Source organism: Antechinus flavipes, chromosome 4 (genome assembly GCF_016432865.1).
Source record: "Antechinus flavipes isolate AdamAnt ecotype Samford, QLD, Australia chromosome 4, AdamAnt_v2, whole genome shotgun sequence".
NCBI lineage: Eukaryota > Metazoa > Chordata > Mammalia > Dasyuromorphia > Dasyuridae > Antechinus > Antechinus flavipes.
In genome coordinates this window covers 435,278,650-435,567,007 of record NC_067401.1, presented here as the reverse complement: position 1 = coordinate 435,567,007, position 288,358 = coordinate 435,278,650, and the positions used below count along the sequence as shown (strand labels likewise).

Below are 288,358 nucleotides of genomic sequence, written 5' to 3'. Positions count from 1 at the left end.
GGTTCAAAAAACAACTCATAGATAATGAGGAAAGAAGACTGAAAGCCATCTTGCTTGGGGACTTCTGCAATGGCTAAGGCTATAGTTATGAACATATGTGCAGAGACCATAAAGGCAAGGATCAGCCTGTGGTTCTCTGCTCACCCAAGGAGTCCAAAGTCTGGCAAATCTAGGGACCCAAAAAGGCTGGTCCACATGAACATCTTCTTAATAAAACAAAACAAAACAAGGCAAAAAACAAAGACAAAGGCTGTTTTATTGATGTAGTTTAAGTCCTAAAATACTAAATCTCTGAGACAATTAGGGTATAATTTAAATAAAATTGCTAGAAAGTTTTTTCTAGGCGTCTTCAGTTTTCTATTCTTTGATAATACTGAGAACTGATTAATACAACCTATGTAATTAATGGGGTGAATGTGGTGAAGCAGATAGAGTACCAAGCCTACAGTCAAGAAGATTCATCTTCCTGAGTTCAAATCTGACCTTAGACATTTACTAGCTGTATAACCATGGGCAAGTCACTTGGTTGCCTCAGTTTCTTTATCTATAAAATAAGCTAGAGAAGGAAATGGCAAACCATTCCAGTATTTGTCAAGAAAATCCTAAATGGGGTCACAAAGTGTTGGACATTACTGAACAACAATGCAATAAAGTTGTATACTTTTCCAACTTCCATCTCTTACCTCAATATAAATTGTGGTCAGAGGGGTATAGTCATTGTTGATCCAAAGAAAAAGAAAACACCTATCCCCTTCCTCACCTCAAATTCCTCTTGCTAGCCAGTTCCCTTCAGATTCAAAGGGTAATCAAAAATTCTTCCTGTCCTTGATTTTTATGGTGGTTTCCAGATTTGAACTCAGATTTGTACAGCAGCTTGGAAGAAAATAGAATTAGAAGAATTGTCTTCAACTATTGCTTCCATTTCATCAATATGCTCAGTTATGTCCTAGATTGTCCTAGCCTTTCCTTATCCCTCATAATTATAATACTCTCTGTGTTTGTGTGCATGAAAGTGTGTGTGTGTGTGTGTGTGTGTGTGTGTGTGTGTGTGTATCTGTGTCAGGGGAGGTATAAAGTATACATGAGGGATAGAGCTCAGGAAATCTGGAATGGTAGTTCCCCTGGATCATTTTTCTGCCATAAGTCAGAATATCTAGCATACATTAACCTGAGAGAATAGAGGTCTCCCTATCCTCAAAAATAAAGTTGTCACTGACCTTGCAACATAGTATTTTTGTTTAAAGACCTTTAGCATCTTTCAATAAAGTCCATTGCAGGACACTCTCAGAAACAGACACAATTCTGAAGAATAAAAATCCATAAGGACATCTTTGCTAGGCAAAGATTCCCAACCAGTCCCTTTTCTTTCCCTTCTGACAGACATCAGCTCTGCAGTTTGAGGACCAGCATGGTCCAGAAGCCTGAGCTAGCTCTGTTTCTATAGGTTGGCAATAGGTAACCTCACTAGTGATTGAGGATAATGTGCTCATCAGGGTGATTAGGAACAGTCATGTCTTTCTGATCCAGAGATACATTGTACCAACTTTCTGCTAGTCTGCAACACTATGACTTGAGTTCTACTTTGTATCTTCTAACAGATTCTACTTCAAGAAGACCTGCCAGAACAACAGTTCCACCTACTTCAGATCCAGGTCCTGAAAAGTCAGCCCCTCCCAAACCGGCTCCTCCAGATCCCCGAAGCCCTCCTCCATACAGTCCCCCTTCTTCAGGGAGCCAGTCTTCCGATGGTTCATGCTCCAACCCTTCCCTAAAGATGCAAGATCCTCACCTGAACTACCAGATGCAAATCCTGATCAGTGACATGCAAAATGTGAGAACCCTGCTGGGTCACTTGGTAATAGAACTCAGAGAGTTCTTTGACCATCTTAAATCCAAGGCTTCAGGAACAGCTGAAGGTAGAGGTCCCAAAGCCCAAGGGGCTCCAGGAACTTCTAAGGGTCCACAGAGGGAATAAGCTTGAGGCTGACTCTCATTCTTATAATAGGATCTGGGTTTTATTGAGTCTTTGTTCCTATTCATGTTTTCCCATATTTCTAAGTGGGGAACATTTGATCAATTTTTTGTGTGTGCTTGAGTATCATGAAATGCATTCTTTTCATTTGGGGATCCTATGGCAAGAGAGTCCTGGGGAAGACTCTTACTGAGCACCTCCCTCCATCCCCACATGAGACACAAGGGCCACCAGATGACTATGAAGATAACCAGACTTTTCTGGACATATTGGCTCTCATGTCAATCACTATAGTTTGAATGGAAGAGTTTGAGATAATGCTGTCAGACCTTTAACTGCTAAGATGCTATAACTTGTGTCTGAGACAGGAATATCCAGAGAGAAGATAGCTCAGAAAGTATTGTTAAGTTACCCAGATGACACTGACAAAAATGTGATTCATTAACCAGCATCGAACTTTCAATATTCTCTGTACTGAAGACCTCAGGTAGCTAACAGCACAGCCCCCATTCATCATTCAAAACTTCTCTAATGTCACACTCAAGATGCCCTGCGAAAGCCATTCAGAAATATTAGACTTCCTCAGGCCATCTGATTCTATCACAAAATAGTTGCATTTGAGTCATTAATAATATTTCCCTTCAGAATAAATTTGTAACAGTAGTAGAATGGATCAGTCTTACAGACATTAACCCAGAAATTTCTGTTGTCTTTTATCAGCTCCTCACAGGCAGTTTAGAAGAGGATTATAGGTTTCAGGATAGGAGGGAACATGAAACATTATAAAAGTTAAATAACTTTCTTAAGGCTGCATAGCTAGTAAATGGAAGAGGCAGGATTCAGTTCCATGTCTTCAGATTCCAAGATCAATGTTCTTTTCCATGTGCTACAGAGAAAGGCTGATGAATTGCTTAGAATCAATGTCTGAACCAACATCCTTAATTTAGCTGTACAATAATTCTCAGTAGGTCCAGGTAGCCAGGCATAGCATCATTAACCAGGGATCTATTGGGTTCAGAGCTCTCTCTTGGGCATTGGGAAGATGCCCACTATCTCCTCTCAGGGAGCTGTCTCACAGATGAGACAGATGAGATTCACATAGACAGATGCCTCAAAATAACATCTTCAAAAGCATGATTTAAAATACATAATACATAAGGGCTTAAGAATGTAACTCGGCCAATGGAAGCCTGGAGAAGATGAGATTTGAATTAAATTTCTAGGCACCATTTAGACTCCATAGCTCAAGGGTTCTTAAAAATACCATCATTAGTCTTAAAGGTTAGAAGAAAGATATGTAGAGAAGGGAAGATGTGGAGACATAGGGACCTAAGGTAAAGATAAATCCCTACCACCTTAGAAATCAATATGATAATAAATATGTATATGCTTTTATGTCCATATTGTTTCTGAGTCTTCCATCTAAAAACAGACCTAAATGTGAACAAGCCTCAGGGTCAAAGGAAAGCTAGGAGAATTAACACCTTGAAGGAAGGAGGGGCTTCAGTGTCCTTTTTAGGGGTGTTTAAAAGGCCTGGAAAAGAAAGTCTCAGAATATATACTGAAAGCAGAATAGTGAGGCTGAAGGAAAGACCCCAGAAGAAAAATGGAAGGGTCACGGCTGGTGTATTTGAAGAGTCAGAGGCTCATATGTGCGTTATTTGCTTGGGTGAAGACACTCAGCCAATCACCCCTGAATGTGGGTGTACTGTTTGTTTGTCTTGCCTCAGCAATGAAACCCTTCCATCTTCAGCTGGATATTCAGGCAGATATGGCCCTGCACCTTGAAGGAGAAGGCATATGACAATATCAGAGGAAGAAGATTCATTATACAAACTTACTCCTAGAACAAAAGCAGGACTCTTTTCTTCCAGTAGAATGGTAGCATAAGCAAATATTTGTGCAGAGATATTGAGGTGGGTCTAAATTGTGTTGAATCTATTGTATTTAATAAACTTGGAAAAAATTATATTAAGCTTAGGTTCACTCTTCCTAAAGACAAAAGTGATATTAAATAAAATGTATCATTGAAGTATTGTGAAGTAATGTTTGTCCTTTTGTTCTTGCTCTATCTTATAAATAAATAGTCTTTTGCAAAAGCTAATTTTTAAAGTTGTTTTCAATTATTTCTCAAATGACTTTTGACATATCTGCCAATTCTTTGCCTGCAAGATGATGTAGTTCATGTGGGTCAGGAAATTTAAATTTATCAAAGGCAACTAGTTGCTCTCTTATTATCTTCTTACAAATGTGGATATCAACATGACATTTTTGTAAATCATTTTTGTTCTGTCATTCCCAGTACAAAAGCCATCCTCATTGGTAGAAAAAAATAGAAGTAAAATTAAAATTGAATAATTCTAGCTTCTTTTTCTTGTCAATGATCTCTATTTCACCTATCCTAAAGCAAGATCTTATCTTTTCTTTGTTCATTTTTTTTCCATTTAAAATTTTTCTTTTATTTCCCTCATCAGCTTCAGTTTATTATGAGCTTAGTATTTCTAACATTATTTTTACATGACTATGCCATTTTATTGTAGTCATCCTCCATGTAAAAACATTAATTTTACTCTCCCTTAAAATGTGAGATTTTTGTCCTAAACCTATGTGGTCCCAGAGAAATTGAATCTCATCAATGACATTCTTGCAAAAAAAAACAAACAAAGAAACAAACAGAAAACATAAAATAAATGTAGCTATATCTCATCAGTGATACAAAACAATTGTATCTAATGGAAGGATGGCTCCCAAAGTTTTTTCAGAGGCAAATAAAAGAGTTGGTAGGATTGCTCATCTTATTTACCCCAAAGCAATAAGAGTGATCATCGTGACAGTAAAAAAGAAAAAAAAAAAAAAGGCTACCCTGAAGATAATTGCAAATTATGTGTCAACATCTGTTACAGAGGATGAAGAAAAGAAATTCCAAGAAGAACTTGGCAAAATACTCAAAACCAGTTCAATATACATGTTGATGCTTAGTGTCTTCCATGGGAAATTGGGGAACAGGGAATAAAAACATTATCAAAGACTAAGAAAGAAGGCAAAGACTTGTAGATTATTTAGCAACATCACATCTGTGTATCAGCAGTACTTTGAGATGATAGTGGGAAGGAGCTGGACATACTGAGTATGAACAATCTCACCAAAAAATGAAATTGAGTGTCTTAACAGGCAAGTAACAACTGATTATAAATGTACATGTCATGTGAGGATCAGCTGCCTTTAGGTAATCAAATCATTAATGGATGAGAACAAAGGTCAAAATCAACACAAAATTAGAAAGAAATAAAAATATAGTAAGAAATTCCAGAAAATTAGAGCAGTTTGAACTCCATTTAAAAAGCCATTTGCTGTCAAAAACTGGAAATGATTAAAACTTGAGTCATTGATTCTGATTATTCTGATTTCTCAGAACAGTTTAAGCAATGCAAAAGTCACTACAGTAAATTCTAAAAAGACCAAGAAATCACTTGAATAAACAAATGCTTTATCTTCTTGCCAAGTGGAGACACATAGAAGTCAAGCACCACACAAATTTAGAGTTCAGGGTAATGTGCAGTTATAACCCTATAATAAATCCAATGAACAGTATCATGTCACAAAATAATAAAAACACTAGAGGGGAAAAATACTCTTTAGAAGGCATGACTGGTATTAGTTAAATTGGAACTTAAAAAAAATACTTATATGTAGCACTTTTGGGATCATTCCCCTAACTCACTTTCAAATTTAAGGCTTAGGGTTCCCAGATCATAGCTGACTCCTAGTGTTTTTAGGGTTTTAGGATTCACACTGAAGTATTTCTAGTACAGTTGCTATGGAGGCCCTCCTGAAGTGCTCACAATTAGGGCCAGCAAGCCTAAATTAGCCTTTTTGGACAAGGTATTTACTGAGAAGGGATAATTAATGAGCTGGTGTAAAATAGTCACAAGAAAGCTTTCGGGGCACAACACACACACACACACACACACACACACACACACGTCAATGAGGAGATTGAGCCCAAATGAAAAAGGCAGTGGTAGTGAGGTACAAGTTTGGCAAAAGATAACTCATGATTCTTAGAGTAAATAAGAAAGAGGAAATTGATTGTTTTAAATGACCTCTGCTCTACTTATAGCCTCCCAGGGACATAGAGGAATTTGGGCATTTCATGACTGATCATTTTGATGTAGCTTTATTCTCCACTAGGTATTCTTGTTGTAAGGGGGAAAGTCGGTGCAAAATTAAATCTGTTTTTTTTTTTTTTTTTTTTCTGGCTCAAATACTTCCTTTAACTCATATGCCATTTAACACCACACCTAGATGACCTCTCATAATTTCTCCTGCCCTCCTCCCCCAACCAATTTAAGCCCCCACCTTTTCTGTCTCAACCCATACTACATCCAATCTCCTCATAAGGTCAAATTCCTTTACAAAAAAGCAGTTTCCAGCTGATCTGTGAACACTACCTATCTACTATATGACTCTTAAGATTAAGCTTTCCCATAACTGTCATAGGAAAAGAAACAAAATGTACTACTTGCTTATCTCTTTGTTCCACCGCCACACTTGGAGGACCCTTCTCCCCTGTCAATAGATCAGAGCTCATGACTCTTTTCATTTCAATAGTAAAAACCATTTTATGTCTAAGAAGTCCCTTTTGTGAAGGAAGAAGAAGCCTGGAGAATTGAAAATGTTTACGCATTCAATTTCACCAATTCAGAGAATTCCCAATTTGAAAATATCTTCAACACATCTAGTTAAGCATTTAATTCCTATAGTCTTAGCGGCTCAGCACTAAGAAGTTAAATGAGTTCCCTTGAGTTAACAATTAGTATATGTTAAGAGGCAAGGCTTGAACTCAGGCATCCTTGATACTAAAGTCATCCCTCCATCCACTTTGCCATGTGACTTCTTCAGAAGTCATTGTCTAATTTTTGCTTTGATGGTAGAAAAGTGGAGGCTTATTAAGACATATAATGGTGTATACATCAGAGATTTTAAGCACTCGACCAACAGCACTCCTAAGTGCAACCATTTTAAAATCCAATTGGGAAATATTTAACAATAAATTAAAAGAACTTAGATAATGTTAATATATGGTTTACTACATCACTATGAGGCTACAGAGATCCTTATGTAGGAAATATATGGGGTTCTCAAACTACGGCCTGCAGGTCAGATGCAGCCCTGAGGATGATTATCCCCTTCTCCCAGGGCTATGAAGTTTTTTTATTTAAAGGCCCACAAAACAAAGTTTTTGTTTTTACTATAGTCTGGCCTTCCAACAGTCTGAGGGACAGTGAATTGGCCCCCTATTTAAAAAGTTTGAGGACCCCTGAAATTTGTGGCCTATTTCTATTTAAGTTTGATACCAATACATTATCAGATGAGGTTTTTGTATTTGGTTATTTCAGCTCGATTTTCTTTGTAACAAAGGAGGGCACAATGTGAAGGGCATATGGGAAATAACAATATAAAGACCAAAGACATCAATAAAATGTATAATAATCTCAAGTCTAAAACTTCATCATTTAAAAAAATTAGTTTAATCAAAATACACTATTTTCCCCTGAATCTGTTGCCATCTTTAACTTCTTTCTTTTGTCTTGCTTCCTTTTGCTCAATCTCTCATGCCCTCATGCTCTCAATCTCAATTAATGCTCCATCTAAATCACAGGGGATCTCTAGAATGTTACCAAATCCCCACACAAACAAAGACTGGGAAGGGAAAAATCTTCAATAGTTTTTCTGAAGCTACTAAGAGTATTATCGTCCTTTATGATATTACAATTGATCTAGTTCTTATCTGAACTCCAACCAGTCTCTCTTTTTTAAAAAGCAGTTTCTATTACATTTCATACAGCAAATGAAAGCACATGAAGTTAATATTTACCTTTCTATTCTTCTTTTCATATACCTTTTACAGGTAATGTGTAGACAGACAGTCCCAAACATTCTGGCCTTTAATGTCCTCTATTAATTTTTTAAAAATTCTGATGAGATCACAAACTATAAACTCCTTTAAAAATATTTTTTACTAATATCTTTTGTTTTTTTACATCATAGTTATCCCAAACTTCATCTCTTCCTCTCCAAGAATCATTACATATAATAAGTAATATATTTAGACAGAAAAAAATTAGTCCACATAACTGATTGAAAAAGATTGAAAAAGTGTGAAAACATAATATCTGTGTAATATTAACCCTATGAAGAGGGTTGTATTTCATAACTCTTTTTTTGAATCCTACTTGATTTTTATAATTTTGTTATATTTATTTTTGTCTTTCCATTAGTGTAGTCATTGTGTTTGTTGGGGTTTTTTTGGCTCTTTTTACTTCATCCTATTATAAGTTCATACAGATTTTTCCATGCTTCTCTGTATTCATCACACACATCATTTCTTATAGGGCAATAGCATTCCATATTTTCATGTAGTGCAATTTGTTCAGCTATTCCTCAATTGGCGAGTATCTACTTTGTTTTCAATTCTTTGCTATCATAAAAAGTGCTGCTATAAATATTCTGGAGTATATGGAGACTTTCTTCTTATCAATCACTTCTTTGGGGTGTAAACACAGTAATAGATTCTCTGGTTTGAAGAATATGGATATTTCAATCACCTTATTTGCTTAATTCCAAATTACTTTCCAATATGGTCATGCCATTTCATACTTCTATTAACAATATATTCAGATATCTATTATTCAACTACCACTTCAACATTTACTGTTGCTATTTTTTTTTATTATTTTTGTCCATTTTCAAGATAAGGGAAATCTCAAATTTGCTTTGATTTGCATTTCCCTTATTACCCTTCAATCAATTTAAATCCTGGGTTAGTATAATACTTCTACACCCATGCTTATTTGGCTGCATCAATTTGTTTGGGAACCCATTATGATTAATAACTGATTGGAAGTGGAAGTGGTAGTATTCTTAATTTTATTTTTAAAAACTTTTCAGTTGTATTTTATTTTCCAAATACATGTAAAGATAGTTTTTGTTTTTATATTATTTTTAATAAGAAAAATGAAAAACAGAAAAGGAAAATAAGACAAAATAAAACCAAAGAGAACATTGTCATGCACTCAGCAGAACATCAGAGAGGATTCAAAATATATAACAGTTCAAGAAATTACCAGTTCAAGAAAGTATATATGTTAGCAGAAGAAATTATATTCACTGGTGTCCCTCTTTTCTTTACTTCCTTGTAAAGTGTTCTTTGTTCTCTGCTGTGCATCTTTTTTACTTTATTCTTTCCCCCCCTTAAACCTCTCCCACCCCTAAGCAGGCTATAGTTAAGAAAGGATATATTTTTATATATATATAGCTATATACATACACACACACACACACACACACACACACACACTCACTCACTGTCCCACCTCCCCATCTACACGAACATATCTTTCCTATCCTTGTTGACTCTTTGCTTTAATTCTGCTCCTTAACTTGCCATGAAAATAGTTTTCAACATTAATTTTTGTAAGACTTTTTATTCCAAGTTTTTCTCTCTTCTTCCCTCACCTCCCCTTCCCCAAGACAGCAAGCAATCTGATATAGGTTAAATATGTACAATTCTTTTAAACATATTTTCATATTTGTCACATTGTGCAAGAAAAATCAGACCAAGAGGAAAAAAACACAAGAAAGAAGAAAACAAACAAAAAAGTGCAAATATTATATTTTAATTTACATTCAGTCTCCATAATTCTCTATCTGGATGAGGATGGCATTTTCAATCCCAAGTCTATTGGAACTGCATTGTTGAGAAGAGCCAAGTCCACCACAGTTGGTCATCACATAATCTTATTGTTATATGAACAAATTTTGAATAATATGGATAAGTTCACTTATCTTGATAGTATATTTTCCAGGAATATACACATAAATGATGAAGTTGATACATGCATTATCAAACTAGCTCAATGTTTGGGAGTCTCCAATGGAAAATGTAGAAGACAAATTTATCTCTAGTTTCCCACACTTTCCAAATTTTGATGCATCTAAACCTCAGAGGTCTACAAGGAGTTCATGATCATCTACAAACAAAAAGTCATGTAACAATTCTCCCTCTACTTTAGTCTTGGATTATAGTCTTTTCAAGTTAAATAATTTACCATTAGTTGATCTTGACATGAAACTGACATATAATACTGATGAACTTCTCTGGGCAATCAACTTTTGACATAATTTTTCACAAGTCCTCATAACTGACAGTATCAAGGGCCTTGATTAATAGACAAATGTTGTGAATAGACCTCTGTTCTGCTCCTGTCACTTCTCCTGAAGTTGCTGAGCAACAGATATCATACTCTGCCCTTTCTGAAGCCAAGTTGTCTCTGAAGTAGATGACTATCTTCCAGATGAAGGATCAGTCTATTAAGGAAAAATGTGTAAAAAATCTTGCTCATAATGACTAACATAGAGACAATCCTCCCACCAATATTTGTCATAGGACAATTTATTTCCCTTTACCTTTTAGAAATGGACATTGGAGGCATCCTAGATCTTCTGGGAGATAATCTTCTCTTGCCATATAATCCAGAAAACAGAAGGCAGTGGACCCTCTGCTTTGTAAATCTCAGCTGGAATAGAACCAGCCCCAGATGCATTTGCCAAATGTCACTCAAAATTTCTTCAGTTGGAAGTTTGGCTAGAGAGGTATTAGGTAGTAACTTCAGCATGAGGTATAGGATTAATGGCTTCAGCATTGATTGATGAAAGTCTATTGAAAACATTATAAAAGTGTTGAACCCCTCTCTTCAGGATCATGTCCTTATCAGCAATCAATATAGCTCCATCAGCACTGAGTGGCTAAGATGGATTTTGGGCCCGTAAACAAATTTACATTGACATCAATAATGCTTCATTGACATCTGCAATGCAGAAGTACTTTGTATTGCTAGAGGCAAATCTCATCACTCAGGCATATTCTTGAGAGATTGGTTTACCTTCTTAGGTGTTGGGTTTTAATAGAAATAAAAGGAAAAGATGGATCACAAATTAAATATCAATTATTAATACAATACCACAATATTAATCTCTCTCATCATAATTTTTGTGAAACCAATATTTTTATTTGCCCAGATGAGTAAATATGATTCTACATATCACATTTCTGAAAGATGCTCACTCCTTTTCTGCTCCACTGTTGCCAGTTGTGTGTTGGCTCAACTTTCCCTCCAAGTTAGCAAGGAACTCTTCACACTCAGAAAAAGGATTTCATGTTGCCCCATTCTCCTTATAATCACATAATCTATTAAATACCAATGTTTGCTGGAGGACGCCTCCATGGAGTTTTATTGCACTTAGCTAAATGGAAGAAGTGTTGATGAGGAAAAGATCATGAGATGTACAGTACTAAGTGACTTTGCTGCACTGTTTCTCACTTTATTCCTCTCAAGATCTACCTGCCCTATCTGATAGCTTGTGCCTACTAGTTAGGTAGTATATATATATATATATATATATATATATATATATATATATATATACACCCTTAACCTCGCTTCACTCTCAGCAATCTGTGGAGGCTATCTCTAATTATCCTCCCTCCCATTTATGCAAAAATCCCAGAATTATAAGCTGCAAGTTGCTTTTTAGAATGACTAGAACAAATCATAGCTCTACCAGCAGTACATTAATGTGCCTGTCTATCTACAGCCCCTCAAATTCCTTTTAACCAAACTTTGCCAATATGATGCATGTGAAGTGGTTCCTGAGAATTATTTTAATTTGCATTTTTGTTATCACTAGTTGTTTTGATAATTTTACATATGGCTTTGATAGCTTGAAGTCTTTCCTTTCAAAACTGCTTCTACCTATCTATATGATAGATTTGAATAAATTCTTTGTGTATCTTAAAATTAGTATCTTTATCAGAGAAATTTGCTGCAAGGATTTTCCTCTCCCAGTTAACTCTTTTTCTTTTCATTTTGGTTGCATTGCTTTTGTTTGTGTAAAATATCTTAAATTTTATGTAACCAAAACTTTTTCATTTTTTTTCCATTTTATCTTTTGTTATACTTTCCATCCCTTGTTTGTTCATGAATTCTTGACTTATCCATAAATGTGAAAGGTAATTTCTTCCTAGAATCTTCAATTTGTCCAAGATGTAAATTTATTTATTTATTTGTTTTGCTGAGGCAATTGGGGTTAAGTGATTTGCCTAGGGTCACATAGTGTTAAGTGTCTGAGACCAAATTTGAAGTCAAGTCCTTCTGACTTCAGGGCTAGTGCTCTATCTATTGTGCCACCTAGCTGCCCCCAAGATATGAATTTTTATATCTAAATTATATTTCCATTTGGAAATTATTGGAAGCAACAAGATTATACAATGGTGATCAATTCTGATGGATATGGCTCTCTTCAACAATGAGATGATTCAAACCAGTTCCACTTGTTCAGTAATGAAGAAAACCATCTATACCGAGAGAGAGAACTGTGTGAACAAAGTGTGTAACACAACATAGCATTCTCACTCTCTCTATTGTTATTTGCTTACATTTTGTTTTCTTTCTCAGTTTTTCTTTTTCTTCCTTCTTGATCTGATTTTCCTTGTGCAGTAAGATAATTGTATAAATATATACACATATATTGGATTTGACATGTATTTCAACATATTTAACATGTTTTGGACTACCTGCCAACTAGGGGAGAGGGTGGGAGAAGGAGGGGAAAATTTGGAACAAAAGGTTTTGCAAGGGTCAGTGTTGAAAAATTACCCATGCATATACTTTGTAAATAAAAAGTTTTACTTAAAATAATAAAAAAATAAGATTGGAAAGGGAGTAGAATGTTGTAAGGACAGAACTGATGATCTGGGAAAATACTGAGGGTTAGAGAAACTGGAAGTTAGGGAGAAATGGAACAATAGAATGTTATGTTCAGATAAAATAATTTTGAGCTGTTGGTCTTGGAAATGGGATACTTGTGGGGTGAAATGAATAAAAAGTGTTCTTTGCATCAGAAATAGAGGAGAAGAGGTCATAGGAGTCAAACTAATTTAGAAATTAGGAGGTTAAAGTATTAGAAGAAATTATCTATCTATTTTCAAGTTCCCTAGTAGAGGGCTGTGATTGGGAGTACTTCACGATACTATGATTCAGTCATTGAACTCCTGGAAAAGGGAAGATGATGGTAACCACAACATGAACTGGATGACAAATTTGGGGAAAGTGAAATCAAAGGGAGGAGAGTTTGCTTAATAATGACAAGAGAAGCATTCTAGAAGTAGCAATGGGAGCGAAGACTATTCTGACTGTCTGACTAGGATTAATGCATTGGGATTTGCAAGCAAAAGTATAATCAATGTTGGGAAAGGTCTGAAAGACAGGATCATCTAGAAGGAGCCAAGTTTCTAATGAGGACCAGAAAACAGAATGAACATAACAGAAAGAATTCTAAATTTGTGAGAAAACCCAAGTTAGAGAGATCATGTTTGGAGTGGGGTACTATTGGGGTAAATAAGAATAAAGAATCAGCTAGTTGACAACAATTTTCATAAACTCTTTTCTTCCTAGGACATGTATTAGAATTATCCAAGAAGAATATTAAATAATGATATGTTTCAAAGGAAACATTTCCATAGTTTCTTTTCATTCAAGAGATATATTTTACTTTGCATATACATTTTATGATTGTGTCTCTGTATGTGTCATTGAGTAAACTCTGCTAAAATTAACAGTAAGTATAAGATCCAAAAAAAAAAAAAAAGGAAATTTTCTTAGAATATAGTATAAGATGTTAAAGACCCAACTTCAACCAGATTTTTAAAATTTTTATATTATATGTAATTATGGCTATTGTATTGATATTATATTAAGGAAAGATCCATTTATTTCTAAGTTTTGTTAGTGTTTTTAATACAAATGAGTATTGTATTTCATAGGAAGCTTTTTTCTGCATCTATTGATACAATCATATGATTTAGTCATTATTATTATTGTGTTCTATTTTGTTACTAACATTCCTAAAATAGACTATCCCTGCATCCCTGGTATAAGTCCAATCTGATCAGAATGGATAATTTTTATGATAAATTGCTATTAGTTTAATTGAAACATTTACATCAGTATTCCTTAGAAATATTAGTTTATATTTCCTTGCTCTGCTTTGAATTTTCAGATAATAAGACCATATATATATTTTTTTATCACAAAATGAATTTGGAGATTAGACTTGATACATTTTGACTCAGAGTCAAACCAAGAGTGATGGTTGAAAGTTGCAAATTCTGACAAATTCTGACACTTTGTCATTAAACACTTTCTAATACTAAAACTTTCTAATAACTAGAAGTAGAATGGATTGCCTCAAGAAGTTATAGATTTGCCCTCCTTGAATGTCTTGAAGCAAAAGGTAAATGACTATTTGTTAGAAATGTCCAAGGGATTCCCTTGGTGTATGGATTGGACTCAATGGACTAAAGCAGGAGTCAGGAATTTTTTTTTTTTTTTTTGCCAACGGTCATTTGAATATTTATAACATCATTTGCAGTGTGAGGCTACTGTACATAGTGTTCAATTCATCATCACCTGTGGTTGCTTTGGCAGAGCCAGACCAAATGATTTTGTAGGCTTTATATGGCCTGGGCTGCAAGGCAGATACCCCCCACTCTTGGACTCTAAAGGAATGGTCTATAGCAGCAGTTACTCTCTACTGCTCCATTGGATGCTTCATTTGAACTGCTCTTTGACCTGGATTTAAGGTAGTATTTGCTTTTTTGCCTGACTCCTCTCCCCCACAATGTTCTCTAAGTTTGAGATCTGTAGCTATTCAGTTCAGCTCACTTGGTCCACTATTAAACCATAGGTGGCAGTAAGAGTTAAGGTAGACAAATATTTGTTGGGTTTCCCCTCTCTTAAGTCATAGGTGAGAACAGCGAGGTGGCACACTGGGCTTGCAATCAGGAATTCTCATTTTCATAAGTTCAAATCTGGTCTCAAACACTTATTAGTTGTGTGACCCTGGGCAAATCACTTAAATCTGTTTGCCTCAATTCCTTACCTGTAAAATGAGCTAGAGAAGAAAAGAACAAATGACCTAAATTTAGGTGTCCATTTCCAGGTTCAGTAATGGTAAAGGTGGAGGAGTTAGGGCCTTGATTCACTAATTAGAGGAGTAGAGGGAGTATTCTAGATCAGAATTATGAGGTGATTAAAGGCCTGGTGATAGGATTCATGACCTGTTCCAGGATCGTGGGTAGAATAATTTTGCTGTGTTGGAGGGTAAATGCAGAGGAACTATGGGAGAAAAGTGTGAGGAGATAAAGTGGGGCAAGACTGAAATGCTTTTGAATTCCAGGCTGAAGAGTTAGACTTTGGATTGTAGACAAGGGACACTACTGACTATTGGTTTGTTTAGGGTAAAAATGAAAATCAATGTTTTATAAAGATTAATCTGTCAGTGGTAAAGATGAGTTGAGACCACTGTAAAGCTACAATGATTAGGCAAGATTTAGATAGAAAGGGTAGCCCAACTTAAAATTTTCTTCATTTTCAATAGTTTTCTGATCCTTTATTGGCTACTATCCCCAAATTCTTGGAACATTGCTTCCTTCTATATATTTTTGTTGTGCTCACCAGTCCATGTCCAGCCTCAGCATGGAGTTTCCTCTGTTCCCTATTCACCTGACACATCTTGTTTTATTTTGTTTTACTTTTTGGCTGATTCTCCCTGTCTCTCATCTGGACTACAAGTGCAATGGTCTCTCATGGGCTTGATCACAATATAGATTGACTCAGAAGCTTTAACCTGATCTGTTTCCTACACAAGCCATTTGTACCAGGAGGTTCACAATGATAAGGATAAAATAGGGTATTCATCCAATAAATTTTAGCCCTATTGTGGCCCAGAACTCCTGTACCTTAGAAATCTATCAGCTTCAATTTCTCCAGCAGTACCAACTACATATGTGGGTCATCCTTGGATTTTTTTTTTTTTTTTACTATGACTAATGTAAAATAAAACCAACTGAAAGAGCACAGAATTGTCCATTTATATTGCATGGGAAACTTAACCTAAGTTATCTCTAATCTAACTGTAGATAGTTGGCATAGCTTCTGGGACCTAATAGGTAAGGATAATTTTACATAGCAACATAAGAATTTTAGTAGGTAAGAAGAGTAATTATAAATGTTTAAATTTGGAACACAAGATTTTGCAATGGTGAATGTTGAAAATTAATTTTGCATGTATATTGAAAATAAAAAGCTCTTATTAAATTTTTTAATTATAAATCTTTAGCTTTCTAAAACTTATAATTAAAAAAAAATGAATAACAGCCAGTTTAAGGATAATTTTCTCAGTGAGTCCTATCCAATCAAATGACAAAAAATTAAAAAAAACCAAAGATTATATCTACCACACATTTTTGGAAGAATGTAGGATCATAGACTGAGAGTTGGAAAGGATTTTAGAAGCTATTTGGTCCAATACCCTCATTTTATAGGTGAAGAAAATGAGTTACAGAGAGTTTAAATAATTTGCTTATGGTCATTCATAGATGACCTCATCCAGGTAGCAAATATCAAAGAGGGATTTGAATTCAGGTGCTCTTAACTCTAAATTTGGCATTATTTCTATTTCAATTTTTAAAGGCCATTTTTTATGATATCATAAGGGGGAAAGTCACTCTGACACATGTATATTATACATTTTTTTTTTTTTGCCAAAAAGGTTACACACAATAAGTGGAAGACAGTGTGGCATTATGGAAGAAGCATAGGATTGGGAGTCAAGAGTTCCAGGATCTGGTCTCAAATCTGTCTCTTGTTAACTGTGCAATTTTTTACTAAATCACTTTCTTTGAGTCCCTGTTTCCTCATCTGGAAATTCCTAATTTGTTTTCTGTTCTTTTCTCCTTTGAAAATGGGAGGAAAAGGTAGCATTCTCCTCATCAAGGCCAACCTCTCTTTTTGTCCCCTTGATCTTCTCTCCTTTGGGAGCTCACCCCTCCAATCATTCCCTCTCCTTCCCTAAATTTTAATTTCTTCTTACACACTGGGCTCTTTCCTGATATATGCAAACATAACCAGATTTCCCCCATGGCTGCCAAGTTGGTTCCCATAGTATTCCACATCAGCAAATTTCCCACTCACATCCCCTTTTCCCCCCATATCACCTCAAATTTCATACATATTCACAATACTCTAAATGCAGTAAAGAAAGGGACCTTTCATCACATCTAAGAGTTTCAACAGGGGTGTTAGCGAGAGAATGCATGGCATATGATGCATGGCATATGAAACAGTTGTTCCTTCTCAGCAGATAGCACAAGCCAGCTTCTCCCCTGATGCAAATGCTCCCTGCTTTTTTCTAACTTTTTTCTAACTAAAACATGAACTCAGAAAGAATCTGAACCACATTCACCCTAAAGGACTAAGTACTGATATTTGCTTAAAGTGTTTCCTTTCTATGAGAATATGTATTTATCAACATAAATTAGCCTTAAATAGAATGAAAGAACTTCTTAGAATGAAAAAACTTTTCAGTGACACTGATAATCTGAATATTTTTGAGCAAGAACTTAACATTTCTTGACTTGAAAGCATTTTCTTGGGCTGTCTCCTATGCCTGGAAACCTTTCTTTTCTCATCTCTATTAACTGATCTCTTTGGCTTTTTAAAAAAAGTTTGAACTAAAATTCTTTTATAAGAAGTTTTTCCCAATTGGAAACCAGTATGGAAGAAAATAGGCATTACCTCACACCTAACACTACATACTAAGATAAAATCAAAATGAGTTCATGATTTAGACATAAAGAGTGATATTATAAGCAAATTAGAGGAACATAGGATAATTTACCTCTCAGATCTGCAGAGAAGGAAAGAATTTCTGTTCAGAGAAGAACTGGAACTCATAATTGAACATCAGATAGATAATTTTGATTATATTAAGTTAAAAGGTTTTTGTACAAACAAAATTAATGCAGACAAGAACAGAAGGGAAGTAATAAATTGGGAAAACATTTTTACATTTAAGGGTTCTGATAAAGGCTTCATTGTAAAATATATAGAGAATTGACTCAAATTTATAAGAATTCAAGCCATTCTCCAATTGATAAATGGTCAAAGGATATGAACAGACAATTTTCAGATGAAGAAATTAAAACTATTTCTAGCCAAATGAAAAGGTGCTCCAAATCACTATTGATCAGAGAAATGCAAATCAAGACAACTCTGAGATACCACTACATATCTGTCAGATTGGCTAAGATGACAGGAAAAAATAAAGACAAATGTTGGAGGGGATATGGGAAAACTGGGACACTGATACATTATTGGTGAAATTGTGAACAGATCCAGCCATTCTGGAGAGCAATTTGGACCTATACTCAACAAGTTATCAAACTGTGCATACCCTTTGATCCAGCAGTGTTTCTACTGGGCTTATACCTGTAAGAGATACTAAAGAAGGGAAAGGGACCTGTATGTACAAGAATGTTTGTGGCAGCCCTGTTTGTAGTGGCCAGAAACTGGAAACAGAGTGGATGTCCATCAGTTGGAGAAGGGCTGAATAAATTATAGTATATGAATGTCATGGAATATTATTGTTCTAAAAGAAATGAACAGCAGGATGATTTTAGAGAGGCCTGGAGAGACTGACAGGAACTGATGCTGAGTGAAATGAACAGAACCAAAAGATCATTGTACACGGCAACATCAATATTATGCGATGATCAATTCTGATAAAGGTGACTTTTTCTAACAAGGAGATGCTTGATGCCAGTCCCAGTGATCTTGTAATGAAGAGAGAACTGTGGGAACTGAATGTGGATCACAATATAACATTCTCACTCTTTTTGTTGTTCACTTGCACTTTGTTTTCTTACTCATTTACTTTCCTTTTTGATCTGATTTTTCTTGTGCAGCAAGAGAATTGTATAAATATGTTTACACATATTGGATTTAACATATATTTTAACATGTATAATATATATTGGATTGCTTGCCGTCTAGGGGAGAGAGGAAGGAGGGAAAAATCTGAAACACAAGGCTATGCAAGGGTCAATGTTAGAAAATTTTCTGTGTCTATGTTGTGAAAATAAAAAGCTTTTTTAAATAAGAAGCTTTCCCCAATGTACTACTTTTTAAAATTGTTTTAAGCAAAATATTAAAAAAAGATTACCCAGCATACCAGGGCAAGGAGGGAGATTACAAAGCCTATTTATTTAGCATGAATCTTTTTCAGAAGTGCCTTTTTGTTTTGTCAGGCAGATGTCCTTAGCTAATGAGTTGCCTATTGTTTTGGAGAACAAAGCTAATACGTCACAAAAGGGTAGTTTTGTTTATATTATATATTTACAGACAATGCTAATAACCTATATAAATTTAAGTGACTCAAAGCCTATAATACAAACTGCTACTTAACAAATTCATACCATTCAAAGGGACATTTTTCAATAGAAAAGCAAACATATCTTGACTTCAAAATTTAATAATCCTAGCTATGTTAACTAGGGTAAATCACTTAATCCCATTGCCTCTCAAAAAACCAACAAAAATATCAAAAAATTCCAACTAGACTGAGGACCAACTCTCTCAATGTCATTGCATTTATTGTAATTTTTAAGGATTTTCTTTGAAAACTGTTAGTATTGGAGCAGCTAGGTGGTATAGTGGATACAGCACCAGTCCTGAAGTCAGGAGGACTTGAGTTCAAATCTGGTCTCAGACACTTAACACTCCCTATTTGGGTGATTCTGGGCAAGTCACTTAACCCCAATTGCCTCAGGGAAAAATAAAATGTTAGTATTTATTGCCTTTATTAAAAGTTTTTTTTTCAACCCACACCATCCCTCTGTTACTTCTTTCCTAAATATCCTGTTTATAGCTTATTTGTTGTCTTTCCCCACTAGATTTTGAATCTTTGAGGACAGGAACTGTCTTTGCCTTTTTTTGTGCCCTCAGTGCTTAGCACAGTGGCTGGCACCTTAGTTGTGTCCAACTCTTTGTGACCCCATTTGAGATTTTCTTGGCAGAATCACTGGAGGGGTTTGCCATTTACTTCTCCAGCACATTTTACATATGAGAAAACTGAGGCAAATAAAGTTGACTTGCCCAGGGTCACATACACAGTAATTGTCCAGGGCTAGATTTGAACTCAAGAAGATGAATCTTCCAGACGCCAGGCCAGATACTCTATCTGGGCCACCTAGCTGATGCCCTACTTGGTACACAGTAGGAGCTTAATAAAATGTTACTGATTAACTGATTGATTGAAATTATAGATATAAGTCAGTAAGTAGAGGCTATGTTATTTTTCCTCCACTGAACTATGAATTTGGAACAAATTACCTCTCTCCTTGACAGGGCTCCAAGGAAAAGCAATGCCCTGCTTCCCTATGATCACAAAAGAAGGATGGAACAATGTCCAAGGAAACCTATCATTAGAATGGAAAATCCATTAAATATTTACATTAAAATTCAATGTTCTCCACTGTCTAGAAAAAAGTTGTAGCAGAATGTGAGTTGAATCCTGGGAAGCTCTTAGAATTCTCTCTAGGTGGCAACTTTTCCAGACCAGGTAGGAGACCCCTTAGCAAAGGGTTGGACTAGGGGATGGTAAAGTATGAGAAGAAACCTATAGGTAGGACCGGTGGGGCTGGTTCACTGCTATTGTAGAAAGCAGGCTGGGTTTGGGGACAAGAGAAATAGGGTTTGAATCCTACTTCTGACACCTAGCTGTGTGAGCTTGGGTAATTCAACCTCAATTTCTTCATTGTTAAAATGCTACTAATAATCACTATGATTCTAATCTAACCTATAGCTCCTGGGAAGATCAAACTAGATAATGTGTGTAAAGTGTTTTATAAATATAGAGCAAATGTTATCTACAATTATTAAGAAATGAGATGAAGGATATAGGGGTCCTACTCCTGGCCAGAGGAGCAAAGGACAATCTGGATAAGGGAGTGATGGAATCAAATCAGCTCTGCCTGGGAGTATAAGGTATTCATGGATATAGAGCCCCATACCCCTCATCCTATGCTCTGTGCTGAAATCTTTCTTCGGGATGTGAGCAAAGAAAAGCACTGGGGAATTCAGAAACTCAAAGAGCTGCTCTAGCTCAGTTGTACCTTAAAGGAACAAGGGGAATCTGTTAATTAAGCTGACCTACAGAGCTTAAGGCACAATTAAATTTAGCATGTATTAAGCTATTCACAAAGCACTATGCTAGGTATTGGGAATATATGGTGCCTGCTTGTCAAAAGTTTGTAGTTTAAGAGTTAAGTATGAAATGTGTATGTATATAAATGATTATGATGAAAATTGGGAAATAGTACATAGAAAAGATGAAAATCTAACAGGAAATTCAAGGAAGAAGAGATAATTTCTCTTTGAGATAATTGCTTCATGAAGGATCCCTGAAGAAAGAGAAGATCAATATATGTATATGCATGGTTGAAGGGGGAGTGTATGCAAAAAAAAGAGAGAGGAGGGGGAGAGACAGACAGAAACACAGAGACAGAATTAGTTCAAGTGGCCGGGAACTTGAAATGTATGAAGGGAAATTATAGAAAAAAAATGAAATTATTAGATTATTGAGGGCTCCAATACCGCCCCCACTCCCACCCCCCTTTTTTTTTTTTAGTACACAGCTATGAATCACAGAAGATTCTGAGTAGGGTAATGACCATTAAAATGTAAGCTCTTTGAGAAAAGGGATTTTCCCCAGCTCACTTTATAAATTAGGAAACTGAGGCAAACAGTATTAAGTGGTTTATCCAAGATTGCAAAGCAGGATTTGAATTTAGGTGCTCTGGAGTCCACGGTTGGTATTCGACATATTATGCCTTCTAGCTGCCCTATTAAAATAATGTAGGGGAGAAATAGAGATGCTATGAAATAGGTTGATGGCAGTGGAAGGAGGGGGCTACAGCTTTGGGAGGAATTTTTTGTGCTACAGGAAAATGAGTAGTATAAAAATGCCCCTGGTGCCTCATGGAGGTTCCTTTCATAGGCCTTAGGAATTAAGAGTGAGCAGGAAATGAATTGTTTCCTAACACTTCCTGATCATAGACAAAATGTTTACAGAATATTTGAATTGCAAGAACTCTGCTATTTTCAATTCAAGGTCCTTTACAATCTGACTTCAACTCACCTTTCCTGCCTGATCTCACACTACTCCCTCCACTTCTCTTCCCTCTTTCAAAATTTAAGGTCCAGATGAAGTTATCTGCTAAATCGATGTTATCACATGCAATATTCCTCTATGCATTTGTATAGGCTAGAGCATAGCCTTTATGCTTTGTATAACCAGGACTAAAATGTGGGTCTCCTAATTTCTAGTTAGATTTTTTTTCCCCCAACATAACCTTGGATCCACTTTTATTCTAGAAGTCCAATTTTTTTTTGAATGCTGGGACACACGTGGCCAGAGCCACCATGTGGGTACTGATAGCCTTGCTGCTGCTGCTGGGTGAGTTTTTCTCTATCTATCATTATATTGGATGGAAGACAAAGGGAGGAAGAAAGGGAAGAGGGTTTTAAAGCAAAGCCTCTTGTGCCTTGAGCATTAAAACTTGATGCTCTAATATCAAGCTTAGCCTTCAGAGTCTTCATGCTAGATACCCTTTATCAGTGCCCAGATTGTCTGCTGTTATGATTTTGATGTTTAATACTGCCAGAGGCTCAGCAATCATCAAAACCTAGCCCCTTTAGAAGGCAAAACTTGAAACCTAAGCAAAGAGCCTGGGGAGTTTGTCAATTTTCCCATTTATCATGAGACTGCCTGGTCTTAACCTCTCTATCACTAATTGTCAACTTTTGATCTTTTACAGGTCCAAGAATTGGAATAGCTGGTAAGTCTGCATAATTTCCTCCATTTTCTCCTTCCTGCTCACTTTATTTCAATCATATATCAAGTTCTCTTAGAGTCTAAACTATATGCTCAGAGTGGTCTATTAGACTCTTAGGGTGATCATAGGGCTAAATGAAAATATCCTTAGGTGGAGACTTTTCTGGGATGTTGTTTATCCTTGCTACTCTCTAACTTATTTGGTCCAGTTTGCTGAAGATAAACTGCATCTAAGCAGTTATTTAGGACAGTATGCTTTACAAATTGATTAACTGACTTTCTGATTAAGTTGCTTCTAATTGTATGATTATGGTCAGTTCTATTCCCAGAGGTAGAACTGGAACCCAGTTCTTTGGGCTTCTTGACTTTGGCTCTCTCTTTGCAACATCCTTTACAGCCACCATGGATAAGCCCATTCTATCTTTGCACCCACCCTGGACCACAATCTTTAAGGGGGAGCGGGTAACCCTGAGATGTGATGGATACCACCCCTTGCTCCTGGAGCTCCGGCCAATCAGCACTTTGTGGTATTTGGGGCATCTACCACTTCCCTCTCATAAGAAGAGCATTGAGGTGCAGACACCAGGGGTGTATCGATGCCAGACCCGAGGGGCACCTGTCAGTGATCCAATTCACCTTTCGGTATCCAATGGTAAGTAGGATGAGTATAATGGGAGGGTATAGAACATATCCTGGGAACATATACAAGGGAAATACATATTCCAGGAACTCATGCCAATTTTCTTTTTTTTTTTTTTTTGTTAAAACATTTTATTTACAAAACATATGCATAGATAATTTTCAACATTCATCCTTGTAAAACCTCGTGTTCCAAATTTCCCCTTCCCTTCTCCACATCCCCTCCTCTAGATGACAAGTAATCCAATATATGTTAAAAATGCATAATTCTTCTATACATAGTTCCACAATTCTCATGCTGGTGTGCCAGTTTTCTTACAAAAAATATAGTACTAATAGTATTCTGCTTTAGATAGGAAGCTGCTCATCCTGGCATGAGGCATATAAAAGAAGTAGTTCAATGGTTGGTGAGGTTCAGGCTTCATACTACACATAAGTTAAGTAGGGAGCCATGTACATGAGAGGACATGAAATGCACAATATGCCCCAAAGTATATCCACATACCTTAAAAATGGTTTCTGAAAATCCTACCATTAGAGCTGTGTTTTGCAGTTAAGGCAGTAATTATTAAAGGCCCCTGCTAAAATTTAAGTATATTCTCTAGGGGAAATAATACTTCAAGATAGCACCCAGCCAGGACATTAGAATAGATTTATTTATAGTATTAGTTTATTGGTAACTAGATCTTGAGAGAATCCCAGCTTTTTACATGACAAAGAAAAAAATCTAGTGGGAAAATAAGGGTTTCTGGACAATTAGGGGTAGATATGGAGTTCCCTTGGAAAAAGAAAACAGAAGTGATATCTACAAAACTGGCTCTCTATTTCATAGGATCATAGATTTAGAGAAGGTAAGGAACTTTAGATATCATCTTACATTTTATAGAAAGAAGAAATTGAGTCACAGAAAAGTAAAATGATTCCACAAGTAGTAAGTAGGATCGTGTCATTCTGCCCTTTCTTTTCTTCAAAGTTTCCCTTCCTTAGGACTAAATCCAGATGGAGTTTTATCCTCTATACTGTGGGGTGATTCCATTGGAGTTTGGAGCACTCTAAACTTAGGTTTTACCCATCCCCTATCATACCTTCCCTACTTCCCTAAAGTTATCATCCAGCTTCAGGGATGGACACTGAATCACAAGATCCTGGAGTTTGAAGAGATCTCAGGAGCCATTTAGTCCAACCCATACAAAAATAAGAATTCCCCAAGGCAGCTGAGTGGCACAGTGAAGAGAGCACCAGCCCTGGCAGAGTCAGGAAGACCTAAGTTTAAATGTGGTCTCAGACACTTAGTGGCTGCGTGGCTCTGAACAAGTCCCAAACCCAACTGCTTCCCCAAACAAACCCAAATAAATAAAAAGGATTCCCCACTAGAGTAAGTGGTCACCCAATCTTTGAAGACCACTTTTAGACAATGCTAATTGTTAGAAATGATTTCCTTACATTAAGCCCCAATCTCTCTTTCTGAAACTCATCCATTGCTTTTACTTCTTCCTTTTGGGACCAAAGCAAATTTTTAGTTCTTCTTTCACATAACAGTCCTTTAAATTCTTGGAAAATATCTATCGTGTCTCTTCTAAGTTTTCTCTTCTCCAGTTTCAACATGTCCATTTCCCACAATCTTGAGGTTATTTACTAAACTAGTCATTCTCTAAACATTCTTTAGCTGATCAATGTTCTTTCCAAAATGTGGTATCAAGAAATGAACAGATAGTCCAGGTTCAATTGAACCAGGGCAAAATACAACTGGATGATAACCTCCTAGATCTAGACACTGAGTTTCTCAATGTACTCTACAATAAAAAGAAATTCTCCCCTGCTATAGGATACTATTGGCTTCATATTGAGGCCTCTTTCAAAATTGATATGAAATCATTATTACTTTTTAGGTTCATCCATTTAACTAGTTCTAAATGTATCTTAGTATAATCACCTGTGACAAAATGTCCCATCTTGTTCACAAGAATGCATTAAAAACTGTCAAATGTTTTGCCTAAATCTAGGTAGAGCATCTCTGATATTTCCTTAACCTACCAGTTTAATAACTTATAAAAAAAAGAGGAACTAAAATTGTTCTAATATTTCCTTTTCTGTATAACATCATGTTAGTTCTTTGTCATCATCATTCCCTTTTTAAGAACTTTACTAACCATCCCTTTAATTTCTCCAGGAATTAAAGTGATGTTCAGTGGCCTATAGTTTACAAAGTCAATTTCCTCCTCTTCCTCCTCTTCCTCCTCCTCCTCCTCCTTCTCTTCCTCCTCCTCCTCCTTCTTCTTCTTCTTTTTTTTTTGAAAATTGAAGGCAATATTTGCTTTCCTCCAGTCTTTGGGGCACCTCTCCAATTCATCAATGATACCTTTCAAAGATCATTAACAGATAGTACTTTGTCAATCATATTTGCCATTTCTCTCAATCTCTTAGGATATGGTTTTTCTAGGTCTGGTAACTTGAATTCATTAAAGGCAACCATCTTTCTTTATTTTCATTTTCTGTACATTTTAAATGATTTTTTAAATGGGCTGATGAATTACTTATATATTTAACAGTTCAACAAAAAATTTATTAAACCCTAGGCCAGCAATGGAAACTGAAACTATGATTTTGTTGCTAGAAAGAGCTTTCAGATTAGAAAATTCCTTCTACCAATGTAGATCAGTGTTTCATCAGCAACAAATCATATTAAATACATTAGTTTTATATAAATTGTGAGAGATGAAAACATTGTTACTATTGTGGGATAACAGTATTGATCATGGCACAGGATAGCTTCATTGTGAGACATCCAAAGAGGATAGATGGTTTGGATGGCATCCTCAATAAAATCTGGAGGAAGACTTACTTCAAAAGTAAAGGATCAGGAGAACTAAAGAATGACAAATGGAATAAATAAGAGATGAGCAAGAAGTGAAGAAGGGCTATGGGGTGCTCATGAGCTTTACTAAGATCATGAACATTATCTATGTTGCAGATTGGCTGATCCTGCAGGTTCCCTATGCCATGGTGTTTGAGGGTGAGCCACTAGTGATACGCTGCCGGGGCTGGTATGATAAAGTTGTCTACAAACTCCACTACTACAAGGATGGACATGTCATGCGCTACTTCCAATCTAGTGCCAACTACACCATACCTCAGGCACGATCTACTGATAGTGGACATTACCAGTGCTCAGGAACCCTGCGTATCCCAGTGGAGAGTACTCCTATGTTCTCTGCCAAGGTTGCGGTTACCATCCAAGGTAAAGATACAAGATACAGTCTCATTTCTTGAGGGAGGGGAGGGGGAGATAGGAACTGGGGAAATAGGTATGAGTAGAAGAGTAAAAAATCTTTGAATCAAAGATAAGGAGAGAAGGTTGATACCATTCCTAACCCTCAGAATTTCTTTTCCACACAAGAAATAGAATGACCCCACCAGCCCTTCCCTTCTCCTTAGACCTTCTCCACAGATCTTCTCCACTCTCATCCCATCCCTCCATTAATGAAACTGGAACTGTCAATAAGGCTGTATGTATTCACATTGACCCAAGAACTACCCAATTCAATGAATTCCTTTTTGGGACATTGAAAAAGGACAACCTCACATAAGGAACAAATCATCTCATTTGATGGGCAGTGACTGCTACTCCCCTGTCCAAATCTCCCATCAAAAAGCTGGAATGATGACCAGGAATCTGGAGGACCACAGCCAGACTTTATAATTCTTAATACTTTCTAGCTTATATACACAGTATCGTTTGTACCAGTGAGTATTATCAGAATTAGGCAGTAAGCCTGCCTCATCTTTGGGCCCTTCTTTCCTTTCTGTGGCCCAACACTGCATAGCTGGTCACTGTGGGATAGTGATGCTGGACCCGAGGCTCTCAAGCCCCACCATCCCAGCCCTCATCCCTTCCGCTATCTGCCATTTCCCAGTCCCAAGCCAGCCTTCCCCTCCCAGTTTGACCTCTCAGTGTTCTTAGAACTTGTCTGTCTTCCATCTTAGAGTTGTTTGCATCTCCCATCCTGAAAGTGGTACATAAGTCTGAGTCCCGCAGCGGGGGTGCGGTGACTCTTCGCTGTGAAACAAGTCTGCACCCTCAGAAGCGGGACACTCCGTTACAATTTTCCTTCTACAAGTACAGCCGCCCTGTGCGCCGCTTTGACTGGGGAGCAGAGTACATAGTTCCGGAAACGGAGACTGAGGACTTGGAATCATACTGGTGCGAAGCTGCCACTGTGACCCGCAGCGTGCGCAAACGCAGCCCTTGGTTGCAACTCGCAGGGAGGGGTGAGTGACTCCTAGTGTAGCACCCCACCAGGCCCCACTTCCCCCTCGCACTCAGACATCCCAATCTCCAAACACATACACACGTACCCCAAGACCATTTATCTCCAATTCCATCTTTTAACTTTTAAAGTTGGTCCCCCTTCTTTCGCCTCTCCAACTCCTGTAGGGCAACTCGACACTAATAAACAAGGGTCCCCACATTGTGAACAGTGGAAGTGGCTCAAGTGATGCGACCAGGCCGGTTTATATGATTGATTCCCTATCATTTGACAGGTTCTATATCCAGCACATCGTCCGTCACAACCCGAGCTCCTCCGCCAGCAGCTATGTCCAGGAACCCCGTTTCAAAGCCCCTCTCCTTCAGAAAGCCTCCTGATCCCAGATCTGTGCCCTCGATCACCTTTGCCCCAAACTCTACCTTGAGCGAGACCCTTACCTCAGCGCCAAGCATTCCCACTGCTGGGCCCACTATTTGTACCCCTCTGACTTCCTTGGGGCAATCTACCTACCCTTTGAAGTCTAACATGGATGTATTGCTTCAGGAAATGCAGCTGCTTAAAGGCCTTCTGAGACAAGTAGTACTAGAGTTAAAGGAGCCACATACAGTTCTGAGGCTCGGAGGGACACCAGACATACCTATTTTAGATTTGGGGGTGAGTACAGCTAGACCAGAGACCACAGGAAAGGGTTAAGGCAAGGACCAGCCTAATTGGTTGCCCTTGGGCAATGGGAAACCCCAGTCTGGCTCGTTTTGGTGGAGAGCTGGGGTTGTGACAATTGTTAGAACTTGAACCCATCCAGTGAATTGGGAGAATTAATCAAAGAACTTCCAGTTCCTTTCCATTATACCTACTTTTCCTCAGTCATCCAAAATAGTTTCTTTAAAGAAATTCTTTCTTAGCATTTGGCCCCTGTGGTTTTAAGCAATCACCAAGTGTTTTTAAACTGATATCACCTATCCAATGTGTCACCATTTAGTTACATAAGTATAGAGAGCTTTGCTACCACAAGTTTTCTGCTCCTATTCCTCCTTCTTTCCAACTCCTCTTTTCCCTATTACTCTCCTTCCATCCTTCACCCCCAAAATAAAACAACATATAAATTGCTTCATCTAAGTTTGTGGTTTGGTGTGAAATTCCAGCTTGTTTAAATTCTTAGCTTGCCTCCATGTTCCAGCCATTGAACATCAAATGGAGGCAAGTTTTAACACTAATAACTACTGAGGCACTTTAGAACCTTCTGTTGTTAGCAACAAATTGTAATTACACAGTGAATTCACCTCCTGTTGTCATTAAAAAATATTTTCAGTTCTGCTATTGATGAGTCTTGAAATCCTTGAGAAGAATTTGTTCTGTTTAGTTTTGAATAAGGTCTGGGAGAATGGAAAGGGTTCCTTGTGATTCTCATCTCTCTGCTGCAGAAGGAAAAAGAATATCCAAACTTTTATTACACTTGATCAGAAGTAGTGGACATTGAAGTCAGGCATATAGCCAGATGACTTTTTCCAGCAGGAGTAGGGAAATATTTTGCTTGGAGCCCCAAGGATGGTGATCAGAGAACACTCCCTGGATGGAAGAAAACACCTGTGTCTTCTACAAACTGCTAGGATGACTAGCTTAAAATCAGAAAATCAATCAGGTAAATGTTTCTTTGATCTAAATGAATGCTTTCCTAATTCCCAAAGTCTTCCCAGGATTTTTTCCCTTCTGGCTCTTAGTTCAAGGAAGGTCTTTTCAATTCTGGCTTTTAGCTCTTATGGTGGCAGTTTCTCTCAACAGCTCTGCTCTTATCTCTCCCAGGAAGCTTTCTCTGCTTGACTAGTTGCTAGACAGTCTATTCCTTTTGCCTCGATATTTTTAATTTGTGGTTCTTCACAGCTATTTCCATTTGCCTCATTCGTGTTTACATTCTTTCCCCCTTCTCCCTTTGCTATTTCTAAGACAGAATGCCAGGAAAGTGCTGGGAGAGGAGGAGTGACCACCTCTGTATAAGGTGGTCTTAATCGTCATTGATTTCCTTTCTCCAAACTCTTACAGATTTAGGGGAAAGTGGTCCTAGGGGAAACAGTTAAATTTAAACCTTTGGGTAAGAGAAAAACACTACTAGTTGTTAAGTCCCTACTCTCCATCCTTACACATCTCCTAAAGGATATAATTTTCCCCTTGGATTCTGGACATCCAGAATTCATAAAGTATGAAGTCTTCACACAAATCTGGCTGCTGCTGCTCTGGGAAAACAAACTGAAAACTTAATAAGAAGGAATGAAATAGGTGGTTCAAAGTCTAGTAGTCTCCTATAGGCTCACACTTACATTCTCTGAGTTTTAGGACTATATTTCCAACATTATTGCTCCTGAGCCCAGACCAGTGTGCTTCCTGCTAACAATCAGACTTGTTTGTTTGTTTTTTAAGTCAATGTTATTTCCTAATGTGGTATTGTAAGAATAGTTTTTATGAAACATTTGACCAAAAAGCTTTGAGCAAAATTTTTCACAATATACATAAGTCCATTGTAAGAGAGGGCTGAAACTTAAGAGTATAATGGTAGTTAGATATGATTATAGAAAACACATGTGATAATGGACCTCTTTCCAATTCCTGGCTCTAGAAGTCTTGCTTTCTTTGTCTTTGTAGAGTTTCTCAAAGTTCCCTTAGATGTAGTCCTTTGCTGAGTGAGCCACTCAGTTGGGCTTCCAGGATCTATACCTTTCTAAATAGATAGCCAGAAGTCCTCTCTTGTACAAAGAATCATACTCTTTGAAGTTACTGTAGTCCTTTATTGACCATATGCATTTGTCTATTTCTACTACTACTGGATATTAAGATGCCTACTGCTACTGCCACTATGGGACCTCTGATGGGACCTCTACGTTCTACACTCACAAATCTGCCTAAACATTTCTCTCATAATATACATTCACTTAAAATCAGAAAAGTAACACCAAAGTAAAAACACAAAGTAGTGCTGTTTCCCTTAGAGCTGCAAAGAAAACAATGATGGGCTGTCCCTTTTGTATAATCCACTCAGTTACTGTTTAGTTACCTCTGAGATATTAGTTCTTCTGGCTTCACAATTAGAAGTCTTTTTATCATTATACACTTCTGTATAGTTGCTTTGACTGGAACCAGGCAGAGAAGAACTGGTACAAATTATTACCCTCAAAAGTTTATGACGGAGGCAGCTAGGTGGCAGAGTGGATAGAGTACCAGCCCTGAAGTCAGGAGGACCTGAGTTCAAATCTTGTCTGACACCACTTTCTAGCTATGTGACCCTGGGCAAGTCACTTAACCCCAATTGCCTCAGCAAGAAAAAAAAAAAAAAAAGAAAAAAAAAAGTTTATCACACAATCTCCCACCAGTACATCTAACTAAAGTCCACGGAAAGAGTAATCAAGTATAAAGGGCATATGTAGCAATAAAAAAATAACTGATGGCTAAGAAGTCCTTTTTCCTCTCTCTTTTATGGGGTACTAAGTTCCCCCACAGGTATATGGTAGTTTTCTGTTAGACTCTTTGTGGAGTATTCTTGCTTCTCATGTATGTTTAATTAGTCTTAAACTCCAGATGCTGCCAAGGTTGACAACTACTTCTCTTCTGGGGACATTGATAGGATATTGATGGAAAATCCAAAATTCTCTGAATTTTCTGAAGCTCCTAGATCCTCCAGTCAAGGGTGAGAGAGGGAGAATGAAACTGAGACCTACACCGAAGTTCTTCTTCCCATAGCCTAAGCAATTTATTTTCAGGGGTTTGGCTTGAAGCCACTATCTTTCCTACTGTATGCTCAAATCTCTGAATTCAAAATTGGTCTATTTTATATAAAACCAGAGTGGGTCTGGGTATTCCCAGATAATACTAACACACTTACCATCGTTCATAATATTATTTCATTCAATAATCTCCTTCCCAATTGATTGAACCCAAATACACACACACGTGCACACACACACACACACAAATCATCCTAGTTAAAATGTCTTTGATTGATAAAATAGAGACATTTATAACTTGTTCCTATATTGTTCATATCTCCAATTGATTGATTATTCTAATGGATAAAGGCATGTTACTTAAGAATGGGATAACTGGATAATTTCCTCTAACCCTTACAAATTCATTTATTCATTTGTCACATATTTGCTGAGCACTTGTAATTTGTATTTTATTTCCCCTCAATTATATGTTAAAAACAATTTTTAATATATTAAAAAAATTTAAGTTCCACATTCTATTCTTCTATTCCTTCTCCCTTCCCCTTCCCTAAGATGTTAAGCAATGTGATACTATACATATAAAAACCTGTAATTTAATAGACAATGAGCCAGGTGACAGGAATGAAAGACAAAAACTCCAAACCCTTGATTTTCATGTTGCATCCCCAGCATGGTGCCTGGTACCATGTTCAATAAATTGTTTTAAATTGAATTCTTCTTCTTTTATTTATTTATTTATCAATTTATTTTATTAGAGCTTTTTATTGACAGAACATATGCATGGGTAATTTGTCAACATTGTCTCTTGCAATCATTTCTGTTCCAACTTTTCCTTTCCTTCCCCCCATCCCCTCCCCCGATGGTAGGCAGTCTCACATGTTAAACATGTTTAAGTATATCTCAAATACAATATATGTGTACATATTTACACAGTTCTCTTGCTGCACAAGAAAAGTCGGATTTAGAAAGGTAAAGCTAACCTGGAAAGAAAAACAAAAATGCAAGCAGTCCACATTCATTTCCCAGTGTTCTTTCTCTGGGTATAGCTGGTTCTATTCATCACTGATCAATTGGAACTGAATTGGATCATCTCGTTGCCAAAGATACTCACTTCCATCAGAACTGATCCTCATATAGTATTGTTGTTGAAGTGTACAATGATCTTCTGGGTCTTCTCATTTCACTTAACATCAATTCATTTAAGTCTCTCCAACCCTCTCTGTATTCATCCTGCTGGTCATTTCTTACAGAACAATAATATTCCATAACATTCATATACCTCAATTTACCCAATCATTCGCCAATCAATGGCCATCCATTCAATTTCCAGTTAAATTGAATTCTTCTTGTGAGGAAAAACAAGTATATAGATAAGTAAAAATTAAATACATACAAGGTAATTTGAGAAGTTCCTAACAACAAATATCCATCAGTAAAGGTATCACCGCTGTGGAAAATTACTCTCAAACTAAGCGTTTCAGCAAGCTAGGACTCTAAGAGGCAGAAGTGAGAAGGGAGTATATTTAAGGTGACAGAAAGTGAAACTATTCAAACCCTGTTCTGCTTCCATTTTTACCATTAGAGAGAATTATATTCACAGGAACTGAAAGAGGTAAAACAAATTGGATTAAGAAGGAATCCTCACCTAAAAAATGAGAAAGTTGGACAAGATGAAATTAAATGGCCTTTTCAGTTTTAAGATTTATGATCCTATGACAAAGTAGAGTAAGAATATTGAAAAGCATGGTATACATAATAGAATCAGTAGAGACCAGGGTTGTAATGTCACCTCAGGAATTTTCTAACATTCAAGAGCTTCATATCCTCATCTTTTAATCAGAGACAACACTTAAAATATTTACACCAAGGGCTGTTTCGGGAATGAAATGAGACAATATATGTGAAGTACTTTTTAAATTTTAAAGTACTATATAAATTTTAGCTATTATTATTATTAATGTTAAGACAGGTAAAGAGATTAAAAAACTAGTTTAAGTCAATTCAAGTCTCTAGAACAGGATGAATTATATTCTAGGCTCTTAAAATAATTTATACATGATATTAAAGAACCATTTGAGAGATCACAGAGAATGGGAAAGATGCCAAAAGACTAGATCAAGATGGATTATTTATATATATATATATATATATATATATATTCTTTAAAAGAAGTTAATTTCTAAAATTATCAGTAATCAATTTCAACTTTTCTGCACCGTCCAGAGAAGCAATCTGAAGATTTTGGCAGTTTTCTGACGTCACTATAACAGGGTAACATCTTGTCATTACTTCATTAGAAAGAAGAATGGATTTACTCAGTAGGAGAGTGTTGAATATTAAAAGGTAATTGGCTAATAAAAGTCTTTTCATATATATTGTTCATGAAGGGATCATTATAAAGTATTGCAGATTAAGAGATGTGAGTGTCCTGAGCATATTAATCATTTTCATTCATGGAAGATTCCCATGATTCCCAGATTAGGTTCTGTAAGTATATGCCCACTCTCCTCCACAGATACTCTGTATACTTGTGGGATTGTGAGACTGAGGTTCAAGTATGGACTGTGATGTATTATTTCTGTATTTGCTTTAAATTCAGTAACTGTGATATTATTTAGGGATTTTGCCTTACTGTTGAGTAAATGTTTTATGTTTAACAAATCAAGATACATTTAGTCAGTGCTTATTATGTGCCAGGCACTGTGCAACAATTAATGATGTCATCATTGTGAATGACTTTTTTTTTTTTTTTTTATAGAGAGGAATCATATCATTGAATCTCAAAAGCTATAGAGTAGCAAACAGGGAGAGTAACCAACATTGTAACTTCTAGGAGCCTGATAGATTTTCAGTAGTAGCCATGAAACTATAATCCTTTTCTGGCAGTCCAAGTTAATTGGGATGATTTTGAATAAATATATTAGGTAGAATTGTAATTTTTATCATACTGGTTCTGATTATCCATAGGCAATGAATATTTCTCCCAATTATTTAAATCTGACTTTATTTGTATTTGTGTAATTATGTTCATTTGGTATCTGGGTTTGTCTTGGAAAGTATACTGCCAAGTATTTTATATTGTCCACAGTTATTTTAAATGGTTACTTTTTAAATGTTTTTAATATTTTAAATTTATCTCTTCTTGCAGTGTTTTATTGGTGATATGTAGAAATGCTAATGATTTATGCAGATTACTTTATGTCCTATTATTTTGCTAAAATTGTTTCAACTAACTTTTTAGTTAAATCTCTTAAGATTTTCCAAATACATCATCATATCCTCTGCAAAGGACATAATTTTATTACCTCATTGTACATTCTGATTCCTTCAATTTCTCTTCTCATCTTACTACTGCTACCATTTCTAATACAATGTTGAATAATATTGGAGATAATGGGCATCCTTGTTTCACTCCTGATCTTATTGGGAAGGCCTCTAGCTTATTTCCATTACAAATGCTGCTTGTTGATGGTTTTAGCTGATGCTTATCATTTAATGAAAAATTCATATGAACCCATGCTTTCAAACATTTTTAATAGAAATGAGTATTGTATTTTGTAAAAAAAAATTTTCTGCATGTATTGACATAATTGTATGATTTTTGTTACTTTGTTATTGATATAATTATGTTCATAGTTTTCCTTATGTTAAATCACCTTTGGATTGCTAATATAAAGCCCACTTAGTCATAATGTATAATTTTTGTGATATATTGTTGTAGTCTTCAAGCTAGTATTTTATTTAGGATTTCTGCATTCATAATCACGAATGAAATTGGTCTATATATAGTTTCTCTCTCTCTTTTTTTTTTTTTGCTGTTCCTTGTTGAGATATAAGCACCATATTTGTGTCACAAAAGGAATTTGATAGAATTCCTTTGCATATAATTCTTTTAAAATTATTATTATAGCTTTTTATTTACAAGATATATGCATAGATAATTTTTCAGCATTGACAATTGCAAAACCTTTTGTTACAATTTTCCCCCTTTTTCTCCCCACCTCCTCCCCTAGATGGCTGGTTGACCAATACATGTTATATATGTTAAATACAATATATGTATACATGTCCACACAGTTATTTTGCTGTACAAAAAGAACTGGACTTTGAAATAGCGTACAATTAACCTCTGAATGGCCTATAATTCTTTTTTTTTTTTTAATAGCCTTTTATTTACAAGTTATATGTATGGGTAATTTTACAGCATTGACAATTGCCAAACCTTTTGTTCCAGTTTTTCCCCTCCTTCCCCCCACCCCCTCCCCTAGATGGCAGGATGACCAGTAGATGTTAAATATATTAAAGTATAAATTAGATACACAATAAATATACATGATCAAACTGTTATTTTGCTGTACAAAAAGAATCGGACTCTGAAATATTGTACAATTAACCTGTGAAGGAAATCAAAAATATAGGTGGGCAAAAATATAGGGATTGGGAATTCAATGTAATGGTTCTTAGTCATCTCCCAGAGTTCTTTCGCAGGGCGTAGCTGGTTCTGTTCATTATTGCTCCATTGGAACTAGTTTGGTTCATCTCATTGCTGAGGATGGCCAGGTCCATTAGAATTGATCATCTTATAGTATTGTTGTTGAAGTATATAATGATCTCCTGATGGCCTATAATTCTTAAAAATTGTCTAAACATTGGAATTTGTTGATCTTTCAATGCTTGATAGGATTCATTTGTAAATCCATCTATCTAGTCCTGATACTTTTTTGTTAGAAAACTCATTTAGAGCCCTTTCTTTTTTTAAAATTAGGTTTAGTTAGAAATTTGATTTCTCTTCTGTTAATTCTGTATTCCTCCATTTTATTTAAATTGTAAAATTTGTTGACATATAATTGGGCAAAATAACTCTAAGAATTATTTTGATTTCATTTTCATTAGTGGTATATTCACTTCGTTTTTTATACTAATTTTTCTTCTCTAGTTCTGAGAGAGGAAGATTCAAGTTTCCTACTAATATAGTTTTACTATCTATTTTCACCTGCAATTCACTTAACTTTAAATGTGTTCCTTGTAAACAACATATTGTTGGATTCTAGTTTTTAATCCATTCTGCTATCGATTTTAAGGGTGAATTCATTTCATTCATATTCAAAATTATAATTACTAGTTTTGCATTTTTTATTCTATTTTTCCTCTTTGTCCTTTCTTTTTATTCTATTCTTCCTCAAACTTCCAATTTACTTTTAACCATTGCCCCCTAATCAGCACCTTTTCTAAGAATCCTTTCCTTGTCCTTTCACTATATCCTCCTATCACTTAAGCTTTCCACCCAAGAATCCCTCTCTTATTCTCTTCCCTTACTCTTGTGAGAAATTATTAATAACCACTATCTTGGGGACATTCAGAGACTCCCTCCTTTTTCTAAATTCCTTATTTTAAAAAGTTCAGCTCTTCTTTAGAAGGACATTACAAATAATTCCTTTTCTTGATCAAATCCCATCCAACCTTGAAAGAATTTAATCTAGGGTGGGGACTTGTGTTTCACTCAGAATTGAATGGTATACGAATTCTTTGAATTCATAATCTAAAGCTGTGGGTGTCTGCTATATATTTCCCCTAAGAGATACCCAGATCTTCATTTTACTATAGCCTAACTACAAACACACTAAAGAATTAGATTTTTATTGCTGTGTGATGAACCACCTACTGTTTAGAAGAATATATAAACTATGAATTTGCCACCCTGATTGTTTTTAGTCTAAGAGATGAGCAAATGATCTTATTAATAAAATGATTAAATTACCCAGAAACTATGTCTCTTGAGCTTTTTTATCACATCTTCTTATTTCTTGATCAGCATATCCCTTTAATTTTGTGCTACAATTCTCTTTTAATATCCTGACCCAGTTTTCCTAATTGCCCTACTCAGTTACTCTGCCTCAGGTTATAACCATACCTTCTTAATGTTAGGATAAAGGTCATATCTTAGACCTTAGGCTATAATCATTCTCTCTCAGTGTTTGATGGGATAAAGATCTTTATCCATTTTAGACATCATTAGAATATCAGAAGCCTCTCCAGTACCTTCCATTATGTCATCCTAGGTGTCTCCTCCACATTAGGTCATCCCCATCCAGGTACCTCCCCTACTATATCATTGTTCTAGTTACCCAATAAAAAATTTGTATATCTAACATTCACTGCTGGATTCTTGGAGACCATCTCATTCAGCCCTGAGACCAAACCATAGATCCATTTGGTCTCAGTAAATCTCTCCCATTTAATAAATTATTAAATACTCTCTAATCTCTATCTTGCTCAGTTTCTCTAGCATTACAATTAGAGTCTCTTCCTTATCATATCCCTTCAATTTCCCATTTATTTGCAAGTTAAGAAAACTTTTATACCTTCCTAGATGTATATGGTATTTCCTCTTTAATTCAGTTTTGATGAAAATAAGGTTCTAGCACTACCAGGTCTTCACCTGCTCTGGTTTTATTGTAACAGTTCTCTAAATATCGTGTTTGTATAATTGCTCCATTTTGCCTCTTATTTGCCAAGTTTTATTTTTTCAAGATCATCCTGTCACACCCAATTCAACCCCAAGCTTTTTATCTATGGATGCTCTTTTATACTACCCAAATAATGACAACAAAATGTTTAAGAGTTATAGACAATATATAACCTATACCAGATTGCTTGCTGTCTTGGAAAAAGGTGATGGAAGGGAAATTTTTTCACATTCCCTTCCATCACCTTTTCCCAAGACAGCAAGCATCTTACTTGCTTGAATTCAACATCTTACAAAAATGAATGCTAAAAATTATCTTTACATTTGATTGGAAAAAATAAAATATAATTTACTAAAAATAAGAAAATTACAATGACTTACAGATAACTTTAAAAATAGTTTGACCTTATTAAATTCCATATAATTTCTCTTTAATGTTTACCTTCTTATGTTTCTCCTGATTCTTGTAGGTCAAATTCCATTCTGGCCTTCTCCTCACAAATACCTAAAAGCTGTTGAGTCATTAAATATCCATTTTTTTTTCCATTCAAGATTATGCAAGATCACCCCAGCTTTGCTGGATAAGTTATTCTTGGTTGCAAACATAGTTCTCATGCTCTTCAGAATATATTTTCCCATGCTTTTCAGTCTATTAATATAATTAAGCTACTAAATCTTATAATACTGACTGTTAACTACAGAGTTTTTCTATTTGCTTATAATATTTTATCCTTAATGAAAGCTTTGATATTTAATTATTATGTTCTTGTGAATTTTCATTTTGGCTCTGCTAGCCCAAGCAAATCAGAGGTGTGGGGGTCTCTGAATCAGCAGCAGTACTGGTGGTTGCAGTACACAGACACCAAAGACAACTTGGAAAACTGGCAGAAAAAATTGTCACACTAGAGTGAGAGAATCTTGGGAAACCAGGAGCTTGAATTGGGAACCACTAAATTGGCAGCAGCAGTGGCAATGGCTTCCAGAGGTCTCAATCTACAGCTAGTAGGACTTTTTTACTTTGCCCATAGTCTTGGCTCACAGTCCCAGAGCAAGGGGAAGCATTAGCACATTAGATTTTTAGCCAGAATGGATTAGGGATTTTCCTCACAGTTCCAGGATCGAGAGGAGTGCTTGTTGTCACTCACAGACTACAACATAGACTAGGAAAGTAGTAAACACACTTGTCCTTGATTCATACTAATTTAGAAGAACTGAAAATTACAGATCTCTAGAAGGAGCTCTGAAAACAGCTGCATAAAACCCTGAAGCTTGGGACATTGTATGCTTCACTCTGGAAGAAGAGCTTTAATTTAATAAAGAGTTAAAAGCTGAGTAACTGGTGAGAAAATGAACAAACAACAGAAAAAGATTCTGAGCACAGAAAGTTACTATGTTTACAAGGAAGATCAAAACACACATTCAGAAGAAGATAAAAAAGTCAAAGCTTCTACATTCAAATCTTTCAAGAAAAATTAGAATTGGTCCCAGGCCATAGAAGAGCTCAAAAAGGATTTTGAAAATCAAGTAAAAGAGGTAGAACTTTTTTTATTTATTTAGTGCTATTCCAATCAAACTCCCAAGAAACTATTTTACTGACCTAGAAAAAATAACAACAAAATTCATCTGGAAGAACAAAAAGTTAAGTATTTAAAGGGAATTAATGGAAAAAAAAAAGCAAATGAAGGTGACCTAGCTGTATCAGATCTAAACTATATTATAAAGCAGTGGTAATCAAAAACCATTTGGTACTGGCTAAGAAACAGAGTAGTTGATCAGCAGAATAGGTTAGTTAGGTTCACAGGACAAAATAGTCAATGACTATAGTAATTTAGTGTTTGACAAACCCCAAAACCCCAGCTTTTGGAATAAGAACTTACTATTTGACAAAAACTGCTGAAAAATTGGAAACTAGTGTGGCAGAAACTAGGAAATGACCCACCTAACACCGTATACCAAGATCAAAATGGGTTCATGACCTAGACATAAAGAATGATATTATAAACAAATTAGAAGAACAAAGGATAGTTTATCTTTCAGATCTGTGGAGGAGGAAGGAATCTGTGACTGAAGAAGAACTAGAATTCATTATTGATCACAAAATAGGTAATTTTCATTAAATTAAATTAAAAAGTTTTTGTGCAAACAAAACCAATGCAGACAAGATTAGAAGGGAAGTAATAAACGGGGTAAACATTTTTACATTCAAAGGTTCTGATAAAGGCCTCATTTCTAAAATATATAGAGAATAACTCAAATTTATAAGAATTAAAGTCATTCTCCAACTGATAAATGGCCAAAGAATATCAACAATTTTCAGATGAAGAAATTGAAACTATTTCTAGTCATATGAAAAGATGCTCCAAATCACTATTGATCAGAGAAATACAAATATAGACATCTCTGAGATACCACTATATACCTATCAGATTGGCTAAGATGACAGGAAAAGGTAATGAAGAATGTTGGAGGGGATGTGGGAAAACTGGGATACTGTTACATTGTTGGTGGAATTGTGAATGGATCTAACCATTCTGGAGAGCAATTTGGAACTATGCTCAAAAAATTATCAAACTCCCAATCCCTATATTTTTACCCACCTATATTTTTGATTTCCTTCACAGGCTAATTGTACAATATTTCAGAGTCTGATTCTTTTTGTACAGCAAAACAATGGTTTGGACATGTATACTTATTTTGTATTTAATTTATACTTTAATATATTCAACATGTATTGGTCATCCTGCCATCTAAGGGAGGGGGTGGGGGGAATGAGGGGAAAAACTGGAACAAAAGGTTGGCAATTGTCAATGCTGTAAAATTACCCATGCATATAACTTGTAAATAAAAAGCTATTAAAAAAATTATCAAACTGTGCATATCCTTTGACCCAACAGTGAAGTTTCTATTGGGCTTATATCCCAAAGAGATCTTAAAGGAGGGAAAGGAACCCACGTGTGCAAAAATGCTTGTAGCAGCCCTTTTTGTAGTGCCTAGAAACTGGAAATTGAATGGATGTCCATCAATTGGAGAATGGCTGAATAAATTATGGTATATGAATGTTATGGAATATTATTGTTCTGTAAGAAATGACCAGCAGGATAATTTTAGGGAAGCTTGGAGAGATTTACATGAACTGATGCTAAGTGAAATGAGCAGAACCAGGAGATCATTATACACAGCAATAAGACTATACAATGATCAATTTTGATGGACTTGGCTCTCTTCAACGAGATGATTCAAAACCAATGCCACTTGTTCAGTGATGAAGAGAGCCCCTTTATACCTAGAAAGAGGACTGTGGGAACTGAGTATGGACCACAACATAGCATTCTCACTCTCTCTGTTGTTGTTTGCTTACATTTTGTTTTCTTTTTCAGTTTTTTTTCTTCCTTCTTGATCTGATTTTTCTTGTGCAGCAAGACAACTGTATAAATATACATATATTGGATTTAACATATATTTTAACATATTTAACATGTATTGGATTACCTGCCAGTTAGGGGAGGGAATGAGGGTAAGGAGGGGAAAATTTGGAACAGAAGGTATTGCAAGGGTCAATGTTGAAAAATTACCCATGCATATGTTTTATAAATAAAAAAAAAAGCTTTAATTGATTAAAAAAAGAAAAAGAAAAAAGAGAGGTGAAGAAAAAATTGGGAAGAAAAATGAGATCGATGCAAAAGTAGAAAAAGTTGAGAAGAATGCCTTAAAAAGCAAAACTGGCCAAATAGAAAAATGGGTACAAAAGCTCACTGAGAAAAATAATTCCTTAAAAATTAGATTTGAGCAAATTTATGAGAAATCAAGAAGCAATCAAATAAAACCAAAAGAATGAAAAATAGAAAACAATGTGAAATGTCTCATTTCAATTGACAACTGACCTGGAAAATAGTTCTAGGAAAGAAAATTTAAAGATTATTGCTCTACCTAAAAGCCATGACTCAAAAAAAAAAAAAAAAAAAAAAAAAGGCGCTCAGGCATCTTATTTCAAGAAATTATCAAGGAAAACCGTTCTAATATACTAGAACCAGAGGGTCAAATAGAAATTGAAAGAATTCACTGATCATCTCCTGAAAGAGATACCAAGATGAAAACTCTCAGGAATATTATAGCCTAATTCAGGAACTCCTAAATCAAGGAGAAAATATTGCAAATATCCATAAAGAAACAATTCAAGTATAGTGGAATCAGAGTCAGATAGTATAAGATTTAGTAGTTTCTACATTAAAGGATCAGAGGGCTTAGAATATGATAGTCTGGAAAGCAAAAAGCTGGGATTGAAACCAAGAATCACTTAGCCAAAAAAACTGATCATAATCCTTCAGTGGAAATAGAAGACTTTCAAGCATTCATGTTGAGAAAATCAGAGCTGAATGGAAAATTTGACTTTCAAGTGAAAGTCTCAGGAGAAGCATAAGAAGCATAGTGATCAGAAAATAGAAATAATAAGGGACTAATTAATCTGTTGGGAAGATGATAATTGTAATTCATCAGAATTTTCTCAATATTGGGGCAGTTAGAAAGAATATATATATAGACAGATGACACAGGTGTGAGATGAATATGAAGGGATAATATCTAAAAAAAATAAAATTAAAGGGTGAGAGAAGAACATGCTGAATAAAAGAGAAAGGGAGAGGTGGAATGATGTAAATTAACTGCCATAAAAGAGGCAAGAAAAAGCATTTACAGTGGAAGGGAAGAGAAGGAGGAAAGGGAAAGTGAACCTATCTTACTCTCATCAGAACTGACCCAAAGAGGAAATATACACTCAGCATAGGTATAGAAATCCATCTCACTCTGTAGGAAAGTAAAAATGGGAGAGGATCAGAGAAAGGGTTAGGGTGACAGAGGGGAGGGTATGGAAGGGATGGTCAGAAGCATAATACTTTTGAGAAGGAACAGGTGAAAGGAAAGAGAGAATAGAATAAAACAGCAATAATAATTGTGAAAAGAATTTTGAAACACATTTCTCTGATGAAGGCTTCATTTCTTAAACTTATAGGGAACTGAATAAAATTTATAAAAAATAAGAGCCATTTCTCCACTTGATAAATTATCAAAAGATACCATCAGTTTTTAAATGAACTGGTCAAACTATTTATAGCTAAAGGAAAAAAAATTGTTAACTCACTATTGATTAAAGAAATGCAAATTAAAACAGTACTACCTCCTATTAGACTGGTTAATAGACCAGACAGAGAAAATAGCAAATGTTGGAAGCAATGTGAGAAAAATGGATTATCAATGCAACGTTGATGGAACTGTGAATGATTCAACCATTCCATAGAGAAGTTTGGAACTATGCCCAAAGGGCTCTAAAATTATACATACCCTTTGACTCAATAATATCATTAATAGGCATGTATCCCAAAATGAAATTTTTTTAAAGGAAAAGGATGTAGTTATACAAAAATATTTATAGCAGTTCTTTTCTCAGGACAAAGAGTTAGAAACAGAGGGGATACTCATCCACTGGGGAATGGCTGAATAAATTGTAATATGTAGTATGATGGAATTTATGGGAATGATGAGCATGATGCTCTTAGAAAAATCTGGAAAGTCCTCCATGAGCTCATGGATAGTGAAATGTACTGAGTATCAATAGCAATGTTGTGGAATGATCAGCTGGGAATGACTTACCTATTCTCAGTGATCCAAGATTATTTTGAAGGACTTATGATGAAAAATGCTTTCCATACCTAGAGAAAGAACTGATTGTATTTGAATACAGATTGAAGCATACTTTTTTTAAAACTTTATTTTTCTTGAAGGGTTTTTTGGGGGGGAGGGGAGATCAATGTTTTCTTTTACAATATGTCTTTTGTGAAAATGTTTTACATAATTTTACATATGCTTTCTCAATTGGGGGGATAGAAAGGGAGAAAGGAACTCAAAAATTTTAAAAACAAATTTTAAAGGTTCTTTACATATAACTGAAGAAAATAAAATATCAAATAAAAGACAAAAAAGAATTATAGAGGTTTTGAGACTTTGGAAAAAGTTAGTCCCTGATAGATTTCCCTGCCTGCTATATGTTTTTGTGAGGTAGTCATGCATGATATAAAAATGAAAATCAGCAAACCATAGGGGCAGAACTAGGAACATCTGTAATTTTCCTTTCTCCATATCTCAGGGCTAATTCTTTGCTAACAACTTTTTTTCTGAGTCAAAAAAGGGAACTGAGAGCAAAATTCAACTCTCTTCTAACTAATCCACGATCTAAATTCAGCCCCTGGCTTTCCTGGAAAAGAGGAATCATTCTGCAAATACTACAGAGAATTGGAGAAAAATAGGATAGTCATTGGTATTAATGACAGAATCCAGTGAAAAGTTCACTGCTTCCTCAACCCTTTTTTTAGTTTAAGAACTCTGGAATATTATTCTTAAGATATCTTGAAAAACAGATTTTCCTTAAAACCAACACATTTGCAAAGATAAGAAATGGGAACAGTGAAAGTTGGAGAGATCATGTTTCCATCTAACAAGCATAGTAGTGGACAGTTGCTAGGACTGTGAATCAGTCCAAGTATTTTGAAAAGAAGTTTGTAAGTATGCTACGTGATTGAAATTTCTATATCTTTTGACCCATAAATCTTAATTCTGGAAATAGATTCCAAAGAAGTAAAAACAGGAGGTCAAAATATTTACTACAACATCTTTTGTGATAGCAAGAAATAGAAACAGATTGAATATCCACCAAGTGGTGACTAAACAAGCTGTGATATAGGAATGTAATGGAATATTATTTTTATCAAGAGTGAAAAATAAGACAAGTATAGGAAAATCATTATTCAAAGTTAAAAAAGAAAAACCAGAAAATATGACTACAACATAAAAGTAATAAAACCAAAAAATAAAACAGCATGCTGTGAAATTATAATGATCAAGGTTGGTCCCAAAGAAGAGAAGAGAAAATCTATTTCCTCTTTTCTATGCAGAGGTGGGGGACTTTGGATGTGAAACATTGCATATACTGTCAGACTCTCAGTTTTATTGACTTGCCTTTTTTTCCCCTCAAATTTTTTTATTCTTTGTTATAAGCATTGGCTTTATACAAAAGAAGGGAGAAGAGAATGGGTTGAATTGATTTTGAGAAACTGCAAAGTTGTTTTACTAATCTGAAGCTTCCTATGAAAGCAAAGGCCCATTTTTTGAGTACAAACATTTTACTGATGTTTCTGAATGGCAGCAAGATCTGGAGCACCACTGTGTCTGAACCAATCAAGGTACACATGATATAGGACAACACATGGTAAGCATGAGGAATTCCAGGAGAACAGAAGTAAAGGACATCATCAAGGAACTATATGAAAGGAAGAGAAGATAGACAGGTTATGTGGCAAGAGCAAAGGATGAGAGAGAGCTTAAATGGTACACTCAAAATATCAGGAAAAAGTTATGGTAGAGCCTAGTATGTTGGGCAGGGCCTCAAGGCAGAAGTTTTTATAGACCAAAAATAAACAAAAATAAAACTCTCAAAATTATGGGTTAAGATCTGCATTACTGAATAAAATTACTGAATTGATGAGATCACAGATCCAGTGGAGAATTGCTGTGACATCCAGCACTTTCTAGGATAAAGAGGAAGGTGTGGGGTGAGTGGTCTTGGAGGGCTGAGATCAGTTGCTTGGCTCCCTTAACCAATTCAGGAATTATAAAAAAGCACTTACTGAATGCTTAATTGCAGTTGGTTTCATAATAAAGTAGAATTAGGTTAACAAATCTCTCTTCTATGAATTTGATTAAGGTGAGTTGCTTTTTTGAAAGTTGATATGCCTCATTAGATCTGACTCAGGGGATCCTGGACCTATTAAACTCAGTGACTGAAGCAAGGATGACTCTCTGTAGCATAACTATTTCTAAAAGTTATTCCTCAATTTTGAAAGCAAACAAGTATATGTTATCTGCCAGGCATAGTGCTAAACACTGATTACCTCAATATTTAAAGGTAAGCTCACTTCCCTTACACATTCCCTTTTGCTGCTCCCTCACCCCAACTGTCTAATTGCTTGTAAGTTCTATTTTTACATTACCCACTAACCTGGAAAAAAAAAAGGCTATCAGTTAACCAATTCCTAACATTACACCTCTTTCATGAAACCTGAGAATTCGGAAGAAGTTGACAGATTCTTCATAGCTTCCTCAATCACTTTCCTAAAAGATACCTATAGTCCTTTTGCATACAATGTAAACAAGAATCATTTTGCTACTTATATTTTTGCTCTCCTGATTAAGGACTGCCTTCTTAGACTTATTTCTGGCTCCAACCACGTTTCACTTCACTCATAATTTGACTTTGTATACTTTTCTTAACTAGCTGTCTTATCCTTTTCCAGGTATCCTTTTCCTCTCTTCCTCCACTTTTCAACTTCCCTAAATCATTTGTCTTCTCCCATTAATATGTAAGCTCCTCCACTAATACATTATTGATGGAGTTGTAAACTGATCCAACCACTCTGGAGAGCAATTTGGAACTATGTACGAAAGCTAAAAAACTCTGCATATCCTTATATCCAGCAGTGCTCTATTGGGTCTGTATCCCAAAGAAATCATAACAAAGGGAAAGAGACCTACATGTTCAGTTTGTTTTGTTTGTAGCAGTAACTACAAACTACCACTACAAGTGGCAAGGGACTGGAAATTGAGTCTATGCCTTGTGTTCCAAATTTTTCTCCTTCCCTTCCCTCTACCTCCTCCCCTAGACAGCAAGTATTCCAATATATGTTGAATGTAAATATTATTCTATACCTAACCTAGCAGGGGGGGAATGGCTGAATAAGTTATGGCATATGAATGTTATGGAATATTATTGTTCTATAAGAAATTATCAGCAGAATGATTTCCAAAAGGCCTGGAGACTTACATGAACAAATGCCAAGTAAAAGTGAGTAGAAGCAAGAAAACGTTTTACACAGCAACAACAAGATTATACCATGATCAATTTTGATGGACTTGGCTCTTTTCAACAGGGAGGTGATTGAGGCCAATTCCAATAGACTTGTGATGAAGAGAGACCTCTGCATCCAGTAAGATGACTGTGGGGACTGAATGTGGATCACAACATAGTATTTTCACCTTTTTTGTTGTTGTTTGCTTACTTTTTGTTTTCTCATTTTTTTTCCTTTTTGATCTGATTTTTCTTGTGCTGCACGATAAATGTGAAAATATGTATAGAATAATATTTACATTCAACATATATTGGAATACTTGCTGTCTAGGGGAGGAGGTAGAGGGAAGGGAAGGAGAAAAATTTGGAACACAAGATTTTGCAAGTTTGAATGTGGAAACTATTTTTGCATATATTTTGAAAATAAAAAGATAGTATTTTAAAAATATATATGTAAAGCTCCTCAAGATTAGAAATTGTACTTCTTGCTTCAATATGTATCACCACAGTAACTTAACACAGTGCCTGAGACATAGTAAATTTAGCTATCTAAATATGTACATGTTATTTCCTCCATTATTACTTTTTCTTTGTATCCCTAGTACTTAGCACAGTGTCTAATACATATTAAGTTCTTATTAAATGTCTGTTGATTGAACGATTTCAGCCAATTTTCTATATCTGAATCTCTTTTTGATTGTGGGCCTCTGAAGGGCATTGCCATCAAGAAACTTTTATCTAATGCCTCTTGTGTCCAAGGAACAAAACCAAGAACTGGGGCCATAAAGAGGGAACATGTCTGTGTTTACTCACTAACTGGCTCAGTTCCCAGTTCAGGTTCAGATTTACAGTAAGTATTTCAGAAGATGATGACGTGTCATATATATGACTATCCTCCAAAGGCCAAGAACATTTTGGGAAGTCAGGACACATGAAATAACAAATGATAGGAGGTCAAATGGCTTAGATTCTCATGTGACTTGGCCCATGAATTAATTGTACTATCCTGTGAATAATTATCTATCCAAAATGAAATTTCCACACAAAACAATGCTTTTTTTTTTCTTAAGGGAAAAACATGAACTGATTATTTTATTAGTGATTATAAGAATATCCCTTTTAAAAATCATTTTCTAAACTAAAGCCTTTTTCTGGTGTATCATTGAGGTATCAAATTAACAAGCAAGTATTAAGTATCTACTAGTTGTCAGGTACTATATTTAGTGCTAAAGATTATAAAGAAAGGTAAAAGGTGATACCTGTTCTCAAATTTAATGAAATAGACCACAAATAACTACTACAAACAAGATATATTCAGCATAAATTAGAAATGATTGCAAAGAAAAGATTAACAAATATTAAGGCTGACTGAGAAAGATTTCCTATTGATGGTGAGATTTTCAGGGATACAAAAGAAGTCAGAGAAGCCAAGAATCAGAGATGAGAAAGGCATAGTGTAGTGTGTGATTGTGAGTGCCTGAAAACTATGCTAGGAAACTGAAAGATTTAGCAGATTCTACTAAGCCATAAGGGTTTCAAGAACAGACTTAGGATAGACTATACATCTGTTGTCCAAGAACTATGCTAGCTTACTTAATTTTTAAAATGGCATTACCAAATTGTCCACAGGATGACAAATTTTGGCCACAAAAAGCGTTTACTAAATCACAAAGCAAATGTGATATGCAGAAAACTGACACAAGAATCCTTAAAGAAATCTTTCTTATGACTGATCATACATTCTTAAATAACTGATTTCTCATTTAAATCATTTAAATATTATTTACCCTCGAAAAATGACAAAAGAATTCTATAAGGTCACTTGAAGCCCTAGCAGAGAAAGTGGCCCTCTCCTTAGTGCAGCTTCTGAGATAGAAATCTCCTCTCCTTTCCTAGCTACAGGGGCTAGAAGTTTCTCCCTCAGTTCATGCTCCAACATTTCCCTAATCTAGCATTTAGCATTTTGCTTCTGTCAATATAGTTTCCACATTCCAGAGCCTATAGTCTCTATATGGGGAAAGAATATTTCCAAGAAAGTAAATGTGGTGCCACCCTATGGCCAGGAACAAAAAATATATAAACCAGGAATGCTTCCATTCTATCTGTACCAATGTAATCCCAGCATACAGATGTGAAAGACACCCTGGAAAAACTCCCAGGTTTGTTAAATTACCTTATAGGTCAAATTGTATCTTCCAATGCCTTCCTTCAATTTCATTTTATCCTAGATAGTTATCTGACACAATTCTAGACCAACCTAGCACCCCATCTCTGAACTTCCCTCCCTCTAGTCTTATGTGGTCTAGTCATCTCTGTTAAAAGTTTTGTTGGCAGATGTGGCAAAACATGGCTATGATTCCTGTAACTGCATAGGCTGAGGCAGATGAATAGATTAAATTCTGGAGTTTTGAGCAGTAGTAGGATTAAAAGCACTCAGGTATGGCATTAATATATGTTGAACCTTCTAGGAGACTGAGGAACGAAAGAAGGGAGAAAAGAATGAAAGACAAAGAAAGAGAAAGTCTGTCTTTGAGTGGGAATTATGGGAAGATGGTTTCATGTTAGAATGAAAAGAATCCCAGATTTCCTACAAACACTCCATCAGGGCTCAAAGATGCAATACTCTAATAAGTCATATAAAGAATCAGCTCTAGATTTTCCACCCAAAGATTCTACAGAAACACTGATAATAAATCATAATTTTATGACCTTCAGATTTAGTTATGAGATCCCATATGGGTTATGCCCCAAAAACAGCTAAACTAGGGCCTTCCCTGAGGCCTGAAACTCAAGATTTAGAGCATCAGGAAAAGTACTTTGGAAAGTTCTGGGTAGTCCCAGAAGGATATTCCCTGTTAATACAGATGAGGGGCTGAAGCCTTCCTTTAAAATAAACAAAAACCAAAAAACCCAATCATCCAACAATTCATTAACAAATGTTAAAACAAAATCCCACAAAAAGTAAAGAAGAAAAGAAAATATAAGACAGATAACAAAAATAAATTATTTTGAAAACAGGTAAAGAACAGGCAATTTAAGAATGATCAGACTGAAAATTATGATCAGAAAAAAAGTTTATATAACACATTTCAGGAAATTTTGAATTAAAACCATTCAGAGCTATTAGAGCCAGAAAGCAAAGTGAAAATGGAAAGAATCCATTGGTCACCTCCAGGAAGAAACCCCAAAATGAAAAATCCTAGGAACATTATGCCAAATTCGAGAGTTTCTAGATTAAAGCAAAAATACTGCAAGGAAACAAAAAGATAGAATTTTAACTACTAACCAACCACAATAAGGATTACATAAGACTTAGCAATTGCCATCCAAAATAAAGGAGAGCTTGGAATATGATATTCCAAAAGGCAAGAGATACAGGTTTATAACCAAGGACAATCTATCTGGCAAAATTAATTATACTCCAACGGGGGGGAGGGGGGAGGAGAAGGAAAGAAGTGAGAAAGGAGGGGAAGGGAGAGGAATAAATTTTTTAGAGTAAAGAATAGCCAAATTTCTTTTTTTTTTAAATTTCTTTTTAATAGAATAGAGGATTTCCAAGTATTCCTGTTTTTTTTTTTTTGTTTTGTTTTGTTTTTTTTAAGGAACAAAACAGAACTGAATAAACATTTGAAAATGGAAATTTAGGCATCACGAGGAACATAGAAAAGTACATATATTTGTATAATTGAAAGGACCACACACACACACACACACACACACACACAAATATGTACAAATATACAATGAATTATTTGCATGTTAACATGAGAACTAGAAACAAAGGACTTCTTAAAACAATCTTTTAAAAAATTTTATATTTTTTCCAATTACTTGTAAGAAAATTTTAACATTTATTTTTAAAAAATTTTTGAGTTCCAAATTCTCTCTCCTTCCTTTCTTCCTTTTTTAAGAAGGTAAACAATTTGATATAGATTATACATGTGCAATCATACAAAACATATTTCCATATTAACTATATTGTGAAAGAAAACAAAAAACAAAACTAAAATCCCAACAAAAATAAAGTTTTATTTTTTAAAAAGTATGCTTTGGTCTACATTCAGACTTCCATCAGTTCTCTCTGTGGAGGTAGATAGAATTTTTTTTCCCCATCAGAAATTGTTTTAGATTACTGTATTGATCAGAATAGCTATATCATTTACAATCACAATACAATGTTGATTTTACTATGTACAATGTTTTCCTGGTTCTGCTCACTTTACTTTTCATCAGTTCATGTAAGTCTTTCCAGGTTTTTCTGAAATCATCCTGCTTGTCATTTCTTTATAGCACAATAATATTTCATCACAATTATATAATACAACCTGTACAGTAATTCCACCATTGATGGGCATCCCTTCAAATTCCAATTCTTTGACACCACAAAAATGATTTCTATTAATATTACATGTAGATCCTTTTCCTTTTTTTAAAAAAAAGTCTTTGGGATACAGATCTACTTATAGTATTGCTAGATCAGAGTATTTTATAGCTGTATATAGACATAGTTTTAAATTGTTCTCCAGAATGGTTAGAACAATACACAACTTCACTAATATTACATTGGTGTCCCAATTTGTTAACATTCCCTGCAACATTTGTCATTTTTCTTTTATTAGCTGATATGATAGATATGAGGTGGTACCTCAGAGTTAATTTAATTTGCTTTCCTCCAATCAATAGTTGATTTAGAGCATTTTTATATGACTATAGATAGTTTTGATTTCTTTATTGGAAAACTGCCTGTTCATATCCTTTCACCATTCATCAACTGGGGAATGACTAATTTTTATAAATTTGATGCAACATTTTCAGTTTTCCTTTTAATCTTGGTTGCATTTTTTGTGTGTGCAAAACATTTTCTTTATTTAATGTAATCAAAATTATTCATTTTAGTATCTTATAATGATCTTAGTTGGTCATAAATTCTTCCCTTTAAATCTGACAGGTAAAATATTCTATGTTCCCCAAATTTGTTCATTTATGTCTTTATCCATTTTGGCCTTATCTTAGTATTTTTGTCAGATAGTGATTTCTTGTCCCAAAAGCTCAGATCTTTGCATTTATCAAACACTAGATTACTATAGTAATTTACTACTATACTACTGTATACTATATACCTAATGTATTCCACTGATTCACTACTCTATTTCTCAGCCAGGATGAGATTGCTTTAATGATGACTGCTTTTTAATACAGTTTGAGATCTGGTACTGGTGGGCTACCTTCCTTCACATTTTTTTTTTTCAATTGATTCCCTTGATATTCTTGACCTTTTGTTCTTTCAGATTAATTTTTTTTCTAGCTCTAAAAAATAATTTTTAGATAATTTGATTGTTATGGCACTGAATAAGTAAATTTAGATAATTTTTATCATATTGACTCTATCTACAAAAATTGATATTTTCCTAATTCTTTAGATCCTGACTTTATTTGAGTGAAAAGTGTTTTGTAATTGTTTGTCTTGGCAGGTAGATTCCCAAGTAGTTTATATTGTCTACAATTATTTAAAATGGAAAATGGAAAATTCTTTTCCCTTCTTTTCTTGCTAGACTTTGTTGGTAATATAAATGTTGATAATTTATGTGGGTTTATTTTATATTTTGCCACTTTACTTAATTATTTCAACGGTTTTTTATTGATTCTCAAATATTCTCCATGTATACCATCATATCATCATTATATCAAAAAGTGATAGTTTTCTTCTCTCAGTACCTATTCTAATTATTTAAATTTCTTTTACTTCTTTTATTGTTATAACTAGCATTTCTTTTTTATGATTTAATATTTTATTTTCCCCCAATACATGTAAAAACAATTATTAATATTTTTAAAAATTTGGGGCTCTAAATTCTCTTTTTTTCTCTTTTACTCTTATATGAAATGAAGGCAAGAAATTTTTATAGGTTATAGATATACATATGTAGTCATATAAAAAAAATCATTCCATGTTAGTCATGTTATAAAAGAAAATACAGACAAAAAAATCCCAAGAAAAATAAAGTAAAAAGTATGATTTGATTTCTTCTTTATATTTTTATTATTTATAATTATAATCTTCGTTATGCTGAACTAACTTTGCAATTTTTATATAAACATAACATGGTCATAATGTATAATCTTGTTCATATGTTGTAACCTATTTGCTAACATTTTAAACTTTTGCAGTATTTATTAGATATTGGTCTATAAAGTTTTTTTGCCTTATATAAATAATGTGACATTATTTATACAATAAATTGTATATAATATGTAAATAATAAGCATAAATAAAAACAAAGTAAGTAATAATTGTAATATGAATAGTAAATAATATAAAGAATAAAAACTGTATTGATTATATTAATAGATGCTGAAAAGGCTTTTGACAAAATTTAATACTCATTTCTATTGAAAATGCTAAAAATCATAAGCAGCTACAATGGGAAATGAATATAAACTGCTTGCATTTTTGTTTTTCTTCCTGGGTTATTTATACCTTCTGAATCCAATTCTCCCTGTGCAACAAGAGAACTGTTCAGTTCTGCACACATATATAAAGATTTAAAGGATATGCTGTAACCTACTTAACATGTAAAGGACTGCTTGCCATCTGGAGGGGGGGGTAGATGGAGGGAGGAAAAAATCGGAACAGAAGTGAGCGCAAGAGATAATGCTGTAAAAAATTACCCTGGCATGGGTTCTGTCAATAAAAAAATAAAAAAATAAAAAGTAAAGAGTATTTAACTAAGTCTATGGGTTAATATCACATATAATGAGAAAGGGGCCTTTCCTATGAAATTATAAATAAGAAAATGTTCTTTATATATAAAAAATATTTTCAGCAGCTCTTTTTGAAATGGCCTAAAACTAAAAACTAAGGTGATGCCCAACAACTAAAGAATAAGTTGTGGTATATAAATATGATTGTGTATTATTGTGCTGAAAGAAATGAGGAAACAAATGATTTAGAAATGACAGAAAGAACTATATGAACTGATGCAGACTGAAGTAAAATCAGAAGAACAATTTATCCTCATCAGTGTTATAAAAAATAAACAATTTTGAGCCTTTAATAAGCTGGTAAAGAACAAAAAAAGTAGAATCAAGAGAACAATTTATACAATAATATCAAACAACTCTGAAATCAATAAGAACTATTATGAATACAATGATTAATCATAATTCCAGAGGACTGATGACAAAGCATGAAGAGAAGTGAAAGATTTGTAGGAGGGGAGAAATACATATGTGTGTGTATTACATATGTATGTAGATATAAACATGTATTTATACATATGTATATGTAAATATATATAAACATATGTTGTCATTGAAGGAATTTATTATTGTTCTTTCTCAGGAGATAGATAGCATTTTCCCTCATAAATCCTTTGCAATTGTCTCAGCATTGGATTTAAAGAGCTAAGTCATTCATAGTTGATCACTTTACAATGTTGCTGTTAAAGGTTCTGCTCACTTCACTTTGTATTAGTTCATGTAAGTCTTTGCATATACACATGTAAACACCTGTGAATACAGACACATATGTATGCATGTATATTTGTATATCCTGTATGTATATATTTGTTTGTAGTAGTTATTTTCATAGTAGCCAAATATTGGTAACAGAGGGGATTTCCTACTACTGGGAATAGCTAAACAATCATTGCACCGTAAGAAATGATGAGATCACATACTTATAGAAGAAACCTCTATAAATCAATGGATAGTGAAGTGAGCAGAATAATTATACAATAATGACATCATAGAGAAAAAAACAATTTTGCAAGACTTTAGAACTCTGATCAATGTATGATAAACCATGGGTTCAAAAGAGTAAAGATTAAAGAGTAGCTAGCTGGTTTAGTGGAAAGAGCACTAGCCCTAAAGTCAGGAGGACCTGAGTTAAAATCTGGCCTTACACAATTAACACTTCCTGGTTGTATGATGCTGGGTAAGTCATTTAACCCCAATTGTCTCAGGAAAAAAAAAAAAAGATTAAACAGGCCATTCACTTACTGACAGAAAAATGATTAATTTAAAACAAAGCTAAACATGGGAATTTGTTTTGCTGAACTATATAAACCTATAATAAATTTTTGTTTGCTTGGTTTGTTTGCTTTACTCAATGTAAGGAAATAGTGGGAGGGACAAATAAATTTTCAAAAATAGAAATGTGAAAAAAATGAGAATCTAGAAACATTTTTGGTAACAGAAATCAGAAATAGTTTTCAATCAACTACCCATTATACTGTGATATGTAGTTCTCAAATGTCAGTTTGTTATCACAAAATCTAGATCAAATATCACATATATTTTAGACATGAAAGCTCAAATTTCTAGATTGGCATTAATTATTGGCCTCCTATTGTGAAAAATGGCCACAAAATCTTGTTTGAGAGATCATCTTAAATATGTCTGAGTGACTGTTTCATAGATAATGGAAATTTACTTTAAAATTTACTGTGGATATAAATTTATATATATATATATAATTTAACCTGCTATTGAATATTTTTATACTTCAATGAGTATAAAGCAAGAATGGTGAATGATACACCAAATTTGACTTGTAGCCTTAATCCCATGAAAAAATAAATGATTATGAAGTCAAAAACTGTGTGATAATACAGTGGTTCAGTTGATCAGAAAGACATCAAATATAAAATTACTGATTCTGGTCAATCATAGTTGAGTCCTCCCAGAGATCTATTTGAAAATGGAAATTTTTCAAATGGGATATAGTTCTATACATAGTTCTATCTACAAGGATCCTTCCATATCAACTTCATTATTCTGCTTTATCTTAGGAGACTTACAGATCTTCCTTCTTGTTTGATTTTTCCCTATATGTCTCCTTGGTAAAGAATATACTTCAAATTCTTTGTAATTATTAGAAGAAAGTCATGATCAAGTTCAGACACCAATAATATGATTAGGTTACTATAATAGCATCTCTAGAGAAAACTGCTTATGTACAGTCAAACTTTCCATCTAGATACCCCTAGAGGTTAATTTTGGAAGCACTCTCAATTTCTGCCACTAAAACCTCCTTGACTGAAGAGGTAGTGACTTTCTTCCATATCATACTTCTGGCTTTTATGAAAGAAAGAAAAAACCAAAGAGATAGAGAAACAAAGAAAGAATGAATGTGTTGTGTCCTGCTTTCTAGAACCCCAAGTTGGGGTGACAAAACATACCATTGCTTTCTAGAGCACCCCACATTCTAGACAGAATCTAACCATTCTGGAGATAATTTGGAACTATGCCCAAAGGGTAATCAAACCACATATCTTTTGACCTAGCAATACTTTTGGTAGTTCTGTATTCCAATGACATTTTTTAAACAAGGGAAAAGGACCTACTTGTACAAAAATATTTATAGCAGCTCTTTTTGTGGTGGCAAAGAATTAGAAATTGAGGGATGTCTATCAATTGGGAAAAGCCTGAAAACAAGTTGTGGTATATGAATGTAATGGAGTATTTTTGTGCTATAAGAAATGAGCAGGTAAATTTCAGAAAAACCTGTAAAGATTTACATGAACTGATGCAAAGTGAAATGAGCAGAACCAGTAACTGTAGTGTTCTCTTCTTTTTTATAATATATGATGGTTCTCTGGGAGCAAGTTTCTTGGGGAGGTTTTCTGGAGGCAGCCTTAGTTTGGGTTCAGAGTAATAATCACCTCAAATGCAGCCAGCTGATAAAATCCAAACATTTATTTTCTCTATAAGTCTTGTCTCTTTCCTTGGGCCTGGTTAGCTTTCTTAGAGGCCTATCTCCCTCCTTCATTCCAAGAGCTCTTGTAGCTTGTCTTTTAGCTTTTCCAGCTTCTGCCTCTAGTTCAACTCCAACTTGTGGCTTCTCAATCTCCAACTGATGCTCCCCTCTCAATCTTTTTCAACTGACTGACTGACTGAAACTCTAAGAGCTTCTTATATATGATCTCTTAAAGGTGTGAACCCAAAGGTTGACTCCTCCTCTGAGAATGGAATTATGGGAGGTGTGAATTCACAAAGTTACAAAGTTTTTTGTATCTCCAGTACTTGTGAATTCCAATGTGTGAGCCAATGTGTGAATTCTTAAAGATGTAAACTCAAGCATTGTTTCTATCAATATTAATGACTTAACACCTTGTAAGGATTTGCTCTAATGTGTGAACCAATAAGCATTGTATCAATTCCATTGAGATAACACTAGGATTCTAACAAATAACAGCAACCTTGTACAATGATCAGCTATGAATGATTTAGTTATTATTAACAATTCAATGCTTAAACAATTTCATAGGTTTCATGAGTAAAAATGCTATCCACCTCCTGAGAAAGAACAGATGGAATTCAAATGCAGATCAAAGCATATTGTTTTTCCTTTTATTTTTTTCTCATGGGTTTTTTCTTGTGGCCTATTTCTTTTTCAAAACATAAATAATATGGAAATGTTTTACATGATTGCACATATAAAACCTATATCAAATTGCTTACTATTTTAGGAAGGGGGAGGAAAGAAGAGGGAGAAAATTTGGAACTAAAAAACATTTTAAAAATGAATGTTAAGATTTCTTTACATGTAATTATAAAAATAGAATATTACTATTTTTTTAAAAAAAATATGATTAATATGAAAAAAGAAATAAACTTCTAAACCTTAGTTGGATTTCAAGTCTAGACTGGTTAATGGTAACAGGTAATGAAAAGGAATGATTAATAAACAGAAAGTTCAGGCTTTGCCCTCAAGAGAAAAAAGACAGAAGAGAGATACTTTCTTGTTCTCCTTAACCAGATTCCATCAGCAATTTGAATTTCAGATTCAGTGATGATACACTGTAGGAACCTTTTCATTAATGAATTGGACATTGTTCTGCCCATGCTCTAATGGCTCCTTTACAACTAGTCCTTCTTCTAACAAGTTTGTGCTAATTCAAGGTGGAAGACAGATCCCATAAACTTGGAGAATAGTAGGTAAACCTTCCCAAAGTACTTGAGATTTCCCTCAACCTTCTGAGTAGTTGCCCTGAGATAATTAAGCATTGAATGGAATTACAGTTTGCTAATAGAAAAAAAAAAAAAAAACCTATATCAAATCCCAAAGTATCTAGTGGTTAAAATTTTTAAACATATATATCTAAATAAAGATCAATAGATACCTAGGCAGATTCAGTGTTGCCATCTTCAATATGTTGCCATCTTAATATATCCCTCCTTGATTCTGACTAATTTTTAGTTTGCCTAAGTGGAAATGACTAGCCCTTAGAAAGAAGGACTACCTTAGATTTCATGAAATCTAAATTTCAACATTAATATATTTCCTAGATTCTGAATGTATTTTCAAAGAATTTAGAAAAAAAGATAGGTAGTCAATCTGTTGCCAAACATTTCATATATTTATTATATAACAGATACTGATATGAGGTTACAAAGAAAGTAAAAATATTGTCTCTGGTTTCAAAGGGTTCACATTATAAAGGAATACACAACAAGTAAACAACTATGTAGATACAAGATATAAACAGAGTATAGAAAAGGTAATCTAAGAATTAAGATATTAGTTTGAAGGATAGGAGATCAGAAAAATCTTTCTGCTGACTGTAGAATTTGGGTTAAGTCTCAAAGGAAATCAGGGAAGCTAAGAGTGAAAAACAATGAAGGATATCATTCCAATCATGAAAGAATGAAGTACAAATGTAAAGTTAGAAGATGGAATATCAGATGAGGAACAGCAAGTAGCCATTGTAGCTAGATCATAGCATATGTGGAAAGGAGCAAAGCATAATACTGAAAAATAAATAAGTACCCAGGATGGGAAGGCTTGGAATGCCAGATTGTATATTTGATCCTGTACTCAGTGGTTCTCAAACTTTTGTTTTCAGTATCTTTATCCTATTAAAAATTATTAAGAATCTCTCCAAAGAGTTTTTGTTCATCTGGATTATATTTATAGACATTTGCCATATTGGAAATAAAAACTATTTTTGAATTTGTAGACCCTCTAAAAGGGTTTCAGAGATCCCCAGGATTCTCTAGACCATACTTTGAGAACCACTGCTGTACATAATGAGGGATTGGAGTTTATTTTATAGGGAGAAGACAGTCAAACCCAAGCTCTGGGGAACTCACTTTGGCAGATATATGGAGAATGGAATATAGTAGGGAGAGATGAAGCAAAGATACGGATTAGAAGTCTATGTGTGGGACAGGTAGGGTGAAAGAACTAATCAGAGACATCATCAGGTACAAAGAGAAAGCATTTATTTAATCCCTGTAGGGAAAGGCCCAGACACAACTAGGAGCCATCCCAACTCTGCTATGTGCGCCTGGAACCTGACCAGCTAAGGACTTGTCCAGGGTTTAAAAAGCAATCTCATTGGATAGATTAAAAAGACGTAACCATCCTTGACCAATGGTCACCAATGCTGGCTGCCTCACACAGGTCATGTCATTCCTGCAACTTCCTGTATTTCAGCATTCAAAGTTCATCCCTTCAGAGATCAAATGACCTCTCCAGGGTCCCAGTTCTGAGAACAGGGATCATGTGACTCAATACTGAGAAATTCTTCATCCAATTAGTCCCATTCAGCTACTACAATAGTCCAGGACAGAAATGATGAGGGCCTATGCCAGGATATATGAATCATCCTCATTCCTTGGTTGCATTTGTGTACATCTACACATATTTTATAAGTTATGTGTATACATATGTATACATACACATACACACATTTTTTAATGTATAATGTTGTAATGGAAAAAAAGGCTTAATAACAGATGACATGGGGTGAATGTAAAAAAGGAATCGACTATAATAGATTACAAATTTGAATAATTAGAAGGATGATGATGCCTTGGACAATAAGAAGAAAGCTGGGAAGTAAGGTAGAAGATAGCAAAGTTTGGAAGAAAATGATTTCTGTTTTGGTCATATTAGCTTCGAGATGCCTAGGGATATAAGCTTCAAAATGTCCAAAAGCCATTTGTCTTCTAGGATTGAAACTCAGGAAAAAGACAAAGGCTGAATATAAATATACTAATCACCCCCAAGGGAAATGATGTAGAAAGAACTTAGTAATATAATATGAAACCTTAAAATTTTTGGTGTGGGAGTCTGCCTCAGGAAATTCCTATGCCCAATCTATCTGATTCTGACCACTCCTTAGCCAGATAGCTTCTGGCCTAAGGAAACTACTACCCCAAGTTTGTCTGATTCTGTATAGATTACTTCTCATTTCATTGCTGACTGATAATCTGGTCAATGATAATCCAATTTCAGAGACCACCTTCAGTTTATCTGGAGATTACTTCCTTGCCTTATCCTTGGGCCATAGAATGAACATATCTATGATTGAAAGCTTTTTAAGTGTATCTCCTTGCTTCAGTTTCTTTACTAGATTCCCTTAGAATTCAGTCCGCTTTGTAATAGTGTCACATACTTTCAATAAAACCTTGCCCTTGACTAGGAGATAGGTTCAAGTCTGCAAATTCTTTTGAGATATCTCAAGACACTGGTCTGGGATTTTTGGGGTCCTCCTTCTCAACCTCAACATCAGCACAGAGCCACTGGTTAAAGTGACACAGATGAAAATCCAGCAAAGGAGAGCGGATAAGTAACCAAGTGGAAGGGAGCAATGTCATGAAAACCTAGAGATTCAGCAATTAAAGAGATCATTTTTGACTTTGGAGAGTAGTTTCAACTGAAGACGTCAGAAGCCAGATTGCAGAGGATTTGGAAAAAAGCGAAAGTGGAAGTGTCCAGCATCTAAGCCTTTCTTATGGAATTTATCCAATGAGAGTGGAGATGAAGCAAGTGAAGGTTGCCATGACCTAAATTATCAAAAAAAAAGTGAAAATGGGGGACAACTTTACGGGGAATGGATGGAGCAAGTGAAGATTACCATGACCTCAAATTCTATACAGGAATTCACTTCATGAGAAATCACACACTCCTAACAATTGTGAAGATAATAAAAAGTGTCAGTGAGGAATAAATGAGGGCGGTGGTGAAAGAGACGGTTGTGGATTTAAATGGAATTCTGTTTAATTGCAATTTAAAAAACTCATTATGACACCTGGGCAGAGTAAAACTAAGTTTGATTAGGGAAGAATGGATGAGAATGGGTAGGGTGAGGAGGGTGGAGCTGAATTACATGGCCTTGACTTAGCATTCCTTGGGTTTTGAACGGGTATTAATATATTCTACAAATATCTAAAGAAAGGAATGGAAACTAAGTGGAGTGGAACAGCCAACAGCTGAATCCTCCCAAACCCCAGGATGCGCCTCCTTGTGGCCGGAAGCGGCACTCTAGCTAAACTTCCCGCTGCGCGCCTCGATGGTAAGGCGGTCGTCCTGTTGGAAACTGGGCGCCGCCATGTTGGAAACCCCGAGCAACAGCGGCGCGCCGAGCCATGGCGGCGCCCGAGTTGCTAGAGGTGCGGCCGGGCCTCTACCTAGGCGGGGCGGCTGCCAACGAGCGGAGCCGGCTAAGAGAGGCAGGCGTCACGGCCGTGTTGACGGTGGACACCGAGGAACCGGCTGGCGACACTGAGGGCCTACAGACTCTGTTTATATCGGCGCGGGACGAACCCGAGACGGACCTGCTCAGTCAGTTGGACCGCTGCGTCGCCTTCATCGGCCGGGCGCGCGCCGCCGGCGCCGCCGTGCTCGTGCACTGGTGAGCGTGCGGGGTGGTGGCGGCGGCATGGGATCGCCCCGCCCCCTGGAGCGGAACCTCTTGGGAAGAGTGGCCGCTGTGCGGGTGGAATCCGGGCTGGGAAGGGTCCTTTTCTAGCTCCGGAGGGTGTGGGAAGTGTTCTAAATAGAAGCGAACTCGTGGGGAACTGCTAATGTGCCCCACCCTCGTCCCTGTCTTGAGCTAGGTGATTAAATCCAGCATCCAAACCCCGTGCGCAGTGCCTGGCTTGGGAGTAGAAAGACCCTGGACGAGTCCCTGCACTCTGCCTACCTCAGTTTTCTTATCTGTAAAATGAGCTGGAGAAGGAAATGGCAAACTGCGCTAGCGTCTCTGTTGGGGTCACGAAGGGTGGGATGCGATTGAACCACGATGCTGACCAGTCACTGATTGCTCACAGTACCTTGGCCGAGTTTCCCCGAGTCCTATTTCCCCAACTCCCCCCCCCAACTTTTCCTGTCAATCTTTAGCATCATAATAGATATTATTATATTATAAGCACATACTTTAATACAGCGATTCAGCTACATTGTGAACAGAATGAACTAACATGGAAAGTTAAAGCGCTTATTTGTAACAAAGTATTTATCAATAACTCATGGGTGGGCGCATAGCCGCCCCCTCCCCCGAGTGAGCTTGGAAGGGAATACTGAAACTCAGGAAAATTCCAAGTCCTTTCTTTAACATCAGGAGACTATTTTGCATAGGTGTTGTCATTTCAAGGTCCCTCAAATTGGGGTGTCCCATAATAAGTAACACCTGGAACTTAATAATAATGTAAGATAATAATATGTCTAGCAGAGGCACATCAATGTTTATGCTTTCTAGATACCTTTTTAGCCAAGCAAATACAATATTCTTCCTCTGTCATAATTGCATACCATTGGCAAGAGATATTCAGGGAGTGTGTACGTGAACCTGTTGCAGAAATCCTGAGCATCTTCCCTTCCCAGATTGATTTTTTTTTTTTTTTTTTTTGATTAGGTAAAAGAGGCCATTCTTTGCCTCTTTTCTTACCTAATCTTAATCACTGATTGGGCCTTGTTAAAGACGTTAATTTACACCAGCCCTTAAGTCTGGAGGGCCTCAATTCAAATCTGACCTCATACTTAACACTTCCTAGCTGGGCAAGTCACTTAATCCCAATTGCTTTAGCAAAAAAACAAAAACAAAAACAAACAAAAAAACTTTAGTTTAAAAAGGCCAAGGGCTCCTACAGCAATCAAGACAGTCTCCAGCCCTCTTGATCTACATCTGGATACTAGACCCAGAAGGTTCCAAAGGCTTGATGCTGGTTTATTTATACAGCCCTTCCTCATTTAAATCCAAGTCACATGCAAATCATGGAATCGCCTTCCCCCCCCCCCCCCCCCCAAGTCATCCTGGTCCTTTTGGAGAATAAAGGACTCATAACAACAAGTGAAGGTGGTAGAAAGCATTAAACACCTGGAGCCATGGACTCCTCATTTGTCCCTTTCAAGGATTTAGGGTCCCTTTCAAGTGTCAATTGTTTGTTCTATTATTCTGTGATTTAGCAGAATGAAAACTATATGTCAAACAAATTTTGAAAATTAAAGAGAACGTTGTACACAGCAACTACAAGATTGTGTGATGATCAACTATAATAGACTTGGGATGGAAAGAGCCATCTGCATCCAGAGAAAGAACTATGGGTACTGAATGTAGAGCATAACATATTATTTTTACCTTTTTTTTTATTATTTGCTTGTTTTTTTTTTTCTTTCACATTTTTCCTTTTTGATCTGAATTTTCTTGTGCAGCATGATAAGTATGGAAATATGTTTAGAAGGATTGCACATGTTTAAAGATGACTTGCTTTCTGGTGAGGAGGGTGGGGAGAAAAGAGGGAGAAAAATTTGGAATACAAGATTTTTCTTTTTTTTATGTTTTTATTTTATTTATTTTTTTTACATCTTTTTTTAAAATAACTTTTTATTGACAGAATCCATGCCTAGGTAATTTTTTTTTACAAGGTTATCCCTTGCACTTACTTCTGTTCCGACTTTTTCCCTCCCTCCACCCCCTCCTGTAGATGGCAAGCAGTCCTATACTTGTTGACTATGTCACCATATATCCTAGATACAATATATGTGTGCAGAATCGAAGTTCTCTTGTTGCACAGGAAGAATTGGATTCAGAAGGTAAAAAATAACCTGGTAAGAAAAACAAAAATGCAAACAGTTTACATTCATTTCTCAGTGTTCTTTCTTTGGGTGTAGCTGCTTCTGTCCATCCTTGATCAATTGTAACTGAGTCAGATCTCTTTGTCGAAGAAATTCACTTCCATTAGAATACATCCTCATACAGTATCGTATCGTTGTTGAGATATATATAATGATCTCCTGGTTCTGCTCATTTCACTTAGCATCAGCTCATGTAAGTCTCTCCAAGCTTCTCTGGGAATACAAGATTTTTCAAGGATGAATGTTGAAAACTAATTTTGCATGTATTTTGAAAATAAAAAGTTATTAAAAATTAGAAAAAAGAAAAAGATTTTAACATTAAGTGGTCACAATCGGTGTAATATAGTAGAAAGAACTGAATTCAGATCTCTGTCTAATATTAATCAGAAAGTTTCTGTTAAGTGCTTATTATATGCTACTCAATGCATTAAGCTCCAGGAGTACAAAAAAGGGGAAAAGCCTCTTGCAGAAAATAGAATTTGAGTTAAGTCATGAAGAAAGCCAGGAAATGGTGGTGAGGAGGGAAAGCATTCTGGGAGTGATAGACAGCCAGTGAAAATAAAATGCCTGGAGCTGGGAAATGGAATACCTTATATGAGAAACAGCAGAAAGGCAGAGTATTGTTAGATTGTAGAGTATGTGGGAGGAAATAATGTCAAAATATTGGAAAGATAGGAGGGGTCCAAATTATGAAGGACTTCACAGCCAAACAGAGCATTTTGTGTTTGATCCCAGGAGTATTTAGGAGCACCTGGAATTTATTGAGTAAGAGTTAAAACTACACAGCTAAGTGAAGACTCCACTTTTAAAGTAAGAAGACTAACTTGAATCTATTTTTTTAAATTAAAGCTTTTGATTTTCAAACCACATGCAGGGATAATTTTTAACATTTACCCCTGCAAAACCTTATGTTCCAAACTCTCTTCCTTCTCTCCTTTCCCCTAGATGGCAAGTAATTCAATATGTGTTAAACATGTGCAGTTCCTATATGTTTCCACAATTATCATACTGCATAAGAAGTACATCAAAAAGGGGGAAAAAATGAGAAAAAAAACAAAATGCAAGCAAACAATAACATAAAAAGTGAAAATACCATGTGGTTCACACTCCTTTCCACAGCCCTTTCTCTGGGTACAAATGGCTCTCTTCATCATAAGATCATTAGAACTGGTTTGAATCTTCTCATTGTTGAAAAGAGCCATGTCCATTAGAATTGATCATCGTATAATTTTGTTGCCATACAGTGATCTCCTGGTTCTGTTCACTTCATTTAGCATCAGTTCATGTAAGTCTCTCCAGGTCTCCCTGAAATCATCCTGCTGATCATTTCTTATACAACAATAATATTTCATAATATTCATATAGTATAACTTATTCAGCCATTCTCCAGCTGATGGGCGTTCACTCAGTTTCCAGTTTTTTGCTACTATAAAAAGGACTACCATAAACCTTTTTGCACATGTGGGTTCCTTTTCCTCCTTCATGATCTCTTTGGGACACAAGCCCAGTAGTAACACTGCTGAATCAAAGGGTATGTACATGTATAGTTTGACAGCCCTTTGGGCATGATTAGGAGAAATCTTTACAGCAGTGTATTACTTGGTAGTCTCTGCTCTCCAGGTTTTTTCCACTTTTCTTTCTCTTGGTTCTTTTATCTCTGCTGCTGCATCTCAGTTTCCTTTACAGGATCATCTATATTGTGCCTCTGAGATCTCTTTCCTGGATGCTCTGTCTTTGCTCTGCACTCAGTCTTGGTTATGTCCCCAGGTAACTCCCAGTTTATCTATCCAGCCTGCTGTGCCATCTTTTCCTGAGTTCAAGTCCCATGTCACCAACAGCTCATTCCCAACTATATCTAACAGTCACCTCAATCTCAATATGACCAGAATAGAATTTGTTATCTTTCTCCTAACTATGCCCCTCTTCTGAATTTCTTATTTTTCTAAAGAATAGCACCATTCTGCCAGTCACTGTCTTTGAATACTGTGCTTCTCTCAGCTCCTCCCTTCCTTTAACCCTGACACAGCTGAATCCTGGACACTCTGCTTCCAAATGTTCCCGTTTGTCACCTTCCCTTCCTTCTGGAGCAGCCATCTGGCCCTTGTCATCTTTTACTTGTTCAGCTGCAGTTGCTTCCTAATGAGCCATCCAGACTCATTTCTCATTCCATTTCAGTTCCTCCTTTGCAGTGTTACAGGAGCAATTTCCTAGAGCTCACCTCTGACTAGATAACTCCCCTAATCAGTAAATTTTAGTGGCTCCCAATTGCCTTTCTTATAAAACATACTCTTCCATTTCATGTTTAATCTTTCACCAGTTGCTTTTCTAGCCCTAGTATATTATTCCCTTTCCTGCACATTATAGCCCAACTGAATTGCCCCTATTCCTCTCTTAGGACACTCTCTTTCTCCATTTTGGCCTTTGGCAGTCATATTGGAGTGCTCTCCCTTCTCACACTTGCTCGCTGCAATTTCTCAGCTCAGGCCCCTTCTACACCAGGCCTTTCTTCATTCTGCTACTCGACTTAGGGCCTCTTCCCAACAGTATCCTAGTGTGCTGTATGTGTGGAAGGCGGCATATGCTCACATGCAACATGTTATCTCCTATGAATATAAGAAGCACCCACGGGCAGAAATGTTTTATCTTTGGTTTTATTTCTTTGGAAACTAATCCATTAATAGTCAAGGGCCTGCTGTGGCCATTATTGCTAGTGTTTTACTTGCAACATTCTAGATGCAGTTAGGTGTCACAGTGAAAAAGGCCCAAAATTGGAGTCAACAAGACCCAAGTTCAAATCTGTGGCTCTGAGTAAACCACTTTATCTTCTCAAAGCCTCAATTTTCTCATCTTTAAGATGGGAATAATAACAGCACCCATCTCACAAACTCAAATGAGATAAATGTAAAGTACTTTGTAAATCTTTCAGTGCTACATAAATCCTGATTAAATGTTGCTTTAAATTTAAACTTGAAAATGACTTATTTGCATAAATTTTAATAGTCACCTTCACAACTGTGATAGACCCAGTTGCCATTTAAATAGAAACGATAGTACTTTTTCTATTGGTTCCAACACCATATCCTCTGTTCTAGCACTGTCCTTGGCATACAATAAGCCCTTAATAAATGCTTTCTCATTTATTCATTTTTTAAAAAATGCACAATGACTGTATAACAACCACTTACATTTATATAATATTTTACAGTTTAGAAATCACTTTCCTCACAGTTTCTTTGTGAAGGGAATTGTGCATATGCTATTGTCCTCTTGCCCCCCATTTTATAGATAAGAACGTGCAGATCTATTCTACTTTCCCTTATGCCCTATTGTCTTATATAGGTAGGCATAGACCTTCCAAATTAATGTCATATCATAGAATTAGAGATCTAGAACTTCAGGGTACCTCGAGGTTCATCTCCAACTCTGTCTTTTTTTTACAGATAAGGAAGTGGAGGCTTGGAGAGATTCAGTAATTTGCCCAAGGTAGTTAGTATTTCCCCAAATTGCCAAGGCAGTGTTTTAACTTAGACTTTCCAACACCAGAATCAGTGGTCTTTTCCACTACAATACATTGTCTGAAAGAAGAATCAGATTTGGTTTCATTAGAAATTGGACTTTTACATTTGACATCATAATAACCCATATTTGCAAAATGCCTTATATTCATTATCTCATCTAGTTCATACAAAAACATTTTGGAGTATGTAGAACTTATACATTTCAACATCTCAAATTATTGAGAGAACAGAATGGAAATTTGTACCTTACAATGAGATTAATTTATGCAAGACTGGTGTCAATAGACAAGCCCAATGTCATCAGACCTATGTGAAAAATAGGTTTATTACAAGAGAAATGAATTTGTATAAGGAATCCAAAGAGTTCATAGTACTTAAAAAAGATTACATAGTTATGACTACAGCAAAAGGAACAAGAGAAAATACGTTTCTATCCGAAAGGACATGGCAGAAGAAGGAAAAGGTGCAGTAAAAGTAGGAAAAGAATAGAACCTCTCCAGAAGGGGAGGACCAAGACAATGGCAAAAACCACATTCTTTTCTCTTGGGAACTACTAGACTAGAAAGATAGAAGAGGGTCCACTTATCTGCAGAGGACCCAAATGGCAAAAGTATTATCCCAGCCTAGCACAACAATTGCCTCCCAAGGACACACAGGAAATCCAGCTTGGGTTGCAACAACAAACTGTCAGCTTTCTCCTTGACATATTCAGTGCTTCCCCTCTCTCCCCCCACCCTTAATGTTTGTGGACAGTATGGCAATTCAAAAAGACAAATTCAGGGAACTCTTTAATAGCCCTTAATACTGGTAATTTTATTTTTGCATGGAATTGGAGTTACTTTGGTTATGCTATCATGTTGGGAAATACAGAGGCATGGACTTTTAAACTCCATATTTGTGTGTGTGTGTGTGTGTGTGTGTGTGTGTGTGTGTGTGTGTGTGTGTATTAGTTGGATTAGAAGGATAACATTTACTTGAATTGCAATCAGATAAAAATGAAGTAGAATTTTACCAATAATTAACAAAAGAAATGTTATTTTCTTCTGTCATTGACAGTTTAATTGCAAAAGACTTTTTTCAGCCATGCAGGTATCAGTCGAAGTGTTGCTGTCATGACTGCTTACTTAATGAAGACTGAGCAGCTTTCTTTTGAAGATGCCTATGGCAGCCTGCAGACCATCAAGCCAGAGGCTAAGTATGCTCACTATTTTTGGCTTTTTTTTTCAGTTTCTATAAGAAAGGATGTGTATCCTCCTTAAAAGAAAAATTGAACTTTATTTTTTGTTGGTTATTACAGAATGAACGAGGGCTTTGAGTGGCAGCTAAAGCTTTATCAAACAATGGGTTGTGAAGTGGACACCTCCAGTGCAATTTATAAGCAGTATCGTTTACAGAAAGTTACTGAGAAATATCCTGGTAAGTGTGGACAGTATTGCAATTCAAAAAGACAAATTCAGGGAACCCTTTAATAGCCCTTAATACTGGTAATTTTGTTTTTGCATGGAATTGGAGTTACTTTGGTTATGCTATCATGTTGGGAAATACAGAGGCATGGACTTTTAAACTCCATATTTGAGTGTGTGTGTGTATATGTATGTATTAGTTGGATTAGAAGGATAAGGCCTAAGAAGAACATTTTTAATGTCTAAGGCTGTCATTTCTTCTCCTTACATTAATAGAGTATTATCTGAGTATGCAAAGAGCTTATATATTCACAATTGACTGTGTTATAATTGTTCTTTGCAGAATTACAGAATTTGCCACAGGAAGTTTTTGCTGTTGATCCAACTCTTATTTCCCAAGATTTGAAAAATGAGACCCTCTACAAATGTAGGAAGTGCAGGTAAAGTATTTTGCAAACTGTAGAAGTTTCAAATTGGTTACATACCAGAAACATGTTTGAAGTTTACAACCCTTTTTAATTAGTTTATTGGATTTATAAAAATGACAGTGCTAATGAATAAAAGAGATAATTTCTAATTCAGGTCTCAGATTTAAATTAGGCTTAAAAAGGAATGTGAATCACAAAGACACGAAGATAATTGTAGATAATAGGAATGGCCCTGTCTCAAATTTATGTGGAGTGATATAGATCTTCTTGAGAGCCCATGTTCCTTTGCCTGATATTCAAAGTACTATTTCACTATCTCACCTCATTATTCATCATTTTACCTGACTGGACTATTCCCTAGAAATTCTCTATGCTTTCTCTCCTCCATATCTTTTCTCACATTTTCTCTACATGGCCTAAAATGCCCTAGGTAGCCAAGTACAGTGGACAAAGTGCTATGCTGGAAGTCAGGAAACTGAATTCTAATTTGACCTCAGATACTTCCTAGCTGTGTAAGGACAAATCACTTAGTCTCCATCTGTAAAATCAGAATAATGAGAGCACCTACCTAAGAGGGTTATTATGAGGATCAAATAAGTTAATTTTTGAAAAGGGCTTTGTGAACCTTCAGCCTATCATTATCACCACCAACAACACTGACAATTATTAATATATAATTATAAAATTATGTAGGATATAAAAATAACAAGAAAGATTCTGACAAAATGACATAGAAATTCAGTTGATCTTCAAGTTGATAAGATCAGGAAAGACAGTACATCATAGAAGAGGTACATTTGATCTGGTTCTTGATTTTAGAAATAATTATTAATGTGAATTATAATTATAAATAGCAGTATATTATAATAAGAAGTCAAATGCTTCTCTTTTCCTCTAACTCTGACACTTCCATCAAGGCCCAGCTCAAATGCTGCCTATTCTATGATCTGCTGCCTTTCTTGGTCTTATCAACATGAGGAAATCTCTTCCTCTTTTGAATTTCTATGTCATTTTGACAGTACCTTTCTTGCTATACATGCATATTCTATTTATTTTTACAGTTATGTCTTCTTTACTCTTCTAACTATAAGCTCCATGAGGATAGGTATTTATTGTTATTCTTCTTTATGTTCCCTGCAGTTGCAAGTATAATGCTTTTAGTTAGATTCTCGAGAAATATTTGTTGAATAAACAAAAAAGCATTCCACAATTACATGTCCTATGGATTTTTAAAAATCTTTTTTATGGTTACTAATGTTCTGTGTGGTTTGGGAATTGCAGGCGTTCCTTATTTCGAAGTTCTAGTATTTTGGATCATAGTGAAGGAAGTGGACCAGCAGCCTTTGCTCATAAGAAAATGACACCTTTAATAATTAACACAGGGAATGAGGCTAAATGTACTTCTTATTTCATTGAACCTGTTCAGTGGATGGAATCTGCACTGTTGGGTGTGATGGATGGACCGGTGAGTAGAAATTCAACGTTAGTAATACAGTTTTACAACTGTAATTTATTTTTGTTTTTCACAATTCTCATGATGTTACTATTTCTTTAATACATGTCCTGTCCTATCCCATTTGCCCATCCTATTATGGTCTTCCTACATAATATATATAATATGTTATAATAATAAATCACAAACTTTTGTTTCTCTCCAGCTCTGACCATGTATTCTTTCATCAAGGCCCAGCTCAAATGCTGCCTCTTCATAAAAATCTATTAATAGTTTATCCAGAAACTGTTGTATAGCTCTTACAGAATAATGAAATCCTGCCTCTTTATTTTATGCAGGAACAAAAGTTTTGATATGATTCATGGGATAGTTAAGGACAATTGAATATTAAATCTACGCTTGTTTTATTTTTCTATACGACACTAGATTGGCATTCTAATTAGTGAAATTATAATTGCCCCTCCTTTTGATCCAGCATTTGATAATTGCGGTAAATTCATTCTCTGTCTTCCTAAATTAATGAAATGAAATTGCTGTTTCTCTTTTATTCTATATTCCTTATTGACTAGAAATGTGTTTCCTTTAAACAGTTAAACTTTTGTTATAGTATTTCTAAGGCCTAGTTTTTTTTTTCCCTTAGGAAATGAGAAAATTTAATAATTCTAATTTGATATTGATATATGTATTTTTAAATTTTAATAGCTTTTTATTTACATATTATATGCATGGGTAATTTTACAGCATAGGCCTAGTTTTTCAAGATGCAATTTGCATGGTATAGTTTTCCTTCTGAATTTTCAGGGATACCAATATTCTGTGATGATTAAAAATGTTCGAGAGACATAGTTCTGGATAATTTAATCATTTTATAAATGAGGCCAGCAGGTTATTAATAAAAGAATGGTTATTTTGTCCCTTTTTTAGAACAAAGACAATCACAGCTTAGTTACCCTTGGAAAGAGAAGCTGGAAGTTGCTCTTGGACTGAGAAATTGTCTATCTACTCAGATCTTGCAGCCTTGAGATATCTAGACAAAAGGATTTGTCTCCATCCTAGCTTGATTAGAACGCAATGGGCTTCCCCACCTTAGATTAAATTGTTTGTAGGGCTGGATAAGGTCTGACTTAGATGGGGAGAATTAATTCAATCTCATTATCAATAGTATTTTTCAAGAAACTGAACTTTTTTAAATGAGGGATTTGGAAGAAGGAGAGAACTCTATATCTCCCAAAGATATTGGCTATTAATAATAATTTCTCTCAACCCATTTAGTCAGCAAGCATATATTAGGTTCTTATTGTGAGGCACAGACTTTGCTAAACTCTGGGAATTCAAATACAAGTAGAAAGGAAGTTGAAAGGGTGAGTTAAGGGACCACCAAGCTAGGGGTAGTATGGTAGTGAAAGTGGGAAGTGAAGGTCAACGAGGAGGAATGAACTATGGCTCCCTGGATGTTCTCCTTAAATGGAAGTTCTTTCAGAAGCTGTATGATCAGAGGGAGAAGTTGCAGGGACATTGATCAGCTTTTTTGCACATATCTCTCTATTAAGCCTTTGTGAGAAGATATAGAGGATAAAATCTTCACCCTGAAAGAATTCAATCTAGTAGGAGATAAGAAATTGCAACACACTCAACTACTACTAGAGAATGACAAACCCAATATGCATGTTCCTTAATTACTTCAGTCCCTAATAATCTTTGTCCCTCCAAAATCTGATGGTACCTACTGTCTGCCATATATGTGTTTGTGTGTATGTATATGAGTATGTCTATACACATACACACATATCTCACTTAATTTTACATTTTGTTATTGATGTCTTGACTCTCCAATTAGGTTAAAAATTCTTTGATGACAGAAGTAACATTTTTTCTGTTTTTTCCATAATGCTGTAGACATTTAGATATTTGCTGACAGAGTAATATATTTATATATTAATGTATGTATTTATAATATATTTATAAGTGCTCATTAGATGTCAGAGTAAGGTAGTGTGATTTCTTTGCTCTTATTTACTACTGTCTCTTTTTGAAGATTGAGAATTTTGAACTAGATCTTTTAAATCCCTTTTTAACATCAGATATTTAAATAGTGCAGTAGATAGAGTGCCAAATTTGGAGTCCAGAAGATTCGGCTTTCTGAGTTCAAATCTGGCTTCAGATATTTATCAGCAAGTTAATTCTGGGCAAATCACTAACCTTGTTTGCTTCAGTTTCTCAATACTTCATATGATACTTCAAATGATCTGGCAAATTAGTATGTTTGCCATGAAAATTCCAAAAGGGGTCATGAAGAATAGGACATGACTGAAGAATGACTGAACTACAGCAACAAAATTTATTTCAATGACTGAGAAGTCTGGTAACTTTGGGAAAGTATTATTTAGATTTGGAGGATATGTATAAGTAAGACTATAAATCATTATAGTTTATAAGATAAAGATTATAACTCACATTTGGATAACACTTTAAGGTTTGCAGAGATAAACTTTCTGAACCAATAAAAATCTAATGTCAAATGAATAAGATACATATTAAAACAGACTTAGAAAATTGATAAAAATTTACTATTAATTCACTTCAGGTTTTTTCTCCTAGAAACTAATGAATAGGACCTTGATTCTTACCATTAACTTAGTATGATGAATTAAAAGTTCAAGAGACAGAATTTCTACCTAATTAACCACCTTATTAATTATAACTAGTGAATAAATAAAAGAATAGTCAGTTGACTTTCTCTTGCAAAACAAGAAAAATCTTGGGGGCCTCTGAATGCTTAAAAAACCTTTGGAAAAAAAAGGGTGTATTCCTGAGGATGGGAATCAACTTTAATTGGTTATCATTTGGGAAAGGGGTGAGGATATATTAATATTTTTATTATTATTATTAATTGGATATCAATTAAGGATATATTAATGAGGAGATAGCAGAAAGTCTTCAGCCTTCCTGCAGAGAGCATGACCTATTTAAGAGACACAACTACTTTCAGCAATCTGGGCAAAAGAATCCATCTCTACCCAGACCTCACTGGTTAGTTTTCTTTCTTCATTAGCTGAGTCACCCCAAATTCTATGGGAATCACTAAGACAGAGGTTTCTTTCCTAAGGGCAAGGCCTCATTTAGACTGGATTCTGTTTGTAAGATCTTCTAGTTGGGTAGAGTCTCACCTGAGATAGAACAGCAGGTACCTTGAGGATTTGAGTAATCTCATCTATCCAAAATGTCCTTCAGATGCTAGCTGAATAATTTACAAAGGGCTGATTTCTAAATGAGAAAATAGAAAAGGGAAAATCTTGATCTCAATTAATAATTGGTATTAATATAAGAGAAATAACCATCTCTTTCATGGTACTATTTTGATTGAATGTCATAATTTCTGGATGTTAGCTATTTTTAGTAATAAAAATAATTTTTTTGTGGTTAATTGTGGTTGATACCCCACAGTGAAATTAAATTGGAGACATAATCTCTATTTAATATGGTTTCTTCCAACTTAGAGAGATTTCCTTTATATAAATTTTCTAATTTTTCTTCTGTAATAATTTTTAAGATATCATTCTTCTCCAGTGCAATGTCATCCTTCTCCAGTATCTTGAAATTACTATCTACCTTTTCCTTTCTTCACTCTGGTCCTAATTGCTCACTTCCCACTGGACACTCCATCTTGGCTTGATGCTGATTCCTTCACACCCAACCTTGCCCCTGAGGTAACTCAGAGCCATTGGTTGGGGTCTTCTCAAGGCATCCTAATTACTACCTGATCTATCTTCTCTAAAACCAAACTCTCTTTTATATGTCCCCATTCTAAGAGAACAGACAGTCTCACATTCCTATTTCTGTCCTTAGCACTTAGCTGACATCTAGTAAGTATTTATTAAATACTCTTCCATTCATTCCATTTTATTGATCACAAAGTGGAAAAGCAGTTTAAACAGATACACCCCTTTGTCTTTTATACACATACGCTTCAGTCCTCCAAGAAATCTCTGATCCCCCCCATTTTGGTACTCCCTTCCAAGAAGGCAATTAAAAACCCATGCATATCTTTTCATTTTATAAAGGTGTTATCTGGATCGTTCTATAAATCCTCCACGGGAGTCTGCCCTGCATGCTGGGAACTTTCTGGATGTTTTGATATGAGGAGGGAAACAGCACAAGGGCAGGCTACCTTTTTTCTTTTTCTTTTGATACATGATTGGCCTATCTCTTCTAGTTGTATACAGACTTTTTTGATATCTTTTATCCCTACTTCTTGTGCTCCATTGTTGATTGGTAATCCATTTATGTTTATGCTCTTCATCATGACATATATCTGACTGGATTTCTGAAGGATCTACTAGAGACATACAATGTGTGACAATCATGTAAAGGGTAGTTTGTGGCTGCTTTCCAGGGAGTGGCTTACCTAAATACAGAGAGGATAATTCCCAATAGACTGACCATCAGGGGATAAGTTTTTCTGCACATGAAACCTAGACTTGGGATTTTATTGGTATAGAGAACTCAGCGAGGAGTGCCAATGCAGATTGTCGCTCTTTCTGCTGCTTTAAAGTCTTAGTTTCTGAGAAATTGGGAAAAGTGAAGTGATTTGCCTGGGTTCACATAGCCAACAGTGACAGAAACAGTAGTTGAAACTAGGTTTTCTGGTTTCAAGGCTGACTAGGTCCTGTGTTTCATGAAATCCTGATCTCTGAAACAAAGGAAAAACTGGACATTTACAGCATAAACTGTTATAATATTTCCTAATTGCTTTTAAATTTCAACATATTCAGCAAAATTTGAATTCCTTAAACTGGTACGATTAGTGAGGGATAGCTTTTTAGAGGAAATGAGTTTTAAATATTTGGGAGTTCTTTTTCTTGGATTTTAGAAGTCAGTTAAGGTTTTCCTTAATTTTTTGGTACTTGATACTCATCTTTTTTTACTATTTTTTTTTTGACTGTTGACCTGACCATGTTTTCTGTGAAATTTTTTTTAGTTGTTTTGCTAAATATCATGTTTTCTTTAGCAATTAGATTTCTTTAACTAAAGTTACTCATGTTGTGATATTATTTAATTTTTTTAAGAGAATGATTATTTTTTTGAGATTCTAGATTAAAGAAAAGTAAGAACACATTTGCAGAATAGGAATCATACCTGTTTTCTATCAGAGAGAAGTCTATAGGTAAGAATTTAAAAATTGCTCACAATAAATATTTATATTCTTTAAATAGCACTTTTCTAAAAGTGCTACATCTGTGCCAAGTACTATTACTTTTTTTGGTCATGTCTGGTCTCAAAATGCTTCACAAATATCTCACAGAGTTAGGTTGATTTATAGATAGAATAACTGAGGTAAAGATAAATGATTTCCACAATCTCATTGGCAGTCTACCTGAATTTTGGTTTACTTTCCTATGTTTGTTTCCCTGTGTTTGTTTTCATTGTGACTTTTTTTTCTGGGTATTAGATTATTGCCTGTAGTTTTAAATGCAGATTCATCTTTGTCTCTGGTTTGATCTATAAAAGTAACTCTTCTGTGTTTTATTTTTAGCTCCTTTGCCCAAAATGCAATGCCAAGTTGGGTTCTTTCAACTGGTATGGTGAGCAGTGTTCCTGTGGTCGATGGATGACCCCTGCTTTTCAGATACATAAGAATAGAGTGGATGAAATGAAAACATTGTCCCTTCTTGGATCACAAGCAAGAAAAACATAAACTTTTAAAAAAACTGATTTCAATGATTGACTTGAAAAGAAACTTCCTTACGTCTGATGCCTTTGTTCATTACTATTTGTCACAAATTTTTGAATTTGTAGGCAGCCATGATGTTAGATTATCTTTTCACTGGAACTGGCATAAGAACATACATTTCCTTTTTTTTCTTTTCTTTTTTTTGTTCTGTCTGGGTGCTTTTTTTTTTTTTTTTAATTACAGAACATATGCATGGGTAATTTTTCCAACATTGTCCCTTGCACTCACTTCTGTCCCAACTTTTCTCTTCCCTTCCTCTACTCCCTTCCCTAGATGGCAAGCAGTCTTATACATGTTAAACATGTTAAAGTGTATCCTAGATACGATATATGTGTGCAGATCTATATAGTTTTCTTGTTGTACAAGAAAAATTGGATTCAGAAAGTAAAAATAACCTGGGAAGAAAAACAAATATGCAAGTAGTCCACATTCATTTCCCAGTGTTCTTTCTCTGGGTGTAGCTAATTCTGTCCATAATTGATCAATTGGAACTGAATTATATCTTCTCTTTGTCGAAGAAATCCACTTCCATCAGAATACATTCTCATACAGTATTGTTGAAGCATCTGTTCATGTAAGTTTCTCTAATCCTCTCTATATTCATCCTACTGATTGTTTCTTACAGAACAATAATATTCCATAACATTCATAAAACACAATTTACCCAACTATTCTCTAAATGATGGACATCCATTCATTTTCCAGTTTCTAGCTAGTACAAAGAGGGCTGCCACAAACATTCTTGCACATACAGGTTCCTTTCCCTTCTTTAATATCTCTTTGGGATATAAGCCCAATAGTAACACTGCTGGATCAAAGGGTATGAAAAGTTTCATAACTTTTTGAGTATAATTCCAAATTGCTCTCCAGAATGGCTGGATCCATTCACAACTCCACCAATAATGCATCAGTGCCCCAGTTTTCCCGCATCCCCTCCAACATTCGTCACTATCTTTTCCTGTCATCTTAGCCAATCTGATAGGTGTGTAATGGTATCTCAGAGCTGTCTTAATTTGCATTTCTCTGATCAATAGTGATTTGGAAACTCTTTTCATATGAGTAGAAATAGTTTCAATTTCATCATCTAAAAATTATCTGAAGAACATACATTTCTTCGTGTGGTCAGCCTCCTCATATTCTCTTTCTTGGTCATAGATGCAAAATGTGCCAAATGTATCTAAGAAGAATAAATTAAGTGGGAACCAACATAATTTTAACTATGTAAAGCATGTGTGTGCATTAGAACATGTATTTGTGTGCATGTATGTGCATGTGTAAAAACTTCTATATTGCCCAAATATTTTGGTATTGGTATGTGGTTTTAAAAATGAGGCTTCATTTGTAAAATTTGTAAAAAAAATAAGTCACTTGACTTGTGATCTGATGACTGAATTGACAGAATCCACCTACTAAGTAACAGAGAGAGAAGTCATTGGTCGAAGAGATTAGGCATATAGCACATGGAAACAATAGAACACAATGTCATGATGATTGAATAACTCAAAGATAGTAGTTACTAGGAGGGACTCATTTGGCAAAAACTGCTAGGAAAACTGAAAAGCAATCTAGCAGAAATTAATTTTAGACCAATCTCATACCATATTCCAAAATAAAGTCAAAATAGATACATTATTGATATCATGAATGAATTAAAGGAGCAAAATTACTTTTTAGATCTACCAATTGATAGGAAAAGAGTTTATGACCTAATAAGGGATAGAGAGAACCATAGAAAATAACATGGATGATTTCAGTTATGTGAAATTTAAAATTTTTGCACAAACAAAACCAGTGTAATTAAAATTAGGAAGTAAATAATTGAGAAAAAAAATCTTTGCAACAAGTTTTTGGGATAAAAGTTATCTAATATATGCATCATTGTTATGGTTCAATCATTCATTTATGACTGACTCTGTCAGTCACATGACCCCATGGATTATAACAAACCTGGCCCATCTATCTTCCATTATCTTCAAAAGTCTTTCCAAGCTTATGTTCACTACTTTCATGATACTGTCTACCCATCTCATTCTCCACCATCCCCTTTTCCTTTTACCTTCAGTATTCACCTACATGTGTTTTCTCATCATGTGGCCAAAGCTTCAGCTTTATCATTTGAACTTCTGGTGAATAATAGAATTTCCATAAGTATTGACTTATTTGATCTCCTTGCTGTTAAAAAAGACTCTCAGAAGTGTTCTCTAGTACCACAATTCAAATGTGTTGATTCTGCAACACTCAGCTTTCCTTACAATCCAACTCTCATAGCCGTATATTGCTACTCAAAAAACCTCATGAAAGTTCTTTTTAATACACTGTCCAGATTTGCTGTAGCTTTCTTCCTAAGGAGAAAGAATCTTTTAATTTCATGGCTTCAGTCACTATCTGCATTGATCTTTGAGCCCAAGAATAGAAAATCTGACACTACTTCCACTTCTACCTTTTCTTTCCTCTGAATGGAAGTGATGGACAAATGCTAAAAGGTTATTTTTTTTACACTTTCCTCTTTTATCCTCATCAAGAGGCTTCTTAATTTTTCTTCATTTTCTCCCATCAGAGTGGTATCATCTGCATATCTGAAATTTGTTAAGTGTCTAAAAACACATTTGAACTCAGATCGTCTTGACTTCAAGACTAGAGCTCTATCTACTGCACTACCTACCTGTTCATATACAAGGTATATTTAAATTTATTAAATTAAGAGCCATTCCCTTATGCTCAAGGATTATTAACATAAAGTTTTCAAAGGAAGATATCTAACTTATCAACATTTCTACCTAAAAATCCTCCAAATCAATAATTAGAGAAATACAAATGAAAGCAATTCTGATGTTCCACCTTATGCTTATCTGATTGGCAGAAATATCAAAAAAGAAAAATTATAAATCTTGAGGGGTTGTAGAAAAAAAAAGGCATACTCATGCAATGTTGTCTAGCCATTCTGCAAATATTACTAAATTGTGCCTACCCCTATACTCAGTGTTACTACTACTAGGAATAATGTCCTAAAGAAACCAAAGAAAGAAGAAAATAACCCACATGTATTTATAGTAACTGTGGAAAACTGGAAAGTAAAGGAGTGTCCACCTATTGGGGAATGATTAAATCTATTATGATATGTGAACCTAATGGAATATTATCGCACCTTAAGCAATGCCAAATTGATAATTTCAGAGAATCTTTATGAACTAATGCAAAATGAGATGGGCACAACTAGGAGAACAATTCATACAATAACAGCATTTGATAATTTTGCCTTTTAATTCTTAACAATGGCAATGGCAAACCCTGACTTTACAGGACTAATAACAAATAATGCTATACATCCCATCTTCTTCCAGAAAGATGTTGGACTTAAAATGCAGAGTGAAATAGACATTTCTGGATATAAATTTAATTCACTATGCATATTTGATGTGAGGATTTTACTTTTCTTTTTGTATTGATAGGGGATGGAAGAAATAGGAAAGAGAAAATAAATGTTTATTAATTTAAAAAATAGATAGAAGGAAGTAAAAAACTGAATTTTTCAAGACTAAAATCTTTTTTTAAAAAAGGAAAAGTAGGAAGAGACCAAATTGTGAAGAACATTTGTTTCTCATTAAATATTTTTATTTTCCCCAGTTACATGTAAAACAATTTTAAATATGTTTTTAAAACTTTGAGTTCCAGATTTTTTCCCTTCCTTCCTATCTCTGCCCCACATTGAGAAGGCACATGTGAAGTTATTCAAAACATTTTCATAAAAGTCATGTTGTGAAAGAAAACAAATCTCCCTCAAAAAAAAATAACTCACACAAAAACATTTTTAAGTCTGTATTCAGACTCAATGTATTCTTCTTTCTCTGGGTATGGATAGCATTTTTCATCATAAGTCTTTCACAATAGTTTTGGATTATTGTAATGCTGAGAATCACTAAATCCTTCACAGTTGATCATTCCACAACTTTGTTATTACTGTGTACATAATACATTTCACTTTGAATTAATGGAGGACTTTCTAAGTTTTTCTAAAGGCATACTGCTCATCATTTTACATAGAACAATAATATTCCATTATAATATCACAGTCACATGCTACAGTTTTATTTAGCTATTTCCCAATTGATGAGAATCCCCTCAATTTCTAGTTCTTTGCCCTGAGAAAAGAGCTGCTATAAACATTTTTGTAGATATAGGTCCTTTTCCTTTTTTTTTTTTTTTCCCTTTCTTGCCTAATAGTGGTATTGTTAGGTCAAAGGACAAAGTTCATGTCTTTTGATCATTTGTCAATTGGAGAATGGCTCTTATTTTTTTTTAATAAATTTGACTCAGTTTCCTATATAATTAAGAAATGAGGCTTTTAATTGAGAAACTTGCTTCAAAATTCTTTATGTAAAGAACTTTTAAAAATCAAACAAGATTTTTTCTTTAATCTTAGAGATAATAGAAAGTCACTGGAGTTCACTGAATAAGAGAGTGAAATGGTCAGACTACTTTGGTAAGCAGGATGGAAGATGCCTTGGGGGTTGGAGTTGTAACAGGTATCCAACAAGATTATTATAATGGCTAATTGTGTCATTTTCTCCTTCATACTCACTTGTCCTTTTCCTTCTCTTTACTCCAATCTGACTCTTTTTCTATAAGATGATTGTAGTGATTTGCCTCAAGGATCTCCCTTTAGACCTTATGGTATTCAACTTAAAAAAATAAATAACTTGAATAAATACAAAGATTATATTTATTGTATCTGTAGATGACATTAAATGAAGGATAGTTAATACATTAAACACCATTTTCTTCCACATTTGGATCTATAATCCTAATTGGTCTTTCAAAATCTCAATAAGCTAGAGTAATAGGTTCAATCTTATGAGATGAAATTTAATAGACAAATGAATGTTAAAGTGCTACATGTGGGTTCAGATACTCAGGCATGGGATGTCTTGATAATAGTCTATGTGACAAAGATGTTGAACTTTTAATAGTTACTAATTTAATATGAGTTAACAGTATGATATGAATGCTAAAAAAAAAAAGTTCAATTGCTAACAGGCTACATTTAAAAAGTAAAATTGTCCATGATAAAGGAGGTGATAATTCTTCTAATTATCTTTGCCTTAGTTAAGCCATATTTATTGTATAGTGTTCGACTACAGATGCCGTATTTTGTAAAGGACACTGACAAATTGCAGATCCTGGAATAAGGAATGAACCAAAAGGCTTCATTTTAAAATATAAAAATATATATTGACATGCAGGGGAAGTTTACCTAGGTTCAGCTTTTTTTTAGAATTCTATACCTAAGATTCAATATGATAAGATGCTCCCAATCACTTTCTAGAAAGACACCTGAGAGAATTTTTGAAGATACTGTGTTAGCCACAAAATTGCAAGACCTCAGAATCAGAAGGCTCAGAAAAGCAGGTAGCTAAACAATCATGTGATGCAGTGTCAAGTGCAGATCCAGCTTGCTTACAGTTGAGCCACTGAAAAGGGACACTGAGCACAGCTGTTGATGAGAAGCTTTCCAGAGCTGTAGCTGCAGGAGAGAAGGAACTAACATATGTGAGTACAGAGTACTGGGATAGACCGTGCTGTTTGTGGGCACTTGAGGGAGAGGAAGAGGACAGTTTCAGGACAGACGACAGTTGAAGTTTGCAGTCACAGAGAGATTACAGAAAGCAAAAGCATTTATGGAACATCATGACTGAGGGCCCTCATTGTTGCTTAGGGATGGAAAGAAAAGCTCAAAGTTGGGCCCAGGAATAGAGGTCAGAAAATAACAATAAGAAGGATCCAAGACTTGGGACATGATCCCCCATACCTTGAGACTGGAACTTGATTATAATAATAAGTTGCTAAAAATAAAATAAAAATGAGTAAGCAAAGGAAAAGGAACCCAAACTTGGATAGCTACTATGGGGACAGAGAAGATCTGGATTCATATGCAGAGGAAAATAGTGAAGCTAAAAAAAGTCATTTTTTTCAATGAGAAATGTTAAATAGTCACAAGCCAAAAAAAAAAGAATTCTTGGAAGAAGTTAAAAAGGACTTTAAACATCAAATAAGAGAGATCAAAGGAAAATTAGAGGGGTGGGGAAGAAAATCAAGAAAATTATGAAAAGAAAGCCAATTGGAAACAGAGAATCAAAAATTTTAGGAAGAAAATATTTTTTGAAAACTAGAACTGGGAAAGGGAAATTAATGAGATAATAAGATAAAATCAAAAGAATGAAAAAATAGAAGAGAATATGAAACATCTAATCAGAAAAAACAACTTATCTAGAGAACAGAATGAGGATTACCTGAAAAGTACAATTAAAAAAAAAAAAAACCTTGATACAATATTACAAGAAATTATTAAGGAAGTTAGTGTGGCAAAGAATTGGAAAATAGATAAATGCCTATCAATTGGGGAATGGCTGTATGTGGAAGTAATTGAATATTATTGTTCTATAAAAAATGACTAGACTGATTTCAGAAAAGTTTGGAAAGATGTATATGAACTGATGCTGAGTGAAGCAAGCAGAACTAAGAATAAGGACAAACAACAAGAGTGTATTATATTCAATTATGATAGACTTGGCTCTTCTCAGCAGTTCAATAATCCAAGGGAATTCCAATACATTTTGAATGGCAAATGCCATCTAGAGAGAGAACTGTGGAGACTGAATGCAGATCTCATCATATTTCTGATTTTTTTTCTCATGATTTTTTCCTTTTGTTCTAATTTTTCTCTCCCAACATTCATATGGAAATATATATAAAAAATGTACATATAGAATCTAAGAAAAGCATATATATATATAAAAGAAAGAAAGAAAATTATCCTGAAGTTCTAGAAAAAGGAGGTAAAGCAGTGTTGGAATCCTTACTAACTGCTAAGTAATTAGAGTTGATCTAATCTTACAAGAAGTTGTTTTGGCCAGAACCTGAAACAAGGTACTAAGTAGAACTAATCAAGACAAGGCTTGTGTTCCCACCTTTACTCATTGGACTCCACAAGTATGCTAGCTTCACAAAGTACACTTTCTAACTTCAAGAGAGTTCACACCTCCCTTGAAGCTCTTTGGGCCAGAGAGCACTATGGGAGGTATGAACTCATTGAACTCCAATGAGTAAAGGTGTGAACACAAGCCTTGTATTGATTAGTTCTACTTAGTACCTAGTTTCAGGTTCTGGCCAAAACATCTTCTTGTAAGATTAGATCAACTCTAATTAGTTAGCAGTTAGTAAGGATTCCAACAAAGCAGAAATAGAAAAAAAAAATTGCCAATTACCAGGCTAAAAGAGATCTCAGGAAGAAAACTTGCAGGAATTTTATAACCAAGTTTCAAAGCTCCGGGCTGTAGCAGAATCATAATTTCAGTAATGAGACAATTCAGTAATAGAGTTAAGGTTAAAAGAGATTTAATTGAAAGAGAACAATAAAGAAACTATACTATGTTATGTCAATCACATCAATCAATATCTTTTTAGACCATTTAAAATAACTAGGCAATATAAAATACCTGAGAGTATTTCAAAACAAATATAGGAAGTATATGACCAAAAACATAAAATACTTTATACAAATAAAGTCACATTTAAACAATTGGAAAAATATAAATTGTTTATGAATAGGTAAAGCCACTACAATAAAAATTGACAATTTTACTTAATCTATTGATTCAATGACATCTCAAATTACTAAAAATTATTTTACTGAGAAAAAAATAACAAAATTTACTTGGAAGAACAAAAGACAAGAATTTCCAAGAAACTAAGGAGAAATATTATAAAGAAACAAACTGTTGAAATGCAAAGTGGCTAATTTTGATTATTTTAAATAAAAAATTTCTTGTGTAAATAAAACCAATGTAATCAGGATTAGAAGAAAAGCAAAAAATCGGGGGGAAAACTTATAGGTAATAGGATATGATTGTAATGGAATATTAGTGCAATATAAAAAATGAAGAGTTGGTTAATTTAGAAAAACACAGAAAGACTTGAACCTATGAAGAAAGATGCTATCCATCTTCAGAGAAAGAACTGACAAATATAAACATGCATAATATGTTCTTACATATATGTATAGTTGTGCATGTTTATAGAGATGTGTATATATATATACATCTTTAATTGAAGCCTTGGTGGGAGAGAAGGGAAAGAGAAAAAAAAAAAATAAAAAGTACACAGCGGAGAACAAGAGAAAACCTAGAAAAAAGTACAGAAAAGTTGAGTAGCTTTGAAAACAATTTGTAGAATTTGTTTCATAGGTTTTCATGAAATAGGATTTTTTTAAAATTGAATCCTCACTTCTTTATGTACATGGAAAATTTTTTTTTCGTTTTGTATTTATCAAAAAAACACACTTTTTTTGTTAAATATCTACATACAAGGCCCAGTACTCTGTATGCTTTGAGGGGTGTTCACATGTTTTTCACTCCCTTTTTGCATTTATAAATGAAGGCAAGAATAATTTTTAAATTTTTAAAATTCCATATCAAATCGTTATCAAGCTCTAGAAAGATGATGACAGAGGGAGCAATATTAAAAATAGGTGATTTCCAGAATTCAATACGGACTCTGATCATAAAAGTTGATTGCATGGGTTGTATTATGTAATGGGCTGTAATCATCTAGCCATGTGGAGCTTTGGGGAATTCTGAGAGCTGTTTACTTCTTTCTCCGTATCTCTCCCTCCCCCCTGCCTCCCCCCCCCCATTCCTATTTGTCCTAGAGAGATTTGTTCTTTGCCGCCCGTTCTTCTTCCACTTCCACTTCCACTTCCACTTATTATTATATATTCCAAGATATGTTTAAGGTGAACTTGAATAAAGGATTGATTGATTTTTGTTACTTTGGAAGTGGAATTTCTCAGGTTTGCAGCACTTCGTGTTTTAGGATACTATTTTTAGTGGGTGCATATCCAAGGAAATTAAGCCTAAAGGAGAAAGTTCTTACAACTTTTGCTTTTAACGTTTTCTTCTCTGCTGCAAATGTCCCGGAAAGATGATAGTATCCAGTAAATTGACAGTGACAGTACGTGATACTGTATACATTTTTATGTGCGTGGGTGGATCAATCAATCTTTCCTACGGGGGACTAGCATCTCCTGGAATCAATTCTGTTCCTTAATCTGGGACTCCCAACCAAACAAGTCCACATGTTTTTGATTCTCATAATGGGTGCCTCTGCTTTGAGCGCCTGGGGAGACCCCGAAAGGCAACGGCGGAACCAGGGTTCCAGGAACTCGCGGTCTGATAGGGTAGGCGGCATACTGGGGAAAGAAGAATACCGGGAGGTACTGAGAGGCTATCTCTGATAGCTTGCAAGAAAAGCAAGTGGCGAGAAAAGGGCAGGGGGGAAGAATGTCGCGCAGCTTTCTGCCTCGAGGGGACGCTGCAGCGGGAGGAATCCGCGGGGACCTGCGCTTGGGCCCCGCCCCCTCGCTCCGCCCTTAGTCCTCCCCATAGTTCCCAGCCGGTGTTGCTTGGCGTTGCGTAGCGTTCGCGGTCGGACGACAAGGTAGTTTGTCCTCTTGCGGCTCCCGTCTCCGGCAGTGTTCAGTGTTTTGTTGGTACCTCGCTGCTTCCCGGACATTAGTCACGGAGTTTCTGGGGAAGGAGACGTGTAGTTGGAGGAGGCGTGGGTCGGTACGCCGCCGCCGCCGCCGCCGCGGGGGCCATGGAGCCACCGTTCAGCCCGAGCCGGTCTGTCTCTCAGAGCCTGGATGTGGACTGGGGTGAGTGGGGCCAGGTACTTCTGGGATTCGGGGGTTCGATCCTTTGCTCATGCGCCTTGACAGGTGTCAGAAGAGGCCGCAGCCAGGGAGGGGGAGGCCGGGCTGGAGCCAGGCCTACCCTTTGACCCCGGGGCTGCCTCACCCCTAGTTGAGGGGACCCACCCGGAGAAAAGCTCCGGAGCGAAGGAAGCCCGAGGAAGCGCATGTGAGGGGCAGCCCCGAGCCCCCGGAGGCTCCTGCCGATGGGACCAGACCGGACGGGACGGAACATGGTGGGGCCTCTGCCCGGGTGTGTGTATGTGTGTTTGTGTGTAAGTATGTGTGACCGAGTTTGTGTCTGAGTGGGGGAGTATGTGTATGAGAGTGTGTGTGAGTGTGTAAGTATGCGACAGCCCCATCGTGTGTGAATGAATTTGTGTTTGTGGCGGGGATTGTGAGTGTGAGCATGACTGTGACTGTGACTGTGTAGATATGTGAATGTATGTATGCATGTGTGTGTATGAGTATGTATGTGTGTATGTGTGACAGTATATGTATGAGTGTATGTGTGTGAGAGAACGTGTGTCTGAGTGTGAATATGTGTATATGTGTCTGAGTGTGAGTATATATCTGTGTAAGAATATATCTGTGACTGTATGACCTTCAGTATATGTGTGTGTGTGTGTGTGTGTGTGTGTGTGTGTATGACTGTATGACTGTGAGTATGTGACTCCAGTGAATACAGGATGTATGACTGTGTATGACTGTCAGTATGTGTGTGTGTGTGATTGTGTATGACTGTATGTGTATGTCTGAGGAAGTATATATGTGTGTGTGTATGTGTGACTGTGTATGTTTGAGGAAGTATATATGTGTGTGTATGTGTGACTGTGTGTGTATGTCTGAGGAAGTATATATGTGTGTGTATGTGTGACTGTATGACTGTATGTGTATGTCTGAGGAAGTATATGTGTATGTGTGTATGTGTGACTGTGTATGTCTGAGGAAGTATATATGTGTGTGTATGTGTGACTGTATGACTGTATGTGTATGTCTGAGGAAGTATATATGTGTGTGTATGTGTGACTGTATGTGTATGTCTGAGGAAGTATATATGTGTGTGTATGTGTGACTGTATGTGTATGTCTGAGGAAGTATATGTGTGTGTGTATGTGTGACTGTATGACTGTATGTGTATGTCTAAGGAAGTATATATGTGTGTGTGTGTGACTGTATGACTGTATGTGTATGTCTGAGGAAGTATATATGTGTGTGTGTGTGTGTGTGTGACTGTATGTGTATGTCTGAGGAAGTATATGTGTGTGTGTATGTGTGACTGTATGACTGTATGTGTATGTCTAAGGAAGTATATATGTGTGTGTGTGTGTGACTGTATGACTGTATGTGTATGTCTGAGGAAGTATATATGTGTGTGTGTATGTGTGACTGTATGTGTATGTCTGAGGAAGTATATATGTGTGTGTGTATGTGTGACTGTATGACTATGTATGTCTGAGGAAGTATATATGTGTGACTGTGTATGAATGTCAGTATGTGTATGTGATTCCAATGAGTATAGGTGTGTATGACTGTCAGTATGGGTATATAAGTGTGTATGTATGATTGTCAGTATGTGTATGACTCCATTGTGAGCATAGGTGTGTATGAAAGCATAAACATGTATGTGGGACTTGAATACATGTAAGTATATATACAAGTATGACTGGTGAGTATGTGCAAGTGTGTAAGAATGTGAATGTGTTTTAAATGTATATGTGTGTTTGAGTATAGATGTTTGTGACAGTGAGTTATATGTGACTGAGTGTATATGTGTGCCTGTGTATAAGTCTGTGATGTATAAGTATGTTTGTGTCTACGTGTGAGTTTGTGTGAGTTTATGTAACGTGTGAGTTCCTTGAAAGCAAGGACTTAAATTTTTGTCTTTGTGACTTTAGCAGCTGGCACTGTGCCTAGATTGGCAGTGAATTTTTGAGTTTATTAAACCCTTTTATGTTTTTTTTTCAAACTTATCTATAACTATACCTCCCCACCCTTTCACTTGTTAAGTTGATTTTTTGAATCTAAGACTTTACATTTTTATCTGTTAAGTTTATCTTATTCACATTAGCCTAATATTCTAGTCTCTCTTGATCTTTTTAAAATGTTAACTCTATCATTCATTGTGTTTACTCTCCCTCCTAGTTTTGTGTCATTTGTGATTTACTAAGCATGCCGTTTTACCTTCATTTAAGTCATTCTAAAAAGTGTTAAACAGAACAGGGCCACTTATTTCCACCTTTTCTAGAAGAACTGAAAATTTTTCTAGGAATCAAAGTAAAAAAAAAAATTGTACTTCTTTCTTCTCCCTTTTATGAAAATTGGGATATTAGCTCTTTAATTTTTTATTACTATTTTTATTTTTATTTCATCTCAATTTCCTTCCATCTTCTGTTGTCCCCTTCCAGAAATTCCCCTTCCATCCGTAGTAACACATTTTTTTTTTAAAAAGAGAAAGAGGAACAGGAGGGAAAAAAGCTTTCTAACCTAACAACACACTGAATAACAAATTACATGCAGTCTTCTCCAGTCTTGTGGAGTCTCATCTGTTCTTTGTGATCTGATCTCTCAGAGATTATTGGCAGTAGCATAGCAGGCACATGATCTAGTTCTTTCAATATCCAAAGATGTAATAGTTCAGGTGGCTTGAATTCAATAATGAAAAACAGTGCTGTCATGATATTCTCACTTTATTTATTTTCAGCATCAATCCTTGGTTATTTGTAGCATTCCTTCCAGTGCAAACTTCATTCTTAGAGGAAAGAACAGAAATATTCTAAGAATTAAGCAGCATAGTCCTTTCTTAGGACACATTTGTCGTTACTTAAAGCACCCTGATCAGGGATTTTTGTTTTTTGATCCTCATTTTTTTCTTGATGTTGTTAAACTCTTTTTTTTTTTTTTCTTAGATTTTTCTTTCTAGCCTTCATTTCTTATGAGCTTCTGCGGTATTTTTAAATTCACTTTTTTTAACTTGTCCTTGCTTTCAATTTTTTTTTTTTTTTTTTTTTGGTATATATCTTTAAAAAAATCTGAGTTGATTGGTGAGTTCCTTCTGAATCCATATTGGTTCTTTTAGGAACTCCCTCTTTTCTTCCTCATCAGAATGGTTTCTTTTTGTGTCTTTAGAAGTATATTTGGAGTTTATTTGGCCATTCCTTCTAGATTTGACTTCCGTCATAGAATTGTTTTTTATGGGAGGCTACTTACCTTTCCTTTAAATTCTTGGAAATGTGTTCTCAAAAAATTTAAAACATATCAGATTATATCTACTTTTCTCTCCATTTTCTATCATAAACTGAGGAATGGTTTCTTTCCTTGGGTCCTCATCACTGCTTCTCTCGCACTTTCCCTTGTGCACATTCTAGCCAAGTATTATCTGGTTACCTCCACCATATCCCTTTCAGCCACCCTAAATCTCCACTTGTGAGTTTATCATTCTGATCCAAATCTTTATACCTTTTATTTGGATTATTATTTTTTTTGTTATAGCTTTTTATTTACAAGTTATATGCATGGGTAATTTTACAGCATTGACAATTGCCAAACCTTTTGTTCCAATTTTCCCCCTCCTTCTCCCCATCCCCTCCCCCAGATGTCAGGTTGACCAATACATGTTAAATATGTTAAAGTATAAATTAAATACATTATAAGTATACATATTATTTAGATTATTTTAATAGCCTCTCCATTGGATTCTCTGCTGCAAGTCTCCTTTTTTATCCTCACTTCTAGCAGAGTGATCATTTTAAAGGATGTGTGACCATGTCACTTCCTTGCTCAGAAAGCTCCAGGGGCTCTCTCTCTGGACCCTGTGATCAAATATAATCTCTTCTGTTTGCCATTTAAAGTTCTTCACATCTGGCTAAAGCAGAAGTTCTTAACCTGAAGCCTTTGAACTTGGGTTTTTTTTTTTTTTTAATGTTGTTAATGTGTTTCAATATAATTTGTTCTTTGGTAGTCTTGTGTATTTTATGCATTTTAAAAACCTTTTCCCTGAGAAAGGATCCATGGGCTTCACATGGCTGTCAAAGGACACAAAAAAAGATTGAGAACCCTTGGGCTGAAGCCAGTCTGTCCAGAATGTTTGCATATGACTCCTCTTCATGCCCTCTGGAGGTTCAGCCAGATTGGGGAACTCCCTGTTCCTCATGCCCCATTTAGCATCTCTCCTTTCTCTGCCCTGGAATCTACTTCCTTCCCACTTCTATCTTTAAACTGTCTAGCTGCCTTCAGAGCCAACTCATGTCACCACTTACCTGAGGCTTTTCCTGTTGCCCCTAGCTGCTTGTGTCCCCAAATTATTTTGTATGTATTATGTGAAGATCACAGCAAGGTATTCAGGCCTCAAGACACTTAATGCTTCCTAACTGTGGGACCTTGGGCAAGTCACTTGACCCCAGTTGCCTCCAAAAAAAAAAAATCATTGCTCTAAGAACAAGATGTTTTGTATTTACTTTCTGTGTGCGAGTTGCCTCCCTCCCCAGATAATATCCTGAAGGTCAGATGCCTTTGCCCTGAATGTGTCTGGCATTGTCTGGCCCAATTCCCAGTAGATGCTGAAGCACATGTGGGTGCTTCATAAATGTTTCTAGATTGATTGATTCCCCACACAATCATTTCTCCTTTATATCCTAGCACAAGTTCCTCTCTGTGGTGACAATCAGATCCAGAAGAGTTTCCTTTTGCTAGTTCTTTCTCCAGGCCATACTCCCTAAGTGGCCACTCCTTCCTACTCACCCGGGTCCTAGGTTCTCTTCTGTGTCATTTGGAGAGCTCCTTGGTTCCGTGGATTAAATTATCCTCTCTATGCTGATGATTCTCACACTTGGTTATCCAGTTCTGCTGTCTCATCTCCATTCTCATATCTACACCTGCCTATTAAACTTCTTACATTCACTTATCCGTAGACATTTGAACTCTTTTCTTCCACGCCCCTCCTTCTTCCTTACTTTCTTCTTTCCCTGGAGGACATCACCATCTTTCCAGTCATTCAGGTTCAAACCTAGGTGTCATCCTTTACTCCTTACTCTCTCTCACACTTAATGCCCAATAAATATCTTGCCAAAATGACTGATTCTGCCTCTGTAACATCGCTCATAGATGGCCTTTTCTCTCCTTTACAACTGATGCTTTCTTGGTCCATGCTTTTATCACTCCATGTCTGGATGATTGCAGTAGCCTCCTGGTTGTCCCTCTGTCTCAGATTTCTGTGCTGTAGTCTATCCTCCACCTGGCTATCAGATTAATCTTCCTAAAGCTCAGATCTGACCATGCTCCACCTCCTATCAACTCCAGTGGCTCCCTATCACTCCAGCTCTGTTTGGCCTTCAAAACTCTTTGTAATATGTTTTCATCCTGCTTTTTCCAATCTTCCTATATGTGACGCTACTCCACATATTCTGTAATTTATTAACACTAGACTCCTAGACTAAGACTCTCCATCACTTGACTTTGGAATTTATCATTGACTGTCCCTTAAGCCTGGAATACTTTCCCTCATCATCTCTGCCTCCTGCTCCTACAATTCTGCCTTCTACAGGAACTTTTCCTGCTGTCTTAATGCCAGTGCTTTCTCTTTGTTTATCCTATCCACTTTATCTTGAACTAATCCGGTTTGTGCATAGTTGTTTTTGTCTTGTCTCTCCCATTAGGCTTTGGGCTCCTGGAGCACAGGGGCTGGACTCTCTTTGCCTTTTTAAATATCTCTGTGTTTATCACAGGGCTTAGTACACAGTAGGTGCTTATTACATGCCTGTTAACTAACTGAGCAAATTATTGTCAGATGAAGAGATTATTAGCTGCCCAGCTGTTGGTAGAAAGAAGTTCCAAGTATGTGCCCAGATAAATGAAGCCCTCAATCACTAGTATATCGTACTTTTTAGGCTGTGCTTGGAACCTGTTTCCTAGACTCTGTGCAACTGCTTTGTGTATGCTCCTATAACAATTTTGCTTTTTCTGTCTTCATTAGTAGTGAGCCAAATACTATCCACTATTCTTCGCTTCCCTGGTTACTAGATTTTCTCACATAAGAATTTAGATAGGGATAGGTGATAGATCTGTAAACTGGACTTAAGGCCACTAAGACAGGTTCTGACATCATCATTATCATCATAACTAGTATTTATATAACATTTTAAGGTTTGCTAAGTGCTTTACAAATATTATTTCCTTTGATCAGCACAACTCTGGGAGGTAGATGTTATTATCAAATTAATTTTATAGATGAGGAAACTGAGGAAGACAGAGGTTCATTGACTTGTCCAGGCTCACACAGTGAGTGAGTGTCTGAGGCCACATTTGAACTGAGATCTTCATGACTTTTTGCATAATCAACTGTGCCTTGAGCACTTCAATTTATAAATACATAATGTAGTCAACATAATAGAATATCAGGCATACTTAGCCTTTTAGTGCTTGAGATTAGAAGACTCCTGGTTTAGGGATTAGGTGAATGCAGTAAAATAAATAAAAATACAATTCAACTTAGATCATATTAATATGTTGTTCTTGAATTTGGCATTCCTGCTTCAGGCAGCTCTTTAAGACTCTAAAATGCAGGGATAGAGATAATCTCTCAAACAGGAGTTACCATATGATGATAAAAATATATACATAATAATACTAGCATCACATACTGTTAGCCACAAATAGACACAGGTTTTACCTGTTCCGTTTGTTTTATATAAATTTTACTTTTCTAGTCAAATTCCAGTTCTGGGTTTTAACCCATCAAGTCTCAATGATAGCTTTGATTTTTGTGATTATATTTTCCTCTTTTCATTAAGACAAGGATGGGGATCCTTTTTTCTGCCAAAGGCCATTTGGATATTTATAACACATCAGCAGGTCATACAGAATTATCAATTTATACAACTCAAGCAGTGGAAGGTTGTCATACCTAATTATGCCTAATGGCATTTGCCTGTGGTTGCCTTAGCAAATGATGTTGAGAATCTTATGGCTCCGTAGGACATTCTACACCCTTGTATTAGGAAATCTATTTCTGTAAGCTTTTTTAAAAAACCTATTATTTGTTAATTTGCACATGCTGTTAGGTCCCGATTAGTGTGAATAATGAATGCAATGATGAAGATGTTGCATTATTTAGTTTACATATTTCAACTGGGCGAATGACTGTATTTTATGTAATTATGATTTTGAATAATGCGAATTCGACCATATTTAGCCATTTCACAGGAGTTATTTGTTCTAATTGGGACCTACATGTAGATATTTGAAGCAATGATTTTTATTATCAGTTTTTTTCTTAGATTTTTGTCTCTATGTACTTTTGGATGTTTCTGCTACAGATATTCTTGACTTTTTTTTTTTTTTTTTTTTGGTCTCATGGACCCCTTTGGCATAGAATTACAATGGAAATCAATTATCAGAATAAAAAAAAAAGTTAATATAACTCAAGATTAAAAACTCCTACCTATTACTATTCTTTTCTTTTTCTTTATATTTTTGTTGCTCATTATGATCGTATTTAGTGTATGTTCATAAGTAGTTTTCCTCCTCACTCTTTTTCAGGGAAAGCTCTGTGTCTCTAGGGAAATATTTCACTTAGTTTTTCTAAGCCTCAGTTTCCTCATGTATTGTAATGCCCAGGATAGCTTTCTTGAGGATCTCTCTGGAGTCTGGAGTCTGAGATGGAGCTTGAGCATTACATTTTGGCACTCCATGTGGGGGTGCCAAAATGTAATGTCTGGGCTAGCTCTCTGGAAAATCTTGGGACCATCTTGATCTTAGTGGAGGAGTGCAGGAGGCAGGAGATGGTCAAAGATGAAATATCTTTATTTCCTGTCCTCTCAGCCCTTAAATCCTCAGTATGATTACATCATTACAGCACACTAAGTAGGTGTGAAGTAGAGAACCGTTATGGCACCATGCTAGGTACTAAGTATATGTGAACTAGAGAACCATCATCTCATTAATCACATTGAGTTAATACCCTGCTGTAAGTATCTTTGCTTCAAGTATACTTTTCTCAGAGTTCCCCAAAATCTGCGGTCCTCTACAATGTATAAAATAGAGATAAAAATAACTATAGTAACTAGCCCATTGTTACTTTGAAGAACAAATGAAATATACTTAAAATGTTTTGCAGACTTGAAAGACTTATAGAAATGGCAGATATGGAATTAACTGATGCCATGCCCTAATGATAATAAAGTAGTTTATTAAAGCACAGCATTCTTTGTAACTCTTCCCTATCTTTCTTCTGGCATTGCATCCAAATTAAATGTACCCATTTTTCATTGTTTTATAGATTCCCTTTTCCAGACTGATGAACACTTTACTTTTCTTCTATGAACTTATGTTAACTTTCTTTAAATGTTAAATTCAGCAGGAAAAATTTTGCTAACATTAAATAAAGTAGAATAATTATCTACCATTACAACTCCTTAATGGTATAATTTGTTTTAGTGATACTCTTTCAGAGTACCCCAACAGTATTTGGCATATAGAGGTGATCAATAAATGTACTTAAGTTGATCTCAGTGATTTGGAAGTTCTCTTCAATGATGCAGGTCATCTCTGCTTTTCTATCCTTTTTGACTTTTGTCTGTTTTTTCTTGTAAGTTTGTCAGAGCGTATCCACCCAGTGTGTTTGTTTTTTCCTGACATTAGTAGTTTTCAGTGGAGCACTTTAAATGTCCACCTTATGTGACCAGCCCTTTCTCGCCACTCCTTTCATACCTTTCTTTGATAATATTTTTTACAAATATTATTCTTTTATTTATTTATTTATTTATTTATTCATTCATTCATTCATTTATTTATTTATTTATTTTTAAAATAACTTTTTATTGACAGAACCCATGCCAGGGTAATTTTTTACAGCATTATCCCTTGCACTCACTTCTGTTCCGATTTTTCCCCTCCCTCCCTCCACCCCCTCCCCAAGATGGCAAGCAGTTCTTTACATGTTGAATAGGTTATAGTACATCGTAGATACAATATATGTGTGCAGAACCGAACAGTTTTCTTGTTGCACAGGGAGAATTGGATTCAGAAGGTATAAATAACCCGGGAAGAAAAACAAAAATGCAAGCAATTTATATTCATTTCCCAATATTCTTTCTTTGGGTGTAGCTGCTTCTGTCCATCCTTGATCAATTGAAACTGAATTAGCTGTCTTTATCAAAGAGATCCATTTCCATCAGAATACATCCTCAAACAGTATTGTTGTTGAGGTATATAATGATCTCCTGGTTCTGCTCATTTCACTTAGCATCAATTCATGTAAGTCTCGCCAGTCCTCTCTGTATTCATCCTGCTGGTCATTCCCTACAGAACAATAATATTCCATAACATTCATATACCACAATTTATTCAACCATTCTCCAATTGATGGGCATCCATTCATTTTCCAGCTTCTAGCCACTACAAACAGGACTGCCACAAACATTTTGGCACACACGGGTCCCTTTCCCTTCTTTAGTATCTCTTTGGGGTATAAGCCCAGTAGAAACACTGCTGGATCAAAGAGTATGCACAGTTTGATAATTTTCTGAGCATAGTTCCAAATTGCTCTCCAGAATGGCTGGATGTGTTCACAATTCCACCAACAATGTATCAGTGTCCCTGTTTTCCCACATCCCCTCCAACATTCTGCATTATCTTTCCTCAAATATTATTCTTTAAAGTTTCTTATTGATTATATGTTGCATCTTCTTTATACCAACCTAGTACCTTTCCATTACCCTCTGGTTAAGATTCATTTTTAATTCTTTGGAGATTTTTGTATTTGATATTTTGTAGCCATATAACAATGCCAAAAAAAGGTTGTTATTAAAAAGATGTTACTTTGTTTCTATGGGAATTTGGGGACCATTAAAGGAACTTTGCTTTCCTCCGCCAGGTCTACTCTGAACCAAATTTGTTAGTCTATATTGTCTCCTCTTCTCCCCAAATCTTCCACCTTCCGGAGTTCTCCTGCTTCCCCCACTCCAAACAAGCTTTATGTCATAATATGGGTAATAGTCATTCTTTAACTATTTGGTTTGAGATTGTTTTTCCAGATTTTTGATATATTATTTTTCTTTAAATACCTTGAATATCAGTCTCCCAGTGTTTTGACAATTGCATCTCCTCTAATACACATCTCTGTGTATACTTTTTTCATCCTTGTTCTCATCATTGCCATTTCAATCTTTCCTATAAGCATATCTGAAGTTGTGATTGATTGGGTTCTAATATAGGAGTTTCATTGTTCTTGATGGAAAATATTTAGTTATAGTAATCTTTATAGTTCTTTTTCATTTTTATTGTTATGCTCTGATTTTATCCTTAAATCCCTTTGAGATAATTTTGTTTAGCTGAATCTTTTGCTAAATTTTTTCTGTAGACTTGTTTTACCCTCTACCACTTCTCTGCTTTATGAGACAATACTACCTGTCATAATTGACATTATTGCTTATCATTCTTTATTATTTTCAGTGTCTTTCTCTCTCTCTCTTTTTTAAGTAGACAAGTGTCTGTTGAATTGTCTAAACCAGATTTTTTGCCTTTGGCTAGCCACCATCTTTTTTTGCTTGGCAAGCCAAAAGTGTTTACTAACTAATGCATTTTCTGGGCACTTTTGGCTTTTTTGTTGTTGCAATAGATTTTCATTGATTAAAAACGGTGCCATTTTTGGGTTTATTTCACATTTTTTGTATTTTTCTCATTCTTGCTTTTTATTAATTTTGCTCATTGCCTTGACAAATCTGTAGTATGATTATACACAGACAATTGATTCAGGGATAATGATTCTATTCCTGTTTATTATTCACTTTATTAAATATTAAGGATACAAACATGTAACAGTCCCTGCCCACAGGAAACTTAACATTTTAATAAGGGAAATAACATGTACAAAGAGGTATGCAGAAGATTCAGTGAAAAGTAGTTAATGTGCAAGGCTTCCTGAACAAGGTGGTGCTTGGAGTGAGTCTTGACTGAAGAAGTGAAGCTCCAACTTGACAATGTACAAAAGAGCTTGATAGCCCCCTTTTTTAAAGGCTCACATACACATTAGGTGTTAACAGTGATTATAAGTGCTTGTAGAAACCCTCTCAGTAATCCCATGGACTTGATAACTATCTTCAACTTTTCTTTCCCTCAGATTTTGACCTTAGTCCCTTGGTGAATTATTTTCTCTTTTTATAATGAAAAAAAAAAACTGAGAAAATGATTAGCTTGGAAAAGTGTGAATTCTAAATTAAAGATTTAGAGTATGATAATAACTGATATTTGGAGAAGCGCAATTGGCATAATGAAGTCGTAACTTTTTTTTTTTTTAAAGATCACTGGATCAAATAATCTTTTCCTTTTCCCTCTATTCATAGATTCAACCCTTTTTGCTGAACTTGGAGATTTAATGGACACAGATGAGTTGCAGCTGGACATAGAGAATGAAACTTATGTAAGTGTTTGGTAGAGGAGAAATATTATGTTATTCAAAATGACATTGGATCGTTATCCTAATTATTCAGAGATTTCAGGATAGCAGATTGAGACTTTTAGGCTAACTTTCAATTCATAAATATCATGAGGAGCTCTGGATTTGAAGTCAGGGAAACAAGTTCAAATCCCTGTTCTGCTGTTATCTGTGTAACCTTTGGTTACTCATCTAAAGTCTCTTGGCAGTAACTTCTTCATCTATAAAATAAAAGTGGATTTTACTTCTAATTCTAAAACCCATTAATTTAGGCTACTAGAATACTGTATAAATCAGTTTGCCATTTAAAAATTAAAAACAGAATCAGTCATGCATTTGTTAAATGTGGTGTGATACAGGGTGTCAAGCATTGATCTGGGCCAGATGAAAATGGTATTGGGAAACACATTTGACATTATATTTTAAAAGTCACCACGAACCCCCTGGGAATCCATATATGTGGTTAGTAGCCCCAGATACTACTGGAGTTTGACATGCTTTGGATAGTACAAAGAATGAGCCCTAGAATCAGAAGACCTGGATTCCTCAGGTTATACCACTAAATTGCTTTTCGGTTGTCTGCTGCCGAAAGTAAGTTTACTTTCACATTATTTATTTAACAGTGTGCAGTAATAAATACATGTGTAAGGAAGGATTTTCTCTCCTCACCATAAAAATACTTTCTATCATACTGTCACTATTTCTTCTTTTCTTGTTTGTTCTTCATTTTTGAGAAGGGCCAATGGCATTATGGGAGTAATGTGTCTTGACTTTGCTGTGAATTGGTTTTATGTGAGGCAGAATTTCACAAAATCATCAGCCTCACTTTCTTCCTGAGTGATCAAAGTCCAGTGACAAGACAAAAGTCAACATGACCGATGATGGCCCAGGATGCAGTGATGACCTTGGCATCTTTGATGTCTGACCAGGCTTTAGGCACTCCAGCGCCTGCCTCAGCCATCTTCATGGCCATTGGAACAAATTGTCCTATCTGCCCAGTCTGCTGAGCGAAGTCTTCACAAATGGGGTAGACATTCCCCCAATTCACAGACAAATTTGAGACACATAAGTTATCCTTAGCCTGGTTTAGATGGTTTATCTAGGTGTGGCTGCTGTGCATGCTATGGCTTCTAGGAGCCACAGGTGAGGATTAGTTAAATCAGGTGGCCCTTAAAGGTGGATGAGCCCCCTGAAAAGGGCTCATCAAGCCTTTATGCCAGAGTGATCTTCCTTTTGAATGTCTCATATGCCCCTTCCTTTAACAGTAATATTGAAGACCTAAGTACCATATTAAAGATATGTTGGTTAGTATTTAAATTAATTACTAAATATAACTTATTCTATTAACTGCAGATATTCTTAACCTGAAAAGGTGAAGATGGGCAACTGGATCCTAGGGGGTAGAACATTTAATGCAGTAGAATTTTATCACTTGTAATGTGCAAGGCAATTCCCTGAGCCCTGAGAAGGGAGTACAAGCTAAAGATAAATGTTCTCTGCCCTTAAGGAGTTTACTTCTGAGCCAGGAGAGATAAAACCGACCAAAGAACTTTACAGGGGATAATGGTTTATTGGGAAGTGCTATAAGTTCATAAGAGGAGGGGCTTTACTTTTGGTTAAAAGGTTTGTCAGGGAAGATTGTGTGGAGGAAGTGACATTTAGCCTGGGTTTAGGTAGGATTTAAACTTATGGGATTATGAAGAGGGAGAAAATAGTATTTCCTACCTTGAAAAAGGAACAGAATTAGGAAATTGTGGAAACTGATTCTTTGCTTGGAGAAAACTAAGAAGACTCTGGAAAAGGCGGATTTGGGAATTATTGTTTTTGTAATGGTGGTGAAATTGTCCTAATCCACTCACATTTCTATTCCTTTGTAAGCAAGGACAGCATTTTAAGATTTTCATTATGCTGCCCTGGATTGTCATCTGTGTGTTTATAGGTTTAATAACATTAAGTAGCTCTGTTAAATTCTTATGAAAACCAAACCCAAAAATAATAGAAAGAAGTTAAATTTTATTAAATTTTATTTTAGTTTTGCTATTTAATTTCTCTTGGTTCATTCATCATTGGTTCCACAGTAATTATTTCTTGTTACTTTATCCCCTTTCTTCTAGGATCTTTCCTTCTAGAGAGCTTTCTTCAAGTTATTTCTTCCCAAGTCTTTTCCCATTCATAGTACTTTCCTTGACCCCATCATCTTCCTAGGCTATCCTGTTTCTCTTTCCTTCCATTGCCAGACTCCTAGAATAGACTATTTTGTCACTATTCATTAACGTAAAATCAAGTTTCTGTCTCTATCATTCTACTCTCTTCTCTCTAAGATTACCAGAGATCTCTCAACTGCTAAACCAGATGATCTTTTCTCAGTTTGATTCTCCTAGTCTTGTCTGCACCTTTTGACTCTAGCTTATTTATTTCTTTTGGCTACTCTCTCTTCTTTTTGCTTTTACAACACTGTTCTATATCTATTAGATTACTTTTCTTTAGTTTCTTCCTCTTCTCCATTTCCCCCTTCCCCCAAGTTAGCATGGATGTCTCTCTCAGGTTTTGCCTGAGCCTTTTCCTCACCTTATACTCTCTGTTCAGTGACAGCTCATTAATTCATGTGACTTTAATGATCTTCTCCATATATGTGATTTCTAAATTTATGTATCCTAATCTCTTGCTGGAGCTTCACTCCCAGATCACCAAATACATGCTATATATCTCTACCTGCATATTCCATCAAAATCTCAAATTGAACATGCCTTTTCCCCTCTAAAATTTGCTAGTTTTATTCAGGATACTACCATTTTCTCAGTTATCCAGGTTTGTAACCTCACTTTAGTTGTTTTCAGTCATAGCTGACTCTTTCTGAAGCCTCTTGGGATTTTCTCAGCAGAGATGCTGCAGTGGTTTGCCATTTCCTTCTCCAGCTTATTAGAGGAACTGAGGCAAACAGGGTGAAGTGACTTGCTCAGTGTTGCACAGCTAATAAGTGTCTGAGGCCAGATTTGAACTCAGGTCTTCTTGATCCTAGGCTAGAGTCCTATTCACTGAGCCACCCAGCTGTCTTCTGTAACCTCAGAGTTATTCTTTTTTTTTTTTTTTTAATAACTTTTTATTGATAGAACTCATGCCAGGGTAATTTTTTACAACATTATCCCTTGCATTCTCTTCTGTTCCGATTTTTCCCCTCCCTCCCTCCACCCCTTCCCCCAGGTGGCAAGCAATCCTTTACATGTTGAATAGGTTACAGTATATCCTGGATACAATATATGTGTGCAGAACCGAACAGTTTTCTTGTTGCACAGGGAGAATTGAATTCAGAAGGTATAAATAATCCGGGAAGAAAAACAAAAATGCAAGCAGTTTATATTCATCTCCCAGTGTTCTTTCTTTGGGTGTAGCTGCTTCTGCTCATCTTTGATCAGCTGAAACTGAATTAGCTCTCTTTATCAAAGAGATCCACTTCTATCAGAATACATCCTCAAACAGTATCATTGTTGAGGTATATAATGATCTCCCCTCAGAGTTATCCTTTACTTTTTCTACTCTCTAACACCTCACATTGTTTCCTTGTGTTGATTTTTAAAACAAGTTTTTAGAAATTATGAACTTAACATCAACAAATATGAATGTTTTAGTATTTAGAGAACAAAAAAGAGAAGTGTATATGAAACCATGAATTTATTTTACTTACAAGTTTTTAAGTATAAAATTTAGAATGGTAGTCATAAAATTGCCATTTGTGTTCCTTTCTCATTTGTTTCTTTTGAACCAAGGGTTTTTTATTCTTTTTCTCTTGCCTCATACCTCTATTCATAGAGTTATTGTCTTAATTTAGGAATGCATTATCCCTTATTTTAATGGTCAGCTAATTGTCTACTTGCTCTCAGTTTCTCTTTTCCTTAAATAACTGCCAAAATGATTTTCCTAAGGCATGGATCGACCATGTTACTTTCTAGGTGATCTCTAAAAATTTCATTCAGCTTTAAATCTGTAATCCTGTGACCTCTGTTCAAAAACTTTCAAGTGACTTCCTTTACTTCTAGGAAAGCAATTCTTAGCCTGAGGTCCATGAGTTTGCTTGTAATGTTGATAACATTTTGATGCATTGCTTCAAATTTTGTATTTTATTTTATTAATTTAAAAACGTTATTTTTGAGGAAGAGGTCCTTAGATTTTATACCACATTGTCAGATTCAGGATACAAAAAAAATTTAAGAAATGCTGCTCTGGTTAAAATAAAAACTTGTGATTTTGTACTTTAAGGCTTTACAAGGTTAGCTTCAAAATACCTTTTCAGCCTTATCTCACATTACTTCCTTTAATATATTCTATAATTCTAGTCAAACTAGACTTCCTTCATTTTGTATTCTGTCTTTTGCTTCCATTAATTTACAAAAGCTATCATCCTGGAATGCATTGATTTCTTGCCTCTATTGTTAGAATTCTTATTTTCCTTCAGTCAGCATTACCCCTAACCTCTAACCCAGCTCAAGGGATGAGATTGAGGGTAACTGACAAATCTCAGACTCGTCTGTGAATTAGGGAGATGTCTACCCCAAGCATGTTAAGACTTTCTTTGGCTGAATGAGCAGATGAGAAGAATTTGTTCCACTGGCTATGAAGGGAGCACTTAGAGCTTGATGAGGCATTGAGGTCATCCACTGCGTCTTGCTCCATCATCACCAACCAGTCTTCTCACCTTTTGTCCTGCCACTGGACTTGAATAACTGACAACTTTGTAAAACTCTGCCTCACTTAAAACCAGTTCACAGGCAAGTCAAGACATAGAACACAGTGGAAGAATAATAAGGTGTTATATTCTCTCTTAAACCTTCTGGGTTTTTAATCTTTCCTTCAAAAATCAACTTGTATTTACTTATGGGTGTATCCAGATAAGTAGGAATTGGAGAAATGTAATAAGGCAAAGAAGATTAGGTTTTCACTCAATGAAATTTGTCAACTTTGTGGACTCACTTTTAGGTGATGATTAAATGCATAGTCTTGATCTCATTAACATCATACTCCAGATTTTATAAGTGCTGATGTAAGATGTGATTGGATCATTTGAAAAATCCCTTTCTCTCTATTTGGGTGATATAAACTTTATATGATTTTTGGCATGTTATTTCTGATGCTTTGTTGGCCAATGATTTGTATTTTACTTTTCTTAGTTTCTTTTGCTGATTTGTAACCCACAGGAAAACAATTTCTATAATCTTGGCTTTGATTTGGATTTGATGCCTTGGGACTCAGACCCATGGGGGATTTCCAACCAATCTTGTACAGGTAATGATTTGCCACATTTTATTTGTAATGAGCTGTATAAAAAAGATTGATTTGTGGGTTATTCCATGGTACAGCAGTTCAATTTTTCCTGGTTGCGAATTCTGGTGGTGGGTTTAAGGAAATAGTGTATTCTATTCTACTTGTTCTGACTTATTACTCCAAAAAAAAAGAAAAAGGAAATAAAAACATTTCTGCAGCATTAATAAGATTGTCATAACTCTCAAATATCATAAATTCATTTAAAATTCGTGCCAGGACAAAAATATGCTGTCACTAAGAGAAGTAGATGCCTTGTGCTGATCTAGACTACATTTGAAGGACTGTTGCCATAGAGAACGGGACTTAAAAAAAAAAAAGTCTGATTAAGTATGGCTTTAAAATTGTTTATCTGAACATTTACAAGATTAGAAAATATATATAGATGTTTTTTACCCCAAACCTTTCAGGTTGTCAAATTTGCAGATTTTCTGTTCCAGAAATAATTTTGCTTTTCATTGTAATATTGGACTTTGAATCCTTGATCATGTTTTTTATTTTACTTCCTTTTTATTCTCTTCTACCCATTCTTGATCATATTGGTAACCGACCTTAGAACTAAAGTGGTTATTTATTCTCTTGTTTTACAAAATCCAGTGCTGTTCTCCAATTTTTTCCCTTTATTTTTGCTAATGAAAGATTTTACATTGGTGCTACTCTTGTTTTACAAAATCCAGTGCTGTTCTCCAATTTTTTCCCTTTATTTTTGCTAATGACAGATTTTACATTGGTGCTAAAGTTAACTGAGCTAAAAAACTGCATTTTGAATACGAGGTGGAAATTACTGGTTTAGATTAGCCTCTGCTTAGTTCAACTATATTTATGAAATGCTCATATCTAAGGTATTACAATGATAAATACATATATCTTGCTTATACATTTACCCAAGAAAGAAAGAAAAAAAGATCAAAATTGGGCATTAAACGTACATTTACACTTGGGAGTTGAACTTTCCAAACACAGTGTTTAAGTTCCTTATATGTAACTATGAAATTCATTTTTACTCTTGTTCATTTTCTTCTATAAGTTAAAATGTCCAGGTAGAAAAATCTCTTGCCCCATGTTTTACAGATAAATATATCAAGGAAGAGCCTCAGCCACTTTCTCCAGATTCCTCAAGCTGTTCAGTCTCTTCCCCTCAATCAGTGGATTCTTATTCTTCAACCCAGCATGTTCCTGTAAGTAGCTGGTTAGTCCTTTGCATTGACCTGTTTGTAAAAAAAAAAAAAAAAAAATGGAAAAGTAACACTTTAAAACCTTGCTAATCCAGACAACTTGAATGAGGCCCATCTGATTTGAAATAACAAGTATTTATTCAACACCTATTTTCCAGGGACTGTGATAGGTACACAAAATAAAAATGAAACAGTTTCTGTCCTCAAGGAGCTTACTTTCTATAGGGAGAGACAACTTGTACAGATAGAAGTAATATTCATAATAAATACAGGGAATAGTTTTGGAGAAACTAGTGGCTGGGGACAGAGAAACTCATCAGGTATCAGGAAATACCTCATATAAGAGGTGGCTTTTAGGGTGAACTTTGAAGGAAGCTAGAGATTCCAGAAGATGGAGGTGAGGAGAGAGTGCTTTTTGGGCATGAAGGACAGCCTCTGCAAGCACATAGAGATGGAGTGCTCTTTGAGAAGGACAGTGGTAGCCCCGTTTGGACCATAGCATGTGTCAAGGGAAGTAATATATAATAAGGCTGGAAAGCTGGGCTTAGAATGTCAAACACATGCATTTATATTTAATCCTTTTGTTGTTCTTCCTTTTTTCTCAGAGGATCAGTGATATCATCTTGATGATAGCTTGACTTGTGTGTGAATTGAATTTAAGTGAGGTGCATTTTTTTTTTTGCACAATTTTTTTGCACAAATTTTGTGCAGACATCTGCTTTGCTCTCTCCTCCAGAGTTAGTCATTGGAGTTTACTGGAAGACAAAGGTCAAGATGACTGATGGTCACTCTAGTAATAGGAGCTCTTGAAGTTTATTAAATGAGAGAATGAAATGGGAGGTGAGATATGTAGGATGTGATCAAACCTCTGCTTTAGGAAAATCACTGGTGGTTGTATGAAAGATGGATTGGGGAAAGAGACTTGAGACAGGGAGACTGATTAAGAGCTATAGCTATAGTCTAAGTGGAAGGTTATAAGGACTTGGACTAGGTTAGTGACTATGTGAGGTTAAAGAAGGGAAGAGATTTGAGAGATGTCATGGAGGCAAAACCAACGAGAATTAGTGACTGATTTTTTTGTGGGGAGGAAGGATACTTTTAACTCATAGTATACCATATGGATTCAGATAATGTAGTAAACAAAATGAAATGAATTAGTGAAAAGATTATAAATTGTAATAGTTAAATGTTTTTGTAAACATTCAGATTTTCTTTATATGTGGTCATTCATTTGGGTGCACTTCTTTAAAAAAAGAATTAACTTCTTCTTGGTTGTGAACATACTGGTTTTTATTCAGTTTTTCTTTTATTTGTAAGGCTGATAGTCACAGAGGAAGACTTCTTACTGAATAAGAATTGTCAATTATAGTTTGATTCCTAGTGTGTAGTTTGAGTTATATGTGTATGTGTATGTGTATATATATATATGTATATACACTAATATTTTGCATTATGTGATCAGATGTTTCACTTCTGTACTATCTTGCTTTTACATTTATAAGCCATATGAGGCTTCTGCAATTTAATGGTATTGTGCCAAAAAAGATGATTTTCACTGGCATTCTATCCTGTGTAGTAGCCTAGGTAGTGTAGGATAAAATTTGTTTTTTTGGTGTTCTCCTACCTGCCTCTTTTTTTTTTTTTAATTTATTTTTTATTATAGCTTTTTATTTACAAAATATATGCATGGGTAATTTTTGAGCATTGACTCTTCTGTTCCAACTTTTCCCCTCCTTTCCTCCATCCCCTCCCCTAGATGGCAGGTAGACCAATACATGTTAAATATGTTAAAGTATATGTTAAATATAATATATGTATACCTATCTATATAGTTATTTTTGCTGCACAAGAAAAATCGGACTTAGAAATAAGGTAAAAATAACCTGAGAAGGAAATAAAAAATGTAAGCGGACAAAAACAGGTTGTGGAAATGCTATGTAGTGGTTCACACTCATTTCCCAGAGTTCTTTCGCTGGGTATATCTGGTTATCTTCATTATTGAACAAATGGAACTGATTTGGTTCATCTCATTGTTGAAGAGAGCCATGTCCATCAGAATTGATCATCATATAGTATTATTGTTGAAGTATATAATGATCTCCTGGTTCTGCTCATTTTACTCAACATCAGTTCATGTAAGTCTCTCCAGGCCTTTCTGAAATCATCCACCTCATCATTTCTTACAGAACAATAACATTCCATAACATTAATGTACTATAATTTATTCAGCCATTCTCCAATTGATAGGCATCCATTCAATTTCCAGTTTCTAGCCACTACAAAAAGAGTTGCCACAAACATTTTTGCACCAACAGATCCCTTTCCCTTCTTTAAGATCTCTTTAGAATATAGGCCCAATAGTAACACTGCTGGATCAAAGGTTATGTACAGTTTGATAACTTTTTGGGCATACTTCCAAACTGCTCTCCAGAATGGTTGGGTGCATTCACAATTCCACCAACAGTGTATCAGTATTCCAGTTTTCCCACATCCCCTCCAACATTCAGCATTATCTTTTCCTGTCATCCTAGCTAATAATCTGAGAGGGGTGTAGTGGTATCTCAGAGTTGTCTTCATTTGCATTTCTTTGATTAATAATGATTTGGAGCATCTTTTCATATGGCTAGAAATAGTTTCAATTTCTTCATCTGAAAATTGTCTGTTTATATCCTTTCACCATTTATCAATTGGAGAATGGTTTGATTTCTTATAAATTAGAGTCAGTTCTCTATATATTTTGAAAATGAGGCCTTTATCAGACCTTTGACTGTAAAAATATTTTCCCAGTTTATTGCTTCCCTCCTAATCTTGTCTGCATTAGTTTTGTTTGTATAAAAACTTTTTAATTTGATATAATCAAAATTTTCTATTTTGTGATCAGTAATGATCTCTAGTTCTTTTTTGATCACAAATTCCTTTCTCCTCCACAGGTCTGAGAGGTAAATTATCCTATGTTCCTGTAATTTATTTATGATCTTGTTCTTTATGCCTAAATCATGGACCCATTTTGATCTTGTCTTGGTATATGGTATTAAGTGTGGGTCTGTGCCTAATTTCTGCCATACGAATTTCCAGTTTTCTCAGCAGTTTTTGTCAAGTAATGAATTCTTATCCCAAAAGTTGAGATCTTTGTGTTTGTCAAACACTAGATTGCTATAGTTATTGACTATTTTTTCCTGTGAACCTAACCTATTCCACTGAACAACTATTCTATTTCTTAGCCAATACCAAATAGTTTTGGTGACTGCTGCTTTATAATATAATTTTAGATCTGGTACATCTAGACCACCTTCATTTGATTTTTTTTTTTCATTAGTTCCCTTGAAATTCTTGACCTTTTGTTTTTCCATATGAACTTTGTTGTTATTTTTTCTAGGTCATTAAAATAGTTTTTTGGGAGTCTAATTGATATAGAGCTAAATAAATAGATTAGTTTAGGTAGTATTGTCATCTTTATTATATTCACTCGACCTATCCAAGAGCACTTAATATTTTTCCAGTTGGCTAGATCTGACTTGTGGAAAGTGTTTTGTAGTTTTGCCACTTTCCCTTGGCAGGTAGATTCCCAAATATTTTATACTATCGGCAGTTACTTTAAATGGAATTTCTCTTTGTAACTCTAACTGTTGAATACATATATATGTGTGTATATATATATATATATATATATATATATATATATATATATATATATATACACACATATTATATATATATGTATAAGAATGCTGATGATTTATGTGGGTTTATTTTGTATCCTGCAACTTTGCTAAAGTTGTAGATTATTTCTAATAGCTTTTTAGTAAAATCCTACCTGCCTCTTTTGAACCCATTGTCATCCCTTCCATATTTAAGGTTTTTTTATTCTTTAATTTTATAAAATCATGGAGTTTTAGTTTTGAAATGCATTTAATCTGACCTCTAATTTGATCTAATCATTGATGCAGTGATATCCACCAATTAATCAACAAGCATTTATTAAGCATGTAGTCTTGCACTGCTAGATGCTAGGGTACAAAAATAAAGAATGAAAATATACCTTATAGTGAGCTTACCTTCTGTTGGAAAATTACCACTTAAGGAAAATTCCTTTGGTCCCAAATAATAGGATGGATTGAAGTGATGAGGGGTAATACAGCTAGAAGACGGTCACAATAATATGGGCAATAGGTAATGGGACTAAAGTAGTAGATGTGGGAGTGAATGGAAGAGGTGTTTTGAAAGCAGAAACGGCAAGATCTAACAACTGTTCAGGAAGGTGGGTGGAGGAAAAATGAGGAGTTAAAGAAAATATGAGGTTATGAACCTGGGAAGCTAGAAGGACAATGATACAATTGACAGAAATAGGAAAGTTTGGAAGAGCAAGAGTTAGGGGGAAAAATGATTTCAGTTCTTGACATGTCAAATTTAAGATGTGTCTGATGCCAATTTGAAATGTCCAGAAATTGATGATCAGGGCTAAAGCTTAGGGAGAGACTGGGGCTATATAGCTAGATCTTCTAATTTCCATCTCCCTACCTTTCTTGATCATCTGTACAAACTTGATGATTTATCCCTCAGCAGTTGTGGCGGTTACTAAATGAGAACAGTAAGACATGCCCTTGGCAGCATCCTGGATAGCTTTTGCTTTATCATCTTCATTAAGAGGGAACTTGCTTCCTCAGAAAGGAGTCTGTTCTATTCTTAGGAAATTCTTTTTTATATTGAGCCAAAGACTGACTCCCTGTAACTTATACATTTTGGTTCTCCTTTCTTCCAGAGTTGCACCAAATAAGTTTAATCTCTGTTCCATATGACAGACCACCTTCAACTATTTGAGGATGCCAGTTAAGTCATTTTTCTCTAGGCTAAACATGTCCAGCTCCTTAAACCACAGACAACGTTTGGTCTCATGGTTTAATGGAGGAGACAACATGCAAACCATTATGTACAAATGAGTTATATTTTGGAGAGAGGGCACTAAAATTAAGGGAGATAGAGAAAGGCTTCCTGTAGAAGATAGAATATTAGTTGGAATTTGAAGGAAGTCAGGAGAGGCAGATGAAAATAGGGAGCAAAGGGATGGGAGACAGCCAGAAAAAATGTCTGGAGCTGAAAAATGGAATCACAGAGGTTACAGAAGGTAACATAGGGAATGAAGAAGCATCTGGGTGAGTCAGATCTATGGTTGGTAATATACTAACTTTGGTTCACACTTATGTTTTATATTTGCTAAATTTCAGGTTTTTTCCCTGTGAAGTGGGTTTTAAAAAAAATCCACCATATTGATTTAGCACTTAGTATGTGCTATCACACATATAATTCAATATCTAGTATAATATTAGACCTACAAGCACTCTTAAAATGCTTTTTTGGAATGAATTAATAAAAAAAATACAACTTTTTGCATTTTTTTTTAATTAAAACTTTTTATTTCTTAAAACATATGTGTGGACAATTCTTCAATAGCAGCCCTTGCAAAGTCCTGTTTCCACTTTTCTCCCTTTTCTCCCCCCATGCTCTCCCCTAGATGGCAACTAGTTCAAAAAATGTTAAACATGGTAGACATATATGTTAAGTCCAATATACGCATACATATTTATACAATTATCATCTGCACAAGAAAAAAAGAGAAGCAAAATAAAATCGCATTTGTTTTTTAACTTCTATTTTGCTACAGGAAGAGCTGGATTTATCATCTAGCTCCCAGCTATCTCCCCTCTCTTTGTACAGTGAAACCTCTAGCAGTCCTTCCTCATCGGAGTTACTAAAGGAAGACAAGCCCATCATCGGTGGCACAAACAGGACTGGTATTTCTTTTCTTTTAATGAATTATTCTACTATCACATAGATTTATGTTCACTTTCTCCAGGGGAGTTCTAGAGTGAGTTACTATAAATAAGCTTTCTTGCTTTTATTGTGTGTTTCATAAATGGAGATAAAACTCCATAAATTACATGGAGATGTAATATTTGTCCATGATGATTCCAAATTTATTAGAGAAGGAAGGAATCTTTTTTGTTTCTTTGTTTTCCTATGTAATATCTTGATGTTTCTAGTTAATAACATCATCAAATAGATGTAATAATTCTTAAAAGTAGCCTTTATTTTTTTAAGTAGTGATATCTGTTCTGCAATCTAATGTACCTATTTTATGACCAATATTTAACCAAGATAATATATAGAAGAAAAAGTGTAAAAGACATTATCTAGGAATTGTATAAGAGGAGGAAACAGTCGGCAAGTCACATGGTGACAGTGAAGAATGGCAGGTGGACAGTGAGAGTTCTCCCCTGATACCTTCAAGACATCAGGTGAAAGTAAGGAAGGGCAGATCTCTTGTGTAGAACACCTGGAAGAATGAGAATGAGATTCAAATAGTATGGACAGGCATGGATAAGTTATGGTTTGCATCATTGGAAAGAATTCCTGGTTAATTAGATCATAGATCCATTTAAGTATTTGAGTATAATATATAGAAAATAAATATATTAATATTTATTTTTAGAACTTTAATTGATCTTAGATTCATTTGTGGTTTGGTTTTTTTTTCTCTAGTAAATGGACTAACTCCAAAAAAACAAAGTCACGTCATTTCTAAGCCTTCAATTCAGCCCAAGCCTTTACTTCTGCCAGCAGTACCCAAGAGTCAAGCCAATTCTAGTATTCCAACCAAAGCAATCATCATTCAGACACTCCCAACGCTTCTACCCTTGACAAAGCAGCAACCTGTTATTCATATTCAACCTGCACCTGCTAAAGGTACAAGATGAAAGATTTGTGACTGTGTATGTTTGGAAGACAAGATGTGTCTTAAGAAGCAGGGATTGATGTGGTCTTAAAGGACAGAGCTTTGTTATATGAGGAGACTTTTGTAACTAAATACAAAACAAAATTTTCTTTATATTTACTTTTTTGCAGTTTACACATGATTATTTGGGGATAGAGTAAATAATTATGATATCTATAACAAAAATTATTTTTAATGATATCCCTGTAGCTATCAGACAATAAATGTTTCTTTCCTACAAATTTTTATAAGATGTCAGATACTGGGGAAAGGGTAAATTGAGAATATGTTTCTTGATGTCTTGCTTTTAGTGTTGGACAGAATTCCAAGTTTCCTAATTCTTTAATGTGGTTGTTTCATTTAGAAGTTGAAATATGGAGAAACACGACTCTGGAGTTTTTGAAAATTTACTTCAAAGATCTGTTTTCTTAGTGTGGGTAACCTCTACCAATGTAAATCTCAACTTCATAGCACTTTAGTAGATATTTTCATGATTTTATTTGTTTGGGAAACAAAAAAGAGGAGTCACCTAGTGGTTAGCCTTTTGCCAGGGAGCTTCTCTAAGCTTTTGTAGACAGAAAACATAGTCTGTAGGTAAGCCCACACTTGAGGCATTTCCTGCTTGTTAAAATCTGCTGGATCCCCAGATTTGTAAGCATAGCCTTCAGGATTCCAGTGTCAGCAAATGCCAGTGGCCAGGGTCAGTCATGAGAGTAAAACTTCAGTGGAAGGCATATGACCAATGAGTTTTATCAAACTCAATGTAAATGAAAATAAACCCCAGGAAACTTTCTTGGCAGCAGCAACAATAAGAATAAATGCAATCTATATGGTACTAAAAAGTTTGCAAAGCTCTTTTAGTCTCATTTAATTCTCTTAACATCCCTGTGATATAAGCATTACACTGCCCTCCTTCCCTAATAGACTGTAAGGGCAAAGGCCGTCTTGTTTTGGTGTTTGTAACTAACACCACAGAGTTGGCACAGAGTTGGTGCTTAATAACTGCTTGCTGAAGAAATAATGAATCTCCACGGGACAGATGCTGTAGAAAGTGAGCCTGAGAGAGGAAGTGATTGGCTTGTGATCACACAGGTCTTCAGGGTCAGAGGTGAAATTCCGATGTGGCCCAATTCCAAGGCCCGACCTCCAGGGGCACTGGTGAGCAGAGAGTCCTGTGCAGTTCTGCCTTGGGCGTCTGTTGGCTGGGTGAATGGGGAAAGGCCGGGTCCTTTCTTAACCTCAGTTTCCTCTGTAAAGTGAGTCTGGGCTGGTTAAGGCCCCAACAACGGGAGAGGCATAATCCTGGCGGCTTTGCCTCCATCTTTCTGCTTGGCTTTCTTGAGTCTCCAGTCCCTTGAAAATGTAATCTCTCATGTGTGCCTTTAAAAGGTGTGTATCTGCCCACACATTGGGCACATGTGCGTGTGCCTGTGTGTGCGTGTGTGCAGCGCAGGGATGCATGTAGTCAGGATGTGTGCATAGTCTGGTGCATGTGTGCATTGTTTACATGTGTATGCTTGAACATGCATGTGTGTGTGTGTGTAAATTGTGGTGGCAGATTGATTTTTCCTAGTCTGAAGAGGTGGGGGGCCCAGTGAGAAGAGCAGAGAACTTGGAGTTGTGGGGTTGCCCCTTCTGGCCATGTCCTGGAACAATTTGCTGAGCTGCCTCACGCTGAAGGGGTTGTATTCAGTGCCCTAACAGACATTCTGGCTTTAGTTCCAGGTGAGCTTCTCTGAGCCTGGGAATAAACTTGGCCATTGCAGTTTGGGACTTTTCTCTGCCAAGGTCCTGATGAAGATTTCTTTTAAGCTTTTTGCACCCCAGTTTCTATAGTTGTAAAATTAAGATTTTGGCTTCCCCACTAGTAGGTAGAAGTGTGCTCAAATCTCAGTGAAATGTATGTGTATTGCCTATATTGTCCAGCAGATGGCCTGAGATACTCAAAGTAACCCCATCTACACATGAATTAGGTTTTTGAGAAAAATATCAAAAACCTTGTGGGTTCCCATGCAGCTAGAGAAAGCTTTGCCAGGATAGTGCAGTAAAGCCTATTGCTCGTCATTGGCTTTCATCAGTGTCAGATCACTGCTATGGAGACCTTGGGGTCTCCAGAGAAAGTGCTGTGAGTCCTCTTTCCCTTTCTGTGGGGCTCCGGGCAATTCCCTTCCATTCTTTGCTTTTCAGCTTCCTCCTCTGCTGAATAAAGAGTTTGGATGTGAGCTCTGCAGTCTCTCCCAGTTCAAATCTGAGACTGTGTGACCCTAAGTCCATTATATCTTGGAGTCTCTCCTTCCTCATCTGTGAAATGCAGATAATAGCTCTTAATGTTGTCAACCTGACAGTATTTGGGAGGAATTCATTTTGTAGATTTTAAGATGTCATGTGAGAGTAAGTTGTTAAATATTTAAGCAAGTTTCTGCAAATCAATTTACCACTCCTTTTTTGGACTTAGCTTTGTTGGATTTATTTAAGATATAGTAGGACAGTGTTACGACATGGCTTATCTAATAAAATTAATACTTTTAGTTTTATCCCTGTATGATGCCTGGCATTGGTACAGGAGAAAATCTCCTATACTTTAGTCCCAACGTTTTTTAACCTAGAGTCCAAGGATACTTGGGATTTGTGGATTTATTTCAAGGATAGGCTCCTTTTTGGAATTTAGGTGACAAAAAAGTTGTATCTTCATTTTCACTAAGGTCTTTTTTTTTTTTTTTTTTTTTTTTTTTTCTGAGACAATTGGGGTTAAGTGATTTGCCAGGGTCACACCAGCTAGGAAGTGTTAAGTTTCTTAGACCAGATTTGAACTCAGGTCCTCCTGACTTCAGGGCTGGTGCTCTATCCACTGTGCCACCTAGTTGCCCCTTTCCCTAAGATCTTGATTGAAATTTAGCATTTCTTTTAATTATGAATTTTAAAAAGCTATTCTGGGAAGAAGATATCAGTAGGCTTACCAGGATGCTAAAAAAGTTAAGAACTTCTGCCTAGTAGATGATTTCATGAATTCCTCTTAGCTAGACTGATCTTCAGACAATAGTCAGAGACATCCTATGTAACTGGGTCTGTATGCAGAACCTTTTTTAGCTACGGGGAAGACAACATTCTAACAAATATATGCAAAGCAAGCTATATACAGGATAAATAGGAAATAATTAACAGAGAGAAGGCATTAGAATTAAGAGAAATTGGAGAAGGTTTCCAACATGAGATGAGATTTTATTTGGGACTTAAAGGAAGCTTGGGAGGTCAATAGTTGGAATATAAGAGCAAAAGCATTCCAAATATGGGGGATAGCCAGAGAGAATATTCGATTCTGAAAGATGGAGTATCTTTGTGGAATAGTCAGTTCAGTGCCCCTATGTTGGGGAGTACATGCTAAACAGAGCATTTTGTTTTTGATTCTGGAAGTGATAGGAAGTTACTGGAGTTTATTGAGTAGGGGGATGACATAGTTTAGCCTGTGCTTTAGAAAGTCATTTTGGTGGTGGAATGGAGAAGATAGATTGGAGTGGAGCGACTTTGGAGGCGGGGAGATCCACCAGCAGGCTATGGCAGTAATCAAGTGTGAGGTGAAGAAGTCTATATTAGAATAGTTGATGATGTCTCCAGAGGAGGAAAGAGATATATTTAAGAGATGTTGCCAAGATGAAAATAACAAGCCTTGGCAGATTACCTTGCGGGGGGTAAAGGGAGGAGTGGAATTAAAAGGATGGAAGGATTCTCTAGTATTGGGATGATCTCTAGAAATGGAAAAGGTGGTAGTGCTGGGATAGTTTAAGAAGGATAATGACTTTTCTTTGGGATAGATTGAAGTTAAGATATTTGGTGGATATCCAATTTGAGATGTCTGAAGATTGGAGACTGGACATCATCATAGAGATCGGGGCAAGTTAGTAGATTTGAGATTCATTAGCATTGATTGTAACTAAATCCATTGGAGCCCTTAAGTTCGCCAAGAAAAGTAGTAAAGAGAAAGAAGAGAAGAGGGTTTATGACAGGCCCTGAGGGACACAAATTGAGGGTCACCTAGAGAAAGATCCAGCAAAGGAGACAGAAAAGAGCAGTCATGCAGGAGGAGAACCACAAGAGTGGTATTCTGAAAACTTAGAAGACAATATCAAAAAAGAAGAAAGCAATCAATAGCCAAAAGATGCAGAGGAGTCAAGGAGATTCAGGATATAAGAAAAGGCAGTGCATTGTATTTGGCACCTGAGGCATTGTTAGGATCTTTGGAGACAGCAGTTTCAGTGGAATTATGAGGTCAGAAGCACAAGGTGTAAGGGGTTAAGAAAAGTGAGAAGAGAAAAAGTGGAGAAATCTGTTGGGTAGGCCTTTTCAAGGAGGGTGGTTACAAAGGACCAAAGAGATATAGGAAACTTTTTGGCATATTTGGAGTCCCCAAAAAACCTTGAGGAATTGAATATATTCATCAATTTCTTTTCCTATAATTACTCAGTATAAAATAGGAGGTATTAAATGGCAGAATCAGGATCTGAAACTTTTAGTTTTCCTGAACTTTTATTGTACATACTGTACTCTTAACTCAGCATCACATTATATCCTAATTATTAGATCATTCTCTTGAATGATCTGCATTAATACTGCATTAATTTCTTAATGCAGTAAGTGCAGTATCTTTAAATGGGAGCTCTGGAAGATCTCTCCATATATAGGAAATTTTCACATGAGTAAACTTTGTTTTCATTGGCTCTGTGCCTCTGCTTATACTGTTCCCTATTTCTGGAATGCTCTCCTACCCCCTTTACTGCATCTTGAAATCCTACCTATTCTTTATGACTAATTCTCTTTTTTTTTTTTTTTTTACATTAGTATGATTATTTCTGCTCTGTGTTGATAAATATCATAACTATTTACAATTCTATTGATTTTTAAAAAATAACTTTTTATTGATAGAACGCATACCAGGGTAATTTTTTATAGCATTATCCCTTGCATTCACTTCTGTTCCGATTTTTCCCCTCCCTCCCTCCACCCCTCCCCCAGATGGCAAGCAGTCCTTTACATGTTGAATAGGTTACAGTATATCCTAGATACAATATATGTGTGCAGAACTGAACAGTTTTCTTGTTGCACAGGAAGAATTGGATTCAGAAGGTATAAATAACCTGGGAAGAAAAACAAAAATGCAAGCAGTTTATATTCATTTCCCAGTGTTCTTTCTTTGGATGTAGCTGCTTCTGTCCATCTTTGATCAATTAAAGCTCTCTTTATCGAAGAGATCCACTTCCATCAGAATATATCCTCAAACAGTATCGTTGTTGAGGTATATAATGATCTCCTGGTTCTGCTCATTTCACTTAGCATCAGTTAATGTATGTATGACTAATTCTCTTGCTTTAAAATATACTTTTTTATCCAAATCTTACACATATGCAAGGGTTACTTCTAGTCCCATGTTCTACAAAAAACTTTTTCCTGACCTTCCCAGTTCAAGAAATTTCTCTTTCCTCTGAACTTTTTGGAGTGGCCTTTCTTATTCAGTTTATATGGATCTTATCATTTATTGATTTATTGTTAATGATCAATTCATGTGTATCTTTGTCTTCCAATTTTGATAGGTTGTTAGTTCTTAAGGATAGGGGCTATGTCTTTTTTTAAAAAATCATTATTATTACTATAGCTTTTTATTGACAAACATATGCATGTGTTATTTTTCGACATTGACATTTCGTCTTTGGGTGTTTGGCGAATACTAATTATTTTTTCTTGGTTTGAGCAAAATTTAAAAGATCAATCTTACCTTCAAAGGCTTAGAAGTGAAAGTTACCTTTAAGATAAATCACCTATTGCAGCTCTCTTATCTTCAAGAGGAAGAGAGCCCTTGAGAGGTTGTGACTTCTGTGATCATACAAATGTTGCTGACGTGCCCTTCAAAATTATGATGTATCTATCAGTGGACCCAGGGATATTTTTTCAAGAGGGTAGTTGTCTGGGAGACTAATTAGGATATTTTAATTTCCAGGTGGAAATACTATTTTCACCTGAGTGCAGATTCTTTGGTGTAAATAATACGAGTTTATGGACAAAACATATGCATGGGTTATTTTTCGACATTGACCCTTGCAAAAACTTGTTTCCCCTCCTTCTGTCCACTCCCTCCCCTAGTTGGCGGTCAGTCCTGTACATATTAAACATGTTAAAGTATATGTTAAATACAATATATGTATACATATTTATTCAGTTATCTTGCTGTACAAGAAAAATCGGATTTAGAAAGAAGGTAAAAATTATCTGGGAAGAAAAACAAAAATCTAAGCAAACAATAACAGAAAGAGTGCAAATGCTATGTTGTGGTCCACATTCATTTCCCAGTGTTATTCTACTGAGTGTAGCAGGTTCTGTTCATCACTGATCAATTGGAACTGATTTGGATCCTCTAGTTGCCAAAGATAGGGATAGGGGCTATGTCTTAACCCTTTTGTTCTTAAGATAGTTCTATTTCACATCTTTGGGTGCTTGGAGAATACTAATTATTTTTCTTGGTTTGAGCAAAATTTAAAAGATCAATCTTACCTTCAAAAACCTTGATCACAGGCTTAGAAGTGAAAGTTACCTTTAAGATAAATCACCTATTCCAACTCTCTTATCTTCAAGAGGAGGAGAACCCTTGAGAGGTTGTGACTTCTGTGATCATACGAATGTTGCTGATGTGCCCTTCAAAATTATGATGTATCAGTGGACCCAGGGATATTTTTTCAAGAGGCTAGTTGTCTGGGAGACTAGTTAGGATATTTTAATTTCCAGGTGGAAATACTATTTTCACCTGAGTGCAGATTCTTTGGTGTGAATAATACGAGTTCAATGGCCAGTTTTGTCTGATGCCTACAGATCACAAGTTCATCTCATTTGCAAATTTGTGGTCCTAAGTGTCTGGCACGTCACTTAGATATCCCATGATGTTTTACTTTTATGATGTGCACAAATTGGAACAGGCAGTATTTTTGAAAGTTTTATTCTTTAATCTTTTTTAAAATAACTTATTTTTCTATTAGCAAAAATTTATTTTCTCTTCCTTTTTACTATTCCCTCTCTGTTGAAAAAAAAAGAAAGAAAGAAAAACCATTGTGGGGATTAGGCTTAACAAATTCAAGCACATCAAGTCATCTTGTTAGTTATATCTAAAAATGCATCTTCTTCTGCACACTGAGGCCAACACTTCTGTTAAGAGTTGGGTAGCATGATTAATTACTTGTTTTCTGGAAATGAGTTGATTATAGTTGTGAAGTCTTTTGAAGTTTTTTTTTTTTTAAAGATGTTATTGCAGTTGTATAAATTGTTAACTGACTTTACCCACTCCACTTTGTATCAGTCCATACAAGTCTTTCCAGATTTCTTAATTTTTTAAAACCATTCTCTAGTGGATGAGTATCTACTTTGTTCTCACTTGTGTTTCCATCACAGAAAAGAATTGCTATAAATATTTTTGTACAATTGGACCATTTTCTTCTTTGATCTCTTTGGAGTAATAGTTGTATTACTTGATCAAAGAGTATGCACTAGTTAGTTATTTTGGGAGTGTTCTTTTTGCTTTCCTATTTACTAGAATAGTTGGACTAATTTACAACATCATTAATAGTGCATTGATGTGCATGTCTTCAGTCCTTCCTACATTTTTCACATTCTATTTTTATTCATTTTGCTAGTCTGATGGATAAGAGTTAGACATTTAGAATTGTTTTAATTTTTACTTCTCTGCTATTTGGAATATTTTTTTATATTATTATATTGATGGCTTTGATTTCTTCCTTTGAAAACAAAAATAGGCAACATTAAGTCCATTTTCTTTTGCATGTGAAGAGATACCCAGAGCACATATGCTGAGAATTCCTCGATTCAAATTGCTAGTTGATTAGGATATAGATGAATATTGTGGAATTAAGAGACTCAGTAGATGGAGGAGGGAGATTCATATAATGTCAAGTCACTTTTGGCTCCCAAAATATGTGTTAACATTCCCATGTGGTATAACTTTATCCATATTGTAATGGGCCAGAACTCTGTATTTGAAACAAGGATTCTTACAAGGTGTTAATTCAGTGGAAGTGTCCAGTGCAAGCAGCTCCAATATAATTGCTTGGTCTCAGTGGAGAAATGAAAGAAGAAAAGCCAGACACTACAAAGGTGGGAGATGGAATAAATGTCTCTCCTTAGCTCTAAGAGATTGAACTTTCGCCTCCAGTCCTCTGTCTTCTCTGAATCTGACCCTGGCTGAGTTTGTCCCAGTTTATATGCTCTATTATAATTAGATCATTTACAGTATACTGAATATAAACCAATCAGTATATCACTAGGGAGCCATTATTTGTTGTAAGGTTAAATCAGTCATACTGAACTAGAGAACTATTCATCATCATGCTAAACTAGATAACCATTGTCTTATCAATTCTACTGAATTAACACCTTATAAGAATTCTTATTTCAAGTAGAGAGTTTTGGCCCATTACTGTAGTACTGCCATGAATTTGTTCCATAATGAATCTTGAGAGCTATTCCAAAACTACTTGCTTCTTAATTTCACATCCTACTTTATTTATGTGCTATTGCCAAAACTGGAACCAATGCTCTCCTTCCTTTGCATAGTTTTTTCTGTTCTGTTTTTTTAGTATATCAAGTATTCTTTTGGAGAACACTATCCAGTGCCTACTGAATACTATTGAATCTTTCAAATCCTTTTAATTATAACTTAACCTCAGATTTTATGGAATGCTTAATGATACTCTTTCAGAGTTTTGACTTGGTTTTTATATTATGATCTATTATGTCTTTACATGGAATTCAGGCACAGGGATTTCTTAAAAGTTAAAAACCCACTTGGTCACATATTATTTATTTTGCTGCTTGTTTTATTTCCTAATTACTTTTTTATTTGTATCTTTAGTCCACTGAATATCTTTTTACTTTTGCTTATGAGTCATTTTTCTCTTTTTGATTTGGTAAAGTAATATTAAATCATGAGAGGAAAAATGACAGGATGAATGTCTTTACAGATCATTTACTCTTTTAAGTTATAGGAATTAAAAATGCCATGAAAGTGTTTTTCAATATTCCTTCTACCTAATTTATCTTGGGTAATTCTAGGAACATAGGTAATAATTGTATCATTAATGTAAATCATTAGTCCACCTTTATAAGCCATTTGAAACCTTCTTGAGTTTTTGTAAAACTCATACCTTGGGATTGAATTCTTTTCCAGTTTCTGGGTGAAACCCCTTTCTGATTTTGTGGGAATGAGCTTTTTTCGAGATGACAGCTATCAAACAGGTGTTTTGGAGAATTGTCTTAATCTCTAGTATTCTCTGGTTCTCATGAAATGCTATGCTGAATTTTATGTGGGTCATGTTGTATTGTTCAAAATATCATTGACTGATATCTTTAAGAAAAAAAGAATTAGAAATATATATATTTTTAAGTTAGCTGTTAATGTAAGAACCTTATTTCACCAGATGGATTTTAAATCAACTGTGGAAATTAGCCCTGGAATCCAATTTCCTATAAAGTGGGCCATATTTAAAAGAAATCACCCAGTAGGCAAGTAAAAATTTTAATACAAGTTGGTAATACCACTGCTGTGTTTTATATTAATCTTCTTTAGACTTATGGTGCACACTGCCTTCAAATGCAGTATCATTTTATAGTGTTAATAAATATGAAGACTAGGGAACAGTTTGGTGGACCCATCAACTCTAATTACTATTAGGTCCTATTTGTACACTGTTAAAACTCTGTACACATGTTTTTGTTTTGTTTTTCTTTTGCTTCACCTGAGGATCCATTTCATGCGATTGTTAGTTTTTGAAATTTGCTGCTTTTTATTAGTTAAGGTAGTTCCCTGGTTAAATAATCTCTATATGTGCAGGTGTCATTGATTTAAAATTATTAGTTTTCTGCATTCAGCAGAAGAAACTTGATATTTATAATTGCAGTATATCTAGGGCATTTTAAATTTGTAACAAATTTAAAGGAGTAATTATAATCAGAGTAATTGTGATAGGTTTAAATGAACAAATTTGATCTCTTTGTAAAGTTGAGAAGGTATTCATATTAATTCAGCAAACATTTATAAAATACTTATACTCTATAAAACTTGGTACAAAATCCTTGAGGAGACTTAAGTAGATAAAGCCATGGCCTCTGCATGAAGGCAGGATGGTAGGAGAATGCATAAATAAATAACTGTAGTTCAGAATGGTATTTTATAATTATCTAAGTGAAATATAAAGAAAATAGTATTTGTGGTCTGAGAAAGAACACAAATTTGGAAGTATTGCATTGCTATAGTCACTCTTTTAATGATAACTAATTTCAAAAGGAAAAATTGGATTTTATTCAAACTTCCAGCCTCCTAAATAAACATCGGTAATTTGTTGTAAATCAGTATACATTAAAGGCTGAAATACTACTTTTTCCATGGCATATATATAATCTCTGATTTTTTTCCCCTAATGTAGGTCAGCCTGTTGTGCTCTCTCAACCGACTGTGGTCCAGCTACAGGCACCTGGAATTCTGCCTTCTGCTCAGCCAGTCATTGCTGTCACTAGGGGAACCACTCAACTACCTAATCATGTGGTTAATGTGTTACCAACTCCTGTGGGGAATAACCCAGTCACAGGCAAACTGTCTGTGACTAAACCGATCCTGCAGACTACCACGAGAGGTGTCGGCTCAGATGTGAGTTTCAACTATCAAGTGCTTTGCCATCAGATGTTTTTTATCTTATTTTTTGGTATCCTCCAAAAAACAAAATCATAGCAATTTATCTTTACTGTTAATCTATACTAGCTAAGATGATTGTTTTTTTTTTTTTTTTTTTTTTCTGACAGTAAATTTAGGGATCTAATCCAATGAAAGGTTATACTAAAATGATAATTGCAATCCTTAGTGGAAAGAACTTTTGATAAAGGCCCCCAAACAAAACTTTTAGGTTAGAATCCAGGTTAAAAAAAGATGATAGGAAGTCTGGAATGATTTGATACAAAATGAATTTGTAAACTGTGTGCACCTCTCCCTTTCACCAGAACAATCTCTTTTAAAGACTTTCAAATTTCACTAATTTGAAATAGGTAGTTCCTCAGATAAGGGTCTGTATTTTTAGGGGTTTTTTAAAGCAGTATTTATATTTAGCATTCTTTTTGGTCTTCTGGAGTCTTCTTGCTTCTGGATTAATGACAGCTTATTCCTACCTCAATTAGGTAATCAATTATAATTATATGGTATTTTGTGCTATTTTCTGCAGGACAATCTATTTCTTAGTTGTTTTGGGGAAAGCGGTAGAGAGAGAACTATTTACTAATGTCAAAATCTCCAGAGTGCTTTTGAGTATTGTCTCTTTCTACCCAGTTATAGCATGTGGTCAGTTATCTTGTATTTTTTATTCAGTAAAGAATATACTTAAAAATTGGAAACACTCCCTCTATATTAAATAGTCATTAACTTTCATTGGCTAATAAGCTTGATGGAAGCACTAGAGAAGGAATATGCCAGTCTAGATATTCTAAAATTTGTTTTGCCAAAGCAAATTCAGTGCATTTCTTTAAAAGAAAATAGAATTTAAAAATTCTTAATATGTTATTATTATCTAAATATTAGGAAGCACATTTTAATTTCCACAAGGTAGATTTAATAATATAGCTGACTATTATTTGTTTTCTGCTAATTGGGGCACTATTAAGCCGAACCCTATTCAGTCCATGTGTGTTTAGTTATAAAAGTACAACAGAGTCTGCTAATGGAGTAGAACATAGGGGAAAGAGCATACTGCAGTTGGATTTGACAACTTAGATTGGAATCTTGGCTCTGGTGATTACTACATGTGTAACTTTTGGCTTTTGTTTTCTTATCTATAAAATGAATTGATTAAACTGGATGTACTGTGAAGTTCCTTCTAATTTTAAGTGCTCATGTTATTTCATGAAGATGTTCGAAAAACCCAAAAAGCTTTTCTCTAAAAAGAGATTATCCAAGTTTTATAATGAAACGCCTGTCATCTTCCCTTGTGTCCTTTTCAGAATAAAAAGATTGTGTGAAAATGAAAATGAGGAAAATCAATTAGCAAGTATTAACTGCTTGCCTACTATGTATATGTTCTTTAATAGGCCAATTACCGAAAAGATGGATAATAATCTGAATAATAGCATTTGCATAGTGCTTTAAGTTTTACAAAGTACCTAAAAATATTATTTCATTTTATTGTTACAATAACTCTAGATGCTGTTATTATCCCCATTTCACAAATGGGAAAACCAAGGCAAATAATTAACATGTTCAGTGTCACACAGTTAGTACATACCTGAGGCTGGATTTAAACTAAGGTCTTTATGATTCCTGGTTCAATCTGGTGTGCATTATGTCCTCTTAGCTATTTTGTACATAGAATTTCTTGCAAGGGTTATATAAATTTAACAATTTATATTATAGATTATGACACTGTCCATTTATGTTTTCTATACTTTTATGATAATGCCATTCCAAAGCTGATAACTATTATTTGCAAATGGGAGATTTTTATCAAAGAAAGATTAAATTATGTTCAATATGTTTTTAGTGTCAAGTATATTTATTGAATTTTAATTCTTTGAAAATTGTAAATAACCAGAATACTCTATTGCCTAGCCATGTTGAATAATACAGAATTTACCACACGTGACTTATAGAGGTTCTGTTTTTTTTTTTTTTTTTTTCTTTGTAGAATTTTATTTTATTTATTTATTTTTTAAAATGATTTTTTATTGATAGAACGCATGCCAGGGTAATTTTTTACAGCATTATCCCTTGCATTCATTTCTGTTCCGATTTTTCCCCTCCCTCCCTCCACCCCTTCCCCCAAATAGCAAGAGTCCTTTACATGTTGAATGGGTTGCAGTATATCCTAGATACAATATATGTGTGCAGAACCAAACAGTTTTCTTGTTGCACAGGGAGAATTGAATTCAGAAGGTATAAATAACCCGGGAGGAAAAACATAAATGCAAGCAGTTTATATTCATTTCCAGTGTTCTTTCTCTGGGTGTAGCTGCTTCTGTCCATCTTTGATCAATTAAGGCTCTCTTTATCAAAGAGGTCCACTTCCATCAGAATACATCCTCAAACAGTATCGTTGTTGAGGTATATAATGATCTCCTGGTTCTGCTCATTTCACTCAGCATCAGTTCATATAAGTCTCGCCAGTCCTCTCTGTATTCATCCTGCTGGTCGTTCCTTACAGAACAATAATATTTCATAACGTTCATATACCACAATTTACTCAACCATTCTCCAATTGATGGACATCCTTTCATTTTCCAGCTTCTAGCCACTACAAACAGCTGCCACAAACATTTTGGCATATACAGGTCCCTTTCCTTTCTTTAGTATCTCTTTGGGGTATAAGCCCAGTAGGTTCTGGTTTTTTTTAATGGTTTTCCATCATTACTCATTCTCTAGGAAACTTTTTATTATTAAGTATATCTGTTAGTAACCCCCTTTATAATTTGATGCAAAAATAATTGGTTATGAATGTATATTTGCTTAAATTGGGCAGATAAATGATGCAGAAGATAGATTGCCAGTCCTGGAATCAGGAACTTATCATCCTCAGCTCAAATCTGGCCCCAGGCACTTACTAGCTGTGTTTTCTCATTTGTAACTAGCTCAGTTTTCTCATCTGTAAAATGAATTGGAGAAGGAAATAGTAAACCACTCTAGTATCTTTGCCAAGAAAACCTCAAATGGAGTCATGAACAATCAGATGTGATTGAAAATGACCAAACAACAATAATGTGGTTATATCTACATTAGTTGCTGTTAATTAGTTTTTTTCATTTGTATTTACTTTCTTTGGTTAGGATTAGATTTCAGGGGGAATGAAAACTTTCACTTATTAAAATCAATTTATTAAACATAAACTGATTTCTGAGTGTACCAAATGGCAAACTGCCAAACAATTAGTAGAATGTTTTGCATCCATGGTAAGGTAAGCTAAATTTGTCAGATTTACTTGTGCTAACCTGAATTATTTGCTCTAAATGGTTAAACCTGATATCTTTAAGAACATTTGCATGAATGTACAAATTTTGTGACACAAGACAGGGATTAATAATTCTTTTTAACACAAAAGGTGTTGGATGCAAGGTCCTTGCATTCAAATCTTGATTTACTAATTGTTCTTTGACCATTTGTTATTTGGACTATTACTCATTATTTGTGAAATTCCTCTTATTCTTATTAACTGGAGTTAGTTCCTTATATATTTTGAAATGAGTCTTTTATCACAGAATATGTTGCAAAGGTATCAATCCAGTTTCTTGCTTCTCTTCTAATTCAACTGCATTGGTTTTGTTTGTGCAAAAACATTTTCATATTTAATCGAAATTGTTTATTGTTTCTTCTGTGAATGACCTTAAATTCTAGACGAAAACGGCACACGTGTCAGTGGTAGTCAGGGATGGGTATGTTAATCAAGGAAGTTACAGGTATGGTGATTGGCGCTGTAGGACAATTGAATGGAATATCCTTTCCAGGAACAGTAGTATTAATTTGTTTAATATTTCCAGAGTTACAAATGGAAAATGGGGGTGGTAAAGAAGCAGCACAACATGAAGATAACTGGGGAGTATTGTAGTGGATCTGGGTCATGGCTCTCATCAATCATTTGGAAGCCCAGTGATCCAGGATGGGACCTGAATAGAATGCTATGTAGAGAATAGTATGGAGTCAACCTTAATTGTCTTGGGAATTATTTCCATATAAGCACAATGTTTATTTTTGGCAAAGTGTTGATGGAAAACACTTGATTGTTAGTAGAAAACTGAATTATTACCTGGAAAGATTATCATTTAAGAAAGGATTTTAAGGTACTATTCCTTTCTTATAAATGTAGTTTTAGTACATTTTGAAATGCTAAAATTGTTTTTCTTCTGTAGAGTTTTCTAACAAAATAATAATTAGTGTTTTCAATTGTTATTATATGTGTGTGTATTTGTACACACATACACACACACGCGCGCACACACACACATATATACATATTTAGGAAATCTATTTTGAAAAAGTTGAGTCAGTGGCATATTAGAGGATGTTTGACCTTGCTGTTGAGTTTATTCTGTTTATTACTCTAGATTATGGCTCATCTCTAACTTTTTATCTGTTATAATTCTTGTCTGAGTCTTTTCAAAAATCCTTCAAAAATAATCTACTCCATATGCTAGATTCCTTCTCTAGATCTTTTTGTTTTTTGTGGATTCTTAGATTAGCCATTTCATCTCTTTTACAACATGGTTGACATACTTTTTTTTTCAGTTCGTATATGTCCTTAATGATGCTCATTGCTTCATTTTTTGTGGACGAGATATAGTTTGATAATGCTGTCTGTTTCTATCTGCTTCTTTCTAAATTTCTCTTTGGGGCACCTGTTATAATATGTGTTTCCTAAAAGTGTGAACATAGTCTTAGGTTCTGTTAATAGAATTTTAGTGACTTTAGTGTCAATCCTTTAGGTATTGAAGAAATAGTACTAACTTAAATAGGATTAGATAAAAAAAAAAGTGTCCTATTTGGACTTATATTTAAAGTTTTTTCCCCTTTACTTTTGAATATTGTTGGAGCAGCTAAATGGTGCAGTGGATAGTGCACCAGCTCTGAAGTCAGGAGGACCTGAATTCAAATGTGGCCTCAGACACTTAACACTTTGTTAAGTTTGAGCCTGGGCAAGTCACTTAACCGCAATTGCCTCAGCAAAAGAAAAAAAAAATATTGACGCATACTAGTGCTTTTAAATCATACACTTGAGGGGAAAGATTTGGAACTTGTCAAAAAAAGTTATGAATTACATTAGAAAAGTCAGCATAAGAAGACAAGTGTAAAATAAAATAAATAAAAGGACTACACATTTTTCTTTGGTTTATTGTGAAGTGCTTTTAAATCATAAGGTTGGGGGGAAAGATTTGGAACTTGTCAAAAAAGCTCATTGGTCTTTTATGACTGGAATGTTGACATAATTTCTTTCTTATACCTTCATCTGGTTATTTTCATTCTCTAGAGTCTAGCTACTGCCATGAACAAAGTTCTTGGCATTCCATATCCTGAAACAGCATTAAATGCCATAGTTTCTATTATGAAACAATCTCCCTGGTTCAAATTATATTCCCATTCTTGTTGCCCATTGCTGGTAAAACCATTCTCTTTGAGCCCTAACTTCTTTGGAAACTTTACATAATATTTTAAAGGGAGCACAGTTTGTTATTGGCTCTTTTCCTGATGGAAAAAGCAAGCACAGGCTCTCCACTTGCTATGAAAATTTTCCTTACGAGTATCTTTGTAAGTGGCAATGCTAGAACTACAAAGGACACTTCATTGGAAAGCATGTTTATCTCTCTCTGATTTCTCTCTTTGGTCATTGAATTTTCCCAGACATATCAGTTTTGTTCATTAAAAACAGGTAACATTTTAATTTATGTTATTTCCAGTTACCATGATTGTCACCATCAAAATTTATGAGCATGCACAGGGTACATGATGATGATACACCATGTCTCTGTACTAGGTTATATCATTTGGATTAACTGTTTTTCTTTAAAGAGCTTTGAATCTTGTGGTGAGTTGAGGTAACTTAGAAATTACATGTAAACAAATGAATTATAAACTGTGATCATGAAGTGCATAAAAGTTATGAATTATATTAGGAAAGTCGGCATAAGAAGACAAAGATGGGAATGGGAATAGTGAACTAGTAGAGCTGAATATTCTTGAGTGAAGAAGATAAAGTCTAAAATAAATTTTAAAAGACTTTAAGACAGAAGGATAGTATTGGGCTGCAAGAGTCCAGCCCAAACCAGACTAAAGTGTAATTGGGAAATTAATAAAATATATAAAAATACAATACAACATAGATAATTTTCTAAGTCAATATGCAGACCTCAGGGACCTGACACCACTTCTTTAAGAAACAGAAAAAAAAGAAGACAGACTATTCTAGTTTGGCAGGATCTTCTTTGATCAAGAAAGTAGGAGAAATACAGTTCAATTTAGCAGACATTCATTTGTGTGCCAGGTGCTCAAGATGCAAAAACAAAAATAAAAACAGTCCCTGAGCTTTCACTTCAGGGAGAGAGAAGTTGACTTGCCACTTTCTGAACTAAAGACTAAGGTAAAGGATGGAATTGTCAGTGAAGAGGCCTAGATTCTAATGATAATGATTAAGCACTTAAAAGTTCTTTGGAGGAGAAGCAGAATAGTTGTTATTATTATTTCCTGGAATTTGTAATGTTATTGGCATGATGTGCTTTAAAAATTAAGCCTATGATTTCAGTATTTGTCACACATTTAAAAGTGAGTGAATTTTTGGGCCTTTAAAGAAAACCAAATGCATTTTGATTCTGATTGCTCTTAATAGTAACCAACTAGAAAGATACTAAGAATAGGTTCCAACTTAACGAAGTTATAAAATTTTGTTAATGGAAAACAGAAAGCAAAAAGAACTTGGAGTATTCAGTTTTTGAAAACCAAAGAATGGAATTTTAGACATCTTTAGCTAATAGTTTGTCTTCACCACAGAGTCCTTTGTAATGTCAGAGTCTTTTTTGATTTGTCTTTGTGCAGCCTGTCTAGCAATAATATAAATGATGACAAGACATTTTAGCACTATGTTTTTTAATGAGGAGAATGCAAAAATCCCTGCGTGACTATCTTTATAGTCCTTTGGTTTAGATCAAATATTTTTTCCAGGGTGCATGTTGGAATCATAAGAGCATATTTGACAAGGATTTGTGGAGAACCCATTTTGGAATCCAGAGATCATAAGTTACATGCTAATCATATTATCACCTTCCTGTGAAAAACCTTTAGAAAGAAGAAAAATATAATTATTAAAATATTTGTATTTATTCTTTTACATTGTATATTTTGACTTCACAAAATTAATTTTTCTATAATTTTGAATTTTTTGTTATTCTGAACTTGGCAAATTCCAATAAATATTTTCATATATAAAGAAGAGAAAAAGGATTTTATATAAAACTTATTTGTTTCATTCAGCTTATATATTTTAAAAGTCTATAATAAAAGTATTATATTATAAAATTATAGAGCTGACTTTCTTGTTGGTGTCTCCCCTGAATTTCTTTATATATATTTAAAATCCTTTCTTGGTATTTATTTTACTATAATTTGGGAGCATCCCTATTAGTAGCCCTCTGTATTCCAAAATTCCTTGCCTCTCCCAATCTTCTCTTAATTTTTAACAAAAGAAGTATGGTTAGCAAAATAAAGCCACAAATTGACCATGATCAAAACTATATGTTTCATTCTATGTCTTTAATTCATCACTTGTCAGGAGGTGGAGGTATTCTGTTTCAATATCAGTCTTTTGTAGTCTTGATTGATAATTTCATTGGTCTTAAGTTTTTTGTTCTTAAAACTTAAAAAACTTAACTTCTTAAGTTTTTGAAATTGCTTTCCTTTGTCATGTTATAAAATGGAAGAAAGGAAGGAAGACAGCAAACTAGCAAGCTAGATTAAATGCTTTTCAAGTATTTACTCATTTGATCCTCACAGAAACCCTGGGAAAGTAGGTGTTACTTTTTTTTTTTTTTTTTAATTTTACAGTAGAAGAACCTCAGGCAGACAGACTGTTCAGAGTTACATAGCTAGTAAATGCTTGAGTCCAGATTTGAAATCAGATCTTTCAGATTCCAGGCTTAGTGCTTGTTCGATTGTATCACCTAAATTGCTTTGTAGTCATTGAATAAATAATTTTCCTAGTTCAGCTCACTTTACAAGTTTCTTTGGATTCCTCCTCTTGATTATTTCTTAAGGCACTGTCCTATTCCATTATATTTATATCACATTGGAAACCATATCCCAATTAATGGGGCACACTTTTACTTTCCACTTTTTTTTGGGGGGGGAAGGGGGAGTTAAAAGTGATGTTAAAAATATTTTAGTACTTATGGATTCTTTTTCTTTTTGATTTCTTTGGAGTTAGTGCGTGTTAATGGTATTGCTGGGCTAAAGGATATGTGTAGTTTAGTGGATTATTATTTGTAATTCCAAATTGCTTTTCAGAATGGCTGGATCAATTCACAAGCTCCACCAACAGTACATTAGTATGCCTGTTCTCTCATGTGCCTTCCAAGGGTTGTCAGTTTTTTTTTTTCCTTTTTTTAATCATCTTTGCTAGTCTCATGGGTATGAGGCAGACCTTTAGCGTTTTAATTTGCATTTTATTATTATTAGTGATTTACATAATCTTTTTCTATGTGGCAGTTAATAGTTTCATTCTCTTGGAACTGCCTGTTCATATTCTTTTATCATTTATTTATTAAGGAATGACTTTTTTATTTAATTTCTTATATATCTTAAATATTTGATGTTTATTAGAGAAATTTGCTGTGAAGATTAAAAAAAAATTTTTTCCTTCTAATTTTAAACTGCATTTATCTTATTTAGGTAAAAGTGTTTATATTTTATGTAAACAAAATTGTCTATTTTATCTGCTAGAATTCTCTCTCTCCCTTAGTTGGTCATGAAGTCTTCTTTCCATAGTGGGAAAGATACCTCTTTCATGCTTCTCTAATTTATAATGAGATCTTGAATATCTAGGTCCTATAGCCATTTGAAAGTTATAAGGGTATATGATAGCGATGTTGGTCTAATCTAGTTTTTGTCATACTGTTTTCTAGTTTTCTCATCAGTTTTTGTTAAATAGTGACAAAATTCTAATAGTTGGTTTCTATGAATTTATTAAATTGTTTTTTTAATTTTGTATATGTAACAGATTCCATTGATCAGCTTTTTGCTTAATTAGAGTAAAATAATTTTGTGGATTACTGTTTTGCAATACAGCTTGATATCTAGACCTACAGGGCACTTCCTTCCCTACTCCTAGCCCCTCTCCTCCTCTTCCCCCCAATATTTTTCTTGAGATTCTTGACTTTTTGTTCCACCAGATGAATTTTTTTAATTCAGTAAATACCCTTTTAACAAGTCTGATTGGTGTATCCCTGAACAAGCAAATCAATTAGTTTTGTCATTATACTGTCACGGCCAACCATGAACAATTAATTCCTTTAATTATTTAGGTCTATCTTTATTTCTGCAAAGAGTGTTTTATAGATACATACGAGTTTTTTGTATTTCTTGATCTATGTTTTTTTTGTTTTGTTTTGTTTTGTTTTGTTTCCTGGGGCTGTTATTAGATCTTTTCAGGAATACATATAGATGGGAGAGGTAGGTGCCTTTGTGACCTTTTACAATGCCATCTTCAATGGAACTTTAAATATTTATCTTGAATGATCATTCTGGTGTTTTATTTTCCTTCTCTGAAATATTTGTTTAGAAAAAGACAGTGAACAGAGTTCTTGTTTTATAGATTTCAAAGCATTCAGAGTTTAAAGGTCTTTTGATTAATTTTCCTCATTTTACACATACAATTGCTAAAGTCCAGAGAAATTAATTGATTTATCTAGTCATTGGTCATAATTGCTGGGACTTGAGTCCATTCCCTGATGATTTTCATATTCCATGTGGTCTTGAGGTTGGCACTTATATTTTACTCTCATTTGTATTTTTAATTTTAAAAAATGTTGTACACTCTTGTTATCTGGTATAGAAGAATAAATCTTTCAAAGTTCTGTTCTTAGTTTCTGTAATGACATCCAAGAGAATGCTACTGATATGAATGAGACACTTGGGGAAATAGTTTCACCATTGAAAACTTGTTATGTCTGACATCAGGGAAATATCCTGAAACCCTGAGAAGCAAATGTGAGATGGAAGGAAACAAGTCTATATGGGTCTTTTCTTTCTTGAAGACCACATTTACTGTGAATGTTCAGCTGACAAAGCCACCTGTCCATTTGAGAAGCAGAGAGAAGGCAGGTAGGCATATGATAAACAACAAAGGGAGAGTAATTAAAGGATAACCTTAACATGATTTACCACTAAATATTACAGATAGCCAGAACTTTAAAAACCACTGCACCTCATTCTGACTAAATTGGACCTAATTCTCTAGACTATTACAGAACAAAACTATAATTTCATACTTGCAACATTTGTATTTATGAACCAGAGAATTTGCTTTACTTAGATAATTTGGATTCTTTCAATTCACTGGCCTATTAATGTGAATTTGTTTGTCTCCTCTGGCTCACCTTACTGTTTTTGGCCTTATAGAAACATGTCCTGTTTTGTGTTTCTGAGAAAGTTGGGATTGGGACAAACAATAAGAGATGTTCTCAGGCCAATTTTGAATGAGCTTTTTCAAAGAGAAGAGATTGAGTAACTGGCTTGAGTTGGTCAAGCCTACCAGGGTAGGAGTTTCCAATGAGAATGGATTAGAGTTTTTTTTTTTTTTTTTGGAGAATATCATTATGAGTTCTTGAGTATGAAACCCACAGAAACTGCATTATAAATACCCTTAACAGAAAGAAGTAAATTAAGTTTTGATTATCAAAAATGAAATTGAAATAAAATAAAAGAGGGATAATGAAAATCCAAATTTTTTTAAGGCAATTTAAAACTAATTATGAAATCCAAGATTACCTTTGTTTAACAAGGCATGGCAAAGCCTTAAAAATATGTAATAATAAATATTATTGCACTTGATTTTTTTTTTTTTTTTTAGAACTGTGAGGTTCAGTTTCATTCTTCTGTTGCTGTTGACCAATAATGATAGCAACATTCTTTTAAAAGAATGGATTCTGTTCATGTGTTTATTTTTATTTATAGTAATATGCTTTTAACCAACTTAGTGAGCATCTATTCAATGTATAAAACATTACAGGACAATCTGCCATCTGTAATTTAGAAGTCATTTCTTTTTTTAAAAAAATTATTTATTCAGTAAGGTAGTTGTACTTATTAGGAAGTGTCAAATGTCTGAGGTCAGTTTTGAACTCAGGAACTCATATCCTCCTGACTCCAGAGCTGGTGCTCTATGCATTTCACCACCTAGTTGTGATCCAGAAGCAGTTTCAAATAAAATTAAAAGTATTTTGCTCAGGATAATCCATAGTCTTTATAACCAAGCATGATAGAGAGGCTATTGATCTTTTTAATGATCGACCTCATAATCTCAGAAGATTTAGAGATTAAAAAATCAGGACACATAAGCATGTGAAGCTTGTAGATAATTCATCCCAATGTAACCAAGATTTGACATATGTGTCAGTCTATAATATTAGTATGAACTTCTAATAATCATATTTTACTCTATCTTCAATATGTAATATATATATGTGCCTTTCAAGTACTAGCAGCATTACATGCTCAAAGGGTTATTAGTCTGTTCTTCCACATTGACTTATTAATGTTTACCCACCCATAAATACTTTTAATTGAAAAAAATAAAAGGGAATATGACTAGAATATTGATTGTTGATTAATCCAACTTTTAAAAAAATTAAGCCATTTATGAAAGTTCTTTTACATAAACCTCTTTTATGGCCAAATAAATATGTAGATGCTTGTTTAATAATAAAATACCAGCTTTTATATAGCCAGTTTGAAATACTTTACAACTGTATGTGGTTTTTTAAGGGTGGTAAGATAAGTGATTAGAGAATGAGATGATTAGAAATAATAATTGGATCAGACTATTCCAGATATACTAGTAGTCTACAATAAATATAATACTTTCTCTTGATTTTAGATAGATATAATTTGCCATATTAAGAAAAGATACATTTATTGTACTTTTTGCTATTTTTTTTAAACATTGTTGGATACTTTTGTTTTTTCAAAAACCTTTTCTGCAACTATTTATATAATTTTATGATTTGTTTTTAATCTGTTGTGATCTGTAGCTTATAGTATTCCTAATATTTAATGAGTCCTTTATTTTTTGTTTAAATCCAAACTGACCATAGCATGTATAATCTTTTAAATATGATACTATAGGCTTTTTGCTAATACTGTATCTTTTGATATTCAGTAGAGCTATTGGTCAGTAGTTTATATTATTATATTGCCTTTTCATCATAGAAGGAATTAAATAGGATTCCTTTTCCTGCTTTGCAAGTAATTCATGAAGTACTAGAATTAATTTTCTAGAATTTTTTATAGAATTCTCTATAAGTTTAAATTCATCTTGCTCTGAGGATTTTTTAATAGGATTTCATTTATGGCTTCTTCAACATATTTTACTGAAATTGGATTATTTAAAACTCTTTATTTCTTGTTTGGTTAGACTGCTGTGATTTTCTCACCCCTTTGTGCTTTCTGGTCTATTCATTTATGACTTCCTCTTTACCCTGATTAAAACTAGCTTGTGTGGTGTTAATTGTAAAAGCAGTTGACATTCAGTGAAAGAAAAGATAATGTATACTAGAAAAGTTGAATAAAATTGGGATTTATATTGGAGCTAAAGAATGAGTAGGATTTATATAGGCAGAAGGAAGTGTAAAGAAACATTCTTAGTGAGAAATATTTTAATAAAAGTACAGAGTTGGGAGTGAGTTTGGTATGTATGGAAAGTATTGACTATTGGATGATGAGTAGTGGAGTAGGGAAGGGGAGGTAGGGAAGTAGTGGAGGGCAAAGGATAGAGTTGGATTTCAGAAATTTAAAAGCTAGGAAGAGGAATTTGTTTTTGATTTTCAGTGATATGGACTGAGAGAAAAGACTTGGATCTATTGGAGTAATCAGAATGTGAGGTTTCACTCCATTTTCACAAACATTGATAGATGGAAATGGAGTGAAATACTCATACCTGACAAATACTTTGAAGGAACAAAAAAACATGGTGACTTGTAAATATATTTTTAAACAGATGATGACAGAGAAGAATAATCAAAGATGATTCCAGGATTTCTAGCTAGGGAGCCTGAAACATTAGTGATATAGCACAGGTAGAAAACTCCCAGTAAAGAGGAAAGGCTTTTTTTTTTTCCTAATAGGAAGGAGGTGGATATAACTTTAATTTGTATATGATGAGTCTGAAGTGATTGTGGGACTTAGAAAAGAAGGTAGCCTGTATACTACTCAGAACGTAGGCCTGAAGTATAACTGAGAGATTAAGGTTAGAGATGTAAATCCGGGATTCATTGTTAAAGAGGTCACTGTTTAAATCCTTTCATTCATTAAATTCATTCAACAGTGAATGAATTCTCTAAGTGGTTGAGTGTATTAATATAATTATGATCTAAAACAATAACTCTAAATAAATTAGAAAAATAGATCCATATTTAGGAGGGAAAGGAAAAAGAGAGTTTTTCTCTCAAAGCACTTGTGCATTGATAAAAAGGAACTACCACTATAATATAGGAATCAGGTATTGTGTTCATAGAATTAATGAGAGAAAAGGGCCATTTGATATGTAAGATTTGTTTCATAATCACATATAAGCATAATCATACACTTAAGCAATTTTCAAAATATAATTAAATGAAAAATAACTAACTTTGACTTCAGATAATTTCAATAAATGAGTGATCTATAATTTTGTCAGTGTGGATATTCCCACTATAACTTAGTTGTTGGTCTTTGAGAATTGCTATAATCTAGAAAATAATCATTGTGTAGTGAATCTGATAACAGTTCTCTGAATATAAATAGGATAGTTTTTAGAGAATTATGTTCAATCATTGGCTCTTTTACACAGGTCACCTCAGCATTTAGCAAAGGACTCTAAATTACACTAAGATGAAAATGAACCTTTGTTAATATAAGTTGATAATACAAGTAATTTAGATGGGGTTAATGTAAAAGACTTGTAAACAAATAACTTCCCAGGGTTATGTGGCATTTAAGGGATGAATAAACAAAATAGGTTTCAGATTTAATCAACTCTGTCTCTTTCCTTAGGTGACTGTTCTACGGAGACAGCAGCGCATGATCAAAAATCGAGAGTCAGCCTGTCAATCTCGTAAGAAGAAGAAAGAATATATGTTAGGTTTGGAGGCAAGATTAAAAGCAGCCCTTTCTGAAAATGAGAGACTTAAAAAAGAAAATGGATCCTTGAAGCGGCAGCTAGATGAAGTAGTATCAGAGGTAGGTGTTACTCAATTTAACAAATGTTTACCAAGTACTTAAGATACACAAGTCGTGGGTGGTGGGTGGGCATAGGAGGTAGAAATATAAAAATGAAAGAACCTTTGCTTATACCTATCTTTGACTTTAGTGTTGAGTTAAGGAGCTATTAACTTACTAGGTATAAAACTATTAAGGAACTTCATAGTCAAATTATAGTGAGTAAAGTAGTTCTGGGGAAATAGGTTTTGAGTGATCTTTTCTATAGTCAAGATAAAGCATTGGAAAGAAAGCTCTTTCAGATTCATATTTACTATATATCTCATCACTCACTGTTTTGTCTTCCTTTTTGTTTTGATGAGGATAATCATTTTGAGGCATTTTGATAATTGAGTTATTCAAGTCATATTTCTTTATGTTCTCAAGAAATGGTGGTTTTATTATTATTAGATAGCTTCTAAATAAGCTTTCTTTCACTGTTTTTCCTATATCGCAGTAAAGATTAGAAACATCTCAAAATTTTTGCAAATGAATAGAAATAACATTGCAACCAACCCACTTTGGAGTGGCAATATGAGAGACTCATATTGTTCTGTGTCTGTTCTCTCCTGATTATGTGCCACATAATAGTAATTTAAAAATTATATTCTGTAGAAAAACTTTTCCCTCACCTTTTGATTAATTCTTCTTCTTTTTTTCTTTTTTGGCTGAGGCATTTGGGGTTAAGTGACTTGCCCAGTGTTGCACAGCTAGGAAGTGGTAAATATCTGAGATCATATTTGAACTCAGGTCCTCCTGACTTTGGAGCTGGTGCTCAATCCACTGCACCACCTAGCGGCCCCTGATTAATTCTTTAAAAAGAAACATGTAGTTTACATAATCTAATAAAAGAGATAATTTCTTATATGCTAATTTTTATCCAATTCTAATTGTCCATGTTTGTGATTATTTGGGAATTTATTTTTCTTTCCTCCTGTTACATAGATTTTCTTCATTCTTAAGTTTATCAGAGACATACAAGGAAAAAGAAATGAAATTGAAATCTGTTTGAATGTGACAACTTGTTGAGTTCATATTTAACCTTAGTAACTTGAATGAATGGTGGTTGAAACTAATGACTAACATGATATGTTTAGATAATCTATATTTTGTCTATCCATTGCTGTCTTTATCTTTCATTACCAGAGGAAATCAAGAATTTGATGAAGTCTCAAGACTCAGTAATATATAAAACAATTTTGCAAATACACACCCATTTGATGAGAGGAAATACATTTTTGCACTTGAAAACTAATGTGTTTTCTCTTTGTGTCCTTTGCAGTGAGCTAGTAAAATGGTTATCCTATGCTGGTAAATTCTTGATTTATTTGTACAACTGATGCAAGATTGATTGTGTAATGTGAACCTTCTTTGTAGAACCAGAAACTCAAAGTCCCCAGTCCAAAACGGAGAGCTGTCTGTGTGATGGTAGTGCTGGCCTTCATAATGCTGAACTATGGTCCCATAAGGTACATATTTATATATTTGATTTGGTTATTAAAAATGTAAATAGGAAAATATTTATCATTATCATTTTTCAAAGATAATGTTTATTGATATGAAATGATGTTAGAACTGTTGGTCAGCGTTTTTATTCCTTTCATATTAAATGAGGTTTTTAAAAAAAAAAAAGCTAAAAAAATCCTTCATTTTTTTCTAACCATATCATAAATGAATTCACTTTCATGTGTTGAGTTACCGATGTGACTACTTTCTGTTCCATTTTTCAGCCTAATCAGTAAAGTGATTTAGCGTCACTGATTTTAAGTTAGCTGAATGGAGTCAGACACAAGTTGGATCTAGGTGGGAGAACAAGAGGATTGTGTTCTAGCTAAGTTTTTATAGATTATGAATAAGTATTTGTAAAGTATTTATTTGAGTGTATTTTTCTAGAGGTAATCTAATATGCAACTCATAGAGGATTCTTTTCCAAAAAATCCCAGAAAGTAGCCTTTTACTTTTACTTCCATACCTCCAAGAAATGGGAACTCACTAATTCCTAATTCAACATTTATATCTACACTTGGACACTAGTGTGTGATAAATAGTTCTTGATAAATAGTTCTTTCTCATAATGGTTTTAAAGCTGTCGCTTTGTAACTTTTGCTCACTTGTTTTAATAATGGCCGAATGACATTACAGAATGTAATGGGAAGAGACTTTGGTTGTCATTTCCTTTAACTCATACTCGATTACAACATCCTTAATGAGAAGTGGTACCTTTGCATGAGTCCTTCTAATGAGGGAAAATATACTAATTCTTTCTTTCTTTTTTTTTTTTTTTTTAACTTTTTATTGACAGAACCCATGCCAGGGTAATTTTTTACAACATTATCCCTTGCACTCACTTCTGTTCCGATTTTCCCCCTCCCTCCCTCTACCCCCTCCTCCAGATGGCAAGCAGTCTTTTATATGTTAAATAGGTTACAGTATATCCTACATACAATATATGTGTGCAGAACCGAACAGTTCTCTTGTTGCACAGGGAGAATTGGATTCAGAAGGTATAAATAACACAGGAAGAAAAACAGAAACGCAAGCAGTTTATTCATTTCCCAGTGTTCTTTCTTTGAGTGTAGCTGCTTCTATCCATCCTTGATCAATTGAAACTGAATTAGCTCTCTTTATCAAAGAGATCCACTTCCATCAGAATACATCCTCATACAATATCGTTGTTGAAGTATATAATGATCTCCTGGTTCTGCTCATTTCACTTAGCATCAGTTCATGTAAGTCTCGCCAATCCTCTCTGTATTCATCCTGCTGGTCATTTCTTACAGAACAATAATATTCCATAACATTCATATACCACAATTTACCCTCTCCAATTGATGGGCATCCATTCAATTTTCAGTTTCTAGCCACTACAAACAGGGCTGCCACAAACATTTTGGCACATACAGGTCCCTTTCCCTTCTTTAGTATCTCTTTGGAGTATAAGCCCAGTAGTAACACTGCTGGATCAAAGGGTATGCACAGTTTGATAACTTTTTGAGCATAGCTCCAAATTGCTCTCCAGAATGGCTGGATGTGTTCACAATTCCACCAACAATGTATCAGTGTCCCTGTTTTCCCACATCCTCTCCAATATTTCGCATTGTCTTTCCCTGTCATTCAAGCAAATCTGACAGGTGTGTAGTGGTATCTCAGAGTTGTCTTAATTTGCATTTCTCTGATTAATAATGATTTGGAGCAGAAAACATACTAATTCTTAAGGCAGTGCATTCTATTTAGACAACTTTGATTTTTAGAAAGATTTTCTTTATATCAATTTAACTTTGCCCCTTTATAACTTCCACTAGCAACTAGATGGTGCAGTGGGTAAAGTAGCAACCATGGCATCAGGAAGACCTGAATTTAAATTCTGCCTCAAATACTTCCTAGCTGTGTGACTCTAGGCAAGTCACTTAACATCAGTTGCCTTAAAAAAAATGACAATTTTTTTTTTAAAGCTATTTTATAAAACTAGAAAAAAAAACAAAGAAAATTCATCTGGAAGAACAAAAAGTCAAAAATATTAAGGGAATTAATGAAAAAAATGCAAAGGAAGTGGTCTAGCTGTATTATATAGATGCAGTTATCAAAACCATTTGGTATTGGCTAACAAATAGAGTAGTAGATTAGTAGAATAGGTTAAGAACACATGATATAATAAGTCAGTGACAGTAGGAATCTACTGTTTGATGAATTAGACTCTAGCTTCTGGGATAAGAACTCACTATTTAACAAAAATTGCTGGGAAAATTGAAAAATAGTATGGTAGAAAAGAGGGATAGAGCCACACCTCATGTCCTATATCAAGATAAGGTCAAAATGGGTTCATGATTTAGACATAAAGAGTGATACTATAAGCAAATCAGGAGAACAAAGGATAGTTTGATCTGTGGAGAAAGAGGGACTTATGGCCAAAGAAGAACATTGTAAAATGCAAAATGGATAACTTTCATTACACTAAATTAAAAAGGTTTTGCACAAACAAAACCAACGTAACTAATATGAGAAGGGAAGCAAAAAGCTAAGAAATTTTTAAAAAATTTTTTACAACTAACTCAATTTTAAAACATAGAAAATTGACTCAAATTTATAAGAATACAAGTCATTCCCCAATTGATAAATGACCAAAGGATATGAACAGATTTTCTGACGAAGAAATTAAAGCCATTTCTAGCCATATGAAAAAAAAATTCTCTAAATCACTACTGATTAGAGAAATGCAAATTAAGACTACTTCATACCTCTTAGATTGGCTAAGATGACAGGGAAAAGTAATGATAAATGTTGGAGGAAATGTGGAGAAATTGTTGATGCATTGTTGGTAGAATTATGAAATGATCCAACCATTCTGGAAAACAATTTGGGACTATGCCTAAAAGGCTATCAAACCGTTGATCTAGCAATGTCTCTACTGGATCTGTATTCCAAAGAGATCATAAAAAAGAGAAAAGAAGCCATATGTTCAAAAATTTTTGTAGGGCAAGGAACTGGAAACTGAGTGGATGCCCATTGCTCATCAATTGGAGAATGACTGGATAAATTATGGTATATAAATGTTATGGAGTATGGTTGTTCTGTAAGAAATGAAGAGCAGACTGATTTCAGAAAGGGCAGAAAGACTTACATGAACTGACACTGGGTGAAGTGAGCAGAACATTATACACAGAAACATCAAGATTATGTGATGATCAGCTATGAGAGACTTGGCTCTACTCAGCAATGTGGTGATCCAAGACATTTCCTATAGACTTGTTGAAAATGCCATCCACATCCAGAGAGAGAACTATGGAGACTGAATGTGAAATGAAGCATAATATTTTCAACTTTTTTGTTTCTTTGCTTGTTTTTTCTTTCTGTGGTTTTTCTCTTGTACAACTGATTTTTCCTATACAACATGACAAATAGTAAAAGATGTTGAAAAGTATTGTACATATATAGCCTATATCACATAGTTTGCTGTCTTAGGAAAAGGAGCTATAAAGGAGGAAGGAGAAAAAATTTGGAACACAAAATCTTACAAAAATGAATGTGGACTAAATAAATCTACCTTTTGTCAAAAAAGACAAACAAAAGGAATTTGAAAACTATCTTTACATATATCTAGAAAAATAAAATACTATTGAAGAAAAAAAAATATCAAGAGAATTAGTGAAAAAAAAAAAAGTTAAGGAAGGCAACCTAACAGTACCAGATTTCAAACTATATCACAATGTTCTAATTATGTAAACAATATGGTTTAACTAAGAAATATATTAGTAAATCAGTGGAATAGATGTTATATAATAATGGGCATATGCTCTGTTTCCAGTTCCTTGTCACTACAAAATGAGATGCTACAAATATTTTTTGTACATGTGATCATTTTTTCTCTTTTATCATCTCTTTGGGATACAGATCCAGTAGTGACACTGCTGAATCAAAGAGTATGCACGGTTTTATGGCCTTTTGAGCATAGCTTCCAATTTGTTCTCTAGCAATCTAGTCTTTGATAAATCCAGAAAGCTTGTTACCTTTCTGTGAACCTACCAGGTCCCACCCAGATGTTGCTGATATTGCTGGTAAAAGGCCTTTTAGAAGACCATGGGTGCTTTGTTTCCCAGCTATCTCTGTGACACTTTCTCTTGCTGTGGTTTGGATCTGGGCTCTCTTGGTGCTAGAAGCTGAACTACCTGACCTACATTGGGATTCCTGGATCCTGGTCTCTGATAACTCCTTACTATGCCTTAAACAGATTTTAAACTACTTGGACCCAGAACTTCTAGGGTGTATCACACTGAGCTGTGGGAAACTTATCAAGACCTTTTTTCTACTTTTCCTTGTTTGGGGCTGCCCAGATGCTGAGCTGCCAATTTTCTTTGTGCTGTCCTCCTTGGGTGTTCATCAGACCCTGTCTCCTCTTTGCCGATGTATTTCTGTGCTTCAAGCTTCTGCAGGATCCTGGCATTCTTTTTGTGCAGTTGTGAGGTAGATGGAGGAGCTTGTAGTTGTTTCTCTTTGGTTGTTGTTATTGTTCCTTTCGGTTCGTTTTTAGTTTATTTGTGATGATTTTTGGACATTTGTACTCTTCTGGTCCTAAAATGTTGCCATCTTTCTACAGACTTCCAGTGGGTTATATTTTGAGTTTTAATAAAAGTTCTTATCAGTCTCTTGATACTGTTTTTTTTCTTTTTTGCCTTTGTTGCTTTACATGGCTACTTTAAAAGACTTTCTTTTTAGGTATTATGTAATTTTTGTGTTGAGTGGTGAGAAAAAGTGAATAGTCAGCAACAACAATGGTGACTCAAATTTATGTTATGTAATATTACATTTGCTATGGGTCAGGCATGGGGCAAAATTCTAGGCATGCAAGGAGCTGAGGAAGAGGTGATGCAAACAACCATGAACAAAAAACGAGGGTAATGCCAGCTAGATTAGAGAAAATTAACTGAAAGGGGAGACTAGAGTTAGGCTTCGTGAAGAAGATCAGATTTGATTAGGACTTAAAAGAAGCCAAGAGGAGCCAAGAGGCAGAAATGATGAGAACATTGTGCATGGGGCCAGGAAATGCCTATTGTTGGGAGCCCTGGGAGCACCTAGAAGCCAGAGTCCGGATAGGTGTGGGGAGGCAGTTTAGGAAGGGCTCATGGTGGAATCATGATATCATGTGGCTTTTCTTTCTTGCTGTGTAGATATGTCTTTGTTTTTTTCCTGTACATTTCAAAGGTCAACAGAATGGATTTCCTCTACAAAAAATAAACCAAAAAGGCCTTAAAAGAAAGTAATAATTAAAAGAAAATGTACTCCATACTTAGATTTGCCATTGTTTCCTCTTTTAGAAACCTTTCCCACTGAGACAAATGAAAATCCTGAGAAACAGTTTCTAGGTCATTAATAATCCCCTTTATTAATTAGTGACAATCAAATGCCATAAATCCCTTCTGAAAGGGATCTTTCCTGATTGGTGGACATTTAATGAGGGAGGTGGACTAAAAGCCTTCTGCTTCTCCTACTGAAAATGTGACTTGATCTTAAGACTCAGCAGTCTCAAAGCATCTGAGCTAAGGGAAGCCATCTCCATCTGCACCTCTCTAGCTAGTTTTCTCCTTCATGAGCCGAGTTGCCCAAAATTCTTTTTTTTTTTAAATTATATATTTTATTTTATTTTATAATAACTTTATATTGACAGAATCCATGCCAGGGTAATTTTTTTTTTAACAACATTATCCCTTGCACTCGCTTCTGTTCCGATTTTTCCCCTCCCTCCCTCCACCCCCTCCCCTAGATGGCAAGCAGTCCTATATATGTTAGATATGTTGAGTTGCCCAAAATTCTAATGGAGGGGACCAAGCAAAGGTTTTCCCTGACTGGGTTCTGTTTGTACTCTAAATAGAAATTGGTTCTCACAGTTGGGTGGGATCTTACTCTACTAATGAGGAAGGGCCTGAATGGTTAGGAACAAAGCTCATCACTTAGCCTTGCCCTTCAGAGATAGACTGACTTTTTAATTTTAACAGAAATGAAGGAGAAATGATAGGTCACATTTTAATAATTAGTTATTAATGTAATTGCATAACATTAATTTCTTTCATCCTAAGTACTTTTTCTTCATCAGATGTTAAACTTGTGGAGAGAAAATCATACTGCTAAAGGATAAATTAGTCCATAACTTCCTTTTAAGAACATTTATAATAAAAGGAAGTCACAAAGAAACGTGTGGTATTGATTGGTGTTGTCTGGAACTGGTTAGAAGGAAAAAGTCTTCATTCCAACATTTCCTAACCTTGTTAGCTTTTCATTATTGTGCATGAAAAATTCCAGTTCCTTATTCTGAGATGAGCCCGTCTTCAGAAATCTGGCTCTAATTTTTTTTCATTTAATCACTGAACACATTTTGCTGTATGATGTCACTGCTGGCTCTAGCTTACAAGTATAACTTAAATGTCAAAATTCAAACCACCAAGTATACTGGATTTTGTTCAGCTTGATTTACAAATGAAATCCAGTTCAATTCTTGGCTAAGAATGTTTTCCATATTTATCAAACTGACAAATAAACTGAAGATATAAAATACATCTAAATACCAGGTGTTATTGAGTGTTAGAAGACTCAGAGATAGCATAGACAAGGCCACTGTTGTTCCTTTCCCCCCAGTAGTCCAATTTTTTCAAATCTCTGAATAAATGTTTGTATAGTCATTGGTTATCCTTTCACCTTCTTTGGATTTCATCTTTGGTATAAAGAGATGGGTACACATGTGAGCTAGCACTACACTGGATTAGGTGGAGGGGGCTGTGGAAAATACTATTATTGATCCTTTAGCTTTGGCATTTAGATAGGACTTGGGAGAGCTTAAAGGCCAGTTTCAGGAATTTTAAACTATAACTTTGACTGCCCTTTCTCCTAGACTCCAGATATCTTGGTAATATCACACTGAGAGTCAAGAATCCTGTCTACCAGGTGACAGATATTCTGCCTAATAATGAATATTGCTTAATTTCTCAGTGACTACTCCTGGAATTAATAGAAATGATTTGTTTTTATCTATCTTACAGGAAAATGGTAAGAATTAGTAAAACAAATCAGATGAGAAAATTATTCATAGTATAAATACAGTGAGATAAAACAATTTCTTCAGGCCCATAATGTTAGTTATAATATGAAAGCAGAATGGATAACCTTTATGGGAGAAGTAGATCAATTAAAACAGATCTAAAGTGAGAAAAGTGTTTGGTGATAATACCTCTTAACCATTATACCAGGGAATTTCCCTGGGAAGCCACAAAAAATTGTGATTTCACTTGAGAACCATAACCTATGTATACACATACACACACACACACACACACACACACACACACACACACACACATCTTTATATGGTCCCTGAGAGTCAGACAACTGAAATAACTGAACAACAAAAATGGCACATCTAGGTTAAGGTACTTAGTAGGCAGTTGTAGTTGCAAGTCTAGAGATTGTGTGTGTGTGTGTGTGTGTACATATATTTATATACAAACGTTTTATTTCTATTGTATATATTTCACATATACAAAATTTTGTGTATCTGTAAGTATGTGTAAGGGACCTCAGATTTAGAGCTTCTGCTATAGAGGCTTCTCTTGACAGCATTAAGAAACATTAAACTGTAGATGTCTACACAGGTGGCAGAGCACTGGTCTTTCTCTTTCTTTACATCTTAGAATTGGGTGAAACAGAACTGAGAGCCTTGTATTAACCTGAACTGAAATTTTCCTCTCCATGGCCCCTTTTCTCTTTTCCTTGCAGTATCTTAGTTCTTTTCTTTCTTTCCTTTTAATCCCCCCTTTACAATCTACTGCCCAAAGTTTCTTTCCCAGTTCTTCCCTTTCTTTCTTCCTCTCAGTTTTTGTGTTCAGTTTAGTGAGCACTAAAACCAGATTTTGTATGTGTCCTGAGTCATTTTTTTTTCTGGTTCATTTAAACTATTTTATGTTATATTATATTCTGTTATATTATATGATATCTATGTCCTCCGTTTTTATATGTTCTTCTTATGTACTCCTTTTTTTTTCCCCTCCAGAAATAGTAGCTTCTGTCCCTTTGTTTTCCTAGTGTTATCCTCATCCTTTTCTTGTATTTCCTTTCGTAAGACTTTCACAACAGAACAAACTGCCTTCAGGTCTTCTGTTTGTCTTATTTGATTCCTCCTGTGACTTCTGAAAACGTTCTGAAGGGACATTTACTTGTTTCTTTACTTTTACTTTGTTACTTTATTTCAACCTTTTTAGGATTATATTTCTGTGTTGCAGCATAAATTATTTTGGGTTGTAAATCATTATTGTCTGTCTTTTGGAATATCAGATTTCAATTTTTTTTTTTTCACTTTTGTGGAAGTTGCTACCAAGTATTATGTGGTCCCAACTGGTTCCTTGATATTTTAATTCTTTCTTCATGGTTTGCTTGCATATTTTTTTATTTGACCTGGAAGCCTTGAATTTTATTTATAACTTTCCTCGGTCTTCTCATGTTGGAGTTTACTTTCTGTAGGTGATAAGTGGATACTTTTTGTTTTCTCTTTGCCCTCTTATGCTAGTGGATCTGGGCAGGTTTCATTTGTGATTCCATGAATGTGATATCCAGTTTTTTTGTTTTGTCATCATCTTTGGGAAATTTAAGGATCCTTAAATCATCTCTTGTTGACTAGTTTTTAATAAGTAGAACCTTCCGTTAAAAAGATCTTTTGCTTTTATTCTCTTATTTCTTTTTTATATATCTGTTCCATCATTAATGTCCTTGTGCTCTAGTCTAATCTTCAAAGAGTCTATTAGTTGAGTATTGTTTTTCATTTTTTGTTTCAAGCTATTTATTCAGCTTCCAATTTTAGAACTCTTTTTCACTAAAAATTTCATTTTTTAAAATATCTTAATTTCTTTCAAATAGTCTTGTTGTCCTTTTGGCCAAGGCATTTTTTCTCTCTGAGGCTCTACATAAAGTTGATTTGGAGTTATTCTCTTTTGGTTGTACTTTTTGATCATCTTTTGGATCCATGATATTCCTTCAGAGTATTAACCTTCTGTTTAGTTATATCTTAACTTCATTTTCTAATCTGGAATTTTGTGCCAGGGCTAGGTTTTACCGCATCCTGTATTCTAAGGGTAAGTAGAGAGGGAAAGTAAAGCAGCAATGATTGTGGAACCATTTCCAAGGAATTGTTTGAAATTGAAATCACCTGCATCTTATTAGTCAGTGTTTTGTTGCCTGTTGACCCAAAACATGAATTAAGTCTTATGTTTCATTATTGTAAATTTGTTAACAAATTTTTTTGTGTGTGATCATGGTGATGAAATTACTTTTAATGACTTTTAATGCCTTACAGAATGATTATAGAGAAACACAAGAAGGATTTACACTAGCTTGAAATCAAAAAGCTCGTGCTTCTTGCTTTATAAGATGGTCACAAGAAAAAGGCTTAGTAGATTTTAAAACATTAGATGTGAATGTGAATTAATATTACAAAGGTTTATCATCAATAGCCTGGCTTCTTAATGACAAATTCTTTAGTTATGGTAACTTATGAAACAAAGAAATACAAAATGACTCTTCTACTTTTGTAGTGTGAGAATAGCAGAAAAGAAGTGAGTGAGTATTGCTAAGAATAAGACAGTTTTCAGACCATTTATAAATAACATTTCATGGAGCTTGTATTCAGCTTGTGCTCCCAAATAAGTTTACAACAAATAATTACAAGATCATCATAAAAATAATTTTTTAAAAAGTGTAACATCTATTAGAAAGATTGGAAAGGTAGATACGTTCTAAAAAGAATTCATAAAATTCTCCGAATTAAATCAGAAGATAATCAGGAGAACATTAATGACTATTGAACTACATTTCTACTTTCCTTTTTATGAAAATTATTTTGAAAAGCAGTATTACATAAAGAGATAACCTCCAAGACAAAGATGTAGTTTCTAGCCCAAATTATGACTCACGTGAACTGTGTCACAGTGGGGTAGTCACTTAACTTCTCATGCTTGAGTGTAAGTTTCAGAGTAGATATTGATCGGCTCTGTAGGATTTTTTTCATTATACTATTGAAGCCAAAGATCTGGTTCAAAAATATATTTTTTATGAGCCTAAGTTATACATAAACTGAGGGCATTTTTGATAAGAATATATAAGAAGGGAATAGGCAAGTTTTGTGCACAGTAGTTTGAGTAGAGAATAGAAATAGAGGATTGAAGAAGTAAAAAAGAAGGAAGGAGAAAAGGATATAGCCTTCTTGCTCTTGACTTTGCTATTGAAGGAAAAATCATCACTAAAATAACAGTTTTATCCTTTTATCAACTCTTCTCCAATTGGAAGATATTATTCACCCTTTTTTTTCCCTCCACTGCTATTTATTTTCTTTCTACTCCTTCAGACTGAAATCTGAAGATGCTAAACTTCCATATACTTTCCTTTTTCCACATATCCCTCAAAGGAGATGACCTTAATACCTGTCTTTTTCTCCTTGTATTGCCACTTCAGCTCAGGACCTCACCTCCTCAGTACCTTTTACCCTTGAGGCCTCTTCCCCATTCCTTTGATTGGAGAATGAATAATGGAGAGTTCCTTCTGGAACCTCCATTTAAGTAAGGTACCCAGGCTAACCATCTCTTCAGTTCCATCCTTTATTTCCTCTTGTCAAGTACCTCACTTCCTCACATTTTGGGGGCTTCCTTTTCAGTCCTAATTTGTAAATTCCTTGAGGACAAGGATTATCTTTTGTCTCTTTGTCTTGTAAGATAAAGTATACTAAAAGGTTATTGGTCTTTAAGGTTCCATGTGTATTATTAATGAGTTAGAAAAAATAAATGTTAACTCAGAAATCATTAAATTCACATTGAGGCCATCTCGGTGAAAGGGATAACAAGGTGGAAAGGGGATCTTCAATGTAAATAAGAACAGCAGCAAAGTTTTATTAAGAAATAATTTGCTATTAGGAGCCTGTCTGTGCTCTAGAGTTATGGAGGTATATTGATTCTTATTTTTCTTATAAACATTTTGTTCATGGTTAAGAACTGAAATTTCCATTAATCCTGAAGGAACTTCCTACCTTGTCACCTGAGATTGATATTTTTAAAAAATAGATATGTATGTAGATATATAAAATGTAAATATATACATACACATATATATGTATGTATGTAGACACATAAAATATTCATAAGATATGTTAAATTGGTCTTTGTTCTTTATAAAAAAGCTATTTTAAAAAATATCTTATAAGAAATGTTTATAATGAACAGATTTGTCCTAAAAGCACTTAACTACATTGTATCAATTTACTTCAAATTTTTTTTTTTAGCACAATTTGATTTACAGAGAAATTTAAATTTGTTTCTTGGGAATTTAAAACATGCTTATAAGTGACTTATTGTCATTATATTGACTATTATCTTCTTTTGTATTTCAGTATGTTTGAACGGGATTCCAGTACAGTGACTTCTAGTATGAACTCTGCACATCAGAGTAGACATCTTTTAGGATTCTCAGCTACTGAGGAGCAAGATTCAGTTTCAAGAAAAGTTGCTGGTGCCATCCAGAAAAACAATTACAGGTGATTCTGCCTGTTAAATTTTGACTTCTTAGTTGGCCTAATAAAATTAAAAAGTAGAAGTAATTTAATACTTGTTCATAAATCATAAAATTTGGTTTCTATTCTCAGCTCTACCAGTAAATTTGTTGTATGATCAAAGGCAAGTCATTTCTCCTCTCTTCCTGTTTTTCTTCATCTGTAAAAATGGGAAGATTAGAATAGATGATCTCTAAATTATATTTTCTAAATCAGCAAGCATTAAAATACCAAGTACTGTGTTGGGCATGAAAATTAAATTATCTCTGCATTCAAGAAGTTTACTTTCTAGAAGGAAGCTGTGTGTGTGTGTGTGTGTGTGTGTGTGTGTGTGTGTATGCGTGTGCACATGCATAGGCATAGAAAATAAGTAAAAGACATTATTTGGGAAAGGCAGCTGAGGGGAGGGAGTTGGAATCAAGAAATATCTCAAGCAGAAGGTGGCTGGCACCTGAAGCAAGTTTTGGATGATAGGAGAGTTTCTGAGAACAGCCCCAGCTAAAGCACAGACAGAGATAGAAGATGGAGATGAAATATCATCTTTGGGAAACTGTAAGAAAATCCATTTGGATTTTTTGAGATACCACCTAAGCTCTTTGAAATTATTTTACTCATCTGTGTTGTATAGTAGAGATTGCAATAGTTTATATGTACCTTATGAAGTTATTAAAGTTAAATGAAATTAATATTTGTAAAATACTTTGTAAACCTAAAAGTACTCTATAAGTGGCAGGCATTATGATATGATCTTCTAATTTTCCTATCTACATGTAAATGACAATTAGAAAAAAGGACTAGTGGATTTTTAGGTACAAAATGTACAAGGAAAATACTGATGCTTGTGTGACTAGTGATTTGATGTGGCTAGGAATGTGTATGGGACAGAGAGAACTGGCTTGAGTCCTGTTACTGCCCTAGTTCACCCATTCTCCTTATATTTGAGTTCTCTTTCTTTGCAGATGGAATTAGATAAAATAAATTACTATTCTTTAATATACTATGTATAGCCATAAATAAAAGGTTTCCCACCTTTTTAGGAATAAGATGAGGACTTTTAGTGCATATACTACAGGATTGCTTTTGAACATTTAAATTTAACATGCCTTCAGGATTTCCTGATTTCTTGGTAGTTCTAGTTAGAAAAGAATATGGCCTATAGTCATGTTAGAAATGTCTCCTATTAGGCAAGATCTAGCAGGAGAAATAATTATGAACTTTATTGATATTGACTGTACCAGGCTGTAATGGTTCCAGTGGAAGTAAGGATAGTTCTGATCCTTTCTTGCCATAATCTATCCCAGCCAGGAGAATTATTATCACAGCTATGGAATTCTAGGCAATATCCCCTTTACTTCATCCAAATTTATCACCTAATCCAGATCCTGGTGGCTCTTATTTGCTGGCCTTCATATCAATGAATAAACATTTATTAAATGTCTATCCGTTATATATCTGGCACACTTCTAGATGATAGAGTTACAAAGAAGGAAAAGGAAAGAGTGCTTTACTCAAGTAACTTTATGTGTTCTTATAAGACCATAGCACAATATATACTCTGTGTGTGTGTATACCAGTATAAATTGGTATATATATACCAATATAAACATAGGGACAGGCTCTGGTGAACAAATGACTTCTCCTGGTGCAGGTTAGCAGTTTCACTGTTCAGACCACTGACAGACTCTGTAACTTGGCCTGATTTAACCTAGGGAAGGTATATCACAGGTGTTAATAGCTCTGAGGCTGGCTCCCTACCTACTCTGCCATGCTTTCTTTCATAAAAATATGTTCATGTAAGCTTGAGATTATATAATTTCTCTGTGGAAATATGAAAACTCTGAGGAAGAGATAATGGCCATACCGATCTGCTTACATCATGTTCCTTCTACTATCTCTATACCTTTGTGCTGACTGTCCCCATGCCTCTAATATTCCCTAGTTTTCTTCAAGACTCAATTCAGGTGCCATTAGTAGTTTTTATCTTCTTATCTCTTAATTAGTTTCACCAAAAGAGACTGTATATTCTAGAATGTAGCATTCTGAATTTTACTTAGTGAGTTGTAAACTGAATTTTGTTTTTGTTTCAGTGAGCTTCTGAAATTTAAGGTATGTTATTTTTGCTTCAGAAGTCATCATCACTAATATTTTATCCTGGACACCTAATAGCAATAAAAATTAGAAAGGATTATAATTTTTTTGATTAAATGTATCACGATATGTGAAAATATATATTTAAATTGTTTGATATCTCTAAGAAAGAAATACATCAGTGCACTAGCCTAGTGTTATTTCTTTTCACTGTGCTCAGTATTGAAGGTAAGATGCCGGTTGTAGCTTAAAAAGCATTTTAAAGGGGCTATATTTGAATGAACATTAAAGCTGAATTTTCAGTTACCACTTACCCATCAAAGTTGTGTTTCTTCTTAATGAAGTCTATTTTATGTAATGCTCATTTAAAATAAAAGACTGATTGCTTGTGTATGAGATAAAAAATAGAGAACCAAATTTGTCCATAATTTCTGGATTTGTAGCTGCATACTTTGACTTGCCTATCATATTGTAAATGCATTATTTTTTAAAATCTTGGAAGTATGTGACAGTACAGTCTCGTATACATGCCATCACAATCTGTATTTAAGACTTTGTTCCAGAAACTTTTTAACCTCTTAGTGTGGTCTAATGTGACCATGATGGGTCATTTGTCGAGGGTGTTTTCCTTTGATAAAAAACCTCCTAGACCACAGACCATTTCAGGGTTAGTGTGTGTTTAATTGTTTCCAGATTGCACATTGGCTTATAGAGCTCACTTTTCCTTCTCCTTCAACTCCACCCAGTCTCTTTCCTAGTATTTCTCTCCTATCATAGTTTTCCTTTCCAGAAGAACATTTTTGGCTGACAGAACAAAGCTCTTTGACACAGATGTGCAGAAATCATTACTAGAATTTGTCTATCACATGGAAAGAGGGTAATAAGTCAGAAATATGTTTTCGAAGGGATTTTCAGAGTATTTGCAAGAATATATATTTTAAAATATATATATGTGAATATGTTTTTTAAATAAATAGAAACATGATGTTGGATTCTTTTTTTTTTTTCCCACTGTTCCCAATCAAATACTGTCTGATGCATTTAGAAGAGTCTACTCTTTTTGCCAAGTGATGGATTGAGTTTCTTTTCTAACCATTTAATTTTATGTTGACCTTTTAATCTCCCTGACATGTTTTTGTGCATGTGTGGCATCATCTTTCACCTGTTTTAATGGGGTAGGATGCAAAGGGGTCAAAGGAGAGAAAGAAATAATTCCTACTCACCATTTTGAGGAAATAAATCTGTTTTTGGCACAATTTTATAATTTAACCACATAGATTCACCTTATATATAATAGATCTGTTACAAATTGCATACAAATTAAATGAGTTTCTTTTGAATTTGCCCTATAAAGTTATTTTGTGAAGAAAATAATTCTTTCAAAATGTAAATAACCACCCCTTTATTGATCTCTTTTTAAAAGCCTGAGTAGTAGTATAGCTAAGTTTTATAAAGTAATAAATACATATAACAATTCCAGGCAGTACTAAGGTTGCTTTTAAGATGTATCAAAACTGCTCTGGAGAGGATAAATAGCAATAAGGTTACCACCTCTGACTCCTTATTGCTTCCACATTACTCTTCCACTCAGACCCATAAATCTCAAGTAAGCAGCTCAGGGAATTGGAAGTATTTTTTAAAGTGGTTACACTTATTACTTTTAAAATTACATATGATGATTAAGTACTACCCTAGGTATGAGCTATGCCTAAAGAAAATTGTTTTTTAAAGACTGGTCTTATAGTCCATCACTGGTGATTATAAGGGTATCACAGAAGGTCATAGAGTTTGGGACCAGATTGTCATTTGCTCTTCATATAGCTGCTATACCTACTCTTTATTCTGTCCTCTATTTTATAGTTGGCTATAGGCACTATATTGTTTTCTACATTTAATGATGGTGGTGGTTTTCCACAGCTTCTTTTATTGTAAGTTTCTGGAATCATAAGGAAACAATTGCTTGTATTTGTATATTTCAGATATGATCAATCTGTGTCTAATGACAAAGCTTTGATGGTGGTAACTGAAGAGCCACTGTTGTATATTCCTCCACCTCCTTGTCAGCCAATAATCAACCGTACAGAATCTCTCAGGTGAGTGTTGTTTGGTCTGTGTGAGAATTTCTGAAAAGTTGTCTGTAATCAGCAGTTCTCTCTGCCTGGCTTTGATTTCAAAGAGATGATTGGATCACCAATAGTATCTAGACCAGCATCTCTCAAAACTTTGGCTTATAGCATTGGTTCTTTCTTGCTATCAGAAGTTGTGGTGCAATGAACTGGCAGCACTGTGGACAAGTGAGGAAATTGCATACACCACTGTGATTACAAGTATTAATTTTACGGCGACTTTTTAATCTCCCTGCCATGTTTTGTGCCATGTACATGGTGCATGCCTACAAACACTCTCAGCACATAGTTTTGAAGAACTACTGGTTTGGGCAAGAAAAAGAAGTTAGAATGTTTCTCTGTTTTTCTTATTATCTAACAACATATATCTCATGTTCACTCAGTTTCCTCACTAATCTCTTAAGAATAGTCCCAACTATCTGTTTTCTAGGGTCGTGGTTCATTTAATTGAATTCAGTTGAGTATTAATTAAAGAGATTTCTGGGGCAGCTAGGTGATGCAGTGGATAGAGCACCAGCCCTGAAGTCATTAGGACCTGAGTTCAAGTCTGGGCTCAGATACTTAACATTTCTTAGCCATGTGACCCTGGGCAAGTTACTTAACCCCAATTACCTTAAGCAAAAAAAGAAGAAGAAGAAGAAGAAGAAGAAGAGAGAGAGAGAGAGAGACAGAGAGAGAGACAGAGACAGAGACAGAGATTTTTATGTATCAGATTCTGTATGAGGGACTGGGAATAAAAAAAACAAAAAGCAGTCCCTACCATTAAGGACCTTCCATCATGTTGGAATTGCATACTTAAATATAGCATTTTGAAATTTTAAAAATGTTCTTTGCATGAAAACTCATTATTTGGAGTTTTCAAAGGCTCTCCTTTAATTTCTTTCTGACTAGTTTTCCAAACATCTTTTTGTCACACTATGGTGAGAATTCCCAGTACTGCTCCTGCTGCTGCTTGAATTGCTATTTCCAATGTTTATGCTGGTGTTGTCGTACCATGCACTCCTGGCCAGCCCCCGCTTCTGTGTCAGAGAGCTCTCCTTCCAACCTCTCAAGTTATCTTGTCCTGGAAAAATGTCTTGCTCAAGCTTTTTGCTGGCTCTGCTGCTCCACAATTTGATTTAATGAGTTATTTTAAAGTTGTTTGGAGGAAAAATGTTGGGAGATTTTGGCTAGAATGCTCCTTCTATCATGCCATCTTCAATATTGTAATTTTCAAAGTTTTTCACACATCAATTTATAATTAGGAATCCTGAAATATGTTAAGTTCCCTCAAACCTTTGAGATACTTGCTTGCACAGTTCAAAAGCAGAGGAAAACTTTGGAAACATTTTTTGTGGAAAAAAAATTTCCTTCTGTTTATACTTGGCAGGTGTTTTAACTGTGAATATCCTTTCAGTTTTGAACTTGTGATTGAGTGAGCTGCTTTATGAATATGAATGGTTTATTTAAAAGCTACATGTATTAAGTATCTTCACTTATTCAGAATGATGAGTATTGTGAAACATTAATTTTTTTTTTAAGGGTATTTAATTGAACATTTTACTTAAATAGGTTGAATCATGAACTTCGAGGATGGGTTCATAGACATGAAGTAGAGAGGACCAAGTCGAGAAGAATGTCAAATAGTCAGCAACAGAAAACACGTGTTCTACAGGTATCTTTTGATTTTTTTTATGACAAAAAGAAAACAGTTTATCTTCATTTCTTTGCTATCAAAGCACTACACATATTGTGCATATAGTCAGCTTTAAAATTATGTGGGTACTAAAGGGAGGTATTGTCCAGGAGTGGAAAGGGTACTGATTGTGAAAAACCCTCTCTCCCCATTACCACAAGTGTCATAGGCAAGTCATTGAACCTCTTTGAGCAAATTTCTCCTTATGTAAAAAGTTTGATTATATCAGGAGTTTTTAACTTGGTCAATAAAATTGTTTCTAAAACTTTTTTCTTGATAACTAATTCAGTATAATTGTTTTCCTTTGTAGTCCTGTATATTTTATTTTACTCATTTAAAAAATTGTTTTGAAAACAGTTCATGACCAAAAAAAGATTAAGCTCTGGTTGATCTCCTAAAGCCCAGGTATCATCACACTTTGATTCTAAGATTATCCACTGTCTGAATCCTTAATTCTTTTTTCTTCCTGTTATCTCCTTTTGGTGATTTCATTGATTACTAGTATCTTTATTGAGGTTTGCCAGTCTTTAAGAATGAAGGTAAAATTAAAATTAGGTTATTTAGTTAATTGTGATGAATTCTGGAATTAGATTTAGTAAGAATATTATTTAAGCAGTTATCTTAATTGCATTGTGTTGCATTAATTGAGAATGTTAATTTATTAGTTATTCCTCCCTACCCCTCTGTCTTTTTCTCCTTTCTTTTCTCTCTTTCTTCCTCCCTCCCCTTTCTTTCCTTTTTTTTTCTTCTTCCACTTTCTTTCCTTCCTTACTTTCTGTAATAGATTGGGTAACTTTTTAGTACAGGGAAAAACATTTAGCAGCATAGTTAATTTGTCTAATGTCCTGGCATGAATGAATAAATACACATTCATTGAGTACTTTTGTATTTATTAGGTAAGTATTGTATTTATCACTTGGAGTACAAAGAAAAGACAAAAGAGTCTTGGAGTACAAAGACAAGACAATCCCTGGCCTCAAGAAGCTCACTTTTTTTTTTTTTTAAAGCTTTTTTAAATAGCTTAATAGTATTTCATTTAATAGTATTTTTTTCTAATTACATGTAAAGATAGTTTTCAACATTCATTTTTGTAAGATTTTGAGTTCCAAATTTTTTTCTCCCTCTTCCTTTCTCCCTCCCCAAGACAACAAGCAATCTGATATAGGTACAATCATTTTAAACATATTTTCACATTTGTCATGTTATGAAAAAAAAAAAAACAAAAATAAAAGGGTAACCACAGGAAAGAAAAAAACAAAAACAAAGGTGAAAATAGTATGCTTCGATGTATATTGCCTCCATAGTTCTTTCATTGGATGAAGATGACATTTTTCATCCCAAGTCTGTTGGAATTGTCTTGGATCACTGTATTTCACAGAAAAGCTAAGATCTGACATAGTTGATCATCACATAACCCTGCTATTAATGTGAACTGTATTCTCCTGGTTCTGTTCATTAAGAAGCTCACACTCAAATGAGGGACACTAAAAGACAGGGGTTCTGTTTTTTAAAAGCAGATGTAATGAATGTTCTTTAGTGTAACTTCTATTGATAAAACCTAGTCTATTTCTGATATTGAGTTGACAGTTCAATCAAAGTTACTTTGGCAATGAAAATTGTTTCCAAGGCTCTTGGACTTAACCTTCTAATTACTTGCAATTACTCACTGGTTAGTGGTGGTGGTGGAAATGTCACTTTTCTGCTCTATAAAAGTTGTTCCCTGTGATTATATAGTGATTATAGTTGTAGAACTAATAACAATCTTTGCTGCTATTTTAGGGTGTGTGGGTAAAGGGCCCTGGGTTGCTTTCACCTGAGTCTAAGGGAAATTTTTATCTACTTGGTATATATGCTCAGCTCATGAGAATGACAAACCTTGGGCAATAGAGGTTGATAGTGATGTAGCCTTAAATGTTGTCTGCAGGAACTAGTTTGGAGGTAGGGTTGGTGGTCTGAGAGTCATTGGTATTGGCAAGGGTCTTGGGTTTAATTGCCTGTAGGGCCTCAAAGAGGTTTGTAGTTTTTATATCAAGCCTCCATCACTTTATGTGTTAGTGAAAACATATTATTCTGGTTATCTGTTCCTCAGTAAAGAAATAAGGTATTAGACTAATGATTCACATTTATCATAGAGAAGTATGCTGTGTCTAAATTTTAACTTGACAAGTTCATAGCCTTTTCTTGGTTGTACATTTCCTCCCATAATAGAGTGATAGCAAAGCAAGAACTGTAACTCCTAGACCAATGAACAGTAGTTTTCTTATAACAGAGTACTTTTGGTTTCTTCCTCTAGCATTTCTCATTTCTTTCCCGCTTTTTTTCCTTCAGCCTCCTTCAGATTCTGAAGAGACCCAAAAGTCTTATAAGGTATACTATAAAATTTTGGTGAATTACTTAACTGTGATGGTTTTTATTTTGTTTTGTTTTGTTTTGACATTTTGCCATTGCATATTTTAATTGATTCCTTTATAAATCAGATTTTATAATATTTAGCAAATAGGATAAAAAAAATGAAAGGAGGCAGCTTGCATTACTAAAAGACTATTTTTGATAATCAGACTGCCCAACTTAAAAAATCACTGGCAATTTGTGACCATTCTTTATTAAGAACTGTAGGTTATCCAGACACATTTCTTTTTTATTCTTTTTCATGCTATATGGTAGCTTCCTAACATCCTTTAAAAAAAAAAATACTCATTTTGAACTTAAATACAAATAGACAAAAAAGGGGACATTTCTATGTGTACAACACAATATAAAAACAAGATTCACTATAGAAACATGAATTTCTATTTCACACTGTTTACTTTTTTAAAAACTATGTAATAAATACTATATATCATTTTCAAAGCTACCCTGTTTTTCTTTTATAGCTTCTGAGTTTTCTTTTGTTCTCTCCTGTGATTTTTTTTCCCTTTCCATTTCTTCCTAGAGAGGGCACAAAAATGTATATATGTGAAAAATCATGTTTTACATTCCTGTTTATTTAAGTACTTTCTCTGGATATGCATAATATCTTCCTTCATAAGTCCTTTTATAGTTGATTTGATTATTTACTATACTCATAACTTGATTGCTCAAAATTGTTCTTAGAATAGTATTGTTTTTAACTGGGTACAATGTTTTTTTGCTCCTGCTTATTTCATTCTTCATTATTTCATGCAAATCTTTATATATTTTTCTAAAATACACCAGCTGCTCTTTTTTTTTTTTTTTTTTTTTTTTGTTGGCTGAGGCAATTCGGGTTAACTGACTTGCCCAGGGTCACACAGCTAGGAAATGTTAAGTGTCTGAAACCATATTTGAACTTGGGTCCTTTAGACTTCAGGGCTGGTGCTGCCTCCTAGCCACCTAGCTGCCACCTAGCTGCCCCCTAGCTGCCCCCTCATCATTTCTTAGAGTACAGTATATTCTATTACAATCACATAGCACAGCTTATTTAGCTATTCTCTATTTCTTTGTCACCACAAAGTCTCCCCTCCAACCCCTCACTTTTTTTTTTCCCCCTAATTACCTTAGGAAACAACTAATCGTGGTATTATTATGTCAAAAGGTATACACAGTTATTTTCATAATTTTTTTTGTTTGTTTTAAAACTAGGCAGAAGAAAGGGGTAATCAAATTTCAAATCATCCAGTTTATTATGTGAAAAAAATTTGATGGGAAGTGTTTTAAGTAGTTAAAATGAGATTTGTTGGTTGTCTATATTTAAGTTTACCATACAATCTTTTAGACTCAATGTTGATAACATTATTATTTTAGCCTTCTAATATCTTATTCTACCTCCCAATTTTCCCATTTTAATCCTTTAAATACAAGTCTCAGATTAAACTTCCTTAAACACCACTGTGGTTAGGAATGCATAATCCTTTCTGAAATAGGATGTATTTTTTATTAATTAAGATTATGGAGCAAAAGTGAAGGGGGAATATGATAATATAAATCACTTGGATTGAGGAAGGAGAGTTGGTAAGTCACCCATTCCCACTTGAAATATATATCATAGGATTGTCAATTTAAACTATGAAAAGATCCTTGAGGTCATTGATTGTCATTTTATACATTAGAAACTGAGACCCAGAAAAATTAAATGGCTTGAATTTTATGGGCGAAGGAGGAGGATATTAATGCTTCTGCTTCACTCCAGTAATTGATCAGGTTAAGCTCTAGGGTAAGAGATCCCTACAGATCAGACCTGATTTTGTTACTCCTCTGTTCAAAACATTCAGTAATATCCCCTTATCTATAAGATAAAATCAGAATTACTTAGTTTGTCAAATCAAATCTTCCATAATCGGTTCCATAGTCTATATTTATAGTTTCCCTTTTTTCTATGTATGAACTCTTCTCTCTAACCAGATTGATTTATTCATATACTCCTTTAGCACAAGTCTTGTGCTTTTTTTTGGTCCAAATCCCAGTGTTTTCTCCATCTGAAATTATTGCCTCAGACTCTGTGCATGTGTAATCCCTACTCATCCTTCAAGTAAAAATTTTCATTCTTCTTCATGAAGTCTCTCTAGATTGAACGATCTCAAAATATTCCCTCCTTCCTATGAACTCAGAGCACTTATTGTCTATGATAGTCACCATATAGTTGCCCTCATTTAAAGAAAGTCATTGTAAGAAGTAGAAGGTATATCTTTTAAAAAAAATTTTTAATAGCTTTTTCCTTTTCCAAACATATGCAAAGATAGTTTTCCACATACACCTTTGTAAAAACTTGTGTTCCATATTTTTCTTCCTCCTTCCCCTCCCCCACTCTTAGTCAGCAAGCAATTCAATATAGGTTAAACATGTGTAATTCTTCTAAACATATTTCCATATTCATCAGTCTGAACAAGAAAAATCAGATCAAAAGGTGAAAAAAAAATCCACAAGGGTAAACAGCTACAAAAAAAAAAAAAAAAAAAAAAAAAAAAAGGTGAAAATACTGTTTTGATCCACATTCAGTCTCTGTAGTTCTCTTTCTGAATACAGATGGCATTTTCCATCCCAAGTCTATTGGAATTGTCTTGAATCACAAAATTGCTGAGAAGAGCTAAGTCTATCATAGTCTATCATCACATAATCTTCTTGTTATTGTATACAATGTTCTCTTGGTTCTGCTTGCTTCTTTCAGTATCAGTTCATGTTGTCTTTTCAGGATTTTCTAAATTCAGCCTGCTCATCATTTCTTATAGAGAACAATAATATTACCTTACATTTACACCATAACTTATTTAGCCATTCAATTTCTAGTGAAGAAATATCTTTTGACAAAGCATATGTTCCCATTTTTGTTTAGAAAATGTGGCTATTGTAACTAAACCCTTTACCTCACAATCATGCACTGCCTTTTGGTATGCTTTTTTTTGTGTTTGTTTTTGTTTTATGTGTTTGTCTTCATAGCTACATTGCAAATTCCTTGAGAATGAATAAATATAATGCCTTTTTCTAATATGTACCCAAATTGAAAATTGACAGATATAAGTAGGCATTTAGGAAGAGGAAAGCAACTGAATTCAGCTCCCTTTTCCTACACCCTCTTTCTAAAATAAGAAAGTGTGCAATTTAGATTTGAAAGGAAGCAGAATCAAATAGGAAGCTCACTGTGATAATATGGATAGTAGCCTTTTTAATCCAAATATTTTAATAAACCAAAACACAAAGATCCTGGCCATATTACATTTTTCTTCAAAAAAAAATCATGAAAAATCCCATTCCAGACTTTTAATTTGCAATTGGCTTCTATATTGTGGATAAATAGTTAAGACTCCTGGTCCCCTATTTATAGGGAAGAAATTGTAATAATAACCTCTTCTGATTTATTATGTTTTATTAATTAACATTTTAAGAAAGTTGAGAAAATGAGATACTGATTTGAAAAAATATTTTTCCATGTATTATATAAAAATCTTGCTATGATAATATTTTTTGTAAAGAAAAATTCAGTCTTAGACTCAATCCAATATTTAAATATTGAAGCATAGGAAGAATTTTTATATAAATTATTCTCTTCTACAAGGGTATACCAAGGTTGGGATCCCAAGATCATTTCTGACAAGCTTCTAATTATGTATTTCATCATGCTTTATTCATTATTTATTAGGGCTAATAATGAATATTTTAATTTTAAATCATCCCTACTAAGAAAGGAGGTTTTTCATCATTACAAGTTAAATAAATTCTAAACTTTTGGAAACATAAGCTACAAATGAATACTCTAGATTATATTAAATATTTTTAAAAGAAATATACAACAACTATATGCAATGCTGATGTTATATAATATTCATGATATTTAAAAATATAAAGTCAGTTTTCCTTTTGTTAAGTGATACAAATCTTAGATCTAGCATAAATAAGGATCATTTTCTTCCTTTTACACTTATTTCTCATTTACTTATTGCATCTGCAACTCAACTTTTTCTAACTCGTGACCATATTTTAGACTAGAAAAAGGAGGAAAAGAAAGTCAGCTTTTTTGTTTTTTTTTCCTTCTGCCAAAATGGCAATAGTTATTTAAAGTTAATCAATTAATAAACTTGTTACATATGCCTAGCTCTGATTTAATTTTTTTTAACTTTATTTTGTTTAATTCATCAATAGACTTTTTATTCAAAAAGACAACACACTTTTTTGGTTATAACTTAGGGAATACTAAGTTAGATATTGTGTACATCTTAAGCATACATACATTGTGTCAGTTTATCCTTTAAGGGTAATGGAATTGGAATCCTAGGTCCTAAATTTGAATATTGGCTCTGCAGCTGGTGTCAAGTTACTTAGTCATTGTGGGCTTTTTCAGTCATTCAGTCATTTTTCAATCATATCTTGACTCTTCATGACCCCCTTTGGGATCTAATTGATAAAGATGCTACAACAGTTTTTCATTTCCTTCTCAAGCTCATTTTACAGATGAGGAAACTTAGGCAACAGGGCTAAGTGCCTTGTTCACAATCACAGTAAGTGTTTGAAGCTAGATTTGAATTCAGAAAAATGAATCTTCCTGACTTCAAACCCAGCACTCTATTGTGCCACCTACCTGCCCACTATGGACTTTAAGTTTTTTTATAAATTAATTGAGGTGCTTAGACTACCTAGAGCTAACTCTAAGTTCCTAAGTCTACATTATAATTTTATTCTCTCTAGCATGGAATGGAGCTGAGTAAATTCAGTTAACAGCTTGGAAAAAGGAAAAAAAAATAATAGGTGGAACATTTTTCATAAGTAAACTTAGTTTAAGTAGTTGCAATAGGGCAATAGAAAAGATATTTTTTGAACACTAATACTAAGTGATTAATTTTGAGACTCAGATCCTTATGTAGCTTGAGATTATCTTTTGGTAAAAAATAACTTTAACATAATTATGGGCTACTTTGTGTCTTCAGAATTGGGTTATTTATCATCAATGAGTTCCTGTATTGAATTATGGTTTAGTTCGTTTGTGTGTTGAGCACTGTTAAATACATTGGACAATAAGATATGTTTTTGTAATTTCTCTTTTATATTTACTTTGCAAAACAACTATTCATACAAATTAGATTCCCAGAATTCATTACTTATGTGTATCTTAGATGTTAAAACTTGTGGAGCCTGTTGGCTAGAACACAGATGTCTTTCTTTTATGTGACATCCATTTTGATTATTTCCTTTTTTATCATAGCTGATATCCTGAGACATATTTGTTTGAGTTTCACATGTAAGTACAAGTATAGATGCTGGTGTTTTGTTAGAGAGAAATTTAAGTCTATTAAAAAGATTGTTGTTGACATAGAGACGATATATGAATATACTTAAGCAGAAAGAACTAAACAGATTCCATGAACCCTGTAATCAAGGAAAAGACCTTATTTCCTTTTTTTTGTAAAATAAAAATGATTTTTTTTATTCTTTAGAATTCTCTGGAACATGGTTCTAATTCTCAGCTGATGGCTGTGCAGTATACAGAAACAACCAGCATCAGGTAAGAAAAGGTAAAGGTTCATTAATGAAAAATTAAGCCCTTGGTGAGACACTGCCAAGTTTTCACTTTGTTTGGGAGTAAAGCATTATTGAATATTTGCTCTTTGTTAAAACAGAATAATAATAAATGAAAGCCACTGAAAAAATAATAAAGATTAGTCTTTTTTTAGTACATTAAGTACATTACAAATTTTTAAATTAATTTTTTTTGCAATTATCAAACTTTTTTTTCCCTCCTTCCTATTGCCCTTCTCTAGAATAACCAACACAAAACACTTGCAACAAATAAGTATCATCAGGTAAAATAAATTTCCCTAGTGATCATGTCTAAAGATATGTATTTTCTGCATTCACCACTTCTTTATCAGGAAGTTAGTAGTATCCCTATTTGTCTTTTTAAGTAGTCGTTGATCACTGTGTTATTAAGAGTTCTTCAAACTTTCAAAATTGTTTGTTTTTCCAATGTTGATGTTGTAGTATAAAATGTTCTCCTGATCCTTTTCATTTCCTTCTGCTTCAGTCCATGTACATCTTCCCAAGTTTCTCTTAAATTCTCTATTTTTTTATAGCACAATCATATTTGATTTTATTCATATACCATAATTGTAGTCAGCCATTTGCCCATTGATGAGCACTTTCTTTGTTTCCACAAAAAGAATTGCCATAAGTGTTTTTGTATAAATGGATCTTTTCCCTTTTACTTTGATATCCTTGTGATTTTACTAATGGGTTTGCTGGATCAAAGGGTGCATTTACGTTCCTACATGGAGAATGATAGAACTTCCTCATCATTAGGGCAATTAGAAGGAATATATACAGATAGAAGCTACAGATGCGAGTTGAATATGAAGAGATATCTTTAAAAAGATAAAATTAAGAGTTGAGAGAGGAATGCACTAGGAGAAAGGGAAAAGGAGAGTTGGAATGGTGTAAATTATTTGCCATAAAAGAGGCAAGAAAAATAGAGGGGAAGAAGGAGAGGAAGGGAGTGAACTTTACTTTCATCAGAATTGACTCAAAGAGAAAATAACATACACACTCAGTATGGGTATAGAAATCTAGCTTAGCCTGTAGGAAAGTAGGAGGGGAAGAGGGATAAGAAATGAGGAGAAGATGATAGAAGAGAGATTGTATTAGAGGATTTTGAGGAGGGACAGGATGAAAGGAGAGAAAGAATTGAATAAGTGGAGAAATATAGTTAGCAATAGTAATTGAGAAAAAAAATTCTAAGCAAGTTTCACCGATAAAGACCTCATTTTCAAATGTATAGGAAACTGAATCATATTTATAAAAAATGAAAGCCCTTCTTTCATTGGTAAATGATCAAAAGATCTGAAGTATTCTGATGAACTTATTAAGCTATAGTTGTATTAAAAAATATTCTAACTCACTATTGGAGAAATGCAAATTAAAACAATTCTGAGATACTACCTTATACTTATTAGTTTGACTAATGGGCCAGAAAAGGAAAATGACAATGTTGGAGGGAATGTAGGAAAAATGAGACACTTATACATTACTGTTGCAATTGGAATCTGATTCAATCATTTTGTAGCACAATAATAATTATGCTCAAAGGGCTATAAAATCATGCATACCTTTTGACCTAACAATACCACTACTAGGTATGTCTCCCAAAAGAGATTTTTTTTTTTCTAAAAAAAAAAAGGAGAAAGAACTTATATCTACAAAAATATTTATAGTAACTCTTCTCAGGGCAAAAATTGGAAATTGAAGGGATGCCTATCAATTGGGGAATAGCTGAATAAATTGTGGTATGTGATTATGATGGAATATTATTGTTCTTTAAGAAATGATGAGTAGAATACTCTCAGAAAAACATGGAAAGTCTTCCATGAGTTCATGCAAAGTGAAATATACTGTGTACAAAGTAATAGAATAGCAATTGTGGGATGATCAGGTATGAATGACTTTATTATTCTCAGCAATACAATGATCTAAGACTATTCTGAAAAACTTAATGATGAAAAAATGCTATCCATACTCCAAAAAAGAATTCATTATGTCTGAATACAGATTGAAGCATACTGGGGCAGCTAGTTGACTCAGTGGATAGAGTACTAGCCCTGAAGTCAGGAGGACCCAAGTTCAAATCTGGTCTCAGACACTTAACACTTGCTACCTGTGTGACCCTGTAATTGCAAGTCAGATCAAAAGGTCCCATGATCCTTACAGAACAGTGGCAAAGAAAATGATAATGTCTCTTCTTTAATATCATTTCCTTTGATAAAATCATAGCATTTTCTGATGTTGAACCTGCTGTTATTTTTTTCAATCTTTTGACTTTGTTTTAATATTTCTTATTGACTTCATGAGATCATTGGCTTCTATTTGGTCCATTTGAATTTTCAGAGAGTTTATTGTTTGGGCATGGTTTTATATCTCTTACGCTAAGCTGTTAATTCCCATTCCAATTCTTTCTTGCATAGTTGTCATTTCTTTCTTTCTTTTTTTTTTCTTTTTCTTTTTTTTAACTTTCAGCCCCTTTATCTTTAGTTGCAATTGATTTTTAATTTATATAAGATATGTATAGATAACATTTCTACACCAATATGGCAAAACATATAATTTACATTAATAGTGAGTAGCTTAGTTATTGCTGTTAACTTTTTTTTTTTTAAGAAATTCACCAAATCATAATTGGCTGGCATGTTTTTGTTTTTCAGTTTACGAAATGGATAAAATAATTCAAAGGGGAAAGGAATTGTGAGGTTTGCTTTTTACAAATGATGATGGCTGATTTCAAAGCTATTATTTTGCAAAGAAAATAGCTGTATTTTATTAATAATTGTAAGCCAATATTTTTATTATATTGCCATGATTTTAGTCTCTTACTAATAGAAAAGTGGAAATATATTTTGACATCAGATTTAGAACATTTTCTGGTGTAAGACCTTGGTTATTAGATATTTTTACTTGTTTCAGATATTGATGTCTAGATAATGTTTTTGATTAATTCTGTGTTATTTCTAGTAATTAATTCTTTCTTCAAGTATATTATTGGGAAAAGATCCTTTAAATGGAAGTCTTGGTGTCCTTAAAATGAAAGACATTCAAATAAGGCATGAATATCTATCTTCATATGGAAGTAATACCTTTCTCTTTTTTTCTTGTTTACATAGGAATCCAGGGAGTGAGCTGCAAGTTTATTATGCTTCACCTAGAAGTTATCAAGACTTTTTTGATGCTATCCGAAGAAGAGGAGATACTTTTTATGTTGTGTCATTTCGAAGGGTAAGTATATTTGGTTATTTATTCATTCAATAAATACACCATCCTCTTTGTACAAAACACTGTGTGATTAGCACTATATGAGATAAGAGATAGATTCTTATAGTAAAAGGCACAGAATGTTATGTTAGTAACAAATCATTATGTGATGAGTAACAGATTATTTGTAAGAATTAGTATCAGTTAACTAGAATCAATTAGTAAGATTAAAGTTTCATATTTGTATTACATAAAATACATATTGCTTTTTCTGTCTTTGCTTATTTCACCATCTTCAGTGTTTATCTTTTGCCTGATAGGAAGTAAGAGTGGTAAATATTCTTTTTAATTTTATTCATATTTTTTCTTTTCCTTATATGACTAATTTTGTATCATAAATTTTCGAGGTATTGGCATAGTTAGAATGAAGATATAGATTGTGTTCCTAAATTCAGGTTTAAGATGACTTTTATAAGAGAAATAATGAATAGGCTATTGGGGAACAATTAGAGGCCTATTCACAAAATCATTTCTTATTGAAGAGTATACCACATATAAGTAATTTATTTTGTCAATTAAATATTTTTGTGTAGCAATGAAGTATACATGAGATCAGGAGAAATAATGAATTAAGGGGATAAATAAAGATGGCATTAATCTAGTATTTTAAAAATACTTAAATAAAAGGTTATGTCTTTTCAGCTCATCTCAATTACCTTAGATTATAATAAATAAAAAGGAAAGAATTTATTAAATGCTCACCATGTGTGCAGCCAGCTGTGAGGTGGCACAGAGGATAGAATGCTGGAGCTGGGATTAGAAAGATTCATCTTCCTGAGTCGAGTCTTGCCAAAATACAGCAAATCACTTAACTGTGCTTGCTCCCCTCTTTTTTTTTTTTTTTTTAATCTTTAAAATGAGCTGAAAAAGAAAATGGGAGATGTTCCACTAACTTTGCCCAAAAAACCACAAATGGGGTCACAAAGAATCAGATACAACTGAATATCATATTGTTAGCAACATGCTAGGCACTCTAATAAGCACTGAGGATAGATACACATTCAAGATAAATTCTTATCCTCCAAAAGCTTACATTCTAATGGAGAAGATAACACAGATAAAGATTAGAGGGTAAGAACATGTGGTTTCATCTGAAAACTCATTCATACTACAAGTGATTGATATTCTCTTTCTTTTCCAAGAACAGTAGTGTTCATTTGATTATTGTTCTCAGACTACAGAGAAAACGAAGTGACATGGCAGATTTGAAGCCAGCTATATAAAAAAAAACTATTACCAATAAGAAAGACGTGGCTCCAAAGCAAGAGCTGGAGGAATGGGTCAGAAGTGGGTAGTGAATAGCAATAAATGTGACAAATAGACAAAAATTAGCAAGAAGAAAAACTTTCTTGGGAAAGGCTTCATGACAAAACTATCAGAGAGGCTGATAACAAAAATATTGAGAAAATGACCCAGTATAATGGATAAATATTTTAGAGTGAAATAAAATTATTTAATAACTAGTGATAAAGGAGAAAGGATGATAGCAGTTATCTTAATTTAGAAACTTTAACTGAACTGATTAAAGGATTAAAAAATATAATAAAGAAATTGTAATAATATAATATATATAATAATTGTAATAAGAAATAAAGTTAGAATGAAGACAGAATTCTGAATTCTCAAAGGATAAATGAAATATTATAAATAAAAATAGAGATTTTTAACTATATGATAGAAAATCTCTCCATAACAGTACATTGTCTAGAAAAGATGATGGCAGATTTAAAATTAGAAAATGCAAAAGTAGAAGGAAAATTTAAAAAAAACAAAAGCAAGCAAAATTAAAACACACAAAATCTTTAAAACCCTTGAGAACTAACTTTAAAGAAAGAACCTCTATATAGAAACAATCTAAAAATTTTTCATTGTTGAAGTTCAAGTAAACTGAGGCACAAAGATTTGAACATGATCAATTTATTAGCAAAGTATAAATTTGCCAATAGCCTCCTAAGAAATCTACAACCCCAAATGAGGACTGACAAATCATTTTTATAGACATTAAGAGGTCTTTCCAAAAAATAGAAGGTACCATCATAGAAGGGAAAAACGCTATTGTTTACAAAGTCAGAAACATGAAAGATGTAGAAAACAATATGATTGGTTGGAAATTGGGAATGTGTGGCAAGCCACTTCCCTTCCCATCTTATTACTAGGAAATTCTAATTGATTAGTCCACCTGCAGGAATAAGTAATGGCATATAAATAACAGATCTCTTCTAATTTCAGATGTCATAGAGATGAGGCTTCCTTTTATTAACGTAATATATAGGAAAACCCAACTTTTAAACAACTCAGGGAGGAAGTATATGAACCTATGTACTTCTGAACTTAACTAAAGACAAAGAAATGTGACTTAGGCATTTATACAAAATATTGACTATAATACAGAGCAAAGTCAGTTACAAAAATGGAGACAAATATCAACTTGATTTTCTTAAATCATAGTTCTTTGAAAAAGAAAACACAGTGAACCTAATGACTGTTTTAGAAAATCATGTGTCCCCGAAATACATGATAAATACTGGAACTGGATGGGAAAATAGAGTTCAGTAGGCTCTAGGTACAGAAACAGAAAGAAACTCTTAAGTTTGACTTACTTTGATAACACATAGGATCAAGGTTCAGAACTCTCTCATTACACATTAACAACAAGGAGAAACCTCTTCATATCAAAAAGGAAAACAGTATAAATGGCACCATCAATTAAAGAAACAATTAGAATAAGATATGATGAAAAATAAAGGAGAAAATTTTATACCTCAAATAAATTCTAAAGTTAGGCATAATTATCAGGGAAACAAAATGGATTTTTTAGCAAATCCAATTTGTCATTCCCTTAAAAAAATTTTTTTTTTGAAACTATAAGAAGTGGATGTTAAAAAGAAATTGGATCTGAAAATTTGTTAAAATGAAAGAAAGCCAAATACAGATAACAACCAAAGATATGAAATTTAGTTTCATATGATTTCAGGGCTGTATAAGTCTATTTAACAAACAAAACTTAACATTCCCTCATTAATGAAGTAATATTTTATGGGATGGAATTCCTAGAAGAAAGTCTTTTGCATGGGAAGGGGTCTAGGGTGGAGGGGGAATGGGTTCTTGCCTAGTCAGCATACCAGAAGAGGTACAAATGCTACTTTTCAGTGTCTCACCATGCCTTTGAGGCTTGAGAGAATGGAAGGAAAAATATTTTTTTGGATCAAGACCTAGGTAGAGAAATGAGGGGTGGAAATTACTTGTTTGAAGTAAATTCTTTGCTTTACTTTCAAAACTGTTCAGCTTATCAGGACTTGCTTCTGAGTTGTCTTTTGTTTTGAGCATTTAAAAAAATGTGACAATGAATCTCTTTTGGTGGGGATATGGTTACCTTCTTTCCTTCAACATCTCCTTTTTTCTCCCTCCTTCCTAGATACACATACATTAAAAATCACAAGAAAGGGAAAAAATACTTTAAATCAATCATGCACAATCAAGCCAAAGCAATTCACTCACTGGCAAAAATGTCCAAAAATGTATATGTCAGCATTTTTTATTCTTTAAAAATTGTTTTTCTTTTGCTTTCCCCTTTGAATAAACAAGACAAATAATTTTCAGTTACAATTGATCTTTTTATTTGTACATATTGTTTATAACTTATCTCTCACTTTGGTAAGCTATAGAAGTTATTTCAGTTCTCCTTGAGTGAAAGAAACGTAGTACTTTATACACAAGTCATTAGATCTTTTGAATTGGATCTGCAGTTTTCACTTTTTACAGAAACAGTTTTGTAATAAGCCATATATTTTTTTGTGTTGGGAAAGAGGATGAAGCCATTATACTTTCCACATTTAGTTGAGCAATATTTAATGGAAATTTGGGAATAGCTACTAGAGGAAAAGTTTTTGTGGAGTAGATTGACTCTTTTTATTCAAAATGCTTACCATGATTTATTTTCATGAATAATCCTTTTGCTTCATATAAAATAGTACAATAAATTATTATAGCTTGATATAATGTATGCGCTTATCATATTTATATATCATTTCTTTTGTAGCCAGATTTTTTTTAATTAATAGTTCATTTAACTCTAGAGAATCCTTAGAAGCATGAGTCCTTTACTGTATAGTCATTGAGCTAAGTATGGTACTTTATCAGGGCATTTTCAAAAAGTTATAGCCCTATAGGAAAAAGTCGGTACATTAATGAATTGCAATGTTGGTGAAACTGTGAATTAATCCAATATTATGTAGAGTAATTTGGAATTACACCAAAAAACTATCAATAAAAAGCTAAATAACAGAAATATTATAAAGATAATCATTTTGGAAAGACTTAATATCTGTGACCAACCATAGTTCCAAAGGACTCATGATGAAACATACCCACCTCCAGATAAGAACTAATGAACCTCAAGAATATAATTTTTTTCCCTTGGTAATGCAATGATTATACATATTTCAATGGGTTTTGTTTTTCTTGCCTTCTCAATGAGTAGAAGAGGTACAGGGAGAGGGAGAAGATTTGGAATTGAAAATAAAATAAAATTGAACTTAAAAAAAGTTACAGCCCATTTTGTTTCTGAGATTCATAGATTTGAATATAGGTTCTGGAAGTTTTCTATTGCTTATGTCCATTTCCATAGCCATTCAAGAAAATTCTTTATTTAGCTGGAGGAAAAAGTAAATAAATTAACTTGATAAAAAAGATATTTGTATTTTTAAAAAGGGAAAAAAAGAAACAACCTTTCTTAGATCACCTGCCTGCAGTTTTTTTTTACCTTTCTAAAAGCCTTCTCTGATTTTTAAAAAAAAAAAAATTTCTTTTATTAGATTTTCCTATGTAAAATACACATTTTTTTTGTACATCACTATTTCTTAATTATATTCCTTACCTTGCTTATATGTCAAATTATTCCCAGCAACAAAAAATTAAAATGAGAGGAAAAATTCAGAAAAAAATAATCAATTGATCATCCAAGCCTGATAGTATGTGTATTGTTCCATATTCCTAGGCCCCTACCTCAGCAATAAAGGAAGGAAATTGTGTTTTCTTATCTCTTCTTTGAGCTTAAGCTTGGTTTTTGTAATTATATAGTGTTTTATTTCATTATTTTTATTTAGATTGTTATATGCATTCTGTATATGGTTTTCCTGTTTGTACAAACCTCACCCTACATCAGTGCATTTAAAGCTTCCCATATATATATAGTAGTCATTTATGTCACACACAAAAATATTCAGTTACATTAATGTACATTAATTCATTTAGTTGTTCCCTCATTGATGGACATCCATTTTATTTTCATATTTTTCTTCACTCAAAAAGTACTACTTCTAGTACTTTTCTATGCACAGGAATGTTTTTTCTGACTGGGTTTTATACTCAGCTGAAGGATTGTGGAGTCAAAAGATATGTACATTTTAATTAGATTTTTAGCACAACCCCAAATTCCTTATATTCTTTGGACCAGTTAATGACCCCACCAGCCCTGTAGTAGTGTTCATGTTTTTTTTTTTAAATTTCTTCAACCTCTCTAATATTAAATTCCATCATTTGCCATCTTTTTTTAGTTTTCTGGTTGTGAGATAAAATTCCCAGAGTTATTTTGTGTACAGTTTTCTTATTATTAGTGATTTGGATCAAATTTTCAAATGGTTGTTGATATTTGATATTTGATGCAAAGATTCCCAGCCCCTTCTCCCCCCAATGGACAGCTTCCTTTTATACTTTAGCTCTATTGATTTTGTTTACAGAAAACCCTTTTTAATTTCTTAATTGAAATTCTCTGTTTTTCTTTTGGGAATGACTCATGTCATATTTGATTAGACATTCTTTTCTACACCTCCCAAACTGTAGCTGTGAAAGATACATAGTCTTATTCTCTTCCAGTTATTTATGATGTATCATTTTAGTTGGTTCACCTTAATCACCTTTTAAAGCATATCCAGAAATGAAGAATCATTGCTGGCTAAATTGGTATTTACCTGACTCATATGATTATTATATTAGATTTATGTGATAAATATATTAAGTAAAGAGCATTGTGACAAATACATAATTATGTAAAGAGTGTTATATATTTATATTTGATTTCTGGCATCCATGAACTGTGGAACTTTGAGCAATCATAGGCCTCATTTTTCCCATCTATAAAAATGAAGATAATAATACTTGTACTACATTGAATATGATTATTACAGGTAGAACCCTTAGCAAACCTATAAGCACCTAAATGTTTGTTATTACTAATGCTTGTTTCTTGCTTTAGTTTTCCTGTTTTATGATCATATGTGACATAATTTATAGCCAAAGAGTAAGATTGCACATTTGTCCCTAGAACTCTTCTCCTGTCTGGGCGTTTTAAATAAGAGTTTTGGGTTCGTTTGTTTTTTAATGAGTCAACCCTCCCCTTCTCTCCCTCTCCCCCGCCCCCCACTTCTTGTCTACTCTGATTGTAAATTAGGAGTTTTATATTATTCTTTCATAATGCTAAATCATAACCCAGTTATTTAAAAGTTAGTTTAATTTTGAAACTTTAAATCAGAAAGTAACATTGTTTTTAAGAAAGCCCATTTTAGTTCATTTTCCTTTAAAAAAAAAAATCTACTTTACATCTAGTAGATTGAGAAAATATATTTGCTACTTAATTGAAAAGTAAGTCATTGCTAAATATTTATTGTGCTCCAAAACTTTCTGAAGGAGAAGTATTTTGTGTAAATGTATTTTGCCAAGTACCAGAGGCACTTAGGTCTTTGAGATTGGCATATTTTGGAAGCCCTTGTTAAGTACAAGTTGGTATTGTGTGGTTTTAGAGGATTTAGTCATTTGTTCCTTGGTCTTGTAATCGATTGCTAGCTGACATGAGAAAAACTACTGTTTGGACTTAGGAATTTAGACTTTAAAAATTACTGTTTTTAAGGACATGTTTGAATATTGACTTTTCAAGGACTCATTTTAATCAAGAATTCTTATATCACATGGATATGAAATGATAAAAAAAAAAAAACCTTTCCTTTCTTGTCAAAGATTTTAATTTCTTAAATTTCTAATGATGATGTGTAAGTATAAGTCAATGCAAATATTCTTATATTGAAAACAGTCAGCTCTTAACCACTCCAATTATTGATATCTGATGACAAGTCACTTTCTCAAATGAGAAAATGCATATAAAATAGTTTATAAACTTTAAAGGGCTATCTAAACCATCACTATTGGTATTATTATCTTTCACTTCTGTTGCCCTTAATTTTGTCATATATAAAAATGAAGTAATATTTTATCTGTCACTAGGATTGTAAGTACCATTCATACTTAAAGTGTTTTGCTGTATTCGATATATTCTAACATCTCTTTATTATTTTTATTTAACTTTGTTTTAAATTAATATAGAATTTTTGCTTCTATGTAAATTTTTTATATGTATTTTCCCCATATTCTCAGATCTGCAAGTTTTCTCAAATTAAGGGTTAAGTAGATTAATCATGTTGTATTTCCCTTCAGTATCTAATATAATGAGTCTAATAGAATGAATGTTGTATGCACTAAGTGGACTCCATAAATCACTTCCATCTGTTCATGCCCATTAAGCTTTCCATTTTGTTTCTTTGGATTATTTTTCCACCACACAAACAACTACAACCTTGGTCTTTAAGAAAATAAAAAAGGGGGACCAAGTAGACAGCTAGAGAGCATTGAGAATAGAGCAGTAGGCATGGAGTCAGGAAAATCTGAATTAAAATCCTGCCTCAGATATTTACCATCTGTGTGACCCTAGGCAAGTTACTTAATCCCAATTGCCTCAAAAGAGTTAAAAAAAATCCAGTTATAATATTTGGTAAAATGTTGGGAATTCTTATCTCTATTTCAATTGATTTTAAAAGTAGATATTTTGTTTTTATTTACCTAGATTTTACCACCCTCTATAGAGAACTAACTTTTATATCCAAGAACTTTTATAAAAGAAAAAAGTAGATACCTCTGGCCATGTAACTTCTCCCTTATTCAACTAACTCCACTGGCTTTCTTTTGCTTCTAAAAATTAAATATAAATTCTGTTTCTCTTTTAAAGTCCTAAAAAAGTCTTTTCCGACTGTGTAGACATTAACTAATCTCATATTTTTTTATTCATGTGTTACAGTGGCATTTCATCTCCCTCTTCTACCTTTTCACCAACTACTTCCCATGCCTGAAACACACTTAACTTCTTACCTTCATTTTGTAGAGTTCTTCTTTTCCTTTATGATGTATTTTGGGCATCATCTTCCTAAATGCTGTTAGATTGATAACCAGTTCTCTATATGGCTAAAGTAAAGTACAGCTTAACTAGGATGCTGGGTATTTGAAGGGACATTGGTTTGTAAATTATATAAGAGGTTGTGGGGTAGAAAAGAAGATATCTATAAGTCAGGTACTGAATTTGAGAAGGGAGGGAAAATGAACTGAAAGTTAGTAGATAGTAATCCCAGGGTCAGGACAGTTTGATAAAGATGAACGGAGTAAAGTTCAAAGATCGTGCCTGTAAATGGCAATTAGAAACAATGAAGTGTGACATGGTTCTTAAGAAAAGCATCCTGAATGCTAAAGATCAGAATGAGTTGAGGCTAGTAAGGAAACCTAAAGACAATAAAAAAGATTTGGGTTTGTTACTTTTATTGAGGAAGAAAGGAAAATCAGAGAAAAAATGGGATAATGATAACTGATGATGGAGGAAAAAAGAGAACTACTCGACGTTCATTTGGCTTTGTTTTCTCTTTGAAGAATAATCTTTTTACTGGGCCGGATAAAAGGATAGAATGAAATCCCTATTGGTTAATAGGATTTTGAAACTCAAGTAACAAAATAGAAAGAAAGATACTTGCCCAGATGAACTATATCCCAACTACTGAAAGAACTGATATATGATTGCTGAGCCATTGTCTTTTATTTTTGAGAGACTCTGGAGAACAGAAATGGCCCTAAAGAATTGGCAAATGGGAAAAGAAACAGAGCTAGATTTGGCTTCCTGGCAAAATTTTAGAATGTATTATTAAAGGGATTAATTATTGAACATCTAGAAAAGGAAATGACCCAAAAATGTTATTAGTAACTTACTAAGAATGGATCTTTTCAGAGTAACCTTATTTCCCCTTTATTTGATCTGATAGATTAGAGGAATGCTGTATAGTTCACAAAAATTTCCTTATCTTATTCAATTCTTATAGACAAAATGATATGGACTAAACATAGAATGCCTTCTATAATAAAGTGAATCTAATACTTTCAGAACATAAAGTTCTGAACTTTATGAACATTAAGTAGAGCTAACTGAGAAGGATACAATAGTATTTTTCTCATATTCTTTATCCTTGACTCTTAGGTCAAGTTACAAATTTTTTTTCAACTCATTAGAGAATTATCCCTTTTCATAACTTCAGTTGCAAATTTTCTTGTCTTTAAATTCAGCCAATGAATTTTTTTGTTTATTTGTGGGGGGTTTTTTGTTTGTTTTTTGTTTTTTGTTTTGCTGAGGCAGTTGTGATTAAGTGATTTGCCCAGGGTCACACAATTAGGAAGTGTCTAGTGTCTGAGTCGGATTTTAACTCAGATCATCCTGACTTCAGGGCTGGTGCTCTATCCACTGCGCCACCTAGCGGCCCTGAAATGTTATTTTTTAAACTCTTTGAAAGCATGACTTATTCTGTGAGTATAACAAAAGAACAATGGCTTGCATAATTTGACAAGATTCTTGATGGTTGAGACCAAATAAGACTAGACATAACAGTTTTTATATGTCACAACTCTGTGACATATAAAAAACAAGCTTCATAGTTGTGTAATATTTGTCACTCTCTTTGTGTTTCTTGTTATTCATTTATATTTGAGCTCAGGAAAATACTACAGATGAAACCCTAAAACAGATCTTTAAAAGGGATATACTTGTAATATTTTTTGAAGAGTAGGTAAGTTTAATAAATGATTTAAAATTATTCATTCCAAAAACATTGTTGTTTTATTTATTGGCTAGTATAAGGAAAGTGGCTCCTTCCGTATGTCCCTCAGTTCTTAAATTTCCATTTGCTATAAAGAAAAATAGCTCATTTTTAGGATATTACAGTATTAGTTTTATGCAATAATAGGATTACTCAATTAACTTTTTTAACTTTATGATTCTATATTGAAGAGTGATTTTGGGTTCAGGTTATATTAAATATGGGTAACATTAGAGAGCTTCACTCATGAAGACTTGCTCTTAAATGAACTGTTTTAAATTATCTTGATTTCTGTATAGAGAATCTAGTCAAGAATATGGTCAAATATCAGTCAAGCCTACTCCCTCATTAGAAAGATTAAACAGTGAGACCCTTCTGTGGCATTGAAGATGACTTTTTGAAAAGTGTAAATTCACCTTGTCCTTTGTACTTGTTGCCCATTGCTAACAAATTAAGATTAATTGATTGATTTATACTCTACACCTTTACTTCAGAGAGCTAGACAAATGAGAAAAAAGCTAAGCTGAAGAGAAACTGGTTGGACATAGATTTTGGTTTTCTGGGAGAAAGCCTGAACAAAGTTGGCTCTTCTCAAAACTTTGTGCTCTAGGAAACACTCTTTTTGAACCACAGTGATCATCAAAGAACAAAAGTGGCAGAGTCATTTATTGGTTGTTGGGCAAGCAGAAGAACTTGGATCAAGCCTCACACTCTGAGGAGTTATTCCTTGACGATGCTGAGTTTTTGGACTCAATAGGAGTTAGATAGCAGAAAAGCAGTAAGGGACTGAACCAAGAGGTGGAAAAGTTCAAACCTATGATATTGGTATAAGAGCCTAAAAAACTATATAGATCTCTAGGGAAAGTGGGGTTTACTGGAGAAAAGAGTTATTGACACTTTAGCAGCCTGTGTGTGTTCCCTTCTAGGAAGGGTGAGGAATAGAGTTCAGCGCTAGGTTACTACTACTCATTTGGAGGATTGCATTAGCCATGGCAGAGATAGAGTAGCACAGGAGAGGAAAGGAAAGTGTTCTGGATAGCTTAAGGGACTTCAGTATGAAACTTTTGTGCATTGTGTTTTGGGGGGAATTAAATAAAGCCTATTGCTAACTAAATATACTGTTAGTATGATTGCTTGTATGAAAGTCAAGAATTGTTTTTATTTTCTTATGAAAACCTAGATGAACCACATATCACCATTTCTAGAAGAAACCATATGGACACAAATGATAGTTGGGAGGTGGACCAAACTGTACATAATCTATATAAAACTCAAGAGTTTGATATCTTGAACATTGAGTTATATCTATATTAAGTCTTCACACACACACATCAGCAATCTTTTGAAGCAAAATTTTTTTTGCCAAATAACATTGGAAAAATTATTTTTGAATACCAGTAATAACACCTAAATTTTTTTTATTTAAATAAAATTTGTTATAAAAATAGGTTATAGAAATTTAAATATATTACTCAAATAATAAATATTTTTGAATATTAAAATTGATAAATTTTTGAAAAATGAAAATGATTTAAAAATAGTTCTTCAAATCTAGTAATGTATGTGTAGATATGATTACATATACTCTTTCTTCTCTCCCCCCTCCCACTCCAGCCCCTCACAAGGTTTCATAAATTTGAAAGGAGAGAATCACACAGTTCCATCTGCAGAAATGTACACAAAAGTGTGTAACTTTTTTATTATAAGTCTTTGGGAAAAGACAATTCAATGGGTAGAAAAATGGGCTTGGAATAAGTAAGACTTGAGTTCAAATATTTCTTTAGACACAATAACTGTATAGCCGTGAGCAAGTGATTTATTTACACTCTTTCTTAGTCTGGATTTCCTCATCTGTAAAATTAAGAGGACTGGATTTATGGCCTCTAAGGTTCCTTCCTTTTATAAATCTGTAGTTCTATGGCACTTTATGGTAAGTTTATTCAGAATTGATTGTAATACCATACTTTTTTACATTTTGTTTGAGAGACCAAAGACTTGAGTAGATTTGGGGGGGAGGGGGAGGGGGAGAGAATGTGATATGGATACTTGTGATTTTATCTCTCTTTTAAAACTTAGTCAGATTGAACAATGAACCTGAAGATAATAGACATCAGCTGTTAATATAGGCTGTCCCCAAAATCTTAGTGTCTTAAGCTTTAAAACCTTAAATGTATAATTTAAAAGAAGAAATTTGGCACGTTGCTGTGATCATTTCTTACAGAGTTAATCTAAAAGTGAAATTCTCATAAATGACAAATTCTAGTACATTATTCGGGGAGATATGTTAGCATTCTTTCTTTTTGTGAAGTGATATGATTTCTTGTTCTATTTGAAACTGAACTAAAGCTTCCTCTTTGCAGGCTTATACCTTTTTCATAAAGACAAACTTATTTTATTTTTAGTTTAAAAATATTAATATTTTATTTTTCCCAATTACATGTAAAAACATTTTGTAACATTTGTTTTTAAATTTCTGAGTTCCATATTCTCTCCCTTCATTATGAAATGACTTGAGGCAAGGGAGACAAATTAGAATGCAATTGTAATAGTCCCTAGTTGAAGTGATAAATTTGGCAACATATGGAATATATATTTGTTGATTGTGAATGAGCTGTCAAGAATAAAACAACAAGGTTGTGAGCTTGGGCAGCTGGGAGAATGGTGGATCCTGAACTATAAAAGGAGATTTAGATCAGAAGAGAATTGAAATTAAAGGTAAAGAAATTTTTTAAAATTTCTTTAATGTTGATTTTGGGCTATCTATAAGACATTCAAGGCAAGATGTCCAGTAGGCATTTAGTGAAGTGAAACTAGAAATCAAGAGAGGTGAGGGTTAGATAAATAGATCTTACAATCATCAGCAAGAAGATAATTGTATCCATTGGAACTAATGAGATCACCAAGATTGTGTGAAGAGAGAAGAGAGCTCAGGATAAACTTTTGGGGATACCCACAGTTACTAGATGAAAAGTTAGCAAAGGAGACTGAGAGTGATCAGGCTAGGGGGAGAATGAAGAGAGTACAATGTCATGAAAACTGGTAGAAAAGCTCATCAGGGAGAGAGGGTAGTTAGCAGTGTCTAGGCTGCAGAAAAGCTAAGAGTAAGGTTTCAAAAAGGGCCATTAGATATCGCAATTAAAAGACCATCCGGTTGGTAGTGTATGAAAAATTAGAATGGCATAGCTCACTACTCTCCACAACCAAGCCAATAAAGATCCAAGAAGAGTGTGAGATGGAGCAGTGAACAAGAAATATAAAGAGAAACCATAGTATGCCATTTTTCCATTATAAGTCACAAAATTGACCCACAAATAGGTGATCAGGTATATGGACTGAGGAACAAGAGTAGGTCAGGATTGTGGAGCCAAATGGGTAAATATAACAGGAAAACTACAACATCTCTTTAACAACCAACCCAGTATTATAGACCTTGAAAGGAGAGAGCAGACATCCCCAAAGTAGAAGTTTCGTTGCCAACTTTCTGACCTAGAGAGGGAATTGCAGAGTCAACCTCAAAAAGGCAATGATGTTGCTCTGAATAGGGAAGGAAGGCTCTAAGACTCATTATGGAGCCCAGAATAAGGACCATCATATCTATGATTCTTTTTTTGCTTAGAATTATATTCAGCAGTATGATTAGAATATATGTGGCTCAGAGCTATGAAATTCCCAGAGAGAGTGAAAGATATTTTTATTTACATATATATAGATGCTAAGAAGATACTCCCTCTTTTTTTTTTTTAAACAAAAACAATATTTTTATTTTGATATTTGAATAAATATTGGTTGACTCCTCAGGACATGGCCTGTTGCATCTTTTCCAACTTATTCATCAGCTTGTTGCATTGTGCCTTTCTCAGAAATACCATCCAAAATTTTCTGATATCCTTGTTTTTGACTGGTGGCTTGCTGGATCAGGGCAGCTGAATTTGATACAAGTTCCATATCATTTCCTTCAAGAATTAATTCATCTTTTTGGGCTGGAGATATAGCGCAAGCAACACCTGGTCTTATGCATACTCTTCAGATGTATTTTTCACCTAAAAAATTTCTGATTTCAACAAATGAGCCATTCTCTTGAATAGCAACATTGATGGTGAAGTGAGCATACACAGATCTGATCTTGTAATGAAAACTCAGGGTAATATCTTTGATCATGTTTTGCATAAGACTGCAGATTGTGTGCATGGTCACAAGTTCTTTATGATTCCTTATCACTAGTCTACCTGGAGCCTCTTCTTTCCAAGGAGACTGAGCTTGATATGGTTGAAATCCCTATGGAGGACTCTGAACCCTTTTTGATAACTCTTCAACTCTTAAGAGACACATCAACATTCTCTGGGATGTCAACCTTCTGGTTGCTGAGGATGATCTTCATTCTGAAGGCAAATGGGCCAAAACCACTCCCTTTAAGTCAGCTTTTAGTAATAGCTTCTGTTTGCTTTGCTTATTACTCTGAGAAGATATGCTTTCCTGTTTGAAACAAAAGCTATTATCTCCTTGAGGATTAGGTTTCTTTCTTCAAGATACATTGAACTGCTATTGAACTAAAATGCATTCATAAAACCCAAACTATCCTTTATTACTCCCCGTGGACTCTTCTGACCCCTGCTTCAAAGATTCTGACACTTGAATCACGGTTCTTTTTTTTTTTTTTAAATAACTTTTTATTGATAGAACCCATGCCAGGGTAATTTTTTACAGCATTATTCCTTGCACTCACTTCTGTTCCGATTTTTCCCCTCCCTCCCTCCACCCCCTCCCCCAGATGGCAAGTAGTCCTTTACATGTTGAATAGGTTACAGTATATCCTAGATACAATATATGTTTGTAGAACCAAACAGTTTTCTTGTTGCACAGGGAGAATTGGATTCAGAAGGTTTAAATAACTCGGGAAGAAAAACAAAAATGCAAGCAGTTTATATTCATTTCCCAATGTTCTTTCTTTGGATGTAGCTGCTTCTGTCCATCCTTGATCAATTGAAACTGAATTAACTCTCTTTAACAAAGAGATCCACTTCCATCAGAATATATCCTCATACAGTATCGTTGTTGAGGTATATAATGATCTCCTGGTTCTGCTCATTTCACTTAGCATCAGTTCATGTAAGTCTCGCCAGTCCTCTCTGTATTCATCCTACTGGTCATTTCTTACAGAACAATAATATTTCATAAAGTTCATATACCACAATTTACTCAACCATTCTCCAATTGATGGACATCCATTCATTTTCCAGCTTCTAGCCACTACAAACAGGGCTGCCATGAATCATGGTTCTTGACCAGGAAATGCTAATTTTGATTAGTGGTTTCTTTTAAGTTTTTAGTTGTGTATTTCCAGGATTCCTGAAATCCTCCAGATTCATCATAGGGCCTATGACAAGGACAGATGATAAATAAATAATCCCAATAAAGAACAGGAGTAGGTATCTCTGTGCCTCTGAATCTGTAAAACCTTCCATCCAGATGATGGGGTAGGACCCATAATTGTCTCCTGGACTTCTACCAGAGGCAAGTCTCAAAATGTGCATCCTAGACCCAAACCATAGTCTGTTTTTTAGAAAGCTCAAGAGTATGATGGTCAGACTGCATAGGTCCTGCAAAATGTTTGCAACTCCCTGGTTCAAGCTACCTTTGTGACCTTTGAAGAACAAATGATGAATTACCAGGATCTTTATGAGAGATCATAGAGGACAAGAAAGACCCCACAAGGAACACATATATCAAACAGAATTTGGTTTTTTTTGTTTGTTTGTTTGTTTGTTTGTTTTGTTTGTTTTTAATTTATTTATTTTTTAAAATAACTTTTTATTGACAGAACCCATGCCAGGGTAATTTTTTACCTTATCCCTTGGACTCACTTCTGTTCCTATTTTTCCCCTCCTTCCACTTCCTCCCCCAGATAGCAAGCAATCCTATATATGTTAAATATGTTGCAGTATATCCTAGATACAATATATGTGTGCAGAACCGAACAGTTCTCTTGTTGCACAGGGAGGATTGAATTCAGAAGGAAGAAAAACAAAAATGCAAACAGTCAAACAGAATTTGTTGACAGAATTCCTTTGAACAACCTTATACTATAATGCAAGTCTGGTTAACAAAGACAATAAATATGCCAGTGACAAATAATAACTGGCATTTATACAGGACTTTAATGCTTGCAAAGCATTTTATATATCTTCAATTGTCCTATAAGATGGGTCATATGAATACCTCACTTTACAAATGAAGGTTAGTTAGGTCAAGCTACTTTGGTCACAGAACTAGTTATGTGTCAAATGTAGGATTTGAATCCATGCATTCTTAGTTCCAAATCTACCATTCTCTCTAAAAGGACATACTTTTAAGATATATCACCTGACAAAATAAACTAGAATCCATGAAGAAATTTATGTTTATTTTAACAGAAAACTAATAACATTATCTTTTATAACTAGAAATTTACATCTGTGTTATTATACCTTGGTAGTTCTGCAGTTGCCATTATACCGCATTTAAAATTAAAATTTTACTAAAAGTGTAAGCAAATAACTTAAATCAAAACTACTTTAATTTTTTAAAAAATGTGTACTGTTATATTAGATTTCTTATATCATCTTCATTTCAGAATATATCAGTTTTCCCTCTCATATCCAAGGGGTAATACTTTGTAAGAAAAAAGAAAGGAGTTAAGCAAAAATAGCCAACTCATCAATTGATTCTGATAGCATATGTAGATATTCTACCCTCAAGTTTCCCATTTGTTCAGTAAAAAATATTTATTATAATTGCATAACACTCAGATTTTTTTGTATATTGTTTTCCTATTCTTATTTTACTCTTCATTAATTTATATCTTTCCAACAACCAAGTAAGTAGAAATATTGACTCTGAACCAGTCATGTTGACTTGTTCCTAAGTAGGAACTTTTCTCAAAATATGATGTTAAAAAGTAACGATGTAATCTTTACATCTGTATTAGCAAATATGATCATTTACTTTTCAATTTTGAGCCTATGTACTAATAAAAAAAATATACATTCTGTTTATGTTTGAGACATGCTTAGTAAAATGATGAATAGAGAATTCTTGTTTAAGTAATAGAAACTTGAGTCTGTAGTGGATTAATGAAAAATTTACTAGATTGGAAGTCAGATGACCTAGATTTGAATTCTTGTTTAAATATTAAACTTTGTGACCTCTTTGAACCTTTTCCCACATATAAAATGGGGACTTAAAACAATAACTTAGGGTTGTTGTAAGGAAATAATTGTCCTAGAGATCCCTGAATTATTAGTAGGTTAACAGTGACCTTAAGGGATTTTTGTGATTTTTCCTCTTAGCTGAAGTTATAGATTATATATGTAGGTTAGAATGGCTTCATCAATTTAGCTTTCATTATAGATTTTTTTTTTTGGTTCAATTTTATCATGTTTCAAAAAAACAAAAAACAACCCACACATACAACATGTGTTCACTGGACATACTTAATAGAAAATGAGAATGGGGATACTAGAAGAAAAAGTGAAGCAGCCTCTCTCAAGGGACCACACTCATTAGGAGTGACCACATCAGAACACTCAAACTGAATAGTGGAAAGGCCCAGCCATTGGAAGGGTTCAGCAGCAAGGTGGATGACAGAATCCAGCAGTTTTTAAGTAATTTCAGTAGGTGAGGTGATTATGGGAAGAAGATAGCAGGAGGTCTGTAGGAGATCTAGAGAGCCCCGAGGCACCCATTGCAGGGCAGATATCACTCCCGGTTTGATGCTTCTTCACTTCTGTCCCCTTCGGCTATATGAACACAGAACCTATCTTGATGCAGGATGGGGAGGCAGGAAGTGATGTGCCTCCTTCCCGTTGCTTTAGGGATGTGGGAGGGAAAGGAGTCTCTTTCTGATAGCCTCTCTTTGGGGATTTCAAACGTTAAGTCCTCCCGTTCTTGACCATTCTTGTACTTGTCTTTTAAATTCTTTATACGATGAATATACCCGATGTCTTAGAGACCCACTACCTTACAAGTGATTAAAACACGTTTCTGGGATACAGTGTGATGTGGGAAATAGGCTGTGGGCCATCTCTACTGTTGCCCTTTTTTCTTAGTATTCCCAGAACCTCGGTCAGTACTCAGTAGAAGTGGTAGAAGTAGAAGCTTCCTAATGCTTGTGATTTGAGTGATACTTTGGCTGGATGACCGGCCCATTCTCTTCTTCCGTCATTCGTTATTCCTCAGCCAACAAGCATTTTGACCCTTACTATATATGGCAGGCACTCTTTTCAGTGCCAGGGCTACCGAAAGACCGGACCAAAAGGCGAAGCCTACTAATAGTCCTTGCTCTCAAAGAGCTCACTCGTAACGATAGAGACTTCACGCAAGCCACTCCTCACAGCTAAGGTCCGGGCGGGGTCAGTTGGAGACGTCCCGTTTTGCCGCAGGTCGTACTCGGGTGTTTAGTACTCTTCGGCCGCGACCCTACTTTTTGGTAGTGGGCAGTTTTGAGTAGGGGAACGGGCTCTTTTCAAAGATTGGCAGTCATCCGGCGTCCCTGCTAGTCTTGAAGCCAAAAAGGCTTGAGGTCGGTCCGGCTCTGTCTGATCGCGCAGCCAGGGCTCCGGCTGAGCACGGGCGAGAAGCATTTCTCGAGAGCACCCCACAGGAGCCGGCAGGCACGATCCAACTCCAGCCGTACCGTGGACTCCGTGGCCTTTTGAGGAGGAAAGGTGGGCGGGTAGGGATCGAGGGGCACCCCACGAAGGGTGCGTGGAAGTCTCGCGGGTGGGCCCTGGCCGCTCACAGTGGAGACGGTAGCCTGACTTATCGGTAGGCCCCGGCGGCCTGGAGGGGTAGGTCCTCCAGGACGTCCTGGGGGATCCTTGATTGGCTCTGGGATACGGGCCTACGGGCGGGGTTTTCCCGGAGCTCCCGACAGACATCCCCCACTACCCCCCCTCACCCCGCACCTACGGGCCCGCGAGGCCGGGCGCCCCGCACGCGGGCCTGGGGCAGCCGCGGCTGCGGGGCGTCATTTCCGGTGAGCGGGACCCGGGCTGTTGGGAGTTGGTGGGGACAGCCGCCACCGCGGTCGAGGCAGCAGCGAGGCCGAGCCCGCCCCGACGACGCTCGCCCGGAGGCCCGGCCATGGCCTCGCCGCTGAAGGTGGAGCAGGACGTGCAGGGCAAAGTGGAGTCGTTTCGGGCCCGAATCGCACAGGAGGCCGAGGATCTGGTGTCCACCTTTTTCCCTCAGAAGCTGTCAGAGTTGGACAGCCGCGTCCAGGAGCTCCGCCTGCAGGACCTGTCCCGCATCCGCTCGGTGCCGGCCCCGGAGCCGCCCGTCACCCAGGACACGCCGGACACCGCGGGCGACGGGCCCAACCGGGATCCGCCGCCCCCGCCGCCTGCCACCCTGCAGCCGGCGCCGCCCGGGAAGGGGGCCGCGTTGCCCGGGGGCGAGGGGCAGCTGCTGCGCAGCAACCAGCATCTGGTGGAGCTGATTGAGCGCGTCAAGCCCGAGATCGAGCTGCTGAGGGAGAAGTGCAACACGGTGCGCATGTGGGTGCAGCTGCTCATACCCAAGGTGGAGGACGGCAACAACTTCGGCGTGTCCATCCAGGAGGACACCGTGGACCAGCTGTGGACCGTGGAGAGCACGGCCGCCTCGTACCTGCGCCGCTTCTCCACCTACTACAACACGCGCGCCAAGCTCGTGTCCAAGATCGTCAAGTACCCGCAGGTGGAAGACTACCGGCGCACCGTGGCCGAGGTGGACGAGAACGAGTACCTGAGCGTGCGCCAGATCTTGCTGCATGTGCGGAACCAGTACGCCACCTTGCACGACGTGATCCTCAAGAACATCGAGAAGATCAAGACCCCGCGCAGCGCCAACACCGAGAACCTGTACTGAGGCTTGGGCCGCGGGCAGCCTGGGGGGACGGCCCGGCCTGCGAGCGCCGGGCATCGGGCGCCCCCGAGCCCCCTGTCCGTTTTGTGTTGTTGTTGTTTTCCTTTGGGGGGACAGTGGAACGGACCATCTCGTGTGAGGGGGCACCTGGGCCCAGCAGAAAAGACTGCCATTCTGAGGAAAGCAGCTTTGTCGGTGACTACTGTGGCATGGGTGACGCTGACCTTTTCCAAAGGTTGTTCATTAGAAACAAAAGTTTAAAAGAAAAGTTAATGAAACTTTTCCCTTGGTTCTGCAATGTGTTACTTTGTTAAGACCTCAGGAATGCTCCCTTTCCACCATCATTTGTTTTTGCAGAGAAAGGAGTTTCAGGGGATGTATGTTTAGGTCATTGTATGCCATAAATTTAGCAAGTTGAAATAAAACTTGGTTTAACATTTTATGTTGGCTTAAGTGTGCTTATCTGATTTTTATTTTCAGATGTATGTTTTTCCCCCAGCCCCCTCCTTTAGATTGACTCATTCCTTTTGGTATTTTCCAACTCAAACACTACTGGAAGAAAAGCAGCTCGGGGCAGCCCCTGTCCTGGTCCACCCAGCTGCTCCTTCTGTTTCAGGAGACATTGCCGGATCCTTCAGTCACAGGTTGTCCCTTCCTTCTCCATCTGATTTGCTTCCTTCTTCTTCCCAGATGTGTACTGCATGTGTACAGATGGGCACTGTCGCTTTATTTTTCCTCTCTAGCCACGAAAAGGTGCCAGAATTGTCGGCTGATGGACTGCTTTATGAATTGAATTAACTTTATTACTAATAGGTCATTATTCTTGTTGTTTAGTTTTGTTGTCTGATATTTTCAAAGCTATCGATATATAATAGTAGTTTCTTTATGACATTGTAAAGTTTAGGAAGTTACCCCAAGCTCCAGCAGTCTTGTGAAATACGTGTTTGAAATATTATCCTCATTGTACAGGTGTGAAAGGCACAGAGTCAAAACTCAGGTCACATAACAGCTTCCAAACCAAAAGCCTGGGAGTTAGGATTTTCTAATTCTAATCCCCATTGTTCTTTCTGCCAACTGAACAAATAGGGTAAATTATTGAGCATAGTGAATGATCTAGAAACTTAAGAGCAATTCTTGAAAATGTGTGATGAGTTCTTTCTCTACCCTTTTCTACAATTTTCATCCTGTTTAGCTACATCTGTGCCTTCCCTACTGAACTTCATCTCCTCCTACTTAGGATAAATGGTACTTTTTTTCCAGGGAAACATGTGCATTCTTGTTCATAGTAAATAACTGAATAATTTGTTAGTAATTTTTTGTAGTATTTTGCTTATATCTTGCAAATTATATTTCTGAGTTTAGACTAAAATAGGCATTTGTGTTGATTTTGATATACAGATTTTGAAGATGAATATGCACGTTACTACTTAATGCTGATATTTTATATATGTGAGAATATGATTTCCATGGAAAATTGATAGCCTTATTTTTACTCCCTTTGATTTTTGAACCATAATCCTTTGAGGTATGTCTTAAGTTCCCATGAAGTTCTTGAATGAAATCTGGAAATGAGACTACCATAGCATAATTTGTTATAAGAACTCAAGTATTACAGTGTTTCTCTAGAAGGTACCTTTATTTGCCCAGGAAATGTCTACAATAATAGACAGGAAAAAAGACAAAATTTTTGTATGTGCAAAGGATAAGGATACATTCCTATAGGCCTTCATCTAAATGATGATTCCACAAAATTTAGTACTTTGTGGAAGATGAAATAAAAATATATCATCTCAGAAAGTGGTGCTTATGGTGACATGGATTTCTCCATTTTTCAAGTCCTCTGTTAGAGCAAGGGTAAGATTATCTAGACTTGTAAAGGTTCCTTAGAGCAGATGGCAATCAACTCATAGGTTATTTTTTATTCTTTCTCAAGATGTGATCATAAAATAGTTTTACCTATCTGCTTACAAGAATCATCAAGTAAAGAAAGCAATCATTTTTGAATAAATTTTCTTAACCGTTGGAGTTTGTATTCTTCAATGTATTTTGATTGCAGTAAGTGAAAATTAACATGAACATTTATTATGCAGACCACTCTGAACTGCTGTAAAAACATTCTAAAAGTTAGGGAAGTTAAAGATTTAAAGCAGAGATGTTTTCTTTCACATATTTTTTTTTTCTTAGAGAAATATCTAGGAGTCTTTGAAGTAAGTTGCTTTTCTGGTGGGCTGTTTTTCGTTTTCCTAGTGTGGTAGCAGTGTTCATTAAAATAGGTGTAACCAGCCTTTCAAAGTGTTGTATTCTTGGCATGCTTTCTGTTTTTTCACTTTTTGTCTTATCCCTAAAAGAATTTTAAAGAATTATTCACCATGTGTGAATTTATTAAAACATATGAATCTTTGCATTCCATTCTTCTGTATATTTATTTCAGAGATAGGTGAATATTTAAAATGTACCCATTATTTTAGACTAGCCTTTATATTTATATGGCAAAATGGAATTGTATATTTGAATTAAATTTATTTCCCTCCCTATTTATATGTCAAGAAAAAAAGCATTCGTTTTTACAAGATTTTGAGTTCCAAATTTTTGTTTGTCCCTCCCTTCCTCCTAAGTTGTATTACATTTGAAACATGAAGTTTATTTCTAGAGTAATTAAAACCTTAACTAGAAAGACATTTAAAAATTTGGATGGAGGATAATTGAAACTCTTTACCTCCCTTCTCTCCTCCTTCTCCCCCACTCTAAAATCCTGGAAAGTGATATTGATAGATAAAACAAGTTTACTTTTCTATAAAAATAATAATGGGGAGTCCAAATCCGAACTTTAAAAAACATGCCATTAAATAGAAGTTGCCTAATAAGAAACATGCTTAATCTGTTTACATTCTACCACATTCTCAATAATTTTTTCTCTTCCTTATTTTCTTTTTAAGGTGTTATATCTGATTTAGGAAAGTACCAAGCACACTGCTTCAGTTTATAATATTGACAAAAACATTTGACCTCACACAATTGTGAAATGGGTCTGAGCAATCCTGGAGTTTAGCAATTATCCATCTATCAGCAACTTCTTTATGAAGTTGAGATTTATTAAGTTTATAACACAATATTATCTTTTAATTGTTGTCTTTACTCTTTCTTTCAAACTTCAAGCTGGAATTAAAATACTTCCAACTAAAATCTTCAAGTCAAACTTTTTGCTAATTGAAATCTTTTAATTCATAATTACAATTTTCTTCCTAATATAACACTACCAGATATTAAGAATACTTACTTAAAGTATCTTTCTCTAGAAAATAAATAAAATTTTGGTGGTCTTTTTTGTGTGTGGGGCAGCAATGTGGGTAAGGAACTCTTGTTAATAGTAATGAGTTGAATAGCTCTCTTTATAATAAACCTTTTGGATTTGCTGTCAGCACATATTCACTATGTCATGTATTTATTATTAGTATCAGAAGCCCTAGGTTTGGTTTTTACACTTTTATTCTTTTTATAAGTAAAGCTAAATGCGATTTGTTTTTATTTTAGCAAAAATAAATTTTGAGGGGGTTAAGTTTGTAGCTAAATATTACTGTGGAAATTTTAAAATCCAAATATTTGTACCAGTTAATGGGGAATAGAAATTGAACTTTGTCAGAATTACTGAAATTTGCCAATCAACAATGAAAAGAAAGCTAAACTAAGTAACTAAAAGAAAACCCTCCAAAAAAACTCACCAACAATTAACAATGTTATTGCAAAAAAAGATAATGAAACCATACTTTCCCTTAGCATAGAGGGGTGGAGGTTTATGAGTAAATAATGTTGCTTGTGTTATCAGAACACATAAATACTGTGTGTTAACTGTTTTTCCTTGGTTATCCAAGGAAGCTTCGATTCTGAGAGAGAAGGGAAATTCTGGTCCAAAAATGACTAATAGTAAAACAAAAGGTTTCCATAAGAACTTTTTTTTTAAAAAAGAAACAAATTGACATGATTTAGGTTTCCTTGCTAAGTGAAATACCAATGTTAAATAACAAAAATGATGTTAAATCACATTTTAAAATTTCATATTTTTCTTTTAGGCTATGGCAATTATGGAAATTTAAAAACAATTATCTCACCAATTTCCTTTCCTCACAGTCTCTTAATTTTATACAATCTTGTCATTATTCAGTTTCATTGATACATATTAAAAATGTATCAATATCTTATTCATGAGTTAGCTTCTGCTTCATATATTACAAAATCATTGTTCCTAAATCCTTTCTGGATGTGCTTTTTATCGGGGGGAAAAAGGAGATTTTACACTTGGCAAAATGGTATAAGGTTTAAAGAGAAAAATCAAATTGTTCTCTTGAGCAAATATTTAGCAAATCACTTTTACCTGATTGAAAAATATGCAGTAGAAAAAGAAATCCCTTTCACTTTTGCTGTGATAAATGAGATTTGAGACAATTTGTAGCAGCTGAGTGTGTATAGATGAGAAGCATCTAGTAGAGTGTGATAATGGTCAGATTTCCCTTAATTCAGAGTTTTTTAAAAAAAAAGTTGGCAATAGTCTTTCATAATCCTTTCTGGCTGAGAATTAAATCATGTAAGTTTTTCGTGAAGTTTGCTAATTTTTATTTTTTTACTCTTTTATTTTCTTCCCAGTGATTTTATGAAATCATTTCATTCAGAAACAGCTGCAAATTATTCTAAACATCTCTCTAAATTTCTCTGTTGAACAGAAATATTAATGGATTTCTTTAAGTAAAAAAAAAAATAGCAGAAATTTAGGGGATGATGAATCAGTTGAAGAATGACTGAATGAGTTGTGGCATATTATTGTAATGTAAAGATATTGTGCTGTAAGAAATGACAAGAGGTGGGGTGGGGGTGGGGGTTGAGTCCTGAAAAACCAGGGAAGAATTATACGAACTGATGCAAAGTGAAGTGAGCAGGACCAACGAGGGTATTGTACCCAGAAGCAGCAATCTTATAATAATGATCAAGTGTGGAAAACAGCTGGTTTGATCAATAGTTTTCCATGCAAATACCAAAGGACTCATGAAAAATGCTTTCCACTTCTAGAGAAGGAACTGATGAATTCTGAGTGCATATTGAAGTTTTTTTTCTGCTTTTTTTTTTCTTCCCTTTTTTCCCCCAACATAACTTGCAGATCTTCACATATATAATAGCTATATTGTTTGCCTTTTCACTGATTGGGGTAAGAAAAGGCAGGGGAATAGAATTTAGAACTCAAAGTTTAAAATGACTGTTAGAATTTTTTAATTAAAAAAATAACAGTTCTTTTACATTAACTACTATGCATCTCTTTGCAAATAGTTGTATGTAAGAGCTGGTAAATATATATATATGAAATGAAAGCAAGAGTGGTTTGGTTAACAAGTCTAAGACTGAGGAAATACATTTTTTGTTTTTATTCTGAGTTCCCTAGTTTTCTTATTTGTTTTTTGATTGTTCACGTAGGATTTGTCTTCTCACTTTATTCCCACAACCCCTTTTCTGCCACTGAGAACACAGAAAAAAATATTCGCATATATGGTTAATCATACTAAATCTCTACACTGGCCACATCCTAAAAATACTTGTCTCATCCTGCATTCTGAGTTCTTCATCTATCTCTCTGGAATTCTTTTTGGTCACTTTGATAATAAAAAGTTTATCACAATAGTATCCCATCTCTTAACCTACTATCCCTTAATTTAATTTTTCTCCTCTTTTCTCCTTTCCTATATTCCTGTTGAATGAAATATATTTCTATACTAGCTTTGTATGTATGAACTTTAATCAGTTCAGTTGAAGTTAAAGTGTTTGCTACTCTCCCTCTTCTCCCTGTTTACCTGCATGTCTAATGCACCTTGATTATATGAGAAAGTATTCTCTGAACTTCCTCCCCTTTTTCCCAGTGCAGTTTTTTTTTCTCTCATTTTCCATTTTTAAGATCAAGAAATAATAATCACTTCCAGACTAATTGGAGCTCTCTCTCTGACATCCCTTTATGATGATAAGAATTGAGAGGAGACACATGTATCATCTCCCTATTTTGGGAGATCTCATTTGGGGTTTTCTTGGCAGAGATGCTGGAGTACTTTGCCTTTTCTCGTTCATTTTACAGATGAAGAAACTGAGGCAGATAGGGTTAAGTGCCCCGCCCAGGATCACACAGCTAGATGGTGTCTCTGTCCAGATGTGAAGTGAGGAAGATAAATCTTTTTACTTGAGGCCTTGCCCTCACTAGTCCACTTTCAACCTTTCAGCACTCTTAAAAAGACAGAGTCTAATTGCTGTCCCCTAGTCTGACTCTGCAAATCTCAGTCTGGGTTTAGATCTGAGCAAAGTAGATTGCTTCTTGTTCTATCCCTTATCAGTTACCTGAAAAGCTGTCTTAGCTCAGAGTGGGAGAATTTTAGACTCCTCTTAGTCTGTCCATTTTTCTTTAGGTAGGGCCGAGTGGACCCTGCTTTGTTCCTGAAGTCAGCCACAGTCTCACCACCACCAACGCTGCAGACATTGTCAGCCTCTACACCCAGGGCCTCTCTACCCTTGGACAGAATCCCTTTCACTTTTGCTGTGATAAATGAGATTTGAGACAATTTGTAGCAGCTGAGTGTGTATAGATGAGAAGCATCTAGTAGAGTGTGATAATGGTCAGATTTCCCTTAATTCAGAGTTTTTTAAAAAAAAAGTTGGCAATAGTCTTTCATAATCCTTTCTGGCTGAGAATTAAATCATGTAAGTTTTTCGTGAAGTTTGCTAATTTTTATTTTTTTACTCTTTTATTTTCTTCCCAGTGATTTTATGAAATCATTTCATTCAGAAACAGCTGCAAATTATTCTAAACATCTCTCTAAATTTCTCTGTTGAACAGAAATATTAATGGATTTCTTTAAGTAAAAAAAAAAATAGCAGAAATTTAGGGGATGATGAATCAGTTGAAGAATGACTGAATGAGTTGTGGCATATTATTGTAATGTAAAGATATTGTGCTGTAAGAAATGACAAGAGGTGGGGTGGGGGTGGGGGTTGAGTCCTGAAAAACCAGGGAAGAATTATACGAACTGATGCAAAGTGAAGTGAGCAGGACCAACGAGGGTATTGTACCCAGAAGCAGCAATCTTATAATAATGATCAAGTGTGGAAAACAGCTGGTTTGATCAATAGTTTTCCATGCAAATACCAAAGGACTCATGAAAAATGCTTTCCACTTCTAGAGAAGGAACTGATGAATTCTGAGTGCATATTGAAGTTTTTTTTTCTGCTTTTTTTTTTCTTCCCTTTTTTCCCCCAACATAACTTGCAGATCTTCACATATATAATAGCTATATTGTTTGCCTTTTCACTGATTGGGGTAAGAAAAGGCAGGGGAATAGAATTTAGAACTCAAAGTTTAAAATGACTGTTAGAATTTTTTAATTAAAAAAATAACAGTTCTTTTACATTAACTACTATGCATCTCTTTGCAAATAGTTGTATGTAAGAGCTGGTAAATATATATATATGAAATGAAAGCAAGAGTGGTTTGGTTAACAAGTCTAAGACTGAGGAAATACATTTTTTGTTTTTATTCTGAGTTCCCTAGTTTTCTTATTTGTTTTTTGATTGTTCACGTAGGATTTGTCTTCTCACTTTATTCCCACAACCCCTTTTCTGCCACTGAGAACACAGAAAAAAATATTCGCATATATGGTTAATCATACTAAATCTCTACACTGGCCACATCCTAAAAATACTTGTCTCATCCTGCATTCTGAGTTCTTCATCTATCTCTCTGGAATTCTTTTTGGTCACTTTGATAATAAAAAGTTTATCACAATAGTATCCCATCTCTTAACCTACTATCCCTTAATTTAATTTTTCTCCTCTTTTCTCCTTTCCTATATTCCTGTTGAATGAAATATATTTCTATACTAGCTTTGTATGTATGAACTTTAATCAGTTCAGTTGAAGTTAAAGTGTTTGCTACTCTCCCTCTTCTCCCTGTTTACCTGCATGTCTAATGCACCTTGATTATATGAGAAAGTATTCTCTGAACTTCCTCCCCTTTTTCCCAGTGCAGTTTTTTTTTCTCTCATTTTCCATTTTTAAGATCAAGAAATAATAATCACTTCCAGACTAATTGGAGCTCTCTCTCTGACATCCCTTTATGATGATAAGAATTGAGAGGAGACACATGTATCATCTCCCTATTTTGGGAGATCTCATTTGGGGTTTTCTTGGCAGAGATGCTGGAGTACTTTGCCTTTTCTCGTTCATTTTACAGATGAAGAAACTGAGGCAGATAGGGTTAAGTGCCCCGCCCAGGATCACACAGCTAGATGGTGTCTCTGTCCAGATGTGAAGTGAGGAAGATAAATCTTTTTACTTGAGGCCTTGCCCTCACTAGTCCACTTTCAACCTTTCAGCACTCTTAAAAAGACAGAGTCTAATTGCTGTCCCCTAGTCTGACTCTGCAAATCTCAGTCTGGGTTTAGATCTGAGCAAAGTAGATTGCTTCTTGTTCTATCCCTTATCAGTTACCTGAAAAGCTGTCTTAGCTCAGAGTGGGAGAATTTTAGACTCCTCTTAGTCTGTCCATTTTTCTTTAGGTAGGGCCGAGTGGACCCTGCTTTGTTCCTGAAGTCAGCCACAGTCTCACCACCACCAACGCTGCAGACATTGTCAGCCTCTACACCCAGGGCCTCTCTACCCTTGGACAGAATCCCTTAACACTATTATTGCCTTGCATCTGTGACCAGGGACTGGTCTAGTGGTCAATAAGACTGCCAGGAGGCACTTGCCATGTGATGGTGCCCCAGTTTTGGTCTAGGGTTGCCCTGTAAGAATCTGAGACCTCTTGCCCTAGTATAGTCCTTCCCCAGGTGCTGACAGGCTTCACCCATGGCAGCCTCTGGACCTAGCCCTATCTCCTGTGTTGGTGGATCTGTCTGTTTCCTCTTGCCTAGCTGACTTGGACAAAGGACGTACTATGACCTTTTCTGGATTTCCCCACTGATGCATTTTCTATATCTGTTAGGAAGAATCTGTGGAGAGAAGATAACTGCATTGCTTCCTAGTACTCTGCCATTTGGAATCATCCACAGGCTTCTTTTTCATAAGTGATTCTCTGTAATTGTGAAAATCATTTAATCTTTCTATTGTGGAACTTAAGTTATATTCATCTTTGAGGAATTTTTCTAGGATTAATGAATTTTTTGATAATGAATCACAGGGCCTAAGATTTTTTTGGATTAAAAGTATTTTATATAAAGCAAAATTATCGACCTTATTGTTTTTTAATTAGTTTGCTAAGCACCTCCTATTTGCAAATCTCCATTCAGCTTCCCTTCCATACCTTCAGCACCAACAGAAACTAAGTCAGAACGAGCTGACTGTGACTTCTGTCAGTGACCTCCCAGAAGGAAGGAGGGTCAAAAGGCTACTTGAATTAGTTGGTTTTTGTGGCTGTCTTCAAAAAGCCTTACAGATTATTTGGAGCACTGACCTTGACAATAATTACATGTTAAAATTAATTATTAATCAAAGAATCTATAGCTGAAAGGATTCTCAGAGACCGTCCTTCATGTAACAGATGGAGGTAAAGTGACTTAGCCAGCTTTCCTAAGGCACAGGTATCATAAGAAGGATTTGAACCCAGTCTCTTTCTGCAGTGTGATTTTTCCATGATTCTCATTTCCTTGATAAGAAAAGAGAAATTGAAGAATTAATATTGAATATGAAAACCACAGTTGTACTGTGACTTATTACAGTACCCATTTCTCATGTTAGAATTCATTTGGTTTGTTAAAATGATCAGATAATATCCAAAAGAAGATTGGAATGAATCATATGGACTAAATACTTGAGAAAAGTAATTTTTTGTCCAGAGATAAGTACTAGATTAATACAAGAAAAGATAGCTTAAAACTAATGATTTTTAAATGAACAAGATAGAATTATATATTTTTGGGACTTTGATCCTCTAGTTCATGCTGTCATATATATTGTTTAAAAAGTAAACAGCTTAATATCCACAATAGGAAATAATAGTAAACAAATTCATAAATTATGATTCTATTTATACATTATCAGGAATAGTTTTTTATTTTAAATGAAACTTTATGGTTTGATTACAGTTGTCAGTAAATGAAACTGTTAAGTAAATATTAGTTCATGTTAAAGGTACTTCATGTTAAATTCTAACACTTCTAGGTCCTGATGATTATAGTACTGTCAAGAATGTATTGGGTGCTAATGAACATTTGCTGAAGTCATAGGCTTGAGGCAAAAGCACTTCATTGAAACATACAGAATTGACAGTAGAACTTGAAATAGAAGCCCAATTAATGATCCTTCTAATTGTTATTCTTGGCTATAAATATGTGTTAGTTGTGTCTTTCTAACTGACTGTGCTAAGAAAATTAAGCTTTGATAAGTTTTGGGACTTATTATTTAGCTCAGAAAAAGATAATAAAATATTTGGATGTCTTTTGACATTTCTACTGCTACTTAAAAAGCTTAAAAACCATAAATCCAGAAGAGAATAAGTATATGATGCTATTATAATATTTAATATCAGTACTGTGTAATCTTATAACTTTAGAATATGTGACAAATTTCTAGAGATAATGTCTAAATAAATATTCCAGAGTCATAAAATGTTTAACCTTTGAAATTATTTCAGTTTCCAAGATAATTTTGATAAAAATCAAAACTTCCAGCTCTTTTTTTTTTTTTTTTTTAAATCAGACTCATGTTGATTTGTCTTCTTTGATTCTTAGGCCTTTTCTGTTCAATGGAATCTCCTGAGTAAATGTATTACTTTTTTGTTTGTTCAAGGTCATAGCCGACAATAGAGTATTTGGTCTGTCCTTTTTTGTTATTCTTTTAATACAATGTTGCATCTCAAGCTATAGAAACAAATTCTAAATACTTTTGTTTTTTCCAATTGAAATACAGTATAAATCCGTATATTAACTTATGTTTGAGGGCAGACTGCTGCTCCACAATCTTAATGACATTATTACGTTGATCAGTATGATCTCTAGGATGATATCTGAGTAATAGAGACTCCTGTAGTATATCACTGTGTTGTATGGTTAGCTTCTTGATTTCATTAGTATTTAGTAACAGATTTCCTGTCATGCACAGGTAACAATTTCTGCTTTCAGTAATTCTATTTTTAATGACTTTAAAATGTCCCCTTAATCTTACTACAGAATCTTACTCTACTTATACCACAAATTTGATAGTTTTATATTCATAATTTTGGCTCAGTTGATTTAGATACTCAGTTCTTTTTGTTTCCAAATATGAATGCACTGTTGTCTAGTTTATAGACTTATTACTATTTGTGTTGCAAAACTACTATATAGCTTGTCCCAAAAGTCTATTAAAGTTATAAAAAACTTAAAAGTTAAAAAACTTAAAACTGCACTAAAACTTTTGTTACACCCTATAAGTATAATGATTTTTAACTTTATCTTGTTTTGATTTTAATCTCCATAAAAATAGGCTTACAGCAGTACAAATTAGGTTATTTTCCCTCTTTCATCATGTTCAGGAGTACAGTCTGTCATTCATTCCAACTAGAGAACAGATCTCTAGGATTTAGAAGAATTCACTTCATAAATTTTTGGTTAACCCTAAGTTCTTTTGTAGACTCCACATGGTAAGTATCTAGTAAATGCTTATTAAATGAATAGTCAAATCATAAATCATGGGATTTTCTGAGGATAATACTCTATACTCACATTGGAGATATACTTAGAGAACTTAAAAAGGGAATGAGTATTCATTTTTGATTTTCCACAATAGATGGCATTAACTAATTGTGTAGCTAAAAGGTCTAAAAAATAAAATACATCTATGTATACTGTTAATATTTTATAAAGTATTTAGTTGTTTAAAACTATATAAAAGCTTTTCTTAGTAAACTGTATGCCACTTGTACACTAAAAATGTGGGACTCTAACAGCTTTGAGTATAGAGCAAATACACTCAAATTAACACTGAGCAAAGTACTAATAAAGGAAATGTAACTATATATGAGGTCTTCACACATGAATTTGGCTTATCACCTAAATCTAATCTTTCTTCCATATGGCAGCCCTTCAAATTCTTGAAGATAGTTATATAATGGTAATAGCTAATATTTGTTTATAGAGTGGCAGGCACTATGATAAGCTCATGTGATCCTCGCAACAACCCTGGAAGGTAGGTACTATTATTATCTCCATTATATAGAGGAGGCAAATAGCAGCTAAATGATTGGCCACAGTTCTTACAGCTTTGCCAAAAATACTTTATTTAGGCAATAAATTGTTCACCTGTATGTAGTTGATGTACCTAACTAATGTTCAGGTGAGGACACAGCCTTTCTCTGAAACGCTGTCACTAAATAAGGTTGCCCAGAAATGTGGTTGTCAGCACTCATGGCGGAGCAGGTGTGTTCTGCTCAGGGATGAGTGCAGGTGACCTGTCGCCCCTGCTCAGGGACCCAAAACCTCCCAGGAGCTTATGTGGATCCCGCCATCGGCAAGCTCAGGGACCTTTTTCTTATCACCTTGCTCAATTTCACCTAACCTATAAATCTAACTTTGGATGCCCAAAGTGCCTACCGAATAGGAAGCATTTAATAAATGTTTATTCACATGACTGTTTTACTAAACAGTGGGAGAAGTGCCAGGCACCGTGATGGGGGTATAAAGACAAAACAGCCAATAGCTGGCAATTCAGAGTGGGGAAAGGGACCTCAAAGACCATCTCTCCTCATGTGGGAGGGGAGGAAGCAGGCTCCTGGAAGTTGTCACTTACCCAAGATTGCACAGGCAGTGGCAGAACCTGGGAGTCTCTGTTTCCAGAGCCCTTGCTCTATCTATGGCTTCTCCCTCCCAACAGGGGCCTTACAGTTAAGTAAGTGATAGAAAAGTGAAAAGTAAGCATATGCTCAGTCATTTGAGAAAAAAGGGACAGTCCTAGGGGATCCAGAGAGTTTTGGTGGTAATAGATGGTACTTGAGGAAGCTAGGGCTCTGAGAGGGCCAGGTGGAAAGAAAGTTCCTTCCAGGGTCAGAGGTCAGATTTGGATGTTTGGTGTGTGGAGGAGCCCCTAGGACAGTTCTGCCTCATCGTAGACTTTTTGGAGGACACTGATAGGCAAGAAGGCTGGAAAGCTAGGCTGAGACTAGATTGTACCTGCCACTTCTCGTCCTCCTTCGCTTCCTAAATAGCCACCAGAGGAGATTTGTGTAGCACTACTCCTGTATCCATTAAGCACCTGGTGTGTTCCTCGAGCTAAGAGTGTAAGACAAAAAGAAACCAGTCCCTGCCTGTAAGGAGCTTGCCTTCTAGAGGAAGTACCCATGTGCTTGGATACATATGCAGAAATATATGTGAATATGCATGCATAGGAAATAGATACATAATAAATAGAATATAATTTGGCCTGGAGGACACTCTTGCCTTGGTGGATCAGGAAGGACCTCTTATAGACAGTGGCATTAAATTAAATCAAATTAGAGTCTTGGAGAAAACAAGGGACTTCAAGAGCTGGAGGTGAGAAGGGGGCGAATTTCAGATGGAGATGCCAGTGTGGAGGCATGAAGGTGGGAGAGGCCTTGTTCTGTGGACAACACAAAAAAGCTCAGTCTGGCTGAACTCAAGCTGGCCCTCTGTGAATTTACATTTTTGCTGCACAACCAGAAAACTTTTATTTCCCAATCATATATGTATTAAGTTTTACATTATTAGAAGCAAATAATGCATTATGATGTCATCATCATATTTATACAAATTAGTTTTTCACTTACCTAGCAGAAATACAGACTAAATTATGAGGGAGTGGAGAGGGTCTATAAAAGCACCCTGAGCATGTGGTTCTGAAAGGATGATAGTGTGGGTGACTTGGGCTTGTAGGGAGGGATAAGGCTGCTAAAAAGGATAAGGGGCACCGAAGATCAAGAATCCACTTAAGGGTGTCTGTGAGGGCCAGCTGCCTTCCATTTCTAGTTTGTTGGTTAGGCTGTTTTCACTTAGAAAATAACCAGTGTTTTTAACTTAGATTCTCTCTTTAAGGAAGGGATTTGCTTGCTCACTCTCTCCTTATCCCTCTACCCTCATATTTGATAAAGTCACCAGTCAGAACGGCTGAGATAATGATGTATTAATTAACATGTTAGCCAAGTGTCAAACCTTCTTGTTCCTTAACAAAATGTTTATATTCTGTGGCAATTCAAGGAAGCTTGGGCAGAAAATTGGGCACCCCTTGAGAAACTTTAAAAGACCAAGTTGTTAGTGCTGAAACCCACATAAGTCTTTGAGAGGAGATACAGCATCCATCCTTAAGCAGAAATGTATCCTCCTAAAAGACAATGATATACAGAGGCTTTCATTTATAAGACTGGAAGCAATTTTGAAGAGTGGGACCTCTGCCCAGTTGAAAAGAGAGGCACAAAGGAGAGAGAGAGAGACAGAGACAGAGAGAGACAGAGACAGAGAGAGAGACAGAGACAGAGACAGAGACAGAGAGAGACAGAGAGAGAATGTTGTGGGTGTAGCTAGATAGACCTGGCAATAAAGAATCAAGTTGCAAAGAAGAGCAGATGTGAGGAGTCAGCCCAGAAAGCAAACTGTCCAACAGAGCTAGTACATCCAAGTAGATTGAAAGACATTGAGACAATGCAACACCACTGTTGTGTTTATAGCCATCCTCAGGGATTGTGTGTTTTTGTGGGAGGCTGAACCCCTGTTTTATATGGGGGGAATATTTTGTATTTACCATTCTGTCTATGCCCTCTTTTTTTCCTTTTTTAAAAAAAATTTATTTATTTTTAACACATACTGCTTTATGAATCATTTTGGGAGAGAAAATCAGAGCAAAAGGGAAAAACTGTGGGAGATTTAAAAAAAAAAAAAGAAAAGAAAAGAAAAAAAAGAAGTGAACATAGCATGTGTTGAATTACATTCGGTCTCTTTAGCTCTTTTTTCTGAATGCAGACGGCATTTTCTGTCCAAAGTCTATTGGTATTGCTTTGGATCACTGAACCAGAGAAGAACCAAGTCTTCCATAGTTGATCATTGCACATTCTTGCTGTTATTGTGTACAATGTATCCCTGGTTCTGCTTGTTTCACTCAGCATCAGTTCATATAAGATTCCAGGACTTCCTAAAATCAACTTGTTCATCATTTTTTATAAAACAATAATATTCTGTTACCTTCATATACCACAATTTGTTCAGCCATTCCCCAGTTGATGGGTATCTACTCATTTTCCAGTTTTTTGCTACCACAAAAAGAGCTACTACAGACATTTTTGCAACATATTGGCCCTTTACCTCCTTTGTTATTTCTTTGGGATACAAATGTAGTAATGGCACTGTTGGGTCAAAGGGTATGCACAGTTTTGTAGCCCTTTGAGCATAGTTCCAAATTGCTTTCTAAAATGGCTGCATTATTTCACAATTCCACCAACATTAGTATCCCAGTTTTCCCACATCCCTTCCAATATTTATTATATTTTCTTGTCATTTTAGCCCATCTGAGAAGTGTAAAGTAATACTTCAGAGTGTTTTAATTTGCATTTCTCTAATCACTAGTGATTTAGAGCATTTTTAATGCTTTTTCTTAAAAACTATCTTTGCTAAAAGCTATGTTTTCCAGTTGGCTAGTAATAGGAGATAGCCCATGAGTCAGAGACATAGGCTTGAGCACCATCAGAATTTCACATTAGAATCTTCCGGTAGGATGGATTCTACATTTGTATGCTTCTAAAATGCAATTTTAAAATGTTAATCAACCATCTAGTTAAAGTTGGTTTGACATGTAATTATGTCATATGAAGGGGAAAGTACAAATTTCAGAGAAACTTTAGGCCATTGTACACATATTGTATACTTCAAAAAACATTGCCTAATTGATATCCTTATTTGATGAATTAATATGGGTGGAAGGGGCCTAATGTAAATAAATATATATATATATATATATATATATATATATATATATATATATATATTATATATATATACACACATATATATATATATTTTTTTTTTCTATGATTATATACTTTCCCCATCTAGGCCTTTGAATATTCTTGGGGTTACATCTTCTTATCCAGTATTCATTTCCTCGGAAGACATGCAGATTTCTTTCTCTCTCTCTTTCTCTCTCTTTTCCTGATTGTACAAATTACTACTTAAGAAGGTATTTGCCAAAAAAAGAAAACAAAAGAAAAGAAAAGAAAGAAAGAATGTATCTTCTAAATTGTTGCCTAGGTACCTAATGATGGCTAGTTTTTTCTTCCCTATATTTTAAGTTGTAGCCTAATTTTATAATCAGCCTTTTCAGGACCTCTTTTTGCATATTTGTTATATTTAGTGTTTGTACATATAGGAGCTTGAAGTTAAGATAGTTTTCATGATCCATCTATGAATTTTATAGCTTAAAAGATACCATAGCTCAAAAGATATGAGTGTAATTCATTTAAAATCTTTTAAATTAATTTTTTGAATTTAAACACATTTATTCTCTCCACTCTCATTAAAAAAAAAATCCTTATAACAAATATTCATAGTCAAGAAAAGCAGATTTCCATATTGACTATGCCTAAAATTATGTTTTATTGTCCATCTTGAGTTTATAATCTCAAGAGATAGATAGCATTTTTTGTCTGATTGTTCCTCAGAAATCATGATTAGTCACTTAATTGATCAGAATTCCTAAATTTTTTAAAGTTGTTTTACAGTCTTCCTGTTATATAAATTGTTCTTCATTCTGTTCATTTCCTATGGGTCTTCCCAGTTTTCTTTCAAACTGTATATTTTGTTATTTCTTATGGCATGGTGACATTCTATTGTATTCATTGTATCATATGGTTTGCTTAGCTATTTTTCAATAGATAGATTCTATCTCAGTGTCTAGTTCTTTGCTACTACAAAAAAAGCTTCTATAAATATTTTTCTAAGTATGAGTTTTAAGGGCTATATTATAAGAGCAAGAAAAGCCACTAAAGGAAGAAAAAAGAAAATTAATTTTTCCCTTTATAAAAAAGGGGAAAGATTTTTCATTTGTAAAATACACACTTGCTAAGATGCTCCCATCTTTTTCAGGTTGTTTATTTAGATTGAAAACTAATCTGAAAGCTCTTTTATCTAATTTCAACGGCTTAACACTTCAATATGGAGCACAGACCAGCTTGTCTCTTTCTAGTGCTTAGTGATTAATCAGTTACATTATCATCACTTAGACTTGTGTGAATCTCAGATTTGAAGACTAACTGCAGTTTGGAGATAATTCCCTTTTTGGAGCTCTGGTAGTTTACATAAGGAAAATGTTAAGCAGTCGAACAAGAACCTGGAATCTTAAAGTAATGGCCTCCATTTCCATGGGCATCTGTTTAACAGCTGGGTTGTGATATTAAGAGGGAATGTTTTTTATCTAGTTGGGGATGTTTCCACTGTTTGAGGTCCTCACATTACTGTTTATGGGGAGATGCAGGTCTTCCAGTGGCGTGTTTGGATGCTTTTGCCTTTGGTTTTATTTAATGCTCTTTGCTGTCTTGGAGAAAGTTAGAAAAAGACCTCCTTTTTTTCTCCAGATGGTTGTGTTTTCTTGAAGTGAATAAACACCCACCATAATGTCTCAGCTACCTTGAGTCAAAAATTGCAAGATACACAAAGAGAAGTGTCATCATAAACTCTGAACTCTATGTTTTCCCTTAGAAATATGTAAACTGTATGTAAAACTTATTTTTACATATGAACTATGGATTTTTCTCATTTTTTTAGAAATTTTTGAGTTGTTTATTGTATAGGAAACATATTAATCGGGGGCTGTGGGTCAGCAACAAAAAAGTAAATTAAAAAGCCAGAATTTATAATCCCCTTCGAGATAGAAGCTTTACACATGAAAATACACCAAGTCAGTGCAGGATGATTGCCACGTAATTGTACAGCATACATCATAGCTAACGGAACGAACTACTGAGTAGGCAGGAAAGAAGTAATATTTTAGCAGGGTTTTGGAAGATGGATAAGATGATAGAAAGTTAAATGTCAGTCATTCTAGGTAGGGATATCTGACAAACAAACAAATAAATAGAAATCTTACATCTCAAATCTATTAAAACCAAAAGACTGTGTAAAAATAAAAAGAATTTACCAAATCCCCATTTGAAAAGAACTCAAAGGGAAGAAGCTCAGAAATTGATAGCCAAAATCTAGAACTCCCAAATCACAGGAAAAAAAAGGATTAAGTATCTCAAAAGAGGCAATTCAACTGTGGAGGAACAATAAAAAAATCTTGAAATAGTTTTTCAAAAGGTAAAAGAAAAGAGATTACAGCCAAGAATAACCCAGCCTGCAAAACTTGAGTATAGTCTTGCAGAGGAAAATTGACTTTAAATGGAACATAGGATTTTCAAACTTTCCTTTGAAAATACCAGCCCTGAGGAAAAGCTTTGAAAACCAACACAAGAATCAAGGGAAACCCAGAAAGGAAATTTTATTTGAGCAGTTGCCTGGAACTATCTGATGATGTAGTGCTAACATATCCTTTAGTAGAGTGGAGTACCTAAAAGTGGGAATCAGTCCTGATTGGCTAATAATTAAGGAGAGAACAATGTGTACAATGAAAGACTGAGAGGCTACCTCTTTACTCAGACCATCCCCAGCCTTGAGTAATCTACTCAAAGAATTTGGGTCCTACCCACAGCCTGGGTAGAATACAGCTGCTACCTGAGTGCAGTCTGAACTGGAAAGTTAGTCCAATCTGAGTATAAGCAGTGTTCTTCATGAAACTGAACGTAAAAATCAGGATTTTAGAAAAAGAGAAGAGCTGTGAATCTCTCCAAATAATTGGTTATTAATACTCATTTCTGTCAACTAAGAATAATTGGTAGAAATTATTGAATAGAAATTCAGTCAGAAATTTGAGATGTCCAAATGGAATTATGTAACGTTGAAAGCTATTTCTTAATAATAAATGTTCAAAGGATATGAACAGTTCTCAAAAGAAAAATGTAAATCAAAATAGTTCTGAGATTTTTACCTCACAATAAGCAACTTGGCAAAAATGATAAAAGATAACACTAGTCAGTGCTGGAGAGATTATGAAAAGACTGGCATATTAATATATTGTTCATAGAATTATAACAGTATAGCTCTTCTGGAAGTCAATTTGAAATTATGCAAAATAATAAAATGGCTAAAATATTCATATCCTTTTATCCAGAAATTATTCATGTAGCCATATACTGAAAAGATAAAGGCTGTTGGTATATCTATATATTTATAATAGTATTTTTTTTTTAAGACTGGACCTCTTTATCTCACCCTGGCTATAAGGCAGTATCCACATCCCATTCTGTGAATGCAATGGAATATTGCTCTACCATAAAAAGTGACAAATATAATGAATACAGAAAAGCATAGAAAGACTTACTTTATCTTATGTAGTGTGAAGCAAATAAGAAGAAAACAATACATATATAGACTACAAGTATGTAAATGGAATGAAAAGCATCTTAAAAACAATCAAGGAAAAGTTGCAAAATTACAAAGAAAAAGCATAGTCCCAGAAAAGGCATATTAGAAAATATTCTTATCCCATTCCTTCGCTGTGGTAGGAAGTCCATAGATGTGTAACATTGTATATATTTTCAGACTTTTTCAATATATTTATAGATTTTGCTAAATACTTCTCTCTCTTTAAAAAAAATTCTTTGATATAAAGAATGAGTGTGGGGAAGGGCAAAGGGAAATTTACATAAAGCAAAAAAATAAAAAGCAGAATTGGGGGAAATGTATTTTAAAAACAAATTAGAGCTATCCGGTTGTGAAATGGGTTGTTTTAGAGGTGATGAATTTCAGTGGAAGTCTTTAAATAAACACTTATTTATCAAACCATTTAAAGCATGATAAAAACCATTTATCATAAGTTTTGTAGAAAGGATAACTCTTTAGTAATAATGTCTAGATGACTTTTAAGGCTCCTTCTAATATGTAAATTCCATAATCCTGAATTGGGGAGACCCCTCTCTTTATGGTCTTTATGCTACTTTATGGCGAAAAGGCCAAATTATCTTTGTTAGTCACCCTGAACCGAAGTATAGCTGACAAAGCTCTGTTCTCAATGTGGATAAGTTTGTAATTTGGCTGTTTTGCTAACCCAAGATTTTAAATGCCAAGAGGCAAAATTTTGCCCAATAATGCAGATGAATCAAGTTATTCCAGCTGGTCGTTAAAGTTTAAGGGGCACAGAATTTTTCTTTATTATTTTTTTTTTCCTGTTTATGTTTTTAGTTGTCAAAAGTAGTGTTTCCTAAAGTATACTCTAGGGACCCATTAGTTTCTATGGGTGTCTCAAGATTAGAAATACTTTTTAGAGCAAAGAAACTCCAGTGGAGCAAGGGTGAATATAAAGAAATAAAGATCCTTGAAAGATAGAAAAGTTTGGAAAAATACAAAATGAGGACAAGCCCTCAAATTCAGTCAGATAACACTGGAAGAATTGTTTTGTGCCCATCAGACTTGTCAGCTGGAATGATAACTTCTCCATTCCATTCCTCCATACTCCACCCTAACCATGTACATACTAGATCATATGCCCAATGGGATTTCCATTGGGTTCCAACCTTTACATTTATATGTCTCATACTTCATTTTTGTAAACTATACCACTTGTGTGGATTTGCACCTTCCCTGAGAGTCTTTGCTCAGGAATTTATAAACTCGTGGAGCACCACAATTTAATGTGCCAGCCAGCCTTTATCCCAATTTTACTTATACAACACCTCAAGGAGTTTTGTATTACTTCTTTCATACACACATCCAAAGACTAAATATGTTTTGCTTTAAAACAGTATTTTAAATCCATATTTAAATTTTCTCTGTACTATTTTTTTTTTTAACCCAATGAACTGAGTTCCTATGGCCTATGGCCCATGACTTTGATTGTGTTATGTGCTATTCAGCTTAATCCTCAGGAAATCCACTTCCTATTAGCAGTTAGGAGTATAGTGAGTTTTCTGAAGTAAAACATCTTGTAAACATTATGTGTGACAGACTCTCACATGTTAAAGTTATTGATATATTTTGCTTTTGATCCTTAAGATATTTCTTATGATTGACACATTATTGGCACTCAAAAACAATGATGCCTTATAACAAGTTTTAGGGTTTTAATTGTTTCATCTTAAATTCACACACTTCTGTATCTTTAAGTTCTTTTTTCAGTCAAGAGAGTTCTACATTTTGATTGCCTAGTTTGTGGGGGTGATATAAATCAATAAGAATTATCTTTTCAACATGGAGAGGGTCCTTGTGTGTCCTTGCAGATTTATTTTTGTCTACAGTACAGTTGATTTGACTTGATCAAAAGGAAAAAATCTTGTTGAATATAGATTAGACTCTTTTTTGGATACAATTCTCTGAACACTTGCACATTTTCTGAGCTTCATTTTCCTACTGTAAAGTAAAGAATAATAATACCTCTAATATCTTATTTTAGAAATATGAGGCTCAAATGAAATTGCATTTAAAAACACTCTGTAAACATTAAAGCATCATGTAAGTATCAGCTCTTATTAGTCTTCTTTATATATAGTCTTCTTCATATATAGTCTTCTTTATAAATCTCTCTCTCTCTCTCTCTCACACACACACACACACACACACACACCCTTCATTAAAATATGTGGTTTATATAACCATTTTTCTTGGTAAGTAAACAGGGGGAAGCCTCTGGTTATTGGCTCTAATTTAAAGAAAAATTGTAGAATTTGACGAGGACCCCAAAGCTTTAACACAGACGTTGAACTTGCACATAGGGCTTTCAGGCTGTTCTTTTTCTGGTGACCTTGCCAGGGCTATCAGGTTTGAGGTGAGTGCCAAAATTGTCATTCTGTCAAAGTGTAAACCTTGGCTCAGTGTATGGCCATCTGCTGTGAAGTAATAATTTTGATTTATTCTCCCTTTGGTTGACACATACTAATGGAGCAGATGCAAGCCTGTAAGTTTTCTTTTATTGGTTTATAGTTTTACTGCATACATTAATGACACAAATAGTGCATTCATATTAGTATTTATATTAGCTATTTCCAAATTGAGGATGAGTAATGGCATTTTGCTTATGTTTTTAATATGATGGGAAGCTCTAGACCAGAAAATTTTTATAGTTTTTTTAATAGTCACAATTTACTTAATTTTACTGCCTCCACAAACCTTATTTTCAGGATATGTCAGATTTTTGTGTGATTTCAAATTTCTAATTACCACTGCTTCAATGAATGGACAGAATTGGATCCGATTCAACAATTTCTCTAACTACTGGAAAATCAACAGAGAGCTTAGTGGTTACAGATGAGAAAAATTTTAAAGTAAGGGAGTTGCCTAGTATTTATTACTGCTTTAACTCTCCTATCATACCAGTTTTTTAAAAAAAGGAAATGTCTTTTATTTTTCATCTTTGATCTGGAAGACAGTGTGTGAGATGACATACCATTAAAGAACAGAAACTTTTTAGGACACAAAAATAGATTAAAGAAAACACAATACAATTAGTTATTTCTCAGAGGAGACTCTTTGAGTTATTTTCTGAAACAAAGAGTGATGACATTTTCATAATGTAGTGGAATGAATTCAGGGTTTCCAGGGAGAGGATCTCAGTTCAAATGCAGTTTCTGTTGCTACCTGTATGGTAGAGCAAATTACTTCACCTATTATCTGTAAAATGAAGGGGTTGGTCTAGATGACCTTGAGATCCTTTCCAGGTCTAAATCTGTACTTCTCTGGTGCTATGAAAACAGATCTTTAAATTTTTTGTTTTAGAGCTCCAATTCACATAAAAAAGAAGTTTTATTGCTGTCAAGTCCTTTTTCTTTCACTCAAATAAATCAATACCTGGCTTCTGTTGTCCATAATTTTTTGCTGCTTCTGTTATGCACATACCAAGTATAATTTTGTATTGTGTCTATTTGTGTATATGTATTATTCTTCCCTACTATGGATTAGGAGTTCTGTGGAGATAGGAGCTATGTTTTACTAAATTTTGTATCTTCCAGTACAGTGAAATACTTAGAACATGCTTATTAAAGGTGGGCAATCTATTGCAAACTGGCATCCAGGTTACTTCACCTTTTTGGAAACTTGTATTTCCTCATATGTAAAATCGAGGGGGTTGGATTCAGTGACTGCTAAAGTTCCTTTCAATTCTAAATCCCAGATCTAGCCAATATATTTTAAAAGTATGTGTGTCATGGCTTTATCATGGAAGTGGACTCCAATCTTTTTTTTTAATTTTAAGCTTATTAGTTTTCTAAGTAATCAGGTGAATCATTTCAACATTTGATAAGAAATTCAAAATATATTCACCTTTTAATATTTAATTATATATTGCCACAGTAGTCTTCATTCAGGTAAAAATGTGACATTTACTCTCAGATGCTTTGTACCATTTCTGACTGAGATTGTTCACATTCCCTTTCCAGGCCTTCTACAATCTAACCCTTTTTTCCATTCCATCCCCTTCCCTTTCTCCCAGTCTTTCCAGTTTAAACTCATATTTCATTCCAAATGTTCAGTGTTGCTCTAAACTGTCCCTTAAAAATATTCTGCAGATACTTTCTCATTTTTATGCCTTTCTTTACTCACACTGTTCCATATACCTTTTCCTCTTATTAAATCCCTAGCTGTCTTTTAAACCAATTCAAATACCACCTACTTCATTGAAGCCTTTTCCTGTTCTGTCAGTTGATAATGACTTCAAACTTTCATGTAATATTTTGAATCTGAAAAATTTTGAATGTTTCTAATAGACTTATTAAAGTTATCTATATAAGTGTCATAAAGTTTGGGACATTTCTAATGTGAGTTAACAGTGCTTTTTTAGAATAAGCACTCATGAATGTTATAGAATCAAATGGTGTGCTCTGAGATATAGTCAGGTTTCATAATTTTTTTACTGAAGACTCTGTAAATATTAAGCAGGCCTCAATTAAAAATAATATGTTACTTGGATTGGGAACCAGATAATTTCTTGAATTCTGAAATTCTGAGCGCCAAAGGGCAATGCTAGTATGGAGAGACTTAGTCTTTAGAGGGGAAAATATTTCTCTTTTCATGCTAAATATTGCACAACCTTTTATCTCAAACTCATTTTCTAGAGTGAAATATTTTGGTGGTGTCATCTAAATGTTGTAAATAAAGATCCATTCCATTTAGTCTCTGATGACATCTCAGGCTATTTCAACTTAATCTGAAAATTTTATTTGGTGATTGGTGATGTCTTCTTGAAGCAGGACCAGAATACTATCCTCTTTAATTCTAATGAGAGAGGCTCTTGGTGCAGTTTTGCTTCTCATCTTTTCATGCCTTTATTATATTTGGGTAATTTTAAATTGCATTTAATGATGGACTTTCTGAAAATGAATGAATTTTGCTGAAATGTTTTAATAGTTTTACTTGAACTGAAATTCTTTTGCTACTACATTCATATCTTACTCAAGTAAAAAATTGGAAAATATAATAAGAATATTATATTATTTGTGATAATTAAATGAAATTTGGCTTAGTAACATAAGAAATATTCTATGAGCCATATTGGAATCTTTCCTGAATATAACAGCCCTTGTTGATCTCTCTATTCTTTGAACTCTTTTCAGCATTTATAGTTAGCATTTTTCTAGTCTGTTTCTCACCATTTAACTTAACTATGTGCCATTTTTGCATCTTTTGTTGTCAGAACCTATCTGTCTACTGTTAGTAAATACTTATTAATTGTTATCCCATATGGATGACATTCTCCATACAAAGTATGATCCATCTATAAAGAATGAACTCAAGACATCTGAAGGGACTAAGAACCTCAGAATCTTTATACTGCTTCTGGACATAAGTTGTGCTGTTTGTAGAAAGAGGATAGAAATGGAAGCAGGCATATGGCAATTAGATATGTTGAAATTTCTTTTTTATTCCTTTACCTAAGTACAAATCAGTGCTTAAGAAACTAAAAAACTAAATATGGTTTAATGAGAGATGAATGCTTTGTGAACCTGTGCTGTACAAGCTTTTTCTCATACAACTTTTACAGGGTAGTTCCTAATGCCCAGATTGCCTGATTAACCCTGAATGACTTTTGAAAGGAATGGAAGAATAAGTATTTATTAAATGATTACTTTGTGCCAAGCACTATGCTAAATGCTATCAGGCAAATAAGACAGTTCTTGTCCTTAAGGGATATATGTTTTAATTGATTATGACAAAATACAAAGAAGAATGGATGGTAACTTATATGGACACATAATTTGGAAAATGGTTCAGGATCCAGCTTCTAAAATTGATGGGGTCTGGTAACTGAATGTGGGGTCACAAAATGATGATTTATTATCAGTAAATGTTTGTATCCTATTTTATCTACCTATATATCTGAAGTCATGTAAAAATTTCTTGGGGCAAAAAGGGGTCGCAAGTGGAAAAAGTTTAAGAAGTTCTGATCTAGAGGTAGAGACCTACTTACAGGATAAGTTAAAAATTCACCTGTCAGAGCTCAAAGTCCTGAAACAAGGTGCAAAATTTGTGAAAACCTTAAATTAAAGTCTTTTCTGTTTTTCCATAATTAATTATATATTGATATGTTAATCTAGGCTACATGTTCAAGAAATGATTCTTTTTATTTTAAAAAGTTGTTTTCTAGATGTTTTTCCTCTAATAACTACTTTGAAATTTAACAAAAACAGAAAGATGTAATATTCATAAACCTATATTTCTAAAATGACTTTTACTGGAAACTAGATCTCAGCAGGAAATGCAACATTAAGTCTGACACTATCCTTATCCCATGACCAATGCTATTTAATTGTGTTTATTTTAGCAATGTCCTTGAACTTAGGGTTTGTTGAAGATGTAAAGAACTAGGGGGAGGGATTATATTTTACAATTATCTTCCCATTCAGTTTTAATAGCATAAAATTATATTTAAATTATAAAAGCTAAACTCTTTCAAGTTAATATTAAGAACAAGAAGTTAAATTTTTTCTTGTTTGGAATGTGGTATCTTACAAAATATCCCAGAAATGCATAAGCTTTACATCTAACCATGTGTTTTTTGCCAAGAACCCCCTTGCCACCACCCTCAGAATCTAATAGAATGACTTCACCAAGTTTTTTTTTTTTTCTATGAAAATACTCCTGAAAAATTTATAAAAATTACAGACTGATAGTTTTGCTGTAAAACACATTAAGTACAAGCAATAATGTTGCTTTATGTGCCTCAGTGGTGATATGCTTTTCACATCCTGCACTTTAAATTTTTTAAAAATTTATTTAAGGAATAAAACAAGCATTTCTATAACAGTACAAGAAAGATGATTATATGTGAAACTATTCTTATAACACATTTATATCAATTGCTTTATCCTCAATCTAGCACTGAACACAGTGTCTAGTATGTGATAAATCTTTAATCAATGCTGTGTGACCATAATCATTGCCATCATCATCTATAAATCCTTGTTGAAAGAATGAATAGTTGAATGAGATCTAGCCAAAAGCAATTCAGGCAAACCTGTGAAATTCTGATTTTGCCTAATTAAACCAGTTTTACTAAAATGATGTTAGTAGTCTCATCATTTTCTATAAAATTTCTAGAAAATCAAATAAATTACATCATTATGGAAAAATGTATGTAGATAATGCAAAACAATAGGTAACCCTTATCAGTTGTATCTATCTTAGACAATATAGTCCTGCACACGTATATATTCTTAAATATATTCACACTCCGCTACATCGGGATATAGACTTTCTGATTTTTAGTTTTGGCATCTCAAAGTCTATCTAGGTGGTAGAAAAGCATGAAGGCCAAAGTCAACACAGTTATATTGAAAGATACATTATGTTCACATTTTTCCTTTCTTCATTATTTATTTATCCTAGTTGCTCTTATTACTTTGTGAGCTTTTTTAAATCGGGAATTGCATTTATTGTTCAATTTGGGAAAAGCACTTCCATTTTCTGATGACTTGAAACTCCTTAAAGAGTTTATGACTTCTTGGAAAAGTTTAAGGGAGAAAATATAATTAAAATCTGAGGATATCTACCTTGTCTTAAGTGATAGCCACTTCCTATATGAGTTATTTTGTTTACCTCTTGTTGAAATTCATTTGCATTCAATTTAACTCAATAAGGATTTATTTAATACTTTTTTGTGGGTCAGGAACTGTGCTAGGTGAAAGGAAGTATCAGTATTTAATAGACTATAATATGACAGAGGTAAAGTAGTGAGAGTGATGCCTCTCCAAAAAGAGTAATTAAAGTATTTTCAAAAATGCATAAGAGAATTTGGAATATTATTTTAAAAATACAAACTAATATTTGCCTTCTCTGTTTACCTTTTTATGTGGAAATGTCCTTTTGTGGTATTCATTATTATTTGGTGTTCACAATTCAAAAACTAAATTTAGAAGTTTGTAAAATGATTTAAATAGGAAGTTTTAGTGTATTATGAATATTAACTCCTAATTCTAGCTTTAAACCTTACTGTCTGATATAACACATTTCTCTCTGGCATTATTTTTAGGATCATCTGCTATTACCAGCTACTACCCATAACAAGACCACAAGACCAAAGATGTCAATAGTTTTGCCAGCAATAAACATAAATGGTAAGTGAGACATATTTATCAACTATATCAGATTTTTTTAAGCCAGTGCTCTTTAAACATTTTTTAAACGTTCAAATGATCATTATTTAGAGTTTGTTTTATTATTTTTAAACATTATCCTCCTATTCATGTTTCAGTAAGTTCTATCACTCAGTTGTGATTGTGTATTTTCAGAAATTTTCAGTTCTGTGTAGGATGAGGAATAGTAGTAGTGGTAAGAAAAAATTTCCATTCCTCTGATTTATTATCTTAATTCCTTCTTTATTCTGATATAGCAAAAACCCCCTCCAGTTATAAGCAGTTATAAGCTGGTTGTTTTACAAAAGTTTATTTGTAATACACTGTTTAGAACTTACAAGATATTTTCCCATATTGTAGCTATAATATACTTGAATCCAGAGTATTCATGATACTGTTGCATTATAGGTATTTTAGTGCTTAGTCTTATAATATCTCACAGTACTGTGAGTTTTACAGTTAATAATTTAGTGATTAGTTATTCTATTATACTAATAATATTTTTTTAGTTTCTCTGCATCAGAGTTTTAAAAGGTACTTATGGCTTGGTTTGTGATCTAAACACTTTTTTAATATTTTATATAAAAATGTGGTTTCTGGTGTTAGATGAAAAGGAAACCCTATGACATGAGGAACACTGCTATCTTTTAAAAACAATATAAGTTGTTGCTTCATTTAGACATTTTTATGTTGTATTATTCTATAACTAAATACTTATAGTGAGTTCCTCACAGCTTAGACTTGTAGTTCCTAATATAGAGAGGTTTCATGCCTTAGACTTCAGAATGTTTTCTATGTAATCACTTTTTAATAAAAATAAAAAGATTTTTTTTAAGTCAAGGCTTTCAGAATAATTAAATAAAGGCTTTCTATATTGCCACCTTATATATATAGCCACAGTGAAATCTTGTCTCTAAATCTAAGCTTCTATATACTCATTAAAACCAATTAATTTAGAACTGATGAAGAATCTTTGAATACTATATAATTTTCTTTTTTTATTTATTTAATATTTCCCCCAGTTACATTCAAAACATTTTTTCTTTTACATTTGTTTTTTTTAAAATTTTGGGTTCTAGGTTCTCTTCCTTATCCACAATTAAGAAACCACTTGTGAAGTTAGACAAAACATTTCCCATAAAAGTCAAGTGGGGGGGGGGAGGGGAGCATAAATCTCTTACCTAATGAAAATAAAAACCTTCAAGAAAAATTGTTTAAAAAAAGAGAGACAGAATACTTCAGGCTATATTCAGACACAATCAATTTCATCTCTGGGTATGGATAGAATTTTTCATTATAAGCCCTTCAAAGCCATTAAAACTGGTCATTCTGGAACATTGCTATTACTTTATATAGTAGATTTTACTTTTCTTGAGTTCATGGAGGACTTTGCAGGTTTTTTTTTTTCTTTTTTTCCTGAGAACATCCTGCTCATCATTTCTCATAGAACAATAATAATCCATCATGAACACACACCACAGTTTAACCAACCATTCCCCAATTGATGGACATCCCCTCAAATATCTAATTTTTTTGTTTTAAGAAGAAAGTTACTATGAATATATTTTGTACATAGAGGTCATTTTTGTAAAGTCTAGAGTAGCTCCCTGGAGGCCTCAGGAACAGCCGGAGTCAGGATAATTAAAAGTCCTTGGTCTTTAGGGGGAGAAGTGAAGGAGATGGACAAAACTGCATGAGGCTTGCCAACAACCTCTATCCTCTTCTTCTTGCTGAAAAGTGAGTCTGGCTCATCTCACTTCACCCCCTAATCCTTCCTACAATTATTTGTATACACCAAACATTGAGTCAGCACAGAACAGTGAGAAGGGCCATTTTTCCAACCATATGCTAATAGAATCATTGCCGACTAGGTAATTAGCCTTAAGTGCACCCTTGTCTGATTCAAGCATATCTTTTAAGAGTTTCAGCCTTTTGCACATTTTCATTTTTTTTTTCCCTTAAATCTCTTTTGGTATTCATACCAAGTAGTGGTGTTGTTAGGTTAAAGAATATGCATGAATTTATAGTCCTTTGAGCACAGATTACATCTTATGATCATTTATCAATTGGGGCATGGTTTATTTTTTTACAATTTGACTCTGTTCTCTCTATGTTTGAGAAATGAGATCTTATCAGAAAAACTTGCTTTGAAATTCTTTTTATAATTACTATTGCTATCAGTATTTCCTTCCATTTATTTTCTTTCTCCTTTCACCCTGTTCCTCTTCAAAAGTGTTTTAGTACTAACTATTCCTCACCCAATAAGATGACATAATTTTCAAGAAATAATTCCCATGTGAAAATTTAGTACAAGAGGTAAAGAAAGATCTATCTATTGATTATTAATTGTCATGGATAGATGTGCTTGAAGTAACAAATGATTTCACAATAACTACTATTGGCAGACATATATTAACTGGAGGTCAGAAAATACTTTTAAATAAAAATGGTTGCCTATTATTGCAGGCATTTCTAACCACCAACATTTTAATTCTGTCTTTGTACCATTGTTGAAAGTTGTATACTTATTTGCGTTCACATTTGTTTTTTCTTATTCATTATCTTGTTTGTCCGCATTAACTAAAATACTTTTTAAAATTAAAAGTTGTCTACTATCTTCATCATGTAAACCCCTCGGTATTTAACAGAATGCTCAGTACATAGAGAAAGTCTCTGATTTAAAATGTAGTAAAAATAGACTCTACTTTCTCACTTCCATTCACTGATGAAAAATTAGTAGTACTTTCAGTATTAAATGTACAGCCTAGATCATCTGAATAAATACCTGCAAAGAAAGCAGACTTCTTTTTGTTGTTTAAAAAAATCCTACTAAGATCCCAAGCAAATTAAACTTTGGGTAGAAAATGTTGAGCAGTCTGTGTTAATTTTAAGGTTATAGAGATATATGGACTATCCTGGGCAGTAAACAAGCCATCTGTTTATCTTTCTCATGGCTGTTTATATGAGTCAACTTAGAGAATTGAAAAAAGAAAAGTGACATGAAAATTCTCATAAATGCATTTAAACACACAAGTGTGTTAAGAAGAATTGAGCCGAGTGAAAAGCAGCGTATCGGATGCGGTAGACAGTATGCTAGTAAGGCTTGTAGCATAGGGCCCGCACTGTCAGAGTGGCCCTGACACATGGGCATTGTTAGCTTGTTTGTCCTGGGTGGATCTGGGTGGTCCTTTCCTCACCAGGAACCTCAGCTTCCTTGTGTTTAAAATGAAAGAATTGGAACCTATGAGTTTTCCTACTTCTGAAATTCCACATTTCTTAATCTTGTTCAGACATTTAAGACCCACCGCAATGTGGCCCCCACCTAACTCACCAGCCTCCTTACACGTTCCTGCCCTTCTTACACTCTGTACAATCCTATTGGTCTTGCTGGTTTTTTCTCACCCATCACACTCCATCTCCCATCTCTATTCCCCTTGCCTGTGCCATACTCCTGCTTTCCTTCAAAGCTCAGCCCAAGCCCTACTTTCAGCAGAAAGACTTTCCTAATTTTCCCTTCAATGTCTTAATGTCTAAATCATCTCATCTGTTTTTTTCATATGCCTTTTATATTTCCTTTGATTTACAAGGGGTACCTTGTGAATGAGGACTATTTTATTTTAGTTTTTGTAAATTGCGATTCCTAGACATGTGTGTGCGTGTGTGTGTGTGCGTGTGCGTGCGTGTGTGTGTACAAACCTGCCAGAAATGGGATATAACTTATTTTTAGTCAGTTCATCCTTAAAGTGTTATGCTTTTCTGCTTCAGGAATAAATGTTTCTTCTTAAGGCATATTTTGCTTATTTTTTTCCATCAAGATTTGGTGCTAGTTTAGGGAAACTCCTGGTTTTATTTTATACAAAGAGTGATGTGAACTCCTAATGTTAGGCCCAGATCAATCAGCTCTGTCTCCATTTTTCTTGGCAAGGAGAACTGCTTTTTGAGTCTATTGTTTCATGGATCTAGAAACACTATAGTTAGAAATCTATTTCTTTTTTTCTTTTAGAGTTCTTTATATGTGATATTGTAAGATTTAGAAGTTAGAGACCGTGGATATTATTTAGGCAAACCACAATTTTACCCACAAGGAGAGCAAGCCTTTGAAGGTTTAGATGACTTGGTGCTGTGGCTCCAAATCCAACATTCCATACCAGATTTCCGCTTCCAATAGCCCAGACGAACAGCTCCAAGAGAAATGTGGCAGCTAGGTGGCGCCACTATGCATTGAGTGCTTGGTCTGCAATCAGGAAGACCCGAGTGCAAATGCTGCCTCATGTGCTCAGCTGTGTGACCCTAGGCAAGTCCATGGGGTCAGGAAGAGTCAGATTTGACTGAACTTCTGAACAAGAGCAAACTACCTGTGATGATCCTTGTGGGTGCATATTGACTTAGAAAAGTTTGCTTAGATTATTATTTATTTTGTTAAACATTTTCAAGTTACATTTTCATTTGGTCCAGAGTATTATGGATTTCATGAAGCTGGAAGTTGGTTCTGGTGCCCTATAGCATGTGTCACACACACACACACACACACACACACACACACACTCTGGAATCCAGATCTGGATACTGTCCCACACTCTTCCCTGACCTTCCCCCCTTCCCTGGCCAACTAACAAGAACCATACTCATATTAGAAAAATTACATTAACTGTGTTTAGATTCATCTCCTGTTTTAGTATAAATTATTAAGAAATTTTGAAAATCTTAAAAGTGTGTTTTGTTTTCTTTTCCCACTTCAACAAGCTTTTTTGAAATCCCTGTGTAATAAGCCCTAAGCTTGGTGGCTAGGGCTCCATCTAGCCCTAAAAAGAAAATGTGACTTTTCCTCAAGGACGGTATATACTTCTGGGGGAATGATTTCTTCAGTCACTCCCAGTGACTGAATTTATATTTCTTTTAGTTTTTAGTCATATAACTAAAATAATTTATATTTCTTTTAAATTTATATTTCTAATTACCTTAGCCTGGCATAATTTTAAAATTTTTTATATTTTTTTCCCTTGTAAATAAGCCCTAGAACTTCTACTATTGTTGGGTTTTAGTCTGTGTAGAAAGGGGAGTAGCTGAGTGAGACGGTTGAAAAAAATACCAGACCTGGAGTTAGGAAGGCCTGAGTTCAAATACAAGCTCATACATCTGGACAAGTCACTTAATCTCTGTTTACCTCAGTTTCCTTACTACTTCCTTTCCCAAAACAGGCCTCCATTACTATCTGGCTAATATATTACTATTGTTTCCTAACTGGTCCTCCCCACTTCTAGTTTTGTTCCTCATCCTTCATATCACTGTCAGATAAATTCTCCTTATTGATATAATCATGTCATTCTTCTACTCAGAATCCAGCAGTACCTCCCTGTTACCCAGAGAATTGACATCAAAGGCTTATATGATTTATTACTCCCTACTCTTTTCAACTTATCTCATATGTTCCCCATCCATATACTCTTTACTTCAACTACCAGCCTCTATAAATATATCCTGACTTTTTTCCTCTCACAGCTGTGCCTTGGCTTATGCTATTTCTCACAGCTGGAATAATACTTACGTTGACAGAACACTTTATGTTTACAAGGTTCTGTCACATAGCATCTTTTTTTTAATTTAATTTTTAAAAAAATTTTTAGTCATACCACCAATTCAGTAGTATTTTATTTTTCCAAATACATGCAAAGATAGTTTTTAACATTCACCTTTTGTAAAAGTTGATGTTTCAATTTTTTCTCCCTCCCTTCACCAAGCAATTTGATATAGTTTAAACATATGCAATTCTTCAAAATATATTTCCATATTCATTATGTTATGTAAGAAAAATCAAATCAAAGGGGAAACAAAAACATGAGAAAGAGAAAAAAAGCAAACAAACAATAATAACAAAAAAGGTGAAAATAGTATGCTTTGATCCACAGTCAGTCTCCATAGTTCTCTCTCTGAAAGTGGATAGCATTTTCCATCACAAGTCTATTGGAATTGTCTTGAGTCACGTCATTATTGAAAAGAGCCAAATCCAGAACAGTTGATCATCACATAATCTTGTTGCTATGTGCAATGTTCTTTTGGTGCTGCTCACTTCACTTACCATCAGTTCATGTAAGTTTTCCAGGTCTTTGTGAAATCATCCTACTGATCATTTCTTATAGAACAATAATATTCCATAACATTCACCCACCATAACTTATTCAGCCTTCTTGATGGGTATTCACTCAATTTCCAGTTCCTCACCATTACAAAAAGGCCTGCTTATTGCACATGTGGGTCCTTTCCTCTCTTTTATGATCTTTTTGGTATACAATCCCAGTAATAGCACTGCTGGACCAAAGGGCATGCAGTTTTATAGACTTTGGACAGAGTTCCAAATTGTTCTCCACAGTGGTTGAATCATTTTACAACTCCACAAACATTGTATTAGTGTCCCAGTTTCCCCACATCACCTCTGATATTTGTCATCTTTTCCTGTCATTTTAGCAATCTGAGAGGTGTGAAGTGATACTTGAGAGTTATCTTCTCTAATGAATGTGATTTAGAACATTTTTTCATATGACTAGAAATGATTTTATTTTTTTTTGTTTGAAAATTATTTATATCCTTTGATCATTTATCAATTGGGGAATGGTTTGTGTTCTTAAAAATTTGAGTCAGTTCTCTACATATTCAGAAATGAGGCCTTTATCAGAAATACTGGCTGTTAATATTTTTCCAAACTTTCTACTTCTCTTCTAATCTTGGCTGCATTGGCTCTGTTTGTGTCGTATAGTATCTTATCTGCCCCTTTTCTATCACACAAATCCTCCCTACCCTATATATTTTCCTATTGAAATCTTACTCATATTTCAAACCAGCTCAAATACAAATCTTTCCATTAATATTTACCTGATCCCCAACATCTTAAAATATGGACCATACATGTTTATTTATATTATAAATGTTTGTTGACTGACTGTTAACTGACTTAATTTCTTTATTCACTTGGCCTCTGACATGACTTGAATATCAAGAGTAGTAATTATTAACAATTTAGAGGAACAAGGAAGAATTCCTTTTAGACTTGTGGATAGGAGAATCAGAACATCTCGGGTGGATGCCCATTTCTCTCCTTTGATATCCTGGTATAGACACTCATCAACTCACCCCTTAGACTATAGTAGCCTGCTAGTTAATCTCCCTGCCTTCTCATTTCTGGCTATTTTCCATTCAGCTGTCAAAAAGATCTTCTGTTGCTAAAGTTCTGCGCATGTCACACTATACTCCATCCTCACTTCAGTAAACTCTCCGGAATCAACTCTTCAATTATTTATTTGGCCTTCAAAGCCCTTCACAACCTAGTTTTTTCCTGTCTCTACCACCTACTTATATTTCACTCACCACTAGTACTCTGACTTCTTGCTGTAATTCAGAACATTCCCTGTCTCCTAATCGCATATATTTTCCCTGTCTATCTTCATAGCTGGAATTCTCTTCCCTCTTCATTTCCATCTCTTGGCTTCCCCCTCTCCAGACTTTCCTTATTTCTGGTGCCTTCCTTCTATTGATTATTTTCCTTTTATCTTTTCTGTAGCTTATTTGTACTTAGTTGTTTGAGTATTGTTTCTCCAATTAGAGAGCTAGCTCCTTGAGAGCTGAGATTACTTTTTTGACTTTCTGTGGGTTCTAGCATTTAGCACTGGTAGAAAATGATTATTAATAAATACTTCTTGGCTGAATACTTCTCATGTATTTTTCATGTTCTGTTTTGTTTTGTAGTTATTTGACTTTATCATGTCTTCTACTAGAATATAAGCTCTATGAGGGCAGGGACTTCATCTTACTGTATCACTTCATCACCTAACAGTAGTCTGCTTGTAGTGGTACTTTTAATATTGTAATTTGAACTGAATTAAATTATTCTTGAGATGGTAATGAAAAAGAGAAAGAAAAAAAATAAGCTCATCTTCTAAGAAATTACAATTTGCTGAGAAAAAATAACAGGAGAGTGTGCAGAGAGGACTTTTAGAAAGGTACTATATATGCTTTCAGGTTAATGTTCATTATTTAATCATTTTTGAATTTAATGTTGTTATTTTCCCCAAATAGCAAACATTTATTTTCTCTTCCTTTCCCTCTTCTTTCCTTATTGAACAATTTAAAAGAAGAAAATCCTCAAAATAGAGAAGTATTCAAATAAAATTGTCATATTCTCTGGTAGAAGATGGGTCACTTCCTTCATCTTGAGTCCTCTGAAATTATGGTTTACTCTCAATTTATCAGAGCTCTGAAGTCTTTCGCATTTAAAAAAAAGTAATGTTATTGTAATTATATCACTCTATATTAGTTTAGAAGTCTCCTCAAGTTTCCTCTGAAATGTTCCATTTTGTCATTTCTTATAATTCTCTATTAGGCAATTGCATTCATATAACATTATCTCTTTAGCCATTCTTTAGTAAATCAATAACTCTTTGTTTTTTTCCTACTATGAAAATAACTGCCACATATATTTTTGTACATGTGCATCCTTTTCTTCTCTCTTTTTCACTATTCGATCTAATGTGTTTTAAAAAATCATAATTTAGTTCACCAAGTCTGCTGGTTTAGAACCTACTATGTACAAATCATCATACTAGGCACAGAGATGCAGAGATAAATAAAACAGTTCCTGTTCTCAAGAATTTGAAGTCTAGTAGAATAAATAAAAGATTCAAAAAACTGGAGTATCCTTATGAGAACTGCATAGTAAGTTTTGAATGTTTGTTGATGAAGAATAGACAAAAAGGAACGATGTTTTTAGCCAGCAATATCAGAAGAGAATTAATGGAGGAGATTCTATTTGAATTTGACTTTAATGTATGAATAGTATATAATAAATGGCAATGGAAAGAAGAGAATATTCCATATATATGAAATGAAATTAATAAAAACACAACGGTATAATTTGGAAATCATGAATAGTCTATTTTGTCTAGAGCTTAGAGTAATTTCAAGAAGAAAAATTTGAGGAAAGAATGGGAAAAAAGGTTAGAACAGACTTAGGGACTCTTATGTACTAGGTTAAGATTGTGACCTTATTGGGCAATTTGGAGTAATGAGAATGTTGATTTAGACCTACATTGATAAACGGAGTAAATGAGCATTAATTCTTGCAATTTTACATTATGGCTTTAAATGGTGATAGCACAATAATGAGGATGTTTATGTTGGATCTAGGTCTTTAAATGTTTGACATTTGCATCGTTCTTTATTCTTTCTCCCATTTTTATGTTTGCAATTTAGTTGATCTTTGTTCTGCAAGTGTTTCTGCTTCCCTTCTCCTATAGTTTAATATAACGTGTTTGTTAAAGATTTAAGCATCAAAATAGGAATTCTCCCTTTTTTCCCTTTGTGGAGCTCTTCGTATGTTAAAAGATAAATATGTAATAAGTGCTTCAAGTAAAAAGCAAGATTGGTTATGAAAATTATTGAATCACAGTAAACTGCTTATCTTTCTGTAAGAAGACTTCTTTCTGTATGATTACTTGCATATTAATCATGGATGATAAATGAAATTGTTTTAATATTAAAAAAGAATTTTAAGGTTCCATTTGTAGTTTCATATATCAGCATTTTCTCCATTTGAAAGTGTTTCTTATTTACATTGTGATTAAACTGCTCAACTGCTTTCCTTGACTATCAGTAAGAAATTTAGCTAAATTTCTGAGGCATAGAATGGGATGTGTGGTGGAAGTGGAGGTGGGAACTTGTTTGATAGCTCCCAGGACTGGCCACAAAAAATTTTGGTGAGTTTTTTTTTTCCTATTTGTTTTAAATTCTATTTTGGTTGAATTTGATTTTTTCCTATCTTGATACTTAATTAAGGTTTTGGGAAGGACATTTGGTTTTTCATTGACTTGAATTTATCCATCCACATAAAGCAGGTGTGTTTTTAAAACATTAAAAGAATTCTTGAAATTGGCTGACATGATAATAATGATGGCATGTCTATTTCATGGTGAGTTAGCTTAGGAATAGATAATATCTTTTTTCCTTCCTAAAATGGGCATTTATGAAGAATTCACAGTGCCCATTTATGTGTATTTTCCAGATATTATTTGATTACAGTATCATGAAGAACTTTCAGTAGTTTTCCTACTTCTCTGACCATTCTTAGTCCTCTTCGCCATTCTCTTCTTCCACCATTTTCAGGTGTGGAAGTTTGTCAAACTCTGTTTTCTGATGACTTGATGTTTTCTCCTTTTTTTTTTTTTTTTACTGACCTCTTTCAATTAAGTAAATACGTTGTTCTCACCATATGGAGAGCACTCAAGTAGGTGCTAAGGTATATTCAAAAAGTTTGGATTAGACATGTCTCAGCCTTTTTGGACCTTATAGTGTAGTAGGGAAATATGACTTTTTTTGCTGAGGCAATTGGGGTTAAGTGACTTGCCCAGGGTCACACAGCTAGGAGGTGTTAAGTGTCTGAGACCAGATTTGAACTCAGGTCCTCCTGACTTCAGGGTTGGTGCTCTATCTACTGTGCCACCTAGCTGCCCTGAAATATGACTCTTTTATACAAACAATTATGGGATAAGAATATACACGGTTAATTATAATACAGTATAATACATGTTAAGTGTATGCATAGGATAGAGACTAGATGCTGATGAGGTACAGGAAGGAAAGTCATTACTGGTTTTGTTTTAGGGAAGGCTTTAAGCTAGGCAAGTTAACAAATATTAATTGTTTATTATGTGCAAGCATTGTGCCAAGGACTGGAGAAATAAATATAAGAAGAAAAAAAGCTCTTGTCCTGGAGGAGCTTACATTCTAGTGGGGAAAACAACCCTTTTAACAGGGAGCTAAAAAGTAGTGTAGGGAATGGTGCCCATATACACCAGAAACAGAACCTGGAGAAGAAATGAAGATGACAGACCCAGGATCTTCCACAGGAAAGAGGCTGTAGGAAAAACTCCTCATTGTGAGAAGGGGATCTTAGAGAGCAGAGGAACGTTCCCACCAGTCCCTCTAATGCAGCATGTCCCCTATCAAATCCATTTTCTTCCTATTCTGAAGCAGTTCATCTTTTTTAGTTTCCAGTTTCCATTAATCATATTGCCATCTTCCAGTCACCAAGTCTGGGATGATTCTTAGTTGGTCATTTTTGACACGACTATGGTTCACAAGGATTGTCCATTTTTGATCTTGTGAGGTACTTATTTCCCATACCACTCATTTGGCACTTAATGGTACACTGCTTTGGAGTATCTCCTGTGGTCTGATCACATTTTACTGACCAAATGAAGCTACGTATTTAAAGTACTTTGCAATCTCTAATGCTCTCTCTCTTTTTGACTCTGTCAACTAACAATAATACTTTTTGTCTGCACTTATGATTTCATTGGTATAGGCAATTCCTAGGGAGAAAATTTCCTCAATCAATGCAGATGAGCAGTTGTTTTCCAAACCCATACTTTAGGTCCCTGAGAGTTTAAGTGACTTGCACAACATTATAGCATTTGTTAGATGCAAGACTTGAACCCCTGCTGATTCTTAAGTCCAGCCCTCTGTCTACTAAACCATTCTGCCACTATAGTGATTACTTTTCTTCTTATTATTATTATTATTAAATTACTGCCTATAAGTCTTATTTCTACAACTAGATTGTAAACCCCACAAGGTCAGAGACTATAACTGTTTGAGTCCCTTTCTGTGCCTAGAACTATCCCTACAGAGGTACAGTGAATGCTTGCATTTTGTCATTGCCCTTCAATTTCCCACAATCATTAAAGTACCTAATTTTTCATTGTTTCTCTCAAGCCTTGATCATTCAATCCTCCCAGATTTAACAGTTCTTTTAGAATTCTTTGTTTCAAACACAGCTTCATTGGTTTCTTGGCTTCCCTTAAAAAAAGCAAAAGAAATCCCTTTCTCCAGGTTTGGTAGTTAAAGTGGTCTTATATGTGTTCAATAAAAGCTAATGGATATAGTTATAGACCCACCTTACCTCTACACTTTGGAGAGCATTATGGTTTATTGTCATAAAGAGGAACAGAGGAAATTTTAAGGACTTTGATTTTGCCTCTTGGTATGTACTGTGATCATTTTTTTAATATGCTGGTCTCAGAGGATTTTCACATATCCCAGGAAGTTTATCTTAGGTTAGTTTACATTTCTTTTCTTTGTGATGTTAATATCTCTTTGCCTTGAAAAAGACAGCCACTAAGGCACCCTGGGATTTGTACCTAATTGACCTTTAGTGTCCAGTCAACTTCCAATGAGATCATTCTAATTCCCCCTCCCATGTGTTATGAAGCTGTTTCCAAATCTAAGCTGCTCCAACAGATGTTGGGCTTTCAAATACTAAAAACTGGAGATCTGATTCTATTTAAATACACGTTACTGATCCAAGACTTTTTCGTTCTCCAACAGCTGAAGTTTCTTTTCCACATTGTAGTTTCCCAGAATAACATGATGTAGATTTATGTTTCTCCTGGATAATCAAAGAATCTGTAGATTGTCAAAAAGAGCATCTTAGACATACTTCAGGGTGCTTTCTAAGTGCGTGGGAGGTGAGGGTAAAAAAGGCGCTGCTGAGTGACAAACCCCAATAGACTCTTCCTGGCTCCCCCTTTTCTCATGTTTCCCACCTTTAGACTCCAATCTACCATATCTATGGCAATAACACCTCCATCCTTTTTCACCTGGTTCTTCTCATTTAACTGATTTTGAAGTTAAGGACACCAGATTTCAAACCCTTGTTTATCCTATAATATGCACACAGTCCATTGCATTTAAAAGCTTTTTCTGCCAATAATGCAAGGTCACACACAGGGGCTTGAAATAACATATAAGGAAAGTAACAGAACGATACGAACTGAGCCCTTATTGAAATAGTTGTGGGCTTCATGGGGAATGAAGTTGGAGCTTAGCCTTGATTTGTTTTAACAACACTTGTTCTCTCATTTACTTCTTAGTTCTTCTCCTTGGAATAGCCAACCACAGATTTTCTGGGTTAGCAGAGGGATTAAACAATCAACTTTCTAGCTACTATAGATTCAAATGAGCAGGATTTCCAGATTTTCACTTCTCTTAGAGCTTACTTTCTAATCTTATATCTGGGTGTGTGGGATATCTCTCCAAAGAGCTACTAAGTTCCCAGTGATTCCTCCAAGTAGCTTCATGTCCTATAAGCATTTTGCAGGCATCCTGCTTCCCCAAAACAAATTCATCAGCAGGTTTTCTTAAGGTTGGTTCCCAACTTGGGCAAAGTTGGGCTTCTCCTAGCTAGCATCTGGACCCTGCTCTCTTCTCAAGATGGAGCCTGTGTGGCTACTTGCCCCCATAATTTTCATAGGCAGATTCTTCTACTTATTTCAAAACCTGGATCCCATACACCCTCTCACCAAATTTCTCTTTCCTATCTTAGAACCTCTAGCTATCAGTATATTTGTAAAGGTGCATGATATTCTGGCTGTTCAAGTTCCGACTTTTAACCACTTAGCCAGGATATTATGGTGTGCAAGAAAAAGTTGGAGTTGGGGAAACTGAATTTCAAACCTAGATCTGAAAGTTTTCTGACCCTTCTTTTTTTTTTTTTTAAATTTCCTTTTTTTTTTTCTGACCCTTCTTCTCATCTGTAAAGTAACATAATTTGGCTAAATGACTCTTCTAATTCTATAATCTTTGATCTTTGATGATCTTTGATAAGATCTACTCGTGTATCCTTCTCCACTAGGCAAGAGACTTTTATAGAATCCTCTCACTATAATTTCATAATCATATTCCTTTAAGCATGTAGCATCAATAATGGTTTCTGTCCATTGAATGGAATGGGTGTTTCTCTTATAGTACTCCACATATGATTTCTAGAAATAATGCATAGATAGCAGAAATTATCAAGTATATTGTGGATGTGATTATTAAATGCTGCTGATTCACTAAATGGCCATTAAGGTCGCTTTCACCTTTGAAATACTGTAGCTGTAAAATGAAGCATTCTTTCCATATATTTCTAAAAGAATATAAGTTCCCTGAAGACAGGGACCCATCTCAGTTGTTTTGTTTTGTTTTTTTTTAAATTTCTATGGCAGAATCTAACATGGGGCTAAATAAATGATTATTAATTGATTGATTGATTCTGGTTATGTACTGCTTCTGTTGGCAGCTATAGCCTCATATAATTTTACTATTTTAAAGTGAAAATATCAGGAAGGAAATGGGGTAGAAATTATGTGTGTAAGTATGGCTTATTAATATGAATTATAATGACTATTGGAAAGATGAGGAAATGGAAATAAGTCAAATTCAGCATTTACAAGACTTATTAAGTTTTTGTGTATATATATTACAACATAAAATTGTGAAGTCTTATTGAATGAGAGATTGCTTTTTCACTGTCCATTTCCTTACGTTCCTAAATAAATTCAGAGCCCTAGGAATTGCGATATCCAGAGAGAAATAACTAATATGCCACTCAGTCAGTTTTCAGTTGGCCTTGAAACTTAATAGTGCTTTCTGTGTTTCACAAACAAAAGTTAGGACAAAAATTAGAACAAACCTGAATATAGGTGTAAAACTAGTTGTTGCTACATATATGTTTTGGCCTGTTAGTGTTTAATATTTGGCATACTATTTAATATAATGTCCTTCATAAAAAACTGGCATAGGAATCACTTTAAAATGAAGTGTGCTTGTATTAGTAATAAAGCAAATGACTTCCAGGCCAAACACCTTGAATTTTCTTTGATAACCAGGGCCCTTTGATTGTTGAGGACAGTTTTTTCTGTATATAAACTCTGTAGAGAAATAAATGGAGAAAATGCCAGCTCAAGACTTCTTAGCATCAAAAGCAAAAATTTCTCTAATTAGGTAGATCCAGCTGAGTCAAATTCAAGAGACAATGATTTCAAAATTTGTTTGTTTACTCCACATCATTTGAACACACACAAGACTTTTAACTGTTCGTGGTCTTGTCTATTTTTCCCCCTTCCTTGGAGCCAAAATCACTAAACCCTGTCTAACAAACTGACAGCTCACTTTTACACTCAAAATAAAACAGAACATACTGTTTAACTGAGTAAAAACAAAGTCCCTCATGTTTCTCCTTAATTAATTTGCTGTCTATAATTTCAGAGATGGGATTGTGTGTTTTCCCAGGAAATCTATGTGTGTGCCCACATTGAAACTTCTGGTTGATTCCAGTAAAGGGGCCAGGCTTTCCCTTAATATAAGAAATCACTCCCTCTTCTGTTAGCTTGTTAATTCATTCAGAGTCCCACTAACATATTGATTTTACTTTCTTCTTTTATGCAGTGTTTCTACTATTATTCAGGAGAGCCATACCCAACATATTAAGCTATGGGTCATTTGAGATTAGCCAAAGAAATTTGGTAAACTCTTCCCCAAAGGAACATTTTTATAGCTACTGCTATCAATAGGAACTTGAAATAACTAATGAAGTTAGCTAAACATAGCACTTGAGTGGCAGGAAAATTTATTTGCCGCCAGACCAAATCAGAGTATAACAGAACTTTGCTCAATGAAGTAATATGATAGATTTGAACTTTCACTTCCAGAACCTTTCATCAGAAATTATATCCAGTGAAGATCTAAGTTCATCTGTGGTGTCATACACTCTTAGAGCTTGAAGGAAAGTTGGAGATCACTAAAACTTACTTTTCATTGTCCTTCCCCTTTCCATTCACCATTTTCAGGTAATGAAGCTGAAGCTTGTTTGTGAAAGTTAAATAAGTTGTTCATTGTCACATAGAGGGGAAGTGGCAGATTCAGGATTTAAGCTAAGCAGACTTAGCTGCCCTGTATGGCAGATAAAACAAGCCAACACTATCATTGGTTCATAGATTTAGAGCTAAAAGAGACCTCAGACCCTCTAATTCTATGATTGAGGAATCTTTGACCCCGAGAGGTTTAACTCACCAAAACCAGAGACCTATAGAGAATAAGTAAGTAGCAGATTCCAGATTCAGTCCTGCCGTACTCTGCAATCTTGGTATAGTAGCCAGGACCGGAGTCCTAGAGTGTGAGGACACACCTGAAAACTTTCAGCCCTGAGAAAGGAAAGGACTGCCCTTGTTCTGATTGGCCCCACTGGACAGCATCAGGAGCAATTGTGAAGTTACAGAAGCAGATTCAGCCTAGGAAAACAAGCCTCATAACAACGAGAGGCACAGATTTGGGGACTACTTTTGGAAGTAACGGATTCACTGGAGGTCTTCAAACCACAGAGTGGTGATTTTATAGGAGATGGACTTGTTGAGCTAATATTAACCTTACAGTTTTGTGATTCTTTGGTCTTAAAAATTGTCATCCTGAGTGCAAGAGGCAGGCTCTGGTCAGAAATCATGTGAGGATATCTTTATCCTGGAATCAGTTCACTGAAGAATGCTACCATAACATGCTAGATACTTAGGTTCAAGGCAATTTTCAGACAAAAAAATCAAAGCTATCTGTAGACATATAGAAAAATGCTCTGATTTGCTATTGATTGAAGAAATGTAAATTAGAGTTCTGAGGTATCACTTCACACCTATCAGATTGGCTAATATGACAAGAAAGGAAAATGTCGGATGTTGGAAAATTGGAATATTAATGTACTGTTGGTGGAATTGCAAACTGATTCAACAAACCCAAAGATATGCACAAAAATGGGAGAAAGAATCTATTTGTACAAAAATATTTATATCAGCTCTTTTTGTAGTAGCTAAGAATTAGCTATCAACATTCAGGGAATGGCTAAACTGTGGTATATATGGTATATATGATTATATATATGGTTATATGATGGTATATATGATTATAATGGAGTATTATTGTGTAGTAAAAAATGAAAAGCAGAGTGATTTCAGAAAAACCTGGAAAGATTAATATGAACCAATGCATAGTGAAGAGATCAGAATAGGAGAACAGTTGTACATAATAACAGCAATATTGTATGATAAAGAATTGTGAATGACTTAACTATTCTCAGCAATACAATGAATGAAGACAACCTCAAAGGACTAGTGATGAAGCATATTATGTGTTTCCAGAGAAAGAACTGATATCGATTAAGTACAGACCTGAAGCATGTTATTTTTCACTTTCATTTTTTCTTTTAATTTAGTCTTCTTGTTCCAAATGATTAGTATAGAAATGTTTACATAATTGCATAAATTTTTATTTTTAAAAAAATTTTAAAGGAAAAAAAGTAACAGCTTCCTGTTTCAACTCTATTGTGTGAGCTTTAATAAAATTGTCATTTTGCAATTCTGTTATTACATAAGACTTATGTAATAAATATTCCTTAATATATTTTATAGTTGTTTGCATATATGTATTTTGTATTTTGAGCTTCTAGGAGGCACAATGATTAGAGTGCTTGGCCTGAATTTAATAAAACACTTACTAGATGGGTGATTCTGGGCAAGTCACTTCACTCTATTTGGCTCAGCCTCCTCATCTGAAAAATGAGCAGGAGAAGGAAATTGCCAACCACTCCAGTATTTATGCCTAGAAAATCCCAAATGGATTCACAAAGAGTCAATCATCACTTCAAATGACCAAATAACAATAGTATTTTACATTTGCCTTTGAAATATACATTTATATACATGTACATTAGTACTAAGTTAATAAACACCTTAGGGGCAAGGATAATGTATTATTTACTCAGCATTGAGTGTAATGTCTTGCACAAAAAAAGTTCAGCGAACATTTATTGAATTGAATTGAACTGTGACATAAGATGAGTTACTGAATATCTTGGAGCCCCAGTTTCCTTATCTTTGAGGGTGAAGAGAGAAATATTAATGCTAGATCAGGAGTCCTTAATCTTTTTTTGCATTTTGGAATCCTTTGGCTGCTAATTGATCCTATGGACTCCTAAGAGTAATGCTTTTAAATGCACAAAATGAAATGTTTAGGATTTCAAAAGAAATCACATATAATGAAATTGATGCGGTTTGAGTGGTCTCCGTTCCTGTTGGTCTAGAGATTAGTGGCAATGAGAGTTGTTAGGAATCCCTTTTAAATTGGCCGCAGGTTCTAGGAATGAAAGAATTCACTCATTCCCGAATTATTAGTTGCAAAATGAAAGTTTATTGTTAGATAGAAATCAGTTTACCAAGAGACTGACTTCTATAGTGGCAGATCCATTGGAAAATGGAATTTTGCACTGAGAATGCTTTCTCAGTGGACAGAAGGGTCCTGAAAGCTGAGTGAGCTGTCTAGGTCCAACTGCAAAGATTTTCATTGAAGGAAGGCTGTTATATTGGATGTCTTGGTGGGGGATAGAGCAACCCGAGCAGATTGGGATAGCCTGGATCTTCTCTTGGAATTAACCACACTTCAAAGGGGTGCTTTTTGACCAGGATTTCTAATTGAATCAAGTGCTCTGGCATCCTGGAAAGATAACTTATCTAGGGGGATATGCCTTCCCCAGGAGGAGCTAAGAATCTGAAAGGGATCACAGAACAAAAGGAAATACAGTTCCTTAAAGGGAACACAACCTGCTTCAAAATTACATTATCAAAAAATATATATTGTTAAAGTTTGTGGATCCCGAGTTAAGAATCTCTGTTCTAAGTGATTCTTTCAGGCTCAAAATTCACAGCTTGTTAGCAGTGAATATCTCTTGAAAATTAACTGTGTGCCATAGACAGCAAATAAACCATGACTGTTTTCTGATTAAACTAAGTTTCTATGAATTGAAAGAATTAATTTCTCACTTCCCACTTAAAAAACACATGAAACAATTGCATTTTCCCACACAGGATAGCCTGGACAGCCATGTTGTAGCAGAGGAAATACTCAATGCATTTGTCATCATTATTTTTGGCATCTCTCTCCATGAGAGCCCTTTTTAAGTCTCTAGTTTCAGGAATCCATTTCTTACTCATGTGCACAATTGCAAACAAAAGGGCATGTGATTTTACATTTGGAGTTTAAATTGCACTTATGGTAATGAATTGGAAAGTATTACATTTCCTTCAAAAATATCACTCATTCAAGTTTGAAAAATGATTCTTAATATCTTTTAATAAAAAATTCATATTGAAAATGTAATTGTATGACTTTGTCATTTGCTTCTTGATTTGGTTTGTTAAAGGAAAACAACATCAAATTATATCTTTAAAAGTAAGAGGCTACTTTGATGAATTGAAGAGATTGAAAGGACAACAATGACTAAGATAAAGGCCAGCCTTTTGCCTTTCTACAGGATTGTACTAACTACTCTAGACAGATGAAAATCCACTGCAACTTCATGTTAACATGGAGCCATTCAGTGAAGAAATCAGTACAATTATGTGCCATTTTGGATTTCCAACATAATATTGTAGTAAGATGCCAGTTGGTATTTTTGCTATTTTTAAAAGGAAAAAATTATTTTTCAGCCTATCTTTGAATCTTTGCATGAGGCAGCTATAGGTAGTTCAGTGAATAAATTACTGGGCTTAAAAGTCAGGAAGATCTAAATTCACATGTATCTTTATATACTAAGATACTTAATATTTACATAACTCTGAACCAAGTCACTTAACTGTTGTCAATCTCAGTTTTTTCATCTGTAAAATGGAGCTTATCACAGGACGTGTCTTTTAGGTTTCTTGTGAGAATCAAATGAGACAGTATTTATAAAGTGCTTAGCATAGTGCCTGGCACATGATAGGTGCTTAATAAATGATTATTATCTTTCTTGTTAGATTTAGTTGTTAATTCACTTAAACATTTCTTAAGTATCTTGTGTGCATTGTACTCTTCTAGGTGTTAAAAATAAAATAATTAGATACAGCTTCTGACTTCAAGGAGCTTGCTACCTAGTAGGGAATTATGATGTATGTGTGCACACATGTGTGCATATATGTATATGTGAACACAAAAAATATCAGGCAAAATTTAGTAAGTACAAAGAAAAGATTGAATTCAACCTCTATTAGAAATAGGAGAATAGAAAGAAATAAGGAAGACCTCATAAAGGAATTTACACCTCAGCTAATTATAATAAGAGGTGGACTTGGACACAAAGTAATAATTTCCACATATGGAAGTATTTGAATATGAAAGAGAATTTTTAAAGATATGAAGGAAGGAAAAGGCAAGATTGGGGAATGGTGAGAAGTACATATATAGGAAGATTGGGGAGTAGAATGAAATAAATAGAAGCTAGATTGGGACCAAACTGTGGAGAGTTATGAATGCTGGCTTAAGAAATTTATCTTTATTTGGTAGGCAAGAGAGAGCCACAGGTTTTTGGAGGTGGGAAGTGGGGGTGATTAAACCTTTAGGAAGATGAGAAAAAGAAAGCAGGAAACTCATTTAGGAAGTCCTTAAAATTGTCTGGGCCAAAGGTAATGAAGGTCTGAACTATAGTGCTGGCAGTTACAGGTGAAGGAAATTTTAGTTAATGGAATTTAGCAGTTGATTAGATGTGGGAGTCGATGGAGAAAGCTAAGTCAGAAATGATCCTAAGATTCTGAGGAGAAGAAACAGGGTGTATCATCAACCAAAATAGGAGAGGTCAATTTGTGAAGTTGAGGTTCCTGGCCAGACTTCAGATTCAGTGCCCCAACCATATCCCGGCTGCCTTCAGGCTGCCACTGGCCTCTGGGGGCCCGAGCTCCAGCTTCAGGACCCAAGCCACTTCATCAGGACTGCTCTCTCTACAGGTAGCACTGATCTTTTGATTGCCAGTTTGAGTGACCTTTTCTCCATTCTCATCCTTCTTGAGCATTTGATACTCTTAACCTTTATCTCCTCCAGGATATTCTCTCTTCTCTGAGTTTATGTGACACTGCTTAATTCTCTTACTTGTCTGGCCATTTGTATCTCCATCTTTTCTGAATCTTCATTTTTGTTATGTCCCTTACTTGTAGCTGTACTCCCCAAGACTTTTCCAAGTCCTGTTCTAATTTTTTCTCTCTGCTAGCTCATTTGGCAAGCTTATCTTTTTCTTGGACTTAGTGATCTCTGTGGAGATGATTCTAAGATCTCTATATCCAGTTTAGGACTCTCTCCTGAGCTACAATTTCCCAACTGAAAAGGGAATCATCTGTGAATACAGAAAAGAAATTTAGTGGGGGGAAGGGAACCCATTGGTTTGGAGACAGCACAGAGCCCAACACTACAGGCTCAGCATGATCCATGTGATTGATTGCCCTTAAGAATGTGTATAATGTCAACTTCTCTCCACATGGAAGGGGAGGTAGTCATTACTTCTACACTTAACTCCAGTTTGTACTTGAAAGTTTTGTTTCCTGCTTTACTCTCTTGTTTGATCTAACAGTGATCTGAACTCACTAAAGCAATACTCTTAGCCCACCTGATGAGGAATTGTATTAAATTGTCAGCATATGGTTTTAATTTTTTTAAAAGCAGAGTCTTATTCAGCAGCCTAGAAAATCCAGACCTGTCTCTAGAGAGGTTAGGAGAGCCATAGTTTTGGCTTCCTTCCTAGAGAATCTTCTGAAATCTTCAGAGTTCTCTGTTATTGGGTCTTTTCCTTGTTTATGCCCTGCTTTGCTTTTTCCTCGCCATGCCTTACTGTGAATCCTTGCTCAATGGAATCCCTTCTAAGTTTCATAATATAACATGGAGAGGTTAGCTTATATGATCTTTAAGGTCCTTCTAGGTCTAAATCTTTGATACTCATACGCAACAAAGTGAGCTATGGAAAGTGTTAGCTGGAGAATTGGGGGAATTGTTAAGTGGTCTTTAGACCTGGGCAGAGAATCAAAACAGAGCAGATGCTGATCTGTGGTGAATCATTCAGGCTGCGTCCTAGGGACTGTTTTTGTTTTTTCATCCAGGCCGAAGTAATCCAGACACATTCAATAAAGTGTGAGTGGAGGTAGGGTCTATCTGCCCACCTGGTGAATTAAAGGGCTTCCATTTGAGGGCACATGGTATGACTCCATTCTCCTATCTCCTCTATCTCACCTGAACTCCCTTGCTTTCATGTAGCAGCCACCCAACAATCAAGACTACCTTTGGAGTGAGTAAAATGGTGCAGATGGTTTGACAAAGAACAGATGGTCTATGAATTATGGTCCATTAATTTAAAAGTTTTTGCTACCTTACTCTTTGGATCTATATTGGTGTGATATACTCTGAACTCAGCACCAACAAATCAGATGAAAAGAGGGGAGAGTCAAGGAAAGAGTAGAAAATTATTCCGTGATGAAATCTAGTTATTTGGGGAGAGCCTCATAATCGAAAGGAGTGCTGAAACTGAGAATCCTCATTTGGGTTGCCATTCTCCTCAAGGTTTCTTTAATTCCCAGGCAGGGAGCTGCTTCTGTTGAATGTACTGAATTCTTTCCTGTTGGGTTTTTGGGGGAGATTTATGACAGAAGCTATCCACTTTTGAATCTCTTGTTACTTACTATAGTGTGGGTTTAATAGTTTATATTTTTCTGGGGTAATTACAGTTTGGGTGCTGATGAATTTCACTGTTGTTTTTTTTTTTTCCCTTACTCTCAAATTTCATGATTTATGTTTTTTTTGCCTGCATTTTACAAATGTATTTGGAAAGACTAAACATGTTTCCATGGTATAAGTAAGTTCTAAATACGGTATGTTCAGATACTATTCCACTAACAATTCCAGAGCCTCATGGCTGGTAGGACAACGTATATTTTCTCAGGGGACATATGAAGAGCCATGACCAGCCAGCTGTCATGTTTCATCTCAGCTTCACCCAAGAATCTTCCATAATGAGAATTTGCTGAAATTTCTGGGCAAAGTTAGTCTAAGCCCACAGAGGAGTCTAATATATGATGTTGTAGCTTGTAATGGAGATCAGATGAGGACATGTTTCTGTCACTGAGTACAGCAGATACTGTGAACCATTCAATTAAGTCCCTGTATTACTAGAGTACCGAATGCTTCTTGACTGAACTGATATTTTGGAACTCTATCTTTCTTTCTAGTAAATTCATTAAAGGATGGGTTCTTTTTTTATTTTTATTTTTTTCCATCTCCCAATTTACTTCACCCTCTATATTTTTACCATCATCTTTCCTTTTTATTTATTTATTAGCATTTATCATTATTGTTTTACATTTTTATTCCCTTTCTGTTCTTTTTGGAAAATACAACTAGAATAAACGATGATGGATAGCAAAATTATTTTGATATATTCATCATATTCTTTTGAATATATTTCATTACCTTTTGCCACCCATCCTATGAGTTTTCCTTTCTAACTATATACATAAGGTATATATATATTCCAACAAATTATCTATCCATCCTTCACATTTTAATGGACTCTTCAAGTCGTCACTTACCTGTTTTAGAAAATGTTATTATCCAATATTGTCCAGCAGAAATGTATCTCTTTTATCTAAATAATTTCAGATATGGCTCAGAGTTACATCATTGTGAAAGACCCTGTGTCCCTTCCTTTCACTCTCTCATGTGTTTCAGCAGGAATATATATATATATATAGCCACATACTTCCTAGTCAAACTTTTGTGAGTTCTTGCCTCATTTGACCTCCTGCTGCAGTTGAACTGTTCTACCTAATGGAGATCTCAGTTCTGTTTTGGAAAATTTAATATTATTTTATTTTCAGTTCCTAATTCTTTCTCTTTCCTTGCCTGAGAAGGCAAGAAAAAAATATTACAAATCACATTCAGTTTTTAAAGACATGATATATTATTCTTAAATTTCCTTTCCCATAGATCTCACCCAATTTAGTTGCTCTTCTTTCTCCATATAGATTTTATCACATTCCCTTGTGCATTATAGTTTAAAATTATGTATTTTAAAATATGAATGGGCCCTCATTGAATGTTTTAACACGTGCACTAAATTTAACTAAAAATTAGATCTTTGTAAGTGATTCTGAGTTAAACAAAGGAAGATTTCTCAGATGTCAACTTATGAATTCCATTAAGAATCCAAATTTGAAAGTTGTCTCCTCAACAAATATGTTGTTTTACTTAAATTGTGAAGGTCTTGATTTTAGTTATTAATAGGGAACAAGTTTTGATCACCCTATTTGATTATTTCTGAGTATTTGGAGTTATGTTTTGTACTATTATAAGATTAGGCAAATTAAGGGGGATAAAAGGCTTCCAAAATCACATTAATTGTATGTTAACATTGTAGAGAAATAGTTACCTAAATTAGAATGCTATGTGTGAACAATTAAGATTTCTCATTGGCTTTTTCTCTTCTTATTGAACTTTAGTAACTTGTATTATGGCAGCAAAGATTCTGGCATATTTAAAGGGAAAGACAGAAGTCCCATATAGATTTGTGGAAAAGTAGTCTGAGGTCTCATTTTCAGTAATAAAAACAGAACATTTCTCTACTGAGTTTAGAAGGACAAGGTTTACAAGGAAAATTAGTTTAAAAGTGTTGAGTTAGAATAACAGGCTTTTCTGTCATAATATATGAGTTTCCAAAAAGATCAATCAGTGATTCAATTTCACTGAAATTCAACGGAATTTATTCCGTTGATTATTCCAATTAGTATGCTGATTCTGAAGAATTTAATTTATTCTTACTTGTTATGGACTAGAACTTGAAACAAGGTACTAAGTCAGTGGAATTGATAGAGACAGTGGTTATTTAGCATGGTACTTAACAGTTCTCTAGTTCAGTACATGTACTTAGTACTTACTATAGTTCTACAAGATTCACATCTTTGATAAGAAAGTATATAAGCTATATATAAGAGACCATATAAACAAACTCAGCCAGAATGAGAACTAGGGAAGATACAGAAGTGGTGGCAGGCTCTCCTCCTTCGCTTTTCCACTGAAACCAAGATCCAGAAGGCTACCAGAAAACTAGTTGAGCCCCAAGTGAAGGAGACAAGACTTTGAATGAGACAATAAAGGATTTGGACTTTAACCCCTGGCTGCTTGTGTGATGATTATTGAAGTGAAACGAAGGCTGCTCCCAGAGACCCCAAGAAAACCTTACATTTTAGAGAGAATTTTACACTTACTCTTTAATTTACTTTTGTTTTCTCTGCCAAGAAGTATGGCATTTGCATATCTTTTTTGTTTTTGTAGAAAAATAATATTTCATTACTTTCATATACCATAACTTCTTTGGCCATTCCCTAGTTGATGGGCATCTACTGATTTTCCAATAATTTGTCACCACAAAAAGAGCTGCTACAAATATTTTTGCACATGTAAGCCTTTTTCCCTCCATTATGATTTCCTTGGGATACAGACCCAGTAGTGGTACTGCTGGATCAAAGGGGTATACACTTTTTTTTTTTTTTTTTTTTTTTGCTGAGGTAATTGGGGTTAAGTGACTTTCCCAGGGTCACACAGCTAGGAAGTGTTAAGTGTCTAAGATGGGATTTGAACTCAGATCCTCCTGACTTCAGGGCTGGTATTCTATCCACTGCCTATTTAGTTGCCCCTAAGGTAAGCACATTTTATAGCCCATTGGGCATAGTTCTAGTGGTTGGATCATTTCACTAAGAGGTATGATGTGGTACCTCAGAATTGTTGTAATTTGCATTTCTCTAATCAATAGTGATGTAGAGTATTTTTCCATATGGCTATAGATGGTTTTAATTTCATCATCTGAAAATTGTTCATATCCTTTGATCATTTATCAATTGGGAAATGACTTGTATTCTTATAAATTTGACCCATTTCTTTTTATATTTTAGAAAATAAGAAAAACTGGCTGTAAAAATTTTTCCCCAGCTTTGTACTTCCCTCTTAATCTTGTTTATATTGGTTTTGTTTGTGCAGAAATTTTTAAATTTGATATAATCAAAATTGTTCATTTTGTATTTTATAATGTTCTCTAGATTAAAAAAAATTTTTTTGCTCATAAATTCTTCCCTTCTCCAAAGATCTGATAGGTAAACTATCTCTTGCTGGTTATAAAACTTTGATCACCATCATAAGTAAAGAGAATACCTAGTTCCCTTTGATGAGATCAAATCACCCGACCCATATGGATAACATCTTCAGGTGTTAAAAGAATAGCTTCCTTGTGGCATCTTCCTCAGTCCTAACCCAAGGGAATCCTGGATTCAGAAAATAGAACCCTTGCTTGATCTTATACCCAGGCCATTCTTTTCCCAGCTGTTACCACCCAACATGCACACTTAGCTTTTCCCCATTCTAGTTCCTTTATGTATTTTTTCGTCTGTTAGATTATGAATTCCCTTTGGACGGGAGCTGTCATGTTTGCTTGTAGTTGTATACCCAGTGCTTAGCACATGATAAATGCTTAATAAATCCTTATTCATTCATATATGATTACTTCACCACTATGTATTGACAGAGTTGAAAGACTGGAAAGTGAGAGAGTGCTGGAGAAAGGTAAATGTCCTCATTTTCAAAAAAGGGAGGAAATAGTATGCACATTACTCAGCAGTGAATTTGATTTTAATTCTTGGGAAAATTCTAGAATGGATCATTAAAATGATGGTGAGTGAACATCTAACAAAGGAAAGAGTGATTACAAGCAGCCAGTTTCACTTCAAGCACTAGTCATGCCAGACTAACAGTTCCTTTTTTTTTTTTTTTTTTTGGACAAAATTATTAAAAAAGAGATGGTTTATCAGAGGAAGCATTAGATACAGTTTATGCCAGTTTTAGCAAAGCTTATAATTCTTTCATATAATTCTTGGAGAAATTTGGACTGAACAACAATAATAAAATTAAATGGCTTTGGAACTTAAAATTTTAAAATAAAATTAGAGTAGTTAGTGATTTAATATCATCTTGGAATTGTTTCTATTGGAGTACTTCAAGGATTTTTGCATGACTCTGTGCTATTTTACCAATGGCGTATATAGACACACATGGCATTCTCACCAAATGACTAGATAATACAAAGCTGGGAATGATCGTGAACAATGGGTATCAAGAAGAGCCTGCAAGCTGGAGTATAGGTCTACTGATCTAAAAAAAAAAATCAAATTTAGTAGGGACATATATGAAGTCTTATACTGAAGTTTAAAAAAAAAATTAAATTCACAAGTACTGAATTGGGGAGGAATGGCTAGGTAAGACGTTTGTTTCATTTTTGCAGGAAAAAAGATCCCGGGTTTTAGTGGACTGCAGTGCTCAATGAGTCAGCTATGTGTTTTGTGTAGCAATCAGAAAAAAAAATGTAATCTTGAATTGCATTAATAGGTCACACGAATAAGGCAATGAGGTGATGATTCCACTGTACTCTGCATGGCCACACAGTATATGAAATCACAGTATTCCTTTGTGGATGCTGTCACAGTTTGAGAAACTCAACAATAGCCTGGAAAGCATCCAGAGAAACCAACCAAGATGGCTAAATGGCTCGAGTCTGTGTTATGTAAGGATTTGAGTATATTTAGCTTGGGAAAGAAAAGAAGTGGGGAGGGCATGATGATGGATGTCTTCAAGTATTTTAAAAGCTGCCATAGGAGAGAGAAGATAAATTATATTTGTTCTTTTTTCTCTGAAAGGACAAACCCAGTAACAGGATGTGGAAGAAATAAATTTAGGCCTGATGTCAGGCAGGCTTCCTAACAACTAGAGCTACCTAAAAATAAAATTCTTCAGAATTTTCAGCATCTTAAGAAAATAGCTAGATCCCCAGTCATTTGGAGGTTTTCAAACAGATGGAATGGCCACTTGAGTCCATTATAGGAGGGATTATTTGGAGTATTCTTTGGACTAGATGGCTGGTGCTGTTTTATCCAATTCTCAAATTTGTGATTCTACATACTTTGGGTTGTTTTTATCCTCCTGTACTTGGACATCTTGAATGGGATTTATCTTTAAAAAAAGAAGCAGACAAAATAATTTAGGATAATCTGCTCGTGCCAGGCACTTTAAGTGCTGGTGAAGCCAAAAATGGCAGAAGACAATTCTTGCCTTTGAGGAGCTCACAGTCTAATGGGAGAAACAACCTGTAAACAAATATATACAAAGAAGCTCTTTACAGGATCAATAGCAAATAATTACAGAGGGTAGCACTATAATTAGGAGGGTTTGGTAAAGGCTTCCTATAGACTGAGATTTTAGTTGGGACTTAAAGGAAGCCAGTAACAACTAGAGAAAATGCTCAGGGCTGAGAGGTAGAGTATATTGTTTGTGGTATATCCAGGAAGACAGTGTCACTGAATTGAGAAGTACGTATCAGAGAGTTAGGGTAAGAAGACTAGCAAGGGAAAGTTATCAAGGGTTTGGAAAGCCAAGCAGAGGACTTTTTTTATTTGATCCCGGAGGTGATAGGGAGCCACTGGAGTTTATTGAAAGTAGGGGAGGGAGAAGGAGGAGAGTGTTAGGTAGAAGATGTGAAATGGGAGAAAGAATATAAATCATGATTTGATTAGGCCATATTTTAACATTTTTGATATGTGGTGAAGATTTTTGTGCCAAGTATTTTAAATCTTTACTTGTAGAAGCAATACCAACTTGATAAGGCTTAATACTTTTTTAAAAATGTCAAATGTGATAAAATTCGAGGCAGATTTCAAATCTATTATCTTTCAAAGAACAGCATATCAGATCCAAGAGTAGAGTTTATCCCCTGTTTAAAATGCTGTATCATCAGGTGTCTTGTGCTGCCCACTAAATCTTTGGAGTTGGTACTAGATAAAAGCGCTTACATTTAGCAAGTTCACAAGTGTGTTAAAATTACATAATGCCTATTAACCTTTAAATGTAAGCAGTGATTTTAGTTTATAGTTTCTTTGGGTTTGTAATGTCGAATTTTAGAGTGTGTTGTAGCTTTTTGTACCTAGGTAATAGTTTGACCAGTGCTTATAGATGAGCTCATAGGATGAAAATCACGAGCCATCAGTGGGTAGTGGAACAAGCTGGACAAGTTCATGCTTGTGTTCTGTGTTATAGAAAGTTTTGGGGGAAAAAAGGGATGCACTTCAATTTAAGGAGAAGCTAACCAAGTTATGGTATATGATTGTGATGGAATACTGTGCTATCAGAAGTGAGCTTAGAAAAACAGAAAGACTTGAAATAATGAAGAATCAAATGAATAAAACCAAAAGGACACTGTATACAGTAACAGTAAAAAATTTTTTAAGAATGACTTATAAGTCATTTTGACTATTTTAAATACCCAAATTAACTACAAAGAGTATTTGAAGAAAAATGCTAGGGAAAACTAATAAACAAAAGTATGTTAGAATAATTTTGCACATATATACCTATTTGTGTCTAATGGTAGCTATCTTGGGGGAAGGTGGAAGAAAAAAAAGAAGAAAAACGAATATATAAATGTTATAGAAATAATTTTATTACATATGTAAATGGAATAGCAAAACATACATCTATTTTCAATTTCATGTGCAATCATTTTTTTAAAATTATATTATGTTATGGAAATTCTTGTTTTATTCCATAAGTTAAAAATAAAATTAATTTTTAAAAAAGAAAGAAATCATAGGCCATGACTGCATATGTTTTAAGTCATAAACCTTAATGAGGCTCCATCATCTGGTCTTTTCCAACAAAAAAGATTTACTCAGTTATTTGCCACACACTTTATCAATAAAAAGATAGATTCAGTAATTTCACTTAGGAAGGGACAGAGAGCTTTAATTTTTATTACGATCGAAAACAATTAAGAATATATGAAGGAATCTGTGAGATGCAAGCAATTGATTCTGGAGGGTTTTTGTAGTAATAAAAGACACATTAACAGCTGAACATGTTTCTGCAATGGTAGTTGATTTTCTGAGGCCATGAAGAAGGTTTCTATATTTGCCATGTTTTCCTCTTTGGATTTATGTTATCTTTGTGATAGTGATGTCTTGCTCCCTGCTTTACACATTAATCACCCTTTCTACTATGGCAAAAGTCATGGAACTCAGGAGGCTCTGGAAAATATCATTAGGAATAAACAATTTTTTCATTGTTTCTAGAGTATTTCACATCTTTAATGTAAGTCTTGATCATCTTTGTTTAACAGTAGAAATACTCTGTGATTATATGTTATCTTTCATCAAAACTCAACAGTTGCTTTATGAACTCATTCATTATTAACCTTTTTACAAACCACGGGACCATTTAGTTTTCATTTGAAGGATAAAATGAGCCATAGAGAACACAATAAAACCCAGAAGACTAATGCCTGCTTCTGTTGAATGGACTAGACTAGATTATATCAGATATAATCTTGCTTAGCCTCATCATTGTGTAGATGATGAGATTGAGACCCAGGAACAATGCCTCTTTTTAGTTTTTGATGGATTGAAAGGTTTTTGTGAGAATTCCTCTTAATGATTGCCTAACCATTTAGAAATTGAGCCTTTTTCTTGTAGATATTAGCTCTTCGAATGAAGAAATAAGTAACATAAGGAATTTGGTTCAGTTTAGCCATGTGATGTAGGATAAGTCATTCAACCTCTTATGAATTCCTCCCAACATTACAATTTGTGAATGTATGATATATGGAGGCAATGTCTGATTTGCTCCCTGTGCTATAGTATAGGGAGCTTTTGCTCCCTTTTTTTTTGTTCTGTAGGAAAGCCATACACAGGCATTTATCCATCTGTCTCTGATTCACTTGAACCCATAAGCAGATGTGGCCTGTCATCAGGCATGCTGCCTAGCCAAGGCAAACTTTCAGGGTCGAGATGCTCTGTCTTTTTGTAGTGGAATCAGTAGTCTTCCTTTATATCTTCCCATCTGCTTTGGAATGGAAAGGCCATAAAAATCCGTTGCTCTTTACCCTGGTCTTTTCCCTTAGGCCATAGTTAAGCCAAATTAAAAGACAGAAAAAGAGACCTGAATCAGAAATGGTGAAATAGAGAAGCAGGGAGAAGAAAATAAATAGAAGCAAAACATGACCCTGAAGTAAAAGAAATGTTCACATGTTGTTATCACATCCAAATAGACATAGTAATCTGATTTTGTTCTTTTAATTCTTCTTTATTTCATGCAAGTCTTTTGTTTTTCTGAAATCATTTCTGATAGCACAGTATAATATCACACTCATATACCATAACTTGTTTGGCCTCTCCCTAATTGAAGTACATCCCTTTTTTTCCCAAAAATCCCCCAGGATTTTTTGGCACACTGTTTAGGTCGGCATACCTGTATGTGGCCGTCTTGAAGTTATGTAGAGTGGATGATATAGAATGTTTTAGATTGTCTATTTGGGAGTCTGTGTTGCTTTTCTTGGTGACAATCTTAGGCAAGATGGTATTTAGATCTTGAAGGAAACATTATAAATGTCATTATTGTTGTTATTATGGTATGCCATTCATTTATTCAACAATCATTTTTAAATTCCACTTTATGTATCATCTTGATAGAAGCTGAGTCTGACCATGCATATTTTAGATAGGAAGGGTCCCTGCTATCATAAAATTTACAGTTAAAAAGGAGAATAAGACAAAAGGAAAGATAACTGGATTATACAATATTTCATAATAGATACATTAGAAACTGTGTGAGGTCAAAAGGGAGTTTCTCCTAGTTTTCCACCCAAGTTGTTATTTACAAAAATCAACAAGACCTCAGAAGCTGCAAGCACACATTATCTTTAATGAAGGTCATAAACATTTATTTAATTGAACGGATCTGAATACAACAGGGAACTTTAGGAAGAACACTGCATGATAACATCTGTCTAATCCAAGGGACCAGAGTTTCTCTGGAAAATGTCTGCTTTTGCTGTAACTGAAGCCTCATAAAGAGTGCGTCATTCAGGAGCGTGAGAAATTCTCCAGAATTCAAAAACAAAAATGACATACTAGATGGTTCATCTGTCATAGTTGATCTGTGGGATTTGGGTTTCCATGTTACTATCAGATAGAATATGTGTTAGATTCCTCAAGATGTCCAGAAGCAAGTTTTGACTCTTCACTACATTTATGTTCACAGCCAAATGGAGAATTGGGATGTGACATTTGCCCATCTCTGCCATTATTCATCTGTCATTTGGACTTTTTCATGTGGCAGATCTTTGCTTTTGTCTTTTTAAGATTTTATGCTTGAGGAATGTGTGTTTGTGCGTTTTCTTTGTAAGACATCATAAATCCAAATAATGCCTTTCAATCTAGCTGCTACTGCCCTATTTCAGTCTTCTTCTCTGTCCATAGAGTGACTTTGCTTCCCTGTGTCTAGCTTTTCCAATATATCCTACACACTGATAACAAAGTATCTCTAAAGTACACCTCAGACTATGTCACTTTCCATGTCAAGAAAATCATTTAATGTTTCTCCATTACCTTTTGAATAAGGTCTAAACTCTTCGTCCCCAGCTTACCTTTCCACTTGTATATTCTACTGCTCCTTTACATTAACCCTATATTTCAGTCAATTTGAGTCACTATCCATTCCCTAAACAAGTATTATACTTATCTGCTTTTATATCTTTGTACACATTATTCCTAAAATCCCAAAATCTCTCTTCCCTGGGTTTTTGTCCTTGATTGTCACATTAAGTTCAGCTCAAGCATTTATTAAGCACTTGCTGTGTATTGGAGATTCCGCTAGGGGAATACAAAGACATAAATGATAAGAACCCATTCCTTTAGGAGTTTCAGTTCTGTTGTAAGAGAAATAATCTCTCCTTCCTCTGTATTTCTCTAGTTCATTATGCTTTTTTAAAGATATCTTTTGTTGTATCCATCCATCCATCACCCCAGTTAGATTGTAGGAACAATCTAATAGCTCTTAAGGGAAAAAGGAGGCATATTCTTATTCATTTTGCATCCCTTATACCTTCTAGCAGTCTTGCAACTAGTTAGGTAATCCAGTATTTAATTTAAATTTATTTTATTTAATTTATTTAATTGAATTAATAAAGTTATACCTTCAATTGTCATCATTCACTATTATTCCTCAACTCAGTATCTATGACCTCAACAATAAATCAAATGTGAAATAAAAACTAACTAGCATTAATATATATATATATATAGGACAAGTTCACTATTTCTTTCTTTTTTTTTTTTTAACAAAATCAAATTATTCAGTAGTTTTCCTAAAAAACTAGAGCACCAATCCAAATTTGAGAATCATGGACTACTTTTTCTTAATGTGCCAGTCTTTTTATTCCATTGTATTCATGAAGTGTCTACATCCTTCACTGACTCTGACCTGTTTTTATGTTCAGATTATTAAACTATGAAATTGTAAAATATTCTTTATATAGTCTAGATTTTAAAACTATTTAAATTATATATTAAATCTACTAGATTCTTATGACTGAAACATTTTTGCAGTTTTTGCATATATTACAATAAATCTTTATAAAATGAGGGGGAAAAGTATCTGCTTATCAATCACAGATTTCTTTATATAATAGCCAGCATCTGACTGAAAGAGTAGAACAGAACAAACACATTCCCTGTTAAAAAATAAAAGTTAACTTTTTTATGACAAACAGAATGATTGCAGTCTTAACATAGGTAGTTAACATCAATTTGATTTCCTTGGAATTTAAAATCATGTCAAATTCTTGGACTAAGATTACATGTCATTTTCTCTGGGTTTATAAAAGCTTCTTTGTTCATGCATGGTAATTCTCTGAATATAAAATTCTCAAGATGTACACAATGGTATAGTCAGTGACCATAGTATGTCTTTAAGAACCTATATATAAATTCATTAAGCCAAAATATTTTTGTACTTGTGAGTTCTTCCTCCTGTCTACTCAAGTACAAGTCTCTGCCTCAAAACCCCAGTCCAGTTCCTCATTAGGTATTCTTTCCAGTTTGGATACAAATAGTATATTTTCTTTCTTTTTTCTTTTTCTGAATGCTTTTGTTGGAATAAATTAATCTTCATGGATTGAGTCAGATGGTATCAATGGATGCTGTCATCAAATAAGAATAAATTATTTCATTTCTGGAATTATTTCAAATAGTCTGCTTCTAAATACAATTTTAGACATATATTCAGTGTGAGTATGGCACTTCACACATATGTGTAAATTCAAATTGAATTGAAATAGATTGCCTTGTCCAAAAGATATACTTAATGATTTTCATTTTTTTAAACAAATAAAATCTTATATGATCAACACCTTATTAAACTGCAGTTAAGAATGAGATGAATTAGCCATCTCAGATTCTTAAAATATATATATGGCTTTTTGCTTCCAAAGACTTGTTAATGTAGTTTGACTGTATGCAGAGCTGCATGCTGCAGAGCTTAAAGGGAGCAATAAAACTATTTATAAATCCAGACACCTTTACAGGAGACCCGTTTCCTTGGTTTCACTTATGTAATCCTGCAAAACTATCAGCTGTAGGTAACCCAGGGAAGTAAACACAAGGAACTACTCAGTATCTCAGCTTTTTTGGACATTATGTGATTGAAAAGCAGCCAAGTCTAATGTAGCCTGAGAAGTGCTGACGTTTCAGTGGAGAAAATGAGACTCAGAATAGCAATGTCTCAGTGGCCTTCAAGAACATTTAATCATTTGTAAGTTGGGCTCCCAACTTCTTAGGCTCCATCCTCCCTGCTCCCAGTCCCTTACTACTTCACTGGTATAGACAGTAACATCAGACACGAGGATGTCCAAGCTTCTGCATCAGGACTGGCTAAGGGTCTTATAGTAACAGTAGCATTAATAATTGGCTGTTTTGAGAGAAGTGCTTTATTTATATAGTTCACCCCAAATATAAAAGATCTTAACATATTTTACCATACTCTTCTGACCTTTTACCCTAAGGTGAATATCACATATTTGTATTTTTGGTTTTTTGTGTGTCATTTATTTTCTAATCATTTATAATTATTGGAGCAACTTCTTCATCACATCCTTCTTTCCTTGGTCACGAGTACTGAGAAAGAAAGATTGGGAAGTCTGCATTATTGAAACGAAGTTAAGGTGGTATTTAGTGAACAGCAATAAATCTGCTTGACTACTTTTTACTCTTTCTTTCTCCTTATTCAAGGGCTCAGTCAGTCAAAGCCTCATATTTCTGAACTTTTCTGTCACCTGAAATATTGATCTAGTTCTTACCAGATAAATTTACACAAAGAAAGCAATTTTTTTAATAGTATTAATAATGTTAGCTTATCAACTGTATGGATGTAGGAAACCAGCAACTGCTGCTAGTAATCCTAATGAGATCACCAACCACACTCTCACTCTGAGACTGGCAATCAGCAACAGCATATGAAAGTAAAGAAGTCCTCTTCATCAGGATGGGCTTTGTATTATGACTGCAAAGAAGTCGAACTCCATGATCCTTAAGGACTTTTTCAACCATCATTAGTCCTGTTAGCCCTGAATCTCATTGTATGTCCAGGATATTGGGATAGAGTGCAACTCTGGAATCAAATAGCCCTTAGTCTTAAGTTCTGCCTGCCAATATTTGCTAGATGGAACCATTGGCTGTAATATTTCAATATCTCTGTTCCTGTTTCTCTACCTGTCAAGTCAGGGTATTAATAATTCAGTACCTGCTTGAGTGGGTCCTGAGACCCAGACAAGATAATGTATATAACAGGCTTCTAAAACTTACAGCATTACAGAAGTGTCAGCTTCATTTATTTTTTATTTTTTTATTTTTTGCTGAGGCAATTGGGGTTAAGTGACTTGCCCAGGGTCACACGGCTAGGAAGTGTTAAGTATACTTTTAACAGTTTCAGCCTTTTACAAGAATACTTGAATTTATCAGTAATAAAATTAATAGACTATTATTATTTAGTCTGTCTTGATGGTGTCAGATGAGTTTTAAGTAATGTAAGAATCCTCGAATATTGGGCTAGGTTTTTTTATCAGTGTTCAGTGTCAGATCTCTAGGTTTGGACACATCTTCAATACTTAGTGGCTCTCAGTGAGTTTTATTGTTAAAAGTGGTATATTTTATGCCGACTTTAAAGTACAACATATATAGTCACATTTATTATTATTATTATTATTATTAACTATCAAAAGAAAGGAAAAATGAAAATCAAAAGATCGAAATGCAACTTTTTTGTGATAGAAACTGGCTATCACTCTTCTATATATATGGCTTTCTATCTCCAGTCAATCTTTCATTCCTAGAATGTACTCTCTCGTCACCTGTCTCATAGAATCTCTTGTTTCCTTCAAGGTATACCTTAAGCACCACCTTCTGTACCATATCTTGATGGATCCTCCTCCCCTTCTACCCACTACTAATGCCCTTCTTTCCCAATTATGTTCTATGTATCTGTATATATGTACATTTTGTCTCCTTTCATAAAATATAGGCTCCTTGAAAGTAGTGATTTTCATTTTTTAAATAAGAAATCTTCATTCAGCATGTACTAGGCACTTAGATGTTTAATGCTTTCTATTGATTAATGATGCAAGCTTTTGGCCTCGTCTTGGTCAATGATTTCATGTTCAAACTCCCAGTTGTGTTGTGATGGCATTCAACTGTGACAGCAAGGTTTACCTACTGTGATTAATTTAATCCAGACTAGTTCTTTTTATATATCCCTCTTATGTCACACATCAAAACCTAATTGGTTTGTTTTCATGATATTAAATGGAGTAATCAACTATATAGTAATCAAATACAAGTTGGTATTTTAAAAAAACTCAATGTGAAGAAAGTAAATAACACACCTAGTCCCATTTTGTTTGTTGCTCTTTTAGGAGTTTAAGACAAACAAAGCATTTCTCTGCACTTCTACAGAGTTAATGATCTCAGTTAATAAACATTTTAAAAACACAGGGAGAAATCCTAACGAGGAATTGCCAAGTCCCAGGGAGAACTAGAGTTTTCTAAACACCAGAAGTACCAGAACAGTTACAGAGGTGTCCATTCTTATTTCACTTTAGGTAGCCTTTTAAAGCCTATACTTCAATGACCAGATCTCTCACGTTAGTGAAGAAAGCTTTCTTCAAGAGAGGCAGAATGGTGTAATGGAAAAAACCGTGGACTAAGATCCAAAAAAATCCAGGTTCAAATCCCAGCCCTGTTTAGGACAAGTCACTTTCCCTTTCTGAGCCTCATTTTCCATAGAATTGATTGTTTGACATGGTCCAGGACTGCCCATCATGGCATGCCCTCATCAGAAGAGGTGCTGTAATCTATGAGCAAAGCAGAGTTGAATTAGTCCAAAAGAAATGTGAGATGTACAAAGTTAAAGAAGTACCCCAAATGTTCATAGGGACTATTTGTGTCTAGCCTGTGGAGGAGCACTCTAAGCTGGTGTTGGTCTGATCAGCCATAGTTAGATACAAAGTAACTTGACTTTCCTAATTTGTAAAATTTATATAAAATGTATCTGAGGTTCCTTTCAGCTCTGAATCAATATAATATTTATTGGACTAGATTTTGTAAGACGATCTTCATAGAGCTACTGTATGGACCTGAGCCTCAATTAATCTTTATTTATATTTCCTTTACTAAGGTATGACCATTTTGCCTCTTTACCTTGATAGTAGACTTCTCATAACTCTCTATAAATCCAGCTATAGGGCTTCCCCCTATTCTTCATTTCATATACAGGTAAAATATCTGGCTGACTTTTTAAAAAAAATTATTATATTTATTATAACTTTTTATATTATAACAGAACCCATGCCTGGGTAGTTTTTTACAACATTATCCCTTGCACTCACGTCTGTTCCGACTTTTCCCCTCCCTTCCTCTACCCCCTCCCCCAGATGGCAAGTAGTCCTACACATGTTAAATATGTCACAATATATCCTAGATACAATATATGTGTGCAGAACTGAACAGTTCTCTTGTTGCACAAGAAAAATTGGATTCAGTTTGTGGCAGCCCTGTTTGTAATGGCTAGAAGCTGGAAAATGAATGGATGCCCATCAATTGGAGAATGGTTGGGTAAATTGTGGTATATGAACGTTATGAAATATTATTGTTCTGTAAAGAATGACCAGCAAGATGAATACAGAGAGGACTGGCGAGACTTACATGAACTGATGCTGAGTGAAATGAGCAGAACCAGGAGATCATTATATACCTCAACAACGATACTGTTTGAGGATATATTCTGATGGAAGTGGATCTCTTCGATAAAGAGAGCTAATTCAGTTTCAATTGATCAATGATGGACAGAATCAGCTACACCCAAAGAAAGAACACTGGGAAATGAATATAAACTGCTTGCATTTTTGTTTTTTTCCCCTGGGTTATTTTTACCTTCTGAATCCAATTCTCCCTGTGCAACAAGAGAACTGTTCGGTTCTGCACACATATATTATATCTAGGCTATACTGTGACATATTTAACATGTATAGGACTGCTTGTCATCTGGGGAAGGGGGTGGAGGGAGGGAGAGGAAAAATCGGAACAGAAGTGAGTGCAAGGGATAATGCTGTAAAAAATTACCCTGGCATGAGTTCTGTCAATAAAAAGTTATTTAAAAAAAAGAAAGAAAGAAAAATTGGATTCAGAAGGTATAAATAACCTGGGAAGAAAAACAAAAATGCAAACAGTTTACATTCATTTCCCAGAATTCTTTCTTTGGGTGTAGCTGCTTCTGTCCATCGTTGATCAATTGAAACTGAATTAGATCTTCTCTTTGTGGAAGAGATCCACTTCCATCAGAATACATCCTCATATGTATCGTTGTTGAGGTATATAATAATCTCCTGGTTCTGCTCATTTCATTTAGCATCAGTTCATGTAAGTCTCTACAAGCCTCTCTGTATTCGTCCTACTTGTGATTTCTTACAGAACAATAATATTCCATAACGTTCATATACCACAATTTACCCAGCCATTCTCCAATTGATAGGCATCCATTCATTTTTCAGTTTCTTGACACTACAAACAGGGCTGCTACAAACATTTTGGCACATACAGGTCCCTTTCCCTTCTTTAGTATCTCTTTGGAGTATAAGTTCAATAGTAACACTGCTGGATCAAAAGGTATGCACAGTTTGATAACTTCGTTCACAACTCCACCAACAATGCATCAGTGTCCCAGTTTTCCCGCATCCCCTCCAACATTCATCATTATTTTTTCCTGTCATCTTAATCTGGTTGACTTTTAGGACATTTTAGGTGATCTTAATCTCCTGCCCTGTGATCCTTTTCAGCTGATCAATCTAGTCACAAGTGATGAGAGAGACATGTTAGCAGCTGTGGATTAGGAGGGTTTTGACCCAGACTGTCCTTATTGGAGGAGAGGCAGATTTCCTCTGAAGGAGGGCTTCCATGATGACTACCACCCTTGAAGTCAGCCTCATATTCCTGGACTAAGCCACTGTGCACCTGCTACACCCAGCCCAAGTGTCCCCTCTCTGACCAGGTTCTGGTCACGTGATGTCCCTTTTACAGAACAGCCTTGTCCTAAAGGTCCCTTCCCTTGATGTGTGTTCTCTCAGCCTCCTTCTTCAGTTTCCTGACCCAGACTTCTTGCAATCATATTTCCCCAGTAAAGTCCTTAGGTGCTGCTTCTTTTTTTTTAAATCAAGGTTATCTTATTCTCAACTCAGAATTGAAAGGAAACTCAGAGGCCCATCTCTGCCTCCACAACAAAGAGGTTCTCTTCCAGTTTGGATGCTTGGGTGCCTGGGGTAAGGAGCAGCCTCCTCCCTGCCATGTTAGCACAAGGTCCCTATTTATGAGTTCAGATAGTACAATAGAGTAGGAAAAGAAATCAATGCCCTCGGACTTTGAGGACTAGGCTTCAGATCCCTGTATCTGTCCCTGAGGATAGGGTGCAAACCCCCAAGCAAACATTGCTAATTGTAATGGGCCCCAAATCTGGTCCATCTTTTCTTTTCCCTTTAAAATCTACCATACAATGACTTCATCGGTTTCAGTGGATCCCACAACTACCTTCTTAATGAAGATGATTCCCCTATATGCGTATTAAGGCGCAATTTCTTTCCTGAACACTAAATACACTTGTTTCAAAAACTGCCTTTGGACATCTCAAATTCAGTCTCCAGAAGACTTCCCAGACACATTTCCAGAACAGAATTCATTTTTTTCTTTTCTCTAAACCCTCCCTTTGGCCACTTTCCTGTTAATTCCTAGGCTCAGAGCCCCAGAGTCATTCTCCTTTCTCTTGTCAAACCTTGCCCAGTCTCTCCCTCTCATTGCTCGTGAATGATCCCTTCTCTTCTCTCATGTCACCTGTGGCACCTGCAGCACCCTTCAGCTGAACCATTTCAGTAGACTTCAGATTTGTCTCCCAGCCCTAAGTCACCATTCAAATCCTTTCTCAGCAGCCAAAGTGATTTTCCAGAAGCTCAGTCTAAGACACTTGGTAAACTGCAACGTTACATCCTCCACAAACAGAAAATGCCCTGGAAGGCTCCTGGGGTCTTCCACAGTCTGGCCCCTTCCTCCCTTTCAAGTCTTCTCATATCTTACTCTCCTTGGTTCATTCTTCATTATAGCTGCACTGGCCTAGTTGCTGTTCTTTATACACAACTCTCTGTCCCCCAGCTTCCATTGTATTAGCTGAAGTTTTCTCTATTTCCCCTCTCTTCCTAAGTGTGTAATCCTTTTCCTAACCATATTTCCATTCCTTTCCCCCACTCTCCCATGCTGGCCCTCTGAGATTACTTCTTCCATCTATACTTGGGCGTCTCATATTCACATAGTTAAATTTAAGCGTGTTGTTCCTTCTCAACGCCCCCGTTTGAATGTCAGGTTCTTGAAGGCAGGAACTGTAATTTTTGCTTTTTTGCACGCCCAGGTTTCATCACAATGCCTAGCAATAGTGAGCACTTAAAAAACATGCTTATTGACCCATTGTCTCACTAAAGTTCCTTTTGTTTTTCATGAGCTTTTTGTTTTTACATCACAGCCTTTATCTCATTTATTCAGCAGTTGTCAGAGACATATATCCATGACTTTTTATTGTTTCCCTCCAATGTTCTCATTGCTAGATTTTTCATCACTCCACTGATTATCCAGTATCGTATAGAGAGACCTGCCCATCACCTAGCTTTAAAAAGAAAAGTTTTTGTTTGTTTGTTTTTGCCAAAATAGGTTATTATTGGAGGTTACAGATAAAATGAAAAGGTAAAATAGGCAGGAGTGATAGATATGAAATAGATTTGGGAGAACAATAGGATTATCAAGGAAAGGAGTTTGGAAGAATCTATTAAAGGCATATGCCCTTAGACCTGAATAGGCCATTGACTGGCAGGTTAAATCCATAGAGGAGTTTAGCAGACTCACCAAAGTTAACTATAATAGGGAGAGAGATGCCATGAGGAAGGAGAGAGTACTTTATGTTGGACCTAATCCTTAGGCCCTAGGACTTAGACAGCAAAGATTCTTGTATTGAGTGTAGGGCATGTGTCTCAGAAATTCTGAGTGGTGATTGGAGTGAAATTTAGGTTTTCACATTCATTTGCATGTGGAGTGCTCCTGAAATCTTTTGTGTGTGTATGTGTATTTTTCATGTTAAACACACTTTTTGTAAAGCATTCCTCCTCAGTTGTTTGCATTAGAGATTATGGTTTGCCAGTTAGTCATCTCCCAGATGGATGATCCTAACGGTATCTTGGCAGGCTATCCCTATTTCTCTGTGTGTGTTACAGACTGTTTTGAATCCCATCGTGGCTTAAGAGTTTTTTCACCTCTAGTGGTCAGATGCTTTCTCTGGCTTTGCCTATTCCTGTGAGAAAAAGGCAAATTTTATTGCTTATAATTAAAGTGTGATATTTCATGTGTTTCTTTTTATTTATTTGCTTGGTTTAATGTGGATTAACACACTCATATTCTATACTTTTCTGATTCATTTGACCTGTTTGTCATCTCATTCTGTTTAGTTTAGAGAGCTTGAAAGAACTTGTCAGCAACCCAACACTAAGCTATGACTAAGCTATATGTTTGTATAACAAAAGAACATTGCCCAAATATGAAAAACTTGACTTTCAGCATTCAATATATCTCATAACCATCTCACCAAATACTATAATTGTCATTATTATTCAACATTTAGATGTGCAAAATACCTTACTATCCTTCTCAAATCATATCTTCTAACTCTCTAGTCATCTGATGCTTGTTTTGCTACCTTTCCTCAGGAAATATTTCCCTTTTTTATATTATTCCCATTTTTACTCAGCCAAACAAACTAAAAATTATAAGGAACAGGGCTAGCCTCAAGAAAAATAGGAAAATACTTCCCAGAAAGTCCTTCCCTCTTTGGTATGCCCTCCCTCCCTCCAATTATCCATTGCCCTCAAGTTTTCCCTTTCTTTCTCCTTTCTCTGGATCCTATCCTGCAATAACCTCACCAGGCTGATGTAAGGAAAGCCTTATATAAACTTTGGGTGCTATAGAAATGTGAGTTAGTTTTGGTTTCTTCATTTACCCCAAGGTCTCAATGACTGATAAGCCCTGGATATGTTGCTGCCCTCTCACCCTTCTGCTCCCAGTGGGATCTGATTTTAACAGTAAATTAAAATGACGAAACCCTAGGGGTGAGATTTGAGGAGTCTACCAGTAAGTAGAAGATTGAGAAGGAGCACAGGGATTTTCCTGGTGCCCCAGAAAACATAATGCAAGCACCATCCCATAAAGTTCAACCTTAGAGTCCAAACTTTGCTGACCTTGATTACCTTGGTAATTCTTGTTCCTGAGAACTAATTCAGTGGCCTTTCATACTTAATTAACACAAGGACATTTTTTCCTCTCTCTCCATTTTTCCTTTCCCTCTCCTATTACTCTTGCTGTGAAGCCCCAATTTGAGGTAGCAAGCCTCCTGAACCTTCCTTCTCCCAGAGCATACTTGCCTCCCTGGGTTCAGATATCTGTAAAATTCCTAATGATCTTTTCCTTCTTTTCTTCTGCCACTGTTAGATTCCTACTTCTAGCATCTATACTGGAATTGCATATAAAATATTTCTAGTTGAGTGATATTCTAAATCAGAGGTCAACAGACTGTAGTATTTATTGGGTCAGATATGGCCTATTCCCTTTTGTGTGTGTGTGTGTGTGTGTGTGTGTGTGTGTGTGTGTGTGTGTGCTCTACAACTTAAGAATGGTTTTTACATTTTTAATTGTTTGGAAAGATCAAAAGAATAATCTTTTGTGACATTTGAAAATTATGTGAAATTTTAATTTCAGCATCCATAAAAGTTTTTTTGGAACACAGCCACACTCATTCATTTACACATTGTCTCTGGCTGCTTTTATGCTCTAGTGGCAGAGTTGAGAAGTTATGACAGACCATATGTGGTACTGTCATTAATTTGCACTAAGTCTCTGTAGTGATGCAGTTAGAACTTGACAGCATCTTCAGTGCCAAGCATATTGCCTTGCCATGACATTTTTTTTTACCAGTGCATACCCATTATGTCAAAACAAGAAAGAAAAAAAAACAGGACTTTGAATATCACACTTCTGAGGCACAGTGGAATGTGGATTATTTTGTTAGTGAAAAGCAACTTGTTTGTTACACAATGTGCTAGAAGAATATAACATAAGACAACATTACTGGACTGTCTTCACCATGATATTCCCAACTCACAGGAAAGCAATGGCCAGAAAAATGAGGAAATTTAAAATGGAATATCTCATCACAGCAGAATTTGAGAAAAATAAAAAATTAAATGAGGCTGCAACCATCCTAAGTTCCCTGGTGGCTTAGCCAAGCAAGGAAAGCCATTTACCATTGGTGAATTGATTAAATCATGTGTGATTGCAACAGCCTAAGAAATTTTTCCAGAGAAAATACTTATTTAAGACTATTGACCTTTAAGCTCAATTAAAATCACATACTAATGGATTGATATCAGTGTTTGGCAGTACATATCTGGATGAAAAGGCGTTTTCAGAGATGAAATGTAAAATTTCATTACAGATAAGCATTCAGAAATGATCATTTTCAACTACTTTTGATAAGGAGCACTAACTGTGAACTCCAATAAAGCAAAATGTTATATCTCCCCCAAAAAAGAATTCCACTCTTCATTATTAAGTCTGTATTACCAAAATTTATACTCATGTATTGTTATTAGTATATTTTTAATTTCATTAAATTTTGTGGAAATTTGTTTTCTCTCATTAGATAAATGCCTATATAATATATCTAATTTTGCTTCTGTCCACAAAGCCCAAAATATTTACTGTCTGATTCTTTACGGAAAATGTTTACTTACCCTGCCTTCTAAATATTCTGTAACCACAGCTTTTCTGCCTGGAGAATCTGTTTTCTTCATTCTGCTCTCCTCTTCCACAACTAGATCTCCCTTTCAACTCCCTGGATTCTCTGGATGAGGCTCATTGGTTCACTCCATTCTAAAGTGCCTCATTCACTCTTTTTTATTTTTATTTTTGAAGTCTTTTTCATTTTAATAATACTTTATTTTTCAATTACACGTAAAGATGAATTTTCAACATCCATTTTTGTAAGATTTTGAATTCCAAATTTTTCTCTCTTTCCTTCCCTTTACTCTTGTCCCACTATATATCAAGCAGTCTGATATAGAAAATGACATGGAAACTCATGTATTTAAAAGGAAGAGCAGATTGTACATAATAGATTTGTAATTTCATGTGCAGAAAAAATAAAATAAAATGTCTTAGTTTAAGGCAGTCCTGTTGCACTCTCATTGTCAGTTCTCCTCAAACTTAGTTTATAGAGATGTTAAGTAATTCTGTCTGAATAACATAGATATCATAATTAATTTTTAGTCCGCTGCCTGGACACAGATCAGTCAAGTTTTCTATTCAGAAAGAATCCCCTGAATTCAGCTCATAGAATCCTACTCTTTTTTGTGTGTTTTCTAGTTAGGTGTCAATCCCATGTAGTCATGTAGGTGTGGCCCATGTAGTCATTACTGTTGGAAGAAGGAGGTAGGGAAGCCATTTAAAATATGGAGTCTCTCTAGCCTAAATCATTCTCTGCTGTAGTTTAAAATCACATTGTTTTCATCACAGCCAAGTCATGTTAAAAATTCTCAGATTTACAGCTGGAAGGGACTTTAGAGACTGATCCAACTCCCCATTTTACAGAAGAGGAAAATCAAGTCCCAGTGGGGTGAAATCACTAAGTGCCCAGGATCACATAGGTAGAAAGTGCTAAAAACCAGATCCCTTGATTCCAAAGCTAATGCGTCACACTTGGTCTCCAGAATTTCCTCAGTGTTGTGGCCTCTCAGTTTCTCATCCTGGCTGTGTGGTTGCTCATTGATATTTAGGTTTGGGGAGGGGGCAGTTATCAGCAAGCTTTAGCCATTCTGGATACATTTAAGTTAATGATTTCTGCAGGTGGCTTTGCTATATGAGAAGACCTAGTCTGATCTTAAACTGTCATCTGGATTCAGAGTTAATCTAAGAAAGCAGTAAAAATTAGTAATATGTATTACATGTCTCTGATCCATGTGTTTCCCATTAACTGCCATTCGATGCTTTGGGACACACCAAAAAGAATGAAAAACCAACAACAGAAACTCATTTCAGTTGTGTTTAGGGAGTGGGGTGAGGAGAAGGAACCTCATATCTAAAAGGAAGTGATTGACAAGGTCCCTTGAAATTTGAGTTCAGTTACATGCTCCCTTCAGAATGACAGCATATTAACATCTCCCTGGTTGAAAAAAGAAAGTACCTGTTCCAAATAACTCAGTAAATTAGAGGAGGACAAATTTCATTTTTTAAAGATAAAGTAAATCAACTGATATCGTAGAAGTCCAAAAATTAGAAAATCTGCTTAGATTTACATTTCTATTATTTAGATGAGGAGTAATTTAGTGATGGTCTTCAAGTTTATGTAGGATTAATTGAGATAAAGTAGTATCCAGCTGTTCTCTATTTCCATTAACAATGAAACAGAAGGAAACTGACAAACAATAATAAAGATTGAAACTAATAATGCTTGTTAGTATAAGGAAAAGTTTCCAGTTTAAAATATTAGGAAGGTATCTTCTATAGGTCTTTAGCAATAAAATAACTCATCTGCCCTAGATAGTCTTAAAGGCAGGGAGGGGCCTAGATTGGTCAATTTCTCACAAATCTTGAACAAACCTTATTACTCTTATCTTCTGCTGTTTAATCTGTGTAGGCAACTTTAGCTCTACCTGTTTATGTTTTTCAAAGAGTAACGGGAATAGTAACGCATCTGATTGGTAAGATGTGAAATCTCTGAATAGGCTGTTTGCTGATAATGAAAGAGTGTTGAAGATCTGGAAACTTGGGTCCCCATGCAAAGTCAGACACTAGCTGAACATCCCTGGGTTAGTTTCCTCATTTATAAAGTGACGGTCATAACATGTGTACTTCCTAATTCTCAGTGTTACTGTGACAGAAATTGTAAAGTTTAAAGCACCACAGAGAAAATGGATTGTTTTTCTAATTTCTAAGTAGCAAGAGACCGAACAACATGAGTATTGGAGATTTGAGTCAATTTGAGTATAGTTGGCAACAGTTCTGTAGCCGCAGAATTTAGAATTTGGAATTTAGGAAGCCCCGAGACATGGACTGTACTTCTGGGGAAGGTATTGGCAGCTTTTTCTTTCTACTTGAAGCTACTGCAACTCTCCATAAGCCCAAATATAGGGAAGAGAAAAGCAACAAGCATTTATTAAGCACCTTTTAAGTAAGTGCCTTGGCACTGTGCTAAGTATTTTACAAAAATCTCACTTCAGAGGAGATTCATTAGTCCTCTGGAATCATGTTGGTCATCACACTGATTCTTTCAAAGTTGTTTTCTTTTACTATATTTCTGTCATTTAGATATCATTCTCTTGGTTCTGTTCACTGCACTGTTCATCAGTTCTTACAAGTCTTCCCAAGTTTCTCTGAAACCAACCCGCTTTATCATTTCTTACAACACAAAAGTGTTCCATCATATGTAGATCATATAACTTGTTCGTCCTTTCCCCAATTTGTGAGCCACCTCCAATTCTTTGCCACCTCAAAATAGCTATAAATATTTTTTATACATCCTTAGAGTTTGTTTCGCTTAATACTAATCCTTCTCCCTTACTCTGTTCTTCTCCTTTTCTTCTTTACCTCCAATTTCTTTTATTTTTATTTTGATTAAAGCAACAATTAGGATTTTGCTGAATTCAATTCCCCTTCAGCCATCTGGGAAGTTCTTCTGGTCCATAGTGACATAACTACTGACTTTTGTTTGGTCTGGGAGTTGTACCCAAGAAGGCTGTGGGTTAGGCTAGATACTGGAGCTGAGAGTCCACTGCACTCCTGTGATCTGAGCCATATTTCTGCAGCTTGTTTCTGAACTTCCCTCCTATCTCAGTACACTCCCAGGATCTCTTTATCTGTGAGCACCACCCTCTGGCACAGGTTCCTTTCTCAGTCCATCTTACATCTGTGACCCAGAATTGGGTAGTGGGTGACAAGAGTTGCTCGGTTACTCCTCTCAATGTACCAGTATAGATCTGGTGGTATCCAGTATGTGTCTGAGAAGGTCTCTTATATTGGTACACAGCCTCTCTCTGTGTAGGAGTGCTCCATGAGCAGCATGCTTCTGGCTTCACTCCATTCCTGGTGTCCACAGACCTTTCTGTCTCCCTTGGTCTGACCTAAACAAAGGACTTGCTATGACTTTTTCAGGATTTTCCTATCAGGATTCAGTGCAATGTGTTTTCTAGGTCTGGTTGGAAGAATTTTGTGCACAGCAGCTTAACTACATTGCTTTTCGGGTTGCTTTGCCATCTTGCTTCCCAAGTATATATTTTTAATATTTTCATATATATATTTAAGATCAAGAAAGAAAAGGGATTTCCTATGATTCTCTACATGATAGGACTTTCCATTGCATATATTAATTTTGAAAATAAACTTTGGTTTTAACCTTAAAGTCCTTTAACAGCTTTTCCTCTTTCCTCTCTTGGTGCCAGATGTGAAAATATATTGAGAACCTTTGAAGTTAGAATTAAGCATTCTAGAATTAGAACATTGTTCAGTCAAGAAGGGAAGCTATATCTCCAGGAAGGAGGCTAAATTTGCTGTCAGATGCCTTAAAGCTGTCACCACTCCTTTAGTTAATGTCTTATCTTTTTATTCCTAATTGGGAGTGTTCTGATGAAAGTAGAAATTTCACTAATGAATGAGAACTCATGAGATGACAACAAAGGTCTCTTTTCTCCACTTAACATGTTACACTGCTCTTCCCTACAGTTGTGTGTGCTTTTCAAGATCCCCCTTTCTCCTTATTGTTCTAATTACATATTGTAACGACCGTGCATTTAAAATCAGCCGGAGTCAGGAATTCAGGATAAGGGAAAAATCTTCAATCTTTATTGAAGTGAAGAGATGAATAAGGATTGTGATAGCAATATGGGCAAGAAAGATTGCGATAGCAATATGGGCAGCTGCGACAGGAAGCCAGCTAACAGAGAGAGATCTGAGCTGAGAAAACCCGTCGTCGCAATGGCAATGCAATCAGTCTCTCCTTCCCCTTCCTTTTCCACTCCCCTGCCTCCACCCACCAAAATCGTCATTTCCTATACAACACATCAGGACTTGCACAAAAAGTGGGCAGGGGCCATTCTTTCTCCAAGCATATATATTAATAGAATATTACTATTTAGCCTCATGTGCTTGGGACCTCAGTGCATCAACTCAAGCCTCAGCCCATTACAACATATTTTGCCATTGTATACCAAATGAAGTCCAAGTATTCCCAATTCACATGCCATCTTATCTATGAAGCCTTCCCTATTCTCCCAGGTCAATAACAATCTTTCCTCTTTGATCCCATACAGGACTTTGCTTTGACCTTCTGTAATGTGCTTTATTTCCCCAGATTTTCTCTTTATACACTCTTATGTTTCAGCCAAAACAATGACAAAACTCACAGATAACGATAACATTACATAAGAAGTGAGGATTCAAAGAGACATAACACAGTCTGTCTTCAAGGAGCTTACGCCTAAGGACATCAAAAAAGCTGAGAGGAGGGGAAGGTTACCCAGCCTGGGGGCATCCCATCACTAGGACAGGGAATGATCTGAAGAGGTGTGCACCTCATGGCTGTCCTGTAGGATAATGAATTTCTGGAGATAGTGAAATTTGAGTCAGCTGGGTGGGAAATGATGAGGTGAATTCCCAAGTGACCTCCTTAAATGGCAGAGGGTTAGAAAGGAGCTCTCCAGTGTCCATCTGCTACCCCCTACAACCAGAGGAAGAATGGGACCCCAAGGGCAAAAGATGCTGGGGAAGTATGACTTTCATGATTGATTTTATCTTGCAAAATGACAAGTATCTGGTGAGCATGAAATCCAGGAGGTCAGTTAGATGGGAAATGGTCATTCCAAGACCATTATTTTTTCCTTCAATACCCTTCTGTCTCCCATTTACAGTAATGTCTGTGAATAGAAGCACTGTGCATTAAATTTGGCTGTGGTACTGTTCCTTACCTGTGCCATTGAAGCACTTGGAGCAATTGGAATTGTGAAGTGGTTATGAATCACAACTGTGATGGCATGTTAGGGATAAGATTAAAATTCAGTAGCTGGCAAAAGTCCTCCATATCCATGATAGTATATCTCACAAGTTTTTCCCTTTTTTAGTTTCTTTACATCCTTGGTGCTGTAAACTCAACCACTAAATTATAAGTTCCAATAATTATCTTCTTCTTTCTTCTCTGCAGAGAATGTAATCAATGGACAAGATTATGAAGTGATGATGCAGATTGACTGTGAAGTGATGGACACCAGAATCCTCCACATCAAGAGTTCTGCTGTTCCTCCCTACCTCCGAGATCATCAGAGGAATCAGACCGGCAGCTACTTTGGCTCTCCACCAGCCGCACCAGAGGCAACAGCCCACGTTGTCAGTGCTATCACTGAATCCTTGCAGTAGGCAGCTGATGTGCTTGCTGCCACAGACTTCCCCAGCCGAGGCTAGAACTCAGCCAAACTAGATTGGTGACGGGCTGTGTGTCAGACGGGTACATCTTGCCTCCGTCTTTTTGACAGGCAATCTAGTATTGCCCAGTGATCTAATTCTGAGTCTTCCTATGGGAATGATAGAGGGAGCAAAGGAGGAATGCTTTTGTTTTCCAACAGACTTCCCACTAATACAGGTGGTGCTTGTTTTTTTTTTTTTTTTTTTAAATTCTCAAACGGACAACCCTGGCAAGGTTTCTCAAGAGGCAACTTCAGTCCTTGGTTCCTCTATCATTGCCCTTCAGATCTATTCTGTACTTTCTGGATTGTACTAGCCAGTCAATCCCTGTCTTGTGTTTAAAAGGAGATCTCCTTCTTTCACATCAGCTTCTTCCACCATCCCTCCCCGAGGCATGCCTAGTGTTGCTACACTTAATTTAGTGACACATTAATCATTTTTATTTAAAGCAAAAACAAAGCTCGGAGGTCAAAGCATTTGGGCAGATCTAATTTTTTCATTTGTTATTATGAAAGCCCTTTCTAGGGCTGGTGTTTATCCAACTGACAGGTCTCAAAACCCAACAAGTGAAAGTACTCGGCTACTATGAATCTATATTGAAAACACTCAAAACAGCATTGCTTTCAACCCAACCTAAAGGGTAAGCAGAAGAGCCCTCAATTGGCGACATTTAACCTTAATATAGAATTTTTCATTCACATTTCACATTCACTATTTAATGGGTCTGATGCTATGCTTAAAAGTTGTTTAACATTGCATGGATGATATGATGGGGAACATAGAAAACATGCTGATTTGAGAAGATGACATTTCTGTTTTCACTAATAATTTGAGAATGAGAGTACAGGAGTACTACTGTACAGAAGTGCAGGAAAGTTTAATGTGGAAAATGGAGGAAGAAATAGCTAAAGTAATAAAAGTTATTAAAGCTGTGAAAATATTGTGGGGCCTCTTTGAAATAAAGACTTAGCTTTATTAAATTAATTCCCAGGGAGTGCATGTGCTCTGATCTTCTCTTCAATGATATCTTATATAGCTTCTCAAGGCCTGCAGAAAAATACCTCATTGTATTTTTGGGGAAAGGTTGTTGCATGGGGGGTAGGGGAAGAGTGTTCTTTCTGTGTATTGCACTGATAGCAGATCCAGCTGATAAGTATTGGTGTAGCTTATAACTAGGCAAGCCAGAAACTATTTCTTCTGAAAACTAATAGATTGTTTGCTCATTTTGGGAAAAGCAGACATATTTGCTAGGGAAGTCCATTTGGTAATGTAGCAACAGTTTTCACATTCACTGTGGAGGAGACATGACAGAATTAGATCTTCTTTGCTTCCCTATAAATGACTACTGTTTTCATTTGCATTCCACTTGAATTGTATTTCAGTAAATTTTGAAGATGGATAGGAACATTGTCCACATGGTACCTCCCAGATCATGTAGAACTGTTATTCTTTGACATATATTTCTCATTCCAATTACTTAAAACAGTTATCTTCCTCTAGCCTTTGTTATGGCATTTTCTAGACCCTTCATTAATCTCAATATGGATAAAACATTTGCTGACTCTCAGATTCAGTTTTTCTTTGTTAGATTTTATCCTATTCCTTTTAGGCCATCCCAGTACATTCTTTTTCCTCCTTGAAAGGAGAGGAAAAACAACAATTCTATCAAGCCTTAATGTTTATTTTTTTCCATTTGTGGTGTTATCTTCATGTTTGTGAAATTGGGTTCAACTCAAGATTTTGAAATCTTGCTAATATTTCTAACCCTCTGCAAAGCAAGGCGCCTCTCTAAGCAAATGCCATTCCTCTGAAGTTAGATGATCACTATGGGAAATCAGCCTAACTTGCCTGAAAAAGAAATACATGTACCAAGAAAGAATTTTGAGACTTTAAGGGTTAGTTAACCTTTCTGTTCTTTATAACCCCAAACCACTTTAAATCAGGACAACCTAGTCTCTTGCTGAATAGTCTTTCAATCTTTCTGCATATTTATCAAGAAGATAAATATGGAAAAGCCCTGAGTGTTCCTTGCTGAATACTGTGTACTTTGATGATGGGAGAAGGCATATGCTAAAAGCTTGAAATGTTCGATTGGTCATCTCAAGAAAATTCTTCTCTTAGCACATTTCCTTTATGCCTCTTTATGTGAGCTAATTCAGATTGTCTAGTTTTGATTACTCTGGGGAGGTGGATTAGAAATTCCCACACTGTAATTCTCTGGAGGATTTGAAGTTAGATAATTCTGTCATCAGTTTTTATAATCAAATACTTTAAGCTCTGAGTAGTCCTAACAGGACCTACCAGAATCTTCCATCTCTTTGCACTAATCTCTAAACTTGGCAAAAAGAAACCATTCATTGAGTGGGCTTCTTTTTTTTTTTCTTGCCCGAATCTTTGGTTTCATCTCTGTGTGATTTCTCCAGCTTTTCTTGAGGTCTCTGTACTAATTCACTAGGCAAATTTCCCAACTCATAACCTGAGTCCTCTCCTGGGTGGGACATACATAGGAATCAGCCACAACTTTGTGGCAATGTGGTGATGGACACGTGGGAGCTTATAGGCAGATAGGTCTGAATATCCATGTTGTGTGAATATGGTGGAGGAACCACAGACTTATGTCTCAATCTCTCTATTTGCCTTATGGCAGTCAGCTCTTCACACACTGAACCCCTCTAGATGAATTCATACGTCACAGCCTGACTGCTGAAAATTTATACCTCCAAAACTTGTTTTTGGAGGAATTTGAAGGACAACTTTCAGATTTATCTCCCAGATTGCTTCACTGTTTTCTTAAATTATTTAAGTCCATTGTTTGATAGTGGTTTCCCTTTGAATATTTGAATGACCTTATGAGACAAAATGACTGGCATGCATTTCTGTTCAGGAAATGAAAAATAACTGTGTACGTGAATGAAACCAGACCACAGCATCACCATTGGAGCATTGCAAAAGAAGTGTGAGCAATGTTAACTTTTTTTTGTTGTTGCAAGTTCTTTTAGTGGGTTTTCAAAGGCCCGCTTAAGAGATGCACAGACCCCAGCAGGACTTAGTTGGATATATTGTGTGACCTTGCACTTTGCCTTTCAGCCAAGAGTACTCTACTGACTGGCAAAGCAGACAATGGAAACTTTGAAGAGAAGGATTTCTCTGCACAGTTTAGACAGAATAAAAGTAAAACAGATGTTCCATCACACTGACAACTGAATCAGGTGATGAAGGGGCTTTGGGCGGTTTCTCTCATGACTAGGTTAATGCATTCTGCATCAGGCCTGGAAATGGGCTCTGCTGTGTCTGAAAGTGCATACGTGTCCAACTCGAGATAGCACCTTAGTTTTAAATAGTTCCTTTCCAAGCAATTTGAGAAAGTGATCCCTTTCTCGGCAATTAGATTGTTCAAAAGTTTGCATTCTGAAAGGTTTTTGTGGGCTGGGGGAGGAGGTGTCTAATTGCAACATCTTCTGCTGTCGTTTCTTGATTACTACCAGCTCCACCTTCCACTGGCATGGTTCTTTTTTCACTTTAGCAAAAAATATAAAAGGTGCTTGAAATCAAACACAGCAATATTATGAGTCACTCTTCAGTGTTGAGAACAAAAAAATTCTTGGAAATAGATGAGGAAGTTTGGATCCAGGCTGATTTTCAGTGTATTTTATTAGAGACACAATAATGTTATTAAATGACATTAAAAATGTTATTGATTTGATTCCTCCTGTCCTGTGCATGCGTACTTATAGGCAAAATTGGGAATCTGATATTTTAAAGTCCTTTCCTATGTTACTTAAACTCATTAAAACTAGATTTGTGTCAAGTTCTTCCCTTACATGTCATTTTCTGATTCCTGTCATTGCACTAAATTGATATGATGAAATTTGACAAGCATCTGCCGTGGCAACCAGGTCTGTATTTCCATATTTGATCTGAGAACTGCATGGAGAATAGTTTTCAACCAATGCCCAATTGTGAGAAAGTACTTACTATGCCAAGAAATCTCTCTTTTCATAACTAATTTTGGAAGTGTCCAATTTTCTATTATTGGAGATGGAGTAAAGGAAATAGTGTACAGATGGAGTCCTTCTTTCTTCTGTGTGACATCATGAAATCTGTCTACCCATGAGCACCTCATTCTTCTTTTACATGTGCCTATAGACGCTTTCTTCAACAGAATGAGATATGTAGCTGAATTCATAGGATCTGAATTTGCTATTAAACCATTTCAGTAAATTACTCATTCTTTCTGACTGCTGAAACTGTCATAATGCTATAGCCATCTCTGCTGACCCCCTGTTTTGTTTCCTTTACAGTAGGGAGCCTATAGACTGTTTACCTTATGTAGATTAACATTTGGCAACAATGAGGATCAGGATTGTCATTTGTCTTGGTCTGGAACTGTTTTGTTTAAAAAAAATCAGGGCAGAGCAAAAAACATTTGCTCGTAGGATGGCCAAGTGTAGCTTTTGCTTAAAAAGCATGAAAGGAGTGATTAGAGATGGAGACCTGAGAGAGACTGGAGTTCCAACTTCTAATTGCCAATGAGAGGGGGAAAAATCGCAGGGTTTGGGTTTTTTTTTTTTTTAGTTATTGTTGTTAGTTTTAAACACAACTTCAAGGAAATAAGAGATGATATTGCCATAGCTTTAAAAAGCTGATGTAAATTGCAAATTAGAAACATTTGGGGTGACTAGATTTTATGCGGCCCTCTCTGCTCTCTTGTCACCCAGAACACTCCCCATTTCTGAAGAGAAGAGCAAAACTATCTCTTGATAATTCATCTTTGTATCGTATATGCTGCATCTGAGATCTGTCAAATTAGCACACATTTGCTTGCCATCCACTGGTTTGTTTATCATTCACACCTCAAAAGATGTTTGTTTTATGTGTGTTTTTAAAGAAAAGTAGGTTTAAGATAAAAAAAATAAATTTGACATAATTTATCACTTTTGGTTATCACTGTGCTAGACTCCCCAATGATATCAGTGGCTCTCAGTTAAATAAAACATTTTGAGTAAGAATGGAAGTGTCAGCACAGAGATAACCCACTAATTTATTGGTTTGGGGGTAGATGTTATTCAGGTGATCATCTCCAGATTGATTCTGTGTTTTCAGAATTTGCTCCTCTTTTAGGAACCAAGGCTTGATTTTTAAAAGATGTGCGAGTCAATTTGCTTATGAGAAACAAGCCTGTTCTTATTTTCTAAATATTTGCTAAAATTACCGGTGATGAAATTATGAATTTGTAGTTTCCCCTTAGTGTTTGTGCAGAATGAAAGCAAGCAATGAATCCCTCATAGTTAGAGACTACCATGCAATCTTGAATATAGGAATGTTGGTTTCTAGTTCTCATCACATTGGCAGCTCCAGTTGGCCTAGATCCAGTTGTTTCACTTGACTAGCTTGAGTTTCCCAATAGAGGAAATGAACAAGCTCTTCCTGGAAGAGATAGATACCTGAGAGTTTGTAAGAGATGCTGTTTCGCCAGGATCATATCTTTAAGATTATATCCACATTTGCTGAATTAATTTGCATTAAAGATGAGGACAGGGGAAAAGAGAAGACAACATTTTCTCCTTTGATATTTATGTGGGATCACAATTCACAAAGGAAACAAATGACAATATGTATTTAATGCTTTCCAACAAGTCTTTATAATGCTATACCTGTTCTTGTTTGAAATAAAGAATTTTTAATTTTCATGCTTGGTTGTTTTTTTTTTCCCTTTATATAGAAATAAGTAGAAGATCCAAAATAAATAAATACTTAGTATTAAGTGAGTTAGAGATGAAAAAAAGAAATATGAGATGATTTTGTGGTCTGTTGCTATTTAGATTAAACTATTTTTTTCCTAGTTAAGTAAAATTTTCCATTATGAGGCCCAGTTAAGTTAAAATGATATTTCATCACAAGTGGAAGAAATATACAAAGAACAAGGGTCAAAGGTTCCCTTTGGAACTAAGGCTGGGACTAAGGAGGAGGTCTACGGCTTGGGTGGGAGTGACCACACTTGACCAAAGCAGTGGCCCAGGGCAAGGGGCTGGGGCACACTTATAACCTCAAGCCAGCCTCCAACTTCTGAACCTAGCAGCAAGAATGTGAAATTGAAAAGGGGTTGAGGATGGGAGTGGGGAGTTCACTCTTGGAGGACACCATGCTCAAAGCTTTATTCAATAACTCACAGACTTGGAATCCCTTACTATGTGCACATGTTATATCAATTATTAGAAATAATTAGCTCCTGAAGACAAAGAAATTTTATTTCACCTTCAACACCTAGCAAGTATCTTTCCTGTAAAAAACACCTATTTGGTATTGAATTGAATTAAATTAATAACATAAGTTTGATGGTAGCAAAGGGTCTGTTAAGGAAAAAACCCAACTATCATTTTCATGGATCCTCATTTAACCCATCTTCTCCTGAAATGGAGAGAATTCTGGTCAGTGGAAGAAGCTGGGCCACACAGGGACAAAGAAGTTCTCAGTAGTGCTTGAGGTTGGTAAGGTCACATGTCAGCCAAAGCCATGCCTTTGTCATCTCCACAGAACATGGCTACACAATTTGTTGTTGGCCCCAAGGCACAGAGTGATGCATTCCATCGCATTAGCTCTGGTTTTATTTCATTTCTGTGATTTCTGGCTCTGAGGAGCTGTGTGTTGCCTCCTCTGAGTCTCAAAAGCTCAAGAAGACAATGAGACAGAAACAGCAGCTCCCTTGCCTGCTCCAAGATTATTGCTATCTAGCCAGGCTGTTCCCAGCAATGTCTTAGCACTGTCTCCATGACCCAAGGGGAATTTGGAATATATTCATCAGCATCTGGCAAAAGTGATTTTGGAACCATTGTCAGTGATATTTAAAAGAACATGAAAAACAAGAATGGAGAAGGGAAACAGTTGTCCCCATTAAAAAAAAAAAAAAGTCAAGAATGGTTTACAAACTATAGGCTAGTGAACTTGATTTCAATTCCTGAGAAAAAAAGTTTTGGTTGGTGAAAGAAGTGATTATTACAAAGAATCAATCAGTTCTTCATCAAGAAAAGAAAGTGATGATTACAAAGAGCCAATCAGTTCATCATCTACCCATGATACTATTATAACCCCAATTTTTTTAAGAAGAGCACTCAATTAGTTGATGAGAAGAATGCTGTGGTAGAAAGGTTTAATTAGATTTTAGAAAAGCTTTTGATAAAATATCTCCTACAGTTGTGGGGATGTTGTTTGTCCTTCCATTTTGAAGAGGATCAATGGTAGGAGAGTGATGTCTTGACTTGTGCGTGAATTGAATTAGAGTGAGGCAGAGTTGTGCAAAGTCATCACTTAGAATCCAGTGACAAGACAAAAGTCAAAACAACTGGTCATGGCCCCTGTGCAGAAAATAGATAAAGAGTAGATGACAGTTCAAATTCAGGTTGAATGGCTGGTCTCAAAGATTGCCTTAAGGTCAACATAGCAATTCTCTAATAGAGGTACACAGTGCTCTGTGCTTAGTTCTGGGCTATCGCACATTTTTCTCAATATTTTGGATAAAGACATAAATGGTATGCTCATCAAATTTGTAGATGATCCCAAACTGGACAGATGGCTTACTTAGTGAAGAACATAATTAGCATCCAAGAAGATTTTGACAGGTTAGAGCAGGAGTGAACAAACTGAAGTCGAGGGGACTGCTCTCAAAGCTATGAATTTATGTATTTTTAGCATTTAAACATGAAATTGTATTGTACTTAAAATGTTAAATCTATTCTTAATTCACTGAATGTATCCCTCAGCTGTAGTTTGCCTATCCCTGAGTTAGAGCATTGGACTGAAAATTCAATAAAGATAAATGTAGTGTTGCATTTGAATACAAAAATTCAACTTCACAAGTATATGGAAGATCTATGGATAGGTAGCAGTTGATATGAAAAAGATTTGGGTGTTTTTAGCAGACTCAAATTCAATATGTTAGCAGTGCAATGTGTCAGGCAAAAAAGCTGATGCAATCTTTGGCTATATTACGAGGGTCTTAGCTTCCAGGAGTATGAAGATCTGCATTTGTCAGACCTCATGTGGAGCATCCTATTCAATTCTGGACACAATGGTATAAGAAAAATATACAGAAGTTAAAGTCTTCAGAGGAGGATAACCAAGATGTTGGTGGTCCTTGAATCCATGACATATGAGGATCATTTGGGAGAACTGGGCATGGATAAAAGAACACTAAAGGCATCTGCAAGTGTTTCAAAGGCTGCCATATGGAAAAGAGAATTAGACTTGTTTTATTTGTCTCCAAAGGCAGAAATAGGAGTGATGGGTGGAAGTTATAAAAAGGCAAACTTAGACCTGGGATCAGGGGAAAATTTCCCAAAGATTTGAGGTGTTCTAAAGTAGAATGGGCTGAAGAAGATGATTGAGTCCCTTCCTCAAAGGTCTTCATGGGTCTACTTCTCAGGGATGTTATAGTAAGTTATGGGTTGGACTAGTTAGCAACTAACATCCCTTCCAAATCTCAAATTCTGTGACTCCAAGGACCTTAGGGTTAGAAGGAATCTAGCCCTCTAAATTTCAATAAGAGGCTGTTCTATGATCTACCTAGTAAGTGGTCATCCAGCCTTTTTGCTTGAAAGCATCCAATGAGGGAGAACCTACTACCTCTAGCTATGTCCATTCTACTTTATGATAGCTCAGATTGTTAGAGAATCTTCCTGACCCCCAGCCTAATAAATAAAAATTCCTCTATTTTCAAGGAGTTTGCATTTCTACTAGAGGGAAAGAAGGAATTTAATGTATACAAAATGTGTAGACAAAGTCAGAAGAAGCGATTTAGGAGGGACAAAACAGTAAAACCTGGAAGGATTAGCAAAGCCCTCATAAGGGAAGTGACTCCTGATCTATGCTTTTGAAAATAGCTGCATATTCCATGAGACAGAGGAGAGGAGGAAATTAATTTCAGGCATTGAGGCAGCAAGGTGATGCAGTAGATAGAATGCTGGGCCTGAAGTTGGGAAGACTAATCTTTCTGATGTCAAATCCTGGGCAAGTCATTTGCTCAATTTGCCCCAGTTTCTTCATTTGTAAAATGAGTTGGAGAAAAAAATGGAAAACCACTCCAGTGTCTCTGCCAAGAAAGCCCCACTGAGATCATGAAGAGTCCTATGCAACTAAATAACAACAATAATAAGGAATACTATGAAGCAGAAGGGAGGAGGAAATGCATTTTAAGCACAGGGAACTGTTTGTGCAAAGATACTGGAGCAGGAGATAGATAGAAGGTTCTCAAACAGGGAACATGTAGGGAAACATTTAAGTTAAAACACACACAACTTGACTGGAATGGCAAATGAAAAGGAGAGTAATATGAAATAATTCTGGAAAGCTAGATCGTAGAAGCTATTCAACTTAAGTTAACTTTTGTTAAGCATTCACTACAGGTGGTGCACTATCAGATAAGCCATTATTACTTTCTTCATGGAGTTTCTAGCCTACTTGGGATAACATGGACCACACAGATAACTACTATATAATATTGCAATGTGCTAAGTGAAGTCCAAGAGGAAAAAAGTCATTACCTACTTGAGGGGGATACAAGATGAGGGAAGGTTTTAAACAGGAGATGATATTCCCTGGGGCTTTATCATGTTTCTCACTATTAAGAATACAGATTTTACTTTGCAAATTATCTCTGTGGCAAGCATACTTTATATCCCATTCAATTTCATATTGACAAACAGATTTAGCAGTAAGCCTAGGAATGATGCCTTCTCTTCTTGGGCTTTAAAGATAGGAAGAATTCCAATAGGGAGAGAATAGAAAAGGTCATTTGAAACACAGACCATTAGCAAGAGTGCAAAGTCAATGGTGGATGAGGGAGAGGCAGGAGGATAGAACCCAGGAGCCTCAGAGTATAAGGTGTTATAATAGCAGCCTTAGACCTACAAACATTTGGCATCCTAGGAAACTGCAATTGGGTCTGTAACCATTATAGAAAAAGAAAGCCTTTCAGTAGTAGCAAAACTTAGTTACACCTGTCAGGCTCAGGTGTAGCTCAGATCCTGAGTCAGGAGCTCACTCAGAATCCATTTTTCTCTTTTCCAGCCAAAGCCATAACTTGGATGGGGTGACTGGGGCTTTGCCACAGGGAACAGAATTGAGAATGGATCGAGAGCACTTAGATGCCTTCAGTATAGTAGCAACAGAACCTGATACCTAAGTAGCAAGAAAGAAAAATTAAAATGGAAAGCTAATGTGGCTCAGTCATTTCCAATGTGACTCCATTTGGAATTTTTTTTTTGTCAGAGGTCCTAGAATGGCTTGCCATTTCCTTCTCCAGCTCATTTTACAGATGAGAAAGTGAGGCAAACAGGATCAAGTGACTCGCCCCAGCGTTACATAGCTAGTTAAGTATTACAGGCCAGATTTGAGTTCAGGAAGATGGATCATCCTAATTCATTTTAGGTATTGGGGATGAGTTTCATGCTGCTTTGTCCAGGTGTGATATGTGTTGCTCCAGGTGTCCCAAATGCTAGTTACAGATTTTCCCATAGTAGTAAAAGCATCTGAAATCGAATTACAACAGAATGATACTCCTATCCAGGGCACTCAAAAGAACCTTTTGTGACCATGGCATCTGCCCATTTGCATCCTTCACAGTCCTGATGAGCCCATCCCAATCTCTGGCTCAATGGGAGTTTTTTGGCTATAGATTTATATTCCTTCATGACATTAGGAAGGAACCCTTTTAGGACTAGAATCAAACAACCATATCCCAGAAATTCAGAGTTGAAGGGATACACAAGGGCAAGAGAAAAATGCATTTGTATAATTATGCCAGCTTAGTGGATTAAATAATGACTGGGGTAGAAAGTAGCAGGGGGATGGGAGCAAGGAAAAGTGTTGGAGACGTTCACAGCAATGATGTCAGACATTCCTCTGAGATGTTAGAACTGGGAAAGTGTATGAAAATAGCCAGGGAGATGGAACTTTCCATGCAAGGGCACATTCCTGGAAGAGAAGAGAGAGAGAAAGAAAGACAAAGAGATGGGCCTGGTGTGCAAAGGGAGAAAGAAAGGGAACCCAAATCTGTGGCTGCTGGACTCAACAGAAGCTGGGAAAAAATAATCAGTCTGTTCCAAAAGACAGAAGGTATTCCTGCCAATCAATAAATAAGCATTTGTTAAGCGCTTATTAAGAGCCAGGAATGGCGCTAAATGCTGGAAACACAAAAAGAGACAAAAGGCAGTCCTTCTCTAACGAGGAAGACAATATGCAAACAATATATAGGAGATAGATAGGAAATTTGAGAAATAATTCAAAGAGGTAAAGCACTGGAATTAAGAGGACTTCTGGAAGACTTCCTGTAGAAGGCGAGATTTTAATTGTTGTGTCCTTCCTCCTCAAAGAGGACCATGATATCAGGGAGGGATGCCGTGACTTGTAAGTGAATTGGATTTAAGTGAGGGAGAACTGTGCAGTTACTAGCTTCATTTTATACTCTAGAGCCATTTGCATCCAATCCAATGTAGATCAGAATGTTGGGACACACTTATAGGAAATCAGAATGCAGAGGAGATCGTGCATTCCAGGGATAGGGGTAGCCAGAGAAAATGTCCAGAGCTGAAAGCTAGGCTGTCTTGTTTGGGAAACAACCAGGAGCCAGGAGGCCAGTGTCATTTGGTAAAAGAGCAAATATTAGAGAGTAAGGTATAAGAGAAAGGAAGGACTTTGAATGCCAGACAAATAGAGCTTTTTATATTTGATGCTGGAGGTCTAGGGAGCCACTGGAGTTTATGGAGTGAGGCTTGGGCCAGGAGTGACATGATCAAACTTGTACTTTAGGAAAAAACACTTTAATGACTGGATGAATAGAGTTGAGACAGGATGACTGGCAAATCCACCAGCAGGATATTGTAATAATTCAGGCTGAGATGATGATGGCCTGCACCAGAGGGATGGCAGTATCAGAGGAGAGAAGGGGACATATTTGACAGATGGTACAAAGATAAAATTGATGGGTCTTGGCAATAGTTTGTGGGGGGGAGGGGGTTAGAGATAGTGAGAAATACAGGATGACTTCTAGGTTGTGAGTCTGGGGGACAGGAAACATGGCGCTGCCTTCTTCCCCCCCTTCACATGGACTAGGGTCAATCCTATAGGAGATGGCAGTGGAGATAGACTGGACCCCAAAGGATGGGGAACTTTCCCCTCACTTCAGAGTAATCCTGGGGGAATTTCTTAAACAAAGCTTAGGGATAACTTATTGATGGGGATTTCACACATAGCAGAGCATTCTATCACAGTAATCTATTAAAAGTCAGCCTTTGAAGCAGCTTTTGTATTTAATGTAATTGTTGTGAGGATCAAATGCGCCACTATTTATAGAAAGCATGTAGCATATTGCCCTATGTATAGTAGGTACTATATAAATACTTATTCCTTTATGTCCAGCATTCTCCAAAAGTGTGTATAACAGTTTTCTAGAAAAGGTATTCAATATAAACATGAGCCACAAGTATCATATCATAAATATGTATTCAGCCATAGTTTGTTGGTGAGTCTATGTGACTCCATTTGGGGTTTTCTTGGCATAGATAATGGAATGGTTTGCCATTTCCTTCTGCATCTCATTTTCAGAGATAACAGTTTACTGACTTGCTCAGCATCACAGAGCTAATAAGTTTCTGAGACTGGATTTGAACTCAGGGAGAGGAGTCTTCCTGACTCAGGCCCAGCACTCTATGCACTATGGTTCCCCACCCACTGTCACCTAGCTGCCCATCAGCCATGGAACAATGATTTGTTTCTTCCATTACAGAAAATGCTTAAAACATAAATGACCCCAAAGCACACATTAACAAATATGGAAAAATACAAAACAACTCATCCAACTGGAATAACTGCAACTGCTTAACAGAGATGTCGAATTTACTTTGGGACTACCCTGAGCAGTCAACTCACACCTTCCAGATCTCCCAGCCAGTATTATTGGTTTGACTTCTTCAGTGGTTTTTTCACTGAGGAGCAGATACCCAAATCTTGATCTCAGCTACCCATGAGGCGCTGGAAACAGCCATTTTTCAGAATCAATGGTATCTGACATATGCTCAGAGAAGGAAACAGAAATCAGTAGACAGTAACCAAGCTCCCTCAGGATGCTGGGTTGGAAGCTTTCTTCTGCTCTCTTCTTCTTCACTCTCTTATTAGAAGTCAAAGAAAAAAAAAAAAAAAAAACGAGAGGCTTCCCCAAGGAGGCTGAGCTGTTTCTTCTAGGAGTGAGTGTATCTTCCTGGCTTGGTCACCAGCCATCTTTCACACAATCCCTTCATCACAGGAACCACCAGAAAGGAGGAAGCAAAGCAAGTCTTTCAGAAAGGGTACATAGGACATGACCCATAGAAAGGTATCAGGGCACATGTAGAACTGCATGTTTGCCCCAAGCAGCAAATAAGGGGTTCACCTGATTTTACCCATTATAGCATCTGGATATAAACCCTATCTCAGCTGATTATCTGTGTGACCATGAGCAAATTTATCTTCATTTTGTTGGGACTTTGCCTTTCTCACCTCTGAAATGAAAGTATTGGACCTGAGGGTTTCTAAAGTCTCTCTAAGCATAAATCTATGATTTTATGATTCTCAAACCCATGAGCCTACCATCCTTTTGGTTCAGACTGAGCAGTACTGCCTCTGCAGGTACACTCTTTCTTAGCCCCCCCCCCCCCCCCACACACACATACACACAACTGGAGAATTAGTCAAGAAAAATCTTGCCTCTGGTCTAAGCTTCCTGTTGACATTCTCGACTTCCTGAACTCCATTCCCATTCCTGGGCTAAGGGATGATACTGTCACCTGGCTCTGCAGGTTTCCTTTAATTGCATTTTTATAAGGTTTACAAAATGCTTTACAAATATCTCATTTAATTCTCACAATGGCCCTGAAAAATAGCTGCTATATATATTTTTTGAATTAAACAAACTCCATGTTTGACTATCCATGTGAGTTCTGCCCCTTCACTCCTTACCCATGATCAGGATTTGGGCTGGTACCAAAATCCTCAGTGAGTAGATCCAGACATTACTGGAGTCATCATCTTCTGAGCTAAATATCCAGTCTGCTTGACTGATTACGAACAATCTTCTTCCTTTACATAAAGAGGTTCACCCAACTTCCCAATAAGCAATAAGTGATTGTGATGGATTATCTTTGCAGAACCACTGTCCAGGAAAACTTGCCTGCTCTTTCTATTACCTAATATGAAGTGACTTTCTATCCATCAGTCTGTTCTCTTGTATATTTCTGTCACCCTGAGATTTCTTAATAGAACTGTGTCACTGATTGAAGATTCTGGCATCTGCAGGGTGTGCAAGTATAGAGAGAAGCCTGTAGGGAATATGGGTATGAAGAGGGCTCATCTGAGAAGACAACTATCTGATGCCTCCAGTTTTATAGTTCTATAAGAGTCATCCATGTTTCTGTGCTCTGCCCCACTGGCCTTAGTCTCATGGCTTAAAGAAATAATGATATCAGCTTCTGCTGGACACCGCTCCCAGTCTCTGCTCCTTCCTGTAGTCTTCACCAGTTTCTAACTTAATTCATTTCCTGGTCTAGGAAACCATTAACACTTTTTAGAAAGGGTGGGAACCTTTATCTGGCTTTATAATCCAAGTGGAACCCTGTGGAGGAACCATATAGAACAACTTCTTTTTTCTCCAAGGAACAGACTGCATTAGGAAATCTTCTGTCTCCAGAAGATGCACTACCAGGAATTTTTTAACTCATTAACTCTGGAATTTAGACTTATCCACAAGGCAGTTTTCATAATTGGTTCTTCTCTAGAGATCTCCTTGATTTGGGATGCTAAAAGACTAGATCCTGACATGAAATTTCTAGGGAATTCAGCTTCTTCCCTTCTCTACACAAAATGATGTAATGACCTGTAATTCCCTTCTCAGACTGCAAACAAATATCTCCTATGTCAAAATGCTTCTGTCATATCACCACTACTGCTTGAGCTGAGGGTGGAGTGAAATGAATAACTGCCCCTCGCCAAATTGTACTCTTGATGAGGTATGTAAGGAAAAAGAAAAGAAAAAGGTATTCTGATAAATGTTCAACAATCACTCAAAAAAATAATGTGCTTAAGACATTCCATTAATTTAATCTGCATTATTTATATTTTCTCCATCTCTTTCTTAAAGCTAGATAATCAGCAAAACAATAAATGAAAACTCATGTCCTATTATCTCACTAAGCTGAAGAAAGAACTTTTTCAATTTGATCAGCAATTGACCATGCTTCATTATTACATTATCACTATAATCAAGGTATCCCTTGATTCACCTCCTTTACATGCTTTGGATGTAAGGCACTTTATAAAGGTTAAAGCTACATAAATGTCAGTTATTATTCATTTTATAACAATAGTCAATTACAAAAATAGTAATGAAAGAGGGCCATTCTAGAATTTTTTAATGCTTAGATTTTACATGGAAAACCAGAGTCACAGACAAGCAGGATGGCTTTGAAAATTACTTATTTTTGATAAAGGTCTCATTTCTCAATTATAAAAAGAACTGAATCAAATTTATAAGAATGCAGATCATTCCCCAATTGATAAAGTATATGAACAGGCAATTTTCAGATGAAGAAATCAATGTTATCTATAATCATGTAAAAAGAGTTCTAAATCATTATTAATTAGAAAAATATAAATTAAAGCAACTCTGAGGTGCCACCCCACACATATCAGATTGACTAATATGACAGAAAAGGAAAATAATAAATGTTGGAGGGGATGTAGGAAAAATGGGCCAATAATGCATTGTTGGTGGAGTTGTGAATTGATCCAACCATTCTATTATTTTCTTCTTTTTTCATTTAATTTAATATTTTATTCCCTTCCAAATTATGTGTAAAAACAATTTTTAACAATCATTTAAAAAACTTTGAGTTCCAGATTCTCTCCCCTTCTCTAGTCTCTACTTCCATTGAGAATGCAAGCAATTCTATATAAGTTATATATGTCTAATCAGGCAAAACATTTCCATAATAGTCATTATTGGGAAAGAAAATATAGACCAAAAAAAATCCCTCAAGAAATATAAAGTTAAGGGGCAGCTAGGTAGTGCAGTAGATAGGGCATCAGCCCCGAAATCAGGAGTTTAAATCTGACCTCAAATAGTTAACAGTCCCTATCTGTGTGACCTTGGGCAAGTCACTTAACCCCAATTGCCTCAGCAAAAATATGTTATACATACATACATACATACATACATATATATATACATATATATAATATAACTAAAATATATTAATTGAAAGAAAAAAGTTGTTGAATTTATCATATACTTTTCAAAAGAAAAGCAAATGGAATAATAGAGAACTACAATCCTCTTTTCCTTTTCTATTAAGAAATGTACATGCTTGTCATGTCAGAATTTTCTAAATACACAAATAAATCAAAGGGAAAAAACTATGACAATGATAAAAAGAGAATGCCAGAGATGATTTGAAAGAAAATATAATACCCCCCCAAAAAAACTCAAGAAAAATAAAAAGAAAAATACTTTTTAAAAAGTATGCTTCAATCTGTATTGAGTTATGTTTTGTTATATTTTTATTTATTTTATTAGATGTTTCTCAAGTATATTTTAAATTGCTGACCTCACTTGGAAGCATTGTAAGCTGAAGCTTGTGGGTTACCCTCTGAATTAGATGCCCCCGGTCGCATTTATTAAGGGTATTGCTTCTTCTTCCAATTTTTAGCTACCACCAAAAAAATTATTTTTGTATATGTAGGCCCTTTTGCCTTTTTTGTGATCTCTTTGGGACACAGACCTAGTAGAGATATTGCTGGATTAAAGGATATGCACAGTTTGAGTGTCCTTTGGATATAGTTCCAAATTCTTCTTTAGAATGGATTGGATCATTATTGTGCTATGAACAGTGATGAGTAGGATTCTCTCAGAAAAACCTGGAAAGACATCTATGAACTGATGCAAAATGAAATGCAGTTCCATTTAAAAGAGTTCCAAATCAAAGCAGATTGAGCCATTTAATGGAACACTATTTTTATATGAGTTTGTATTTCTATAGAACTTATTATTTCAAAATACTTTCATATGCATAATTTGATTAGATCCTCATGATAAGCTGATTAGGCAAATACTCTGAAGAATGACTACCATTTTGCATAGGAGAGAAATTGAGATTTAGCATGAGGATTTATAGGTTTAAAAGGAGAAGGGACCTGACCCTCTCCATGCTATGCTATCTACATTTCAACCTGCATCCTTCTCAGTAAATAAAGGTCCTGGCCTCCAGGCTTTGCCCCTTGGCTCTAATTGGTGAATATACCACATCACTTTCTAGCCATCTATATGCTATTGTAAAGAACCTCAAATAGTGAGGAACCCTGGGTGAGGTATAAGACCCTTTAGTCCAGTAAAAGAAACCCTGTTGACAATCTGATTGGCTCTCCATCCCTCCCCCAAGGGTTCTTGTCCTTTTTGAAAAGTCAGGGGATATGATAACCTGTGCTGTAATTAAAGCAGAGTTATACCAAGTGGCAAGACATTTACACACAATAATAGCAAGTTGATTATGTATCCCACATGCACATTATATAGTTAGCACATGCACAGTGTACTATAGTTATGTAAGGTATTAAGGTATATAAAGCTGAGAGAATTTTGAACAAATGGACTCCATGTTTGCCCATCCCCATGAGTACTACCTCTTCACTCCTCACCTCTGATGAAGGACTTGGGCTCGTACCCTGAGATTCTACAGAGAGCTAGTCTAGACATTTCAGGCCTTGATACCAAAAGCACTTCCATTGAAGCCATTCCACTGTAGCTCTGAGAACAGTATTCAGGTTAAAGAAGGACACATCAATCAATTCCATTTCTCTTCATCATTCTTTCTGAGTTCTCTGTTCAGAATACTCTGCCCTGGCTACCATTCCCCTTCCAGTGCCATCTTCACCATTAGATAAACTACAGAAAGGTAGATTGTTTTTGTAGCCATAACACTTCACACAGTTCCTCAAACATAGTAAACACTTAATAAATACTGACTAGGGACATTCAGTTCAGAGGGTAACCCACCAGCTGCAGCCTACAACATTCCCAACTCTCCCAGCAGGGGTTTAAAATATAACTGAGAAAAGTTTAAGAAAAATATAATAAAAAATAACATTAAGAAAGATAAGTTCCATTTTTGACATGTTGGTTTTAAGAAGCTTGTCTTGTAAGATATCCAGTTTGAAATGTACAAAAGGCAGCGGGAGATGAGAGACTGGAGAAAAGTTTGAGTTGGATAAATAGATCATGGTTGCTGAGGAGGTCAATTTTAAAACTAAATCAATAGGAATGGATTAGTGGTCATTTCTGTTTTGAATTTGACACCACTGATCTAATCCAACTTATTCATGTTGCAATATAGAGAATGGGGGAAGTGCACAGACTTGCCCAAAGTCCCACAAACTGTAGAATGATAGATTCAAAATGAGGTCTTTTGATTACTTTCCCAGGGCTTTTTGCTCTCCATAGACTGTCTTAGAAAAATAATAAAAAGTGGTTAGCAGAACTGGTTTCTGGGACATTTCCCAATTCAAGCTGCATTGTTGCCCAGCAACCCACCTCCTGGGGGAAGCTCAGCTGTGGCTTAATCTTTCTCAGCATTCCCATTAAATTGTGATAAACTATGACATGGCAACCTGAGCTGTGAGACTTTTCCTCTCTTCTCTCTAACTTGTCTTTCTTTCCATTATATATAGTTTCTTCCTTGACTAGACTTTCCCTACCCCCAGCCCTGTGAGAAACATGACCCTACTCTGGAGCAAAAAGAGCTTCAGAGCTGAAGTACATCACTCTGACTTATTGGGGATGGGAGGGGAAAAGGGAGATGCCATCTTGGGGACATGGAACAACTAACATCCCTATCTCTTGCTAGGCAGCAGTGGGCGTAATAGCTTGTTTGGCCATCATGCTGTCATCCCACAGGGCATGCTTCGACCAGTGTAAAGGTCACTCTGAAGGCCCTCTGTTCCTGTGGAGCAGAGAGGCAGGAGTGGCCCCTCTTATTAAACAGTAGTGTCCTTTGTGAGACTATGAAACTCAGAGGTTAGGGAAGGGGAAGAGTAGGAGGCTGAAAGGGCTGGAGAAGGAGTTTTCATTGTCTCTAGGGAATGTCTCTCCTCCACACTAGGACTTTAATACTCATCAAATTTATGGTGATTAGTTCTTGACCTGTACCATACAATTATCGGTCAAAGGCTGGTCAGGGTGTTGTAATAGAGGGGCTGTCAGATTCTGGGTCAACAGAGCTTTTCAAGATTAGCAGGGCCCAGAGAATTGGTGAAGACTGAGAATGAAAGCCTAAGTCCCCACCTTCCAGATGTAATAAGGAAGTGATAATATAGAGTTAGCTAATGTATCTACTACATCAAGAGTGATCAACAAGCATTTATTATACACTTATTATGTGCCAGGCACTTGCTAAGTATTAGAGATGCAGATGAAGGTAAAAATTGTCCTTTCCTTCATCAAAATACATACAGGATAAATTGGAAGTAATCTCAGGGAGAAGGCACTACTATTCAGGGGGAACCAGGCTCTTTTTTTTAAGTTGGGACTTGCAAGAAGCTAAGGAAGATAAGACAAAGATGAGGAGGAAGAACATTCTAAGCATGGGGAATAGCCATTGAGAATGTGTATAATGGAGAGGTAGAGTGTCTTAAGCAAAGAACAGCAGAGAGTCCAGTTTCATTTGATCATAGAGTACATGAATGGGACGAAGGTATAAAAAGATCAAAGAGGTAGAAAAGAACTTGTTATAAAGAATTTCAAAAGCTAAATAGAAGATTTAAAATTTTATCCTGGAGATAATAGGGAGCCAATGAATTTTACTGAAAGATGAGATGGTATGATTAAACCTGCACTTTAGGAAGATCATGTTTATAGTTGTGGAGGAAGGACTGGAATGAGCAGAGACTTCAGCAACTAGAAGGAAACTGTGATAATCTATGTGGGACCTGACAGGTGATGGCAGCTTCACAGGAGTGAGTAGAACATAGAAATATTGTAAAGGTGACAGGATTGGGCAATAGATTGAAGTGGGTGAGGAAGGACAGAAAGAGAATGAGGAATCAAGGATGGCACCTAGGCTGTACTGGGAGGATGGGGTTACCCTTCATAATAATAGAGAAGTGAGGAGGAAGAGAGAATTTTTGGGGAAAGACAGTTAAGTTTGGATTTTGACACATTGAGTTTAAGAGGTCAATGGGACAAAGCATTCTGGAGAAGAATTTGAAATTATGCCTAAAGGGCTACAAAACTATGCATACCCTTTGACCCAACAGTGCCATTGCTGGTCTATATCCCAAAGAAATGAAAAAAAAGGAAAATTGTATGCAAAAATATTTATAGCTGCTCTTTTTTGTAGTGGCAAGGAATTGGAAACTGAGTGAATGACCTTCTGTTGGGGAATGGCTAAATAAGTTTTGGTCTACAAAAATAATGAAATATTATTATTCTATAAGAAATGATGAACAGGCTGATTTCAGAAAAGCCTGGAAAGACTTCTATGAATTGATACTGAAAGAAGTGAGCAGAACTAAGAGAATATTATACACAGCAACAGCAAGATTGTATGATAATTAACTATGATAGATTTAGCTCTTTCTAGCAAGTCAATGATCCAAGGCAATTTCAATAGATTTTGGATGGAAAATGCTATCTGCAGCCAGAAAGAGAACTATGGAAACTGAATACAGATTGAAGTATAGTATATTCACCTTTTTTCCTTCTGTTTTTTTCTTTCTTATAGTTTTCCCCTTTTGTTCTGATTTTTCTTCCCCAAATTGACTCATATGGAAATATGTAAAAAAGATTGTGTGTGTGTGTGTGTGTGTATATATATATATAATCTTAAAAATAAAATTTAAAAAGGAGAAGTCAATGGGACAGTTACTTTGAGGTCTTTGGAGATGAGAGACTGGAGATCAGGAGAGAGATTAGGGATAGATAAATAAATTTGAGAGGTCTCATTTCCAAAATATATAGAGAACTGATTCAAATTTATAAGAAATCAAGCCATTCTCCAGTTGATAAATGGTCAAAGGATATGAACAGACAATTTTCAGATGATGAAATTGAAACTATTACCACTCATATGAAAGAGTGTTCCAAATCATTATTGATCAGAGAAATGCAAATTAAGACAACTCTGAGATACCACTACATACCTGTCAGATTGGCTAAGATGACAGGAAAAAATAATGATGAATGTTGGAGGGGATGCGGGAAAACTGGGACACTAATGCATTGTTGGTGGAGTTGTGAATGAATCCAACCATTCTGGAGAGCAATCTGGAATTATGCCCAAAAAGTTATCAAACTGCGCATACCCTTTGATCCAGCAGTGCTACTACTGGGCTTATACCCCCAAAGAGATACTAAAGAAGGGAAAGGGACTCACATGTGCCAAAATGTTTGTGGCAGCCCTGTTTGTAGTGGCTAGAAACTGGAAAATGAATGGATGCTCATCAATTGGAGAATGGCTGGGTAAATTGTGGTATATGAATATTATGGAATATTATTGTTCTGTAAGAAATGACCAGCAGGATGAATACAGAGAGGCTTGGAGAGACTTACATGAACTGATGCTAAGTGAAATGAGCAGAACCAGGAGATCACTTTACATTTCGACAACGATATTGTATGAGGACGTATTCTGATGGAAGGGGATTTCTTTGACAAAGACTCAGTTTCAATTGATAAATGATGGACAGAAGCAGCTACACCCAAAGAAAGAACACTGGGAAACGAATGTGAACTATTTGCATTTTTGTTTTTCTTTCCGAGTTGTTTTTACCTTCTGAATCCAATTCTCCCTGTGCAACAAAAAAACTGTTCGGTTCTGCAAACATATATTGTATCTAGGATATACTGCATCATATTTAACATATATAGGACTGCTTGCCATCTAGGGGAGGGGGGGGAGGGAGGGAGGGGAAAAATCGGAACAGAAGCGAGTGCAAGGGATAATGTTGTAAAAAAAAATTACCCTGGCATGGATTCTGTCAATATAAAGTTATTATAAAATAAAATATTAAAAAAACATATATTGTATCTAGGATATACTGCAACATATCTAACATGTATAGGACTGCTTGCCATCTAGGGGAGGAGGTGGAGGGAGGGAGGGGAAAAATCGGAACAGAAACGAGTGCAAGGGATAATGTTGTAAAAAAAAAATTACCCTGGTATGGATTCTGTCAATATAAAGTTATTATTAAATTAAAAAAAGAAAAAAATAGATTTGAGAATCATCTTCTTAGAGAAGATAGTTGAATCCATGAGAACTAATGAGATCAATACATGAAATTTTATGAAGGAGAAGGCGGCCTAGCACAAAGCCTTGGGGGATATCCCCAGTGGCTCCCAGGTACAACTTACATGAAAGCTCAACAAAGGAGATTGAAAAAGATCAGTTAGACCCCTAAGAGAAGCAGAAGAGAGGGCTGAGCTGAAAATCTAGAAAGAAACTTTCTCTTCTTCATTTCTTTATGGAGAAAATGAGGGAGTTGAACTATTTCTTTCACTCTACAGCTCTTCCTATTGTAGTCAGTGAAAATGAGGGGAACAGGCAAAAGAATCTGCCAGGATCTTTGCAGCAGGGACACAGCTGGGGTGAAGCAGGCATTTTCTTCTGAGATATAGTCTGCTGGGAATCCTCCTGTACAAAAGAAAAACCAGGACAATGGTCTGGTTTGTGGTCCTTTGGTGGCCCCCTGCTACCATACTAGTACAAGGAGACTCTCTGTTTCTGTAGGATACTAAAGGTGCCAGCCAGCCTACATAGCATCAATACAAAAAACTGGCCAGTGGTGAGCTAAGTGTCTCAGGCTTGGCCTTTGCTGGTGTCTGGATTGACATTTCTAAGGCTATTATCCCTCTCTTAAGACATGTCTTCATCAGACATTGGGCAACCGCCAATGGTCTACAATTGCCCTAACTGCTTTTCGGGTCAGATCCATAGGATCTGGCCCAGTGTGGGACACATAACAGATAATAAACAAATACCTATTGATGGATTAATTATAGTGAATTCTGAGAGGCTGCCCAGATTCTTAAGTCATATGGTAATTTTCCCTGTCTACAAATGGTCATTTGAACCTACAATAATAGACATATTCCTGAAAATGTATAAATCAAATCTTACTTTAAAGAATTATAGGATTTCAAGCTGGGCTAGCTCTCAGAATTGCTGGGGTCTCCACCTACCCCCAATTACTTTTTGTATATTTTTCATATAGTTCTATATATTGGAGCTAATGAAAGTCCCATCCTCAGAGATGTGGATTGTGCTTTGTCCATATAATGTTCCCCCCAGACGCTTAAGGGACCTATTTCTGGGCATATATTATGCAGGGTCCTGCTCCAACTTTGGATTAGGCACAGGTATTCTATGTTTCTTTTCTTTTCTTTTCTTTTTTCTTTTTTCTTTCTTTTCTTTTTTTTTTTTTAAATTAAAGAACATCTTTTTAATTGGCCGAGTCAGACACTGAATTTTCATAAAGGACTCCCATGGAGGCAACTCATCTCCTTTTCTTCTATGGCTATGTTGTAGTAAAAAATGTGAACTCCTCTGGCAGAGGAGCCCTAGAAACACTCTCTCCCCCAAACCATCATGAATCTGGTAAATTCATGGCCTAAATAAGTAACCTATATCTGGAGTGAGATCCTCTCCTGTTTGTGACGTCTCAAAAGGTCTGATTAATTGCCTAAAGTTATTCAGGGAATAATCAACAGAGCTGGTTTTTGGACTCGTTTCTAATACCAAATCCATTATTATTATTTTTTACTTAAGAGTATTTTTTCCAATTTCATGTAAAGATAGTTTTCACTATTCATTTTGGTAAGGTGTTGAGTGCTAAATTTTTCTCCCTCCCTGATCCAGACAGCAAGCAATCTGATATAGCAAACCCCATTATTCTTTCTACTACCCCTTAAGCAGAACTCACCATTTAAAAGAATATGAAGCTGAATCATTCTATAAAGTACAATATCCAATTATAAATGTGGCCTAAGTTTAGAGAGACACAGCCACAGTAATATCTTTTTCAATCCCCTCTCCTCTTTTCCCTTCTCTGTCAAGGACATAGCTACAATGTCTTTTCAGCAGTTTCCCTTCTTTCTCTTACTTTATTGAATCTAGATCTTTCTTTTCTCATATCTATTAGTTTCCAGCATCCCTTTTTCTCCCCCTTTGATGTGATAGCTGTGTGTTAGGTGGGAAATGAATTTAAGTTGATTGCTGAGGAATCAACTACACTTGCCTCTATGCAGCGCTGAACCCCCTGCATGACCACACACAAAAGATTAATTTAATTCTTGTAAAATGAAGCAGAGTCTGTGTATTTAGGAAGAGAAAGTCAGAAAAATGAGAGGGGTTTGTTTTATGTAGCCCAGCTTAAGTCAGAAGTCATTGGCATTTCCATCATCATCACCCAGGGGTATGCTTGTAAATGTTTAATAACCAACTCCCAGGAAATAAAATGTAGATAAAATGGACTTTTTCCCCCTTCATAAACTAACATTTATTATTTAAATTCTTTTCTTTCTTTTTTTTTTCCTGAGGCAATTGGGGTTAAGTGACTTGCCCAGGGTCACAAAGCTAGGAAGTGCTAAGTGTTAAGTGTCTGAGGGCAGATTTGAACTCAGGTCCTCCTGGCTGGTGCTCTATCCACTGTACCACCTAACTGCACCGATTATTTAATTTCAAGAATAGGTTATGAAGGGAGTGAGAGACAAATTTGGAACAAATTATTAGAATGGAGCCAAGGGGGTCAGGGAAGAGAGGAGACAGGGAGACCAGAGCCTTTCATCTATGTCTGTTCTTGATGGGATTGACCCTCAGTTTTTAGCCTCCATCCAGGGCACACAATGAAGCACATAATAAAATGAAGTTCCAGAAGATACAGTTTTAGGAAAACATCAAGGAGTGGCCAAAGTTATACATTCAATCAAAGGTGGGGGCTGTGATTCCCCTAGCATTAGTAGCACTGCTGCCTTTTATGGAAATGAAGTATAGAAGTTTAATAAGTTCCATCCCATGCATTTTAGCTCTTATAAACATTCTTGTAATTAAACTCTTTGTGCAAAAGAATTCTTTCACCACCTCCATAACATCTTGTTTGCTGTTTACATTTATTCTGTGTAAATCAGGGCCCAAATAATGACCAACTGGGGCTTGGCCTGAGACCTATAATTGGGCAATCAATGAGAGTCAGAATGATTTGAGTTTAAATCTTGGTCCTTAAGAAAGAAATCTAACAGATAAACTCCAAGATATCTTGGGATGTTTCAGCATTAAAAAAAAATGTTCTACATTTCTTTGTGTAGAGCACCTGCAGGTAAGGATCTAATACCTTATGTGGAAAGAAGGAAGAAAAAGAGAAAGAAAGAAGGAAGGAAGGAAGGAAGGAAGG

The 288,358-nt window shown here is 35.1% G+C and overlaps 5 protein-coding genes and 1 pseudogene across 6 annotated transcripts in view; 5 read left to right on the top strand and 1 right to left on the bottom strand.

Annotated features, from left to right (window-relative positions):
- The window catches only part of FCRLA (Fc receptor like A), a 10,575-nt gene extending 6,499 nt beyond the window's left edge, over nt 1–4,076 (top strand). The window contains exon 6 of the mRNA XM_051999157.1: nt 1,599–4,076. Within this exon, the coding sequence (XP_051855117.1) occupies nt 1,599–1,975 (377 nt within the window). The 3' untranslated portion in view covers nt 1,976–4,076. The remainder of the gene's footprint in view (nt 1–1,598) is intronic.
- An 18,280-nt stretch (nt 4,077–22,356) lies between these two features.
- On the top strand, nt 22,357–28,368 carry FCRLB (Fc receptor like B). Its single transcript, XM_051996834.1, has 6 exons — nt 22,357–22,390; nt 22,752–22,772; nt 23,166–23,420; nt 26,379–26,645; nt 27,392–27,676; nt 27,950–28,368. The coding sequence occupies exons 1-6, from the start codon at nt 22,357–22,359 to the stop codon at nt 28,366–28,368; spliced, it is 1,281 nt and encodes a 426-aa protein (XP_051852794.1).
- A 32,224-nt stretch (nt 28,369–60,592) lies between these two features.
- Nucleotides 60,593–80,856, top strand: DUSP12 (dual specificity phosphatase 12). The gene is made up of 6 exons (XM_051999156.1): nt 60,593–61,389; nt 68,211–68,324; nt 68,427–68,545; nt 68,876–68,972; nt 70,242–70,425; nt 75,947–80,856. The coding sequence occupies exons 1-6, from the start codon at nt 61,124–61,126 to the stop codon at nt 76,106–76,108; spliced, it is 942 nt and encodes a 313-aa protein (XP_051855116.1). The 5' UTR covers nt 60,593–61,123; the 3' UTR covers nt 76,109–80,856.
- Nucleotides 80,857–85,659: 4,803 nt separating this feature from the next.
- Nucleotides 85,660–268,587, top strand: ATF6 (activating transcription factor 6). Of its 2 annotated transcripts, XM_051999153.1 has the most exons (17): nt 85,660–85,853; nt 97,229–97,305; nt 102,510–102,597; nt 103,705–103,811; nt 109,468–109,597; nt 110,346–110,549; nt 121,050–121,270; nt 135,380–135,565; nt 136,961–137,052; nt 148,494–148,637; nt 152,720–152,833; nt 154,418–154,520; nt 156,870–156,908; nt 162,422–162,489; nt 165,632–165,743; nt 213,158–213,242; nt 262,641–268,587. In XM_051999153.1, exons 1-17 carry the CDS (start codon nt 85,796–85,798, stop codon nt 262,850–262,852), a joined length of 2,040 nt encoding a protein of 679 aa, XP_051855113.1. In that variant the 5' UTR covers nt 85,660–85,795; the 3' UTR covers nt 262,853–268,587. The 2 variants fall into 2 exon arrangements, with proteins under 2 accessions (XP_051855113.1, XP_051855114.1); XM_051999154.1 differs by lacking the exon at nt 156,870–156,908.
- Nucleotides 178,573–181,687, bottom strand: LOC127562996 (60S ribosomal protein L9-like; annotated as a pseudogene).
- Nucleotides 184,751–186,056, top strand: LOC127562994 (proteasome activator complex subunit 3-like). Its single transcript, XM_051999155.1, has one exon. It carries the CDS (start codon nt 184,853–184,855, stop codon nt 185,615–185,617), a length of 765 nt encoding a protein of 254 aa, XP_051855115.1. The 5' UTR covers nt 184,751–184,852; the 3' UTR covers nt 185,618–186,056.
- Nucleotides 268,588–288,358: the final 19,771 nt, after the last annotated feature.

Coding starts and splice junctions, on each gene's coding strand:
- ATF6 (XM_051999153.1), top strand. CDS start 85,796: ATGGAGCCACCGTTCAGCCCGAGCCGGTCTGTCTCTCAGAGCCTGGAT. Junction 85,854..97,228: donor GAGCCTGGATGTGGACTGGG/GTGAGTGGGGCC, acceptor CTCTATTCATAG/ATTCAACCCTTTTTGCTGAA. Junction 162,490..165,631: donor ACAGAAACAACCAGCATCAG/GTAAGAAAAGGT, acceptor TTGTTTACATAG/GAATCCAGGGAGTGAGCTGC.
- LOC127562994 (XM_051999155.1), top strand. CDS start 184,853: ATGGCCTCGCCGCTGAAGGTGGAGCAGGACGTGCAGGGCAAAGTGGAG.
- DUSP12 (XM_051999156.1), top strand. CDS start 61,124: ATGGCGGCGCCCGAGTTGCTAGAGGTGCGGCCGGGCCTCTACCTAGGC. Junction 61,390..68,210: donor GCCGCCGTGCTCGTGCACTG/GTGAGCGTGCGG, acceptor GACTTTTTTCAG/CCATGCAGGTATCAGTCGAA. Junction 68,325..68,426: donor ACCATCAAGCCAGAGGCTAA/GTATGCTCACTA, acceptor TGGTTATTACAG/AATGAACGAGGGCTTTGAGT.
- FCRLB (XM_051996834.1), top strand. CDS start 22,357: ATGTGGGTACTGATAGCCTTGCTGCTGCTGCTGG. Junction 22,773..23,165: donor TCCAAGAATTGGAATAGCTG/GTAAGTCTGCAT, acceptor CATCCTTTACAG/CCACCATGGATAAGCCCATT. Junction 26,646..27,391: donor GGTTGCGGTTACCATCCAAG/GTAAAGATACAA, acceptor CTTCCATCTTAG/AGTTGTTTGCATCTCCCATC.